Source organism: Stigmatopora argus, chromosome 11 (genome assembly GCF_051989625.1).
Source record: "Stigmatopora argus isolate UIUO_Sarg chromosome 11, RoL_Sarg_1.0, whole genome shotgun sequence".
NCBI lineage: Eukaryota > Metazoa > Chordata > Actinopteri > Syngnathiformes > Syngnathidae > Stigmatopora > Stigmatopora argus.
The window spans coordinates 335,800-618,151 of record NC_135397.1 but is presented as its reverse complement, the minus strand read 5'-3'; the positions used below and the strand labels follow the sequence as shown (position 1 = coordinate 618,151).

The window sequence follows — 282,352 nt, the reverse complement described above, 5'->3', positions numbered from 1 at the left end:
ACTACAGCTACTTACTACTACCACTACTACTACAGCTACTTACTACTACAGCTACTTACTACTACAGCTACTACAGCTACTTACTACTACAGCTACTACTACTACTACTCCAAGAATATTCCTATTCTCGTGGAGAGCAGAATTTTGTGAGCGTCTGCCGTCTCTCCTTTGTGACGGCGGGATTAAAAGGTGATTTGTTTGCGCGGCGAAGGGCTTGGAAATGAGATGCAAATCTGCCTCTCGCCGCCTTTAATACGTTTCCGCCATTTTAACGCCGTCTCGCTCGGCGCGCGTTGCCGTCAAAGTCAGAATGAGTTACAAGTGAATGTAATGGCGGTCATAACGAGGGTCCTCGCGTTATCTCTTCCGTTTCCGGCGGCGCCGAAGCCGGCGGGCGAATGCCGACGAGCGAGGCGCGCCAAGCCAAGCGGCCGGCCGGGCCGCGTAATGGACTTCCCTTTGGTCCCGTGACTTCCTCGCCGGGATTAAAAAGGCAGACGTCGGCCTGGTGCAAAACGAAGACCGTTGGTTGGCCGCCCCGTGTCTCGCAGCTGGACTGGTTGCGTTCATTCCGCCTGGCTTATTAAAAGCCGCAGCAGCTGGCTTGGCGCTTCATTAAGGAGACCTCCGATCGGGGAACATTTGATTGGCGCTAGCATAAAAAAAAATTAAAAATTTAATAACGTACATATTGCCGTCATGGAAGATTGCTTATGAAGTGTCAGACTTTACCGGCTTTTAAAAATATAATTGAATATCACCCGCACAAGAAGCTTGAATTGAGTCTATAAAGGCACAAGTCATCGCACGCTAACTGTGATATTAATCGCCAGGAAAATATGTGGGAGAATATTAGCACGAAGCTAACGTAGCATCATCACAGACCCAAAACCAGCACGAGGCAGCGCTAACTCTCTGATGTCGCGACCCCAATGTTGTTGTTTTCTTTCCGCCGGCGTCTTTTCCGTCTAATTAGGGCGCCCGCCCGCCCGCCCGACGGAGGCCGCCTCCACACGTGATTACTCGCGCATAATGGATGCTACGCTAGGCGCTAAAATGGACGCAGAGACCCCCGCCTGCTCCACTTTGTAAGCGGCCATGCATTATTGAGGGCGAGCGCAAGGACGCCGCCGACTAATCAAGCAGTCTGAAGTCAGCCGTGGCCCATCGCATTTTTCTTATATTACTCCGGCTTCGACCAATAGGGCGCCATTTTGGTCCTCCTGCAGTGAATTTCAATGAGTCTGACGAATGAAAACGAACGGACCGAGAGTCGTTGAAATGGAAAGCGAGCGACCCCAAATGAAGAGAAAATGACCCAAAAGCAACGGAACGTCAGCAAAATCGACAGGAAGTGACATAGAAAGACACCCAAATGCAGCTAGCGACCCATAAAAGGCCCCAAATGAACAGATAGCTTCGCAAAGTCACCTGTGAATACTCCAAAATGAACAGGAAATGACCCAGAAAATCCCTCAAATGAACCCGAAGTGACCCACAAAAAAGAAGGAAAAGTTTACGGAGCAGAATAGCAAGAATCTGGAGGCAATTTCTTCTGAGTGCAAGTTAAAAAAATAAAACAAAACTACTGTTTAACCCTTCATAAGGCGGCCAAAAATAACCCTTTCAATGTCATTGACAGCTATAAACCTCCCATCCAGTTGGACTAGTCTAAGGGTGTCAGACTCGGGTTGGTTCGCGGGCCGCTTTAACGTCAACTTGATTTCACGTGGGCCGGACCATTTTAGATCAAATATTTAGATTTTTTTTATATATAAATGGATTAAAAGAACTGGATTAAAAGCCCTGAATATTCAGTTTTTTAGAACTAAAACAATGTTTAATTTAGCTTTTTTAAATATATTTTTAGATTTTACAAAATGTTTTTTGAACTAAAAACACAGAACAAAATGATAAAAAATGACAATGATTGATTTAAAAGGGGGGAAAAATCAGGAAATGTAATATACATCTATACTCTTCATTTTAATTTGATCCTAAAACTGAAAGTCGGCACTCATCATTGACTTTCCCGGGCCACACAAAATGATGCGGCGGGCCAGATTTGGCCCCCAAGCCGCCACTTTGACACATGTCGAATAGACAGTTGAAGGGTCTCCCAGTCAAACTGGATGGGATGTCTAACCCCGTCAAAGGCAGCCAGCGAGTTCGCAAAACTGAAATAATAGCAATCTAAGTTTTAAAAAAATCAAGCATTCATTCGCCCACCCAAACAAAATCGATTTGACGTGTAGCACAGTAGCCAATGAATTCAGGGATTGCCCTGCAAGGCTTAAAAAACAAACAAACAAAAAAAACCTAATTTGTGCATGAAAGGGTAAATATTGTGCTATTGTGGAATTCCATTTGGTTGGACAATAAAAAACGTTAGCAAAAGGAAGCATTTTTAGCTTGAATTTCTTCCTTTCTTAGATCCAATTGACGTATTGAAACACTCGGTGAAAAGTGAGTGTGCATATTTTTCTGCTGCAGTTGCCTCCCTCGTTCGCTCGCACACACACACATTTATTTTTATACTTTGTAGCGAGAACACAGCACGAGGCAGCGGCCGCTGAAATCCCATATGGCGCCCAAGCAGGTGCTTGGCCAAACACACACTCACTTATTTACACCATCTTTTGTCTTTGCACTCACGGAATAAAAATAGAAATAATCAATAACTAGCAAAACCTGTCTTAAACACCCTTTTTTTCCCCCTACTCCTATTTGGATCTTTCGCCGTCAATGTTATTCATGTTGACTACTTATTCATGACATTTTGGATTATTTATTCATGATTTATTATTATTATCATTATTATTTATTGATGATGTATATGTGCATTTAATCTCATTAAACTTGTATAATGGCAATAAAAGAATTCAACTCAATTCATTGGATTTAAAGTGTGAAAAGAAAAACAAGATTAATTGGAAGTGTTACGACGCACCACATGTGATTCATCATGCGTAATCATTTAAATCACTTGACAGCGATAAAATATAAATGTATTTGCACTAATGAAATAAACTTTCCAGACGGAACAAAGAGAAAAATGTCCCCCGAGCGCTAAAACGTCAAGCTAACCACAATCAAGATAAGCTTTTGTCATATTGTTTACGTAGGAAAAATACACTGATATTCAGGCACGGTTTCATTCCATCAAATAATATTTGGTATTTTGCAGCGGGCCAATGACGAGAAAACGAAGAAGAAGAAGAAGCAGACTACGGAAACGCCATCACGAAGCCGCCGTCGTGTGTGTGAGCGTGTGAATGAGTCGCAGCGCTCTGCTCATCATGGCGGATTACAACACGTGTGCCTGCTTGGGCTTGTTTAATTGCGTCCGGCGGGAACGCCAAGCCGCCAAAAATCGGGGCCCCCACTAGCTCCTCCCAAGCGCCGACCTTCCTTTTCGCAAGCGGCAAAACGACTCACCATCCATCCAATAAAGTCCAATTACAAGGTGCATGTTCGCCCATAAAAATGGATTTGTGTGTCTTTGGTAAGAAAAATGGCAAAGATCTACAAAAAAATGTTGTTCTTTTGTGTGTATGTGAAAAGCCTTGAAAAAAATCGAAAAACAGCACTAACTGGAAATATACCGTCATTTAGTGGAACTTTCGTCAGAAAAAAAATCATTCTACTGTCAAAATACTTTATATTTCAAACAAAGCTATATAAATGGTCATGGATTTTCGGAGGAATCCTCAACAGACCACTCAGGTGAACATCCAGGGTACAGACATTGAAATGGTGGAGAATTTGAAGTAGCTGGGTGTTCACCTCAACAACAAACTAGACTGGTCCACAAACATAGATGCCCTGTATAAAAGGGGCCAGCGCCGCCTCTACCTACTGAGGAGTCTACGGTCCTTTGGAGAGTGCAGGAAACTGCTGAGGACTTTTTACGACACTGTGGTGGCATCTACAGTGTTTTATGCCGCGGTCTGTTGGGGATGCGGGAGCATGGAGAGGGACAGGAACAGACTGAATAAGCTGGTTAGGAGGGCCAGCTCTGTTCTGGGCTGTCCTTTGGACTCTGTGGAGGAAGTGGGACAGCGGAGGATGCTGACCAGGATGATGTCCATCATGGACAGCACCTCCCACCCACTGCATGAGTCTGTGGAGTCCCTCCGAAGCTCTTTCAGCAATAGACTGCGGCACCCTCATTGCAGGAAGGAGCGCTTCCACAGATCCTTCCTCCCATCAGCTGTCAGGCTCATTAACAAAACAAATGGCTGAGTGTTAAGACCTACTGTATGCATGCATGTACATCTGTGTATATATATATATATATATATATATATATATGTATGTACACGTATGTGTATATGTATTTCTCTCTCTTTCTCTATCTGTCTATATTTCAGCAACACGCTTATTTATTTATATATTTATCCATGTATTTATTTATTAACTTACTTATTACCTATCTATTTATGTCTAAAATGTCTTTTTCTGTGTCTGCTAATTTACGATACAGGAACAGGAACACACCCTCTTGCTACTGTGACAACGAAATTTCCCGAATACGGGATGAATAAGGTTATCCAATCCAATTTTTTGCCCAAAAATTCACGGTTGTGAACCAAAAATTTTCCAACATTTGTTCACTTGCTATCAGATTGAAAATCTAGCGGCATCAATGAGTTAAAAAAAAATCTAATAATTTCTTCCTCTGGCCAAGATGTACCTTCCCACCCTTTATCACAAATAGTCGTCCAATCCAATTGAACTGGGACGACTCCCCACTAACTAACCCTCCCACTTTGAGAAGATTGGACGCCTCGTGGCATGAATGGCAAACGATAAGTTAAGCAAGGATGTTTGACCAAGCCATAAATTTAGAGTCCAGCGAGCATGCAAAAAAAAAAACCGATGGCTTCTTTCCCGACCCCTTTCATCACAGAGTGGCTAATTTTGACCAAGGTTGAGCATTTTCCGACCCAGAATGCACTGCGAAGACGCAGCCGGTCAGACCAGACTTCTCCTTTGTACATTCATCCAAGGTGAGGTCTATTCGGCTGAAAAAGAAAAGCAGAAAAGCGCCGAAAATGATTCAGCCAGTCTTCTCGGCCTTCGGCGCTCTCGCCCGTTAACGAAGGCGAAGACGAGGGCGCCTCGCCTGAAAGGAGAGGTCGCGGCGAAGGGAAGCGCTCGTTAGGTGGGTGGCGAGAAGCGCATGCAGAACATTCAAAAAGTAAAAGATATTTACTCAAAGAAAAGAAAAACGCGTGTGATCATCGTTTTGTATCCATTTTTGATGACCAAACAAGTGGAGCTTTTCAATTCTACGTTTTGGCCTTTAGAAAAATAAAATGCCTGACGTCTGCGGAACAGTTAGGGAGATGAAAATAACAAAAAAAAAAAAGAAACCAAACCTTTACAGGCTGCAGAGACTCTCTTTTATGGTCAAACTTTTCATTTTGCCAAATAAAAACGATCGTGTAAAAAAATAATATATATTTTCAGCGACTCTCCGCAGGGTCAGTTTGGATCGTAAAATGCTTCCTTTGCGGAAATGCGGCAAAGCGCTAGGTTGGACCGGCCGGCCGATTTTGACGGCGATACACGTCCCATTTGGAACTGGGAGTGCTGGGAGAGAGGTCCAAGTCCTATCATACATTTTGGACATTCTGGTCTAGAGATCGGAAATGGCGCCCAATCACGACAGAAATGGGGATAAGATGCAAAGAATTGGATTCATTGAAGTGGCCACTCGTAGGCTGCCATGGGTACACGGTCGATTGGTCGCCGGTCTTTTGGTTGCCCGGAAGGTTATTGATAATTACCATTTAAATTGTTGCTCAAATTCCCTAAATACAAACTGCAAATGACTATTTAGTCATACTTAATGCCCTATTAATTATTAGGCTGAAGAAAAGCTCCAAATTTTCCGGACTTTTATTGTTTTTTGTTGGAGAACTTGTTAAGACCCTGACTGAACTGACGTCGCTTCTTAAAGGGACAACGCATGTACATACAAACTCTTCTACACTCACACGTCGGTCGGCTCAGTGAAACTGCTCACGGCCATTGCTGGCTTTTATTCATGCGTAGAACATATTGTTTTACCTTGTTTTGTTGCCGGTCTTTTGGTCGTCGGTCTTTTGGTCGCCCCGACCGCGACAACGGGCGACCAAAAGACCGCGAACAATCGACCGCAGACGGCTGCCATGGACGTCCAATCCAGTTGAACTGGGAAGGCCGCCAGCAATCAGCATCAATTGCTCACAGGCTTTTTGGTATTTGGTTATTTGAACAATAACATTTTTCTCTGGCACATGGAAGACTTCCCACGGAGTAAAATGCATCATTTTCCAATCATTATTAGAACGAGGCTATCATTAACGCAACGGTTGCCACCGTCAGGGTTCGAGATCTCATCGCATCGCTCAATTAACTACAGACGTCCATCGCCGTCATTGGCGCATGTCACAGAGGGGTTATTTTGGGATGGAAATGGATTCCCACTTCTCGCTATGACTTGAAACTTGCTCTGCTTTTGGCTAGCCAAAAAGTCAGTCCGTCCTTCGCCGTGATTGACGTGTGCGATCGGCGACGAGCTAGCGCTTCACGCCACATCATTTGTATTTAATTGCCGCTCATAAAATATGCGTGGGCCATAAAAACCACGAAGCCGAATAGTTTTGGCGGACGTGCGACAGCCGTCAGCTCGCTGGCCTCGATAAGACATTATTAGGACACCGTAGCGGCCGTGCTAGCAGCGAGGCTAAAAATCTGTTTAGATTAGTTACTAATGTTATAATTGCAGCGATGCCGAGCGCCCGAGCGGGACAGCTCCGAGGCGCTAATTGCTAACAGCTAGCGATTCACACAAATATATAGTACTATGAGTTCAAAATGATCCTTCTGATTTTATGACCTTTGATTTTATGACCCTAAATTTAATTCTATCATGTTCCCACTACTGCGATCTTTATCTTCATTAGCTGAAACTTCAATAAATCCAACTGTTTCATATTACAAACATACTGTTGGGGTTATTCTGGATAATATTATAAATGTATGCATTTTAATGACTTTTGTATAAGAGTGTCTTTAATTTGAGACTGGGGCAAATTCGAGACGTAACACCTCACCCTCCAAGGACTGTTTACTGGGAGATACACCTCGATGCAACCCAGACACCCAGATGCAAGTTCGCAATGATGATCTACGAAGGACTCATAAATTGCTTTGACTGGGACGCCGGCAGTTTACCTTATAAAGAAATGATTATGCTTATACTGCAAATTCTTACGCAGGTGTTTTGGTTTCAATCTAATATGAGCAGTTGTTTTTTGACCTTAATGGTGTTATTCGGTTAGCTTATGCAATTGTTTTGAATCCGATTATATTAAATGTTTTCAGTATGTCGCGATTAAATGGAGAGAAGAGTATGCCGCTCTTCAGAATCCTTTTGAACGAAGGCGAGTTATGAGTGATTCTCCTTGCAAGTTCTAACCAGTGTATGTTAAAAGATGTCTTCCATGTTAATTAAATTGTATTAATAATTAATCCATCACATACCCTGATTTTTTTAAAATCATTACCCTAATATTCGTTCTGGAGTCTTGAACAAGCAAAATGGTGTTATAGTTTGTCCTAAAAAAAGGACCAAAAGGAGCGAAACTTTCGGTAAGGTAGCAAAAGATTTTCAGGTCGGGCCATCGGCCGCCATTTTGTGAACGCCTAGCAAAGGTTTCGCGAAGAATCCGCCGATGAAATATGAAAATCCTCCGAGTCCGAAGCGGTAATGAGAAGATGAAATGACGGAAGATGAAAGACAATCCGTCACGCCCAAGCACGTTAAGAGTTTATTTATTTTCGCGGGTGCTGAGCGAGCCAAACGCAGAAGCGCACGCACGCGGCGCTGCGATAGGGCCGCCATTACTCAAGCCAGTCAAGCTCAATCAACGGGCAGCCTCCCCGCCACCGACGGAATATTGTTTGTTCCGCGTCTCCGACGCTAATCGCTGGTGAAATATGACAAAGGCTTCGGCCCAGTCAAAAGCGGGAGAGATGTTTGGGCCACAGAAGCTAATGCTAAGTGACGCCGTTTTTGGTCAACTTCATTTGACAAAGAGTTCCAGGAAGTGTGGGGGGCCGGGACATGGTTTGTCAGGTACCCCCACCACCTCCAAGACCTCCACTCCCCCCTTGATGAATCCGGACCGCGTGATAAAAGCCCCCCGAAGGTTAATCGTCAATCCGTTCTCACCGGCGGCCTCGGCGAGGGTAAATCTGCACTTATCCGTCATCCCGCTCCCCCCCGGAGCCCTCGTTCGGCGTTGACTTTTTTTTTCCGGCGAGAACGGATGTATTTGCGTTCTTCCCCGACCGGAGTGAAATGTCACCCGTCAAAAGCTGCCGTCAGGCTCCTCCGCCGGACAAATTCTGCCAGGGATGTTTGTTCTGCGTGTAGTAGCGCCGGATAAATGAGTGGACGAGAAGACGCCTTGGCGCGGCATTTAGCCATTTGAAAATAAATAAATACATATATTTTACGGCACCCGACTACACTCTGTGGAACACTTGACGGTTGAGGTGTCCCCATGACATATTTTTCCACTCGAGTTGGAGTCCCATTCACCTGACGAAGATTGACCATAATTTAAGAAAGGAGCCACGTAGCAAGTTACATAATATTTTTTGTCCATTCTTTTATCGAATCGGCACCCCAGTAAGATAACTCGCGCACAAGATAGATCGAAACTTTATGATTTTTTGTTCTAAGGTCTATTTTTACGATTTCCTTTCTAGCTGTCAAGTTCTCTCTACTTTCTTCAAATTTTGCTCCAAACTTGAAAAGGGGCCCCGATCTTTTCACAGCAGGAACAATTCTAATCCTTCCAGTTTACAATTGTATTGAAGTTTTCCAGTGAGAGGAAAGAAGTTGTTGAAAGGGTTAGCATTTGCTGCAATGATTAGCTGTTGCTGAAAGGATTAGGTTGAAAACCTTAAAAAAGGGAAAGAAGGAAGCAAGCATGTGACATTTTCCAAATGAAAGGAAGGTACAAAGAATGCAATTTATGGTTGTGAGAAAGCAAGCTAAGCATTAATCAGCTGGCATCTAAGTGCTACTTATATTTGATCCTACCAGTTGTGTGTGATCGGGTCTGAAGGGTTATTTCTTGTTCCTTTTCTGCATGTCTTCTTTCAAGGCTGGACTACAGAATTTATATCCTGGTTCATGACCTCAGGCAGGAAATGAGGTGAGGAGAGTTTGATTGAGTTTTCTTTTCTGCCCCCTGTTGGTCTGGAGGAGGGGCAGACATATCTTCTCCATAGTTGACTTGACACTAGCTTTACTGCTTTTGTATAACCACTATTTTCATGAAGCATTGGATGCATCCCTCCAATAATTTTGGTATATTTGTTATTTAAATGGGTGGTTTATCAGGATATATCTTGGCTGTTTTTTAAAAATCTTTAACAATAGTATCTCAGGTTGGCAATAAGTCGGTATTTGCGATTGGGACAAGCCTACGACGTACGTACGAGTATGTTTTGGCGCCATCGAAGTGACGTTGATATTATCGGATCCATTTGCAAGGAATTAAAAGCGGATCTCTGACTGCAGAGCGAGCGGCGGCCGGCGGCTGGGCGGCGGATAGTCACGGCCCAAAGACTTCCAAAGTAATGGAGTCTGAGCCCAGAAGAGAAGCTGTGCCCCCTGGGCGTCAAACGGCAGAAGGTGGAAGGATGATGAAAGTGTCAAAATGGCCGTGGGGCCCCGGGGGAGCCTTCAAAAAGTGGAAAATGTCCGTCTCTTTACAGAAGGCGCTCTTATTACGCTAGTGCAAACACTTTTCCCTACGCGCTTTTAAGTGTCTAATCCCATTGCTCTGATGTTCGGATTGCTTACAGCCCACCGGGGACGGATTTGCATGCCTCGCCGGCCGCACTTTTTGCTGTCCGGGATTCTACGCCATGCCGCTGTCTCCATTGCAGAGTGTCTTTTTATAGCGTTTGGCTCCGAGTTGCATCGAGGACGACGTCGGACTGCAAAAGTCCCCGAGCCCATCGGAAATAGGAGTCGTTTTTTAAGGGGAATTTGGGCTGTAAAATCTAACTGATGATTTTTAAGTATTAACTCAAGTGATCTATTTTTCCCCTTTAAGGCATTTCCGAGGTATTGGATCGGGACTCGGTATTGGCAGATGCTCGATTACTCGAATGGCATGCCAAAAAAAATGCCATCGGGACATCTCCGCATTGAACTGTTTTTCTCCTGACTTTAAAAAAAACGGTGTCGAGGTTAAAAATATTGAGTGAAAGGCCAAGCTCATCACTGGCAATGTTTGGATTAAGGTTAATATTTGATTTTTAAGACAAGGTTGATTATTTAATGTCCAAATTGGTCAATGCAACATTTGAGCTTCCTAGAGCTATGCTAACTGATACAGCAACAACAAAATAGCGCACTTAGAAATAGCATGCTAGTAGATGGCAACATCTGTTTGCAGATTATTTTTTAGTGGGCGAGGTCAAAGCATCTGATAAAGGGAGAAGTACTAGGATCTAATCTTTTAAGAGTTAACCCTAACTGATCCGCTATCACTTGAAAGTCACTTGCCGTAGTATTTCATAGCTGACGACATTGGGCCATGATGGAAATAATGAAAGTCCCAAGCCAAGGTAGCGCGGCTTCTTTACTCCCACGTGATTGTTTTTGAAAGTCAAGCGTGACAAATGAAGGCGAGCATCCCGCTACGATGACAAATTTCATCTCAAGTGGAGTGCAAGGCGCCCGCGGTGAGCTCCGTCCCTCCCCGGGCCGGCGCGCACCTTCTGCAATGCTGCTTAGCGGCGCCCAAACGCAGCTGCCTCCGACCGCCCGCGGCGACGCCGCTCGTCCGCCGTGGTGGCGCCACCCAATCACGCCCTTCTGCTCGGTTATTTATTCATTCTTTTTTTTTTTTCAATTCCCCCTCTCGATGGGACGACCCGCTCGGCTAGTGCGCCGGCGGGAGCGATGCTCATGTAACATATTCATCAGATGGCTTATGAATTGGGCTGGCAAATGATGTGATATATCCCTCCCTCTACTCTGCATGTCGTTTTAAAAAGGTGCAACTGTTTAAGTTCTTTTCTTCATCCAGTTTTGTGTGCGGTCTTTTGGTCGCCGGACATTTGGTCTTTTGGTCGCCCGGACCCAAACAACGGGCAACCAAAAGACCGGCGACAAATCAAGGTAAAACAACTTGGTCTACGCATGAATAAAAGGCAACAATGGCCATGAGCAGTTTCACTGAGCCCACGTGTGAGTGTTGTTGAGAGTTTGTATGTGCATGCGCTGTCCCTTTAAGAAGCGACGTCCGTCAGGGTCTTAGCAAGTTCTCCAACAAAACACAATAAAAGTACGGGAAATTTTGAGCTTTTCTTTAGCCTAATAATTACTAGGGCATTAAGTATGACTAAATAATAATTCGCAGTTTGTATTTAGGGAATTTGAGCAACAATTTTAAATGGTAATTATCAATAACCTTCCGGCCGACCAATCGACCGAGTACCATCCAGTTTGAAATAGCGTGTTTTTTTTTTTCTCAAAGTCGGTAGGGGTGCCCGACTCCAAGTCAAGAGTGAAAAAAAATATCATTTGTTCTTCCTCCACAGGCATCATCTACGGTACTCAAAAGTGTGAACATTTTTGAGATGCGCAGCATTTTTAAGCCGGCCGCACCTTAAAGGAAGACGCCAGTGACGGCAAGTCATTTAAGGTAAGGCTGCCGCCACGTCGCGCTGCGTCGCGTCGCCTCGCCTCATCTCATCGCGTCCCGTCTCATCGTGTCTCGTCTCACCGCGCGCGAAAACAACTCTCAGCCGCGCAGCTGGGCGTAAAAAAAGCTCGGAGGATAAAGGATTAGCCGCTTAGCCCCGCCACTGGAGGTGCGTGGAAAACGCCTCAGCTGCGTCTGGAAAATTAGGTTGCGACGACTCACGGCCCCCGCGGCCACCTTGGCGCCGCGTCATACCAAAGTCAAATGTCAACCGCTCGGGCTAAAGCTCCTCCCCTCGAGACATCTCGCTGCCGAAACGCGCAGACGACGCCGCCTCCGTTCTCCTTATTGGAATCGTTAGCAATAGCCCAAAACACCCTTTGGAACTTTTCGACAAACCACTTTCGTTTTTGACCAAGTGAAAATATCCCAGCAAATCAAAAACATCTCGCCGAAGTACGTACTGCATTCAAAACAATTGGAAATAGTAATATTTTACAAACCCTATCAGAATAAGGACAAAGTCTGCTTTAAATGCTCAGTTGACAAATCTCACATGGTGATCTGTTGCCATTTTAAAAACCTATTTCGTATTCTTTTAAGTAAAGTAACGTTGTTATCGTCCTAATCAAATGTTGTTACTTTTTCAAGGCACTCGGACGATTCGCCAAAGGACGTTTTGCCGAACGGACAGTTTGCCGAATGGATGTTTCGCCCAAAAAATTAGTGTTTAATTTATTACTTTATTAATCAAATAAAAGTGGAGATGTTTCTCATTGTGTTGTTTTTTGTGCCAAGGTTGAAAAACATACACACACGATCCGGGGAAGGGGCGAGGGCGCGAATCCCGTTTCGGCGAAACGTCCATTCGGCGAAACGTCCATTCGGCGAAACGTCCATTCGGCGAACTGTCCGTCGGCGAAACGTCCGGTCACGCTTTTTAAAGGGAGTAAAAACAACCATACATTTTTCCAAAAGTTGTGCACGGATGACATTCGAGCTCCATTTTTCCCACCATCCCCAAAACATGAATTGAACTCACCTATTGGTCGTCACGTCGTCCCGTCGCAATCCAACGCAGCGCAGAAGAAGCAAAAAGAGAAAACAGAGAGGAAAGGTCAGTCAAACATCTGGAAGCAAACGACTTCCCGTCGGCGCAGCGGGGCGTTAAACGGCATCGTGCAAAGCATTCTGGGAGGGGCGGCGGGCAAATATGGCTTGGCGGGCTGCATGCAAAGTAGCGGCGTGACACGGATCCAATTGAGCGGTCCCGCCTTGATTATGCATGCGGCTCCTCCTGGAGAGCGACTGGCAATCACCTTTACATTCAGCACGCATCTCCCACCGACTCCACACTACATTTGCCCCGCCGACACATCTGACAGCTCGCGCGCTCATTTCCCTAATGCCAACGTTGCATTTATATCATTTTCATTTACCATTTTAAGATGCCACTCCACAAACCGGCAGTCTGGCAAAGCCGGTGGGACGTTTCACGGCGCGCTGTTGAAACGCCCAAACACAAGGTTTGGGGAAAATGGGTCGTCGGCGGAGGCGGCCCACGAGTTCAATGAGTGCACGGTATCGCGTAAAATCCGTCAAAGTTGCTCGGCAATCGGGACAGACTTTTTTGTATCGGTAAATATGGTGAACACAATATAAGGAATCGCCACGAGATCGATGATTTCATGCCATTGCTACCAGTGTCCAAAGGCGCACGAATGACTGACTTGTTTCGGAGGACTTTTTGACATGAGGGTCAGGCATGAAAACCCAAGAAAACACGGAATTTTTATGATTTGGCCGAAAACAAGCATTGAATGTGGCTAGAAGTCAGTCAGTCAGGAGTTTTTGAAAAAACAAACCCGTACATCAACTGAAAACGGAGCTATTGATCAATATTTCAAAATACACACTCCACTCACTCGTCTGTTCCCGGAACAACCCTGACAAAAGACCCCGTTGGCTCCCAGAACACATTGTATCTAAGATGACTACTAAATCACATTGTTAGCTAATACGACTAAAGCTAAATTGCATCAACTCTTTCAGTGCCGGCAGCTGACAAGCTGAGTCGAAGGAAAATGATCCATTTAAAAGAATACTCCAAAGATGACAAGATACGCAAAATGTACAATGACTGTAATCACTGTCTAGGACATTATGACAATTACTTTGGACTCGCGCATAAGTATGCAGTACTAAAAAAAAAGGAATGTTATCGGTAGTGTCCAACAAAAATTGGCATCATTTTTGACAGTAACAGAGTAAATGTCATTTCTTTCCAGTAGTGCTAATAACACCATTCTTTTTTTATCCCCGGCAATTAAATCAGCAGATTTTTGATTAGAGCCCATTATTGGTCCTCCTTTCTCAATTCCGACTCGTATTTCTGTCTGCCTTCGACACTTTGAATTGCGCTAATTGGATTCTCACGGCATGGCGTTACCACGCATACGAATAGAATGTATTCTAACCACGTGAAATCGGCCTTTTTTTTCTCATCGAGTTAGAGGCGGGAGGTGCGGCGACATGTCGGAAATGTATTCCGCGTGTTGGAAAAAAAAAAGGATGGACGGACGTTCCCAATCTTCCCTTAATGGATGGAGAGTGCTGAAAATGAGATGGTTGGCGGTTGGTTGTTTTTCCCCTTTCCTTCTTCCATCTTCTTCTCGCTGCAGTCCGTTTATTAGCGCTGATGGGCCATAAAACTAACTTTTGTCTTTTGCGGCTCTCCGGAGCCAGCTATGTTTTGCACCACTATCAAATCAATCGGATCGGTGACCTCATTTTCGCCGGGTCAAAATAATATTGATCAATGTGTGCCATTTGAAAACTCATACGTGGCTCATTTTTCAAGCATGCAATATTAAATTAAAGCCACTTAAATGGCGTACGTGCTGGATGTATTGTCCGCGGAATAATTGCAACTCTCCGTCAAACTGGATTGGACATTTAACAATACTTAAAAATAAATGAATATAGCGGTAGCTGTACTTAGAAATGCTTCTACATACGAAATTATTCAAGGTACAAAAAGCTTGAAACCGTCTTCTTGTTGGACAAAGGATGCTATTTCAATGTCAAATCTATGCTTCTGCTAAAGACAAAAAACAAGTCAATTCTGGGAATAAATCATTTTGTAAGTAGAGATAGCGATGTCCATTTTAAAGACACAATCTTATTCACCTGATTCCGATTTCCCGTGAATCGCACGGTACACGGTCGATTGGTCGCCGGTCTTTTGGTCGCCCGGAAGGTTATTGATAATTACCATTTAAATGGTTGCTCAAATTCCCTAAATACAAACTGCGAATGACTATTTAGTCATACTTAATGCCCTAGTAATTATTAGGCTAAAGAAAAGCTCCAAATTTCCCGGAATTTTATTGTGTTTTGTTGGAGAACTTGTTAAGACCCTGACTGTCGTAGCTTCTTAAAGGGACAACGCATGTACATACAAACTCTTCTACACTCACACATCGGCTCAGTGAAACTGCTCATGTTGGCTTTTATTGATGTGTAGACCGTGTTGTTTTACCTTGTTTTGTCGCCGGTCTTTTGGTCGTCGGTCTTTTGGTCGCCGGTCTTTTGGTTGTCGGTCTTTTCTCTTTTGGTCGCCCGTTGTCGCGGTCAGGGCGACCAAAAGACCGGCGACCAAAAGACGGCAACCAAAAGACCGGCGACCAAGAGACGGCAACTAAAAGACCGGCGACAAAACAAGGTAAAACAACACGGTCTAAGCATCAATAAAAGCAATCGACCGCAAACGGAATCGCACGATCGGATCTTGGACAATCTCTTATTTAGATCGAACCCGCGGCTCGCTCTTGCTAACCGTTATGCGGTGAGCAAGAGTGAGCCGTGGTGTGGATTCGATTGGTTTAAATCTCAGCTCCTGGCACTGTAGCCGGCGCTCGGCTGCCCGTGGAGTCTAAACGGGCCCAGATAATTAGGCCTTACCTTCCCATACCGACCGACGCCGGCGCAACGGGGGAGCGCCCAAAAATGTTTGCGCTGCAAATCCGCCAGTGTTATTTAAGATTAATGGGAGCGCCGCTCTGCCCAAAACATGACGCCAGTCGGCACATTTCCTCACGTCATTAGGGAAGGCGCAACACGCCCGCCGCGTGAAGAAAAGGGAGATCATTTGATGGACTTTGCCTTTCGTCTTTCGTGTCTGGAGGTGCGATGGGAGTTACTAATCGGGTGCTATTTTCGTTCCGCATGCACGAGGCGTCTCTCTTTTTTTTTTTTTTAGAGCGGAAGGAAATCGGCGGACAAATCGATGAATCTGCATGCAACTGGGGCGCACGTGTGGAGGAAACGGGGAGGACGGGAAGCTCGATATTTCAGACTCCATTTTGGGCGTAGGCGGGCTGACTGGAATTTCAATCTGATTTGAGAGATTTTGGATTCGATTGTGGCGTGCTAGCGCAGATGCCGCGCTCAGATGTTCCCCTCGTTATCGGACTTCTTTCGACGGGACGTGAAATAGAAGTTGTCGCAACTTCAACATTTTGCGGCGTAAACATCTGGCAACGGGCGTCATTACGAGTCGTTCTTTCGAGATCAGCCGCCGCGCTTTGGTCCTCGCTGGTGTGCGATAAAAACAAATTGGAATGCCTAGCGCTAATCTCCCTTCTGCCGGAGCTAACCCCAAAGTTGTCATCCTCTCTGGGCAAAATGAATGCTTCTCAAAAAAGCCGAGTCTCTCCGCAGGCGGTGCAGATTTGCGGGACAGTTGGTGGCATTTCATCCTCCTGCTTAGTGAGTCACATCTAAACAAAACATTCCACCTCGACGGGCACCTAAAAATTCCCAGCACTTCTTAGATCAAAAAATGTCATGCTTCTTTTCGTTGAAATAACAGCAGCGTTCAATCCATTTTGTTTGTTAGCGAATGCTAGCTCAACTGTATCGCTGCTAGCCCTCTCAAATCAATGGGACGCCCATCTTTTTCACTGGCAGTTGCTAGCCAGCACGGTGGACGAGCGGTTAGCAAGCCCACTGGGATCTAGGGTTCAATTTCCGGTGGATTCTGACCTCCCTTCTGTGAAGTTTGCATAATGCCTGCGTAGGTTTTGTCCAGGTAAGATGATGAGCAGAATAATAGATCTAGGTGTCAGTGCTACGATATTTTAGCCACACCCCCTCCAGAGGAGGAGGCGGGGCGTTGTTCTGCAGGTGAAGGGTCGAAGGTCTGATCAGGTGCTAAAGTTCAGTGGGTGGTCAGTGAGAAAAGATGCCTAGCTAGCTGGGTGACAAAGTAGAAATGCAGTCAGCGCACGGCACCATGGGCGAAAGGTTAATTGGGAGCCGAGGGGGCGGTCCCAGATAGTTTCTCCCCAGCGGCCCACGCTCGTCGTCGGTCCACTCGGAGCCCCCCCGCCGAGGGTCTTTACCGCCGTCGACGAGAAAAGTACATTTGAGATGGAGATGAAGAGCTGGAGTCGGGAACGACGGATGGCTCGTTAGGGAGAAAATGTGAAGGGCGGAACCGTTGCGAAGATTGATCCCGGAGCTCCCGTCGTCAATCAGTTAGCCACGTCTTTTCCAGCGCAATCTTTCTCTCGTTTGGCTGATTGTGGAATGGCTCGTCTGTCAAGCGTCTTTCGACCCATCGATCCATTTAATGAGGAGTTTTTTTATGGCCCGATGATTACAAAAGACAAAATAAAATGATTTTTTTTTCAGGAAAATAATTTCAGGGCGGCCCGGCAGTGCGAGTCGGCCTCACAATGGGAGACTTGGGTTCAAATCCACGTCGGTGCACCTGTGTGGAGTTTTCATGTTCTGCCCGGGCCTGTGTGGGTTTTCTTCGGGTACTCCGGTTTCCTCCCACATTCCAAAGACATGCATGCTAGGCTGATTGGACACTCTAAATTGACCTTAGCTACGACTAATTGGTTGTTTGTCGCCCTGTGCTCTGCGATTGGCTGGCTACCAATTCAGGGTGTCCTGAAGTCAGCAGGGATAGGCTCCAGCACCCCCCCTGCGACCCTAGTGAGGATAAAGCGGTTCAGAGAATGAGATGAGAAAATATTCTCCAGGTATATTGCAAAAATAAATGTAAGGTACATTCTATACTATATATATTTACAGTCGTTACATAAACTACAGAACAAAGACATCATAAAAGTCAAGAATTTGGATTGTTTTTTAATATAAATTTGTGAGAATAAAATACTTAACCTCATTTATCCGCAACCTTATTTTGTCTCGCGCAAACGATTTGTAAAAAATATATATATATTTCGGCTAATATCCCTCTTATCTGGATTAAATGTTGAATAGCTTTATTCAAACTGGGGGAAAAAAGTCATTTGAATATTCTATTTTTCCCTCTGATCCATTCCGAGGTATTGAATCGAGTCGGCTCGCCTGCAAAACAATGCAATGGGGACATCTTTACTTTAAAGTACATTTTCTTTTTTTGTAGTATTTAAACGAGTGTCTTATTAAGGGTTCATCACAAAGGGAGACGCTGGCGATGAACTAAAAAAAAAGAAAAAAAACGGGACGCCATTGTCTAGCGAACACAACGGAGCGCTACGTCTTTCTACCTTTTGCTTGGCATTTACAAATCCAAGCAGATGTTTATCGGCGGCTTTGTGAGGGTGTTTTTGGCCTGGGGAGGCAGGGGGGGGCTTACTTGCGAATAATCCCGCAAACAACGAACCAGCGGGAGCTTTTTTCTTTGGCTTTGGATGATTTATTCATTTCAAAAGAGGAAACGGCTAAAAATCTCCAAAGTCAAACTTGTTCTTCATGCTGGATATTCTCAGAGCTCTCGGCGTGGAAAAACCTCACGGCACGCCAGGTCACTGACCCCCCACAGACGCTGACGACGGAGGGAAGAAACAGCGCTAATCGGCCCCTAATTACGAGGGAGGAAGAGGACTCAAGCAGACCGAGTCGCGATGACGGCGACAACACGCTTGAATATTCTGGCATGCAAACACAATCTTATCGAGTGCGACGTTTGCAACGCAACGCTAGCACGCTCCGGTGAGCACGAATGTGGCTCCCGCACAAGCGCAGGGAAGGGGATCAGCATGCGACACGCGTCCCCCGTTAACACGCCCGTGTGTGGTATCAACGCGGCGACGCCGGGGACGGCACTCTCGGTTTTTACGAGTCCAACGCTGCTGCTATTTCAACGAAAAGAAGCAAGTCGGGGCGAGCCACAACCGTTCTCCAGCGCCATCGGTTTACGGATGACTCGCCGGGTGCCATCGACGACGGTAGACGTCAGACCATGTGGATATTGTTTTGCTGCGAATGGACACGAGTGGACGTCCAATCCATTTGAAGCGGGAGGGCCAGTGCGCATTAGCATGCTTAGATATTCATGGCTATTTCCTGGAGTCTATTAGAGGGACATGACTTATTCAGGCGGGCGTTTTGATCCAAGCTCCTTCTGTCTTTCTCTTCCCGCTGCTTTTGCCTCCTCGACCTCGCCGGCTCCTGCCGCTCTCCGATTGGACGTGACGGATTAGATCCAATTCGGCTCGGGCGTTGACGAGACGAAGGTTCCGACGCGGCGTGAACCGTTGATGAGGGTCACGGCTTTCCATCCATTATGGATTGCCAGGAAAGGACGGACGTGGCGCTTTCCTGTTGGGCTTTTTGGGCAATGCGGCGACCACTCGGGGTACGATCTGGACGCAAGCTGCGTTGGTCTAGTTAACGTGGACACAAAGGTGTCCATTCCTTTTAGCTTCCTTCTATCGTCGACCCTAATTCATCTTTTCCTCCACTCTTTTTTGCTCAACCAGCCTTTTCTGATCCGGCAAAATGATAATCTGCGATAAGGCGCAGCTTTGCATAGCGAGCGATTTCTCCCCCCTCACCATTCCACTCACGTCCACGAGGCTGTTTTACGCGTGGATGGAAGCGTTTAGAGCGGCGAAACGAGACGCTTAAAGTGCTATCGTGTCCATGCGGGACTCGCCGTCTGCGGGGATGTTGGGCTTTTGGCGGGTGAATGACGGACGGAGGGCCAAGATAGGCCCAAAAGAATCCACTTAACTCCTCCTCGTCATGACAAGAAATTGCGCCCTCTTGTCTGTAAGCTTCCTAGCAAAAAAAAAAAAGAAGTAAATCCCCTCGACTAATATTTTATGGCGGGGCGGTCGCCTGGCAGCAATTAATCTATCTCATCTTAATCCCGGCGCACTCCACCTGGGAAAGGGATGAGCGAGTGTATCGTTTGAACGGAGTTCTCGTTCAACATGGCGGTCGTGCCCTTAATTTTAAAATAATATCAGACTGTTGGGTTTATTCTGGGATGTTTCTATATGTTTTGTAAGCATTTTTAATAGGTAATAAAGCTATAAATTAATTTAGGCTTTATGTTGGACCAAACAAGAGGACACTTTCCCCCACAGCTGCTTTCGAGGCCAGTGAATTGTTTTCAGGACTATTGACGGCAACAGAACCCCTTGTTCCAGGCCAAGGATGCTGATCTACGAAGGAATCATAAATTGCTTTGACTGGGACGCAGTTTACCTTATAAAGAAATTATTATGCTTATACTGCAAATTCTTACGCAGGTGTTTTGGTTTCGATCTAATATGAGCAGTTGTTTTTTGACCTTAAGGGTGTTATTCGGTTAGCTTGTGCAATTGTTTTGAATCAGATTACATTAAATGTTTTCAGTATGTCGTGACTTAATAGAGAGAAGAGTACCGTATTTTCACGACTATTAGGCGCACTTAAAAGTCTTACATTTTCTCCAAAATAGACAGGGCGCCTTATAATCCAGTGTGCTTTATATATGGAAAAAAAATTAAAATGTGTCATTTGTTGAGGGTGTGCCTTATAATGCAGTGCGCCTTATAGTCGTGAAAATACTGTATGCCGCACGTCAGAAATACTTTAGAACGAAGCCGCGTTATGAGTGATTTCTCCTTGCAAGTTGTAATCAGTGTATGTTAACGATGTCTTCCTGTTTAATTAAAAAATACTAATAATGATTAAATGGTATTAATCATTATTCCATCACAGAGCATCTTTTTGATAAAAATCCAAACTAGATCCAAATGAGTCCCCTCCACTCTCCGCTGCCTTGGCCCCGCCCCAATCCACATTTTCAAAACAGAACATTCAGAATGACTTGCAGATTTTTCAGTCTGCTAGCACGCTATCTTGTTGCCCTGTGACAGTTCAATCACGCTTTGCTAGCTTTGCTGGCGAGACCCGGCGTCTCGGATGGAATGACCAGGAAATGGAACGTGAGACGCATCTGAGTCGAGCCGGCAATTTTGTCTGCCGTCGACTCCCACTCCAAATGGATGGGACCTTGACGTCAAAGGGAAAGAGCCGGGCCTTTTGAAGGGGCTATTCGTCGAGGGGAGGCCGATCCGTACCAAATGGAATTGGCCGTCCGTCGGCGTGACGGCAAAAGTGGAGGGCAGGCGGACAAACGGCGAGTAAAGCGTGGCGCCTGGGCCCAAAATGAATTTGTGCTCGGGAGACGCGTTCCATTGTCGAGGCTTAAGAGAATTCCACAGTCCAGTGCTCGCCGGCTCGCCGTTTGGAATTGGATCATTAGGGGCCGCCGCTTATCTACTAGCCAAAGCTTTAGTTAGCATTAATTCGCCTGGTCTTACGTATGGACTTTTGGGGGATTGACGCAAGTTTAAATACGAGGCGGGCGACGCCGCTCTGCAACTTTAACTACTTTCCTTTTCAGAGCATCAAATGGTATTTTTGGGCGGCATAGACTTTAACAACATTGCGTCGAGTCGCTAGGCCATCAAACAAGTGAGAAAAAGATGTATTTGAATATATTAAGTCTTCGTCTTGTTGCAATTTCCTGCACAACGCCAATGAAGCGTTTTCTGATAAAATGCTTGAATTTCTTGGGGAAAAAACAACAACTAAAATGCCGCAGTGATGAAGCTAAGCGGAGAGATGTCGTACCTTCTTGACGTGCTGGCTAACAGCGAAATGGGATTGAAACTATTGTGCCGTGTAGTCCAAAGAAAATGACTCAGTCAAGTCCATTCTACGGAATTACTCAGCCACACACACACGTTCTAGGACAAGCCTTTAAGTTTTCTTTAAGCTTCTCCAATGGCCGTATAGCATTGGCTTAATGTTTTCGTGCCTTTTGTTGGTGTAAGTTGGCGAGGCGGCCAAGCGCAGGTCTGCTTAGGGCCACAAGAGACAAGCGCGCAGGTTCAGCTAAGGATAAAGTCACCATCTTTCAACATGAATACATTTTTAAGTCGCTTTTTCTGGCGTGTCGGCAAATTTCACTCAGACTACGGCATTTCTTTAGACGGCCAAAAGTGATACTTTTCTCGACACAATGTGTTCTTTCTGTATAGCATCTGCCGGTGAGCTACGTTAGCCTAGCCTCGTCACGTTTAAGTCCCCTGAGGGAAAAGAAATAATGAGGTGACGATGACTGAGGATCAAGTGCTGGGATTTAAAAAAAAAATAATAATATTTTTTATCCCCAAACAAAACTTTTTACTATGTGGCCAGCAGCTTGGCGTTAATTAGATCTTTAGCATCTGCCCGTTAGCGACGTTAGCTTAGCACCCTCACTCTCTTTGTCACACGGCTTTATTATTATTTTAATGAATTGTGTTTTGTTCTAAATGTATTTCAAACAAATCAATCAATAAAGACCTGCCGTCCGCTTCTGTAAACATGACATTTGGGCTCCCATTTTTACCACTCTTGTATAGCAAATGAGAATATTTTAAACTACAAAGGTTGTCTGTCGGGTTTTCGTTTGAATCGATATGACCAAAAATAGGTACTTAAAATAAGAAAGAAAAGCAAAAGCACACATTGACTTTTTTTCGAGAGAAACCTGGACGATTCCCCTCCCATTGACGCTCGATATCATCCTTTGAGATTAAATGACACTGGAGGCTCGACGGCGGCGGCGGCGTGCTATCAGATCCACTTTGGAGTGACTCCTGGCGATGCGACCGTTCCTTAGCCCTCCCCGCCCCTCCCGCCGCAAACTTTCAGTTGGCCAGCAGCACGCTGCGGCGGATTACTTTTCACTGCATCCTGCGCCGGCCGGGTGGTAATAATAGATGAGCGCACTCCCAGGTTTTTGTTTCCTGTGCATTGCCGGAGCCATCCATTATGCAGCGCGCCTTTTAGCGGCGCCGCGTTCTGGCCGCCGAGCCAACACGCCCGGGAATGACGCCCAACTTTGACGGCAGAAATATAAACAAAGAGCGCTAGGCATACAGAAGGCCCATACGTGGGTATTCGTTAGGGGAGTGGATGGCCACAAACTTGGCGATACGATTGGTATCGTGATTAACAGGTGATGGAGGCGAGACCGACTCATCGCCAGCCTACAAAATAGAACGATTAATACAATGTTTGTATTTCGCTTTGGGAAAAAAATGAGATGATTTGGACCATTTTAAAATCAGAAATGTCTCTGCACGATGGATTGACGGTCAATAAATAAATTTATGCTAGTAGCATCCCCGAGGTGGCCAGATTAGGTCCAATTAGGTCCAGATTAGGTGGCCAATGGAGGAGACTAATGTTGTTCACAATTCGTGGCAAATCTCCAAGACAGCCATTTTTGTTTGAAACCAACGTTGTCCAAACATCTGTCGGATGAATGAAACACCTTCACTGACGAACGACATTCCCCTTTGAATGAAACGATTGTCAGTCATCATTTTGGTGGGCGTCGTCATTAAAATGGAAAAGCCAAGTGCATCCAGAGGCTCTAAATTTCTCCTGGCGGAGGGACTACGGCGCCCCAAGAGGCCCAGAGAAGCCCGGGAGCACTCCCGGTGGAGCAAAGACAAAGACGAGTATGTGCTAATGTTCCTCTGGCCACCGGCCGATGCGACACGAATCAATTATAGAAGAAGAAAAAAAAGGGGCGCTGAGGCAGATTGGCGTGTCAGAAGGCAGAAGGACATCGCCACCAGATACAATAAGCTGACACGGATCATGATGACGACAATGACCGTTCTTCGGCTTCACGTCCTTTGGAAAATCAGTTTGTCACATTAGAGGGAAAACGATAAGATCTATTGGCTTAACATTAGCAAGGGCATCTTGAAATTGGATTTTTTCTTATCCTAAAAAAAAATTCAGGCCCTGGAGCCAGTTGGACTAAGCAGCCGGAATTTGGTGGATTCGTGGAACACGGCTAGATGGATTCAAAACCCTGAAGTACACGGAAAGTCTGCTGGCATTTTTATTCAAGATGACTATTTCCACAGGTTCTTACAAAACGAACGTAGTCCACAAAAATGTCCCGAGAAGCCGGGAACAGTAGGTCGGCCATTTTGGTATAAAGTGGAATTTCAGTCATTTTTTGCAATTTTCTGACTTTACAATATTGAGCTACAAAAGCAGTAAGACTATCACAGACAAATGGTCAAAAAGTCTGCCATTTTGGATTGAAGCGGAAATTTACAGGGCTTCTTTCTAATGCTCAAGGTCTTCTTGACAACCCTTGTTTTTTTCCCTAATAGACCAACAAAAAAAACCGTTAACAAATAATACGGGAGAGAAAATCGGAAATTTTGATTTAAATTTGCTGTGCTAATTTTCTATTTTTTTCCTCATCTTACAACGGCTATCAAACTTAATAATGATGAGTTTGCTACTAATATGTTACCACACCAGACCGCCATATTGTGAAGGGCCTTTTTTTGCCTCTGGACTAGCGTGCCGCCTGACCATAAAGTTTAATGAGCTACCATAAAACACAACTAATAACTCACAAATGCTTTATAAATTCATCCCCCAAAGCTAGTTTGACGTAGCAAAATGCCATTTTGGTGCAAGACGCCTATTGTGAGTGGAGCCAAAAAGACAAAGGAACTCTTTTCTCCGTTTTCGGGGCTCCTAAAATAAACTAAACGGAAGTCACGAAAGCCTCACTTTGGTGAGTTTCAGATCGATAGTGTCAAACGTACGACGGCCTGCGAGCCGCTTCCTCTGAAGGTTTCAAACACGAAGCTCTGCCGCAGGCCCGAATTGTCACCTGGCCAAAATAGCGGGCGGGGTGCGGGAAATACTCCTGCAGGATGAATCCTAACCTTTGCCGACGCCGCCACCGCGCTGACATTTTACGGCGGGCGGGATGTGCGCCTCGTTGTTGTTGTTGTTTTTATGCCTCTCTGAGCACGCATGCCTAGTAATTAATTTCCACCGAAGAATATGGAGGCGCCATGCCATGCTTCTCCTGCATCTTCTTTTCCCATCTCTCTCTCCTCCCCCTTCATCCTTCCACCGCGTCAACCTATTTATTGCACAAACGGGCATTAAAAAAACGGGGGAATTTCATGAAATGTACTGTATTTTCACGACTATAAGGCGCACATAAAAGTCTTAAATTTCCTCCAAAATAGAAAGGGCGCCTTATAATCCAGTGCGCTTTATATATGGACCAATACTAAAAAAATTATCACAATAAAATCAAATAAATCACTGGATAGGGTACACCATCCTCTACAGCTCTCACAACTACAGCAAGCAGCCCCGACTCTACTATTTTCCCCGTAGAAAAAGTAGTGCACAGTGACTGCTGGGATATGTAGTTCTTTTGTGAATACACCCAATGGATTGTGGCCTGTATACATCGACATCAACACAGCTTGACGAAGGGTGGCAGGCAGCGCCGGGCTAATTACGCTAGCTACTATTTGCAAATGGATTGTGGCCTGGCGATCAGCATCAACACAGCCTTGCGAAGCATGGAACACAGCCCCGGGCTAGTTACGCTAGCTACCAGCTAGCTACTATTTGCGAATGCATTGTGGCCGCCTGGACGAACGTATAAAACTCAGCATTTCCGATGACTCATTTGGACAATTGTTCAATTCGGACACAGAAAATGAGCAATTTGATGGATTTGTGGGTGATGATGACGTGAATAAGTTGTAAAATGTCTAAATAAAGTACAACCCAACTCAGTCTTGCTTCCGTTGCCTTTTTAAAAAGGTGTTTTTAGCGTGTGGGTGTAGCGTGCAAGAACTATATATCCCAGCAGTCACTGCGCACTGGAAACCGGAAATAGAGTCTGGGGCTGCTTCCGGTAGCCAGCGCTATTGCGGTTCGATATTCATCCATGTAATATATATGCATCTAAAAAAACGGTGCGTCCTTTGTGTGTTTAAAATACAGATATAGCACTCGTTACTGACACTGCGGCTAAGAATACGATGCGCCATATAGTCGTGAAAATACGGTATGTAAAATATAAAGGAAAAAACAAACTGTTCTGCTCAGAGGTGGTCCTAATTTTGCACACACACACACACACACACACACACACACAACTATATATATTATTGATTATTACCAAACAAATATGGGGTTAAATACAAATGTAGGTCTTTCGTCTAGTATTCTGCCCAATAAAAACAAATTCTGACCAAAGAGAAGAATACAAAATGCGCAAACACCACTGTAAATTGCACAAACGTTGAACCACAAGTATAGAATAAAATAAACAAAATACTGAAAATAATGAACAATCCCACATTATGCATAGCAAACAAATTCATGTATTTTTTTAAATGCTATTGTACAATGGAAAACGGCCTTCACTCACTGACAAAAATGAGCATTTTGACTGGGAGGTCGGCCAGCCTCCCACTAAAACTGGATTTGCTTTCTACCAAGGTCCAAGGCAGCGAAAGCCAATCACTCAATGCGGGCCAGCCTTTACGATTATAATGGATTTGGTGTCTAGGACTACGGGAAGGAAAGAGTTCAAGATGGATTCGATGCTCCAGGGTAAGGTGTTCAACATGTCTCGTTTATGTTTTCATGGCAGATTCCACAAGTTGAAAAATAACTATCGAAAAAAATGGCATGTATTGAGTATATATATACACTATATATTGAAGGTATTGGACTTCCGTGGTGGTTAAAGCAACAATGGCCCCTGGCTGGTGGAGACGGAGAAATCAGAGCGACGGCGAACACGCTCGAGTAGCCAAACCAGCCGCGCTGGGTCGTCAACGTTTTCATCACGCCGACTGAACACGCCGCACGCTCACGCTGGAGTGCGCATTAAACGCGCATGTTTGGAATTCATTTTTCCCCCGCTTTTTTGGTACAATATTGAAATTAATGTGTATCTTGGTAACACCATGTATTTGGAGTTAAATTGTCACTTTGCATTAACCCAAATCCCAGGGCTTTGTGGGAAAAAAATGGTCAATGGAGCTATAAATCGAATCTTTTGTTAAGTGAAATATTCCCAGTCTGGCTAGCTAGTAAATGTACCCTCAGATGATAGAATAGCACGCTAGCGGAAATCCGTAGCTCATTCTGGTTGTGACATCATCTCCCTTTTATGAGATTTGTTTGTTTGTGGGCGGGCCAAGGCAGCTGAGAAAAGACGACTAATTCCCAATTAGGCCTTGTTTGGGGCGGGATCCCTTTTTTTATTTTAAAGTCACGTTTCCTTGTATTTGATAGCTAGCTGTATCAAACATTAAAGGAAACATGGAGTGAACTCTGGGTGGCATTTTGTCTTATTGCGCTCTGCATCAAAAATGCCACGTACGTATTGTGCTTTAAGCTCGGGCTTGCGTTGAAACAACTGGGCCTCGACAAACAATACAAAGAGCGCCTTGTCTAATATTCATGGAGCTGAAACGGCTGGGCTCGACTCCATTAAAGCTTTCTCCGGTGACAAGAGTCAATTACTGAAAATTGCATCGCCCAGTGGGTGGCTGGAAAAAAAAAAATAAATTTAAAAAATCCAAGCAACTTTCTTTACATGATCAATAACTCAATAATTTACGCCGTGATTCAGTTTACCCGTAAATTTGCATGTGGCTCCGTCCCTCCTGTTGATGTTAATTATTCACTAGATGGATGTCCAAAATGGATTCCGCATCTATTGCTGTCAAGGGCAGACAATGACTTAATAGTAGATTAGCTATATATCTCATCTCATTTTCTAAACCGCTTTATCCTCATTAAGGTCGCGGGGGGTGCTGGAGCCAATCCAATTAACCGCATTTTCCGGATTATAAAACCCTGCGACTAATACTCCAAATAAATGCGAATTATATTGATTTTTTTCAGTCCCGTACCACCTGCAACCTGTTATGTTGGTTATTTAAGCAATTCATCTATAAAAAAAAACTGTTACACTTTTTAGCCTGTTGTTCTCCATTTTACTATCATTACTTTAACGCAGGGGCAGGGAACCTATGGCTTGGAAGCCACATGCGGCTCTTATGATGGGTGAATATGGCGCTGAGCTAAAATATGGAAACCGGTGGTGAGAGAGCTGAGTCCCGAACGCACCAATCATTAGTCTTCTGCATCCATTCTCTCATTGATACTCATTGAACGCATTGATATTCATTGATTAGCAACAGTGTAACAATGTTGTCCAAGGAATTCTGAGACTTGTTGTACTTTCAAAGTGATAAAATGACAAAAAAAATCATGTATTTTGACTTTTAAATGGTGAGTATGGCTCTCAAGTGACAACATTTGAAAATAGGAATTGTTTATGGCCCGGTCTTTCAAAATGGTTCCCGACCCCTGCTTTAACGTATCCTTGTTTTTGAGAAAATAGTAGTAAACGCCTTCCCAAAAAGGCAACATTTATATTATATCTATTTTTCATCTACATTGTGTATTCTATAACTTATAGTCCGAAAAACACGGCATTTACTCTTGTTGTTTGTATGCTTCTGCACATGTAGATATATTCACAACATCTAGCAATGTCAAATTTAGCGCGCTCAATGTGGATTTAACAAAAGCATGAGCCCGTCAGGTGGATTGACTTTGGCAAAAGACGAAAAACAAAGCGCAATACTCGAGTTCAACCGGCATCTTTTAACGAGCCCAACGCCGCAGAGAATGTTTGGAAAGGAGACAGACGGGGCGAGAAACACCTCGTTATGCGCGCTCAGATATTGTGACAAAAAAAGCCAAGAGAAGAGAAGAGAAGAGAATCAGGCAGCCAGAAACTTTGGAAAGTGCATTTGCATAATCTCTTCCTTTCAAGAGAGCGCCAATAATAAGCCGCGGCGCTATCTGCCGCTAAAGCCTCGCCCGCCTTTGCTAGGCTCAGTGCGGCTAAGTTTCGTGTCCGAGCTGTTTATTTGACCAACAGATGCGGGATAAAAAAATAAATAAAAAATAAAAAAACACAATGCTGTGCTAACCTCCCGTTAGTGCCTGAAAAAAAAAACCACACACATGCATAAGTCTTTTCCTGATGGCTGTAAAAAATGAAAAAGAAAATAAGAGGCCAGCGGTTTTGAGTGAATTGGAGACTAAAAAGCTGCGAATAAAATGATTTCCAAGCTTGTTTAAGTCATTCGTCCCTGAATTTACGTGCAAAAATTCAAAAATATATTAATAATATGTGAAAATAATTCCATCCTGGAGCTAATGATGGTGCAGGAGACTGGTTTATAAGTTAAAACATTTTTTGGAGTACATTAAAAATAAACTGCTTTTCAAAGTGATCCTATCATTTTTTTAAATTCCCTTTCTATTCTTTTTTTTGCAATTTAAAATGGCTGTTCATTCACTATTCACATGAATGGCTCCCCCTCCAGCGCCTCTGGCTTCTCATTATCATCATCTGATTATGTTGGAAATAATCATCAAATGCACAACATTAAATATGAAAGTGATATAAACAGCCAGGTTAGAATTGGCGGACCACTTTCTGACAAAATACAATCCTTGCCATGCGCAGGACGCAGGGAAGGAAATACACAAACCGCTCTTTTGTGCTCTAAAAATACTTGTCCTCGCCGCCTGTGACGTGGATTTTACAAGTGCACCTATTACTCTACTTGGACTGAAAATGGGGGTGACCGTACTTGGTGATTTTTCGATTATACCCGGTCTACATTAACCGCGATATTTGAGGGATAACTGTATACGCGTGGCGAAAACACACACGAGAGCAAAGGTTTCCACTCCAGTGCCTCTGACCGTTGTTTCGCCTTTGGCAATGTGGGCAAACCGCCCAGGGCTCAATCTAATTAGTGGGGGCGCACCAGATTTGAACCCATGCTGTTAATACCAATGGCGACTTGGTGGAAGGGTGGTTAGCATGTCCGCCTCACTGGGTTGTGGGATAAAATAATACTATATGAAAGACCTAAGTGTGTATTTGATAAACATCAATATGAAAAATAATATCATATCTTCTCGTGTTTGTACGTTGGGGGATGGAGTTGTCCGCCCGGGGCGCCAAATGAGCCGGGATGGCCTCGGGCTCGGACGAGACCTGGGTACACCAATGGGAGGCGGGAAGGGGGACGCGGACAATCGGCGGCTCGATTTGGCGCTCCGTCCTGGATGGTGGGAGGAGCTCTTTGATCACACATCAAACGGAGCGACAGATCGACAACGCGGGACTCGGCGTTCCGAGACCATGTGGGAGGACCGAAGACGCCGCGGCAGATGGGACCGGAACATGACGAGTGGCAGGCGCGCAGATTGGCCGCCACGCTCTTCGCTGGCGTTTAACTCGTGTGATCGGAAAAGTCCGAATTTCCCCCGCCACGGAGTGACTTTGAAGGCGTGGTGGCGTGGATATAACACCGCCGCTCCCTTGGCCAAAACCACGTCGGTTCATTTTGCCACACGTTAAGCCCGTGCAAGCGTCAAAGTAAAAAAAAAGCCGTTCCTCGGCATTCCCCGCTCACACAGACGCGAGATTGCCATTCTCCCATTCATGGGGGATTTGCATAATCATCGTATTTTGCCCGGGTGGGAAGGAACCGGCGTCGATTCTCCGGCATCGGCGGCGGGCGGCATAACGTTGGCGCGGAGGCACCGGCGCGCAAACGCTAGCCGACGACGCTCCCCCCCGTCAAAAGCGCCTTTTAATGAGCGGGATAATGTAGGCGGATGCTTTTTTTGAAACTTCATCCCTCTCCTCTCTGCTCTCCCCCTTTCAATCTAAATCCCTTTCTTCTGCCGCCTCTTCCCGCTCCTCTGGCGAGTGGCGGCGATTGGCTTTTTAATTGCTTTCTGAGTCACCTCCCGAGCCGAGCTACGCGGGAAGGCCACTAGGGGGAGGGCTGGAAAAAAAGAGGGGGTGCTACGGCACGCCTTCTCAGGACGGCAAAAGAAAAATGGCCGACGTGGTTGGTCAAAAGGGAGCTTTTGGGGAGAAAGGGATCATCTTATGTGTCGACTCGTTGATTATTATTTCATAAATAGCGCCCAAGATTTGAAAACGGCAATAGATTTGATGAGGCACGCCAGCGTGGATTGAATACCTAACGCCGTCGATGGCGCCCAACGACCTTCGCTGCTATCTGAAACTAATAAAGTAGAAGTAGAATAAAATACAAATATTTCTGTACACAAGTAATACAAGATTATATGTACAGTAATCCCTTAAATATTGCGGTTATATATACCTATATATATGTGTATATAAACATATGTATATACATGTGTGTATATATATATATATATGTGTGTGTGTATGTGTGTGTGTGTGTGTATGTATGTATATATATATATATATATATATATATACACATGTGCCTATATATACACATATACATATACCTACACATACATATAATCATACACCTAAACACCTATACACCTATACCTATACACCTATACACCTATACCTATACCTATACACCTATACCTATATATATAGTCACTTTTGTACTGAGGAATGCATGTTGTTTGCTAAGTAACCTGAAGGTCTTGGCTAGCATTTAGCGATAGCGTCGTGATGCATTAGTACCTTTGGAATAGAAAAGGTTGGAAATAGATTTGAAAACGCGGAGAGCGGCAAAGAAATAAAAGCAGATAAATAGAAGATGTTGACGAAGGCCAGCGGAGCGACCCAAGGGCCGCCCACTCGCTCGCCCCCGTTTCCTGAAAAACCGGCTCGGAGGGCCAGCCTTTGAATACAATGAGACGTGTCTGAAAATATGCCGAAAGCCCGTCAATTCTCGCCGGCGTCCCGCACAAAAGACCCCCGGCTCAACTTGGAGTGCTTAGAAAACATGACAAAGAGACGCGCCGGAATAAAATTAGAAGAGCGAGAGAGAAGGTTCGGGAAACAACTGCAACACAATGCGCCTGCGTCGGCCGCCAGCCAGCTTGCGTTCTGCTCGACAAAAAACGCTCACAAAAAGACACGCACACACATACAACGTGGACTGAATTCCAAAAGAATGTGCAAAGTACACATAAGAAAACTCCAAAGAAGTTCACAGGTGCCAAACGCCACATTTGAATCATCAGATACGATTCCTAATTCCCAAAGGTCGCAGGAAAATGGACTTTGGCCGAACATCCCAAAGGATAAGCTGGCCTTCCTTCCGAATGAGTTGCATTTCGCCGAGAAAAAAAAAAGCCACAAGCGGCTTCCGCAAGGAATGGACTATTTGTTGTGACCATTTTGCCGGCGGCAAATTGCTTGGACCTTATCTCCTCCCCGCCACGGCGTTGGGCCTCCCCGCACCCGCATGCACACACACACAAACAAACGGCGTCCCGTTGAAAGGACACCCATTTCCATGGATCCTCCGCAATTATCGTCTATCAAACTCCGACCCGCGTTTACGGGCGCATTATTCTGCTAAGCCGCGATTTTGTTTCTCGCCTTTACACGTGGGTAATCTGCCGGTGGGCTCCCACCGGCGCCGGGCCGTTACCGCCTCGGGCGCACTTTCTTCTGACGCGCCTCGCTTGTCGACTAGCGGCCAAATGGCGGGAAGAGGAACGGCAGATAAGGCCTTCGCCTCGCCTCGACTCGGGTGCGGAAACGTTAGCCCAAATAGATGAACCATCGTACCGTATTTTTAGGACGATAAGTCGCACCTGAGTCAAGTTGAAAAAGGGGAAAGGAAAAAATATCTATACATACAAAATTGTGCAGTTTGTATGAAATAAAGTGAAATAGAAGTCGCACTCTGGCAATGTTTTTTTAAAAAACTGTCTTATAGTCCGGAAATACTGTCATTCTAATTGAGACGGGGGCAAAAATGGAAACAAAAGTAACCGAACTGTCATAAGATTTTTGTATTTTCTTTGGCAAAGTCCATACTTGGCCGTTTGTGTTCTGCACCAAAATGACATTGGGTAATAAAAGAATTGTAATTCGAGATAAAATTAAAGGATCTAAAATGAAAACAATTCAACTCAATCAAAATAAAGAAAACAATCCAAATAAGTGTGACACACTTGACTTTAAAGTTGTTTAGGGGCCATTCGTTGTCCTCGGAGGATTTGGCCAAAGAGAAATCTAATAACCGCAGAGGCGGAGCTGATTGGGAAATGTTGTTTTTCAAGCAACGACCTTGCGGCGTTGATTAGTTTCCCGCCCAAAGTGACGAGCGCCTTCACCTGACAAAAAATGCCTGCATTAGCGCATTGCACGTTTAGCAAAATATTAATGATTTGACATCATTATATCCGGACGTCTACTAGTGATAAGTGCATTGAAATTCACGGCAAAATCATGAAAAGGTCTTTCTTTGTCCCTACCCAAATGGACTGGGGGCGGCCATGTTGGTAGGGGCAACGATCCCATTAAAGTATAAAATTTGTCCAAGCCATTTTTAAAGATTTTGTCAAAACGAAAGGATTATTTATTTGTACTACCACATACCGACGTAGTTAACGATACTAGGAATTAGTTAAAGACAAATATTGTCACGAGTTTGGTGATTTTAAGCCCAAAATGGAAAATTTCCTGATCTGAATGACAAAGATAAGCGTATCACTTTTTGTCCAAACGACGGCTTTTACAAAGCGCAATCATTCGAATGAACGAACCCGATGCGGACACTCGCGTTAGTCATGTTGACTACAGCGTTAAAAATTGCTGACCGAGAGCTAGCACGACACTACGAGATCAACAAAAAGCGCCTTGACGTCATCTGCCATCCTCACTCTAAACGAACGAAAAGTCTATTTTGGCGGACAAAAAGCGAGTGCTCACAGCACTCCAGCGACAGGGCGAGTGTTCTCGGAAGTCGACTGGCAACCACTAGTCGGGCGGAGAAACCCGACGATGTCATTTTTTATTCTCTGTCCTTGAAAGCAGAGCCAGACCTCCCTGACGCGTTCCTCGTCTCCGCCACGCCACGCCAAGCTCGTAAAGGCAGCCGCCGGCTTCTCCGTTCCGTCACGTACGCCGCGAAGGTTTAGCCGTCGGAACGCCTGATTGAACGTGGCGTTGACGAACCGCCGGAAGCGCTTCAATAAATAAACGGTCTTCTTGAAAAGCCAACACCACACGACCAGATAAAACTGGCGCCATTTAAGCTTGGGATTTTTCAGGCGGCTCGCCAACGTGAATCGATGGCGTGCCGACTCGTCAAAGTCGGCAGCCCGTCAGTCAATTCACCTTGACGAGCTGTCCGACACGGCCGCTGTCCTTTCATATATATTTACTGTCAATACTCATTTATGATTTGGTGGTGTGACGATGATGATAGTGCACAGAGTTGTTTGTTGACTCGCTTGCGGACAGGCAAGGAATTTATTACAGGTAATTGTGCCTCATATTACCGAGTCAAATAGGCTTTTTTTGGTGGACATATTAATTCAATATATATAATTTGCTCTCCCTGGGCCTGCGTGGGTTGTCCCCGGGTTCTCCGGTTTCCTCCCACATTCTAAAGGCATGCATGCTAGCCTGAACGGACACTGGAAATTGCCCCTAGCTACGAGTGTGAACGGGAATGGTTGTTTGTCTCCTTGAGCCCTGCGATTGGCCGGCAACCGATTCAGGCCTCTGGCCCCGAAGTCAGCTGGGATAAGCTCCAGCACCCCCCCCCACCCCACGACCCTAGTGAGGATAAAGCGGTTCAGAAAATGGTCAGCTGTATTTGACTTGAAAAAACTAGGAGTGTAAAAGTATTTGATGACAACCATACTACAGTACCACGTTTTGTAATTAAGCTCTATCAGTTTCTGCGATTTTACGATATGATTTTAAACGATGCAGTCTTTGTATTACACTCACTGACCTTAACAAAAACATCAGATATTTTGGAACAAATAAAAGGAATTTCAATTCAAATCCAATCATGACCTTCATTTTCCCCCCCTGAAAATGAAAGCCTGAATGTCTGTCTACATCACATCCTTAATAGTATATTTTTAGGCGGTTCCGTGCAACCATATGTGCCTCATGCTGTCACCTTGACGCAACCAGGTGGCGTTTAGGCCACAAGACCACATGCATGGGAAATGCGGGGCGGTGTGGGGGTGATCGTGCCCAGGTGCCGGCCGGGTACGTGTGGAAGGAACGCTGTGCCTTTTCCAATTGGTTGTGTGTGTGCTGTCTTTTGGGACCATCCGTCACCACCAATGTGGGGGCGGGGCTTGTAAGTTGGCGGGAGTTGAAGGCTGGTGCTTCTCACCTTGTGCATGCGTGTACTGACTTTCACCCCCACACACATTTACAAACTAGAATCAAATGACTTTCAACACATGCAAACTTATCAGATTTTTGCTGCAAATTTGGCGCTAACCAGCTCGATTTTTGGGGGGGGGAATGTTTAATTTAATTCTTTTTTTTTTGGGCCAAAGTCAATTCAAACTCGCAGTGATTAAGATTTCATGGCCCCGCTTTGATGTTCTTTCTTGTCGGCTTCACTTTTTAATACGAACGACCACTCTCATCATAAATACTTAAAGTCGGCAATTATGGGTTTTATCTGCCGTCGGTACACCATGATGACATCATATGGTTGCTCGTAAAACTCAATATTTGCGAGCCGCGGTTAAAAAAAAAGGAAATATCCGGAAGTAGGCGAACGCGGGTAAAAAAAAAAGGGGTAAAGCAAAGAATGAAGCGACGCTAAGCAGCTTTGAGACAAGATGGGGGAGGGAGGGAGAAGAAAAAGGGGGACTTAACTGGGCCCAAATGGCTGCTAACCCATTTTAGTGGCCCACATAAACACCAGCCGACACAGCAAAAAAGTCAAGAAATGACGCGGGGCGCGGCTAAACGTCGTCACGCTGCTTCATTAGTGTGGCAACATCTGGACACCGCCGTGATGAAGCGGGCGGACACACGTCGTGTGTCGAGTTGGAATGGCGGCAAAAGGGACTTTTGTCGGCCATCGTCTTTTCTCGAAAGTCCTGCATTTACAGAGCGAAAGAAAATGCACCTCCCATGATGCCCTGCACTTTTTGTCACTGGATTTTCCCAGATGAGTATCGAGCGATGAGCGTGGCGGCGTTGAAAAAAATGGGCTTGGCCCAAGACCACTTTGAAATACCGTCAACACGCATCTCGGCTGCGCTGTCACATAATTGGTCGCCGCGCGTATCGTATCCCCGCAGGGGCCGAGCGGGATGTCAGAGCGCGTTTTTTCACCGGTCTCTAATTGATCGGGAACCTAGCCAACGGCCACTAGAGTTCGGGCCGACCGGTCCCGGAGTTCTTGCGTGGGAATCGCGTGCGAATGCAGTGAGATGCTGTCAAACGCTTCAATTTTTGCAAAAGAGAGAAAGTGGAGATAACAGCGTAAAAAAAAAATTTTTGCAGGGGACTCGTCCTGGTTTAGATCATGCGGGAGTCAAGAGTCCGTTACGGCAACCTTGACCGGTCTGACCATGTATAGAAAAAACATCCTAGAGTTTATAAAACCAAAAATACAAATTTCAAAGTTTTTATTCTACCAAGCATAACAATAACTAGAAAATGCGGACTTTGCCGAGCTGGTCGGTACACTTTTAAAATGACTGCCTGCGAATACTCAAGCTCTGGATTGGGCAACGAATACCCTACAACGACTGAGCCACGCCCCTTTTTTGGTACCTCACTAGCGTCTCTTATTATAGCTTCAATGACGACGGCCGCGTACAAAAGCGAGTCTTATTTTCGGTGGAAACGTGCCTTAAAATGGCCGATGACTAACACGCGCCGGCGCAAGCTAACCCGCGGCCACCGTATGCATCGATCCCCGAGTGGCGACGGCGGCGAACGCTTATCTGCCCTGGTCATCGTCTCGCCATCTGTCCAGCGCCAGCGTTATTATCGCGGGAAACTCGGCACTCGGGCCGCGACCGCAGACGGAGCCGCCCGCGTCGCCACCAAAGCAGGAAGTTCGGAATGTGGGGGTGTGAAAAGTACGACCAGCTGCCTACTTTTGATTGGCCCGCAGCAAATATGATTGAACATGGCCAGCACGACAAGTATAAATCCAGCCTACATTCTGTTGCAGTTCTCAGCTTTTCCACAAGATGGAACTAGTCAGTTAAACAGGGCCTCTGCAATCTTTCAAATCAACGTAGAAAACTGTAGACGTTCAGTATTTTGTTCGACATAAATGTATATCAAAAATGCATGAATTGTGCAGCCACATTAAGTCACTCCCTATTTCCCATTTCATTTTTGTTCTTATCTTTTAACTGTCACTTTAACACATGGTTTTATTTGCCCTTTCTTGATTATCATGTCACGTGAAGCGCTACGAATCACCTTTTGTCAAATTGTGCTACAAAATATACAATTTCGCGGTCTCGCAAAGCCTTCTGGGACGCGTCGTCTCACTTTGCCCCCACGCCTCGTTAGATGAGATTTGCTAAAAGGTAGAACAAAGCAACAGTTTAGTGGCCAAGTTTGGCTCCCTTTGACAAAGACGGATCCGCGGCGTTCCGTCACTGCGGCATACGCGGCGAGTCCGGGCGACCCGTCGGCGGCGGGGAGGCGTCGACCGCCCCGGTGATGGATCGGCTCTCGGCGGCGGGTCCGAGACAAGATGGAGTGGCACAATTAAAACGTCTGTTGATAAATGAACTGGCGCTGCGGCAAAGTGCTCACATTTGTAATAAATGCCGGTGATGAATGGTCGCCAAGTAGCATCACAAAAAGACTCCCGAGCGCAAACGGCGACAAGTCGTTTGGACCAAAAGCCCGTGTATCGATCCCGCTCCGATATCTCGCCGGCAGGCTAACGATTAGCATTCACCGTTTGCTAACACTGGTTACAAATGACGATGATTGGCATCCCATCGTCTTCCTGCTGTGAATTTAAAATAAGAACATTAGACGCCCAGTCAGTCCAATCGAATTGGAGGCGGGGTCATTTGCGAGGACTTTGCCCACCAATAGCATGGAAGCTAATGGGTTAGCCACCAAGATAGCTAATTGCAGTTTTACAGTAAACAAGTGACCCGTTAGTAGCCGAAAAGTAGTGAGCCACCAATTTCAAATGACAAATGACGTCTACTAGGGACAAAACTCCTTTAAATTCCCAGCAAAAGGACAAAAAGCGCCACATGATTGGACGTCACAGTGAATGAGATCAAGAAAAAGGAGCCGCAACCTGCACTGGCGTCGTGACCCATTTTTTTCCGTTTGTTTATTGTTTGCGTGTTGCTGTTTCAGCCATTTTGTTTCTCCTTCCTGACGTCAACAACTTCACCCGCTCGAGTCAACATGGCGTTTATCGACGTGCCGCTCGACCACGTGTCCAAATGTATTGGATCACTCAAGACGGTGAACCGTGGTCGTTAGCTGACAAACCTTGCGGTAAAAACCGCGCCACCATCTTGTATTCCCATCTAGCCGCAGGAATATTTCTTATCTCCGACACATTTCTAATTACGAGGCACTTATCGTCGCCCGGTATCTCGTTAGCGCTAATTTGGACATGACGATTTCCTGTTTGTTTTGCAAAATATGTCTCTGTCGTGTAAAAATCATGACTTAATATAGTACAGTACCATTCTTTTGTTGCTTGATAACTCATTCTAGTCCAATGATAGTTACAGACGTGAAATCCGTTTCATTTTACAAAATTGGTATGGAGTCCCAAGGGATTGGACGTCTGTCGGCTTCAAACTACATTCAAAGACTCAATCTTTTTTTCCGCTCTTTTATCCCCTGAAAATGAGCTTATCGGGCGCGATTTCAGATCACGCGACGGGATCCGTGACATCTCGACTGCGATACCGCGACAAGTGCGCCCTCGCTCCCACTTGCCGGGTGTCCCGTTTGGACTTTGGACTCTTGAAGCAGCTGGAGGACACGCGTCGAGAGGCCCGCCAGAGCACATTACACCCTACGCGCCGCGCTACGCTAAGCTCGACGCGAGGAGCGCAAAAAAAACAAGCACTCCAGTGGAGGAGTGCTCGTCGACGATCCCAAAGCGTGGCGCGCCGCGGGACCGGGAACAGATGCCGAGACGCCGGGCGCTCGTTAGTAAATAAAACAGGAACGGGCGCCCCCAGCAAGACAAAAAAAAATCAATGGGATTCTTGATGTTACGCAAAGTTTTGAGAAAAGGCTGGATAAGCAGTAGGAACAAGAGCAAAACTACTACATAGAAATCGATAGGGTCAAGTGTAATTACGGGGTGTTACACCACGTTAGCACAATGCTAACGTGGCGTAACACCCCGTAATTACACTCGACCCCATCGATAGCACAATGCTAACGTGGCGCTAACTTATTGCTGAAGTTAAGCCCGCCAGGCCGAGGCTTAGCATGAAGCTAAGCCACAAGAGGGCTGATTGCTATTAGGAGCGGTCGCGACCTTTGATCCCAGACTGATGTTAAAGATCGCCGCCTGAAAATTAATTTTCTTGGAACTCTTTGGCCATTGTGGACGCTGATGAGCGTCTCGTTCATTTTGGGGAACGATAGTCTTTCACAGTGCCGTGTCAATGATTTTTTAGGGTTCAACATTTTTTCACAAGAATGAATAAAATCCGTCAATGAGTGCACGACGAAGGGTTAAAGAGGGACTTTTGAATGTCTAAACGGGGAAGCGTAGGACGAGCGGCGAGGCTCACGGCGAGGCAGAAGAAGAGGCGGAGGAAAGATGGTGATTGTTAAGTAGGTCATCTTGCCGTCCTTCCCTCTTCCTTTAGCCCGTCCTTCTTCCCCGTCCATCCGTTCGTGCGTACGCCGGGCGACGCTAATGGCCGCCCATAAAACTTTAAAGCGCCTCAATAATGGAGGAACGAGCCCTCGGCGGAAAACAGACCACGTCACCCCTTTCGGATCAGACGTCTATGGCCGTCGAGGGCGGGGCTGCGTTTTCAGTAATTAAGCTAACTCATTGTAATTTATTTGAATGATTCTATTTGTGTCGTTATTCAGCTGCAGGGCGTAGTTATAATTAATTATGATCGTATTTTAGGGTCATGAAGATATAATTATTTTATTAGCAAATACTCAAGATGTACTTGCTATATTTTTGAGGTCATTTAGACTTAATTACCGTAATATCTCAGTCATTTCCATCTGCGCAGCCGTCATTTTGCGTTAATTTCGCTTTAATACGGCTGATCTAGTGTGTTGATGTAACTTTAATTTTATGATCACTATATATTTTGTGTTAATTCAGCGTAAAATTTGCTACAAATTTTTGGAAGGCGAGCCACTTTAACGAGTCGCTGACGTCACGCCACTCCATTACGCAAATAAAAAACAAAGTCGTCAATTCAACGACCTGCCACATTTATTCTCGCTCTTTCGTCGTTTCAATAATTGATGGTCACGGGGGGGTGGGGGGGGGGGGGGGAGGGGGCGTGTCCTAAGCACGTGTAGCGTGGATTTTAAAAAAAGGCAGCTGTTCGCAGCTCATAACTGAATTTTATGTTTCGGATCATTAAGATGGTTTATCGCCAGAGTAAAGTCGGTGGAGGCGGGGCTATGTAAATGAGCTGCACCGTGAGCTCACAAGTTGTCAACTTGAAAATTCTGGCTCAAAACAATTTACGTGTTAAAATGATGTCGCTGGCAACTTTTGGGCATTGGAACCTTTGTCCTCCTATTTATTGCTCATGTTTTCATAACTACAAAAGGTAAACAATAGGGTAGCAATCAACAAAACCAATCCATTTCACAAGTAGTCTAATCTCGTTGCGTGTCATAGACGTCCAAGCCATTAGGTCTGGGAGGACCCATTGCCAAAGATCATCTGACTGGGAGGGGCAAATGTAGACGGATCCGAAAACCACCCAAAATTCGAAACACCTGGTCATTGGACCGACGTGGGGCTTGACACGGGAAATTTGTTGGAAATATCAATTCCAAAAAAATGCCTGAAAAGACAACAGCACGCGTCTGGCATTTGGCTTTGAAAGTGCAAAAGTAGCAGGACTTGCGTCAGCCGGAGCCATCTTGGTTCGCTCTGCGCCTTCATCAATACTTGAGCAGCGGGTCAGCGCCCGGCATCGACCTAGCTCGCCGTTCTAGCACGCGAGGCGAACCCACGCCCGCCGTGCTCACCGACACACGCCGTGTAAACAATTCCTTCTGCTTACACGCCACGCCGAGAGGCAAAACAGAGCTCCATCCCAATATCAGGGGCCAGGCCAGGGTACGACGAGCGGCGGCATGGATTTATCCTAGCCCCTTTCTCTCAGGAATAGAGGATAAAAAGCCCCCACTCGCTTTGATTGGCTGCAACTGAGATGCGACGGTGGGAGCGAAATGGAGTGAATGCCCACGTACGTAACCACAGCAGGGAAAACGCTGTCATTTTTGGACATTTGAGCCCTTAACGCGGCGGGAATTAGGATTGACAAGGTGGCCTATTTAGCCCCAGCAAGGTGAGTGGTCACTCTAGTAGACTGCTATTTTCCAGTACCAATGTAACAAACCACATGCCGTGATACGGCAGTAAATCAAGGCCAAAAGTATTGATCGCAACAACAACAAAACAAAAAAGTGTCCCACGCCAGAACAAGGCCAAAATACTCAAAAGGATTGGAAGAATTGAAAAAAAAAATTGAATGTTGAAAAACGATGACAAAAACAATATTTTTGACCTTGACTTTGCGCCAAATCTTTCATCTGTGATTAATTTTGCTCAGAAAACAATGAAATATTTGCAATATATATAGATACGGAATTATACTCTGGTGACGCACCAAACTAGTTCTCGATGAGTACTACAAGCGCCACATCGGTACTGTATTTTAAGTACTCCACGGTACCGATATCCTACTAGTACGGTAAACTGTACCGACGCCAATAGCGGTTATCCGTGCAGTGCTAAGAAAAAACGTAAAAACATTTGACTCGAACAATCCAGCGATATTTGTACGGCCCAGTCCTGCAGATGTCCACTTGGGGGGCGTCCTCGCCCCCCCCCTCCCGCCTCTCCCGTCATTGGCCGACCACCACGGCGCTCTTGGCGGGAAAAAAAACAATGTTCTAATCGTCCATCTGCTTTAACCGCCGATCATTTGTTTCCATCTGCGCACTTTGAAAAGAAATCAGCGGAGTGGTGTGTCAGTACTTGCACTAAATTCAAACAGCTTGTGTAATAACAACCCGAAATGGCTTGTGCAGTCGATATGTGTCGGCTAAATGGTAAACATGTCAAAGTGACTTTTGGAAATCTCTGCTCCGCTCATTTCTGACCACACACATCAAGTGAAAAATGCCACATTAGCCGGCTGGGTCAGTCTAGGGATGGTGATCACTTTTCGGTCCCCTTGAAAAAAGGGGCCACAAATTGCCTGCTATGCCATTGACTACGAGTGACATCCAATTCAGTGAAAGTAGGCTAGCGACTTCCATTCGTTTGGAGTGGGAGGGGCAAAGTTACATTAACGAACACATTTGTATATTCCTGGCGTGGTAAGTGGCAGACAGTGATCTACGATATATAGTTAATTATTTCATTTTCTTCACCGCTTATCCTCAAAAGGGTACCCAGGGGTGCTGGAGCCCATCCCGGCCAACTACGTCCTGAATCAGTCAGGGCAATGAAAAAATGAGTTCAAATTGAACCACGACCACCCGATTCCGTCTACCGGCTAACTCGCAAACTACAGGCAAGAATGATTCTGTAAGCTAATTCATCAGCCCGAGACAAAAAATAAAATAAAACAACATATCGAATATGTACAGACCATCCGGAAAATACAGCTGGCAAATGTAATTCTGCGCTAATGAGTTAATCAACCACCTACCTTCCCACCTACTTAGCTCAACAACTTCACCCCCACATTATTCAGTGCATTTTACAACCTCTCACCAACGTTAGCGTACCATCTTTTCATGTGACCGCCACAAAAACGTCTGTGCGGAGGAGTCGAGTGCACATGCGTGGGGGGAGGAGGGCAGTGGGAGGGCGGGGGGAGGCTAGAGAGGGAGGGTCGGCAGATGCGCTTCTGGCACGTTGAGCGAGCGGCCGGGGCAAGTGGCCGCGGCGGTTAAGCCTCTTACGCGCTTTTCACATGGACTGCGAGGGCATATCTGCAACGCGACATGCTAAAGGCGCACGCGCAAGGCAGCCTGGGTGTTGGTCGCTAGCCAATGGGAGCGCCACTCAATCACACCCATTACAAAATGAAGTACAGGATACAGGAAGTGTATTGACATTTCCTAGGATGTTTGCTTTTTGGACTTTTTACGTTTCCTAACTTGAATTCGTATCTTGGAACAAAGTGTGTCCCATTTTTGCAACCTGAATATTACATATTTAGTAGTATATCCTCAATATATAGCCTGGAAGGTCTGGCTGAAGTACAAGATACATACATCAATGTGTCACGATAGAGCCAACATCAGTCTAGTCTTTGGTGGTTTGGCCTGGATTTCACATCATGGCAGACAGAGGTGGGCTGGGGCCCTGTTTGGGGGGGGGGCTTCTGAGTTAATGCATCATCCCAGCAAATAGCAAGCGGTTCCTCTTGTCGATAATTGCTCAGAAAACCGAGAACCGTTGTGAGTGCGTCTCTCGCTAGCAGGTAGCCAACTGATGACTATCATTAACCCCGATGGACGGTCCCCTCGACCCTATTTCCCGGATACAAATCCTCTAATCATCCCGGCCCTGACGCACCTGTTGCCGGCAGGCAGACAAAGCCGTCAGGCTAAGACTTAGCATTCACTCCGCCTCCCGGAACGCCAGGCCGGCGAGTGATGGATGGACGAGCGCACGACGGGTAAAGTGACGGATGGATGGACGCCGGAGCTCGGCGCTCTCTCATCTTTCCGCCGGAGCTAATGGCCTGAAACCCGATCTGGCGTCCGCTTTCTGTCGCGTAGGAAGAAGGAAAACTCGATCCTAGCCAGGAGATAGAGAAGACGAGGACGTCCTGTCTTCTTGGTTTTTTTTCTTTTTCTATCAGCGATGTGAGATGTCAGATAGGAAGAAATATATGCTCGTAAAAAAAAGCCAAGCAAATTTCTGGTTAAAAATACTATGGAACTGTCAAATGTCGACTCATCAATGAATCAAAAATTTGGAAAATGTAATTTCTAGCAAAGTGCATGTGGATTTTGACGGACTGAAATCTCATATCTGCGTGTTACTTGATCCTTGCATGCAAATATTCCCGTTTTATCTACCATGCTACCTAATAAAACTGTTGTTTGGACTTTCCCAACACGCCGATGCTAAGAACCACATAATACCTCTCCTGAATGTTGTTTGACCCCAACGGTGGCCTATTCTGGTTTGAATTTGTTTTGCGCTTTCTCTGTCTGGCGTTCTTATTAAAAAAAGGTAACCCAAACATCCCCTAACCGTCCATCGCTCACCGCTGTCTATAAACATATCTGATAGCCCCTAATCCCTGGGCAAACCTAAACCTACCTCTCCCTCACCCCTAAATCCTTGGTGATGTTGGCAGGATAGAAATCTACTCTAATTTAATCTGAGCGAGGATTACAGATGAGCTCTCTGTTGTCATCGCGGCGAGGGCACGGCGCCAGTCCCAGTCATTTCTACGCCGTGTCGTACAAGATGGCCGTCCGTCTCCCCCCCATCGATCATAACACGAAAACAGACCGCGGTCGAGTTGTAGGCATAGGACTTAACGTCGCTCGCGACCTACACCGCGACCTTTACATGTATATGTATTCATTCTTTTGTTCCCTTAAAAAGAGTAAATGATCCATTATTGATTTTAAATGGGTAAATTAGGGATCATCCCATCATCAGTCCAAATTGAATCGCCGTTGATTAAATTGATGTCATGTGAAATAAAAATGAGCTTGAACAGTCATACGGTTGTTGATGTAGGAGTTCATTCATGAATCATTAGAATTTTACTCGCCAAACGACACACGAACACGTTAACAGCTTGTTACGAGCGTGTTACAAGCATGTTGGCCTCGGGTCACGGCTCGACAACCGACCCGTGCCGGGAACACCCCAGGGCCGTTGAACTCGTCCTAGGATGGCCGCCACTCGAGTGGAAAAGCCCTGAAACTTATTTCGCCGCTGGGACAAACGTGTAAGCGTGTGCCCATGAACAATTCAACGCGTGACCTTCAAGCACTATTAAACTGGGCTTTGTATTGTAAAAAAAACACGAAGTTTTTATGGCATTATGGCTCGGATAAACTCATCCTGTCTAAACGTCAAAGTATGGCGTACATGGTGTAATGAGATGTCCACGCCCAAGATATTTACGGCACAATATTTTTGCAAAGGACCCAAAATATTCACTAGTCCTTTAAAATGGATAATATATACTACATATGTTTTCTCCAACATTGTCCTTTGTCCACTAAAAAAAAGTTTCTCAATTCTAAGATGTTTTGATCTGGATCAAAAGCTAAAAAGTTTTGGGCTAGTGTGTGAATCCAAGCCAGCCGGAGACCGAGGCGGTCTCGATTGGCTTTCAAGCGCCCCGTGGATCAGACCAAAGCTGAAATCTTATTTGCATGTAAGAGGCATCTGTAGCCACAGGCATTATGGGAAATGTCATTTGGTTAGCAGTACGTCAGCTAACACGGTTGACGAAGCCCGATGAGGCGACGGAATGCCTTCTAACAAAAGGGATGTGTTACAATGTTACCAGGGGTAACAATGAAAACAGGATGATAATGATTGAACAATGTTTCCACATTTAAAGGATTGTTGTTCAATCCTGGCTGAGTTGAAAAAAAAATGCAATTAGCGCAAGATAATTGCACGAAAAAAAATGTCCAGACCAAATGTAATGTGGTGCGGACCAAAGAAAGCTATCTTTCCCCACCCTTAGCTCCCTTTTGCTAGTGCGCTAGCCGACTCCCTACTGGCTGCTTCTTCTTCTGCGACATCCATCCCCTCAAGTCGGGCAAAGTGTAATGTAAATGTAAATGAAGCGAGTTGGGACCGACGGGGGAGACATGGAAGGCGTGGGGGTTGGTGGGCGGGCTTTGCACAGATGGATGAGAGGCTGCTTTTCCTCCATCTTGCCCGGTGGACAAATTTCCTCATCTGGGCTCCTCAACGTGCTATCACTTGGCGGTGGTAGCCCCTCCTCGCTCCCCCCCGGCCCTCGGGTTCCCCCGCATTGGCCGCAGCCAATCAACGTTCGGCAGATGCCGCCCAGCTTCCCTTTTGGAATGGATTGAACTCATTTCAATTCACACTTGAAGGATGACTCCGTACCACACGATTGGATAAGTTCCTTCCCGCGTGCTCATTTTCTATTCCGGTCAAATGTTTGGCCATCCTTCGACACCCCCCCACCCCAAAAAAGGAAGCTAAAAACAAACAGGCACGTGTTTGACGGTGACTTTTCCCAGATAGAGCGGCAAGCTACAACGCATCTTTGTTGCGGCCTTCTCGCCATGGCCGCCACGGGCCGAGAAAGAAAGCCGCCTCCCACCGAGAAGCTGGCAACCATATTTGAAGCTAAAAATAGCCCACGGAGCAGAGCGAGAGAGCTAGCTGCCGCCATCACACGCCCGACAAAATCGCTCCCGTTGGGATGGGAAGGCGGCGGTGGCGGCACGACGTGAAAGGGGGAGGGGCCGCGGCAAGACAATTCATTAGGTTTCCTCGCCATCAATTCTTCCATTTTTTAATGAGCTGTGAAGACTTTAGCTCACGGCTCACATTTATTTCTCTTTTCAAGTTATCGTTAGCGTTCCTTTCCCGAATCAAATCAAGCTTTTTATACTCCTATAGGATTTTTGATGGGGGGAATCGGTTGGACCAATGGCTTTCGCAGGAGAAATTTAGACTCATTTCTTCTCATTGGGTCGGAAATTTTCAACAGCATAAAAATATATATATATTTAATAAAGGGCAGAACAAAACAGAAAATGTCCAGACATTAAAAAGTCAAGAAAATTGCAATTTAGAGAGCTTATTTCATCACAGGGCATTATTTCTTACACTATTGCAGAGTTATGTCGCAAAAGATACATAAACTACATTTTATATACTCTATATTTACACTAGTGAAACAAACTGCAGAACGATGAGAGCATAAAATTAGAGCTCCATTCTTCCCATTGGACGTTTTTAAGATCAGGTTATTATGAGAAGAAAATCTTTTAAACAGGAAGCCTTATTTTGTGCTGCACAACGGATGTTCAAAAAATATTTTTTTGCTAATAGCCCTCTCATGTGACGTAGATTTGTGATGAAATTCCTGGAAAAAAAATCAAATTCCAAAGGCAACGGTAACAACAAAATCCCAAGTTGTGAGGCTAACCATGTGACAGGAATAAATTGGCATCAGATGGGAATATGGCGGGCTCCTTCTTTCTTTTGAAGCTTGTTTGGAAATAAACGCGGCATCGTCGGCGGCGCGTGGCTCTTCGGGCTAATGACTTTGTTTACCGCGGCTTAACGAGCAGACAGCGAGTCGAATCCTTAACGAAAGCCCCGCCAGCTTTCAGGTGAAAGCGACCTTGTCTCGAGACCCCATCTGTACTCTGACGGCGGCTCGCTCAGGTTAGCTTAGCCTTCTGTTCTGGTCTCGTGTTTGGATTTGACACATTTGTCGCAGTGTAACTACATTCAAAATGAGATCATTAATGGCCGCACATGCCTCTTGGAGTTATCATCTTTAAAAACAAACAACATCAAGCGAGCTCAATGGATCACAATGCACCATTCCTGATATTAATGAGTATAATACAGCAGTATATTGCAAAAAAAATACATATACAGGACAATACTATGTATTTCCATTTACACTAGTAAAGCAGAAGACCTCATTTGTTGGCAACGTCAGCATCACTAATTTGCCCCCCAAAAAATGTGTTTTCAAACAGCACAACGTTAGCATTAGCATTTCCTCAAGTCGATGTCCGAGCAGCGGTCGGTCAAACCATTTGTCAACGATGACGCCAGCTCCTCGCCGCTCTCAAAGCATTCTGGGCCAATTTGTCAGAAGGCCGCGTTGAATAATTCAACTCCTTTGCTGGATATTGACTATGTTTCCTTTTCCTCTCACTTAATATTTCATTTCCCCCCTCCCCAGCGCCCCTTCTGGACGTTTAAGAGCCGTGAATCAAAGTGACAGACGTCATCTCGCCTTTTCCCACGCGTTAGCTTTAGCGTTAGCTCCAAATCACACGAACCCACAATGGAGTCAACGGAGGCTTTCTGCCTTTGACAGCCGGTCGGTCCATTTGAAATGGGAGGGACGGCGCGAATGTGCAAATGGATGGGACGATTCCCGCGTGGAATGCGACAAGCAAATGGCTCAAAAGGGTTTTCTAAAAAGTACATTCTGGTATATACCGCCATACTACCTTGCCCGATTCTCGCATGGATTGGAAACACATTTTTGGGCAGAATTAAACAATAACTGGCTGCGCTTCCTCTAGCGTCCACTAGCAGGTAGCAGTCAGTGGCTGTACAATCGTGTATAATTCTTTTAAATTGTTTTTTTGTTGATTTTACAAATAGAATCCCGCATTTAAGCAAGTTTGCACTAAAGCAGGTCTGCAATAAAAACGGTGAAAATGATACAATGAAAAACATTTTTTGTTAAGTACTACTGAAGTATCGAGATTAATGGGGGGATCCGCCAGATATGAGGTAATCCTTCCCCCCCCCTCAGCACCTCGTCTTTTTCCCTTTTCAGAAATCAAATGGAATGGGTTTTGCCAGCCAGCGCGCACGCTGCGACGCTGCGCCGCCGCTAGCGAAGACGACGTGCAAAGCGAGCGTCCAAACAAAGCCGCTTCCAGCGCGACACGTGCCAAAGCATGTTTTATGGATGAGGCTTCTAAATAAACCAGCGTGACTAAAACACGCGGATATGCACTTAAAACAACAAACACTTATACAATTTGACCCCGAACACGTGTGTCGCCTTTTAAATGGCGAGCGGAGAGTTATTTTCAAAATATTTCTATGCAAAAGGAACGAATAAACATACACTAAAAGTCATCCAAATAAATCCTTGTTATTTTGGGTCATTATAGTTTTAAAAATTAATTTAAAAAAACCTCTACCTCAACAGTCCTATTCAATCGGCTTTTTGACCTTTGACCTCCCGCCACGCACTGATGACTGAGCCCTAAAAGTCTTCCTAGCCATGAAAATTCCCAAACAAAAACGTTGAAATCTCGGCAATAGCAAAGGACGTTTAGCGCGCTACCACAAAGCGCGAAACATTGTCGCCAACAGAGCTGATTACCAACTGGCGTGTCGCTAAAACGCAACCGACGGGCGACCCCCGTTTGCCCGCCGCACTCGTTGGCCGGTGCTCTTAATGAAAAGCGGGCGTCCGAGCCAACGCGGCCGTCGCCAAAGCGCCGCTTACGTGGCTCTTAAATGGGCATTAATGCCACAATGATGTCCTTGGCCAACGGGAGCGGCACGCCATTTTCCGGCGCAAACTAGCGGGCCGGCCGGACGTCCAACTTTTCCGTGGGGGAGTGACATTTTCCCCAAGGATAAATATCAAGCCGCCTTAATGGTTTTCCCACATGCTCACCAGAAAAGGCCCCTTTTTTCCCTCAGTGATTAATTAATAAGTGAAAGGATGTTGATAAATGGCTCCCATTTCTCCTGCCGCTAATAAAAATGATACCATTTGTTCCCGACTTTCTAATTATCAGGCAGCGGGCGGAAAGCTTTGGGCGGCGGAATCTGCAGAATTTTTCATTACCGTAAAGGCAAAGCGTGAACCACCTTGCCGCCGCTTCCCATTTTAAACCACTTTTTCCCCCAATACATTTTGGCCGACAAGCGTTGGCTAATTAACGATTATAAAATATGCTCATAAGACATAAACGGAGGAAGTATACACATTCACAGGCGCAAAATAAGCATCATTTTCATCGGAAAATCATCGGATTACTGCTCATTCAAACTTGACTCGCCGGTGGTGTTTCATTGCAGAATTATCTTGAGATAAGTTTTGGTAGAAATTACTCATCATTCACGCTATCTATTTTTGCACCATTATGAGTAAAAAAAACTGGCAATATGAACACTGTATGGCTTCACTAATGAAGCACTTTGTCTCAAAAGCTAGTTTACAGTATAGTGTGTATTTTTCTAATGCAGAACGGTCCAAACTTTCCCCCCAAAATTTCAACTTGACTTTCATTTGTTACATTAACGATTAAAATGAAGTAAAAACAATCAAATCAGGCTTTAAAAATATTTTTGAAGTACGGACTCATTGGCGACAGAAACTATCCCAGCGGGCTTCAAGCCCGTCCATCGCAAACAAACAGACAACCCTTCGCACTTCCAATCACACCCCCACCGAGTGGGAATCGAACCCACGTGTTTCTGAAGTCCAGAGTGCCAAACGACCCTCGCTCGTGCTTAGCGGCACCAGGCGAGTCCAGACTTAATAATGTCCGCCGGGCGTCCCGTGAGAGAGCGTCATCAAGTTGTAACGGTCCGATAAAGGTCAGCGCGTGTGACCGGGTTATGGATTCCAGTCGCCCCCGGCACCCCCCCCCCCAACGCCAACCGGAGGAAAAGCTGGCCGGCGTTGCCATTCGGAACAGGCGGGAGATATTTATCACGCCGGACGAATTGTTTGTGGCGTCAGCGCATCATCGATCGCTGCAGCAGATCCAATCAATACCCACCGAGTGTACATAACAAGATTTGAGGAGAGCAAGACACAGGAAGAGCTAAAAAAAAAAAATCCACAGTCATTAACCAAAACGTGAGAAGAAACTCTTTGTGTTCACGTTTTAAGCTGACCGTGGTTTATTTATTGGCTGTCAATCCGCTGCGAACGGATTGGACGTCTCGCAGAGTCCTCGGTCGGCAGCGGTAGATAAGCATTTGCGGCCAGTTTTCCGTGTTTGTCTATCGCCACTGGCGGCTAATGACTTCCTTTTGGGCCACGGCTTTGCTCATTTTCAGGAACTTCCTACGTTTGTAGCCGTTTTGTTTTGATTTTAGGGTGTTAATGGGTCAATTGGAGGTGACTTACTGCTGATTACGGGTCACTTACTGATGATTTGGGGCCATTACCGCGACACCTCCTGCAGACTTCCTGTCACTCCGTGTTTATTTTTGGGGTCAAAAATAATGAGCGCCGCAGCTTTGAGTAGAAAAAATAATGGCGGAACAGCCTGCCAGAAAGCAGGTTAGTAACGTTTGTGCACCTTTCAATGTTTTCCTTTGGAAAAAAATTTTTTGCCAAGGGAACAAATCACCCTTTTGCTGAAAAATTGTACGGGAAAAAAAGATGAATTTTCCATAGGGGGAATGTTGCAAAGCATGCGCACAATTTATAATCAAAAAGATATCAATGACTCTCCCCCCCTTTTTTTCCTGTCATGGCGGCTCACTATTTCATCTCCCAAAACGCCATCCTTTAATAATATCAAGGCTAGTATCCGTTTAGCTGACGCGGGCGGGCGAGGGCATCTGTCTGGGCATTTAGAGGACAAAAGGGTAACCCAATCCCTCCCAGTCACTTCCTGTTCCCGTTGTTGCCGAAGCGACAAAGCGACAAAGCCCTGCTCCCTCCCCACCGCCAGCCCGCCCGCCATTCGTCGTGTGCCGGGCGCCCCGTGGAGTTTCCGGCGCTCTCCATCATCGCCGCCCTCCACGCAATTAGCCGATAATGAGCAGAAAAGTTCATTTAGTTAAGAGGCAATCAACAACGCAGCCCAGACGCCGGCACAACCTAATTAATCGTGATAATAAAACCCACAGAAAAGCCGCAAGTGGGTTTTTTTTCAGGCTGGCCGTCCCGCCCAGATCTCGGCACGGGATTTGGCAGACGCTGACGCATGAGAGGCTCAAATGTTGATGGCGTTAGCCAGGGGTGTGCCAACTTTTGCCTCCGTATGCCAAGTTCCAATAATGTCACAGGTCGCGAGGGCCAATTGGACTAGACCAGGGGTGGCCAAGTCCGGTCTTCGAGAGCCCCTATCTGGTCTGTTTTCCATATCTCCCTCCTCTGCCACACCTGAATCAAATGATCAACTCATCAAGCTGTCCAGAAGATTCATACCGATCCCGATTATTTGATTCAGGTGTGTTGGTGGAGGGAGACATGGAAAACAGACTGGCTAGGGGCTCTCGAAGACCGGACTTAACAGCTTGTTAAGTTGTGTTTTGTCGGCGGTCTTTTGGTCGCCGTCCTTTGGTCGCCGGTCTTTTGGTCGCCAGTCTTTTGGTCGCCCGGACCCAAACAATGGGCGACCAAAAGACCGGCGACAAAACAAGGTAAAACAAGACGGTCTACGCATCAATAAAAGCCAACAATGGCCCTGAGCAGTTTCACTGAGCCGACGTCTGAGTGTAGAATGTATGTACATGCGTTGTCCCTTTAAGAAACTACGTCAGTCAGGGTCTTAACAAGTTCTCCAACCAAAAAACAATAAAAGTACGGGAAATTTGGAGCTTTTCTTTAGCCTAATAATTAATAGGGCCTTAAGTATGACTAAATAATAATTCACAGTTTGTATTTAGGAAATTTGAGCAACGATTTAAATGGTAATTATCAATAACCTTCCGGGCAACCAAAATACCGAGTACCAGAAAGATCAGTTTAAAAAATGGATTTCAGGGAGGATTACATTCACTGCTATTGACCATACACATCAAATCCATTTCAACTGGGAAAACTGGGATTGAGCGATCCCGTTTCACCACTACTGACGGCTATCCGCGTTCAATCCGATTTGACTAGGGCTGATCGAAGGAGTGCTCGATTGGATGCCAAATGCCCCCCATGAGATTACGCTAGCCGTGATTGTGCATCTTATCCAGTATCAAGTATCTTTGAGGGTGCTTGCTGTAAAATGTGAGAGAAGCCATTTTTGAAAAAAAAAAAAGGAGTCATGCCATATCGCTTGTCCATCTAAATTCATTCCGGTCCATTATTTTTTGGGATCAGAGCCGTTCAACTCCCACGCACACACACACGCACGCACGCGCTCACGGCGAGTTCCATCCGAGACGACGCGGCTTTAAAGGCACTATCTGGCTCCCGCAAAATTATCGGCGCGATAAACCGCACTCATGTGAAACTTGTTCCACCCTTTGACGGGGAGTTTATGAAGCGTAATCATATGCGCACGCCTCCTTTGAATGTACAAGCGGCGCTTGACTCAAGAGGGGTCGTAACCCAGGTCTTGAAAAGCGTCATTGCCACACTTCAAGTCCATCTTTACTCACTTCTAACACGACTCACGGGGGGAAAAAAGGAGTATTAGAATTATATTTCAAAATCATTTGAATCCCGCTAACGCTCAACGACAGCTCGGCTCGTGGGACTCGAAGAAGGGAAAAGTTGAGCCTCGTCCTGAAAATGCATCTTTTGTAAAAAGCCCACTTGAGCACCTTGTCGTTGGCAGTGAAGGAAGTGAAGACGTGGGCAAAAATCGGCTTAGTTTCCAGAATTTGGAAGCCTCGTTAGCAATCGTGGAATTTGGCTGAGTTGTTAACTCATTCACTCCATTGAATGATCATTTCTGTCAGTACCAATGGCGGCCATATGTAAACACCCACACAGATTTGGGAGCCTTAACATCGGTTCGGGTCTCGCGGTGGCGCCGTCGATGTCATCGATTGGTCGCCGCCTTGGGGAATGTCAGCGGTGGGAAGCGAGGGCGCCGAAAAAGTCTCGGCTCATCATCGGCGAGCGGAACGATCGGAGCGATAGGTTAATCCGCTATGGTCGGAAATGATGGGAGAGAGGAGTAATCCGCTGTCGTTAGAAACGATCGCCTCGACGTGACTCGAGCGGAGGGTGGCGCATTTTGCAATGGAGTCATCACAATTTCTATTGACTTTGGTATTAGGCCACACTTACGGCGTACTGATTGGACTCAATTGGCTGCCATGGCCAGCGCTGGACGTCAAATCCATTTAGGCAAAATGACAATTGACAATTCAATCCATTTGGACCAGGAGCGCCCAATTAACATTTATTTCGTTAAAGAGGCATTTACAGCCGATCCACCCATTTACACCCTATTCCATTTCTGTCAATGGCAAACAAAGAGTTAAATATGATGGGAAAAAACGGCATGTACCGTAAATTGATTGCTATGATTTTACGGATTCATCAGAAAAATAATAGAATATGTACAATAACCATAAATAAATTCCATGTGTGTATGAATGTTTGACCATAGGTTATCAAATTTGGGGGATAGTAAATAATTCATTTAGGAATCATGAGGTCAGAGGTCACAGAGGCGAAAAGAAGAAATTGTACGGAAACTAACGACGGAAGTCAAAGAAAGGGTCAAAGGTCCAAGGTCACAGACGTAAAACTATGGCAACGCTTTGAATTTGGCCGCTTAGGCCTGGGTACACATTAGTTTTGACTGAAACCTGAGCTCAAAGTTTTTACGAGGTCACATTATTGTAAAGTGCCAAAAATGTGTCACTCAACTATTCCACTTCTGTAAGGACCAAATCCGCCCAGTGGGAAGTCTGGCAGACGCCCACTACAAATGGATTGGACTTCTACAGGTGACAACTTCATTGAAAATCACAGCATGAAGATGAATGTCATCGCCAAGCTTCGATAATTACCGACCAATTTGTTTCAAGACACAAACTTGACAATCCCAAAACGGCTCCAAGGAAGGTCAATTCAGAGCATTCCAAAATAAAAGCCAAGACACACTGAGAATAAAAACAAGTCTCAAATCCCTGAATGCCACGCAACATATTCACTCACGCCAGCTCGAATGAATGACATAAAACTGCATATTCATAGAGATTTTTTTTTAAAAAATCCCCACCCCCTCCTCAATTCCACTTCTGCAACAAGCTTGAAAATACCAAGAAAGCAGCGACTGAATTCACGTCTGAGAGGTGCCAGACTTCCCCGGCCGGGAAGGCCCTCGGGCGGTTTTCCTCAATGTCTGTAGTGGTGGCATTTACGAATACGTTCAATATGTAAATATCCGATTCCGAGTAACTGGAAAACAGCAGCGGTGTGGCACTTACTCCGCAAGATACTACTAAGAGCCTTCCGCGTTTCCACGCGCTCGACTCCCGATCGGACGAGGCCAAAGTCCGAATCTGGGCCGAGAGCCAGGACGTACGTTTACAAGATCGGACTCACGTGTTTTGTGTCGTCCGTGCCTGTGCGTGGCGGCGGTATTGGTGGCGGCGGCCCCCGTGGTGGTGCGTTCCGAAGTCCACATCTGCGTGGAGTCATTCAGCACGGTGGGATTAGACGGGGACGGACTGGACGTGGCCTCCCCTTTTCGCCGGGGGGTCCGAGGCGGAGGCGTGTAACCCGCCGGGACCCGTCCGTTCCGATGTCCGTGATTGCGTGGGGTCGCCGGGCCGCCCGAGGCCCCGCCCTCTCCGGGGCTGGGGGCGGTGCCGTCGCCGGATCGAGTCCTACCCCTCCCCACCGTCACGGTCTTGGCCGTGGGTGCGGCGGTGGTGGTCTCGGGCCCTTTGGGGATCCCGCTGGGCTTGGAGAGGAAAATGGGGTCCTGTCCTATCCGGTTGGCGTCCACCAGGTCCGTGGGCACGTAATCCCGCACGGTGCCCACCACGATCCACTTGAGGAGCATCAGACTCAGACCCAGGCCCACGAAGCCGATGAGGAGCGGGACCACGCAGAGCCACGTCTGCTGGCGGGGCCACAGGGACCACCAGGCCGGTCGTCGGGCCGGGCCCTCGCCGCGGACCCCGGAGGCGCCCGGCGGCTCCGGCTCCTCCAAGATCACCGCGCCCGTCCCGGAACCCTCGCTCATCCTTCCCGGCCCTTCTTTACGGCTCATCGGGGGTTAATCCTGCGCTCGGCATGCGTCGCAAACCTTGGGGACCGATCCGCCGATAATCCGTGTGAGGAGAGGGCCGATGGGAGTGGGAAGGGGGGGAACGCGCGCCCGGAGTTGGCGGCGCTGGCTCGGCCTGCCGGCCCACGTTCAACTCCAGAAGAAAGCGCAGACGACCGAAGGAGGCGACACCAGGGGCGGGAAGCTTTTGTATCCGCGCACGGGAGCGTGGCGCTGCAGCAAGGGAACCAAAAAAAAGAATCCAAACCCGATCCCTACTTGGCATGCACGCGTACGCCTCGCCGTGTCCCGCTTGGCGAGTGCGAGAAAATATTCAATCGGCAGAGGAAAGGGACGATCCAGCCGGAGTCTCCTGCCCCGTCGGGGTCCCGGAAATTGGTTTACCCGGGGACGGGGATGGGTCCCGGGATTCTGGCTCCCGCTCCAGTTCTATCTTTTTCCAATTGGTGGCTAGTAGATTCCTCTGCTCCTCTCGATGCAAAAAGCAACAATTCAGAGCAGAGTGAAGAAGCGGCGCTGGCGGGAGAGGAGGAGGAGGAGAAGAAGGGCGATGGGATGTAGGTGGTGCTGGTGGTGGTGGGGAGGGGGGATGTTGTCACGGAGCGCTATCGCAGGGCGGGTTAATCCGCTAAAGCGACGCATGATCTGGCTTCCTTTGCGCAGCCGGCTTTGGATGGCCTTTCCCTCCCGGACGGCCGAGCGTCCGGCGGGAACATGACGGCCAAAAGAAAAGGAGGAAAAATCCAAATTCGGCGAGGCAAGAGAGCCTCCGTTGTTCTTCCGCCGAGCTCCGGCCGGCGTCACCCCGTGAGGGTCGGTGGCGGCATCCCGAGACGGGTTCGCTGGTCGGGATGCTGGCGGGCGGCCGATAAAGCGCGCGCGGCTTTCGCCTGGAGAGGCAGAGGGCGAGTGACGAGGGAGGAAGGGAGGGAGGATTCGGGAGCGCCAAAGAGAGAGACAGAATTAGAGAGAGAGAGAATTAGAGAGAGAGAGAAAAGAGCCAGGGAAGGAGGCTGCACCTGCTTGGAAATGTGCCCGCCTCTCTCAGTCAGCAGGGGAGACCACACAACCAAAAAGCGCTCACCAAAATGCAACGTGGATCCAAATAAGACCAAATGAAGGGTGCCGAGCAAGCCTTGGGAAATTGACAGGGGAGGGAGGGACAGCCGGGGACGACCGTAGACGTCCAACCCAATTGAATCGGGAGTCCCGGCAGCAGAAGTTTATTCGCTGCCACGCTCCCACCACAACGGTTCGACGGATTGAAATATTTTTTTCCATCGCCAAAATGGTTCCAAATGTTCAAATTGCGATGTACTTTGATCACCTGAGATGAAACGGAACGGTTAACAAAATCCGGCGTTAACGCCAATAGCATCCCTGACTCGTGGCAGACTTAAATATGGCCCGATATTGTATCGATATTGAAATTAGCAGCATCGTCACTACGCAAAAAGCCAAAACTCGTATGTGCGGCCTAAAAAAATGGAGTGTCAAGTGCTGAAAAGTTGGAGAATCCTTTCTTTGTGTGATAGATTTGCACAAATACGATGCCCATGTCGGCAGCCGCCAGATAAAAGCGGGTTGTTTGAGCCATCGTAATGCACGCCGCAGGATGACGGACGGAGTGGAGGTGCCGTTTGATGGAGCTTTCCTCGGGGCTGGGGATTATTTCATTTCACCGCCTTTTATCTCCACGTGTCATCTCGGGGTTATTTCACTACGTACGCCGCCTTATCGCTCCCTCTCGTGGAACAGGGTCGGATGGGGTCGGGACGTCCGCCAGACGGCGATCAATCTATTACCGGGTGCTTTTGAACCCAGCTCAACGGTGTGTTACTTTTCGGTAAAATTGTCACCTTGAAGTGCCTCAAAGTTTACAAGGACCCATTTTTGCAGTTGACAAAAGCCACTTGCGGGGAAAAACCATGACGGATAGGTGAAAAGCCCCGCCCCCTTTTTTTCCAGACGCCGCTCGTATTTTCTGCTCCATTGACAACACTTTACATTTATCGGAGCTTTTACATGAAGACGGATGAGGAAAATCTGGGGACGTTTGTCTCTTTTACGGCAAAGCGCCTCGCGTGGAGGCTTCCATTTCCGTCTTTTCCAAAACACTTTGCAGCAAATCATTTCAAGACGCTTTCTAACGAGCGGAGGCTTTTCGCACCACCATCGTTTTTTTTTTAAACATGATCATCAAGAAGATGTAAATACAATAATACTAAAGGACATGCGTTAGTACATGTTTTGAAGAAGCTTTTCATTTCAGCGGACTTAAGAAAATGAAGGTGACACGTGAGACAGTCCATCAAAGTGACTTCTCACTTAGGAATAGTTTGTGGAGATGAGGCGCTTGGAGAAAAGCCCTTTTGTGAGCGCGTCTGTCGACGACTCGCCAGATCCTTGACGGGAAGTCACGGGCGCACGACGGCGCCATTCAGAGAAATTTATGAAGGCTGCAGTGCTGTTTTTCTTTTTTCTTTTTCGACAAGCGCTTATTTAGGGGGGGCGGTTTCCTCGCTGGCTGCAATTGAGTGCAAGGCGGCGATGGAAAAAATGGTGCTGGATGATTAGCAAAGGTGTTTGTGTTGCTCTTTAAAGGGGAATTCATTCGCTGCCATTGAAAATGGGGGGTGGAGAATGGAAATCTACGTTTATTGGCCCCTCCCAGGCAAAATCGGAAGGGTCAACTTGTACGGTTCGCCCTAATTTTAATAATGTAGCCTATTTTCCGGACTTTTTTCAGTTTGGTTGGCCCAGAGACTTCTACGTATTTTAGTTTTTTTCACACTGACCGCTAACAGCCTGTTAAATTGTGTTTTTAAAGCGACTGTCATTCAAAAATATGTTAATATGTTCCATTAACAGGCGCCTATTTGGTCCCTTGTTTCCAATTTGGCGATACTTTAACGTAGATTGTTGGACTTATACTTGAGTACGACTTATGTATTGGTTTTCCCTTTCATTGTGCATTGTTTGGCTAGCGCAACTACTAGAAATGCTTTAGTTGAGAAGAACGGCATGATTGAAAATAGCACGTTTGGGGTGAAAGGCGAAGGCCACCAAAATAGCGGCATTGAACTTTCTTCCCTTTTCTTTCCCACGAGTGACAGTTTGCACCGGCGGCTTACGGAGCGAGTGGGCGAGCGACCCGTATCCGCCAACAGACGCCGACTGTTTGCCGCCTTCATTAGTAAGACGCTGACATCGCCGGTCGCCATGACGACCGGAAAAAAAAAGCCCTCACCGGTGGCGCAAACAAGCCGGCTCCTCGGTCACGTACGTTTAAGCGCGAGTTCGCCGCCACCGTTTCTAGCTCGCTAATTAGTCGTGGCATTCGCGCGGGCCCGTTGATCGTCATCTCCGACGGTCGTTAGCGCCGACTTTTAAAGCGCCGGCGCCGCTCGAGAGGAACGTTCGCTTGCCGATGTGCAAAAAAAAAAAAATTCTTAAACTTAACTTTTCATATATATATACACATATATATATATATATATATACACACATGTATATATATATACATACATATACATATATACACACATACATATGTATGTATATATATACATATGTATATATATATATACATATATATATATATTTTTATATCTATATATATATATATATATATACATACATATATATATAAATATGTATATGTAAATATGTGTATGTGTATGTATATATGTATATATATATATATATATATATATATATATATATATATGTATTTATGTATATGTATATATGTATATGTATATATGTATATGTTAATATGTATATGTGTATATGTATTTATGTATATATGTATATATGTATATGTTAATATGTATATGTGTAAATGTATATGTGTATGTATATGTGTATGTATATATGTATATGTATATATGTATATGTATATATGTATATGTATATATGTATATGTATATATGTATATGTATATATGTATATGTGTATATGTGTATATGTATATGTATATGTATACATATTTACATATATATATGTATATGTGTAGATGTGTATATATATATAAATAGATATAGAATAAATAAGAGGCAGCATTGAATTTGGGCTGTTATTTCATATTGTGCATGTGGATAGATTTATCTGCTTGGAAAGACGACAATTGGAGTGTCCTTAACAAAAGAGCGGCTGTTTTGGAGAGTGAATGCTAATACATGCTATTTGGCGCTAACAAAAGTGATTCCATTCAGCACACAACCCAATATTTTTGATGTTGTAAACACCGCGCAATAATGTTTGAATGTTTAATAAAATGGCAAGAGAGAGTAAAATGGTGCAACCCGTGCAGTGCTTTTATGGTGAGATGGAATATGATTTGATTTCATGAGAAAATGTATACAATTGTTGATTATTCATTGAGAGGCTGCCACCCCATCTAATTGCTGTCATCGTGTTTTCTACAGTGGTTTTGTAATATTTGATTTTGGCTACGCGTTTGCTGCTTTTGACGTCACATCCGGACTGCAAGACTTCCTTAAGAACTAGAATCAAGACACCTCCTCCTCCTCCTCCTCCTCACCCTGAAAGAAGAGACACCTCCGTCCTACACGAACGCCGCCTTCACGCCACGTTTCCGCCGTTCGGGCCATTCGCGGCAATTTTAGCCGCGACACCACCCACGTACGATTGATAAGTGACAATGAAGAATGATTCCACCGAGGAATTCTTTAGCGACGGTGTGAAATGCCTCGCTCGGCCGCCCCTGACGGCGCCACCCTTCCAATCCCTTTCGAGTGGAAGCCAATGAAGCGAAGCAAACTCATTTCAATTTACGGCCAAATAATGCGCCCGATGAGACGTCTTTGTTCAACATTTTGAGATTTGTGGTGGCTCCCTATCTTAAAATGGACTGAGAGATTAGAAAAGCAGACAGTCAGATAGATAGAAAGAAAAATACTGAAATTGGCCGGAGGAATACGGTTCTCCGGGGACTCTGCCGTCGACCTTTGACTCGCGGGTCGACACATCGCCGGGGAAGAGATTGACCCCTGAACGGACATGTCAGAGAGATGATGCTTTCTCGGGGACATTTTGTCACGCCGTCCGTCCGTGAGGGATAAAAACAACGCAATTCAAAGTCCATCTGAGAGAAGATCTGAGAAAAGCTGATTTTTACAAAGCGTCGAGGCGGATGCGACATTTGCATTTTCAAAGAAATAGATTTTTTCCTTTATCAAACCACCATTTAAAAGATTTTTTTCCTCTATTCAGCATAATAACTATTTCATCAGCATCAGCACTATAGAGAAAATGTCTGCAGCCTTTGAAAATATGGCAAGCAGGCGGGCGGGCGGGCGGGCGGGCGGCCAGTCTGCGGGAGTGTCATTCTTTCCCCAAAAGGTCGCCCATGCCGCCTTTCCTAATTTGTTTGCGTCTTCCGGCTGGCCTCGTTTTTTTTTTTAGCCGTGGTGTCAACATGTGGGTGACGATGAGCCGCCCAAGGAAGGCCACGTTGAGACAAACAATTGACTGGTCACCGGTCAAATCTAAAAGTGCGGAAAAGCCCCAGGCGACCGCTGACTGTTTTTGACCGTTTCATAAACAGCATACGTGTTTCATCGACTAATTGCCAAATATTCTTGGGATCGGTTGACACTGGCTTATTTATACACCATGTGAAATGTAGGCAGGACTCTTCTACTATTAAGGAAAAAGAAAAGTAGGAATAGTACAATATGTCACCGTATAATTGGTTATCGATCTCATTTTGATTCCATGCAAAAAGCAGCTGCAGATCATTGGATTTTGATGTTGTTGCTTCAATGGGGGAAACAAAATGTCTAAATATTTCTTGTTTTGCTTTGTATTGGCGCACTACTCCCTCGTTTAGGGCCATTCGCCGGGCACGATCAAGTATTTCTGAACGTGTTGATCTCCACTAGCGTACGCACGTACGCAGCAACGCACACGGATTGCAGTCAGTGGGCGTGAGGAGGCGGTCAAATGGAAAAGACTTCAACGAGTCCCGCTGTTAGTCAGAGGCCTCGGGGTCGCGCCGGCCTGCCCGGCGGCGCCACGATTAATGTCGGCGCACATACGCGCGGACAGAAAGGCGGCCATTGTTCAGCGGGCCGGACAATTCGACTCGGCCGGACGGTGAGAACGAGCCTAGTTTAAGCGCCACTCACCATTAAAGTCACACCAGAGTAAGGCGCAAAATTGGAGCTGCCATTATAAGCCTTTATGAAATAGCCACTCCCCAAAACAAGACTACATCAAGTGATCATTGAGCTAAATAAATATGTCAATATCAATATGTTTCCCCAGATATTTCTTTACCTGTTCCATTTGAAATGACAATGATATCCTCCGAGTTTCATAACAATACCTTTCTTGGTTCTCGACTTATTTCCAACAAAACAAGCTACAGACAAAGCCATGATTTAACCCCGTGACCTCTCCCCTTTAACCCAATGCGTGTGCGGTCGTTTGGTCGCCGGTCTTTTGGTCGCCGGTCTTTTGGTCGCCGTCTTTTGGTCGCCCGGACCCAAACAACGGGCGACCAAAAGACCGGTGACAAAACAGGTAAAACAAGACGGTCTACGCATGAATAAAAGCCAACAATGGCCATGAGCCGTTTCACTGAGCGGACGTGTGAGTGTAGAAGAAGAGTTTGTATGTACACGAGTTGTCCCTTTAAGAAGCGACGTCTGTCAGGGTCTTAGCAAGTTCTCCAACAAAAAACAATAAAAGTCCGGGAAATTTTGACCTTTTCTTTAGCCTAATAATTACTAGGGCATTAAGTATGACTAAATAGTCATTTGCAGTTTGTATTTAGGGAATTTGAGCAACAATTTAAATGGTAATTATCAATAACCTTCCGGGCGACCAAAAGACCGAGTACCAACCCAATGACCCCCCAAGCTAGATCAATACATATCCTGCAACTCCTAATCCTTTTCTCGCACTCCAAGGTAATAGATCGTAAAATACGAAACCATACCATCCGATGTCTTTTATAATTTGGCTACCAATTAAAATGAGTCCGGCAACGGATGAATGTGCAATGAAGAGCAGCGGGAGTTCAATATATGTGAACGGAATGCTATAAATACGGATATAATAACATTCCAACTGCATATGTGGTGAGTTTTTTCCAATTTATTGGTTTCATTTTGGCACTTGCGAGCATGCGATATACCAAGATGAAAACAGGCAGAAAAGCCAAATGGACCATTAGCGCCAGCTCACGTGCACCAACTATTTCCACCAACTCCCCCACGGCGGCCATAAAGTCAACAATCCACCTCCAAACAAACAAGCGGCGTCCATAATTCCTTGACATTTTAGTGGAGATAAGTCAATTGAAGTGGAGCGACACCCAAGCGACTCTGATCAAAAGACGAAGCGTTTGAAAGGATCCCGTCTCCACGACTTCAAAGCGGAGGAGACCTCGTCGCCGTGGCAACACCATATTTACCGCTTCTGCGGACACGTGTGACCTCCGCGGTTCCCGCAAAGGTGAGCTAAGGACGGACGGATGGACGGACGAGCGCTTTCTTTTGATTACCATTAGCGTTTACCACCTCGTCGTTTTTAGTTTTTTTCTCCCTGACATAAACGGCAATAAATGGCCACCTTTTAAGAAAGTTATTATGCGTTTACCCTGAGGCTAATGGGCTAAAAATCACCTGCCGCCCTTTCTGTTTTCATAAAAGTACAAGAATAGTGCGGAAACATTTCACGACTAAAACCGTAAGGGAGCGCCAAAACTGGATTTTCTGCCCGGCGACCCTTGTGAGGATGAGTGCAAGATGAATGAATGATTGTGCCCTAAGCTCACGTCGCTAGAATGCCTTTCTTGGGCAGCATAACAGACTTCATTCACTTCAACATGATGAATTATGAAGGAATCATTTGGTATTAATGAATACTACCATTTTTGAAATGTTAACATAAATGAATAAATTAAATCCATTGTTAATACAAACGAAATGAGCTAACGCACCCGGACTCTGGGGGAATACCTTGATCTGATCAAGGGTCCGTGGGTCACTTTCTTTTCATTTCGGAGCACGTACGGCTCGCTTTAAGTTGATTTGGGGCCGTTGCCGAGTCAAATCCGGTTGATTTTTTTTTAGGTTTGGGGGTCCCTTCTTAGCGGCGAGCCAATGAGGGAAGTCAATGTGATTAAATAGACAATGATGCCACGTCATTTCGTCTCAAGTCAGTTGGACTGGAAGATGAAAGTTGATTAAGTTGGCATGGCAACGGAGCATCTCGAAATGCTGTCATTACAGGCACGCTGACTAATAGGAGAGCCCCATGCGAGCGCAGCGTTTTAGCGTCAACCCAGCAGAAGGGTTGGGGGGTAGCCCCTCTTGATAAGACTGTCGGCGGTTGGCGGATTCCTCGCCGGTGCTCGGTGGGCCGTGAGAAAGGCGACGGCACGGTCGCGTCGCTCCGCAGACAAGGTGGGCGGAACAGTTCAGAAATGGCCGTCATCAAGCGTTGACATTTCAGCGGTATTAAGTTGCGCCGTCTAATTATGTCAAAGTGAATAATAATCATAATGCGTTGTTTCGACGCTTGCACTGTTCAACAAATTGAACATTGGACGACTGTTGTCAAAATGCCAAGTGGTCAGAGACTCCTGCCTTGTGGGGAAAATTACGTTCAGAAAGAGTCAGCTTCCATTAAATCTTCAAATAATTCCACAAATATGACCGCTAAATTGATATAAAAAAGGGTTTGCTCATACAAATACAAAGTGGAGGAGCGGACGGCTGCCCTTGGGCAACCATTGCAAGTTCACCTAGCATGGGATAAGAAAAAAAAGCCTGGGAAAGCGAGCTTGGAAAGCAACACCAGCCCTGCGGAATCTTCCTTTCGCGCTCCCTGAGAAAATGAGATAAATTCGCATTTTTTACAACCGGTGTCTTAGTCGGATAGAAAAAAACAAAAACACAACATCCTTTGAGCGGCGCTGAAAAGAAGCGGCAGGCCACGTGAGAAAAATGTGGAGGATTAGCAGGAAGTTTGTCTTCCCGCGAGGACGTTCACACTTGAAAGCGGCAGGAAACGACGACGGCGATGGAAAAAAGCCTCAAACTCTCCCGACGCTTTTGCAGACAAAGTCTCTCTTAGGCCTTTTCATTCATTCGCTAACAAACGCTTTGGCTTTCTTGTCTTGTTCCTCCTTTCCTAATTTGTCCTCCCGCCGACCTCCCCGTGTCACGACACTCTTGCGGTGAGCGTCTCGCGAGCAGACGTCAATCCGTAATGAACAGTCGCACACCGTCAATGACAATTAATGAGTGGATCTGAATTTCATTGCAGATTGAACTCAGATTAGATGAATATTAATGTTGGATCGGTTGTGCTTCCATTTTGGTTTGAGCGCAGATTATTCTTACAGTGGTCACTGATTAATTAAAATTAAATAGGGGATGGACTAGAGGCCGATCTAAAATCTACTTGGGATTCAAATCAGATCGTCTTTAGATTCATCTCGGGTTGGTTGTAGATCTATTTCGGATGGGTTCAATATTCATCTCAGAGTGGTCGCAGATCAATTTCGAATGGAGTGTAGACCAATCAAAAATATATTTGAGATGCTTAGAAGACTTTTGGTTTGGTTGTGATTCCATCTCAGATTGGTAGTAGATTGTGGGTCAATCTGGTCGGTTGTAAATTAGCCAAGTGAAGACGAGAGACGACAATACAAGTTACCGTAAATGTTTGTTCATTTGCTGCCACCCTCCCAGTTCAGACCGATTAATGTGACAACAGAAATCCTTAAAAAAGCCACATGATTTGTCGATAGCCATGAAAGAGTTAATGCCATAGTAAACAATACACAGAAGAACTGGACAGAGGCTCCAATCCATATGGTTCGCAGCGCAACGACATAGATTCTTCCCCCTTTGCTATTAACTGAGATAAAGCTGTATTGATTTTTGCCACGTATCCCGCCCGCCCGCCCGCCAAACAAAAGGGGTCAAGGGTCAAAATGAGACAGGCGAATTGTCGCGTGAACATTTGGCGCCAATTGGTGGGCTTCTTTTGTTGTCTATATTCTTCTGCTTCTTGCATGGCGGACTGGAGCAAAAGCCATATTGATTTGAGATCAATCATAAGCAAGACCCTGCTGGGGGGAGGGGCCAAGGTCATAGCGAGGCGTAGGAACGGCGCTCTACGCCTGCCTGCGGCGGGCGGGCAAGAGAAAGAGAAACCTTGCACGTTGGAATTTCAAATTCAAAATGCCCAGAAAAGAAATAAACATGCCGACGGACAACCTCGATTGCTTTTCGTCTTCAAGGTCTACATTGGACCAGACGTTAATGGCCGTCAAGCTCTTGCTAGTTCAAAACATACCCCAATATAGACAGGTTACGACTCCCTTCATACATACGTTCTGACTAGCATTCACAACGGATAACTAACTCATAGCATCCTTTTGAGCGACAATAGACGTGAATCCCTGGGCTCTGATTCGTTTTGGTCATGGGGTCAGTTAAAATGGATCCTCGTGGATAGCACTAAAACAAACGCCACCACCTCGTCTGGCCCCGTCGAAAATGGGCCGAGCGGTCACCGTCGCGGATTGTTGCAAATTCCCGCATGCGCGGAGTCCAATCACGGCTCTTATTCGAGCGCCGGTTCGTCAAGGTCAGATGATTCACTTGCGCACGCTGAGGCGTAACCACGGCAACGGCGGATGGTGTTCATAAAGCCGGGCGGCTTTAGAAGTGTGTTCGTTCGGGGTGGAAAGTGCTTTATTTGTGCATTATCCGCCAGCGTGACATTTGCTCCCGTCTCTATTCAAAGCTCAGCGGCCAATGAATTGACGTCTACGCCGTGGCCTCTGCCTTTGAGCAACGTGACTATTTAGCGTCCTTCGCTCGGTTAACCCACCCGCCTCGGGGACGAGGGGGCGTTCACCGAGCGCCCGGAACTGCAACGTTTGCGGTGAAATCCCCGACAGATGGAATCGTTAATTCATTGGCAGAGCGAGAACCTGACACAGCGATAGTACGTACGTGCATCCGTGTGGGATGTTTGTTCCCATTCAGGCGTCGATTCCAGCACATTGTTCCAGCCCCGTGTTATGATTGGACCGTCTGCAACCAATTTGAATTTGCCCTGCATCCTGATTGGTTGAGAACCCTAGCGGACTATTAACTTGTGACAGATCAGTGGTGTTTAAAGTTTTTTCTCTGAGGGCCGCTTTCGGAAAAATCAAAGGTTGAAATCCTTCCACTTTCTTTTGTTAAACAGATCATGAGGTGAAGAAAACATATCAAATGTAAAGTCACAATTCATCGCCATCAGATCATGTTTCACTGCCATTGCCATCTGGGCAGGCTCTTTTAGAAAATAGTAGCTTCCAAGCAAAGTGTATTGTGTCTTATCATATGTTGTTTACAGATTTTTGGGAGTCAAAGCAAGGTGGCTTCTATTTTTTATGTCTTCTTTCTCAAAGATTGCTCACTAGCACATGAATAAAAGAAGAAGAATTGGGGTTTCAAAACAAAAACAATGGCGACATGTGGACGCCCTCGGAGGCGGCCGCCATCCTTCCCGGGTGGCGTCGATCCGCTCGCTCACGTGTGTGTTTGTTGTCAACTTTTCGACACCATAAATAATCTACGGAGCCGTCCTGACTAATTCATGCTCACGTATCGTAACAATAATAAAAAAAAAAACAATTCCAAAAGTCACGCTGAATTGCTTCTCATGCAGATTAGCGTCAAGGTGTGATGGCCCACGTTTGGTTGAAAAAAGGAAAAGGATGATGGAAATACAGCAAAATAGGAATACAAATACAATAATCCTTGATTTTTACAACAATGTGGAAATCCTGCCAAAACAAATGAGTTAAACTTCCGATCCATTTGGACTGCGAGGGACGAATGAAAAGCAATGGACATCTAGCGCTTTCAATAAGGAGTGAACTTGATCGAAGATTTCCTTAAAGGGCCAAGGTTAGCGTACCATGCCCCCCCCGATGGTCGGCGGGCGAATGACTTACTAGCCAAGCCGACGTTCACTGCGTAGCGGCTCATTTTGCCAGCGTGACAATCCCTCGCCCGCAGAACAACAACAACAACGCAGAGGAAGCAGAAACAGCTCAACTCAAACGCCTCGACTGCCGTTTTCTCCCGAGAGCTGGGCTGTCAATCATCTTGTCAGGAGTCGATCACACGGAGCGCACGACAACTCCAACCGGGAGGCGGAAAAACATCGGTGCAAGAATCGCAAACAACGCGACCCGTGCTTGTTGACAGAAAGGCGGCGGCGGGAAGGCCCAGGTGCACGCTGGGTAAACCCCGGTGATCTCGGGCTGGGGGCGAAAAGGGTGCGGGCTGGGAGAAGGAAACCTTCGATGGAAGGTGAAAAGATCAGAGGACCGTGATTGAAATATGGAAATGTTTGGGAAAAACAGTGGGGAAGGGATCGAACCCTCGATCCCAGAACGAAAGGGAGGAGATGTGGTGGCGCCTTTTCCTCCTCCCTCTCCCTCTTGGCTTCCGCCGTGGGACACGACGGGAGGTCCGGCATCCCTCCATGCTGCATTAATAGGAATGACTGAAATCTGGAGATAAACTTTGTACTTGAAAGCAATTGAGGGAGTCTATTGTTCCAAGGGAAAAGCCAATCCTGGACTCACATGACACGCATGCTTTTTGGCAGAGCACATTTAGCCCATTTGACAACAACTATTGCTTTGTATTTGGTGCAATCCCAACTTTTTGGATTCAATCAACTTGATGGTGTACTCAAGGGTTCTATGACAAAAAGTACTGTACTCATGTAATATTATAATACAACCGCTCATATTCACTCTCCTCCCAAGGGGCGCTGGAGCCTATCCCAGAAAACTGTAGGCAGAATGGCTTGCCAGCCAATCGCAGGGCACAGAGAGACAAACAAGCAATTACACCAGCTTACAATTCAGAGCGTCCACTCAGCTTAGCAAGCATGTTTTTGGGATGTGGGTGGAAACCGGAGCACCCGGAAGAAAAACCACGCATGCATGGATGGTCTGAACCCACCTGCCTTAATATTGTAATATTGCAGTATTTGACAGACGCTAGCTTTTTTTCCCAACGCTAGCATCAACGACATTAAGGCTGAGGTGAGTGTTTTAGACAAGGCACTTTTGGTCCTGGCCTGTCGTAACGCGTGGCTCTCGGCGGGGCATTATCACGTGAAAGCACAAACAATACAGCCCAAAGCCTTTTTGTCGTATGGGTAAGATGCGTCGCGGGACAGTTTTGTTAATGGACCGAGCCTCCGTGATCAACAGCGTGCCATAATACTGGATATTCGGCGGCGGCGGCGACCCCCAGCTCGCTAAACAACCCCGACAGCGCTGAGATATGGCCCAGTGACAATAGAGCGCGCCGGACGGCGGATAGGGAGCCATTTTAAACACAACGGCCGAGGCGTAATCTTGTCCGTCACCCTCGGCCGCCCCCGCCCGCCGTTCGCAAAAGAGCCCGTCTCCATCTCGCCACACCTGCTCTCCCTCCCCGATAACGTCGTGCCGGCGCCGAGGAAACATCCGATGATATCTGACCAGAAAAGCGGCGCGTGAAGGAGCAGATAAAAAATAAAAATGTTAAAACAAGCGCGAGCGAGACCCGCGGCGTGCCGCCGAGGCAGATTACGACGGGGGACGGCTAGCTTGAGAGGCTAATGGAGCGGCCCGGGTTTTCGCTGGCGTGTCAAACAGAGCAGATGTTTGTTTCCAATGATTTGGACATAAGTAATGGTACAACCTCCAGAAAAGCAATAAGTGAGTGAAATCCAATCCATTTGAACTGCGAGGGCTAATGTACTTTCCTTCAATTTGCTGCCAGCCCTTGCGGCTAAAAGGGACGGGACGTCCACGGATAACGACGGCCAGTGAGTTCACTCGCTCAGAGACGGACTGCAATTTTCGGAGATGTTAGTTTCGAATCATTTGGACATAAGTCAGGGTAACAATTGGACAAGTGAAGGTCAAGGGGGTGCCTGAGCCTATCCCAGCTAACAATGGGCAGGTTAAGAGTTAGTGTTGGGGTTATTCTGGGATGTTATTATAGGTTCATTAATCATTAATAGGTAATGAAGCTATATTTTAATTTGGGCTATATTTTAAGTTGGGACCGAGCAAGCTCGAGGACACTTCCCCCCACAGCTGTTTTCGAGGCCATTTAATTGTTTTCAGGACTATTGACACCATATTCCAGGCCAAGGATTGTTGATCCGAGTTAAGAATGAAGATCTACAAAGGACTCTTAAATCGCTTTGACTTGGATTCCGGCAGATGGCGATCATCGAATCAACTTCCGAATATACTCGCATTTGTGTCGCTCTGTTTACCTTATATGAAATTGCTTGCTTTATTGTACAAATTCTTACGCAGGTGTTTTTGGTTTCCGACCTGATATGAAATTGTTGTGGCAGTGTTGTTTTTTTCCCTTAATGGTGTTTTTCGGTTAGCTTATGCAATTGTTTGAATCAGATTACCTTAAGTGTTTTGATTATGCGCCGACTAAATTGACAGAGGATGCCGTTTCTTCAGAATCATCCTGGACGAGGACGAGTCAGGGTGGATTCTCCTTGCAAGATTGTAGCTAGAGTTTATCAATGATGTCTCTCTGATTTGATTAAAGTATACCTAATAATAAAGCTATCAGTTAGCAAAAACCTATGTGACCACATGGCGGCCATCTTCGACGAGGACCGGTGGATCTTCAAAATGTCCCCAAAAAATACTAACGCCGCAACAACAAAAACTACTGCATTTTCCCGCGGGCCCCAAAAAAATGTTCATACGCCGGCAGTGAAATGCTGGCGGCCGTCCCTCCCTCGGGTGGTGACAAAAGTCAAAGGAAAATAACAGCGGGCGCAAACATCCCCCCCGCTTGTTTGCTAGTTGGCCAAAAGAAAACATCAATCCATATTTATCTGCACGCAGCCCGAGGAGTCCAAGGTGGAGGCGGAGGTGGCGTTACGTCACCCCGGGAGCCGTGATTCACACGCCGTCCAACTCCTTCCGGGGCCGCCATTATTTATTCCTTTGGCGGATGGTAATCTACACTCCAGCTTTGTTGTTTTCATTGCGCACACGCACACGTATGTGGAAGCCATGATGTATTAGCGTTGCGCTTTTGTATTGCGACTCGAGAGCAACAAAAAACAACCTTGCGTCACGGCGACATGAATGTTTATTTTTCTTGCCAATTCTTTTCACTAATGAAACAATTGCAGTGGGACTCGCTCTCAAAATGAATCTACTTGCCGAATGAATTCCGCTTGTTTAATCGCATTGTAATAACAGTTTTTTTGTCCAACCCAGAATTGAAAAGACCTTAGTGAAGGATGGAAACTGAAAGACACAGATACGAAAATCGGTAACAAATAACAAATGCCTTTGAAAAGATTTATAAATGAAACCAAATAAAGAAGAAAAAATATCCCTTAGCGCACTTGAAATGACAATAACAGAACATAAAATGCCACTCTTGGACTTTTTTTCCACTTGAGAAAAGTATTGCAGGTTAGTTAACCCATTGACAGCCATTGAAAATGAATGAAGAGCTAAAATGTGAATATAGCGCGCTTCATTTCATGCTAGTTGCTAAGGGTGTAGCGGTAGATTGGCCTGACTTGGGTGCAGTGCAGGCGGCGTGGGATCCATTTCCAATCGGTGCCGTGGGGAATGGCGACCGGTTTAGGGTGGCGCTTTTGTCGCATGACATGAATGGAGGGGGCGGCGCAAAGGAGAAGAATTTGGAAGAGTCGCAGCGTTGATGAATCCCGCCGCCGCCGCTGTCGTAACGTGGCCTCTTAAAATGAAAACGGCAAGCGCTGGCGTCCCCCGCAAGACAAAATGTCAACGTTTTACACGCTCGACCACGAGATTTGTTCTTCCCCATAAAGTCCGTTCGCGCCTGGGATGTTTTGATGGGGGGCAAGCGCCCAATGAAGGCGACGACGGAGGGACGGAATGACGCCACGCTTCACCTTGGAGGAAGACGTCGACTCGTAAATCTCGGCTCAACTCGTCTTCGGCGAGGTTGTTTGCCTTGGAGCTACGTAGGAAGAATAGTCTTTCCGTTTTCACGGGATAGTGATAGCTTAGATCATCAAAATTTTCAAGTAAAAAAATGGCGGAATTCGCCTCTGAAACAAAATGGCCGGCGTCTACTTTAGCTTAAGAAACAATCATACTTTTACAAAGTCCGAGGGGTCACTGCCAAACCCTCCCAGTTCTGATGGATTTCATTATCGGACCGCTTTTATTGTGAAAGGCTTGAATTTTCTGTCTGTTTATTCGTTTTGACATTTTTGTGCAGATTTTAAAGTGATGTATTATGATCTTGCCTCGTATTGCGTTATACAAATAATATTGCTTGGCCTTCCTTCCCTAGAGTGTCAACTTGGCTTTCTGAAAAAGTCTTTTTAGATGTCATTTTTATTTCAGCAAACCGGGAATTGCGCTGCTTGTTTTTGAGATTTTGTTTTGAGGACGTTCAATATTAAGAGAAAACGAAAGAAGGAAATAATTTAACACCAGGCACAAATATTTGATGGGGATAAAACCGTTTGCTTCGCAAACAAACTAACAAAAACTAACCTTGAAGGTTCGCCGGCACTGCTAGTCGTGTTGTTTTCTAAGACGACAGCTATAAAAGGTCCTTTTTCAAAATATTTTTATAGGCACGCTCGAGACTCGATTTGCGAGAAGAGCCAAGACGACGAGAGGCGAACTTTAACGAGATAATTTGATCACAGAAACGGAGGAGAAAGTCACTATCTGCCACGACATCCAGATGAGCCCTTTGGCTGGCTGCCTTTTGTTGCTTGGATTTCTGCCGTCACCGTTTGCAAACACGCAAAAAGAAACAACACTTGAACACACACTTGGAGCTCGCCGTGTGCAAAGATAAGAAACCGGGCGGGCGCTCCACAAAAGCCTCCTCTGCTTGGATAAGAACAACGATAACGGTCCAATTGTAGGTCAGGCGCTTAAACGGGAGGGCTCGCCTTTCAGCGCCGGCGACGGGAAAAGATGTCCGACCCGAATCAACCGGGAGGGCTGCAGCGAAAGAACGTTGGATGCGGATATGCCGATTATTATCACAAGTGAGGAGGCAAATTCTTCCAATTTCCGCTATTCTTACTTTTGATTGTCCCGTCAACGGAGACGGCGGTTTTGTTGATTTTTCTTGACAACGGTGATAAAGAAAATAGGCTTTTGTGGTCTATTTTCTTAGGATGCTGACAAAAGGATAACAAGCTAAACACGTAATACGTAACTGAACATTGGCCAGTTTATGTTTGACGAAACAGGAATGCGAACTAGTTGTTCATTTTGGAAATATAGAGGTTACTGTTATTGTTGTGTATAATAGCTACTATAAGTCACGCTGAATCATAAGTCACATTTTTGGGATGGCAAAAAAACCCAAGAACAAACATACATTAAAGCAACTATAGTAAAATGGAGAACCAAGGCATGACATAACAGTTTTAGCTAAGCCAAAGAATGTACAATGAAAGGGAAACAATATAGAAAAGTTGCACTTGGAGTCCAGAAAATATGGTGTAAAGTTTTTAACTCAGGCATTTGAACTGGAAGAGGTAACAGTGGACGAGCGAAGAAACAAATGTTGATCCATTAACAAAGTAAGAATTGCGAGTTTTCGCAGTCAGAATGAACATCTTGAAAACCTCCGTGTCATGAATGATGCGACTGCTATTGTCAAAACGCACTCAAGCGCTTTGACATGATCTCCACGGCCATTGTAAAAGATTGAAGAAGCAAAACGCCATGACACGCCGCTTGCGTGTTCACGCGGGTGCGCCCCATGTCGTACGTTAAGTAGTTGTGCACGCGAAATAAAAGCAGCTGAGCTGCCATCCCAAGCGGCCTCGTTTGGCTAACATTGTTTCTCGTTTTGTTTCTCCATCTCGCGGAACCCGGCCGAGTTGGACCCCCAAATCCCCCCGCCCTTCCACTACTTTCTTGTGTTACCTGGTTACCGACCGGTAAGAAGTACCTCTGTCTACTGCTGCAACATGTTTGCACACGCACACAATGGGAAGACATTTCAAGCATGCGTGGACGCTGGCTGGCGCAACAAAGCCAAAAGATGGATGCGGAGGGAAATTTAGGAGAAGCAAAGCAGATTCAAATTGTGCTTTGAAATATCCGTGGTCCCTCCTACACGTCACGCTTTGCAATATTTTTCTTTGCTTCCGAGTTGGATGACGCGCAGACATTTGCAAATATGGGCAGTACACGGCTACTTCAAGGAGATTTTTTTTCTCTCCAAAAGAGCTCCCAGGTGTTTTAATAATATTTCAGTGGTTTTATTTGGTCCACACACTTCAAGGTTCAACAATGAAAGCGGGTTTTTCATCATCTATTTTGGGCTGCATTTCCAATATAGTTTTCCAAAAACAGAAGCAATGATTGGGGTGAGATGATTAAAGGTCATCTAAATGAATCTGACTAGACTTATTTTTTTGTTCAGATCTAGAAATCTTATCTCCTACAAACGAACGCATGGATTATTTTGTCTTATTTGGACAGAGGCAGCTTGATTGGAGCTCTGTTTTTAGCTGGTAATGTGCAAATTTAGTGATCCCCTTTAGATGGCTATCGTATTTTGGTTCCGAGACGGAAAATTAGACCAAGAACCCATTCCAAATTATCGACCTTCAGATAAAGCTTTATGGTTTGCATCTGACGATGGGGAGGGAGGGGTCATAAATCAAGGGAAATATTTTATTTATTTATTTATTTAAAGGCTTGCATTGAAGCCAGATCTAAGGATTTAAAATGTTATTCAGATTAGTGTTTGGAGCAAATAAAGATTTAGCATTTGAGGTCCGGCTTGAGAGTTCAAAACAAAGGTTGCTCAAGACAAATTTTTTCCTTTGCCATTGATGGCTTGGACTTGCATTGTGCGCGCGGTTATCACATGTTCCACGTTGGGCATTAGCGGAGCTTTGCTTTTTCCACGTTTGCGAGCGTCTGTGGCCCCGCCCACCGCCCAAGAACAAGGTGATTTTCTCTTCATTCAGCACTTTTTCCCCATCCCTCCCCTGCCCTTGCGCACGAGAGAGCTGCTCTATTTTTTGCTCTGCGTGAAGCAGGCATGTTTTTTTCCTTTTTTTCCCGGGATGTCCGCCCCGCTCGGCGTCACCGTTTTGTGTCAGCCAGAAGTCGACGGGAGTGCCACTGAGAGCTCAGAAATACACAAACGAGCTGGATATATTTAGGTACGGGAAAGCGGAGGCGCTATCCTGGCAAGTGGGAATATATAAACCTTTAGTGCACTACCGAGTTTTGCCACAGCACGCCTGGCAGCACTGCGCCCGAGAAGATTCAGGCAAATTTTGAGGCAGGATATCCTGCTTTTAAAATCGCCTTGACTCATTGGCCGCCAGTGACGATGCTAGAGTTCGCAGTCAGAAAAATGGAACAGCTATTGGGGTGATTGGCGCTGTTCGGGAAGGATTCGGGATGCCTTGAATAAAAGCAAACCATTTTGCAAGTGTTGTTTTTGTCCATTTGTTTGCCAATTCTGCTCTTTCCTCAAAGAGTGACGGACTCCAATCTAAAAACACCACATTTTCTGGACTATAAATGACACCTTTTTCATACTTTGGCGGGACCTAGTACTCAATTGCGAGTTTTGTTCTTTCTCTGACCACAGATAAGATTTCTTATTTGACTTCAAATGTCTCCTATTTGTTTTCTTGGTTTCTAAAGAATGAAAAAACTGCCCCCCTAGAAATCCTTGATTATCTGTAAAGTACGGATGACCTTTTGGCCTTCAAGGCTAGCGTAGAAGCACAGGAAACGAGAGCTTACGCTATCGTCCAATAATCCGCCCACACCGTCCGTCGGTGTTAGTTTCTCCTCCTTTGAGAATAATTTAAGACCAGCGGCAGCCACAATTTCCTGCCTGCAGCAGCTTCCCAGCCGACCTCTTTCTTTCTTTCTTCCTTCTCTACTTTCGGTACATTCCCGACACGTGTTATTTCTACCCCGCACACCTGCCAGAGACTCAGCCGTTTGTCTATTGGTATGCAGCACTTGACGCACTCCCTTTTGTTTGCCCTTCATTGCGGCGACAATATTCTCAATGACAAGTGTGAAGCATCCAAAGGCTTGCCAAGCTCAGCCAAAAAAACAAATGAAATTAAACCCCGAACAGTCCTTGCTTGCTTGCGCTGCGCTTTCAAGGCCAATCTGGAAAATAATCTTTGACGCTCTGCTTTTGCCACATTAGATTCACCACTTGGAATCACCTGTCTCGGGTACCGCTCCTGTATTTGGCATATTTGCCCGAGTACAAGTTGACCAGGAATTCACCTAAAAATGGCCGCATGGATGGGTATCATTTCAAAAACTCATTTGACAAATAAACGCACAAAAAGACTGTTGGAGCCGCGCCATTGGACGTCTATCACCGGCAAAGGCGCTTAGAGTTAAATTGGCCGATTGCGATGTCAGCGCAAACCCTCGAATGCGCCAAACGTCGGCGTTGACGTGAATTAGGAAAGCAAACGCATTTTCTCGCCGTGGCGTTGCCATTGTTCACGCCTACTTATGTCACCATGGCAACGGCGCGCAAAGCCGAGTGGAATTTTTCCAGTCGGAGCCTCGCCGCGCTCTCCTAAACGATTAGTCGAGGGCGAAGGACGGCGGCCGACGCGTGTAGGCTGGGGCGCCGTCAAAACCCGGTCCGGGACGCCTGGCCTCAAAATAGTCATTCTTCTGGAGATGGAGTTCGCTCAAAGGGATGGCCTTACTAAATGCTTCCGAAAACGGGGAAGGTTTCCCCCTGGCGGAGGGCCTATCCGTTACAGGGGTCCTTTTGGACTGGAACGCAGCTGGAGAAATGAAAGCATCAGCTAAAACCTGGAAGGCCGCCTGGAACCAGCGGGGGAAGAAAACCACTCGCTGTGAGGGAAATCATAGCGAACATGGCACGAACAACTAAGCGTTACACTTGTCGTCTGTTCTTCAAAATCAAACCGACAATTTTCCACTGAAAAGCCACATTTGATTCGCTTTCTTTAGCTTTGAGTTCTCAGCCAAAATAGGAATTAACAGTGAATTAAATGTCTCCGCTGCAGTGAGGAAAAAAATTAAATAAAAAATGGAGTCATTCAGCAAGTGGAACGTGAGGTGAAAACAGCAAACTTCAAACCATTACGAAACAAAGAACTACGAACACCTGGCTGCCTCCGCTGGCAGAATGAGACCAAACCGAGATCCAGCCAAGACAACGATATCTCTATCTTGGCGTCGTGGCCATCTCGCCGTTCGATAGTACGTGTGAATGCCGGAGTGAAATCGATCATGGTGCCAATAGACGAGGCCTGGTGGCAAATCGTTTCAAATGTTCTTTCCAAGACCGAGACGTGCTTCCCTTTGCAGTTGTTTGCGCTAACCTGGTGACGCACCAGAACCCAGCCAGAGAATAACAATGATTTCAAATAACAAAAAAAAAAACAAACACATTTGGCTTCCAATTTGCACCGCTTCATTTTATGCTAATGGGGCGTCGGGTGTCAAACGCGGCAAGAGTGCGGGTCACATTGGAGCGACCTCGTCGCATTTGCCTGCCTGGGAGCGCATTGTCCTCGGCTGCTTGGGCATTTGACGGCCGAGCGCCGCTGATGATTTGAGAAGAAAAAGCCAGCGCCGACTTCTTTACACTCCATTAGCGCGACCGGGCCAACGTACGCCCGCTATTTGTCTCCAAGTCATTTAAAAAAAAAAAAACAATGGCGCTCGCTAGCCAACGGGATGTAAAAAGACTGATGGACAAATGGAAAAGTGACATGCACACACAAAATGGCCATGAGCCAAAATACAGTTTTTGCCCATGGGTTGTGGAACAAAGCTACTATTTTCTTCACTGTCAACTAACCAAAAACAATCCTATACCTTTCTTTGGGAAGACAAGACGCCACACAATCACTATTTTGGGAAAGGCAACAAAGCAAACCTTTTTTTCCAGCATGCGTATCTGGCCGCCATTTTACGTCAGGTGACCAGCATTTGTAAACTAGCAAACAAAAACATCAAACAGCAACATCTTACGCCAATCCCAGCGCTCCATCATCATTTGCGGAAGAGAACCCACGTAAAACGTCTACCGTTCAAACCAAGTGTGCCTCTAGAGCCCCTCTAAATGAAGTTCTTGCAATTCTTAAGAAGGTGAAAAATGGGCAGCGCTAAACTCTAACGACTCTCTTCTGTCTTTGTACTTTTTGGCTGGATTTTTTTTTAAAAAGGCCTCGGAGGGATCTTTTTTTTTAGTGTCGAACATATGGAGAAGCCATCATTGTGAATGATAATTTAATGATGGGCATCTCCACTGTATGCCGGCTTCCCACCGGTTGCCATTTCGGCTCTCCATTTGATATTGGCCGGCGCGCCGGAACATCCCTTAACGACCGTCCTTCCGTCTTTGCGCGTCTTGGCCATTAGCGGAAAAATCACCGCCGTGTCGTAAAAGCTTCGACAACTTGGTGGAAGACGTTAAGATTGCATCTGCAAAATTGGACAGAGGTTTATTGACTGTCCAAATACAGCGCCATTCGTTGGCCAGCCGCTCGATCAATTACTCACGGCGGCGGCCCTTGTTTACTTGTCTCGCCCGAGATAGCCCACGGCTTTTGTCAATCGGCGGCTTTGTCAGGGGTACGGTCGGGTCGCCGGCTGCCGGGGACGGCGCTCCACGTCCAAAGGAATTGGACACCTAGGTCAAGGCGTGTTCTAACTAGGACCCGCCGCCCAGACTTTGACTTTGCGGAGAACGATGACAAGATGGCTAAATATGGACGGTTTTAGTGTCGGAAAACAAACTCTGGACTTTGCGTGAATCCCTGAAAAAGCATACGTGTTTTTAGTAGGTCGTCAGGTACGCGTGGGGTGTGTCTGGTCTTGGCGGGGAAGGGTAAAGACGAGGAGGCTCGGGAAGTGAGCGATAATGCACTCGCCGCGCGCTGACCTTTGCGCAAGGTAGTCCGTCAGCGGTGGCGTCCATTTGGGTCGGCGGAGACGGCCCAAAAAATTGCCACTCCGACACTTTGCCGCCGTCTTTTTCACGACGTTATCGCCCGCCGGCAGAGCGGGCACGCCTTCCTCCTCGTCTTCCTCCGGCGGGGCGTCGCCATCCGTCACGCAAAGCAGCTGTCTGCCCTTTCGGATGACACCCGCCATCCATCATGTCTTGTATCTGGGACGCGAGAGCGCACGGGAAGTTGATAGTGTCGCAGCGCCAGTGTCGGCAGTTACGGGATAGTTTGGGGCGAGGGAGGACGGGGGGACGGAGCATGCAGTCCTTTTTGCTAGCTTGCTTCTGTCCGTCTGTCGGTCAGACAGACGGACAGTCTGTTTTCTCGCAAGTACCTAAGAAGAAGGAGAAAATGACACTTCTGGAGAAAATGCAAGGGGATGTTTGGGTTTTGGGTCCCTTCCTAAAAAGTTTGGGCCATTTTTGGGGTCACGTCTTAAAACTTTTGGGCCATTTTTCAGTCCCTTCCTAAGACTTTTGGGCCATTTTTGGCTCACTCCCTAGACAAGTTACTGGCAGCCATTGAGGACATCTTCAAGTCTGCTACTCTGAATTGGGAAGCGAACACCGTCAGTGGAAGGCTACGGGTTAAATGAGTTTCCGACACATTGTTTAAATACGATTTCTATTCATTAGTCAAACGGCGGTGAGCAGATAGACACTAACCTGGCAGTGATTGGTTTGAAATCACCTCAAATGAATGAGTTTTCAGTCAACAAAGCACTTCAAAATCATAGGATAAGCACTTTCACTGGACACAAAACTCTCACTGGAAAATTTGCCAACCCCCAAAACGTAACAGGAACTATCTGGTCCAAAATCCAGCCAGTCAAGATTCCCATAAAGTTAGCGGTTGACATTCACGTCAAACACCTGACATGCTTCCGGCCATGTTAGGCGTTAACCTTATAAACCGGGAGTCTCGGTCACGTGACTGGCGCGCGCTCGTCACCGCGGGAAAAGTGATTAATTAAAGCAATTACAGCGATGACGGCTTCAATTAAAGCGCTCGCGAGCGAGCCGATAGGACGCCAGAGAAGTGCCGGGCCAAAGTAATGAAAAGGACGTGCCGGCAACCAGAATTAATTACGCCTGGCTCGGTCCGCGGCCGCGATTGCCATCACGTGAGTGGCCGATGACGGTGTTGCGATACTCGACGAGGCTCTCGAACCTCCGGGAATCGGCCCAATATGGCCAGATTCCCCTTCGATTGGTTTTATGGCTTTTCCTTAACTACCTTGGTCATTTGTCAAGGGCTTATCTTTGGTCCAATTTCCCCAGGAATGATAATCGCGTTTCCGTGTTTCGCTTAATGCTTCCAGTAAATGACAGGGAGGGTTGGCGGGGGGGTGCTATAGGGTGCAGCCATCTGTCGAAGATGCCGCCTTCCCCTCGAGAAACAAGGCCCTGGAATTTGTTGAAACAGGCACCTGACTTTAAGGGGGGAAAATGCCCAAATATTTGGAGTTCAAAACCTAAATAATCCGTAATTATAATAATCATCATTTAGAAGAATTCCAAGGAAACGCTCTGACGCTTTTTGGCGTCAAGTGTCCTTTTTCCATCGACTGGCCAGTGAAAGCTGTTTGTATTGCTTCTCCTTCCTCCTATTTTATTGTTATGGGGGACCGACCGGATCAATAGTGTTTAGGAGCCCATTCAAAGACGTGAATCATGCTAGATGGAAATGTGCAGCTGCAATTATTTATCGTAATGATCACTTCCAAATTCACAAAGGATATCCCAAGATAAGCAGGCGCCTTCTCAAGCCAAACAAAGTTCCTCTCCAAAGTAGGTGAAAGGTTTCACTATATCGTGGGATCTATTCCACATTTTACTGTAATCGTGTTCACATCACCAAAAACTAAAAAATGCAAAATACACTTTTCTGAGACAAAAAAAAACCCTAAACTGCAAGATCGAGAGAAAAATGCAAAAAAAATCGAAAGCCAAGAAATAGAACATTTTCCGTAATGACTTTTAACTTTTGAGTTGTAATTGAAAGGATATCATGTAATTTAACGTGGCTGCCATTGAATGGTCATGTTTCAGTGCCACTGAAAAAGCAGGACCATTTTGCCTGGGAGGGTTGGCAGCGTTCATCCATCGCTGATGAAATATTTTTCCTCACGGTGGTCAACTCACGTACGTAAATTAGTATCACAGTAAAACAGATGAGTGCGTGCAGCTGTTGCATTAATAATAATAATAATAATAATAATAAAAAATCCAGACTAAATATGAACGGCTCCCCTCTGAGGCCTCGTGGACTTTTTAACATTCAACCAATCATATTTCCACCAGCAAATTTATATATGCAATCTGTTGTCGGCCGTCTGAGGTTCCGGTTGGTAAATATTTATAATCAATTGATTAAACGCGGCGCAAATGTTTTCATTTGATTTTTTATGGCGCTTGTCTGGCTGGATGCTCGCGGCTTGTTTTTCCCGGAAAATCAATCACGTGTAAATATGAGTGTCATATTTAAGCCTGCGATGCTTGTAAACACGTCAGGCCGACATCTGCGCGTCTGGCCCTTTAAGAGCGGGCGGTGGGGCGAATGACTCTACCGTAGTCAAGCAAGCCATTGACATGAAAAATTAAAAAATCTACTTTGACTAGACTTGACTCAAAATGATTGATTTTTAGAGAGCGGAAAATGAATAGTAGTTATTATGAGCTGGTGTAGACTCAAGCACCCCCACGTTCAAAACCTTCCCAAATTCAATGGCGTTCCTCGACTGGCAGGGGATCTGCAGGACTCCTCCTCTTTTGGGTAGCATTTTTTTTAGATTTGAAAGTGATATTTTCCTCCCTCCCTTTTTCAAAACAACTAGTTTCCATGGACCACCCACCCACCCGCCTCCTCCTCTCCTGGAGAGTTTACTTCGTAGCAAAGAGTGGAAGCTTAGATGAAAAAAAGGAACTCCCGAAGCGTCCGTCGTTGATCCGTCAAAGTGCCGCGGCGAGCGGCAAAAATACCACGCGGCGCCGGCAGCCTTTTCTTGGGCGCGTGGGGGGATTAAGTTTGTCACCATCAAATAGTTTGGATGCGACTTAAGGCGAGAGCTCACGACGTGCTTGTGTTCCTTCTCTTTTCTTTGCCTTGTCACTTTCCTCTCACCTCGTGGTTACCTTTTGCTTTTCCTCCCTCACTTTCCAGTCTTCCTGTCGTCTCACGGACGGAAATAGCACAAACGTGAGATAAAGTGACACGCATTGAAAGGTAAATGGAATATTTCTTTTTTTCTTAACCTTAAACATTCTTGAATAAGCCCCCATGAAACACAACTCAACCTTTTCCACGGATCACTTCCACCCAAAAACGTCGCTTCGCCGAGGATATTTTGGCATTTTCCTTAAGCGATTGTTGCCATCGATTGACTCTTTAACTCAGGGGTAGGGAACCTTTGGCTCGGGAGCCATATGTGGCTCTTTCCATGGGTGCATATGGCTCTCCACTAATCTGAGGTAAAATAGGTAAATCACTGGTGTGAAAGCGGAGTCCAGAACGCCCTAATAGGAGCGTCACTGTGGGGTTGACACTACCTCTACCACCACTTTAATCATCATTTTGTTTTTTATGACTCTTCTGCATGCATGATATCATTGATACTGACTTATTAGCAGCATAACAATGTTGTCAAAAGAATTTGGAGACTTTTTGTACTTCAAAAGTGGTGAAATGACTAAAAAATAAACCACACATTTTCATGTATTTTTACTTTTCAATTCTGAGAATGGCTCTCAAAAAATAACATTAGAAAATAGGAATTGTTTATGGCTCTCTCTGTCAAAAAGGTTCCCGACCCCTGCTTTAACTCAATGAAACTCACGGCAAAAGAGGATTGGACGACGAAAAACTGGTGGCCAACTCTAACCCAAAAACCAGTGAGTATTAACTCGATATTAAGCTTGAACGACAAGTTTCGAACAGGCTCGTGTGCCCTCGTTATGAACATAAGAGCCACGGAGTAAAGATTCCCATTTGCCAGCTGGTCAACAAGGCCAAATCAAATCAAATCAAATGTAAACACAGACTGCAAAGTGATATCATTTGCAAAAAATACACATACTATATCAAACAAAAGTTATCTTGTGCCCTTTGGAGGGGCGACGACACCCGTGTGTCGTCTCCCTATCGCCCAAAGACAGCCGGTTCCGGCACCCTGCCACCCTGACAAGGATAAGCCGTGTTGAAAATGAAGGAATGCATAAAGAGTACTAATTTAAAAAAAAATTCAGGGTCATGTTTGTGTCTCCGCCAATAGGGACACATTTTTTTGGGGATCAAAGTCAAAAAAATAATAATAATAATAATCAAGAAATGCAAATTCACAATCACGTAAAAATCTGCTGTTCACACACGGTGACCTGACGCAGATACGTGATACTCCATGCAGTCTACATGCGACGTAGTACGTGAGCACTAGTCGGACCGGAGTCAATAAAGCCATCCCGCCTGCGCCCGCAGTTGACGTCTCTACCTCGTCTCCATTTACTGTTGAGAAAGACGGCGCAACCCCCCCGCGGTGCCACGCGCACGCGCGCCGGCGCTCGGTTATCGCATTTGTGCAGAAATGACAGGCGCCCCGTGGCTTCGCTTCTGATTTACGAGATTGACACAAGCGCCGTCTGTGTTCTCCGTCGTCTCGTCGCGCTGCCGACTCTCTGATAGGCGCGCCGTGGCGTGCGTAACCACGCTCGAGAAGAAGCCGCGGCTGTCGGGAGGGAGGCGGGGAGACCGGGAGGGGGGAAAATGAAGTGTCGCGGGGAGAGAAGGAGCTCGCCGGATGAGCTCCGGTAGACAAACAAGCGACAAAAGCAGAAGGCGACGCCGTGGAAAGCAAAAATCAAGCCAGGAAAGCCAGGAAAATCATGCTAATAATACAACTTTGCTAGCGGTTTGATGGGATCATTGCGATGGTGACCTCGAAATGTTCTTTTGTCCCTGCCAGTCAAAATGGAATGGACGTCTAGCATAGTCAATGGCACTGAAACTACTTTGGGGGCATTTGCAGCAATTTATCAGTCACTTCCCGTTCATTTTGGGGCATTCCCGTCTTTGTGGCGTATTCATTTTGAGTCACTCACTTCCTATTGACTTTGGGGCCTTCTGGGTCACTTCCATTGATTGGTCACTTTCTGTTGCGTTTGGGGCATTCATTGCTCAACGTCCCTTTGATTTTTGTGGATAGCTTCCTGTCGGGAAACATGGTAGCCCTAGCCTAGCGTGCGTGGCACCTTTGTGGATTTAAATGCCTTGGGCGGATAGCTTTGCGCGCGTTGCTAAAACTAAAAAATGCACCAAAATGGTGTCCATGCGCGTGTTGTCAGCGTGGGAGTGTCGGAAGGTGCCGCTTCGCCACGACGGGCGGACACGCTGGCGTACGCGGCCACCAAACGAGGGTCATTAACGCGCGGGTTGTCACACAGAGTGATGGATGTTAGCATTAGCGCCTAATCAGCGACGCCCCTTGAAAGCAAAATGGCTGCCGACGGCGTCCGGTGGCGTGTTTGTGTTTGACATTATGCAAACGAGGCGGGCGACACCTCGTTAGCGTTGGCTTTTAACCAGCCGGCGGCTTTGGTCCACCTCGTCGGCGACGCCCACAAAGGCAGACATACTTTGACTTTCCTTCTTGATTGATTGTTCCTATTTCACCTTTTCCTTTCTTGATTGTGTATTATTTTGCCTTTGCACTGTATTTTAATTGGCACTTTTTTTCATTGTTTGACTGGGGCTGCGACATATACCCAAGTGTTTTTTGTTGTGTTTTTAAGCTATGCTTGTCTGAAAAACCTTATTTGAGTTTGATTTATTTAATTTAGAGATGCCGATCCATCCCATTCTTCTCCACTATACTGTTTGTTCTTGGTTTCGAATCGGATAAAAAATGGCCTTCCCAAAAATGTGACATATATTTTTGGGCCCTTTTCATTGGGCATTTTTGGTCAGCGCGACTTATTTTTATGTGCGTAAAATACGTTCATATTTATTTAATATGAGGCTCGGCTCTTGAAGAAAAGAGAAACCACTCGTAGATGTCAACAATTTGACTCATTACACACGCGGCATTTAGATTTTCTCTCTTTATGTTGTCAGGTACTTATCAAGCAAGTATTGTCGTCCATACAGGAATCTCCCGCCGGAATGAATTGTTTTGTCGTGCAGGATTTACACAAACACGAAGCCGACGAGAGAATGTTTCTTGCTAACGAAGCGGCGAAAAACACAAAGGCGCCGAAAGCGTGCACATCTCAGCAGGTCAAAGCTGAATAATTAACGCGCACGCAGCTGGGGAGCTTTTGTGTTGTTGTTTTTTTACCCATTTACATGAAAACAAATCAAGTGCAGGCGCCGGACAAAAAAATGTCACCTTTTCTTTTCATGTTATATTACAAGTTGCGCGTGGGCAAGGCGGACACGCTAATGGAACTAATGGAGCCCAACGCCAAAGTACAATGAATACGGCGGCCCAGCTGCCAATCGGGAGTTTTCACAGCGCAATAAAAGGAGAGTTACGTTGGGATCAAAGTGGCATTTTACTCAGCCACAACAGGAGATTTTCACACAGAGAGCGAAGACGCCGGAGAAATTCAACGCGTGAGCTAAAGTGCCGAAGAATGAAATGGGACGGAAGCGTGTTTAAGGGCCTGAAAAGTTGGGAGTCGGACAAAACTGTTCGGCGCTAGAAAGGAGTACGAACTACATTGGTTATTCTGAACGTGGGGCTATTTCAGGGAAAAAGTTTTGTCTCAAAAAAGGTTGGGTTTATTCTGGGATGTTACTATATGTTCATTAAGCATTTAATAGGTAATGAAGTTATCATTTAATTTGTGCTATACTTTATGTTAGGACCGAGTAAGCTCGAGGACACTTTCCCCCCCACCGCTGCTTTCGAGGCCAGTTAATTGTTTTCAGGAATATTGAGCGAACAGGACACCATGTTACAGGCCGAGACTGTTGATCTGAGTTGGCAATGAAGATCTACGAGGGACTCTTAAATTGCTTTGACTTGGATTCCGGCAGATGGCGATCATCGAATCGACTTCCGAAAATACTCGCATTATTGTTTAAAAATACAGTCGCTGTTTACCTTATAAAGAAATTATTATGCTTATTTGTGCAAATTCTTACGCAGTTGTTTTAGTTCCGGTCTAATATGAGATTGATGTGGCAGTTGTTTTTTGACCTTAATGGTGTTATTCGGTTAGCTTATGCAATTGTTTGAATCAGATGACCTCAAATGTTTTGATTATGCGCCGACTAAATTGACAGAGGAAGATGCCGTTTCTTTAGAATCATCTTGGACGAAGGCGAGTCAGGAGTGATTTTCCTTGTAGCCAGAGTATGTAAATAATTTATCCCTGTTTTGATTAAAGTATACCTAATAATAAACCTATCAGTTAGCAAAAACCTATGTGACCACATGTATTAATAATAAACCTATCAAAATGAAAGAAAAAAACTCATTAGGTCATTTTAAACCTACCAGAATAGACATTAATTTACTCTAAATTCCAAAGCTGATCACCAGTCAAGTCTAGCTTCTATTCTCCGCAATCGGCGATCTCGATGAAATGATCATCCGGCCCTAATATAGTGAGATTTTTAAAAAAACAACAACATGCTTTTACGGCAATGCTAAACAGATCCAAGCCATTTCCATTCACCTCAATTGGAAAAAGACAACTGGTGGTCACAAATCAAGCTCCCTTTTAACAAAAAGTGCATTTCTACATATGCAAAAAAAGAAGAAAGATATTTTCAAGACGACAAGACCACAGGAATGTAGTTGCTAATGACACTTGCGACAATAAGAAGGCTCTATCCTAAGTATCTTGCCGCATGTGTCAGCTTTCTGGTGGCGTGCTTTCATCAGCGCAGCCACACGTGAAGACGCCAATGAATAATGAGATGCTCTCACACGCAATCATGAATATGGAAAGGTGTCACATTTCATCTCGCCGCCGCAGAGCCGCAGAAACGCAAAACCACAATGCGCATCATTTCACGTGATATACAGAAAGAAACACAGCCTGTTTATTTTCCACCAGAGTTTCCCGACAAGACGCCTGACCTTCCGTCACGTGATACAATTTTGTTTTGGCAGGATGGATGGAATGACTTCTCCATTTCATGTTAAGTGAGTAATGCCACGCCAAAGTTCAAGGGCCAAAGGTCAAAGGTCGAAAATTGATGGATTCTGGGACATTTTCCGGGTTGAAAAAAGGGGAAACTTGTTCAGTGTCCAATTTTGTCATAATGCCGTGCAAATATTAACGATGTGAAAAGCCAAACATGAACCTTGTGAAAATATACGGGAGTGTATAAATGTATTATTTTATTGCTAAGTAAGACAAATAAAATAAATCAACACATTTTTGGCAAAAGTGTGAATTTGTGAGTCTTTGAGCCCTCAACGCGGAAACACTGGAAACTGTGTTAACAAGCCAAAGTGCACAAACAAACCAGGAGGAAAAAGGAATATGAATTTGATATTATTTTTGATTACTAATACGAACAATGCAGTCTTGGGGAAAAAAAACTGAAAGAAGGAATGACACTTATCCCATTACTGACTAAAATAGATGTCCAAACCATTTTGACCGTTTTTTCACCCGCCTTCCCTTCCGCCAGAAAGGATCGGACAGCTGACGACTTGACGTCGGGGAATTGACATTCTGGCTCACATTTGGGAGACGGAGGAGAGAGGACGGTCGCTTCGGCGGTCGCTTCGGCGCAGCGCTGCAGATGGCGATCGGCTGACGCCTGACTCGATTGTGCCTCGGCGGTGACGGAGGGGGTTGCCATGGCGACGGCGGACGGAGACCAGCGGGGAGGCGAGCCCGCCTCCCTCCCGACACTCGCCGCAACTCGATAATTGTCACGTTAGCGCCGGCCGCGACTTTCGGGAACAAAGTGGAGATTTAACATGTGGCGTGTTAATCGATAGCGGGATTGGCGACACGTGGGCGCCGCTCGCCATGGCCACAATGGGATCGCCGGCGGGATCTTCCTCGTCTTAAAGCTCGTGAAATGCCAAGGCTGAAGATTTACGTGGGCAGATAAGCCCGGGCGGAGAAGAGGATGCTACCTTTACGTGCCATTGACGGACGCTGATGGATTTCCAATTGTCAATGGAGTCTTTTTCAACCCCGCTCTGCGATTTTACATTTGTTTGCTGCGTCCGATCCATTTGAACCGGAACGCTTCTAATGAATTGGAGCAATAGCGGCGCATATTAATGACATCACGAGAAAGGGCGGGACAACGGAAAGGCACCCATTTCATTGGCTAAGATACTGTGCTCTTACTCTTGGTATTACGGAAAATGACATTTCCCTGTTTGTTCAAATATTTTAAAGAAGATTATTGGTGTACAAACGGTTAGCATGTCCTGCCTCGCAGTTCTAGGATTGAGAGTCAAAGACCGTGAAACAAGAAAGAGGAAGAAGAATGGTGGTACAAAACGTGTTAAACGCCGCCACCCTCGGACGCCAATCAATCCGGAAAAAAGACATTTTTGGGGGGATCGGCTCGCGTTGCAAAGTTCACGCGGCTTCAGAGTTTCAATCGTCAAATGGACAGAAAATGTCAGACTTTTGTGGTTTCTCATGATGGACGAGTCAAGCAAATGTCATGGAGCTAAAAGAAAGTGCTTTCTTTCGGGGACAGAATTTGGAAAACATTAATGAGCTGACTTGATGAGCCTCTTGAGTTTGACTGTTGTTTTTCCAAACGAAATGTCAGTCCAAAGTGAGCCTTATCTCAGGCACGGAGATTTAAAAAAAGAAGCAAGGAGCGAAAATTCCGACATCTTGTCCAATTCCCGGCAGCGGGAGAGCACTTAAGAAGAATACTTTTCCCGTCGCACCTGGCAGCCGCGAGCCTTGGCGACGGACGCTTAATTGCCACGCTTTTGGGAGAGCTCGTTTGGACGCGGACGTCGCCCTTCCGTAAATGTCGGCGCGTCGAGCGGATCGCGGCTAATTAATTAGTCGTGAAAGGCAAACTCATCGGCGCAATTAGCGCGCAATTAATGACGGCGCCAGCGACGAAACTACGCCGCGCGGCTAGTTTGTCAAAAGGCAGGTGTCGGAGAAGGTAAATTCGCTAAACACGGCAAAGTGACATTTGGAAATTTACGACAAATGATGACATGCGCTCGGGTAATCCAACACCCTTTGGGTAATATGTCGTTTATTTATCTCATCGCGTTTCTTATCTCTGAGTCAATTGTTATGGAAGAGCAAAAGTGGCAAAAATGCATGCGCAAGTGAAGAAATAAAACAATAAATAAATCATTTGCCATTGCTATTCTGGCTTTCTGGACAAGTTACAAAAGAGAATTCAATAAGTCAGAAGAAAAGATGCATTCAGTGTCTTTTCCCGTTGGTGGCGCTGCAGAAAAGGCTAATCTAATCAGGACGGAAGAGCGACGGTGGCACGATATGCAAATGAGGCCAAGGCGGGGAAACATCAAAAGCCAAGAGATAGCTGTGGCTCTAGCGAAACTTTCAAAAAAATTGGAATGGATCGATGGGAGATAGGAGTTGTGCCCAGATAACGCCGGCTCCACTAAATCCTTGAAATGAGTTTGGATCTGGGAACTTCCGTTTAGTCTCCGCGTAAAGAAGCCTACGTGCAAATGCTAATCGCTCGTCGTCAAACGCGGGCTTGCAATTTTGCATCACGTCCCGGCTGGCGTAGCTTTACAAGAACGTTGCGATAATACAGCATATTTGTCAGACGTGTTGCACTGAAATATTCTCAGTCTGGACAGAGTATTTGACAGATGGTCTGCAAAGGTGCAAATATTTAAAAAAAATCTATACAGAAACTATTTTAGAAATAGATGTTTTTTTTTATTTCTAATAGTTGTATCTTAGAATACTGTAGCTTGATTTAATGGATCGATAAGTTTGGTTTTACCTTTTCACATTGTGAGCCGTGGATATTGAATCAACAAGCAGAGTAAGAGTTGCCGATCAATTAGCGGCTAAACTGTCAGTTCATTTTGACAAATTCCTTCATTCCCTCCGGTCGTCTTTCGCCCTTTCATTCCTCGGTCGGCGGGCGTCGACAAACCCGGCCGCCGCGGCTTGGCATCCCAGATAGCGAACGGGAAGCCGCCATGGGCTCCTTTTAAAAGCGGCCCCTTGCTGCGCGGTTATCATTAGCGCATTAGCACGAGCGGAAATGTCAGTGTCTCACAAAAGACAGTGTGGGCCGATCGGGCGTCCATTAAAAAGGCAGCCCTGATTATTCGATTTTCTTTTTTTCCTAGCAGCCGCAGCCCTCTTTCCGTGTCGCCGTCAAGCATTTGAGAAGGCAAACCCCCACGGCCAATGAGCTCGACTAAATGAACCATTGATCGGACACAGAGCGCTTCGTAGAGGTGAATACGAATGACGAGGGCCACAATAATGACCGGAATGAGGAGTGGCCAGCTCCGTTTGCTTGGCGCGGCGGCCCCGCCACATTGCCACCAACGAAAAAATCTTCAACTTACTGGCGGAAATTGAGAACCAGCACCTTCACTGGTACTGGAAGATGGGCATCAACGGCCAATTTAGGACAACTATGGTGGTCAAATTCAGGCTATGAGTTGATGCACAGTATTCTGGGATCTAGTTTGTCGTAAAAAGCTGAAATGAGCAGCGACACAGCGAGCATGAAATGACTGCGTGACATTTGTCCAGATGAAATCGATACGGAAGAGCGATACCCGCGTATCCAAAATGCAGCGCATGGCCCCCCCGACTTTTTGTTTTTCCAACAACCGCCGTCTATCGTTCACGCCGGAGAGCTCGGCGCTAAAGCGCTTAGGCGAGCGACGCTATCCATTGCCGTTAGCGCGAGTCATTAATTGATTTGTGTCATTAAGCACAGAGACGAGCGGCGCATTAGCCACGGGGGCGCCAAAATGACAGCCAAACACATTAGAAAAGAATGGCCTAAGCTGTTTTAGCCGAGCCCAGTGCCAACGATAGACAAGGATAGGCATTGGTTTGGCAGGTGGCCACTCTCAACAGAAATCACAGTTATCTAGCTTTTGACTATACAATAAATCCGAGTGTATCACAAAATTAAACGTTCACTCCATTCGAACCAGGAGGGTGGCAGCCGAGCGCCGTTGTTTCATCGGCTACCAAAGCTCCCGTCAAATGGATTGGACGTCTGACGCTTAAGGGCGTGTAGTTGACACCGGGCACACAAAAGCGAGTTGACCTTTTTGACGGCATGGCAGTCCAAGGTTGTCTTTTCACGGCGCCCCATCAATTAGCTCCCCAGGAGCGCCGGCCGACCTCGCCGAGGTCCGGCCATTAGCCGTGGCCCTCGGCGCTCCGATAAAGCCCGCGCGCTACCGGTGTTTATACGTCTGGCTGTGACTGACTGATGGACGGCTGACAAGCACAAGTGCACAAAAATCTATTTACGGTGATCCTCGGTTTACCGATCACGTAGTAACTTTAACTGACGTATTACAACTCACAACACTCATACAAAGAAAACAACTCAAAGAGTAACATTGTACTGTATGATCTCATTGGCTTATTGAAAACAATAAATAACTGTTTCATTTTAAATGCTCTCCCAGTCAAAATATATCAGTGTTTTCAATAAACAGAAGCAAAAAGATTTGTTCACGTAGTTACATGAGCGCAATGAGATAGTGACAACTAAAATGGAGGCAATGACAACCTTTGACAAGCAGCAAAAATGCAACTATGGGTAAAAGCTTTGCTAGCAAAATCTGACAGAACGGCGGCAAAGGCGGCCAATAAATGAATAGTCCAAAATGTTGACAAACATTTGCTTTCACGCATTACGCATTATAGCGTCACAAGCCGAGGTACTTGTACACTAGAAAGTGGCGTGTCGGGAACAAGCTTTTGCTTTGACACGCGCGTACGCACAATTCCTAATTAAAGAGCTCGGGATTACAATAACAAAGCGGTCCAGGGATTAGCCGGCGCGCCTCGTCGCGGGCCCTCCAAATGCGCTTTGTTGTTAGCTTGCTCTTTTAATTCAATTACAAGAGCGGGCTGTCGTCAATTTTTGGGCGGCACTCCTCCTGACCCACGTGCTCCGGCTTTTGATGGCGAGCGACTCTGATCGACGTCGCGTAACCGAGAGAGCCGCGAAAAAACAAAACAAAAACGCGTGCTATTGAAGCGGCACTATCAAACCGGCCTTTTACCGGGGCCTGCCGATCCTCCCACGGAGAGGCTCCGATGACGGGCGGCGGACAAGAAGCGGTACGTTGGCGAGCGCCTCTCTTTTGTCACGTTCGCGCTAGCGTAGCCTGAAGGACAGCCAGCGCGCTCCGTTCTTTTTCTGGACTACCGGGAAGCCGACGTACCGGAGGCATTTTATGCTGCTCTCCTTCAATATGGATTGTGTACACATCCGACTTGTCAACAGTTTTCAACATGCAACATTGTCCAAAGTCATCTTTCTTGCGAGCTACATTGTAGTGGTAGTAGCCGTAGAATAGTTAGGATTACGAACAAACCGTGTTTAACAGTTGTCGTCGATCCTCCTCTTTGCCGATTAACTAAGACTGCGAAAGTTAGCTAACGTATACCGAGTATAAATTGCAACCTCAAGCGAGGCCGTTCCATTTGGCTAATGGCGCCCGAGAAAAACGGGCCGTCAACTCTGCCTTTTTTGTCCGTTTTTCCAAAGACAGCAAAATCCATTTAGGGCGACCGCGGGGAACACTCTCGCAGGTTGGCGTCCCAAAAGAGTTTTTGGCGCCGGCAGAAACGTTGGTAACATGGTCGCTTGTATTTTGGAGTTGTTTTAAGCTGCGGTCGGTCGCGCCACCGCTAATAAAGTGCGCAGCCCGGCCGGCTCCACCGCAGCAGTTAGAAGAATGGAAGCTCATTAATTATTGACGTCCTCTGCATTAAGAGGCCACCAGGAGCAACGGGGCCGCGCAATTGGACAAAATAAAGCTTTTTCCCGTTTGATACGACAGCTACAGAAAAAACCTGGAAAACACTTATTGAGCGCGGCTTGCGTCGTGGGAGAAAAAGAAAAAAAAACACTTCCAACTCGGTTAGGTAAATATTGGATGGGACGTCTATTGCCTTCAACGGCAGCCGACGATTTCAATGAATGTCAGAGAAACATTTTTGTGCTCTCGCTATGGGGAAAAAAGGCGGAAATCTGAAGACAGCCCTGAAAATGCATGTTGTAAATAGCATTTTTTTAACTGGCTCAATCCCAAATGCCAAGAAATCACATGACAACATTGTTCTTCCTCTGTGGCCTCCGTTTGCATTCCTGATGATGACACAATTGTGCCTCCTCCCGATGAAATGAATATATACGCTTGCGTCATCTTTTCTTCCTCTTCTTCGTAAACACAAAAGAGGCTTCTTTAATCCTGGGTTTATAAAAGTTCACTCCTTAGCATTCATGAGCAACGCAAGTTGCTTTGCTAGGAGTTAGCTAAATGCTATTTTGTGTTCGCATCGACCTCAAGGTGGCCAAAAGTTGAACTCTGTCCCCACGATGACTCCTTATTTTACACAACAGAACCGAACGCGGCATGATACGAAATTCTAGCGTTGTCAAAGGCAGCCAATGAGTGACTCAAAGCATTAAGGACACAATTTGTGCGACCGAGCCAGCGGTCTGGCCTGTAATCGGACGCAAAATCATTTGTAATTGCTTTAAGAGTGGCGAGCACTCTCTTACGCCCGCAAATGGACGCAAACGCAGCTGAGGGACGCTGGCCATTGTGTCCTGATTGCAGAAAGAAAGACTCCCTGTAAGCATTAACACGGACGGGAACTGATTTGAATGTAAATTGGGAATCATTTGAAGGCAGTTTGAGGCCCAAAGTGATCCATTATGTGGCTGATTGATCGAGTCGGAGAGAAGCCCGTCAAGGAGTTTTTTTGTTCCGGGACCGCTAATGATGTTGTCTTCGAACTCGCCGTGTCTATTTATGTGCATTTTGCGCAGCATGGAGAGGGTGGGGGGTATTGCTTGTTTCTAGCCATTTACCTGCCACGCTAGATGGTCGGAGCTAGCCGAGCGAGTGACGCCGTTTCCTGGCGGGGATCGATAGCTGCGTGGCTAAATTTCGATTCCGCGCGAGTCCTGGAAAAAAACATTTGGCTCTTCGAGATGACTGATGTCCAAATTTGTCGTCGCTTTGATTTTTACGCTCATATTGCCGACACAACACAACTCGGGAAGTCAATTTAGCCACGTGGAAAGAACACGCAAACGCCATCAACCCACAGAGGATTGGACCCTCGATCTCAGAACCGCGAGGCACATCTGTGCCATCCACAGTTTCCCAGCGGGCCAAGAAGCACACTTTGAGAAGCACTACTGAAAGGATGCTCAACAATCATCTCGACTATGATCGAATGCAAATGGCTGAAGACAGAAATGAGCACGCCGTGTGTCCCTGTCGCAGCTTGCCTTGATTCAAGTGTCTGGGGAAAGGCGCAAAAAGGCAACGGCCAACACAAATCACTTGGTAGCGGATGTAAAGAGGGGGATTATGGGATGCGGACGCTGCCGGGCAACACTTGAAATGATCCAGACCTTTGAGAGGGAACGTGGTGGGAGCGAGCGGGTGTCAGGGGGAACTCGGGGGGATTCCATCCGTCTCAATCGACTTCTGACGGACCGCCGTTGGAGGCGCCAAGCCAAGACAGCAAAGACGATTTCCGCGACGCTCCGAGGCGGTCGGGGGCCTTCCGTTCCATCAGAAATAAAAGATAAATATCACAACGCCGGCGCGGGATGCGACACGCCAACGTGAATGTCACGGCTCTCCCACCGTCCGGGGGAAAATAAACAACCGAGGCGGGGGGCCCGGCGATCGATGGTTGCCACGGCGACGCCGCTACAGCACCGGGGCGCCGACACACGCTGTCCGACGGGAGTCGAAATCAATACCAATGGTGCGCGGGGAAAACACGCGCAGGTTTGCGGATGGGCCGCCGATGCTCACCTTTCAGCGGCGTGGACGGCGCTACATGTCTAATCCGCTCGGACTAGAATTTGGCAAGGTTATTAATGCGCTCTTATGACAACAGGCGTTAAATCAGAACATTTTTTAGTTCTTTCAGTCTCAGTTCTGTTTTTAAATGTTGCTACATTGATGTGTAGTATGAATGATTTTTTTTTTAAATCAACTTTAGACCTTTAATATAACTGTGGGTTCACGGGGAGCTGCATTACTTAGTTGATATTGTATTAATGTATAAATCCCTTTGGGATGGGTCTTGATAATAAATATATATATTACTCAAAGTGTTTGAATGTTCCTTATTTTTCCATTTTTTAGACTAAATGGAAGGCAATGAGTTGTTTGATAAGATAACATTACAAAATGGTCTCACCGTTTGTGTGCTTCGAGTGGATTTTACAACGCGGTCATTTCCAAAAACGGTTTATTTTGAGAGCTTATCGGCAGCCGAGGAATTGAATTCCCCCAAACTTCCCTCTCGCTCCCATTTTTCCTTCAAACCTGGACAAGCGGCAGAGGAAGGCGCGTACGCACCGAGCGGCCGATAATCCCGTTAGCCCGCTAATCGGCGTCGAAGCGCGGTCGGGACGGGCGACGCGCGGCCGACGGCGTTGGCCCGCCGGGGAGGGGTCCGCGGATCCATTACCCATTATCATCTCGGGGCTCTCCGGGATTAGCGCGGCTCAAGCGAGGGAGCGGTGCGGAAAGGGAAAAGAATAACGACTTAGCCTCATATCCCGTTGGCTTTGCGCCAGACCGTCCCGCTCGCCGTGCGGTTATTAGCCCCGCGGAAAAGCCGTCCTCCCCGCGCTCTCCTCCGTGACGGTAATTGAAAAGCAGATGAAGTCGCTTAATGCATTTGCTGTCGGGGAAAAAGACTTTGCCGGCGTGCTACGTCTCTCCCAGATCTTTGGAGCGTGAACGGGATTTCCCAGAAGAAGGCGCGGACGACGCGCGGTCGGAAGTAGCGATCGATCGGCCGATGGATCAATTAGAGCTCCTGCCATTAGTCCATTCCCAGGCCTGATGACGGGCTGTACCAAAGGCTGATGGAGCTCGCACCGAAACAAGCCAGAACGCGATCACTACGGTGGTCAAGAAGTATCCAAAGCGTAGTCCCAACGTTTTGCAAAAACAAAAAGGCATGAATGCAAATTGGCCACAACTCGGATACAAAAAGACCAGTCGAAAGGAGACTAAACATCCCGATCTGTTGCCACCTGACGACGCAATACAGTATACCATAGTGTCAATTTGCGAGCAAATGTCTGTAATTAATTAATGTTTCTACGTATGTCGTTGTTAACTTGCATACTAAATTGGATGGAAATGCGCCGTTTAAAATGGGCGGCAAGATTTGTATCAATATTCATTATTGTGGAGTATAACACAAATTGAAAAAAATGACGTTTAAACCCTGAGTAAATTCACTATGTTGTCCGATAATTTTGTGTATGGTTTAACAAGAGCGCTCTGCTATGCTAGACTAATGCGTATTGATACATTCTAAAAGGATCAAATACCAATTATTTTGCCGCAGACTGAGAGAAAAAAACGACATTGATCTGACGACGTCTCCTTCAGAAATGTATAATACGGAAATGTATTCCTGCTCAAACGTGCACAGTTATGAGACGGGCTAATTAAATTAGCATCCACACTAGCATGACTGACAGTCGGCACGGACCGCCTTCACGGTCGAAGCGCTAACAGTCCAAGCTACAAAATGTTTTAATTCCTGCAAATTTGGCAGCAGTGTTAACAACGGTCTTTACTTTGGCCCAAACGGACAATTTAGCCATTTTTGGGCATTTGGCAAAAGGGCGCACGAGAACAGACACCTTGGCGACAGATTCCCGCAAAGAATTTCCACAAAGACGGCGGGCGTGCAGCGTGCCTTCACGGGGAAGCGGACGGTTCTGTGCTCGGCGTGCTAATGTAGCCGCGCGCCAGAAAATGGCGAGGGCGGTGAAGTAGGAAGAGGGAGTTGAAGGCGCGCCGTGTCACTTATTAAAGATGATTATGTTACATGTGACGCAGTCTCAGATTTATCATTTGGATGTTGCTCTGTGTTTCTTGGACGTGCTCCTTTTCCACAAGCCCCTCATCATTCTCAAAGCCGGGTGACGCAACAGTGCCATCTACGGGGGAACTTTGAAGCCGGCAGGCAGCGGCTATTGCTTCGAGCGCTTCCATTTTACGACTGGAATTAAACAGGCACGTCTCCCAAAAGAATATTTTGCCTCCATAAGGAAGGGAACGGCCCATTGAGCCACAAAGATGGAAACAATTTCTTGTTTGTTGGTTTGAGCGATAACATTTGCTCCCAAAAATGTCCCACTGGGTGTGGACATGTGCCATTTCAGCATCCTAATAGGCTACTGCAGGAAATGTAACTTGTAGCTATTACGTTTTTACGACAAAAAAACAGGATTGGTTGACTTTAGACCCTCCATTTTGCTATTAAAATGAGACAATTACCCCTAAAAGGAAGAGTAGCAATGCAGGTGTAATATTTGACGGATAAAAATGTGTGTAAAAATGCTTGATTGGAACGTGAATGCTTGATATTTTGCTGTTGAAAAAGCACTTAAAGGCAGAAGCCACCAGCATTTTTCCCCTGAGAGCAATTGGCCACGCTCGGAGAAAATACTTTCGCACAATAGCGCAACAATTTGTCCGGGCAAAATCATCAGGTTGCCAGGAAACTTTTACCTTTCTGGCAAAAATACAAAATGGTGCTAAAGGGTGTCATTAACTCTGTAAAATGTTATGTTTGCCCACAAATAGGTTTGTCTGCAGACAGAGCTCTCGCAGTTACCGTCGAAGGCTAAGGCGGCGCCGCCACCGTATTTACCCGACGGCAATTGGGTGACGCCCCTCCGTTTCAGTTCGCACCCGCTCGATGTGGCTTAATGGACGGCGTCTTTATGAAGGCGTGGGTTGCTTTTGCTCGGCCAAGCGCTCTAATTGCAAGTGAAGCTTATTGGTCACGCCGCTGATTTATCGAGCCGCAGATGACTGCTGTGTATCGGCAGACGCGGGAGAGGAAACGGGGCTTGGGGTTTTGGGGTGGGGAGAGGTTCACAGCATGTGGGCGTCAGAACAAAATGGCGGAAGGCGGGCGTGCAGGTGTGCTTCAAGTGGGAGGAAAAAGTGCGAGATCTGGACCGCCCGCGGGCTTTCGCCTTTGAGTTTTTTTTTCCTTTGCTTGCAACGTGACAAACAAACAACGCGGATTCGCCGGCCCGAAGAAGCCGTTTGGCAATAAGTGCTTCAGGGTATTTGAAGGCTTGCAAAGTACGATACAGAATGAGGGGATGTAGTCTTCCTGGTGCCATTTGTATTGATTAAAAACGTCAGAGAAATAAAAAAATAATAAAGCCTTGAAAGTAGTACTCTGTCACGCATTTGTTGTCTTTTGTGCAGGATGACTAATATGAGTGCTGAGAACGGGGTTGTTGCAGTATGTCATATTTCGACAGAGCAGGTTTTTAGCTGGCGCTTTTCATATGAAAGCACAGAAAATGTTACAAAATGTAGACAAAGTGACCCAAGATCAACAGAAAGCGAAAGCCTTAGTACCCTAAATTAACCACAAAGTCCCCCAAAAGCAACAATGGTGGCGCCGTTGTGAGTCAGTGGAACAACAACATGGACAACGCTAGAAAATCCAACTGGTTTCATTTGTCTTTGAACGCGCTTTTATCAGGGATGTAATGATCGACACCTCCTCTTCCCCGTTCAAACGGATCGGACATCTATCGTGGACCTGGATTCTATCATTTCGGCGAACACCCCCTGGTCTATTTAGCGTGAAAATGGCATTAATATTCATCCAAGTGGCTGCTTTTACCCCCGCGCCGAGCCCATTTGGAATTTTATTCCACACGCGGCTGCTGCCAAGTCACGTTGTCGGAACGACATAAAAATGAAAGGCTAGAGGGCGGCGTCGGTAATTGTGTTGATCAGCGGGAAAGTGTCGCACATGGCGGTTGTTAGTCGGGGACGGACAGACAGACCAGCAGATGGCCAAACAAACATTGGGCGGCCGCGGGGCCCGTTCACACCGAGCTGACGACAACTGGAGCGTTTCCACGCGGATAAATAAACGGCGTGTGCTCCTGAAACACACACAAATGCGGACACGCATCAAAAAAAATGCGAGACAAACAAAACAAACTGTCGCTACTTCATGGACAGACTGTCATATCTACTTTGGAATTACATGGATTGCTTGTGACACTGTTCATCGATAACAATTTGCCAAAAGTTGCCGTCCACTTTGTTCCTCATAGTTTTGACCCTCCCAAGAACTGAAATAGAAAATGGCGTGTATACTTTTATCCTCAAAAGTAGAAGAAAAACGCAGTGTCATTCGAATGCCAGTTGATTCTTTTTTTGGGATCTAGTTTGTGATTTGTTTACAATATTTTGACCATTCTGGGTTATACAAGGGCTCCAAATATTTTTAAAGTATCAGCTCCTTTCGAAATATTTTCTGAAACCTAAATATAAGCGGCTCAACTTCAAATAAATGTCCTTTAAAGAAACTGTTTTTACAAGCTTGTTTTAGACCAAGAGGAGCAAAGGAACAAATGTTCGTCATCATTCGATGGCTTCCAGTCCCTCTAAATTCCAATAGATTGGACGTCTAGTGGCGCCAATTGCAGGCAAAGAGTGCAGAGTGACCCTTAAATTATGGTCTGACAGAACGACAAAGGGAACAATTACGCTATTCCTTTCATTTGGTCCAAGAGGTACATATCTGAAAAAGTGTTCATAAATAAAATTTATGGTTGCTGAAAAATGACCGCCAAGGTGAAATCAGCTGCCCCAAGTCGCCATTTTGTGGTGCGTATAACACGTGTTCTTTATAGCTCTCTATAATAATAGTTACCTTTACAAGCTTATCGTAAGCAGCGCGCTTCTTTCATCATAAACAATAAATTCAGGCAGTTATTTTCAAGTAAACGTCTTGATTCGATTGGCAGAGCGGACGCAAGTGCGTAGTAGCCGGAGGCTGTGCTCGTGCGCGCGTTGGCAAGCTACAAACAATATTTATTAATTGCCTCGTCAAGCGCCAGCCGTCCAGAACGCGATGGCTTATCGCAAAATAAGTCACAAACGGACGACTTTGAAAGCAAGCCTTTGAAATGTGATATGCTGATATAACGCCGTACAACAATTTGAGAAAAAAAAGGCTGAGCTCCGTTTTTATGCCGATTACATCTTCAAGTTTTTCTTTTTTCTCCCCAAAAAAATCGGGATCGCTAGTGAAAAATGATCTGTTTTGAATTTGACACCAAAAAGTTGTTACGATCACGTCATGAGCTACGACTATAAATTAGTATAAATCCTTACATTGATTATAATTTAATGTAGATGTCTTTGTGTGGCCCAAATCATCCTTTTTATGATTGCCATTCAGTGATGCTGAATATTTTTGCAGTGCCAATTTAAAACAATGCCCTATTTTAGAATAAATAGATTGATCAGAAAAAAATAACATTAACCAGTTATCCAAAATAATCACAACAACCACTAAGTATTAATAATAATAATCGGACATAGGCCGTCGTCATCATCAACAACAAAAAGCCTACTTGACATCACACCCAGAAACTGTGTATGACGAAAATGGTGAAATTAACATTTTGCTGTTGGATTTGGGACATTTGGGGTCACTTTGTGCACACTTTGGCCATTTTAGTACACTTTCTGCCCAAGGAATGTTTCGCTCCTCCTGGTCAAACTGCATTGGACGCCCATTGCCGCCAGTGAGAGCTTTTATTCCTATCGGGCACAAGTAGGCTCAATAGCGCCGTGGTCCGTTTCCACACGGCGGGCAATCCATCAGCCACGTTTGCGCGCACGATCCATAATGACGTCAAGTCGAGATGCCCGGGGAGATCCGCCGGGGCGAGACGGAGGCAATGCGGCTTTTGCTTCAAATTGTCCGGCGATAAAGCGGGTGATTTTTCTTCCATTTGCGAAAGGAATAGCTACAAAAAAAAGCATTTTGCATGGCGGGGGCGTGAATGAATTGAAAAAAAAGAAAGCAGGAAAAAGACAAGTGGCGACCCGTTGTCTGTTGCGGAGCAGATTGATGCGGCTAATGCGCGCTAAAAGCTTTCCGCGGCACTTCTCTCCGTGAAACATTTGCCCGGCTCCCGTCTAAATGATGCCGCCTGTGCGCCCGCATACAAAGAAAGCGCCCTAATACCTCTGGCGCTTCTCCTTCTTCCGCCTCATTTCCATAGCGGAGAACACCCCAAGTGAAATACGGCTTTAATTTGCTCCTTTTATTCCGGCCTAAATGAATGCGACTTGAAGAAAGCCATCTTGGCTCGTAAACTTGACAAAGTAGCTTGGCTTTGCAGCCCAAATCATCTGCTTGTTTTTTTTTCTTCTTTGGTTTGTTTTGCTCAACCTTTGAGCAATTATTTCTACATATTTTATGTTCGATTTGTCTAATTACAAACATAGGGGGAAGAAGGGGTAAATATTTGAAATAATTGGGAATTGCATTTTGGCAAAAAACAAATGTCGGATTTTATTTATAGGCTACACTGCCCACTGAAAGTTTCCAGTGAGACCAATCATGTTGGAATATGTAACATTAAATATGAAATATCATCAAACCTGCGCCATTTATGCTGAGAAATTACTGACTTTAAGTGAATCATGACAGAAAATGTTAAAATGTCAAAGGCATACCGTTCAAAACGCGAGTATCTCACCCCTTAATGACAAATTTATCACAATAAAATGTCAAATTCATTCCGGTAAAAATGGGACATTCCTTACAGAATTTTTCAGTCCTTTTCAAATTCGTTCATTTTCCGTACTGCTTAACCTCACCAGAGGCACCGGGGTGCTGGAGCTTATCCCGACAAGACGTTATGCTGCTAACCGGCTTGCGCATTTGACACCGAGAGAACAAAGGGGACACTTTGATTCCTCTGTCAATCCCGAAACTGCCAGGTTTTAAAAATGATTGAGCGCTGCAGCGGCTCGATGTAAAGAAGTCAATTTACAGTCCGATCTCCTTCAGCTCGGAAGGAAAAAATAAAGAGTTGAGTACTTGGGAGGATAGGTGGTAAACAAAGACCAGAAAAAGCTATTTGCATCTTGTAAATATTTGATCCATTAATAGCTTGCGCCATCTGCTGCAAACTCGGAGTGCCGCTGCGCGAGCTAGTAATTCGCCGCAGGCTCGTCTGGATTATCTACTCACACCCATTAACCACTTAATCACGCCGCTCACGTTCTATGCGATGATGAATGAAAGAAAGAACGGAAATAATGAACGTGAGCGTTCACAGACAGTCTTCCCAGTCTAAATGGATTGGACTTCTCGGTCGATGAATTAATACGGTCTGATGTTTGCCCCAAATCCAAGCACGGGCTTTATATTGAAACTGCAAATTATCTCATTTTATATCATCTTTAGCGACTCTGAGATATGTACAAGAAGTGACCCAGAAATTCCAAAAGTGATCTGAAATCAACCAGGTGACCCAGAATTGCCGGGAGATTATTCGCCTGGTCACTCCACCAGTGAACATCCTCGTCAACATCAACGCATTAAAAGTGCGTAAAAACCTAGTCCCCTATTCTGCCCGACTGCATTTTCACAAGATTCCCACGAAAGCTCTCTCACGAGGCTGTAAAATGCGTTTACAACACCGACAAAGCGCAGAAGTCATTTAAAACAACTCACGAATGATATTAGAAATGAAAGCATGTATTTCCTAAAAAATAAATAACATATGACTTTCTAATGTAGGGCTGGCAAATGAGCCAAGACTGCACTATGGCGGCACTACAAGAAAAGCGCGCTGAGGCCATCTGTCACGTCGCTTTGCTCTGACTTGACGGGATAAAAGTTGCAGGGAAACAAACACGGCGGCACAAAAGCAAAAGGGAAAAAGGTCAACGGGGGCGCTGGGAAAACCACGACGAGTCTCCGGGGCGGCCGGAATCAAAGCCAAAGAGACAATCGCGAGCGTTAACGAGCATAACGCTTTCTGTTGAAAGGCTCAATTATTGATGCAGTCGCTGATTGTCACACATCCATAATGGATGGCATCGCCTTCTATAATTCAGACGCCGCGAGGGAGCCACGTTGGCTTTCACGCCGACTGACGTTTGGCCGGCTTGAGCTTATAGTGCGGGTCGACAGCACCACCATCAGGACGCCTTATTCGCCATCGTTCAATGGCATCCAAAGAGCGTCAAGGTCCTGATTTTAATTGACTTGTACTGAATAAAATTTTTGATGATCATTCAGAATCAAGTCAATCAAATGGGTGGATTTACCAGATGTTACAAAATATCTATGCCTGTCCTAACACATAGGTTCTGTCACCTTCTATTTTTCAGTGATAAAACTTGGTTGTTGACTAAATAAAGATTTTAGAATATAGTAGGCGTGGTGAAATCGCGGCTCTTCGCTTCTTATCATATTTTGTATATTCCATGGCTCTTTGCCTCGTGATTGATGTGTTAATTCTGGCTAAATTGCAATTGATGTGTCTATTGAGGCTGAACACTTCTTGAAATTAACACGTTGTTTTGTGAGGGGAACAGTGTTGTGGTGAATAATATGGTTTTAATTGGGGGGGTTTAGTGTATGTTAAGGGTGAGCACTTACCTTGAAATGAACACATTATTGTTTGTGAGGGGAAGAAAGTTTAATAGTGACTAAAATTGTTTTAATTGTGGGGGTTTGTGTCTGTTCAGGGTGAAGACTTACCTTGAATTTAACACTTGTTTTGTGAGGGGAACAGTGTTGTGGTGAATAATATGGTTTTGATTGTGGGGTTTTGTGGGTCTGTTGCGGGTGAACACTTACCTTGAAATGAACACATTATTGTTTTGTGAGGGGGAGAAACTGTGATAGTGACTAAAATGGTTTTAATTGTGGGGGTTTGTGTATCTGTTTAGGGTGAACATTTACCTTGAATTTAACACATTGTTGTTTTGTGAGGGGAACAGTGTTGTGGTGAATAATATGGTTTTAATTTGGGGCTTTTGTGTGTCTATTAAGGGTGAACACTTACTTTGAAATGAACACATTATTGTTTTGTGAGGGGAAGAAAGTGTTGTGGTGAATAAGATGGTTTTAATTGTGGGGATTTGTGTGTCTGTTTTGGCAGGGCACCCTAATTTCCTGTATTTTAAGAATCATTTTAGGTTTTAGGGGACTAAATGCTGTGACGTCTGTGTATTGGCCAATCCGGCAAACTTTGCTCCCAAAGCTTTAGTCAATAAATCCCCTGTCAGTGTTTGGTTGTGTTGGACACACTACAAAAACGCAAGATGGCACCTAAAAGACCAGTGGATTGGCTGTGCTTACTGGCAGGTCATTTTCACACAGGGTGTATGTTGTTTGGACATTTATCACAATACCCATGTTGACAATCATTTTGTTTTTATCCGGACAGTGTTGGCTCACTCCTACCGAGATGTTCAAACAAAAAACTGTAGCGCGCAATTGGTGGATGACCTGGTGGCGGATATAAAGGTAGGGAAGACCGCAACATTTTGCATTTGTAAATATACCCCATGTTTCCGCTAATGCATCCTAGCAAATCTTAGAATCGTAGAAGATTAGACTTACCCATATTTCTGTCCTCTGTAAGTGTTCCCGAAGAAGTCTTTCCTTATTTGCACCTCCATGATAAATGTTTGGCAACAAGATGTCTTCCTGGTGCATTGGTATGGCATTATAGCCTTTTATCATGATTAGGAACCCCTGTAATATTACATTAAAACAGTTAGAAATTGAATTGAATTGAATTGAATTAAATAATGATAATAATAATAATAATCAGACATAGGCTTTGTCATCATCATTGACTCGTCAAAAGCCTAATTGTCATCATACCCAGCTGCGTACGACAAAATTGTCATGTAAATCAACATATATAAGTAAATTTGTAAGATTGATAAGATACATATTCATTGTACATTGTACTTTGTACAATGGGATGCATTCCAGGTACAGCCTGTGCGGGCAATTATGACCTACATTTACAAAACAGACAGGCTACCTTTCAATTCGCCACTGACGGCGCTCCGGAATCAGTGTTTAAGTAAAACAATAGGTTAGGAAGAGTGGAGAAAAAAAAAAAAATGAATGCAATATTGTAGTAGAATTTGTTTGAGAAAATATAACTCATACATCTCACTTTACCTTGATGGATGTTGTCTTGCTGGTGTATTGGCATGGCATTGTATCTTTTTACAATGTTGAAGAACACCTGTAAAACTACTACATCAAAACATGGTTAGAAATACATCAAAGTAATAAATACAATACTCTAGTAGAATTTGTTTAGCATCCTTTTAGATCTCACTTTACCCCGTTTTCTACAATGTTGTAAACAATAAACGAACCGTTTAATAGCAACACAAGCTAATCTTCAACTAGCTTCATCACATGCTTTTAAATGTTGAGTGGTCAACATCATTTGTTCAAGGATTTTCTAGCTATCTAGCAACAGAAATCTCTCGAATTTCGCAGATAATGTAGACCAGACGTGGCCACGATAATCGAAAAAATGCAAAGTAGGATCACCCTAATTATTACTAGCATACTAAAATACTACTTATAAGCGCGAAAAGACTGTAATAATGTATTAACATCCAAATATAATCTCTATTAAAAAAATGTAAATACTGTACTCACAGGGAAAATAGTTCCTCCACTTGATATGAAGCCAAAACCAGTTGAAAGGGAGTTTCAGTCCAAGCCCTTTTGCACGGTCCAGACCTTGAAGGGCAGCCCTCATTGACAGCGAGATACAGCTTCAGATTTGGGATGAAACGGTTTGAGAACCAGTCTTTTGTGAGGGCTTTCATGATCCAGGATTTTCTGTTGCTCATCCAGTAGTCAGGCAGCAAGGCTTTGTTCTTGTTTTTCCAATTCATGAGGAAGGTCCAACTTCTAAATCAAGGCTGGCTTTACCATCAAGCCAGCCAGCGGAATTCCCACACATGATGATGCTGATCGGGCACGTTCAGTTCATCTTTGGATAAGAATGTCCATGAAGGCATCTTCCAAATAAGTCCAGTCCATGTTGAAAGCCTGATCTAACCATTCTCTTCAAATATGTGAGGGTATTGTGGCGCCCGTTAGTCTAGATAACATCTATTGTGGAATTAGCAGGTGGCGTGAGTCGCAGATAGCATCATGTGCCTATAAGCCAGGGTCGGGCTGACCTTCCAAGAAAGATATCCGACATTGCCAAAACGATGACAAAGGAGGGCAGAAGTCTGTACGGTGGTCCGTCTATAAAAGACACGGAGTTGTCTAATAAAGTAGGTCTTGCCTCCTGTCTGGAACCGAAGCTTATTGTGCGTTTTGTTCAAACTCCAATAAGAGAACTCTTTTTCGCCGTAGCATTTCGCTGTCGATGCGAAATGTATTCCAAAGAGAAAGGCAAGATGATGTCCTTCTCGGCTGTTTGTATTATTTGGCGCGTCAATCTTCTTCGGTGAAATATGGCTTCTTCTGCGCTGAGTTCCACCCATTTAGGTGCTGAAGAAGCGGTGACCTGACTTCCGCCATTTTTCAATCTCCTGTCTTCCGCTTGCGAGTTTCAGCATGAATTTTGACATTATCAACTTTTTGTGTGTTGTGGTGAATAATATGGTTTTAATTGTGGGGTTTTGTGTCTGTTGAGGGTGAACACTTACCTTGAAATGAACACATTGTTGATTTGTGAGGGGAAGAAAGTGTGATAGTGACTAAAATGGTTTTAATTGTGGGGGTTTGTGTGTCTGTTTAGGGTGAGCACTTACCTTGAAATGAACACATTATTGTTTTGTGAGGGGGAGAAAATGTGTTAGTGACTAAAATGGTTTTAATTGTTGGGGTTTGTGTATCTGTTTAGGGTGAACATTTACCTTGAATTTAACACATTGTTGTTTTGTGAGGGGAACAGTGTTGTGGTGAATAATATGGTTTTAATTGTGGGGTTTTGTGTGTCTGTTGAGGGTGAACACTTACCTTGAAATGAACACATTATTGTTTTGTGAGGGGGAGAAAATGTGTTAGTGACTAAAATGGTTTTAATTGTGGGGGTTTGTGTATCTGTTTAGGGCGAACATTTACCTTGAATTTAACACATTGTTTTGTGAGGGGAACAGTGTTGTGGTGAATAATATGGTTTTAATTGTGGGGTTTTGTGTGTCTGTTGAGGGTGAACATTTACCTTGAAATGAACACATTATTGTTTTGTGAGGGGGAGAAAATGTGTTAGTGACTAAAATGGTTTTAATTGTGGGGGTTTGTGAATCTGTTTAGGGTGAACATTTACCTTGAATTTAACACATTGTTTTTTTGTGAGGGGAACGTGTTGTGGTGAATAAGATGGTTTTAATTGTGGGATTTTTTATGTCTGTTGAGGGTGGACACTTACCTTGAATTTAACACATTATTGTTTTGTGAGGGGAACAACGTGTTGTGGTGAATAATATGGTTTTAATTGTGGGGTTTTGTGTGTCTGTTGAGGGTGGACACTTACCTTGAAATGAACACTTTGTTGTTTTGTAAGGGGAACAAAGTGTTGTGGTGAATAATATGGTTCCAATGGTGGGGTCACTGCACGGTGGGGCTCTTTGACTCTCACAGTTTGATTTTTTTTTTTGCTCCTTGTGACTAACTTCTCACCACTTCTGGTCTAAAGCAAGTTTCTGGATGTGTTCCGGATATGAAACAGCAGGTGGCGGTGGAGTGCAGCATAAACCCTGAGCAGAAGGCCGGTTTGCTATTCCACATGAGGAATCTGACCCAAATGTTGCACATGAGCCAACTGCAAGGTCAGAACTACTGTTGGATAAGAAAACTTCTCATCAGAACATTTTGGACATTCCCCGATGTTTTCGCTGGGGTCAATGACGGTTGACTGTCGTTTCCATTCAGAGTGCAAAGGAGCCGAGCCTGGGAAATGCTCTCAACCTGAGGTTCCCCAGAACGGAGGTCTGGCGTGTGCCACGGTGGGCCAAAGGCGCTTCTGCAAACCACTATGCAACCATGTAAGTGCCACAGGTGAGAAGAAATAAAAGAAAGTTGGAGCAATATTTCTGGCCTCCCCAAGGGTTACGACTTTGCCTTCATAAGAAGAAGCAGAGTGTTTGAAGAGTGCAGTCCGGCGACGGGATTCAGGTGGCGCACGCAGTACGTCGGTGGAAACAAACTGGCCGTTTGCTCCGGTAAGTCCGATCCAGGAATTCTGTGACTCCACTTCAGTATGTCAGTGTCGATCGGAGCTTCTGAACTTTGTGGCGCAGAGTCCAACGTACAAGTAGCCGGCGCCAAAACGGCGTACTTTGACCGAGATGCTGACTGTTTGATCACCAAGTGGGAAGAACATAGAAAGAACCAGGTCCTCCAAGTCTTTGTAGAGGAGCTCATGAATGGCGGTGGCGCAGATGGAGAAGTCCAGTCGTTGTGTCTGCTTTGTGGTTGAGCGTTCAAATAGAGCTACCAAATCACTATGTGATGACAAAACATGAATAAATGCATGTTTTTTCTCTCCAGAAACTTGTGAAAATTCTTAAGACCGACAAGTCTTCAACATGTCAAAGTCAAACAGCGTTTTACTCAGCATCCTGTTCTGGTGACGGGCTTTGACATTGATTTGTGGTTTTAATTGGCATCACATGACTTCAGTGATCTGACTGCTGACTTGAAATGGTAGACTGCACACTAGAGGACAGCAGGGGACCACACACACAGCTGACTTGGTTCACGCTGGAGAACGTTGAGACTGACAATGCTGTCTTTCTAGCAACCTCCAAATTTGGAGGTCTATCGATGATTTAATATTAGCAGACGACCTGAGCTTCTTTACATTCATATTAAGCTTTTCTTTGAATTTTCTCCCACGGAGACAGTGATATGGACTTTGTTAGCGATGTTTCTAAAGGTGGATTTAAAGACTATGCGTAATTTTGTGTGCAAAAATCAAACTAAGCCCATCATTTTGGATGATCTGTAAAGGATATCAGGCTTTTCTTGACTTTACTCAAAAATGGTGGAATGTGGCTCCAAAATTGTGACCATTCTCTTGCCTTTAACAAGGGCCACCATTAACAGTTTAAGTAAACTAGTTTGTCCATTTATGAAGAGTAATACAATTTAGTTCATCCCACCCATAAATGTAGGATTAAACTGATCCAGGGTTGGAGTTTGGAATTGTGTATTCCCGCATGAGTATGTCACTTGCCTCTTAATCCTCAGAAACAAGGCGCCAATGCTTCTAATGCTGCTCTCCACCCTCGCGGCCGTCTATCTTCTTATGGCAAACACATGCAAAGGAGAACGTGACTACTTAGTCTAAAAATAAGCACGAATGTGATTTGCGGTAGCCGGATCCCGGCTAATATAACAGAGATGACGAGACGGACTTCTTACATCTTGGAGGTGTTGTACTTCCATCTTGAGGGTCTCCAACAGAAGCTCCATGTCTCCTTCTTCGTGCTTCTCCAGCTCCTTCTTAAGCCTGGATGAACATAAAGGGCAGTTTAGCTCTTTGCCGCTGCTGTCGTGGACGAGCAATAGACGTAAATATTTGCTTTTGGTAAATCACTGTATAACAATATAATTTCTATAAATTTGAGGACCACAATTTTTCCTAATGAATAACTAAATGGCTGCCATTGATGTACAATCCGAGTCCAATGAACTATGTTAATTCGCTGCCAACCCTGCCTTTTCCATTCACGGCAGAAGTACGGAAAGAGGACGTCTATCACCGTCAAAGGCACTGGAAGAGTGTAAAAGGTAAACAATTCTCAAAACGACGTACAATTGTGTTCTATTTGGCCGACGTAATTTCGCGCTCCAGCAAATGTTGGAAGGTTATATGGCACATTACACACCTCCATCTCTTCGATTGAAAAGACACAAAACACTTGGAGAAAGGGAGACACAATGGCATTTTTGCAAAGGGCAGCCCTCGCGTTTGTTTTCCGGGGCCATAAAATTACAGGGTTGTGGTCGGCGGAATAAGAATGATATGCTCCAGATTGCCATTTGCCATTGGTTATCTAACATTGGTGTACATTAGTCTCGTCCGGCGTAGTACCTTAAATCCCCCGTATGCCTTTGTGAGGGGAAAACAAAGTGCGGGCTGAACACATTTTTTCAAATGACTCCTGCACTCATTCATATTGACACACATTCAATTTCCACCAGTCGATACGCGGGGGGTAAAATACGGCTCTTAAAGAGACGCCCCGGTCGGGATTGATGGCTGGTGATCATAAGAATGAGCCCGGGCACATCCTCAGTACTTCCTGGGGGCCGATAAGGCCGGGGTGGGGGGCAATGAAGCGGCCGTATTTAATGAGGCTGATGGATGAACGGGCCACGCTAAGCGCATGCGGGTGATTTAGGTTCAGCTCGGGGGCGGCCGGCTCGACAAAAAGCCGACGCCCCGACAAAGACACGATTGGTCTTTGGCTCGGCGTCCGGCGAGGACACTTTGATGGGATTATCGACAAAAGAGCATTTCTTTAGATTACAGATACAGTAGATTTGCGAGCAGAACAGGATACAATAAACTTGATAATTAGACGATACGGTTGGGGAAGATTGGTTACAATGTGAAATTTATGATAGATAAATGAAGGTAGATGCAAGAAATGCACTGCTAGACACTAGGTCTAATAGAGAAAAGATGAAAGATACAAGAGAGTTGTGGTAAAAATGATCCATTTGAGATGACACAAACTTACATAGTACAAATGATACTTCAGTACAATAGATACGTTATATTTAGTGCAATAATTAGTAGTGGTCGATGTTGTCTTAGCTAACCTTGTAGGTACAATAGATATGTTACTTTACGTGCAATATACATTAAATATGATACCCAAAGTATGCAGATATGATACAGTAATTGCACTCCTGCAAGGATCGGCTTTAGCAATATTAGCGAGGCTTCCTTTGTTCCCAGAAGTTTATTGATTTTCTGTCCTTATTGGAAAAAAGGCGCATGAAGGCAACGATGCAATGTATTTGTTCATATATTAACATTATTGTTTAACTTTTATTGTTTGTTAACCTTGAAAATAAATAACGGATGCGGAGGGGACTTTTTCACCGGCAGAGGACAGTGTTTCACCGGGATTCGTGTATAACCTTGCTTCAGTTTTTTGGTACAAAATTTAGCGCGTTATACTCGAATACGGTAGTTGAAACTGAACTGCTAATTACAACTGTCCTCTCTCTGCTACCTAAAAAAAAATCATTCTAAAGATGTGAAATAAACTTGAAAGTCGAGGCAACGAATCCATGTTGGAAAGACAAACCCAGGTAAGCTGGGCCACCGCCGGCGTCCCGCTGGCCCCATTTCCTTCGGAGCTGTGTTTAAAAGCCCATTTGCCGTAATTAACTTGTCGGAACACCGAGGCTCGCCGTTGAGGTTGTTGGCTTTTTGACAACTGAATAAGGAGGCGTTCAGACTGAAGCTTTTAACGAGAATGCCACACAATGTGAGAGCTTTTCAAATCTAACCGTTAGCAGAACCTTAACCCCATTTGGCACGGTTATTTTTTTAACCCTTTTGGGCCAAACTCACGTGATCACGGCGGCGTCGGTGAAAGGCTTCTGATGGGCTGCGTGGCTTTCGGCCTGCAACGCCGCGGTTGTTTCCTTGGCTTTGTTCAGCTGCAGCAGAACATCTAAATAAAACAACGGTTTGGAATTGCACGTTTTGGCTTACGCGCGAGTCGTGTGGGTATCGGTAGCTCACCTGCGTGGATGCTTTTGAGGGCCTCCAATTCAAGATGGAGACTCCTCTTCTGTGTCAGCAAATCACTCATGTACCGGTTGCTTTGGATCATTTCCTCCATTTCTGAGTTTAAAAGGGAGAGGGTCACGGAACGCCCGGAACCCACGGGGACATTGGACACGTTAAAGAGCTGACCTTTGCGCAGTGAGTCCACCACCGCGCTCAAGTTGAGGACCTCCGTGTTGGTTTGACCGTCCGTCCCGGTGCAGAGACTGAATTCGGCGTTGAAGCTGGAGATCTCCCGCAGGAACTCTCGTTCCTCATATTTCAATGCGCTTTTCATCTCGGCCTGTCGTGCGAGGTCAGCCCACGATGAACTACCGACGTTTCGAACCTATCGGGCGGTAAGAACTTACCAGCTGTCGTTGAAGGTCCGACTTATCGGAGAGGAGCTTTTGGGTTCTCTCTGATATCTGCTCGGCACATTTTTTCATCAAGTTCAGCTGAAGTTTTACCAGGGACAATCGCTGGTCCTTGAAGGCCACGTGTGAAGGTAGGAATAGAAACACAAAATGCAAGACATTTTTTCAAAATTTCATGGAAACTGGGAGGACTGGCTGTGAACGTTCAAGTTTTAGAGCCAGTGGGTTAAAAGTGCAGCAATTACCCGTCAACAACATGATGATGGATTAATAGTTGCAGCTTTACTTTCCAGAGGAACTTAATTAAACTTATCTTCTCTGAACTTTGGCATTTCTATTACTATTAGTATGAAATAAAAAAATTAATCCATTTTGAATCTTGCCGTTTGTCATCTTTCATGAAGCAAACGCTGCCAGACCATGTACACATTTCATTATTGACCTGCGGCATCTTGTTCGATTCAAAAATCAATAAAGCTCTCTACTTGATGAAATCATCTGTGAAAACGCGTCGAGTAGCGGAGAAGCGGATGACCGTTAACTTTAGCGCACGGAAAGGGGCGACCGAGTGCCGGTGTCTGGTCGTAACTCAAGGCCGGGGTGTTTATTCTCTCGCGTGCTGTGATTACACTGCCCGCCACAGAAGCAATTGAAAAGAACAAGTGTTGTTTTCTTTAAGGGGCTCTTCGAAGTTTTCTCAGGTCAACTTTCCTCCATCATCACAGACGAAAGATAGTTTAGCTGCTTATATGGTCAGGTGGGCAACAAATACCTTTTCCCACTGTGATTGGAAGACGTCTAGGGGGTCCGAAAATGAGCAAGCATGAGTAGAGAACTACAATCCCTAATTTGATGTGATGAGATGTCTTATTCTTATTGCACAACAGAACAACAAAACTACTTTTTAAAATCATATTTTATATTTTCTTTTCTTATCAAGTAAGGGTTTGTGTGTCATTGTTTACCTTCAACCTGCACATGCGACTAAAGATAGAATTTAGCCCTCGGCTACAATGTTACATATGTTCATTAACATGAATATGAATATCTTCATTAATATGCGCTCTCCCTTATTAAATAAATCTAACTGAAACTTTCCTAATTGAATAAAGAGGAAAGTCATTTATTTGTTGACAGAAGTTTGAAGTTTTGAATTTTAAGGAAAAAAGATATAATTATCAATAGACTGATATTTTATTATTGTGATAACAATTTTTGTCATGTCGCACAGCTCTATCAGTGAACATTGGAGTTATGTATTTTTAAACATTTATTTGGAATTTACATTTAACTCATTGACGACCATTCAAAGTTATTCCTCTTAAATTGATGAATTGTTACTTTGTCGTTTTATTCCCTATTTATTTAAAGCCACGTCAATATTGTTGGACAGACGCGGCATCTTGCGCGCACGTAGGGTCGTCGGCTAAAGTTATCCGGTGGAAATTAGCCATTGATCGGACGGCGCCGCTCGCCATCGATCCCCCGCCGCCCTTATCTAAAGAACCAGAGATTAAACGTTTTGGATCATAAAAGGGATCAGATTGTCAATATGCCATTGCGCTCGACTTCTGCAGATGCGTCACTCGACAGTCACACTTGATGACTCTTCATTGAGTAATACATGAGTGACGTCCATTAGCACGTTTCGTTGATCCCATTTGGGAACGAATAAAGTGGAAAGCAGCAGGACAATGGAGGATGAATCATTCCAAAATTGTTTGATAAATATCCGTTTACCTTCAATTCAAGTTCTTCCGTGGTCTTCTGGTAGTTTTCCTTTGCAATGTTCAACTGTGATTCACATGCGGTTATGGCTATACACATGAAAAAATGTCATGGTAAATATGGTAGAAGACTAAATATGTCCTATAACTAGAACCACAAAGAGCAAAAAATATGACTCACCATCTTTTAAGTTTTGATCCTGCTCATTCAAATGTTGTTCTTCTGCAAGGAGGTTTTGGTGAAAAACTTTGTCCAAGCTCATGGTGGATGTGAGGAGTACTAAAGAATTTAAAAATATTAATAAAAGTTATACTCAAGGTGACAGGTTAACTGTAGGGCACAGAGTGAAATGTACACTTTACAGTGAACACAATTTGGACATTTAAGCCACACCAAGAAAACAAAAAAAATCACTGCGGAATAAAAACAAAACAAAAAAACACCATGACGACCTGCAGCAAATAACAATAAAAATCACCTCCAGCAATACAATTTGCTTCTCTTGAAAAGTCTGTCCCGAAAATATAATTGACAGTAAATCTGCAACTAAATCAATTAATTAATAAATACATTTCTTCTCCTTCAGCAACTGTGGGTTGACAACAAAACATTATATTTGCTTGTGTGGTTGACTACAGATGCAAATCGCTAGCTCTGGCTTTTACTATCTCACTATACAATCACAGGGTAGTTGTTGAGGTTTCCATACGCCCGCTGTAAGGCCTTGGCGTACTCGAACTCTGATTGGTTACAGCAACAGTTTGAACGAACGTATTATATGGTCCGGGGCCCCCCGGGCAGATTTCTAACCCTGGCAACAATAAGGTGATTGGTCAAATGCTTAAACCCGAAGCAATGAAAGGTATATCACAGATAATTCCGAACTATTTAATAAGTATTCATGAACATAATATCATTAACACGAGTCTATGATTCAGATATTGTTTCGGGCTCAAAATAGAGGCCCCGTAATCTTGCTATTTGAATAAGTGTATAGCGAGTGAATAACTAGCTGATAGTCAATACACACATTGTAGCTAGTAGGCCACAACTAATGTTAATAAGCCAAAAAGTGAGCAGTCTCGCACCAGTTTGCCAATATAGCTTAAATATGACTTTAATGTTCTATATATGAAAAACAATTCCTTTGTGTCCATTTTTTTGGACAAACCGAAGCCCCGCCCAACCACGTTTTTACATGCTAGCTTAACGAAGCCCCAGGAAGAAAAAAAAACGCATTGAAAAGAACTAAACAAAAAAACAACCTTGACTAAAACTTGGACTATTTTAGCCGATAAAGTCGTAACAAATGAAAGTAATTTCGTAAAGTTGCAACGCAGCGTCAGCCGAATGCTAAAAACAACAATACTAACATGTTAGCAATAACAGTCCTTCGATTGTTGAACCTGCTAGCACGTAAAATACGTAATTTATTGAAACATTTTGAAACAGCAACGACCTTCAAAGTAACACAATCCTCCCTAAAACGCGAAGTATGTTGTTTTTCTGCCTCATTTTAAGTGTTAAGTGCAGACTTGGTAATAGACGCAACTCACCACCGCCAGGTCGAACTTGCCAATTAGTGCCCGAGACACACAATGTCGGCACAGCTTTGCTAGGCCCACACGTCGTAATAAAAGTCATGTTGATATTATCGTTTGAATGTAAGATTCGCAGACCAATTGGATTGGTCGTCTGTTGTCGTCAAGGGCAATGAAACTTGATCACCCAAAGCCAGCCAACCCCTTCCAAGTGGATTTGATGACTCGTTGTGATTGGCACAGAAATTTGAATTTGTTGTTGCTGTTGTTGCTTCCGTTAACCCCTTGATGCCTACATTTACATCTACACAATACGTACACGTAAGGCACTTAAGGAATATGTAAGTATACATAAAAAATGCTACATATCAAAATTCTATTCAACATATATAGATGAAAATGGGGGAATTCAAAATAGTAAATAAATAATATAACCCTTAATGAGAATAACGTAATCAGCACAGTATTAGGGCGGCTTAAAATATCAAATTGAATAACTAGGACAAAACTAACTTAAAAATGCTTTTTTCAGTGTAAAATACATGAAAACTAACACACTTAAAGCACCAACAGGTGGCGCCAGCGTCCTCTACGTTTCACATTGTTTTGGTCGCGTGTAATTTGCACTCTTTATGCTCTCTCTATATACATATTGACCTGGTTATGATTACTGCACGCGATATATATCAGGTGAACCACATGACAGACATTTTAATGATTTATAATCCGATTGCAAGCAGTTTAAAGCTGTCCACTTACAGGCCAAAATAACAACCCAACATCAAAACCTTGTTATAAAAACAACTCTTCTGTGTGTTTAGTTTTAATAGGTTTGTAAATGAGGTCGATGCTTGCGAGGGAACTTAATGAAACACTTCATAAATGCTGCAAATGATGCTTTCGAGAGCATAGCAGAAAAAGAAAAGGGCAGGAAAAAAACAAAAACAAAAAAAAACCTTCACCGTCAGGTTATTTCCATTACGCGTACTTTGGGACCACGCCGCTCATTAAAGATAAATATGTATTTGCGCTCGTTATTCGGCCACTGCGTCCGAGCTGTTTGTTGATCTCATTTAGCGTCTTCTTCTTCCTCTTCTTCGTTGTCTTTTTTGTGTGTGTGTGTGCAAGCAAGCATTGGCGGTGGCGCACTTGAGAGGCGCGCGCTCGCTGTTCAATGCGCCACTTGGTCAGACGCGAGCATCCCGTCGGACGAGCACCAGCCAGCTTCTCCATCCAGCTTCTCCAGCCAGCTTCTCCAGTGGTATTCGCTGACAACAAGTCCACCACAGGATTTCTATTCTTCTCTTTTTTTTTGAATGCGCCGCAATGGAATTCCTTCCCGTGGATTTAAAGTGAAGGCAACTTTGCGCATTTCCTTCCAACGAAGCTTGTGTGCTTGGTGCGTGAGGAGAGAATGATGCTCGCTGGACTCTGGCTTCTTCTGCCGCTTTTAGGTACCGGTACATCTTCAGCTTTTTTGGAGTGGGGGGGATTTTCCTCGTTTCAGGGCCTCGAGCAGAAAGTGCGACAAGAGCTGTAGATAATCAACTTTTTGCCGTACAAGTTTGAATGCGCGAGTGGGGGAGAAATTCACGTCGTGAGAGTAAATGAAGCATATTGCTAGACAACCAGGTTTCCTTCCAATCGCAGTATTATGGAAGTGTTTCTAATGTTTTGACCGTTTGACGCAGCGACACAAGCTCTCCAAAGTGGCAAATCAAACACCATCAAAATTGTGGATTGGAGAAACATACCTGTCAACCTCTGCCAATAACTGCCCTTTTAAATGATTATGATTCCCCTTACAAACCCCCCAAAAACCCTTACAAACACGGTGTTTGTAAGGTTTTTGGGGGGTTTGTAAGGGGAATCATAATCATTTATAAGGGCAGTTATCGGCAGAGGTTGACAGGTATGAAAGCAAAACATAAAGATACGGATAATAATGAGCTAAGCATTTCTAATATAGTGAGCCTTTTAGTGAAGATAACCAAAATAGCTAAATCAGGACAAATGTGCTTGGTATGATCCAACTATAGGCAAAACATCGGAACTCTTTTCTGGAAAAATGTATAACAAACAGTAGAAAAATGTTTAGATTGCATAGGGAAGTGTACTAATATGTTGAGAAATTCATCCAAATATAAATATAACCAACACAAACTACGAGTTTAAGTAAAAAATCTATCATCCAAGATCACAAGAATTAAATGAAAATATATTTTACGATGAGTTAGCTTCCATAACTAAGAGATTTTACCCCAAAATTGACCTATAAATGACGCTGACTATTTTTTCCCGGACAAAATATTGACGCAGGGCTGCCTCGTAGCCATCACACTGACAAATGGTTTTAATTAGAATTTTCTTTTTGTATCAATAGAGTATAATAACAGTGCCGGTTTGATATTTTTTAGAGCAAAAAAAAAAGTCTATCAAATTTGTGATACACAGAGTAAAATTGGTTTCATATGTCGAATGTAATGAGCTTTCTAAAAACCTTATCAAGGTAGTCCAAATACCCGGAAAGTTAATTAAATCATGTATCGGAATTGTGATAACATAAAACAATAAATCGTGATATTGAACGATATAGGCAATTTGGTACTAATTCAAAATGCTTTACATCACAGCAATAGTAGGATATTAAGCACGGGTTACTACAACGAGAAAATGATTTAATTTGTTTTGATGAAAGAAAAAACAACAAAGCTAATTTTTGCTAGGACAAAAACGATGGAAGCTATTTGCAGAGTTTCTAATATTTCAAACTCCTACTGACGCTAAATAAAAGAACCAAAATATTTACGAATACACGTCCAGGGAGCTCATTTGCGAATAGACCATTTTGTTTAGGGCACCATCTTGTGGCCACCTTTAGGCCATTCCGAAACTTCGCAATAACTCGAAATTTCGAAACGTTGTCGGCGACGCCAACTTTGCCGTAACTTTGTGAGAGGCCCGTAAAAATAAGCCGCCCCTTGACCTTTCCAGATGCGCTGCACGGGGCCGAAGAGGGCGGGCGGGCGTCGCGCGTGGACTGCGTGCGGGCCAGCGAGCAGTGCCTGAAGGAGACGGCCTGCAGCAGCAAGTACCGTACCTCGCGGCAGTGCGGCGCCGGCAAGGAGGGCAACTTCAGCGCCGTGGCGCGCCACCAGGCGCAGAGGGAGTGCCGCGGGGCCGTGGAGGCGCTCAAGCAGAGCCCGCTCTACAACTGCCGTTGCAAGAGGGGCATGAAGAAGGAGAAGAACTGCCTGCGCATCTACTGGGGCATCTACCAGACCTTACAAGGTAATCGCCGTATATCCCGCACCCGTCGGGGCGCCGCAATATCGGGAGCGAGGCCGCGCTTAACGGAAACAAGGAGACTCACCCGATGCCGAACGTCGTCGGCCGTTCCGTCAACCTGCGGTGCATTCGTCTATGGAGAAACAAAAACAAATCAGTAATACAGTGGTACCTCGACATACGATCATATGAAATATATCATATTAAATGAATTCTACGTTGGCATTTCCATAATGTACCCGGTGGGAAAATGTCGGGGGCTTGCGTGTCCTTAAGATTGGCGTGTGACTTGCGGTCTACGATAGCCGAACAACGTGACACATTGTTAGCCACTCGAGTCTTCCGACCGTGTCAATATGACACAAGTTACTCATCCGGCTGACTCACGGCAGCTTTTTAGACCGCAAACGTCACCCCTGTTTTCCTTTAGGGACCACCGTAGCCTCTCTTCTCGCGGGCTAGATGAGACAAAATGTCAGCCAACGATGTGTCATCATTGGAGACACATCATTGGACTGACTGGGGTGAGATGTACAAGTTGAAATTTATTTGGCTATCCGCTTCATTTCTCCTCAAGGCAAACATGCTTTCAAACATGTATTTTCTGTCGTTTCACTGCCACTTCTCCCAGTCAAACATCAATTGGACTTTCACTCAGTGTTATTTAAGACCAGTATTTGAATTATTTAGGAAAAGTGTCATGCTGAATACCACACTGGCAGTCAACACAAAGTTTTTCATCCACTCCCGTGGAAATCGTAGGAATAAATTGTCCTTGCCAAAAGAAAGCTAGATTTTAATGGGATGGACTATACGTAGACTAAAGAAGAACTGGACGGCGTTTGTTTTCACTGGGCCTGCAACGAAAGCCACTCCGATACGACGGACGACAGTGTCGCTCGCGTTAGCGGACTAAAAAATGAGCTTAAAATGTTTGTTTGAGTTTTTCTCTAAACACAGCGTTTGGCTGTTAAAAGAGCCTCCAGAAAATCCATTTCACATTTTTGCTGGCAATGTTCTTTGGGGTTTTCATGATGGGAAAAGTTGTCCCTCGTGTTCAAAAATGTTGAAAAGCACCGGGCCGGTCTGATGAAACCAGGGAGGGGGCAGGGCGCCGCAGGGGGTCCGGGGGGGGGGGGGGGGGGGGGGGGTGTCATTGTGGCCAGCGAGGCCGCATCCACTCGCTGACCAAGCTGCCTAATCAAGCGCGAGGCCGCGGGGCAGCGGGGCTATCGACCGACCCAAATAGCCGCGTCGCTAGCCTACAAACGAAAAAAAAAACAAGGGAACGACATGGCAATACGCGAACAAGACACGTTTACGACCGCCGCAAATCACGCTTTTTTCGTTGCCAACATACGGTACGAGTGCCGTTTGGTGGCGAGCGAGCAAAGGCGCGCGGTTACGCGAATGTTCAACGTGACGCACGGGAGCTTCGGGTTTGATTCTCTGCCAAACCCGGCTGAGAACTGGCACCAATAGCTGACTTTTTTTTCAACGGCGTCAGCGCCTCAGCTTAGGTTCAAAGCTAGGTTATTACTATATAGCTCACTAGAAGATGCACAAATAGTCAAGGGGTGCTTTACTCTCTCCCTGGAGATTTTCAGGCACTTCCTATTTTTCTATGGGGTATCTTCTGGTTGGTCTCTTCCCTGTTAATTCATTGGCTGCCATTGACAATCTTGGCCAAACCAAGAACAATTTATTTTTGAGTTCATAGGCAGCTATTGATGGTGAAATGTTCATCTCCTGCCAACCTCCCACTTTGAAGAAATGGGTCGTCTATTAGCGATAAACCCATTGATGGGAGGATGCATTACGGTCATAGATACATTGTCGATTGGTCGCCGGTCTTTTGGTCGCCAACTTTTGGTCGCCGATCTTTTGGTCGCCCGGAAGGTTATTGATAATGACCATTGAAATGGTTGCTCAAATTCCCTAAATACAAATTGCGAATGACTATTTAGTCATACTTAATGCCCTAGTAATTATTAGACTAAAGAAAAGCTCCAAATTTCCTGGACTTTTATTGTTTTTTGTTGGAGAACTTGCTAAGACCCTGACTGAACTGACGTCGCTTCTTAAAGGGACAACGCATGTACATACAAACTCTTCTTCTACACTCACGCTCAGTGAAACTACTCATGGCCATTGTCGGCTTTTATTCATGTGTAGACCGTCTTGTTTTACCTTGTTTTGTCGCCGCTCTTTTGGTCTCCGGTCTTTTGGTCGCCCGTTGTCGCGGTCCGGGCGACCAAAAGACTGGCGACCAAAAGACCGGCGACCAATCGACCCCACACGACGGTCATAGGAAGAACAAATGAGATTTGTCCGTTCATTAGCTGCCAATGCTAACACTAGAAAGATGAGCCTCAACCCATTGGTGGTGGTGGAGTTGATTAGGATCATTTACTTTGGCCCTCCCAGTCCAAAGAGATTAGACCTCTATACGATCCGCATTTAATGCATTTAAATGTCAATAAAAATGGACAATGTCAGAATGTTTTCCCGTCTCCACTTTGCTCTCCGTCTCATTCGATGTTATCTCGTCAGGTAACGACTTTTTGGAGGATTCCCCCTACGAGCCGGTCAACAGCCGCTTGTCGGACATTTTCCGCCTGGCCCCCATCATCGGTGAGTCGCTTTTGTTTATCCGTTCATGTCGGTCGGTCTGGGAGCCTCCTGTAGTTTTCTCCAGCCTTTTCCGAATATTCCTTGCCCCTCCCCTGTTTGTTCTTCCTACTTTTTTTCACCGCTTTCCCAAAGCTGAGCCCGCACGGTGGCGATTGAGCAGCCAAGAAAGATAGCAGCGTGGGTTTGCTTGTCGACAGAGTACAAAGTTTGCACGTCATCGCAAACAGCCGGATGATGTAAAGTGCTAGTCGTAATTAGCTTGGCACCATTTGGAGCGGCGACATTCATTTTAGTTGTCCTTGCGAGTATACATATCCCCCTGAGAACCAGGAAAATTCATTTGACATACTCTACCGCGTATCAAAGATGAAAAAAACAAATATTACCTGCGTGGTGTAACGGTGCACTGATCTCAATGGGGTTCGGGTTAGTTAAGGGTTGGTTAAGTAACAATCTGATCCAATGGAAACTCAAAATATTGATCAACGTGGTAGTCTTTAAATCTGTTGTTTTATTCAAAAGTGTCTGAAATGTGTCATTGTTGAGATGACAGATATCGCAATATTTACTGTCCTTTTTTCCTTCAAAAATAAATGTAGATGACGCAAATCCTCAATGAGTAAATAGCAAATGCTTACAATTAAGAGAGACTGAAAAAACAAGAATTTGCGCACGGTTGACCTCGGCGCAGTTGATCAAACAATCGACGATTTGTCGATTCTACCCATTTAGCCGTGGGATGTAGCCTGGCAACCCCCAGAGAGTGATCTTCTGACATCCTTCCCTGGCTTTGCGGCATCTTCTCGCCAAGGCGGTTTCGCCGCGGGCCGAGATCGACATACTCTCAAAGAGTGGCGCGCTAAGCCTCCTCGCCGTCGCCCTCGCCCTCCAAGACTTCCTCTTCGCCTCGCTGGCCTAAAAACAACAACAATGCTTCTCCTCCTCGCTGCGGTGACATCATTTCGTGGGTGGCGAGAAAGAGGATCAAAAAACGCGTCGAGAAGACACGAATGGGAACCGTCATCGGACGGCTCGACTTAAAGTGAGCGGATTTTAAACCATCTTTTTAAGGCAAAACCTCCGTCGATGAGAGAAAGGGTGAAAAAGTGACATCATGGAAGATCTGGGCCGCCGCCGGACGGCGGGAAACAGATGACGTTTGCATTAGGGGTTCCGCAAAGTGCCACTTAGGAAACCTTCTCGCCGTTTTTTCCCAGGCCGCCAGGCATATGGAGCCTCTGGGAACCCGCTCGCAAACATTGGCGAAAGATGTCCAATTCGTTTCAAGTGGGAGGGTGGCAGGATCGGATGCCCGCCGTTAAAATTCACAGCAGGCAGATGAGCGGGCGCCACACCGTTGAATGTCTCCCATCGCTAATGGCATCAAAAGAGTTCATTAAAAGTGGTTCCGATATCCGCCCACCCGGCCGTCCGTACACTTTCAATGCTGCTTACCGTTGTCAGGTGTGCGGGGTGCTGGAGCCTAGTAGTTCAAATGTGCTGGCAAAAAGCGTTGACTCCAAAAAGTCATCTGAAAATAGTGTGGGGCAAATGACATAATTTTTTAATCAATATAAAAAAAGGCAAATTCATAAGCGCATTTGTAGCCAATCAAAATAGCATTTTACAATGTTTTATTTTTTAATGAGTTAACTATGAATGAAAAAATAAAAAGATAAGAAGGGATAAGAAACATTTTTGCCATGGTTGGTATATTATTTTACTGAAAATTAAAATGAAATGACTTTGGGGTTGTTGCATTTTTTTTTTCTTCTTAAAAACAAATCACTTTTTTTGAAGAGGAAATCAACCAAATCTAAAATTTGAGACAAAATGACACATGACAATGTATTTGTCGTAACACAATGGAATGTCTTGGCCTAAAAAGTGTATTTCTCCATTTTAAGGGCTCGCTCGCCGTTTTATGAAATGAATCAAAGTCCAACTCGGTCAAAGGAAGCATTTAGAAAAGGGCCGCAATTGGGAAAGTTTGTCCATTTGCGAGACGCGTACACCCTCCGGACGGATGATCCAATAAATCCAGCCTAATCAGCCAATCAGTTTAAAGAAGGCGCGTAGCCCCCGCGGCCCCGCCGGCGTCGTCGGGATTAGCTCCATCGCCGCCCGTGCCGGGGAGCAATTTGTTTTTGGAGCCGCTTGTTTGACAAGCATCGCCGCAGTAATTACAAAGCCTGGCCCTCCCCGGCTTGTTAGCGAAGCGCGTGGAGCCCCTCCTCCCTCCCTGGCGTCGGTCTCGCCCCCTCGCTCGCACTTGAAACGCTCGCCGTCTTCGCGGAAACATCTGCCACCGCCGCCGCCGGCGAAGAAAGCGCCGCTCCAAAAGCGGAAAATACGATCGGCAGAGTCGTAGACGGCGCGCTGGCGTGCGAATTCGCGGCGGAACCCTCTAACGTCAACTCTTCCCAATCGGGTCGAACTCAACGCTGTAAATTGAAATGATCGATCGTCTGGTCCGTTTCCAGCGCCGCCCTCCCACGGCGAATGTAGCGGACGTCTATCGATGGTGGACATTGCCTCCATTAAACTCCGTTTGCTCGCCTTTCGACAATCGAAAGACTGAAATGTAATGCGATGGCCTCGGAACGGATGGCGCGAAAACCGTTCCCACCGGGCGATTCGAGCTCAGACTATTGGCGGTGAGCAGGACAGGCAAGGGTACGACAGGACGGATTCAGTGCGACAATGTCACATACTCCCATTGATAGAAATGCCCCGAAATTCGTCGGAAAAATAGAAACTCTGATAACGCGATTGACTCACTGCGTAGACGTCCAATCGTGAGTTTGTCACGAGTAGATGTCCACTCTATTTAAACTGGGAACAAACGTGACCGATGAGTGGACGAGAAAATATTCAAGTGTCCTTCCTTCCTCCGTTACCATCAAGAGTCGTGCAAAATGAATTCACCCCTCGACCACAACGACGGTAGCGCGAAACCGAATAAGTACTAACAGAGAACATATACTCCGTACTTTATCCTAGTGGCCCATTTCGCTGGCTAGCCACGATACGTGCCTGCCGTCATCTGACGACAAGCGCGTGTAATACTATTTGAAAGGTTAATAACCAAATGAGTCAAGTAGACGGCGTTTCTGCGCTCGGTGGGCTGCGTGTAATGTTGGGGTGTTTGGGTGTCGGGGGGGTGGGGAGGATGTGTCTGCCCTCCAGGTCTTTGACGTTTGCGTATTATGGCCTGCCAACGTGTGGAGATAAGAGCGCGCGTGTGTGCCCTCGTGGCAGATAAAGTCAAGAAGGGAATGCGGAGGAGGCCTTCCAGAGCTACAAACAGGATTTATGTTGCCGTGAAGAACCATCTCGGCGGCTCATCTCATATGTTTTTTTACCTTTTTTTTTTCCTTCCCAAAATCGCACTTGGCTGACAACACGGCCAGCCCCCGATACTCTCCTCGCCAACTTTCTCCTACTGAAGTTGAGCCTGTGACTGTTTCTGTTCAACTCCATGTCTCTGGATCCGTCCGATGAATTCGGAGTTATCAAAGTGTGGCACCAGCACCACCAAAAGACAAATGGACTTCCATACGGTGTCCTCCAAACCAACGAACAACGTTCCGTCTCCGTGTGGTTTTTTTGCGTTATTCGCGGCAATGTGACGTAAATATGTCAAGCCGGTGTCGCCGGCGCGCAAAGCGATTTCTTTCATTCCCTCGGCGTCCCGATCGATAGCGCGCCGTGTTATATTGGAAACTGGAGGAGGCGTCTACACGAATCTATTGATTTCTCGCTCTTTTTCTTCCTTTCGCCGCGCTGACGGGAGCTTCTAAAGCGCTAACGTTGGGCCGCGGCCCGTCGCGAACGTCTTCCTCGCCGACCTCGCCGTCTCGTACTTTTTTCTCTCTTTCTGGAGGATTTCATTCGCGCTTGTGAACCGGCGGGGTTTTTGGTATCGCTAAATGTTTTTGGGCGGATGTTTGGCGGCACCAGACGGGTCGCCGGTCCGTGTCGGTGTCCGTGAGCGAGTGTAACGCTAATGAAAGCAGGAAATTAGCCAGGTTAGCCGACGGTTCTCACCGGGCCAAAAGGGCGTCTCGGTCCCGACCCGACCTCTGACCTCCGGCCTCCGCGCCACGCTCGCCGGTCCTCCCGCAAAGTCTTCCGTCATCGATCGGTGGGGCTCAGTTTCCATGGAGATGTTGACCGCCGCAGTCTGGAAAGGGAAGCAATGCGCCATGTCGGTGGCAAATTATTAGCAGCAGGTATTAAAAGCGTTATTATCCACTTGAAATGCTTTAGCCCATCAGGCTCTAATTTAAGGAAAAGCTCGTGAAAATGTCCACGGATGGAATTACTTTGGAAATGACTTCTTTTACTCTTAGCAAGTTAGCTCTTATTCCATCTGGGGAGATTTACAGTGCTCCCGAAATTGCTTTGTTTCTTTGTGGTTATGACTCCCTGGCCAAATCAATCTCTCCCATAAGCAAAGAAAAAAACGCCGCATCTTCCGGCGTCAATGGAATGCTGATGGTTTGATCCTTCCGGGCCTTTTTGACCAAATCATTTGCTAAGATTGGCTAAATCTTTCGCCGCCGGCCCTCCGATTCGAGGTGGAACGCCCCCTAACCCCCTTTCAATCGAGCGGCATTAGTGCTCAATTGGCTTTTTAATTCCTCATCAAGGTCAAACCCGTCGCTGTTTTTTTGTTTTTTGTTAACCTCCCGGCGGCACCACCTGTCAGCCGGCCCCGTAATTCATCACTTTTCCGCGTGACGGGGGCGACGCCCAGCTGCGCGGCCGGGTCGCCCGTCGGACCGCCGGCCAAGAAAATCATTTAGCCCCTCCGAGAGACCTTTGATTGGGCGCCGGGCGCCGGGGCCATTTGTCATCATTAATAACCGCCGCTGACAGCTCCGATCGGCGGGAGGTGGCGGTGGCCCGCCGCCAGCGTCGACGGGTCGGCCGCCGTGCCTTTGCCGCCGTGGCTTTGCCGCGCATGCAAATAACTTTCTCGGCGGCGTGCTGGTAATTCCGCTGGCGCTAACGTTTATGCGCAGCATTTGTGGACAAACTCAATTGTTGGGGGAAAAAAGAAACGGTTGCTTCTGAAACTGGGGAAAGGAAATAGGTACAAATGGGGAGTTGGAGGGTTTTTGTGAAAACACAGAGACCCCCCCCAAAAAAGAGGAAGTGGAGCACCCAATGGTTTCCAAGGACTTACAATTGATTTCGTTACATCCCGATGAAATCCAATGCCGAAAAGGTATGCAAAACATTGCAGCGGTCTATCCTCACTATCACGGTTTTGTCATTTGGGCGACTACTGGTGGTGATAGAATCTTCCTCAACAGTTAGCCAATTTTTAGTAAGAAAGCAATGCCTGCAAAACAATTGAAAATAGCAACGTCTCTCATCCACTCGCAACAAAGACAGCGCAACCCGTTCCGTTATCAACATTGATTCTTCCGGGGCTTCTGAAGATCGCCATCCTTCAGGTGTGAGTTGAATTGAGTCGGGTAGGAGAAACCGCTGGACCGTATTTGTATAGTCCACTCGTAATAATTGCGCCTGTCGGGCGACGACCGTCAGCGGCGAGTCCAGGCGCTTTCCGAGCTTTCGTCCGGCGGGATTAAAGCGGAAGCTTTGCTCTAAATGGAATTTCTTTTGGAGTGGACGACGGCGCGTGGTGGCTGTACTTTGATTAAACGCGTTTGTCACTTTAAAACAACAAACAAGGTGGCAGTCTTTCTTTCTTATTGATTTATGTTACTCTCACTCGTTTTTTATTGAAACAAATATAAAAGAAAACCTGTCAAATATAAATACAAATAATAACCCAATGGTTTGGATGGCTATCGCCGTCAATGGTGCCAAAACACGGGGCGCTAATTAGTTTCTTTCATGAAAAAAAAAAAACTTGCTAAAGACCTGGTTTTGATGGTTGCAAGCTGGCTCAGCTGCAATTTTGCTAGCTGGCCCGCCAAATGAGGCCATTGATACTCACATTTGCATTTGTTTGATCTTAACTCAAAAATCCATAGCCCCCAATTTGGGGAAGCTTCTATTCCGAGCCGACGCTTTGGTCCGAGCGCCCCATCGATCGGCAACAATTGTGGTCTTTTCAAGCGGTAATGGAGGAAAAGCGGCCTCCCGCCTCCCGCTCCAGACGCCCTTTGTGCTCCCATTTTGGCGGAAAATGTACCCCCCCCCCTCTCCGCGGCGCCGGTAACAACGGATCCTTTGGATTGCTTGCCAAGATCAAAGAGAAGTATACAAAGATGCTGTTTGGGGGCTCCCAAAAGTCAACCTGCTCCAAACCGCTACTCTTTTTCATCTTTATTAATGTTAATGATTCCTAGCAAATACGCTTGGTAAAAATAAGCCCCGTACATTCCATTTTGTCTTCCTACATTCCACCTTCTTTGTTTCTCAGCCACGTTTGAAATCAACGGCATTTTCTAAAAGAACGGAGTGATAGCGTTGTTTTTTTCCATGGTGGCCATCTTGGTAAAGGCTACCGGTGCTTGGAAGCTAAGGGCGGAATCAGGAAAGACCGTCATTTGCTTTCTTTGGTCCTCAGCAAAATGCATTTGAGTCCAATTTTTTTTAGCTTTGGTCCAGACCAAACAAATGAGGCAGGTGTTGCTGAAACCGGGGGATTCGTAGACATCATAGCCAGTTTTAGACTTCCTGTTCAGCATGAGTCCTTTTTGACTGACTCTGTGTAGATTTTGGGTCAGGAAGGCGAAAGGCTAACGAAAGGCAAATCAACAAGCGCTAAACCTGTCAGATGGCTTCCCGGTTGTTGCTCGACCCCACGAACCTCCGCCCCCTGCCCCGCCCACCTTTCCCGAACCTCCTCGGCCTCCCCTCGACCCCGGACTTCTTAGCTCAGGCGTCCTGAACCGAGCGCCGCATTTCTTGCAGAGGGGGCCCGACCGCGGAGCAGCTCAACCACGTTGTCGCCGACGAGGGGGGGCGCCCCGGCCAGAGGGCCCGAACTGGGCCGTGGGGGGGCCTTCTCCAAAGACCTGCGGGACCCCGCTAGAAACAGGAGGGGCCACCCCAACTGGGCCATATTGGGTAACTGTGTGTGTGTGTGTGTGTGCATGCATGTCTGTGCAACTAAAGTGAAGTCAAATGAATTGTTTGTCCCTACGTGGAGTTCGTCAAGGGCGAGTTGCGTCTTCTGTAGCTCCTTGTATTTCTTGGGATGCAAAATAATTGGTCTTCCGCTCTTGAACGGTGCCAGCAGTGGGTATCTAGCCACCCTTTTTGGGAGTCCAATGGATTTGACGTCTACAAAACTTGTCAGGGCGACACGGTGGTCGAGGGGTTAGCATTGCTTTCTGACAGTTCCGAGATGGAGGGCTCAATCCCGTTTTGCGTGTTCTCCCAACTCTGGTTTCCTTCCACATCCCCCAAGATGCAATTTAGTACGCTAAACTGTTTTCAGTCCCGTCAGGGTTAGGGTTCACCTAAGCCGTTAACTCACGATGGATAAGCAAGAGGAAATGAAGGAGATTTTAAATTTTTCATTTTTTTTTTCCAGAGAAGGAAGGAAAAAGGAGAATTTGAATGCCAGGCATCTCTGCACTCCAACTTTTAATCACTTTTACTGTACGGAGCGTGATTGACGCGATAAGTGCCTCTCGCCGGCCGCCTCTTGGCAGCGCCGGCGTCCCCTCCAGGACGCCGCGCCGCCATCCAGATTAATTAAAAAGGGATCCCCGTGTTCTCCGACAGGAATCGGGAAGCGACCCGCGGCTTAGCGCTAAACGCCACCTCTCCCCCAAAATCGTCAGGAAAAAGCCATCCCGGCAGTCGTCGAGCGTTCCGGCGTGCCCCGAGGAGGATTTGCATGAAATGAAATGGATTGGAAGCTTTTGCTTTCCGCGCCGTGCGCCGTGATTGTGGCTTTTCGCTGGATTTGCGCCCTCCCGAAGCGTCCAATGTTTAATATCGTACATTTATTGGGATTTGATGGCCTTTTGTGTGCCAGCGGAAACAGGTTAGCGTGCAGGAAGCAAAAAAAATGGATTTACGGAGGTAGACGTTGTCATTTGATGCTTCTTGACTTCATAATGCAAGAGTTCTTTCACCAAGATGGATTCTGGAAGTCACTTTTCAATGAGTTGGGTGAAAAAACTCTTGTTTTGTTGTTGTTGTTCTTAGACGTTATCATGCTAGCGGCTATTTCATTCGTCCCCGTTGACACTTGTAGCCGAATGGGAGTGGCTTTAACCTCCTATGACCTGCCGTCACATTTTTGGTTGTCAAAGACTACAATGTTAAATGTTGTCCTGGCGTGCACTTTTATCATTTTTCTCAGAAACGACATCATGTAAAAAGATCATTCTTTCTTTTTACACTCATCAGGTCCCAATTAGCCTAAATATCAAAGAGAAAATAAGAGTTTGGGTCTTAGGAGGTTGAAGCTCAACTGTTTTTACAAACAAACCAAACGACGCAACTCCAAATCTGCCGTCCAATTTATTGCACGCTGCCACTTTGGAGTTATTCTGGTTATTGTTGTCGAGTTGACTTCAGGCTAATTGTATGTGTATTGAGCGTTCAGTCTGACATTGAAAAGTACACATTGGGGTCAACAGGCGCAAAGAATGAATGTCCCCGCCCCCGCCCGTTCCATTTGGTCAATAACCGTTCCAGCCGTGTACTTTTCATCCAAACTCTTTATCTTTTGGGTTTCCGACGCCAATCTTCTCATATTCGGTTTTCGGTCCTTGCCATTTTTTTTTCTCTTATGAATGACAGTTTTGGAGCGCAGCATCTTTCAATTAATTCCATGTTAATTGGCCGTGGGTTGGGGACGTTTGCGCAATGGATTTACTGTGTGAAACCCAAAAAAATAGGCCGAGAATTGAGCCAGGGACTTTTCGCCGGGATACGTGGGACATGGTGAGCATCAAATTAGCTCGGGAGGCTGAAAATTGAAGGCCGTCCTCCAACGATAACGACCCTCCCGAGACGAGCGCGATGGTTTCCGATCCGAGCCTTAAGCGGCGAAGGGCCGGCGTTCCTCGCCGCGCTCCGCCGCTCGTCTGGACGGCGTCCAGACGTGTCAGCGTTTATCAAAGGCGGAGGTAGACGGAGCGTGGCGCGCTCTTGACAAATTTCCAGAAAGATGTCGGGCAGATGGCGAAGATGTCCCTGGAAAGCCGGCCCGGCAAATCTTTGACACCCGCCCGACCCACGTGTGATTTACGCTTTGCTCTTTTCTCCTGCCTTTGTTTTTTTTAAAGGAGGCTTTCCAAATACGCTTCCTTTAAGCCTCGGGGTCCGATTCATTTTGACTTGAGGCCGCAGGGGTCACGTGGGTCACCCTCGAATCAACGGCTCGCTCCATTTCCCGCCTGCTTGTTTTATTTTTAGCCTTCCTCTTTGTATTCATGAGTTTCCCAAATGCATTGCCAACATAATGCTAACAACGCAGGCCAACAGGTGCGGATTCTCATTAGTGCTGGAGATGCCGGAGTGTCAAAGGGAAACCTTTGGCTAACCCGTCGCCCGCTAAACTAGGCCTGCCGCCGTCGACTAATGGATCGCCAAATAAATCGGCATCTTTTTTTCCCAAAGTCAATCAACTGTAACGTAAACTTGATCTACAGAACGTTCTTCTGATTTTCGTCAGCGGCGACCGCTCGATCCTCCGACCGAACGGTCTCCGTCATCTCGGCCACCTGCCGCCGTTTCCGGTGGACGTCTGCCAAAAACGCCGCTCCGCTGCTTGAGTGCAATTAGTCGCCTTTTCATTACATCGAAGTGGCTCGTTTAGCCCAAGAAAGAAAAAAAAAAACACTCACGGGATGATCAAGTGTTTTCTTGTAAAAAGTCGGGATGGTGGCATTCGTTCGTCACCGTCTTCCTTTTAAACGCTCACCTTTTCCCGTGTAAACCAGGGAAAAGTGCATCCGTACTTTCTCCCCAAAACGGTTATTCGCCGTTGTTTTTGTAAAGAAATAAGCACCGTGAAAGGGCGAAGCTAGAAAAAGCTGTTAATAAACGTATCCGGGTTTTCACCAATTTGGTTATGATGACAATAGGCTTTTTGATTTGATTTGATTTATCCTTGTTAACAAAATAAATCAAGTGGAAGTCCTGAATATTCAGTTTTTTTATAGATCTAAAACAATGCTTATTTTAGCTTTTTTTATATATATTTTTAGATTTTACAAAATGATTTTTGAACTAAAAACAGAAAAAATGGATTAAAAAATGACAATGATTGATTTAAAAGGGGGAAAATCAGGAAATTTAATATACATCTATACTCTACATTTGAATTTGATCCTAAAAAAGGAAGTCGGCACTCATCATTGACTTTCCCGGGCCACACAAAATGATGCGGCGGGACAGATTTGGCCCCCGGGCCACCACTTTGACACGTGATTTAGAGCATCAAAATGGCAAATAATACCCCTCCATTCCTGAATCATTTACAGTAGATGATTTCTTCGGCAGGCAAAAAGAACTTTTCACGTTCCATTTTCCCCACAAGGCGGGATTGAAAAACAAATCCAAGCGAACCCGCACATTTCCTTATCTGCATGTTCTCCAACGCCGGACGGCGGCGCACGTCTTAGTCAAAGGGTGGCAGAATCACGGCCCGACGCTAATCCCGAATAAAACGCGGAGGAGGCGGGAAAGAGAGGCGCTCGGCGAGCATACGGAATTTGTCCGCAAAGCGAAAAGTGACACCCGACCGGAGCGGAGGTCGCGTGGCATTTGCATGAAGCCGGCTCAAAAGCCAGCAGCGGCTTTAACATGGTCGTACGGCTGGAGCCTACCACGCTACTTGAAAACAACAACCAGGTCCACCTTCTATCGTCATGACTTCCCTCTAACGTCATGACGGTAGCATATTTCGACTCAATTATCCTTACTTGCACTCCAAGTATACGTGGCTTTACGACGTGTACTTGTTGTCGAGTATTACAAGTGTACACCGTGTTCACTTGAGTGTATTCGTGCAACAGGTTCATCCACTACGGGTACTTGCATTCCAACTACGTGTGCTTGTACTACATTTATAATTATTACATGTTGATAGATCTGAAAAACAACTTGAGGAGCAGGTTAAGAAAGAGTGAGACCAATTTAAAGGAAATAAGTTTATTACCAGACTGCAGAAATGGGGAGAGCTCAAACAGCGTGATCGCTCACAGTCTGTTGTCCTTGCAACTCTCACTGAATGACCAGTGAGTGAGTCTTATATACAGGCCAAACGGACAGTTGTCAGCAGGACTTTGAACAGATACGTTTCAATCATTTGCAGGGCAAAAAGTCATTGATCAGTGTCGGACAGTTGAGCGTTTGTGCTGACATGTCGACCCAATTACAAGACTAAGATTGATTATTCAGTCAGACCGTTGAGTGTTTATGCTGACATGTCAGCCATTCACCATTTGTATGAGAACGATGCTTTTATACTCACAAAAACTGATATCATCTTACACATGTGCGATTCATTTCTATTCAGTGGCATACCAAGTTGTAGTCTATCCAGATGAGGGGTGGCCAAATCCGGTCCTGGAGAGCCCCAAACCGGTCTCTGGTCTGTTTTCCATATCTCCCTCCACCGACACACCTGAATCAAATCGTGGGGATCGTTATCAAGCTTGTGGAGCGGTTGCTGATTGATCATTTGATTCAGGTGTGCTAGAGGAGGGAGGGAGATATGGAAAACTGACTGGATGACAGGGAGGGGATCTCCAGGACCGGACTTGGCCATTAATTGTTATTCCATTTTTCTTTGCGGCTCCCGATTTGCGGATTTTCACGAACGGACAATGTTTGGTCACGACTCCTTTGACTTTGCGCTGCGAAAGAAAATGACTTTTTTCTTCCTCCTCCTCTTCCTCCCTTTCTTCGCTCACTCTTTAAAGCCGCGAGTACATTTCAACCTTCACTTACTTCCTCCCCGAGTGAAGACGCCTTGCATGCAAATCTCCCCGGCGGCGGAAGCAGCGGCGGGCGACCCCCTCGCTCGCCGTCGACCTTTCCCCTTCCGGCCGACTGTCGGACAACCGCCGAGGGCTTCGGGCCTCACCTCCGTTACGTTTGTTTAACGAGGTGCCGTGAAAGACGAATCTAGATCATCACCGGGACTTGGGGTCAAGAAGAAAACAGAAAGACACGAAAGATTTTGGGCCACGAGAATGGCGCTCCGGCGAGACATCTGGACCGCGTCTGGAGGACAGAAGCGGCGTGGGCCCGCGGGATTCGCCCGCCTTCTAATGGGCCCGCCCCAGTAGTGAAATGGGGCAATTAGATTAGGACGCGCATCTGTCGTGGCTCCAGAAGAAAGGGGGGCGTGGCCACGGGGATTTGCGGACGAAGGCTAGCCCTGGGGTCCCGCCTGTTTACACCACCGGCTCTTTGTTTAAGTCGTTGTCGACACCCGCGTGCTTGACCAAATCCAGACCCGTCTTTGACGCTACCAAGAGACAAATGTTTACGTTGCTTTACGCAAAATGTGGCGGTTGGCACGTCCACCAAAGAAGGAGGGTTCAATCCCCAGTGGGTTCACACCTCCCTGTCGTTCCTATACGGCACATGTGTCAAAGTGGCGGCCCGGGGGCCAAATCTGGCCCGCCGCATCATTTTGTGTGGCCCGGGAAAGTCAATGATGAGTGCCGACTTTCTGTTTTAGGATCAAATTCAAAGGAAGAGTATAGATGTATATTAAATTTCCTGATTTTCCCCCTTTTAAATCAATAATTGTCATTTTTTAATCCATTTTTTTCTGTGTTTTTAGTTCAAAAATAATTTTGTAAAATCTAAAAATATATTTTAAAAAAGCTAAAATAAACATTGTTTTAGATCTATAAAAAATGGAATATTCAGGGATTTTAATCCAGTTCTTTTAATCCATTTATTTATTTTAAAAAAATCTTAATATTATATCTAAAATGGTCCGGCCCACTTGAAATCAAGTGACTGGCGACTCGAGACTTGTGACTCAACTTGTAACCAATGGTGATCTTAAGAACATAGATTTAGCAGCAAATAGAAGCGCCTTGAATTTGGAACCCGATGCGCAATTACAAATACCCCAACGTTCGGAATTCGAATTCCGGGCTCTTTTCTTTCTTCTCCGGAGTCAAGTGAAACGGACATTTTGCACATTCGTTAAGCAAACATCCCCGGCGTCCCGCGTATCGTCGGCTGAAACGCTTTTGTAATGAATATGCAGAAAGCGCCAGCGAGTAGGCACCTGGACCATGCGCACACGCGCAATTACTCACTAAACACGCGCACAAATCTGTCCACGTCAGGCACGCACAACACGCACGCACGCATATTAACGGCAGGCTCGTTGAAAGCAATCAAGGCGGCCTCGCGCGCAACCCATCGAGCGGGTCGAGTGGTGGTTAGGGGTTGCTATGGCAACCGGGGGAAGAAAGCCTCTTTGCGCGTGACTCGGCGAGGTTAGCGCTTTAGCTTAGCGTTCTAAAATCGACGCCGACTCAAACGCTGGCTCGCCACTTCAAATGGATTGCCAGGCGGCGAGTTAAAAGAAATAATACCAATAACTGGGAAAGGAATATTAGAAAGTACACCCTTATTTTGTCGGATTTGAAAACGTAGGAAATTTGTTTTGCCAGTATATTGTATTTTAGTTGACGTACAATGGAGTTGAATGGAATGCCTATGTTGTCAGCAGACAAGGAAAATGATATTTCAAGATTCACCGTAAAGCGCACGCACAAATATTGTACTTTTAACATTCACTCATTCATCTCCCATTCCGCTTGTCCTCAAAAAGATTTAAAAAGCAATTCGCTAAAAGGTTTGCCGTAGCATTTGGCGGCGTAGCTTAGCGATAAAACGTGGTCCCAGCCGGCAATTAGCGGTCAAGATGGCGTGAATGAAGACAAAGTGCCGCCGGCGGTGGACGAATCGCGGCAACTTCGTTAAGCGCCGTTTGCGTTTGCGGCCGCAAAGTAAAAGCCCGCCAGCGCTCATCGAGCGCTTCGCCTCGCGGGCGGACGGACGGACGGAAGGAGGCCGCCGCCGTTTGCTTGAGTGCTTTCTATTTGGCTTTGATGGACGGGCAAGGTCGGAGGCGCCGTCGGAAGCGCCGTCGGAGGAGACCTCGCAAAAACTGACCAGAGAACATCGGCGGGGGCGCTGCCGCCGCCGGAGGAGACCTCACCGGACCAATGTCGGCCTGCCCGTTTTAGTAGACCAACCACAAAAGTACAACTCCACTCCACTTGGATTTTGTAAGACGAGCTTCCCAAATTCGATTCATCGTTTGCACTTGATGGGCACATTGGCGTCATATTCTGATGCCGTCTTCTTGTCCAACCCTCCGCTAATTGGAAGGCGGTGCTCCGCCGCTAGCGATTCTGATCCGACGCTCGATCGGACCAACCGGCAGACGGGCAGGATTGGAAAAGTCTAGCTCGTTAAAGACGCCTCGTTTGGATCGCGTTTTCGTCGATCAAATTGATTGGGAGAAGTCGCCATCGGTCCCATTTTCCAGTTTGAACTTTAAATGTGTCTTTTTTGGGGGGGTGTTTGTAAGGTCAGATAGTCCAGCACAAAAATAATAATAATTGTGCTCCGTGTGATTTTGTCTTTTATTGCGGCGAGGCAGCAAACTCAATAAAGTGCGATGAGGAGAAAAGGTTGCGGCCCGTGAACACTGCAGGGATCAATTAGCGCAAATGGGACTCGTGCTCTTCGTGGCAAAGTTGCGCTGGGACGCTCCTGATGGACTACGCGCAAAGCCTGTCTTTTTGCTGTGGGGGAGGGGCGGGGGTCCGTCGCAGATGAGCAGACGTTGGATCGTTGGCTTCCAATGGATGCTGATAAACTAGCCGTGGCGCTTTGACACCAGTAGACGTTGGCGCTGGAAACAAGAGACGCGCTAATCAATTTGCGTCTGCACGGGAAACGTGAGCTGCCGGGGGGGTGCCGGCTCCCCCGACCAGGCGTCCAGATGACGCCACCCCCCTTCACCATCTGCCCGCGGTCCTTCGTAGGATTAGACGGTCGCAGGGGGCGCTGTCGACGCCCGGGTTAAGAAATGAACAGTTATTCGTCGGTTTAGAGGAGTCAGTGCCTGGCCGTGATTGGCTGTCCTTTGTCTTCTGGCGCCCTGCAATTGTCTGGCCACCCATTGTGAGCCTTGTGAGGATAAGCGCTTCAGAAAAAAAGGCCAGGCCAGTTAACTCCCATATTAACACTGTTGATTATTTTGCTCCTCGTTAACTTTCTGTCTCTTCGTGGGAGTTGGATTAATATTTTAGTATATATTTATATGAATATGTCATATTTCAAAAGTGCACTGAATACTGCATTGGAATTTTTACACGGGATGTAACAGTATACCGGTGAATAGCAGCCATCGTTAAGATAAGTGTGTGACTTTTCAACTGATGATCTACTTACGTAGTTGTAGCAAGTATCCCCAGCGATCGATGGTCAAGTCTTGACCGATGATTTATTATATTCCGTCCGTTCACCCCAAAAAAACGTGAGAAATGAGCCGCAGCTGCTTCTTCCATCTGCCGACCTTCGGGTGGAAAAAGAAACGGCAGTGAGTTGCGAGCAATTGCGGAGGTCGACAAAGACAGTGACATTAAAGACAACTACTTGCTAATAAAATGGATGACATTAAAGGACTGATAAATACAAGATGACAGACAGGTTGTTAAATGAAGAATGTGAAACTGTATCCAGACAAAAATTAAAGGAAACTAGATGAAAACCATCAGTCAAGACTTGATCGTCTTTCGGTGGGGATGCTACGATACTAAATACCATATTTCGTGATTAAAAATAGAAACTTTTGCCCAGTCCTCATTTGTTTTTTTTAGCTTAGCACATCTGCTATGGGATCTCGTGATTCCAACCCGAATTTTGTCCCATTTTGTCACTAGCCCAGAGCGGCGTATCAACTTTGTTTGCGGAGAAGCATCAGACAAAGTCTTTGTTTGACACTTTGCCTCCACGGGGGGGCCCCTTCCCACGCCGTCCCACGCCGTCCCGTCCCGCTTCGGCGCAGATTGACTATCGATCGTTTCTCGCCGAGCCGTCCACGCTTTCCTCCTCGCCGCTCGGAAAGAGCCAGCTCTCTACCGGGAGCCGCCGCGGGACCAATCGATGCCGAATGGCGGCTCGTCACGTCCCGGGCGGCCGGCGAGATGACGGGGAGTCGGCGGGGGGCCGGCGAGGAGCCAGCGAGGAGCCAGCAGGCCTTCTTCTCCCTCCGTACCTCGTTAAATTTGGGGGCACTTGGACGTGAAGAGCTCCTCGGGAAAGTTTTTTTTCCGCTAACTAAAGCCGTGGCGTTTGTGGTTAAGAAAGAAAAACATCATGCTCTGGGGCGTCAATGAGAAATGCGGGGAATTGTCGTCACGGCTGGGAGACTGGAGATTTAGTTTTGAGGGCCACGCAAATGCCGGCTGGCCTCCAGCCTGCCTGCCTGCCTGCCTGCCGTGTGATGGGACAAACATTTGAATCCAGTCTAATTGCACTTGACTTCAACCATTCATCAAGTAAATTGGAGGTCTTTGGTCGTCAATGGCCGTGAAATATTCAACAAAGCGGCCCAAAAGAAAAGGTCAGAGGTGAAACTACGGGATTTTTGTTTTCATTCAAATTGGGGCCCGCCCGGGTAACCCACGGCTAGCACGCGGCGGTGAAGCTCAATCCCTTCCCCCTCGCAGTTGGACTGCTTCGGAGCTCCGTACCCTCCATACCGCCTCCCCTCCCCTCCCTTCCCTTCCCCTCCCTTCCCTTCCCCCGCCTGGACCCCTTTCAAGCGCGGCGTCTCATTAGCACACTTTTGAATCGAGTTCACGGCCCGCCTAGCTCCCAGATGTCGGTCACGCCGGCCCCCCCTGCCCGATTACAGCGAAAAGACTCCCTTCGCCGCCATTGTGAAAAAGGGAAACGGAGCGGGGGCGGTTGCTCGCTCGGTCAGGTCCAACGCCGGCGTTGACGGCCGCTTTGCGCAGGCGAGCCGGCGGTGGCCCGGGAGAACAACTGCCTGAACGCGGCCAAGGCCTGCAACTTGAACGACACCTGCAAGAAGTACCGCTCGGCCTACATCAGCCCGTGCACCAGCCGCGTCTCCACCAACGAAGTCTGCAACAAGAGGAAGTGCCACAAGGCCCTGCGCCAGTTCTTCGACAAGGTAACCAAGTCCACCGGTACTCGGCCGGGTTCATTAGCATCCGGTCCCGGCTCGTGACGGCGGCTCCTCCTTCTCAAACGACTCATTGTTGGCGTCAGGTTCCTCCAAAGCACAGCTACGGAATGCTGTTCTGCTCGTGCCCGCCCAGCGACCAGACGGCGTGCTCGGAACGCCGGCGGCAGACCATCGTGCCCGTCTGCTCCTACGAGGAGAAACAAAAGCCCAATTGTCTGGAGCTGCAGGCCTCCTGCAAGACCAACTACATCTGCAGGTCAGTCCGGACAACGGGACAACTCAAAAAAAACATGGCAGTCATACTCCCAACGTGAAATCTTTTGTTTCAGGTCACGCCTGGCCGACTTTTTCGCCAACTGCCAATCGGAAGCGCGCTCGCCGTCGGGCTGCCTGAAGGAAAACTACGCCGACTGCCTGCTGGCCTACTCGGGCCTCATCGGTAAGCTAAACATTGTCCGTCCGAGTGCGAATTATATTAAAATCATAATGAAAATGTTTCATCCCGTAGGGCACATGTGTCAAAGTGGCGGCCCGGGTGCCAAATCTGGCCCGCCGCATCATTTTGTGTGGCCCGGGAAAGTCAATCATGAGTGGTGACTTTCTGTTTTAGGATCAAATTCAAATGAAGAGTATAGATGTATATTAAATTTCCTGATTTTCCCCCTTTTAAATCAATCATTGTCATTTTTTAATCATTTTTTCTGTGTTTTTAGTTCAAAAATCATTTTGTAAAATCTAAAAATATATTTAAAAAAAGCTCAAATAAACATTGTTTTAGATCTATAAAAAACAGAATATTCAGGGCTTTTAATCCAGTTCTTTTAATGCATTTATATTAAAAAAATCTCAATATGTTATCTAAAATGGCCCGGCCCACGTGAAATTGAGTTGACGTTAAAGTGGCCCGCGAACCAACCCGAGTCTGACACCCTTGCCGTAGTGCAACAAGTGATACCGTTTTTGCATTTGAGAAAAGATGGTCACTTTTTGCTTCAACTTAAGGAAGATTGTCCTGCTCCTCGTGCCGTACGCATTCGAGCCCGGCGGGGGCAGTATCGAGACTTTCCGATAAAAACCCGCATTTAAACATGGGCCGACTTTGCGTGAATAGCATCGTTTCCCATTTCCGCCTCACGGGCAAAGAAAATGACTAGCACGTGAAGAAAAGGACTCCCCAAATGTCCCACTTGGGCTTCCAGTTTTTCTCTCAAGTCTGTTTTGCTGAGTCGGGGAAATCCCGACCGATTGTGAAGCCAGATTTTGTCCTCACGGCGACCTTTGACTCGCCCCTCTTTTGCTAAACAAGTGCGCACTCTCTCATTGTGCCCCCCAACGCCCCCCTCCACACACACACACACACACACTTTCCAAAACAAAAAGCTATAGGTTGCTGGAGCTAGGCCAGGCCAGAAGCCTGGTGGGGGAGAGAATAATGACTGAATGAAGCAATTTACTTGCCGAGGCTTCTTAACCCCCCCGACACGCCACTTCCTGCATGCTGACAATATCAATGTTCTAACACTGCTGTTATTCATCACCAAAAGAGCAGAATTGTCTGGACAGAGAGAGCGAAAGAGAGAGAGAGAGAGAGAGAGAGAGAGAGAGAGAGAGAGAGAGAGAGAGAGAGAGAAAGCAAGAATGATAGAGACGTTGCGTTGCGTTCAGGCACCGCAAAAAGTCTTCAATCTCAAGTTTGAAAAGAGTTTCTTATCATCCTTGGCATTCCACGTTGCTCTTCTCCAGACACGTTGGGTAATTTTCTGCTATTTCTTTCTTTTCTCTTTCACAAAAAGATGTCCTTATGGCTTTAAATCCTTCATATTGTTACAACAAGGACCAAGAAAATGGTCGCTTTGCCAAGAAAACACAATTTTCTCACAAAAAAAGCCACCGTGTCCAAAATGAATCAAAGTTCCTGAGAAAAAAAGGCTAGACTAGAATCTTAAAACGCTATATTTGCCTGCAAAACAAAAAAATGCTACATGGAGCTCTTGAAAAGTTTTGTTTTTGTTCCCAAAAGAATTGGTAAATGGCGCACGAGTCAATTTAACAATGACATTTGCTGACAAAATGGCTTCATTACGTCTCTTAAACGGAAGATTTTCTCACAAAGCGGCTCCCGCTTCTCTATTAAAATCCCATCTCGCTGGGAAAAAAAAGCGAGAGTATTTGCTCACAAATAACAAGATGGAGCCATGAAACAACTCCAGTTGCGTCCAAAAAGGTCACATGGCGCCACCAAAACGTTACGTGGGCACACAAAGAAAAAGCCAAGTTCAGCTGTGCAAAGGTTTTGCTTTTCTTTCCACAGATTCCCTTTTGACACCAACACTCCTTTTCTGTGAAGAATTCGTATGAGCCTAGCCAAATATTCAATCAAATATTCCTCACAAAACTCGGCCGTTCTTTGTGAATACTCACATTTCACTGCCATTTTTCATGACCTAACATAGCGATTTTGTAGTCAATTATACATCGCTTTTTGGGGGGGCAAGAAAAGGGTGCTTTAATCTTCGTATGTAGCCTTTTTGTAAACAAATACTGTTTTCATTGGGAGTGTTTTGAGGAAAACACTTGTACAATTGTATTAGCTTAGCCAAATATTCACATTTTCCTCACAAAAAAGGCCATTCTTTATGAATACTCACATTTCAGTGCCATTTATGCGTTGAAACTTAGTTTTCATAGCCTTACATAGCCATTTTGTAGGAACATATAGTGTTTTGACGGCATAGGGTTAGGGGTAACTTTTTTGTTGGGGCAAGAAAATGGTGTTTTAATACAGCGAGTGTCTCATACACGATACAGAAAAATCAGGTGATTTTTTTTCTTCTTCTGATGGGCAGGCACGGTGATGACCCCCAACTACCTTCGCTCGCCCAAGATCAGCGTGTCTCCGTACTGCGACTGCGGCAACAGCGGCAACGACAAAGACCAGTGCGAAAAGCTGCTGGCCTTCTTCACCGAAAACACCTGCCTGCGTGAGTTCCCCTCTGCCCAACTTTCATTATTATTATTATAAGACCATTATTTCAACGGAACACCAAGATCGAGAAACGAACCGGCTGAGCCAGAACACCCCTTTTTGTCCGTTTATCGGGACAGGCCACGCCGTGCAGGCCTTCGGGAACGGCACGGACATGGACGTGGCCCCCCGGCGACCCCCGTCTCCCGGCCAGACCTCCACCGCCGTCACGCCGCCGCGGCAACGGCACCCCGACGACAACCGCGTGGACAACCACGTCGAGCCAGGGATTTACCACTTTTGCGCGAATCTGCAGGTTAGTCCAGAGCAGGGGTCGGGAACCTTTTTGACGAAGAGAGCCATAAACATTTCCTTGAGAACCACACTCAAAATTTAAAAGTAAAAATACATGAAAATGTGTGCTTTTATGAATCATTTCACCACTTTGAAAGTTAAAAAAAAAGTCTCTGAATTATTTTGAGAACATTTTTTCACTGTTGCTAATCAGAGTATCAATGAGAGAAGAAAAATTATGATTAAAAAGACGATAGAGATAGTATCGGCGCCACAGTGCCGGTGTGACGCTCCCATTGGTGCGTTCGGGACTTGGGTTGCTCACCAGCGGTTCCCATATTTTACCAAAGGTTAGCGGAGGGCCATATACTCCCATCAAAAGAGCCAAATATGGCTCCCGAGCCGTAGGTTCTCTACCCCTGGTCCAGAGGATTGTTTACTCGCCGAAAGGACATATTTAGTCAAAGAAAACCCGCAGTAAAATTGAACCCCGCCACAAAAGTGGGCAGAGAGTCCAAATGAAGCCCCTCGCAGGAATTGAGCTGGCTGGCGCGGCTGACGAAACGGAGTCGCGGTCGGCGGCAATCGTGCCTCCGGGCGCAAAGTCCGTCGGCCTGCTGCCACCAAACAAAAAAAACTAAAAAAAACATTCAATCTTAACTCTTGTTGTCAATGGGTCTGAAGAATGGAATGAGCGAGCGCCCAACTCATTCCACTCTTCAGACCCATTGACGACGCTTGCCGTCCAATCCCTACAGACAGTCCGAATGAATTGGACGTCTGGCGCCCTCAATGGCAGCCATTCAGTCCCACACCGAGCACAATCGTCTTTGTACTATATTCTACCACCAGTTTGTGAAGCTAATACATTTGAATGGCCTGATGTGGCTTACTTTTGGTGAGCAAATACTTTGTTGGGGCATATGGAGCGTTTTTGCGAGAAAATAATTTCTTCCCTCCACCAAATCTAGCCTTTTTGTGAGCAAACATTGAGTTTTATGGGCACCGTGTCACCTTTTGTAAGCAAATGTGGTCTTTTCACGGCTTAAAAGTAGAGTTTTTGTGAGGAAACAGTCTTTTGATGACAGAATATTGCAAAGAAAGGAATACTTTAAAGGGGCAGTGATAACCGTGACCGGACGTTTGGTCGCCGGCGACAAAACAAGGTAAAACAACACGGTCTACGCATGAATAAAAGGCAACAATGGCCATGAGCACTTTCACTGAGCGGACGTGTGAGTGTAGTATAAGAGTTTGTATGTACATGCGTTGTCCCTTTAAGAAACTACGTCCGTCAGGGTCTTAGCAAGTTCTCCAACAAAAAACAATAAAAGTCTGGGGAATGTGGAGCTTTTCTTTAGCCTAATAATTAATAGGGCATTAAGTAGGACTAAATAATAATTCACAGTTTGTATTTAGGGAATTTGAGAAAACATTTGAATGGTAATTATCAGTAACCTTCTGGGCGACCAAAAGTCCGGCGACCAAACGGCCGAGTACCGTGATAACAAATGCATTTTTAATGCCTTTTGGTGAGCACAACGTCTTTTTAAAACTACATTCATTTCACAAGCGACCCTTGAGGGCAAAAGCGGCACCAAAGGTCATCGACTGGATCATGTTTGAACGGCAACGTAGACTTTGGTGTTCATTTTGCACGAGTCGTTACGCTTCCCGTTTGTCTGGAGCCTTTTTCATTGCCTTCCCGTTTGTCATAGTTTACGTGCTAAAGCGTTCTTTTATTTTCATCTTGTGGAGTGAAGTTGCAAACTGATTACAGTAGTTTGCAAAGAAACATTCCCAGGGACCTTTATTGGCAAATGCGATTGATTGCAAACTTGTTTTTTCCCCAGTAATCAACGTCGCTTGTTTTTTATTTGCTGGCACCGCAGGCCGCTCTTATTATGACACCATTTTCATAACGAGACCAAATGACTCGTGAGCCTTCCGACGCATTGCTTTCGCAACTGGGCTTTCGGGTAAAAACCATTGCGCGTGCTTCGCGTGCCACGCGTGACCCTTTGCGTCGAATAGAAAGTTGAAATGATGAAAATGGAAATCATGAAGGAAAAAAAATACATTTCGTGCGGCTTATTTGCAATTCAAAGAGGCGTAAACAAGAGCAAGAGCGGGAAAGGTCTTTGCCCGGCTCCGTCTAATACCTGGATGCAGACAAAAGTCACATTAGCATGAGTCGCATTTCCATTTGCCCGAATAAAAACGCCCCGAGCTACGGGCGCTTGTTTTCAGTTGACTAAAAATGCTCATGAAAGAAGACAGAAAATGCAAACGGAAGGGAGATTTCAAAACTTTTTGCTTACCGTGACCTGATGTACGGAGAAGAAGAAAAAAATCCTCAAAATCCAGGTTGCCTATTATACATGGCTAATCGTATTTTTCAAACGGAAAAAGGATGTTAGTAACCCACTACGGGGTGTTTTATAAGCCTGGTGGGCAGCTATGCTTTTCACAATAGGCTTAGCGCAATGGGCAAAGATATGACAGAAGGATCAAATGAATACATTTTTTAAAGAGCATTGTTTGAAAGCGCAACGGACAACGTCTTATGGTCGCTGCTATGTGACCAAACACTATTTCCTCACAAAAACCTCATGCCACATGTGCAATATAAACTCTATAGTTGCTCAAAAAACAGCTACCTTAGGCCACATGTTCTGATTTGAGGAAAAAAAAGTGGCTTTAGTCTGGTACTCGGACGTTTGGTCGCCGGACGTTCGGTCGCCGGACGTTCGGTCGCCGGACGTTCGGTCGCCGGACGTTTGGTCACCGGACGTTTGACAACATGACAGAGAGTTCACTGTTGAAACCAGCTCTCAAAATTATATTCACCCGGGCGACCAAACATCCGGGCGACCAAACGTCCGGCGACCAAACGTCCGGCGACCAAACGTCCGGTCACGCTTTAGATACCAGCCGTGGGCAATGAATTCCACGAAGGGCTGCGATGGGCGCAGGTTTTCGTTCCAAGCCATAAGAGGGAACCTTTCCAACAATCTGCTATCTTAGAAGTGCAATCATTGGATTGCAGTCAGGTGCTTCTTGTTTCAGCAGAAATCTCATTGGTTAAAGTGTCTGTGTTGGATCGCCTGGAGCAAAAACCTGCACCCACGGCGAACCCTCGGGGACTGGATTGCCCGGAAAAACTCGCTATAAATGCTCACCAAAAAAACTAACGTGAAAATGTCCATGGTTTAACAATGCGCCTGTTTTTTCGCCAGGCTCAGAAGTTGAAGTCCAACTCCAGCGTTGACAGCATCTTCTGCGTGGTGAGTGCAGTGCTTGGCCGCCGTCGGCCGCCGTCGGCCGCCCCCGTTTCCGTGGCCACGTGCCAGGTGGCCGGCCGGCCGGGCGGGTCAAAGTCACGCCATCCGGTCCACGCGCAAAGTTCAGGGCAAATGTCAGGTGGTACGATGGGTGACATTTCCAGCCGCCCGTAAGCTGGCGGCTTCATTAGCTCACGCTAACGCGCTGGCATTTGACGCAAATAAAAACAACCTTTGGGCGCGCCGCCGTGGCGCTCCGATCGCGGCCAATTTCGCACGGGAGTCGTTTTGTCAACACGGCAAATAGTTGACAAAAGCACAGCAAATACCGTTAACGATGATGCACGTCCAATCGAATGGCGTCCAATCATGCAAATTGAAATGAGTTCATGTTCATTTGCCGCTAACCCTCCCACTTCCGACGGCTTGGACGTCGAGTGCCGCAGCTGAGTAAATAATGCATGCTTTGACATTGATCGAGTAATCTTTAAAAAAAAAACTTGGATGAGAAATAAGCTAGCTGATACATTTCATGCTGAAAAATTGACGACGGCGTTTTCCCTCAGGACCCGCAAATGGACGGTCCGAGCACATCCAACGCCATCGTGAGGAACTCCTCTGCCGGGCGGCGACCCCCCAGCCCCGCCTCTCTGCTGCCCCCGCTGCTGTTTTTGTGGTACTGCGGCCGCAGTTTGGCGTCCACGCCGGTGGGTGTCTTGTGAAAATGGCAGACTGACAAAACTTTCTAAAAAATATATATATACATGGAAAAAAAAAACGAAATAATGTGAACTTGTTTCCTTCCTTCTCGGTATTTCCTCACTGTAAGATTTTTCTCCGGATCGCTGGTAATTCTTTACTTTTTTTTGTTTTTTCAACTTTTTGATGTACTTTGCGTTCTGCGCGTTGACGAAGAAAATATTCCGATTAGCGTCTCCCGATATGAGAGAAATATCGTACCGACACTGGCTGCGCTTTTTCCACATCTAGTTTCCATCCACCGGTCGCCCTACCCAAGATGGCTGCCAGCTACACACGCCGCTATATTACAAAAAAGTGACTTCATCACTCGTAGACGTTAAGCAAAGTCGAAACAATCGTAGCAACGGCTTAACATTCAAAGATGCACTTATTTAGTCTTAAAAGGAACGTCGCAGAAAGCACACGATTCATTGGTCCGTTATCGGTCGGGCTTCATCCGACGAGGGGTGCCGGATCGGAGTTATTTCCCACCACGATATAAACCTGAATGTTTTTGCTCATTTAGCCAATCCGCTCTCGCATTTCCCGCTAAAATAAGCTAAGTCGTGCCGATAGCAGGTGTCGCTAACCTCGCCGTTATCGTAACGCATGTTGGCGGAATCGGGAAAAATGGTTAACCATGCTATCGTTAGCCCCTCGCCGTCATCTAATTATGACTTTGTACTCACAATTTACTGGGAAATCCAAAGTGTTTGACTCCGATGGACAAGGAAGGCCACAAGTTGGCTAATGCTAATGCACATACTTCTTGAGTTGTGTTTTTCAAACTGATATTTTTCCTCAATTGTTTTGACTTTCTCGTTTTTGGACGTCTACGTCATGGATATTTGTTCTCTGTACCTGATATAAACAATATAATATTTGCATATGTTAACAAAATGACAAACGAGAGGACATCCACGTGTTGTGCGTCAATACGTATACGCCAATTTGTTTACAACGTTGCCTGTAGCTCGTATGTTATGTTTTGTTTCGTTTTTTGGGAGACAAAAAAATGGGACTTATTTTTCTACATTTTCTTCATTTTTCTCTTTTTGTTGATGCGCTGACATGAATGAAGATGCTTGTTTTGAAGAAAAAGTCATGTTATTATGTATAACATGGATCTAAAGAAAAAGAGGTACTTTTGGATTTCAAGATGGCGTCAAGGTGTTTTTGACGGACAAGCGCTTGTTGTTGTTTCTGGGCTCGATTCCCGCCATCGTCTTGGCTCGTGAAAAATGTCAAATCTGTTGTACAAACCAATCAAATGCAAATAAACACTCCAAATGGTCAAACTGACTTATGTACGTTTTTGACAAGAAAATAGACGCCATCGCTTGACAGGCTGCTCTGCATTTAGCATTAGCCACCTAGCTACTGTACTGTATTTTAAATGAAAAATAAATAAAGCTTTCATTTTCTATGAAGAGAATATTAACTCATTCCGCGCCAACTGCGACGAGACCATCCGCCATCTTTTCCAGCTTGTTAGCGGCGCGTGCTGAGAAAATGCCGTAAAAATCCACCGTAAAGTCGACGACGGCGGCGTCGGAGTTTCCCCCGCGTGCGCTCAAGCGCCCCTCCGGACTTATCGGCGTCCGGGTGACGAATGGATGCCGAATACCGAGACGATGTTATCGGGACGAGACGGCGTGGCGCTGAGCCGTTGGGAACCATTTTACGGCCGTAAAAGGAAATATGCAATGAGTCAAAATCTGTGCGCTGATTCTGCAAAGACGGCAACTTTTCAACCACAATGCAACAGGACGGGAGGAGAAAGTAAGCAAAATTCAACAGGAAGCGCCCTCAAATTTATCAGGAAGTGACCCCAAATTAGCTCATCGCATGCCATTGACAACCTATGAATATTAACAGATTGACGTCTGTTAGCGTCAATGGGACACGAGGAATTTACAGTAAGTGGAAGGAAAACGCTTACTGGGAGTGTCCAATGAACAGGAAGTGACCTCAAATTGAATTTGATTGAAATATATAGAAAGTGAGCCGAGTCCAGGAAGTCAACAAGAAGCCTTCATCAAGGAATGAAACCATTGACAAAATCGATTTTTATCTCCGAAAAAAGGTCCGTTTTTTTGGTCAGGTAAATTTGTATTGACTCCACATTAAAGGCAGCATTAAGGCGTGCTCGGGGGAGGCGGGAGTTGGACGCGGTTGTTTTTCTTGCTGACGCCGCGTGGCTGCCAGGCGTCCACTTAGGGCTAAAAACGCTGCTCTTTCACGGACACAAAAGAAGCACTCGCTGACTAATGGCCGCCTTTTAAAACATCTTCAAAAAAAAGGCCCATCAACTTTGTCAGCCCTTTTCTTAGCCATAAAATCCGGCTCCGTCAACACCGAGGCCCCCCCGCGACTCCACGCTTTATTCTTTCCGGCCCCAATTAAAATTTCATTTCAAGGCTAAGAGATCAAAATTGGTTCGACCGTCAAATAGCGGCCAGTTTGCGCTTGGCCGCCATTGACGGCGCTCGTTCCTACGCTCCTCCCAGTCTCGACGGATTGGACGTCTAGCGGGGCCAACGGCACTGAAATATGAGCCGGTGGCGGTGTCCATCATCAATGTTTACGTTAAGTTGTAAGATCACGAACCGGCCGTACATTTTGTAGCACATAAAATCAGGCAATTTCACAATCGTCACATTATGAGCACTATCACAGGCCATTTTTTATAGTGTAGCATGAATACTTGATGTACTGTATGTATACACATCCCAAGTATGCCTTAGCTCAACAGCTAGCTTCTCCAAAGCTAACGATCTTACAGATTGGTAAGTCAGTGACATAGCAAACCTTTGTCAAAATGTTGTCATCGCTGGTAAAACCGTGCTAATGGAGCCCTCGATAATTTGTCAACGGCGTATTATGAATACGGCGCAGAAAATAGACATTTTTCCAAGAATTTTCCAGTCCCGATGTGGTCCAAATGTACATTTTGGAAGGGGCTTGAGAACTAAAGCGTCCGTTTTCATTTTCCATAGCGTTTTTCTTGCCGTTTTCCTGGAGGGAGGCCGGCACGCAAACAAAAAGCATCTAAAAGTGGAACGTCCTGGTGGAGTATTCCTCTCCAAGCCCACATCAATGGAGGACGGCGGCGGCCTGACCCTCCTCTGAGAGTCTCCCCGGGGGAGGTAACGGGGGGGTAGAACGGGTGGGAGCCTCCTCTTTTATCTCTACTTTCCCCGGTGTCTTCACACCGTTTTTTGGTCTCAAAGCGGGAGGGCCAGTCTTCCTCGCCGTCTGCCGCATCGCTAACGAGAGACAATGGGCTCGGAAGGCGCCGGGATTTATCGGAGCTGACGATGCGGAACCGTGACAAGATTCCACCCGGGCTCAGGTGGGTGAGCTCCAAGGCAAAAGTAATGTCGGGAAGGTCTCTTCCAGTCTTACCTGACCTCTCCGTGTCAGGGTTTGTCTTGGGAAAACTGCGGGTCTCCCAGATAAGGCCTTGTCGATTTGGCCTTTCCGGAGAAATCTCACAAAGTTTGTCCAAAAACGAGCTCCGGCCTTGATTTTTCCAGGTCAAAGGGGCTTGAGGTCCACAATTTTCCTAAGCCAAAGACTTGAGCAGAACAATAGCGCTGTTAAACTTTCCTCATCTGAATGCTATTAAAAAAACAGGATGTAAACAAAGCTCTGCTCATTCCATCTATATTTGACAGTGAAATTGAACCTGCATACCAAATTGTCCCAGCTCAAGGGCCATGGCCTTAGGCACCGCCTACAAATGCACGCAGACGCAGGAGAATATTAACCACAGACATTAATAAGCCACTATATATGAGGTTCTGACAGGCTGGCTCGACCGCACGTATCGAGTTACGTCAGCTTTTGTTTCCCGGCCATCGATCGCGTCGGACATTGGCGTTCAGCTTCGCCGCAAAGGTCGTACACCCAGATACCACTGATAATTAACCACACAAACATCCCACAAACGGAGACGACATATCGTACGTGCAAGAATAAAGAAGCGTGACATGCCTCTTTATACTTTTTGGTTAGTTGAATTCCTCCTTTTATAGGATGATTTTTTTCGGATGCTGATTTTTTGGGTCTACACGTACTAGGAAAATCAAAACGCTCTGGCTATTTACATTTTGCTTCTCCTAACGCAGAGGTATCAAGGTTGCCTAGCGGATGCGGTTTTGGTGAGGGACCTGGAAAAATCGTTGCCTGCGGGGGTCCTTTATTAATAAAGGATGTTGTTTTTTCTCTGCGCGTGCTTTTGGGAAAGACTTCATCCTTGACAATTGCAAAAACAGACCCAGTCGGCGACTTGCGGTCGGAAGCGCGAGTCCAAGGCTGACTTTGGCTTTGGTCAACTCTGGATGTCGTCATCGGCGAGCGCCGCTGCCCGGCCCCCGGCGAGCAAAACTTCCCATAATGTCAAAAAGGTCTGTTCAAGGAGGCCAGACGCTCGCCGACGGCTGCTACTTGGCGCTCTCGCGGCGTGGTGCGGTGCTAACAGATTTTTTCATTCCCAAAGTCAAATTTTGTTTTATGATGAGCTTCTTTGCCCCCCCCCCCCATCAGTCCTCCGACCCTCCCAAAGTCTGACATCCGGCATGGAGTGGCTCCCCCCTCCACCGTCACCCCCTTCTTCACCTCATCAGGGCTTCCATCCACGTCGACCCCCGCCGAGCACAAAATGGTTGTGTCCAATCTTCTCAACATGCTCCAAAATGGGACGGAATTGTGGAGCTCCTCCACGGGGAGTCGCCAGGGTTTGTGTGTCACTCCGGCGACAGAACGTGGAGACGGAAAAGCCATTTGTGCGAGGTTAGCGCTCAAGCTGCCATTTCCAGAGCTTACTATCAAAACGAATGATAGGAAAGCACTTGACAAAGAGCCCGTGTCACTTAACCACTTGAATCTGTACTACTCCCAAAAAAGTCTCGAAAAGCAAAGAAACCAAAGTCTAACGGTTTTGCGTTTTCGGGCTTTTGTACCCCAACTGAAAGGATCCTAGGAAATTTTCGAAAAATTCAAACCCTGAAGCCAGTTGAAGTGAGCAACGTGAAGCCTGGCCGGCTTGTCAATCATGAGCAGACCCCCCCAAAAAAAGTCTGGAGAAGCTATGCCTCAAAAGACAGCCGAGTCTGACAGTTTGCTGTTTTTGGCCCATTGTACCCAAACTGAAAGAATCCCAGGACATTTTTGACAATTTCTGAAGCCAGTTGAACTTGGCCACTCGAAGCCTGGCCGCCAAAAGTCTGCCATTTTGGGTCAAAGTGGCCATTTCCTTGACATGGCAGTCATTTTCTAGCCTTCATTACACCCGTGTGTGGCAATTCGGCTTGCGTGAAGCTTCAAGACAAATATTTGCGCCCACATTTGACTGGACGTCTGGACTTAGTTTATTGTCCGCCACCGACGATCAACGACGCCGCGTCCTTTTTTTCTCGGTCTTTTCCGTCATCGAGCGAGACGGATGTGTTTACCTGCCGGCGTAAACACACTGGCGTATCGCCATGGCGACGGCGGCGGAAAAGACATTTTTTCCCGGCCCGTATTCAATATTGACGGATGAGGACGAGGACGATTTTTATCGATCCGCTCGCAAGCAGCCGGGAAAAAGTCGAGCCCATCCTCTAATGAGCACAAAATGGCGCCCTCAAAACAAAAAACACGGGACGCACTGGAACGCCTCCGACTCGGTGACGAATTGTCATCGTCAATCTTGAGAATGTCAGCGGCGCAAACATTGAGCGACTTCCTCTTTTGAGTCAACCGCGCCCAGGGTGGAAATGTAAAAAGGTCTTTGGAAAACAAACGACTTTTATTGTTAGCGGACAAAACGGAGAGACGGAGAGACGCGGGCCAGAGTTTGCACAGCTGAGAATAGAAAGTGAGCTTAACGGAATGTGGTTTTAGCAACAAAAGAAACAAAACAAAAAACCAGGAAATTAAAAAAACATGAACTCTTCATAACCTCAAGTTTAAAAGAAAATGTACAGCAATCCCTCGATTATCGAGTCTTCACATATCGCGAATTCACTACTTTGCAATCTTTTTCCGCTATCAATTATTTTTTTTAAATGTAATTTTTTTAAAGTCCATAAAAATGTGAAAATCCACGCTGAAACTCGTCAGTGGAAGCCACTCTTGCTACTATGACTCAGCAAAAAGATAGTTATAATAGGGGTGACTCTACTTTTTCGATTTTTCGACTATCGCGGCCATGTCCGGTCTACTTTAACCTCGATATTTGAGGTATTACGGTAATACCCAATTGTTAATCATTTCCAAGCCATAGATAGACCCATCTTAAAAATACACAAAAGGACGAACATTCATCCATTCATTTTCCGGGGGTGCTGAAGCCTATCCCAGCTAACAATAGGATGTAGGCAGGGATCGAACCTTAGAAATCTCAGAACTGCGAGGCAGACGTGCCAACCACTAAACACTGTGCTGCCCTTTTTTTCTTCCCGGTGACATTTAAAAAAAATAAAATCCAATTAATGGAATCATTTCTACGATGAAAAAAAAGCTAGAGTCATTATTATAAAGTACTGTGAAGAGCAACACGGAGGTGTTTTTCTGCTTTTTTACGGCACAAGTGATTCAGGGCTCACTTGCCACATGGCGTTGTGTAGCTCGCGGCCGATCCCCCCCCCCACACGTCGTAAACATTCTTAATCGCCGTCTCCCCAAACCCCCCCCAGCTCATCTACATTAAACCCCCGCATCGGCAGTGTAAATACGCCACATTAAAAGCGGCAAAGTGGCATTATGAAAACGGCGGCGCGCCGTTCATCGGCGGCAAAGCTACGAACGGCGGCCCGGTGGACGTCCGGGGCTCGGCGCCGATCACGACACGACATCCACACGGCGAGGAGGTGTGGTTTTATGGCGCCCTCCTTTAACATCTCATTCGGACCGAGAGCATCGTACAACAATCATACGTAAAATTAAAGACGTCGTACAAGAATGATAAACCGGGCCAAACAGAAGTGAAGATCAAGATGAATGAGATGGTGCAAGAAGATCTGTTTTGAGTCTGGATTTGAAAAGTGGGGAAGAAGTCATATGGCAAAGGTCAGGGAACGTTCCCCAGACGGCACAGAGACAAACAAAAAAGCTTTGGAAGCCATCTTGGTGAGGCACGTTTACAGTTCATACATGAGTCAAAGTGACTTCCAGGCTGGAGCTTTCGTACGCTTTTTGGAAAACTATTTGAGATCCCCCAAATGACACCAAATGGGAGGACTCTGGACCACCACAACAGATTTTCTGGGTCTCTTCAGGAATGGATTCTTAACAAGATTTTGAGGCTCTACATCAGTGGTCTCAAAGCGGTCCTCAAAGGGCCGCTGCAGTGGGTGCAGGTTTTCATTCCAACTCAACAAGAAGATACCTTTTGCAAGTGTAATCAGTTCATCAGTTGATTGCAGCCAGGCGCTACTTATTTTAGAAGACACCTGATTGGTTAAACTGTCGGCACTGGATGGGTTGGAACAAAAACCAGGACCCACTGCGGCCCTCGGTATGTAGTCTACATACATACGCTTGGCATTTTGACCAAATATCTCGATCGTACACCAAACTGGCTTCCAACGTGGATTTTTTCAAAGGTTACAAGCCGTAAATCTGGTCAAAATCTTTTAAAAAGAAATGAATAAAAAATGGACTCATCATTTTTCCCATAGAACAGAAAAACTGGAGCAATTGAAAAACATCTACAAACAACTCAACTCAATTAAACTCTTCGAATGTATGTTCAAATTGCCAAATGTATTTTTCGTCCTTTTGAATGGACGTTGATCCGCAGTCGCCGTCGAGTCCGCGACCGATCGCCTTCGGGCCGCAGATGGGAATTCTAACTAATGCCTGGCACTTTCAGCAGCCGACATAAAAACGACGATATCGTTTGCGCAAACGGGCCGTTAACGCGACAACAGGTGTCGCCTTCGCCCACGCGCCATGACGAGCGCCGCCAAATAAAAAAGAGGGAGCGGCGCGCAAATGCGCTCAATGGCGTGATGACGGCGCCCCGGCGGAGCAGATGTTGCGTCGTTAAGCATCCCGGCAAGATGGACGCTTACCTTCAAAAGTCAAACTCCCAAGTAAACACTGCCTGGCTCAGTCGCCGCCACGGACGACGGCGGACGTCCGATCCGACCTGCCATCGTCGCCGTGTCCGTATGTGGCCAAAATTAAAAGCCCGCGGCGGCAACACTGTCATTGTACGCCTCCAACAACGCGGCGTTAGCAGTTTAACGTGTGATTTACGGCGCACCGTCGTCCCCGCCGCCTCATCAAGGACGCAAACATCTGCACGGAAGGACATCCGAAAGCGCTGATCCGCCAATACGGACGCCGCCGACATCTCGGTTTTCCTCCCGGATCCCGACAAAACATGCATGCTAGGCTAACTCTAAATTGGCTAATCCTAGCTGATAGGTTTATTATCAATACACTTTGATCAAAACAGGGAGACATCATTAACACACTCTGGCTACAGCTTGCAAGGGAAATCACTCCCGACTCGTCCTCGTCCAGGATGATTCTAAAGAAACGGCATCTTCCTCTGTCCATTTAGTCGGCGCATAATCAAAACATTTGAGGTCATCTGATTCAAACAATTGCATAAGCTAACCGAATAACACCATTAAGTTAAAAAAACAACTGCCACATCAATCTCATATTAGATCCGAACCAAAAACACCTGCGTAAGAATTTGCACAAGCATACAAAGTGACCCGAGACGATCGGAAACCAAAACAACTGCGTAAGAATTTGCACAAATAAGCTCAATAATTTCTTTCGAAGGTAAACAGAGCGACCGTATTTTTAAACAATGATGCGAGTATTTTCGGAAGTTGATTCGATTAGCGCTATCTGCCGGAATCCAAGTCAAAGCAATTTAAGAGTCCTTCGTAGATCTTCATTGCCAACTCAGATCAACAGTCTCGGCCTGGAACATGGTGTCCTGTTCGGTCAATAGTCCTGAAAATAATTAACTGGCTACGCGACCCTCGTGAGGATTAGCGGTTCGGAAAATGAAGGAACCAATGTATTCACGCAACTTTTGTGTACGTGGCTATTTGTGTAAATTCGGGCAAAAATGGAGCGTTTTTGTACCCTCCCCATTTTTGGAACCTTGTCCTTGTTTCACCCTCAAGCAAAGTCGCCCATCCCGCCGCCACTTGAGGGCCATCTAAAGAGCGCCGTCCCCTTATCGTCTGAAGAAATCTTTTTTCCGTGTTTACGCCGACAAACGGGCGCTCGCGCTGCGGGCCGACAAACATGGCGGAAATGAGATTTGTTATCGCCGCGTCGGTCCACAGACGGTAATTGCGTGCGATGTTCCTGCCGCTTTTGTCATGTAAATGCGAAGGGCGCGTGCTGAATGGCGTCCTTTTGTGGACCGCTCGCTTTCAAGCTCATCATGGAAGAGAGCGAGAATAAAGAGAGAGAGAGAGAGAGACGCCATGATTATTCATGCCGATGTGCTTCAAAAGTCACCAAATGGGCAGAGAATTGATATTTTGATTACCCGCTCGTTTGTTTTCATGGATTTACCACTGGATATTTGCTAACGCCGGTGTCTTTCTTTCTCGGTCCGTCATCCACACTTTTGGCTCCAACTTCTTCCGCGATATCATCAACTAGAAGAATAGGACCAGACCGAACTCCCATGTGGCACATTCAAATCTTTCATCTTCTGAAAACGCTTGCATTTGCCGTTCTTTGCCAATTGGCAGTTGACCGAAAGAGTTGTAAGCCCCCACCCCTAAAAAAAATGACTGCCATTCTTCATTCATTTTCAACACCGGGGTGCTAGAGCCTATGCCAGACATGGGCAAACTACGGCCCGCGGGCCATATACAGCCCGTTAGGCCTTTTCAAACCCCTTACAAACCCCCCAAAAAACCCTTACAAACACCGTACGACTCGTACGGTGTTTGTAAGGGTTTTGGGGGGTTTGTAAGGGATTGAATCATAATCATTTATAAGGGCAGTTATCGGCAGAGGTTGACAGGTATGCTTTAGTCTGATGAAAACCAAGAAAGCACCGCATAAATCCCAGCTGAGTGAGGAGTATGTTCATACTTTACTCCTTTTTTTTCTGTTTAGGTTTCATATGTACTGTTAACGGATGCAGTTTTTTATATGTGTCGTATCTTGTGCTCACCGGGCCCGCCTGTCAAATTTTTAAAGTCAATGTGGCCCCCGGGCCGAAAAATTTGCCCAACCCTGGCCTATGCCCTCGACTGGTCGCCAGGCAGCAGTTGGCAAGACCCATGCCTGTCGCAGCAAAGTAGTTCCATAAAAACAGACAGCGGATCCAGAACTAATAAACATTTGCCACGTGACTTGCATCTGGGTTGGATTTCCACCTTTGCATCATCGAGGCTTTAAAACGGTTCCCTCGGCGTTGCTCGGCTCGTCACGGGAGCGAACCCCCTCCGCCGCCGATTGGCGTGGAGGAGGACTAATTAGGCCGAGCTGCCGGGCAAAAAGAGACGGAATTTGTTGGACTGGACACGCTGGCCGTTGTGTTGAGAGCTCTCCACCAAGCGGACGGCAATTACTGTGACTGCAAAACTTCTGACAGGACGAACAAGCAAGGCGCCGTACTTCCACTTTGACAGCAAAAAAAAAAACACTCAACGCCGCATTTTGCTCCCACTTACTATGGCAAAAAAAAGAAATGGGCTCGCTTACACGTTGGACCGCACGTTCGCTTTTGGACATTTTCGGGGGTTCTTCGGATGTTTTGAGCATTCGGGCTGTCACCAGTCGTGTGCGGTCGATTGGTCGCCGGTCTTTTGGTCGCCCTGACCGCGACAACAGGCGACCAAAAGACTGGCAACCAAAAGAAAGGCGACAAAACAAGGTAAAACAACACGGTCTACGCATGAATAAAAGCCAACAATGGCCGTGAGCCGTTTCACTGAGCCGACCGACGTGTGAGTGTAGAAGAGTTTGTATGTACATGCGTTGTCCCTTTAAGAAGCGACGTCAGTTCAGTCAGGGTCTTAACAAGTTCTCCAACAAAAAACAATGAAAGTCCGGGAAATTTGGAGCTTTTCTTTAGCCTAATAATTACTGGGGCATTAAGTATGACTAAATAGTCATTTGCAGTTTGTATTTAGGGAATTTGAGCAACAATTTAAACGATTTACCTTCTGGGCGACCAAAAGACCGGTGACCAAAAGACTGGCGACCAATCGACCGTGTACCGTCACCAGTAGCGATATCCCAAACAGAGAGGCAAATGAAAAGACGACGGACGAACAAAACATGGATTGCGTGGACAGACGGGGCTAACGAGACGACGAGGATCGGCCCGGGTGCGTCGCAACGGGTGAAATCGATCGCAAGGACCAGACGCCATGGAGACGGCAAGAAACGAAGCAAACCCTAATAAAGTGCGAGTATCGTCCCCATGTAAATGTTTTGACGCAAGTTGCGTATTGGTGATTAAGCGGAGCTGCGCCTGGATTTGAAAGTGACTTGATCTTTGATGCGCCCTCTTTGAATGTATGCAAAAGAGCCTATTAATATTCCATGAAAGCCTTTCGACATCATTTAGCAGAGCCCGCTCTCACGGCAAAAGAGAAAAAAACTTGGAGAATTCGCCCGAGCGTTAAATCGGCCGCCTTTCAAGTGTGACGAGGCGTCTCTGGTGGGGTCCACCCACCCACACTTAGGAGCGGTGGCGGCGGTGGCGGCGGCGGGGTCGTCCGTCGGAAGCCGTTACGTCAGCTCTCGTCACCCAGATCACGAGGCGGCGTGTCGGCCAAATCTTACGCTTGCTTTCTTCGACCAAAACAATCGACATCTGGAGTTCACCTGCCGTTCTTCAAGTGGGAAGATGGCAAAGAATCAAAACACCCGTTCATCCTTGGAAAACTATCTCCATCAATCCTGGCGTCAGGGTCGGGGTCGGGGGGTGCCGCAGCCCATTCCAGCCGACTTGGAGCAAACGGCAGAATGCGCAAAGCGGAATGACGATGAAACGGAAACATTTTCCGTTTCATCTCCTATTTGTTTTAGAAGAGAACATTGGCTATCAACGCACGGCACGGTCCGCCATGGACGTCCAAATCCCTTTGAAGTGGGAGGCTTCGCCGCCGATCGGAGGTGGGCCGCCGATAAAGCCGGAAAACAAGCGTGACGTCGTGTCCAAACGCTGGAAAAAGTTTGATGGAGTGCGTTTCTTACTTTTGCCCGAGATGATATCAGCGCACATCTGGCGTCCCGCTTTAATCTCTTAATGGTCAAAGTGGGAGTGAAGCGGCTTATTGTTATCGGAGCCCATCTCCATCTCGTGTCCCCGGGGTCCGTTCCCATCTCGCCGTCATCCGTTGGCCGTGGAAATCAACGCCCGCCGCCGCCGTGAAACGCCAGAGCGTGAAGAGCGTTTTTCTCTTTAAATGGAACGACGACGTGACGAAAAGGGGGAGGGAGGATGGTGAAGCCTGTTTTAAAAAATGGAGTGCAAGTCGCATTTTTGGGAGGGCCAATTTCTCAGATACCAAGAGAAAAATAGTATGAATACGTAGTAAAATAGCAGGCTAAAGAGGCGTCACAGGCTGTACACTTTGGTAACTGGCTCGAGAAAAAGTCCAGAAAATACGATTATGATTCAGCCCAGTTGCCAAAAACAAATTTGGGCTTTAAAGACCAATGGAAAATGGCCGCATAGCCAAGTTTCAAGAAGATCAGTTCGCAAATGACAGAGGGTTAGGACTTTGTGACCCGCACGAAAATGACAACAACAACAAAAACAAAAAAAACGTGGGAGGCGGCTTGATGCTCAAACAAAAGGAATACGCCTGGAAACAAAAATGGATCCTGAACACAAAAGCCAAACCCAATAGAAAGTGTGGGGCGGGGGGGGGGGATTCAAATGCACCGCGTTGCGGACAGAACGGATAAAAAGCTCACCGGCAAAATGCAAGTGCCTTCTTGTGATATCAAAAGTAAGTCGAGGACGGGAAAAACAAGCGTGACCGGTCCTCTGGTCGTTAAGGAGCTTTTGTCCTTGCGCGCGACTGGACGCGATTGGCGGAGAGTCGCTTTGGGGACGGCGGAGAGCGCAATCACCTTCAATTGCACACTTCAAGTCACGCGACCTCAGCCACGCGCTAAAGTGACTTACAGCATGGCTACCATGTGAGCCCAGGAGATAAGCGCCATTGAGCCTCGCCGATCCCTTTGCTTAGCCCCGCCCTCCACGTCCCGAGGGGGCGGGACAAAGCGCATCTCACATTGAAAAAACGTCAACATCCACTCTTTCCTCGAACGATTCCTCTTACGTTCTGTGCGTCGGGTAATCACAGGCGTTCCGAAGGGGAGGACGGGAAAGACCGGGATATGACGGGGCAGGGTTGAAGCGCCAATGCAAACCGTTGTAGGTCAGGGTCGTCATCCCGGGCCCTCTATGTGGTTTTTTGGGGGGAAATAAAAGGCTTTTTGAAAGGTAGAAATGCGTGTTTTCGGACAAGAGTCACCAACTTATTGGGGGCCATTCGCCATGACAGACATCCCAAAAAATGTGCTTTGCAAAGAGGATGGAAGCCCGGTGTTGAGGAGGAAGGAGAAGGAGAAGGAGAAGAAGAAGAAGAAGAAGCAAAGCCTCTTAGAGGAGCCAGGATTAGCGTGATCATTGTCCACCAGCTTACAGCAGGACGAGCGTTTGTTTGCCGCAGTGATATGTTTAGCAGGAAATTTCCCACAATTCCCCTGCCCACAATGGGCCGGCAGGAGATGAAGCTTAAGGAGAATTTTGGACCGGCGTTTGGATCTCGGGGATCTTGTAACCCAAATACGCCTTTTGTGCTCATCGACGGGAGAGTTTAAACACAAATGGGACTTTATCGTGTGACGCTGCAGATCCAAACTTTTAGTGCATTCTCTTGACTCCGATACCTAGACGTCCAATTCATTTCAACTGGGAAGACTGGCCGTGGATGCTCATATTTCGGCGCTAGAAATCGACTAATCCAATTTTACAGGGAGAGACCAATGAATTATACGAAAATGCATTTCAGCCGATGAGTCAATGACAAAAACAAAAGGCCCCACAATAAGATATGAAATCATTTCAGAAGGTTACGTTGTTAAAAATCTTAATTCAATAGATTGAAATAAAATGTCAGTTTTCAGAACTGGCCGACGTCGGACTCGTCGTTGTTTTCCGTCACCGGAGCGAGTCGGTTGGACGGTGGGCTCGTCACCCATTCCGACCGGCTCCGTCGTTTCGTTTGCTCAACTCGCTTAGTTGCTAATTAGAATTTCGGCGAGGCCGTGATTAGCCCCGGCAAAACAAAGCGGCGGGGCCCCCGCGGCTAGCCGCTCTAGCGTGACGGGCCAAAACACTTCTGCGCCTTTATTAGCTGCCTCATTAGCATGGCGCGCTCGCACAATGAAGAAATTTAATATCCAAAAGATGAGTGGAAATAACTCGGACGTGCTTCTTATTGACAAAAGGACACATCCGTCTTTCAAAAGTTTGACGCCGGCCAAAGTGCTTCCCTCCCTCCCTCCGGGCTCGCCGATATTGCGCCATATTACCGTTGATTTATTGACACCGAACTTGTTTTGGCACAATCTTTTTAAAAAGTTAAGACCTACTGTATGCGTGCATGTACATCTATATGTATGTATATATATATGTATGTATATACATGTATGTATATATATGTATATAGATGTATGTATGTATGTATATATATGTATGTATGTATATATATGTATGTATATATATGTATGTATATATGTATGTATATATATGTATGTATATATATGTATGTATATATATGTATGTATATATGTATGTATATATATATGTATATAGATGTATGTATATATGTATGTATATATATATATATGTATGTATATATATATATGTATGTATATATGTATAGAGATATGTATAGAGATATGTATAGATATATGTATAGTATATGTATAGATATGTGTATATATATATATATATATATATATATATATATATATATATATCAGCAACACACTTATTTATTTATATATTTATTCATGTATTTATTTATTAACCCACTTATTACCTATCTATTTATGTCTAAAATGTATTTTTCTGTGTCTGTATTCTCACCCCCTTGCTACTGTGACAACGCAATTTCCCGAAAACGGGATGAATAAAGTTATCCAATCCAATCCAATCCAATCCAAATCAGCTTTTCTTTAATGTGTAAAAAGGGAACATTTCCTGTTTTTGTTTTTGATTGAAAAAAAGCTATGTTCGTTCGGGGAAGAACCCCACCCACCCCCACTAAAAATGGCTCATTTAGGGTCCGACTTTTGAATCCAGTTGCGTCTCGTCAATGGCGGCGAAAGAGTTAATAAAGCAAAGCCTTTCAGATGGAGATATTAACATCCTGGCAAAAAACAAGACTCCCAATGAAAAATGATATTCATCCAGAAGACAACAACAGTCCTGGCGGGTGATGAATGGCTACATTTAATTGGGGTGAGGTATTATTAAAGGCGGGTCGTACGCGGGTGCGCATTCGCCGGCTTTTGTCGCCGATGATGGATGACGTGATTGTGTTTCGGCAAAAACAAACATGGCCTCCGGAGGAGTTTTTTCATACTAATATTAAAAGTCACATGGCCGCGCGGCAGCCCGTGTCGGGGGTCGTGTTTAGAAACCGGGTCTTTTGGGGGTGGCCACGGAAGGATGGGAAATTTGGGAAAAGCGCCACGCCCAACTCGTCGCCTCGGATGGTTGCCAAAACCAAGCCACGGGAAAAGAAAAGCGGGTAAAAGGATCACGCCGAGTCGGCGGGAGGTCGGAAAGTCGCCCTAATCAAGCAAAGCGGAAGCCACGTTAACCCCCCGCCGCGTTGATGGAGTCGTCTTGGCGCCGCGGCTAGTCGCGGGTAATCAAAGATTCTTCGTAATTACGTGCAACTTAACGACGCCGAATGAAGTCGGCGGATTGAAAACTGGTAGTGCCGCTTTAATAAAGATCAACATCGCCATGATACACTCGGGAAGCTTTCTGGTTTTCAAGCGTGTTTTAGCGTGTCCAACGTGGGTGGACCCAGGAAGTCCAACCTTTTCTTTCCAAACGCCTAAGTTTAGCCTCAATTGGTGTAGAACAGGGGTCGGGAACCTCTGGCTCGGGAGCCATATGTGGCTCTTTCCATGGGTACATATGGCTCTCCACTAACCTGTGAGGTCAAATATGGAAATCATTGGTGAGAGAGCTGAGTCCCGAACATACTAATAGGAGCATCATTGTGGCGTTGACACTACCTGTACCCCTATTTTAATCATAATTTGGCTTTTTATGACTCTTCTGCATGCATGATATCATTGATACTGATTTTGTAAGCCACCATGTAAAAATGTCAAAAGAAAGAGACTTTTTGTACATTAAAAGTGATGAAATGACAAAAAAAATAAAAATTACACTTTCATATATTTTTACTTTTCAATTCCGAGAATGTCTCTCAAGAAATAACATTAGAAAATATGAATTGTTTATGGCTCTCTCTGTCAAAAAGGTTCCCGACCCTTGGTGTAGAACATTTGCTATTATCTGGTGGCAAAAGTTCGGAAAATCAAGACCGTTAACATGCGCCAAAAGGTACGGTTGTCGCCGAAAAGAGCTAACTGATTTATGAGGTCACATTTGGTGCACAAAGTTACTTTCTGGAGTTTTGGGCCCCCATTTTATCACATGCATTGCACCTCCCGGCCACCTGGGGGCGATACAAAGGCCCGGTCAGCATTTTTTTTCCGTCCCCCCCGCAGGCTATAAAGTTTTTACACGGAACGCCGTCTTCCATCAATAAAGCTGCGATCCCAGGCGACGTTGACCCGCTCCGACTTGGCTAGTTTGGCTACGTCGGCGCCCCGACCGCCGTGTTGTTGCCGCTGTGTGTACTTAAGGCTGGCGCGCGCCGCGCTCCATTATTGATGAGCAGCATATCACAGCGGCATGCAGCATTAATGCGCCCTTTATGGGGCCGTGTTTCTTTGCCTTTTCCTCGCTAGGGGGTGTTTTCGGCTTTTCTTGTTTTTATTTCCAGGCGCCAAATGATGGACGTTCCATAAATTTCGCCCGGCTCCGTAGGAACGGCGCGCCCAAGGGTGAGTCCGGGAGACGCTAGCGTGGCGAGCCATCGGGACGTTCTTTGTCGGATTTTAAGCGCGGCGATCAATTTGCCATGAAAAAGTCAGAGGAACGAACGCAAGGTCTGTCAAAGCGAGACGCCTTCCATTTTTTTAGCGTGGATGGCATTAAAAGTTAACGTGGTTAGCGGCCTTGTCAGGCGACACGCGCGTAAATATGGCTGTAAAGGGACCGCCGCCGCCGTAGTAGTAGAAGATGACTTGGCAGATATGCCGCAATGCCATTTCTGGGATGCCGTCTCTCTCGTAGGTTACTTCCTTTTTAACTCGTTGGCGGGGTTAGACGACCAATCCGTTTGGCTCATTCGGGAAGGCCGGATGAACGAATGTCCCAATTTCTCCAAAATAGCATCTTTGGGTTTTTACTTTTTGAATTGGATTGGATAACTATATTCATCCCGTATTCGGGAAATTTGGTTGTCACAGTAGCAAGGGGGTGAGGATGCAGAAATAGGAAAGGCATTTTAGACATAAATAGGTAATAAACACAGACACAGACACAGAGAGCTGTAAACAATTCTATTTTCATATTGTCTTCCTTGAGAGCCATACTCAGAATTTAAGAGTAAAAATGAGAAGGATTTTTTTTTTGCGGGGGTCATTGACCACTTTTAAAGTACTAAATGAATTCTTTTGACAACACTGACGCAGTTGCTAATCAATGAAAATATGTCTGATGGAAAAAAGATGATTGAAGTTAGAGGTAGTGTCAGCACCATAGTGCCGACATGACGCTCCTATTGGTGCATTCGGGACTCGGCTGTGTCACCAGCGGTTAAAATACATATTTTACCTCACAGGTTAGCGATGAGCCACATGACCCATCGGAAGAGCCACATATGGCTCCCGAGCCATAGGTTCCATACCCCTGCATTAAAAGGGTCTAGTGGTCAAATTGTTCCATGACACGGACGGAGCGAGTGTGGAGAGCTGGTCTTTCTGCGGGGCGGCTTTGCAAAGGTGCCGACACGCTAAGGTTAATTCCGCTGGGCCGGCAGGTGAGCGCCGTCGCGGCGCGAGCCTCGCATTAGCTTGACGCGGCCCGGCGCCACCGGCCGACTTTAAACAAGGCGGGCAGGAGGCGGCAAAGTAATAGGCAAGGACATCTCCCCGGAGACACCCGCCGCCGCCGCCGCCGCCACGACCCTCCGCCCCCTGGAACGGGTGGCCTCGGGCGCCCCCGTCTGCGCTAATATATCTGCCGCTTCCTCATCTTCCTCTTCCTCCCCTCGCTCTGCGCCGCCGCCGTCCTCCGTTCAAGGTTGTCAATTTGACAGACGGGGCGAGCGTATTACTTGATTAATCCGCGAACACGACGGGAACTTCACTGAGTCAAAGTGAAGTAAATGGAAGACTGGGAGGGGCATATTTGGGCCGGCCAACCATTGGAAAGCTGTCCTTCTTGCAATCAACCGTATGGGCACAAAATGATAACAAATTCAAAAGTGCTACTGTAGACCATAGACTAGCATACCTGTCAACCTCTGTCGATAACTGCCCTTATAAATGATTATGATTCCCCTTACAAACCCCCCAAAAACCTTCCAAACACCGTACGAGTCGTACGGTGTTTGGAAGGTTTTTGGGGGGTTTGTAAGGGCAATCATAATCATTTATAAGGGCAGTTATCGGCAGAGGTTGACAGGTATGTAGTATCTACATGTATCACATACTGGGAACTATTAAAAAAACTTTTTTGTGGGAGTTCTGACATTTCTCCATGCATCCATTACTGCTTATCCTCACAAGGGTGGTGTTAGAGCCTAGCTCAATTAAAATAATGAAGCGTGTTCATTCATTTGTAAGCTATCTAGTTCACTTGCGCAGTCTTAAAAGATATACGAATAAACGGCGGCAAAACGCAGGCTGGCGTTAAAAATCAGTCAATTCTAAGTCATCCTTCAAAAGAAAATATCACCGACAAAATTCACGGGCGAACAAATGATTCCTGAAGGAGCCACGATAAAGCTAAGCGTCCTCGTAGGTAACGTCGGTAAATATATACGTAGTAAATGTCCACTCGCTATTTGGCTTGCGGCGCTCCAATTAGGAGGATTTGTTGACTTTGCCACTTGCTTTCTTCTTTTGTTTTTCTTTTTATGAGCCACGAGACGCGCCAACGGTTAGCAAAGGGTGACGGAAAAAAGCCAGGCTAATGACGTTCCTTCGTTGGCCTGCTCTCGCTCGTTTGATTTTCGCTGGCAACTGCCCGATTTTTTTAGCCTTTCAAGTCCGAGCGTGCACGAAAACGCCCGCCGTCGGATCTCGCCATTATCGGAAGCTACGCCGGCCGGCGATTCGTTTCAAATGGATGGGACATCTACATACGAGCGACAAGCTCATTTCCATTCGCCAGCGAACGCATCTTTGGGCCGACCTGGACTAACCGAGATGGAAATTGTCCAATCAAGTGACTGTGCATGCTGGCGTGTGCGTGGGAGTCACTCCATTCCACTCCATTTAGCATCACTTGATGGACCTTAATTGGTTCATGAGGAGCGCTAATTAAGGGGAACGGCCTTGTTTACCGTCTCGGTGACGCTCGTTAATTTTTTTCTTCTTTTCCTGGAGGAGGAGGAGTGGACACCAACCTTCAAGCGTTCTCCTTAAAAGGACCACATTAGCAGCCATGGCGCCTTTTTTTCCATGCTTGAATCCGCCAGAAGAATTTGCTCACGTATGCGGCGCTTTCTCTAAAGCGCTTACTTACTCTCATCGCAATTTTACCTCACTTCATTTTGATGGTGTATAAACCTTTTTAGGACTACTTATTGATGTGCGCACTTTATGGGGAAGCGCAGTGTCTCACTGTACTCGTATAATGACAATAAAAGCATTCCATTTCATTCGGAGCCAATTTGGCACCATTTTAATTGGAGCCTAAAATTAGCCTTGCAAACGGAAATAAGACGATCTTCAAATGAATAAAATTCTAAATGGTGTGTACTTTTGTCAATTGAATTAAAAAAAAAAAATCTGTTATTCTCTTGTGACCTCACGTGACCTGTAACCCCTCCCACTTGAAACATTTCTGCGTTTCCTTCTTTTGGCTAATGAGCCCGACGCCCATTTTGTGAGCCGGGCCGCCGACGGCGACTTTTGACGAGGGGTCCCCGTCTCCCGCGAAAGTTCAACGTGCGGCCGACGTCTTTGCGGGGAAGCGGCGAGTCGAGTGAGGAAGTGGCGGCTTCCGACGGAGGAGAAAATCATCCCATATTGGTCTTTAATGAAACGGCGCGCGTTTCCTTTTTTTCTTCCCCGACCGACGCGGCCGGCAAATGTCACGCTCATTACGCCACTTGTGGAGCTTCTCAAGTGGCGCGTACGCAGGGACGAAGAGGCGTATTGTGGCGGTGGCGGCGGCGACTCTTTCTCACCCGCTTCCTGTCGCTGAACTCAGAACTTCCATTTGAGAGGCCGCCTTTGTTTGCCTTCGCAATAGGGCTGTTATTATTAAACTCCCTCATTGTCCTTTCCTGCCTTCCCCGAGACAACCACCACACTACTACTACTAGCACAACTACTACTACTACTACTACTACTAATACAAGCACGACTACTAATACTAGCACTAATACTAGCACTACTACTACTAATACTAGCACTACTACTACTACTACTAATACTAGCACTAATACTAGCACTACTACTACTACTACTACTAATACTAGCACTACTACTACTACTAATACTAGCACTACTAATACTAGCACTACTAGCACTACTAATACTAGCACTACTAGCACTACTAATACTAGCACTACTAGCACTACTAATACTAGCACTACTAGCACTACTAATACTAGCACTACTAGCACTACTAATACTAGCACTACTACTAATACTAGCACTACTACTACTAATACTAGCACTACTACTACTAATACTAGCACTACTACTACTAATACTAGCACTACTACTACTAATACTAGCACTACTACTACTAATACTAGCACTACTACTACTAATACTAGCACTACTACTACTAATACTAGCACTACTACTACTAATACTAGCACTACTACTACTAATACTAGCACTACTACTACTAATACTAGCACTACTACTAATACTAGCACTACTACTACTACTAGCACTACTACTACTACTAATACTAGCACTACTACTACTACTAATACTAGCACTACTACTACTAATACTAGCACTACTACTAATACTACTACCACTACTAATACTACTACCACTACTACCACTACTACTACCACTACTACTAATACTACTACCACTACTACTAATACTACTACCACTACTACTAATACTACTACCACTACTACTAATACTAATACTACCACTACTACTAATACTACTACCACTACTACTAATACTAATACTACCACTACTACTAATACTACTACTACTAGCACTACTACTAATACTACCACTCTACTACTAGCACTACTAATATTACTAATACTACTACTAACACTAGCACTACCACCACTACCATTACTCCCATTACTACCTATACTGCTAACACGACTACTACCACTACTACTACTAGCAATACTACTACTACCACCACTACCATTACACCCATTACTACCTATACTGCTAACACGACTACTACCACTACTACTACTACTAGCAATACTACTACTACCACCACTACCACCATTACAGCTACTACTACTACTACCACTACTTCCATCACCATTACTACCACTACCACTACGTACTACTGCCCCCACTACCACCACCACCACCACCACTACAACTACTACTACAACAGGTATTAGGCTTGTCAAAAGTATCAAGCCTGAAATGTTGCATTGGATTGCTAAAGTATCCCGACTCAGTAGGTCACCAGAAATGTTGTTTCATTGGCTGCCGCCTACGGCACCGGGCAGCCAATCCCGTTAAAATCGCCATATCTGACGGCCAATAAACAAAGGTTCATTTGCTGCCGTCCTACTCCTTCAAACGGATTGGGCATCGCCTAGTGATGTGCTCAAGGGAGAACAGGGATGGATTAAAAGCTGGGCTTTCTGCAAGCCATATCCAGTACAAAACGGGCAGAATGCATTTGCCAGAGAGACGCTAAATTGCCCTAATAGCTGCAGAACCAGCGTTTCGTCTCTGGCCCTTCTTAGGCGCCGGGGGGGAATCAACTCAAAGCAGGTAAAAACGTACTGACAGAGAGAGGAAGAAAAAATAATAATAAGACAGCTTTTGGCTCCGCCGGGACGCCGCAACGCGGATACCGAGCATCGGAAAGAAGAGCCAACAATTGACGTCATCACCTTGACCATCGGGACAATTATCGGCAAAAGCCCAAACACGTCGCACTTTTTGCCAGGGACAGACTTTTAAAGCTAGGGTGCGCGCCACAGTGTCTGCTAGCACCGCAGCAAATGAACGATTATTCATTGGCCATTTGTCTTCCTCTATTTGTGTTTGCGCGGCGGCGGCGCCGGCGGCGGCCTGATTAAAAGTCATCTCCGACCGGCCCCTGATTGAAGACTTGATTTGCCGCCCGCCTACTCGCTCATTTATCCTCTCCGTCCTTTGATGGCGAGCCTGGGCTAATCAGATATGGCGCCTTTTAGGTGACGGAGTGTCCTTGATTGGATTAAGAGAGGTTAGGGTCCATCACCCTCGATGGCGCCGACAACTCGCTGAAACGTTACCGGCTAAACGGGGTGTTAGCGGCCCGGCGACGGCGCCCGCCGCCGCCTCGCTAGCATCGAGCGAGCGTAAAAGAAATCGGGGTCGGCGCCCTAACGTTCCCCGACACGACACCGGCGGCGAATTCCGGTCGCGTCACGCCGCGGTGAAGTCGTGCGAGCGCCAAAGACGCCGGGAGGAAGCGGCGGCGACCACGGCGCTCGTCAGCAGATCCCTTGGGGCCCGGCGAACGTCGACACCTAGCGGGAACCCCGGGCGGGCCGCCATGACATCACGGGGCCGGCGGGGAAAACACTGGCGGGTCGTGTTAGCGCCAGTGCTCCTTTACACCTCAGCAACTTTGAAAAGTTAGGCAAACGTGCAAATGAGCAACACATCCTCGTGGCGTTTTGGAGCCAAAATAGCTCAAAAGATTTCAACGAACGCCATCAAAATGGACGGTAAACGTGGGAATGTTTTCCCAAAAAGTCCACCGTCACTTAGGTGCGGTCTATTAGCTAGCACAAAGTCATTTTATCACGTGAAAATTAAAAGGCATGTAAAATGGAGAACACTATGAGGAGCTTAACCTTCACTGTTTTCCAAACAACAACAAGACAAATTTGTCAAAACGGAACGTAGGCCAAAGATCATCATCATCAGCCTCCTCCTCATCATCATCATCATCACGTCTAGACCAATTCCACAGCCAATTTCTCATCGTCCAAAGGTCAGCACACCCGAGCCACATTTCCACTGCTTCTCGTGTTTCCCCAGATCGTCCGATGACGCCAATTTGCCGCTCGTCTCCATTGCGGCCACGCCGCGCTCCATTAACGGGAAAGGCGTAAAATGAGCCCTAACGAGGTTCTCGGAATCTCCGGAGGCCGGCGAGACCAGTCCTGGACAGACGGCATTTCCTTCACCGTCCCAAAACTTTTGTCCGGACTGTTTGCGTTCGCCGCTTCCCACGGCGGTCTTAAAATAAAGCCGGCGCCGCCGCAATGTTGCCGTTGCAGACGGGGGCGGCAGACGGTCGCACGTCTCCAAAGCCGTCGAGACACGTAATTAACGAGGTTGCACTTCTTGATGAATGTCTCGCTGCCGCTGAAAGCCAGGGACGTGGAAAACTGCAACCAATGAGGACGAGGGCGGATGAACAACAACACAACTTCAACTTGTCCAAGCCGTCATCCACGCCCCGCCTCCCCCAAACAAACACGCTAGGCTTAGTGTCTTTTTTTCCGTTCTAATTTACCACGGCGAATGTTTCGATGCCAAGTGTCAAGTACAGCGCCACATTTCAAACACAAAGATCAAGAAAAATCCAAAAGAAACAAACTGGACATTGAAGAAAGAACGCAAGAAGACTAACTAAGCCTTGTTTACTTTTTCATCAATTCATTGAGATCACCACTACAACTCCGCCCCAAAGAATGGCCGCCAGCGACGGCGACGGCGACGGAGGCGGAGGTCGGATCCGCGCTGAGCCGGCCTATCTTTTTCTCCATCTTTCCGCAAACACGGCCATTTCCACAGAAGGCGTACGCATTTTGTCTCTTCTCCTCGTCAAACGAGATAATGTGTCATTAATGGAGACGAGGCGCGAGTGGCCGGTGTTGGCGTTGCCGGGCAAAGGTGGCCATCTGTCTGTCCTCTTTGTTTGCCCCGGCAACGCCCCGCGCCGAAAGCCTTCGTTAAAACAAAAGGGGGAGGAGTCGGCGGGTGGCGCAGCGGGAAGGCATTTCGCTTTTCTGCATATGACTCTGGATTAGGAAATATTATATGGAATAATAGTCCGGTAACCATGTTTTGTTTCGTTTCTTAGTCAAATGAAAATAGTGAGTATTTGGAATTATTGTGACGTACAATACAAGGCAGTCATAGTCAGCAATAGGTACCGTTTTACATTCATTTTTTTTCTCACTACTTGATTTTTAGTCCCAAAAACCCAAATGACATTGCAAATATTGCATCAACCCCGGACAATAAAATAAAAAAGGGCATTATGTATTTGAAATAACACAACTCACCTGCCTATATATATTTTTTATCCGCTGCCAAGAACAATTAATAAGAGCTGTTCATGTTTATCGTCTATTTTAGTCATAAGAGCTCCATTCCTAACGAGAGCATGATTTAATTATTTTTTTCAATAACATTGGGCTGCAAGAACTTGAAATAAAATCTTCCTTTTCTCCTGCTGCTTTGATTTGACAACTTCAAGTATCATATGACATTCAACCTGGAAAGCATTGGAGGTGGGCGGAGCCAAAGATTTGAACGCATGCCTTACTTCCACGTGTTGGGCTGGCGGGTTCCCCGGAGAAGGGTTTCCAAGGTAACGCCTGGCAGAGTCAAATCTGGAATGACACGGCAGAGCAAAAGTTGATTAGCATTCCACTTATGCCAAGATGGCCTCAGGTACCACATTTCCTCGCCGCTAAAAATGACAAGCACGAAAACAACGTCAATCTATTTTTTGGGGGGAGGATTAAAAATAGTGCAAAAATGGGCAAGCTCATGAAATATAGTTAAACTTAAACTGAACATTCTATGTCTTACATGTCCCCTTCCAAAACTTTTTGGGGAAAAAAACTGGAATACCAGACGCCATCTTGCATCTACGCGTTCGGAATGAAAGACGGCGGACAAAAACACGGGTGTTGAAAACCAAAACTTGGAAATGAGAATGAAGCGGTGATGTTTTCCCCTCTGAGGAATGACCTGCCCTTGAGCAGAACATTTTCCACAGTCCTGTTTTGACTTCTTCTTCGGTGGCACAACGCTTGGGAAAAAAAATAATACGAACTTAATGAAAAGAAGAGGACGCAGAGGACGTTCGCTCGGAGGACGGCGTTACTCTCCAGATGAACAAATATATAAAATAAAGACGTTAGCAATCACAGCTCGCCCAATTTGTCCCGGCGACTGATTGTGATGAACGAGCCTCCGCCTCCTTCATTTGACTCCCAGCGCATGTTATCATGGGAAGAAAAAAAATGACTTCCACTTCAAGCCTGGAGGAGATCTCAAGCACCTTGACTCCCTCCAACGTGACCATCTGGAAAACATTCCCAGCGCTCCATTTTCCCCAGGCAGGCCCACCGTCGAGAGTTAGACATTCTTTATCCTCTGCCAAAACCCTGGCCTCCGTGTGAGTATTATAGTGCCCCCGGGTGGCCAAGGCGCAAACACCACACCAAAGCTTTAAAGCTTTTCAAAGCATGTGGGGGCCAGGGGTTCAATTCCAGGTCGATCCTCGACTTTGGATATTCTACCTGGGCTTGCGTGGGGTTTGTCCAGGTACTCCGCTTTCCCCTGACATCCCAAAAACATGCTAGCTTAGCCAGTTGACCACTCTAAATTGGCTAACCCTAGCTATGCCAGGTTGTCCTTTGTATTGAGAGGCAGAAAGCTAGATTAGAGGGGGGGGGCGCAAACGGCGCTCCCTCTCCGGAGGGACGCTCGCCGGCTCGGGCGGGGGCGACGATGGTAAGCGGCTTACGCCGCCCTAACGCGGGGAAGATAATGGCCGTCGGGGACGAGGCGGCGGGGTCAGGGTTCGCCTGTGCCGGGAGTCCTGCTACCGGAGATAATCGGCCCTCGGGAAACGCCACCGGGGAGGAGAAAGAAGCACCTTGGAAAAGTGGCGGCTTTTACTCGGGAATCCGACTTTGGAAACACGCACCTGCGCTCGCCCGGAGACATCAATAACGTCATCTTGACCCAATGAATGGTGGAGATAAACAAAGGAGGCAAAGCGCCAGAATGCGGCAGGCGCGGGAATGAAAAACGCCAACCGTCAACAAAACAAAACAAAAGCATTTGAATTCAATTTCTCCTATTTTGGATCCCTGGTTTATGCACCATCCACTCAAGTTTAACCCTTCGCGGCGCAGCCCATGTCGATTCGATTTCATGAATGATATTAAAAGGGGGTGAGCGTTGCTCGGTACGCCGGCAAAGTGGATCCGACGTTCAGCGCCGTCAACGGCGGTGAGATGTCTGATGATGTCAAGACAGCAACGCGCCTCGTGCTGCGTCATGACATTTTGATGTTCTATCGGCTCAACACGCGCACGCACACACTCTGGTGAACTGTTGGCCTCAGCCGTTGAATTTATAGATGCAGCAGTTTGGCGTGCTCACACACACACACACGTACACACACACACACACATCACACATCGCACAGGCCTGCCAAGCCAAGCCATTTAGAATATTATAGCGCTGCGGCGGCGCTCCAAAGTGGCCCAGTCAGGAAAAAGGCTGGCACTCTATGACAGAACAGCCTCGCTGAGCCTAACGCCGCACTTTCTCCAAATGTTGACTTTGGACGGCTGGCAGCGGCCGCATCCGCTGCTAAGACCACCTCAAGCGGGACCCTCGGACTGACCTTTCCTTGGCGCACCCACGCAAATATATTCAACTCACTCCACCGTGCTAGACCTCCGATCCAAGGTGGACCAGACTGGGAATTTAAGACGAGTCCATCAGTGTCGGACGCCCAATCCGTTCCAAGCGGGAGGATGGTAGCAAATGAATGAAGTGCACCCTAGACTGGTCGCCAGTCCACCATAGGCAAGAAAGGACTTCCCATGCATCCGCTTTGTTGTGGACAAAACCCAGAAAAGAACATCTTGTCCTGGAACGCGTGGGCTTTTGTTTGGAGCGCGGATCTGTGTCCAATTGGCGTAATCGTCGCCCGGCTCCAAAGCAGCGCGGCGGGAAGCCGGGGGATGATTTCCACCCTCTTGTTGAGACACATAATCGATCGCGGTCGAGCGCCCGCTCCGCTTTCAAAGACCGGAACGCGCCGCGCCTCCTTCCGTTTCGTGTCAAACGACGGAAATAATACGAGACTGATCTGTGAAAACGCAATCCCGACAATTCCTCTCCTGGACCGCCGGCGTCCAAATCGGTTTGCGTTCCGCCACAATCTGCCATCTTCATCTTAAATCTCCGTCCCTGCAAAGATTGCGCGCCAATGCGTCGAAGCAGCCAAGGCATCCAATGACCTCCATTGGATGTCCAACCCTCCCACGTCAAGCGGATTGGACATCTGGTCGTGCCGTCCGCTCGTCCAAATAGGGTTGTCGATATACTATTATATATATTTCCCAATAGGTTATCCGGATCATTTTGTCCACATTGTGACATTGTGGTTATCGCCCGTTTCATTCTTTACAAATGTTTTATTGTCATAGAGCCCATTGGGACTTTTCGTGCGAGCTTTGAAGACATTTTGGAAGGATGTGAATGGCTCCAGAAAGGTCGCAACGCTTTGATTTCCATCAAAGGATTGGCACAACTAAACTCTGTCTCGAGAACTTGACGGAGCCGAATAGATCCGGGAAGAAGATAAACGCTACCACATAGCCCAACATGGCAACCCCGCCCGCCCCCAATGTCAGAACTCCGCCAAAAGGTTCTCCCCGACCGAATAGTTTGTATTCTCTTGGCGTCCGGCTCGTTATTTGGCGCTTCTGCTTCCGAGGCGGAAGCTAATAAAAGTCGACCCAACTGGGGTCAAGGCCAAGCAGGAAATGAGAAACAAACAAGAAAAGAAAAGGAATTTCTCTCTCTTCTTCTGCCCGGGAGGTCCCGATTAAAAAGATTTGGGTTCTGCCAGCCCAGCGTGATGCACGGCGGGTGGGCGGACCGCTTTCAAATGTCGAGAGCGCGACCCTTGGCGGAAAAGGTGAACGGGGAAATGCCGGGATTTGGTTTCCTGGTTGAAACGGATCGGTCGTCAACGGCAACCGACAAGTCGGACGAGCAGTGAACCGAAAAAATCTAAAGGAAGTGACCCATGGGAGAGTGACCCAAGCATTTTTTTTTAAACTTTTAATCCGCATGAGGATCATCAGGAGCTTTTTGGGGGAACAAATGGAACGAGGCCCACACAAGGAGCTTGAGTTCAACCTACATTATGTCGCACTTTTGAGAGAAAAGTCTTACAAAGTTATGTAAAGGAAGTTTGTGGCATAAAAGAGGCAAAATAAGACCAATTTTACTGGGCATTCTAATTTTAGTATCGTGTATGTCAATGTATATAATGTGTGTATACGTCTATATTTCTAATTTTTTTGTGTGTGTGTCCTCGGCAGAAGGTTGAATTGGGTGGAAGCAAAGTTCCAAAGAAGCGATGTGATAGGCAGGCCCAGCTGTCCCTTTAATGATGCCAATAAAGGCCCAACGAGCGCTCTTCATCACGGCCCTAAACGAGATCGTAAACTTTTAATGTCCCAAACAACAGCCATTATTTTCCAGACGCATTAGACAAACACTCCGTCAATCAAATTGAGCGGGCGTCGTCAATCGCGAGGAACCACGCGAAGGCCGGAACGCCGTACACGACATACGAGACGCCGTTTAGCGTTGGGCTCCGTTGGAAACAAAAGCCAGACCCAAAAAATGGGACCTATTCACCTTTGGAATTCCCAGCAGCATTTAGACTTTCAAAATAAAAGCGACAGCCCATTCCAAATGGATTATTGGTCAATAGCAACTTGTGGCTGAATCAACATTTTCAAAATGGTCTTCCTCGGACATGCTCAAATCTCCTTTTTGATACACTACAGCAAGGGTAGGAAACCTATGGCTCGGGAGCCACATGTGGCTCTTTTGATGGGTGCATCTGGCTCTTTGCTAACCTGTGAGCTAAAATATGGAAATTGCTGGTGACAGAACTGAGATATTACATCTAGAACTGCTTTAATAGTTATTTTTTTGCAGTAGACTCTTCTGGAATGCATCCTCTCATTGATTAGCAACAGCATAAGAATCTTTTAAAAAGTATTCAGTTTTTTCCACTTTAATAGTGGTGAAATTAAAAAAAAAAATGAAAAGGCACTCGTTTACATGCATGTATTTTGACTTTTCAATTGGTAGTATGGCTCACAAGGAATAACATTGGAAAATATCAATTGTTTGTGGCTCTCTTTGTCAAAAAGGTTCCTGATCCCTGCACTACATGTTACGAACACAAAACAGTAAGCGTTCTTTGCATCAAATCATTTCTATTTGGGACGGATGGCGGTCGGCAAGTGTCCGAAGAAGGAAAGATTAACCGTCAACAAACGGGGAGAAACGTCCAAATGGGAGGAAGATGAGGAGAAACAAGAGGGAAAAATAAATCAGGGAAGGAAGAAAGGAGGCGGGGTCGGGAAGGAGGGAAAAGTGGAAAGGAGGCGACCATTCGCTGACATCCATCAAGGCCGGCACGGGGAAATAACAAGAGGAGGAAGAGTGATGTCACGTCGGCGCTCATTTGTCAGCCCTTCGAAAAGAGCCAATCCCAATCCCAATCTGATTTATGATTCACGTCGCCGAAAAATGAGCCACACCGCAAATTTAAACTTCTAAAATCACCTCAATTTAATAATAATAATCTTACATAGGCTTTGTCATCATTATTGACTCGACAAAAGCCTAATTGTCATCATACCCAGAAACTGCGTATGACGAAATTGGAAAATATTAGTAAATAGTAACATTTGACAAACCCTATCAGAATAAGGACAAAGTCTGGTTAAAATGCTCTGTTGACAAATCTCACATGGTGATCTTTTGCCATTTTAAAATCGTATTTCGTATTCCTTTAAGTAAAGTAACGTTGTTATCGTCCTAATCGAATGTTGTTACTTTTTCAAGGTACTTGGACCATTCGCCGAAGGACGTTTTGCCGAGGGACGTTTCGCCGACGGACAGTTGGCCGAATGGACGTTCCGCCGAACGGACAATTTCAATAACATTAGGCCTTTTCAAACCTCTAATATTCTTCCATTCCTTTTCCCTAGCACTCGGGGTCGCTGCCCGGGTGCCGGATCCTAAACAAACGGTACATTTTGTCGGCATTCAAATAATACTTGTTTGAGTCCAGCGAGTCCAAAGCCGCCATTTTCTTGCTCGGCTCAGGGGGAAAAGTGTCACTTTTAATTGAAGGGGATTTGGATTTTGGATGTTGCCGGCCCCCCTGGCTTTCTTAATGCCACCTCCCGTTTGTGAATATCAATGCGTCTGTCTGCACGGGAAGGAAAAGTCCAATAGTTTGTAAACGTCGAGGGTCGTCAAAAGCCCCAAGGTGAGAACACGGGAGTGCAAGTATATTAGCGCCGCTAAATGACATCTCCCGAGGCTCTGATTGTGTTTGCGCGCCGCCGCCGCCTTTTAGATTGAATTTGATGGACACCACGCGCTGGCTTTAATGCGTCTGGGAGCCTTTTAACGCCAGAGCCGCCATCCGCCATCCGCCGCCCACCGCCCGCCGCCGCACAAATGCAACTTTTGAGCAAACGTTTCAGCGAGGCCGTCTTAATTAACCGACCATCGATCGCGGGAACGTCCGGATGCGCCCGACTCGGGGGAACCGGCGGGTCCTTCTCGCAACGTCGCCTTTACGGCCTCGTTACGATCGGCAGGAAGCGGAAAGCTTGGCCGGTCGACAAATTGGCCCGATCGTAGAGCAAATGGGTCATTGTTCGGAGAGGAAAAAAAAAATGGGCTCGGATGGGAACCGCCGAACTGAGGTCAGTGTGGCGCCCATATTAGTATCGGGGCCCAGGCGCCACTGTGTGTGCGGTCGATTGGTCCCCGGTCTTTTGGTCGCCCCGACCGCGACAACGGGCGACCAAAAGACCGACGACTAAAAGACCGGCGACAAAACAAGTTAAAACAACACGGTCTACGCATGAATAAAAGCCAACAAAAAACAATACAATTATGGGAAATTTGGAGCTTTTCTTTAGCATAATAATTACTAGGGCATCAAGTATGACTAAATAGTAATTTGCAGTTTGTATTTAGGGAATTTGAGCAACCATTTAAATGGTCATTATCAATAACCTTCCGGGCGACCAAAAGACCGGCGACCAATCGACCGTGTACCCGCCACTGAAATCGAGCATTGAGAAATAACCTTCGGATCCTGCCAAGCCTAGTTTTCAAGATGGCCGCCGCCGTGAAACAAGGACCGAGAAATACATTTGAAAAAAAGAAATGACGTGTGCGCCCCCAAATAAATTGCGCGCACCCTCCCCGATGGCTTTGGCTTCATCTTTCGACGTCGTCAAAATCTTGCATCCGCCCGTCGTCCAAAATTCAAACCGTTTCCGCCCCTCGCCAAATTCCCAATTCTACCCTGGCAAATTTAAACGTTGCCGTCGGCCGCGTTCAAAGCCACGTTTGCTCGCTTGATGTTCGGAGGGAAGACGGGCGATCACAAGACGCCCGTCTCGCGGGAGGTCCAACCGGGCCGCTCATTTAGGATGCCAGTCGTAAATAGGCGCTCAAAGACGGCGGGTGGGCGAGTCGCCGGGGATTTCCAAAAAAAGAGAGAAAAACAGTAAACAAACACGCTTTTGGTGATGCTGATGATTGCGGGAGCGCTAACGACGCTGACTAAATGCAAAAATGGCATCCAAATACGTCGGCAAAGACATTGGACTAAAGTGCGTCCCGAGGGTTCAAATGAGCCGATTTGGAAGAAAAAACAAATGACAAACAACGTTTACTTGTGAAAGTCAGAAATTCTATTTCATTTCTATATTTTGGGGGGGATATTTCAAGATAACAAAGCGGGAATAAAATTTTGTTGTAAAGGAATTACAGACTTACGAACGAGTTAGGTTCCGAGCGATTGTTCATAGGTTGAATTTGTTCGTAAGTTGCTGTGCTATATTTTGTATTATAATTTATGTTTAAGGCCTATATAAGTATATTGAAGGTTTATATACGTGCATTTGTATTTTTAAGGCTTGTATAAGTAACACACAGGTTTGTACTGAAAAAAACATTTAATAAAATGGAGAGAATATGTACATACTGTATATATTCATTGATGTTCTAATTTATATGGATTTTTTTTATTCAAAAGGGGGGACTCGTGGAGCAACGACCTTTTTTCGATGGAATTTAAAAAAAAACGTTTTTTTTTGTTTAAACTTAATTTTGGGTCAAAAATTGGGGAATTTTGACATCCATTTTATGGTTGGCCAAAAGGAGGCATCAGTCCTTCCGTCTGTCTTTCTCTACCGCTTGGTTTTATCTTTTGACGCCATCTCTTCTCAGCTATTTTTTGCCGACGCTTCAGTTATCGGAGGCCATCTCTGGCGCGCTTAAGACGAGGGGGAGATGGAGGCGCCAGATTACGGAAAGTACTCCGCCCGCGGCCTTTGTAAAATGCGTTAAAGAAAGCGGCGCCGTCACCAGACGATTTCAACGCCGGATTACCGGTACGGCGCAAACGCTACATTTTTTTTCTTTCTGAATTGTGCATTTCTGGTAGCTTTTTGGTCCTTTGCTCTTCTTTTTTAGGGGGACAAACGTGTGCACGTTGTGTTGATTAGATTTAGTTTTTTGCTTCTCAGAGTTTTTTGTTTTGGTCATAGATATATATTTTGTCTGAAAAAAATGCAACAAGTACAAATACATCAAATGAGCTGACAGCACGCTCACTTTTTTTTCCTTTTGTTTTGTTCCAAAGCCGCCGGTCTGCAACGCCAACATTATTCCGATAGGTGCGCGGCACACAATGCGCCGTATTGTGGCGCATATTTTTGCATGGAAAAGCGGCGAGGCCAGGAAAAGGACAAACGCCTCCCACGTAGCGTCTGTCCACCGCTTTTTCGAACATTTGCAAAGGTGACAAGGCAAGTCGACTTTTTCCGCATCGGCCGCCGTTTTCCCGCTTGACACGGATGTCACGTCGACTCCATTGGACATCCGTCAGCCTCCCCCCCCCCAAAAATCTTTTTGGATCAGAGGTCAATCGAGGGTAGCATGCCGGGTTGTTAGCGTATTAGCTATTTGCTTTCCAAACCATGAAAAATGAGATCTGGATTCAACCAAGTCCTCTTTGGAAAGAGTTTTCCAGAAGCCGCAGCCCAGCCGAGTCGTCTTTTGGGGCAAAAATGAAGGAAGCCTGCCGCTGTCTCGTCAGTCATCCTGTCAACATGGCTGTCACTCAAGCAACGGGACACGCGGACGCCACCGAAAGACAACGCCGTTGCCAATAAAATGGCCAGATTTTCGTGTGTTTTGAACGCCCTATTGTCATCGACCCATGAAGGATCTGGCTTTGGCCAGGCGGCAGTCCAGTGAAAACGCCGTCAAAGAATTTGACAGGCGCAGCGTGAAAGGAAACTCTTAAGCCCGCCTTCCTTTCTTTCTATTTAGCATCCGGACTTGAGCCACTTGGACGGAAGGCTTTTGGCTCTTTCTAATTTGTCGACAGCGGCCGCATCACCTTCTACTTACAAAAGCCGCTGACGAAGACGAGACGTGGCGGGAACGGAAACAAAGATGGCGCCGTCGGGAACAAAAAAAACGCAGGTCTTCTTCCTCGCCAAATGGAAAGCGACACTTTCCACGCACGGGCAACAAACGAGGTCTGAATGCAGATTGAAGACAAATCATTCAATCCACTAAACTCAAGTGTTGCCATTCTAAACGAGCGCCGACTTTAAACGCAGGCGTAGCGCCACTCGCAGGCCGACCGAGGCAGCTTTTCCCGCCTCATCTGAAAAAGGATGGGCTCCTTCCCGCATGCCAGCGACCACAGATTTTAATTTCCTCCCGGGATACGAGCCGCGTCTTAATAATTCATGCTGGGACGCCGGGTCCGGATAGAGGCCGATTGCCACTTGGATCCGATCCGCGCTAATGGAGGCCTTGACGGCGGGGGCGGGGCTTGCCGGGGGTGGCCCTTTTAATCAGACCGCCGTCTCATCGGAACAGGTGGGCGTGTCCGGCAAAGTCGGGAGGCGGGAATTGCGTTGAAAAAAAATGGTCGTCGTCAGTGTTTGCGGTTCTAACCGCAAACCGTAAACCTGGCCCCCCTTTTGGGTACAGAAGCAGGCAGGTAAAGACTGCAGAGGGTGATGGAGGCAGCTCAAAAGCTCACCAATATATACGTATACTCCTCACCAATGTTCCCTCTAAGCTGCGTGCGTGCGCAATTGCGCACTACTCTTGTCTTCTTTGCGCACAGCAAATCATATGGAGCGCACAAAATAAAATTGCTCACACCGGTACTCAGTGTGCTCAGGGAGGTTGTCTTTCTGCCCAGACAAACAAAAAAATAGAGGGAACATTGCTCCTCACTATATTAAATCAGTAAGTAGTGAAATGTCCTCACTTCCAATGGACGCCATGTCTACGGTCGTCAAAGATAGCTAACAAGCGGGAGGTCGCTAAAAGGAGGGGAAAACTGGTAACAGAATTGAGGAAAAAAAAGATTGCTTGCTCCTGTACGCCCCCAAACGAATGGCACCCCGGGCAGTCGCCCACGTTGCCCGTGGATAAAAACGGCCCCGAGTGCTATCAAGCTACACTTGAGGGAAAGAGAGACCAAATGAAAAGTACGACCGGTGCGCGCGTGTCGGCGGTGCAGTGTTACTAATGGCGCCTGTCTGGGTGCATTTCCTTTCGTGGTGGCGGCGGCGGCGGCGGTGGTGGTGGTGGTGGTGGTTCACAACCCCTTGGAGATCACTCCCCCCCGGGCCAACCGCGCTTCGCCGCAAACCCGCTCGCTCCGCTCGTGTCGGCCGCTAGCCGCACGGCGGTCCACTCCGGCGCCCCCCGGTCAGCTGCGTCCGCTTCATTAACGGAGACAAATGAGAGCTAGGGCCAGATCTGAGCACTCTGCAAAAAAAGGCAAATGAAGTACCGGTTTTGTCGTCATTATTAGGATCCTTTTACGGAGAGCGCGGCCCCCCCCCAAAAAATTGCAGAATGCCACCAGACGTGGAGAGTTTGGTTTTTCGCAGCCGAAAAATGATCCAAATCCCTCTTTTTGAGCCTCCTGTAGTCAATCATTTCTATTTATTTGCACATTTAATGAGGAAAAGTGGGGAAAACTATTTTTTAAATATTTTTAACATATAAAAAAGCCCCAAAAATGGATGCTAGGGTCCCACAAAAACTTCTGGTGGGCCGAATGCAGCCCCCGAGCCTGGAGTTGGACACCTGATTGAAACGGCAGAGCATCCACTTTAAAAGGCCAAAATGAAAAGAAGCGCAAAGTGAAGACTCAGCGAAGATACGACGGAGACCAAAAAAAAAAAAGGTCAACGCCACCGAACTCACTCCGGTGACTAATTGACGCAGCCTGGAGGATGAAGAGAGAGGATGACAGGAGGGGGAGGTGGGGAAGTAGAGTGGGGGGGTCACAAGCAATTGGTGGGGTGGGGAGAAGCCAGATGAGAAGATAAAAAAAGATGACGACGAGGAGGAGGAGGAGGAGGAGGACTCATTCATCTTTGTCACGGAGCAGAAAGCGCCACTGCTGCTGCCTAATGACCAATTGGTGCACTTGTGTTTGCATGACGCTGCCCTCTAGCGGCCACAAAGTACCCTCACAGTCAAGATGTCGGCGTCGAACTTGACAACGTCCAAGTATACTAGTATTGTCAATGAGTATAGTACAAGTATAGCACGTAGTATGTATACGTGATTGAAGAGTTGGCCTTTGGTGTCCCAAGGGCACGCCCACTTTTTAGCGTTGACTTTTCGCCATCATTTCAAAAAGAACATATCGCTGCTTCGCCGCGATCTACTAATCGCTGTCAAATAAAAACGGGCAGAAAAATTGACGTCCAAACTGACCAGTGACGACTATGTAAATAAGACGCTAGTGTAAGATACGGCCAGTTTAAACGGAGGACTCACAGAAGTTAAGCAGCTAGCTCGGTTAGCACAACAACGTCAATACCAGTCGAAAACAATGCACTTAAACTTACTTACCCGCGATCTCTCCCTCCATTTTAATCATTTTCTTTTCCGCTCCAGAGAAATAAATCCATTTCTTTTTAGGGGGGCTTTCACAGTCTACAACCGGTGGAAGTGAGGCTTTTCCGAAGTGGGAATAGATATACTATGTAGGATATTATGAACAAGGCTATTGTATTTATTATTATCACTTGTACAAGGAGCAACTATGCCAGGGGTGGCCAAACTATTCCATAAAAAAGGGCTGCAGATTTTTGTTCCGACAGACACTAGTTTAACCGATGAGGTTTCTTCTCCAAGCAGCAGCAGCATCTGATGTCAATCAACTAATTAGTAAAAAGGCTGTTGCCAAATAAGACCTCAAACAAGTTGATTGAAAGGAGAAAGAGAAAAAAATCCCTTTCAGAAATGACGTTTGAAACAGTAATGAGAGACAATTTGACTTTATCTTGCTGAGATTTATTTACAAGTTCAACTGGCGACTGTTTATGAAAAGTTGACTTATTTTTATAACGCTTTATTTACAGCGCTTGTAAGGCGTTAGGAAAGTAAAATTCAGCCATAAAACCAAAACATCTGGGCAATGTAAGAAAAAAGCGACTTTAACTTTTTCCATGCCATTTACGATGATAGACATCCAATCATCTATTAGTTGAATTGAAATGATTTTATCACTTGACGGAAGGCCTTCCACTTGAAATGGATTGGACGTCTGGAGGCGTCAGTGGCAGCCGCTGACTTACTAAATTAAAATTGGGGCCAAGATCTCCCCTTCCACCAATAACTTAGATCACGAGTAGACGTCCAATTCAAGTGCAGCGGGAGGGCGGCAGTGAAGGAAGAAGTTCATTCAGCGCCACCTTCGCTTCACATGGATTGGACGCCTAGCGCTGTCAATGGCAGAGAACGAGTTCGATAAAATTCACATTTGTAACATGACTCCATCTCGGTTCATTTCAAAACATTTCAATTCATTCAAAACGTCCATTGAAATGAGAGACAATTTTCAAGTCTTCTAGCAGGAATGCTTCCCCCTGCTGGGCGGGAGTGTAACAACAACAACAACGACATCAACATCGCGTGGAGGTTTTGCTTGTTTGCCAGGGAGCGTCTTCGCGGACACCGAGTGCTTGCTTGTCATTAGTGTTGCACCGATACCGATATACTCGTACCGCCAGGAACTACAAAACGGCATTAAAACGTGGCCGGGGAGGCGTCGGCTAGTACCGAGAAGTAGCGTGCCCATGCCGCGTAACGTGTACTGTTGTATTTATATATTTCGCCTTTTCCAAGATGGCCACCGATGATGCAGAAGAAGAGGAAAAACACAAAAAAGTGTTTTTCTTTTGGTTTTGGAGCCCCAAAGAATTATGGTGGCGCTCGTTTGGCAATGGTCATTTCAATGCTTGGGCCTCTACTTGACCAGCTGGATCAATGTACAAGTTTGGATGATAATAGCAGCCAAGAATTTCAAGTTTCATGAACATCTATAAAGATATTAGCTTTGTTAGGAGGAGGACAAACCCGGAAAAGATAGCGTACTCTTCCTATGCTAGCATGTAACGAGCGCATGAGCTAAGCTAATGGAGAAGGATGGCATTCTTGCGAGTATAAAACATTTTGGACTTTGCAAGCATTTGAAGTTTTAGGAAGGTGCATTCTTTTTTTTTGTCTCCCAGAGCTGGTAAGCACAAAGCGGCTTGCTAAGCAGCATCTGACCAAGCCATGATCGCACTATTTTACATTCGAGGGAGTACGTGGAAGCTTAGTAAAAAAAGGAATTAAAATGAAGTCGACAGTACGCGACAGGCTAATGGAATGTGTGTGGGTGTGTATGGGGGGGAAATGATGGTTTCGGTGCAACACTACTTGAAGGAGGAGGATGAGCGCAATTCGGAGAAAGGAGAAGAAACATGAAGGAAGCGGAAGAAGCGTAGAAAGAGGAAGGAGAAGGTCCGCTTGCTCAACAAGTCTCAAACCAGCGACAAAATGCTAATTGCGGTCTCCAGACGTCAAACGCGCGTTTGCCGTTAACGCTCATCTTTCAGCAAACAGAGGTCAAAACGGCTTGGACTTCTAGCGTCGTCAACGACTTGTTTGGCGCTACGGCCTTCGGAAAAAGCAGGGGCGGGGAACACAAAAAAAAACAGACACGGCGGAAATAATCTTAACGGGAAATGTCATTTGGAGGCTGAGGTCGGAACGTACGTCTGGAGTCGTGCGGGACACAAAGAAGGGGAGGGATAAAAACCTGCAGGGATTCGGGATCGAGTTTGGCGTCGCTGCCTTCGACACGCAAAAAAAAAGGGACTTTGGCTTCCTCGGAGACGCAAAGCCACAAAGTGCTGACGTTAACTGGAGAGGGCGGGGCTTCCGCTCTTTTCCGCCGCCTCTTTGTTTTGGTCCTTCGACAGCGACAAAAACACCTGAAAGGAAAGCGCCGTTCATTTTTGCGGCCCAACTTTAGCCCCCGATTTTGGTGCTACAAAGCGAGCGCCCATCACGAGCTGACCTGAGCCCAGCGCCGGTTCCTGCTGATCATGTGCGTGGCGGCCATGGCGGCGAAGAGCGCGTGCGCCGGCAGGTCTTCGGGCAGCCGGCTGAGGAACTGCGCCATGTGGATGAAGTCCATCTGCAGCAGCACGTCCTGGAAGAGTCGCAGGATGCCCAGGCCCGTCCGGAAGAGGCCCTCCTCGCCGTCGCGGCAGAACACGTCCCACACGCGGCACGCCACGTCCAGCGGCAGCGACTTGCTGTACAGCGTGAAGATCCTGCCCGGACGGAAGGGGCTCGTCCGACGCCGTTTGATAGCGAGGAGGGTCGGCGGCGGCGGCGGCGGCGGGCGCCTTTTGGCCCACCCACTCACCAGTCGATCAAGTAGAGGTCGGGCGTGAGCTTGTTGATGATGAAGTGGTGGAAGAGGCGAGGCAGGTTCTCCTGGAAGAAGACCTCGAAGACGGCAAAATACTTGAGCATCTGATGGAGGGAGGGGAGGAAGGACGGTTAACCAGATGGCGACACCAACCGCGGCGGCGCCGGCGGTTAACCAGACGACTACGCCAACCGCGGCGGCGGTTAACCAGACGCCGACTCGCCGCCTCACGTACCAGGTGGTGGTCCACGCGGAAGAAGGCCATCTGGCAGGGCTTGTTGAGCAGGTTGGCGAAGGTGACGAAGGCCTCGGCTTCCTCCATGTTGAGGATGAGGACGGCGGCGATGAAGGACATTCCCTGAACCTGCGCACAAAGCGCTTGCTTTCTCTCTGCTGCGTTCCATTTTTCCCGCGGCCACGCCCATTTGTTTACATCCCTTCTTTATTGGCCATTTTGGCGTATTTTTGACCCACATTGCTTTGTGGAAATGTGTTTTTTAACAGCAATCTATCTTCAACTTTTGCACCCATTTTGCTTTTCAATAATCTTCTTTTTCCTTTTCCTTTGTATTTTTTTTCATGACTCCCAACCTTTTTTTTTTTTTAAGTATTTCGATGGACGGGCGTAACTCACGTATCCGATGTCAGGTCGGTAGCAGGTGTACGCTCCCAGCACGCTGTGGAGGACGTCGTGGTAAGGACCGCCCTGCATACGGAACCGGCACGTCTTGAAACGGGCCGAGCGCCGCGAGCGACCGAGCGACCGACAGAGCGACGGACGCCCACCTTCTGGAAGATGAAGAGCGAGGGGAAGGTCCTGGAGATGTCCAGCTTGATCAGGTCCAGACTGGACTCCCTGTCGGCCAGCGAGGCTCCGCCTTCTGTTGGCGCCGGGATCAGGGCGGGGTGGAGGTCGCTTGTGGGCGGGGCTTAAACTCACCGTTTTCGCTGTCGTTGTTGACCGAGCTGGTCTCGCTGTAGCTCCTCCATTTCTCCTTGGCGCGGCACAGGAAGATGTCATAGAGTTCTGCGGGGAGGCCGGAAATGGCTCAGCGCCGCGGTTTGGGGGCGGCTGGAAAGGGCGCGGGCGTACCCGCCGTGATGTTGAGCTCGTTTCCAATGGCCAGGCTCCACACGCGTCCTCTCACGCTGGGGGGCACGCCTTGCCACCACAGGTCCCTCACGCGACGCGTGCCCTTCCTGCACACAAAAGAACGACTCTTAAAATCACCTTGCTGGCCAATCCATGCGTTACAATGACCATAAAGAGACATTTTGATATGACTCTTTTTTATATACAAGGGCGACTACTGTATGTACTGTATTTTTTTAATAAATGAAATATATATATATACACACATGTATACACATATATACATATATATACACATGTATATATACATACATATATACGTATATATATATATATATATATATATATATATATATATATACACACACATATATATATATATACATATATATATATACACATATATATATATACATATATACATATATATACACATACATATATACACACACATATATACACATATATACACATATATATACATATATACATACATATATACATACATATATACATACATATATACATACTTATATATATACTTATATATATACTTATATATATACTTATATATATACTTATACATATATACACTTATATATAGGTATGTATATATATAAGTATAGGTGTATATATATACTCTTATATATATATAAGAGTATATATATGTATATATATATAAGTATATATAGGTATGTATATATATATATAGGTATGTATGTATATATATATATATATGTGTGTGTGTATATATGTGTGTGTGTATGTGTGTATATATATATATATATATATATATATATATATATTTTTTTTTAAGGATTAAAAACCCACATGGTGTCCCAGTGCGGCAGGATGTGCGTGTTCCACACCACCATGGCGTGCGAGATGTTGTCCTCGTGTCGATGGCGTTCCTTCATCTGACGCTTCTTCTTTTGTGCGTCCTTCAACTCTGACCCCAAAAAAAGATGAAAATATTCAAAACAAGATCCACTTTTTAAGCTGGCGAAAAGGACTTTTTTTTTTTTTACCTCTCCTCTTGGCACCGGCCACCATTTCCTCGTACTCTAGTTTGTGTCGTTGCGTCTCCTCCTCGGATTTGGCCGGAAGGTTCCTGTGGAGCCAATCGGAAGGCGGCGCACACACGTCAGCTAACAGAGACGACTATTCCGGGTACGGCTACTTGCGCTAGCGGTACTGACGAGGGGCGGTCCTCCAGGATCAGCGCGGTGGTGGAAAGAGGCTCGAACTCCAGGTTCTTTCTCCTGCTGGCCGCCGGGGGGCGCTGAGGAGAAACCTGCCCCCCCAAAAAAACACAAGGGCACAAGAGTTTTAGCCGTTATGTCATTCCAGGCTTGGTCTCGGTCAAACCAACCTGTTCTGCAGAAGGGGAGGCGGCTTCGTCTTCGTCTTTGGCGGCGTCATCGTTGTCCGCTGTGGGCTTGCCAAACAGTCCCCATCCCGGTGCGTCGTGGGACTGCGGCGTGGACTCTTTGGATCTCCTAGGAAACAGGCTCCTGCACGATACAGAGGGGTCGTCACAAAAGGGCAAAATTCGGATGTGATCTGAAACGAGGCGTCGCCATTTGACTCATTTGACAGCTGTGAACCACCAATGAGTACAAACAAAAAAAAGCTTTCCACCATTTGTTTACAAAGGCAGCCAATGAGTGAATTAGGTGAGAAATGGCAACAAGTAGTGGTTTCCCCGCCCGCTAAAAATAAAAATCCTGGGAAATCTACGCAGGGATGTCCCGCACTGTCTTCGTTGTCGTCAGTGTTGCAGCTACCTGGTGAAGAAGTGAACTATTCCGAACCTCTTGGAGACGAGAGCCGTCTCGTCGCAGTTCGGCTGCGCTCGGAGGTCCTGTTCGGGTGCGCTCTGACGGCGGCCCGCTTCGAAAAGGCGACGCGGCGAGTCGCCCTGCTCGGCGGGAGTGGCGTCGCAGCTCAGCGACACGTCGCGGTTCGCTTCCGTGCTCAGAGTGTTGGGCCTGGCGAGCCCAGCCGGCGGCCCGGCGCCGTCCTCGTCGGAAGGCGACACGTCCTCGCTCAGTTCGGAGGAAGAGGAGGCCCCGGCGCTCGAGGCGGCTCGGCCAGCCGAACCGCCGCCGTCTCCGCTTTCATCCGGCGGGACCTCGGGGGCGGCGCGGCAGCCTCCGTTGACGGCCTTCGGCGGCTGCGGCGGCGTCGTCGTCGCCGTCTTCACCGTCTCCTCCTCGGCGCGACCGTTGGCCACTGGCGCCGCCCGCGGTTCCGAGCACCTACACGTCTCCGGGCAAGTCACTCGAGCTCCGCACGGTCCCGGACAGGAAGCAGGGAGAGGGGTTCTTCCTTCCTCCAACTCGGAGCTCCCGTTCAGGCCGCGAAGGCACCGCTGCGCCAGTTCCAACATCCCACCAGCGCCACCGCCGCCGTCGTCGTCGTCCGCTTCTTTCAGCGTCACGGGACATTTGAGAGGCCCCGCCGCAGCCAACGCCGCTTCGGCACCGCGGCGTTCCTCGTTCTCGTTGACGTCGACGAGCAAGCAGCCCGCCGCCACCGCCGCCGCTCGCTCCCTCGTCACCGCCATGAGCCTCGCTCAGGTCCGCCGGCCGGCTCCGACCTCGACGCGCCCGCTCCGTCCCGTCAGCCCACGAGCGCAGCGGGGGGACGTTAGCATCTTAGCCGCACCTACCCGGGAGGTCGCTGGGCAGAGGCTAGCTGACTGCTGACCGCGCGCTCATTTGTGGCAACGCCACATTGCTCCGGCTAGGCCGAGTCGGCCAGCTGAAAGCCCCACAACCCCGAACGTCGTCTATTGTCGTCCTGCTTTTCTTTTTTTTCCTCTCGCTCTCTCATCTGGCAGCTGCAGCATTACAGCTACAGTCCGGCGCCATTTTGAAAATATCTTAACAATGACGTCATGGGCTGCCCGCTGACCTGACTGTTGTCGTCCGCGATGGGATCCGAATAGTGACATGCTGTGGCCGTCATTGCAACTACACCGTTCTCAAAATAGCAGACTCGTTTAAAACAATAAAATATAAATAAGTCTCATAGAAATATTTGCCCGCCCACACACACTTATTTAATTCGAATACATTCTAGTCTGGAATTCATTAATTTTTGCCATCTGTAGACATTTAAAATGGTTTAAAAAAATACCCAGAGAGTGCATAAAGTGTATTTTCCCATCTCTAAATACTAAAATCCTTCGCGAAAAGCCTTAGTTTTTTTTCCTCCCAAATATAGACTGAATGAATGATCCTTTGCTGCCCTCCCACCCACTTCAAAAGGATTGGACTGGCTGTCATTTAAAAGACACACTTGACTTTAACAGTTTTGAATATTATTTTAGTAGGCGAGATGCTGGTTCAATTCCTTTTTTTTTATTATAAGACAAAACTCCATGAAAAAATAGAGAAATCTACACATGATTATTATAGAAAAAGGTTTCATCATGAAACAAGCTGAGGCAGCATTGCAAAAAAAAGAGATCTTTTGCAATTTTTGTTCAAAGTTCCTGTTTGTCTTGGCTCACTTTGAGCAAAGAGCAGCTGGCAGAAGCGTGACGGGGTCCGCCTCCGAGTCCGTCCCCTTCCTCACTGCTCGTCCTCATAGAGGAGAGGCTGCAAAAGCGTCAGATGAGAAGATAAAATGACAATCGGCGCTGCTTTGTGGTGAAGCCTCACCCGGTTCTCCAAGAGGAGCTCTTCCGACGGCGCGCCCAGCGTCTCGGGCAGCAGGAGCACCAAGGCCCCGGCGGAGAGGCCGCTCAAGCAGAAGACGGCAAACGGCAGCGCGTTGGACAGCCGACGCTGAAAACGCAAGCAAACGCACCACAGCTTGCTTCACGTGGAATTGAAAGGAGTAGGGAGGGGGGCGATCCTTCAAATTGCCGCCCAATGAATAAAAAAACAACAAATTTCTCCTTCCTCAGGCCCAGCGGCATCACTAGAAGGCGTCCGACGCGTTTGAAGAAAGAGAGCGAATGTGCCGGAATACGGAGAAGGCCGAGAATGTTTTTTCTCACCATGTTAGGAACAAAGGGAGCGAGAATCCCCCCGATTCGGCAGGACGTGGCGCAAACCCCCAGACCGGCGTTCCTGAAAGCGGCGAAACAATAGCGGCGCGCGTCTTTATTTTACAAGCCGGACGCGGCTCACCTGACCGCCGTGGGGTACAGCTCCGACGTGTACACGTAGAGGATGTTGAACGCCGCGCTCACCGTCAGTTTTCCCAACAGCGCCGAGGCCGCCGCCGCCGACACTGCGCGGAAAAGACGTGGCGGTCGGTCGCTGACGCTTTCTTCGCGGCGGGGATGGCGTCTCACCGGCGTCCTCCGGGATGAAGATGGTACACAGGCAGGATAGAGCCGCCAAGCACAGGAAAGTGGATAAACTCTTCCGTCGGCCGGCCCTGGAAAGCCAACGGGTGGCCATTAGACGGGGGGGGGGGGGCTTTCAAACTTGTCGCCCGGCGGCCGTGGGCAATAAAAACATAATCATTAAAAAATCCGCTCATTAAAATACAGAGTAAAGCCCTTGCTTTGAGTTCTATTTTTTGATCAGGCAAAATGGTGCAATGTAAATGTCCAGGAGAAACTTGACAGGCCATTGGTGGCATCTCACCAGGGTTTGTTCATGAAGTAGACGCAGAGCGGATAGGCGGGCAGCTCCACCAGGCCGGACATGGCCACGTTCAGGTAGCGGTTTCCCGACATGTCGCCGGCGCCCAGTGTCAGCCCATAGTACACCAGGCTGCACACGTACCTGGACGGCGGCAAAATAAGAAAACAAAAACAAGTTTGCTTTTCTTTCCAGCCGCTTCCCTCGCCGTCCTCACCAAATGTACGTGAGCACGAGCGTTCTGAAGCGGAGGACAGGGTGGGTCGCCAGCTGGAGGACGCCCGACCCGCCGCCGACGCCGCCGACTTGGCCGCTCTTTCCGCCCGCCCGCCGCAACGTCAGCTCGCTAGCGGGACGTCCGTTGGCCAGCGCCATGTCGCGCATCACCTGCGCACGCGGAGAAATGAAGGCAGGGAGATTAGAAGGTCCCATCCCCAGACCGGACCCCACCGGACCCACCTCCTCCGCCTGTCGGATGCGGTCACGACAGTAGAGCCAGCGTGGCGACTCCGGGAGCGTTCTGGGAAGAGCGGAGAAGACGACGGTAGCGAGCGGCGGTGGTGGTGGTTTGCCGGCCGCGGGGCGCTTACAAGGACAGCAGGAAGCACAGGACCCCCCAAGTGTTGGCCGCCGCCGCCAGGGTCCTCCACGGCCGAATGGCGAAACCCAGGGCGGCGAAGAGGGCGATGCCCACCGCAAAGGTCACGCTGGTCACCGTGCCTGCCGCACATGCGCATTTTTTCTTTTATTTTAACATATTGGGATGTCGAAATGTCTATGTATTCACGTGCTATATTTACCATATTTACTATCATAATACAAATTTCAATTGGTTTGCTGTTTGATTTCATCGACACATCAAATACAGTGGTACCTCGTCATACGACCGCTCGTCATACAAAATTCTCGTCTTACGGCGGAAATTTCGATCGAATAATTCGCCCGTCATGCGATCAAAATTTTGTGATGCGACCAAGCCAGGTCTTTTTTGCATATCTTTCATGTATAACAATATCTACGAGCACGGGCCGATTAATTCAGACGAGTTTCTCCTAAGAGCAGGAAACGCACAACGCGCGGGCAAAAAGAGGGCTTTCTGGGTAATGAAGTATACTTGTGCACACAACACCGACCGATAGGCAATGGCAACCTTTCTCAGAATAAAACTTCATTACCCACAATCAATGGCTCAACTATTGTATTTCCTGTTATTCTTTCTAAGGAAAGAAGCTCCCGCGATCGTTCTTTAAAGACTATTTCTCGTTGGCAAGTGGTCGTGCGTTATCCTATTGTGAGGAGGACATTTGTATGCGACATTATCGAAATATTTTGAAGGGTTGACAAAAACAAACAACTCTTGATGCGTTCGTTTTGAAGACTTGGGCGGAGCGGCCAGGTGGTGTCAACCCGTACAACTACGTAAGGTAAAAAAAAGATGACAACAAATTTAGAATTTAGTTTTGTTTGAAGTTACATTAAACATTGAGTGTCTGTATATAGTTATCCAAGTTAATTTAAATTTGTTTGTTCGTTTACGAGTGCATTGTTGCCGTGGATAAAGCCCCCCAGACGAGCTCAGTCCCGGAACAGATTAAGCTCGTATCTCGAGGTACCACTGTACTGATTTCAATTGGTTTGCTGTTTGGTTTTATCGACACATCAAATAGGTCAAATTTCTCGTTGCTTAAAAAAAACAAAAATACCTGCGGAGGCCCAGTAGGACTTGCCCACGTACTCTTGGGTCAGGATGAAGCAGACCAGGCCGATGGCGCCGTTCATCACGCCCGCCAGCAGGCGCGAGGCGGCGAACAGCTCGAAGGTCGGAGACGCCGCCGTGGCGTAGCCCAGCAGCACCTCGCAAAACAGAGCTGCGCCACGTGGCGCCGTGTCACGTCCGTGTCCTAGCTCAGCGCGGGTGTGGCGGCGCCACGCGGCCCTCACCCGACAAGTAAACCGGTCTCCTGCCGACGGTGTCGGAGAGCGGTCCGAATACGAAGCTCCCCAGCAGGAGGCCGGCGAAGAAGAGTGATCCAGCTAAGCTGACCTTGTAGGCCTGCTGCTTGACCAGGAGCCACTGAGGAGAACAATTGGAGGAACATTCGTGGCAAAGTCGTGATAATATACGGTGACATACGGCCCTCTTTTTCAATATGCTTCCGCCTAGAATGGATAGTTCTTTTCAAAAATAGGTTGCTATTTCATAAAGCGAACCTAGCGCACACGGTCGGTCGGTCGGTCCCGCACCTCGGTGACAATGGAGTCCACGTCACCGAAAAATGTGACAGAGGACTGGCCGTCGTCGTGCTTCTCCACGTGGAAGTCAGGAGTGGCTCCCACCAGTACCACCAGCATGGACTGACACGCCATGTACACCTGAAACAGGTGAAAAAGATGCTTGAAACTAGGACAAGCTACGTTAACACGGATGAGTTGAGATAAAAGTGATAAGAATCCTTATTGTTTCTAAACAAGGTAAGTAACGAGTGGAACCAGTTTTGAATATAAAAAACAGCTCTGAATCTTTGTTATCATCTTGACGTTAAAAAGGCACCACGTGTGTAAAAAAAACAAGTTTATAGATGAACATGACAACATTTTAACGCCCTGGAAAAAAGAATTGGAGACAAAAAAAAGATTGTAGGCAAAAATCGAACGAAGCATTTTATCGCGCTGCACGTCATCCAGCTGCGATCTAGCCCGCCCAAAAATATACGTCATCATTCAGCGCAGAATTAGCTAAATCAACAAACCGTCGACCGTAGTTTGTTCATAAATCTAATCTAATAAGTTAACGACCAAAAATGACCAGTATTAAAAATCAAGTCGAAATTCCATAAAGTACAGAAATAATGGCAATTGTCAATTTCCTTCTATCGCTGAGTTTGACGCTATATGAACTCGCGAAAACAATTAGCAACTCTACCGAGACAGTCCAATAATCATACATACGTAGTAAATGCATCGCCCATCATGTCGTGTTTAAAGAGGCGAAAACGTGCGCCACGTCACTACTCGAACGCGTTTGGGGATCTGTTTCCTATCGGGTGAAGTCATTTAAGCCTCGAACTTGCTCACGACTGACCTGCGTCAGAGCCAAAATGGCAACGGCTCGCTTCTGGTAGGCGCCAAACTCTCCGACAATCTGAAAAGCTTCTTCCACATCCATTCCAGGCTGCAATTTGCTGACACCGCCGTGTACGCTCGAGTCGGCAGCAGCCAAGATGAAAAGACGAGGTAAACACCGCCCATCACTTCCGGCTCCGTGCCAGTGGAAAAGGCACCCGTTTTGTTTCAGCGTGATGAACAAATGCAAATGGGAATTTTCAATTTATGCTAAGTAGTTCGGCATGCACTTATTATTAAATACATTAGAAAAGTCCCAAGTGGGAAAAAAATCTGGGAAAATAACTACAAATTTAAAAAAATTATAACAAACTCCTTTATTACATTTAACCATTTCCTTTTTTTTTTCTAAATGAAATTGATTTTCTGTATCGACTTTGTGTTGCATGGATGTCACGTTAGTGCTGATGCCAATACTGTACCAAACTTTTTTCTCTTTTCATACTAAATAAGTACATTTACTCATTGGCTGCCAATGATGGTGCCAATGTCCAATCCATTTTGATGATTGGATCTCTACTAGTGAGAAATTTGAAGGCCAACTGACGTCTATCGACCATCTCGGGCAGGGTGGCAAGCACTTGGAAAGCAGGAATTGTGGATTACATTGAGTAATGTTGCAGCGAGCATAGCTCTAAATTTTAGAGCTATGCTCGCTGCAACATTACTCAACGCTTTACGTGAGGCTTTTTCCAAGGCGAGTATGCAGAGAGCTTCAACAAAACATACTTATCATCTGGCAAATTTATTCTCAGGCACAAAAAATAAACAGCAACAACTTGTATAACAATAACTCTGACAAACTCCTTCATCTGGTACATTTGCATCATCATCTGTTCAGCCATTTTGTACGATATAAGGGACAAGCAATTTTAACTATTTCATTAATAATGATGTCCAAGTAGAGGCCGGCAACCTGAGGCTCCCGAGCCGGACCTGGCTCGTTTCATCCATCTACCCTCGTTTGAAAAATGCGGGACATCCGGCACCTTCAATAAGTTCGGCAGGGTTAAACAAAGGGAAAAGTGCTTTGCTAGCATTTTGCGGCATCTCGGAGCAATGGCAGCGTACGTAAACAAGTGCGCAAGTTGATAGATAAAAATAAAATAAAAAGAGTACAAGAAAAGCATGTTCACATTCATGTTGAATATTCTAAGTGCGGGGGGGGGGGCTTAAATGACCTACGTTTTTTATTGGGGAAACACTTTCTGGAGTAGCACAACTCATTTCGTTATACGCAGTTGTTGTATAATGCCAACAAAGGCTTTTGACTTTGACTTGACTTTTTGGTTTTTTCCCCCTTGTTTATTTTTATGCAAAAGCTAACGTGTCAAGCATCCGGAGGCGGCGTTTACGTCACCGCGTGGTGCCCGGAGCGTTCCGGCGGACTGTTCATCATTTCGCCTTCCGCCTCCGATTTGTCTACCGAGCCGCAAAAGAGCCGCTGGAAAAATTGGCGCACAGCCTCGAAGTAGCGCCAAAGCAGCACCAAAAGGACCACCAGGACCAGCAGTCCCACCACCAGGGCCGCGATGGCGCCCCCGCTCCAGCTGTTGTCCCCATAGAAGGGGTTGACGAAGGGCTCGCTCTCGACCGAGCCCAACGGGTTCTTGGCTACGCACACGAAGCTGCCCACCCGATTGTTCTCCCGGCTGATGTCGAGGTGATTTTTCCCCCCGCGAGTTTCCTTTACGGGCTCGGCTCTCCAAAAGAATTGGACGGGTTCCGCGTCGGTGAGGTTGACCGAGCAGTGCAACGTGCAGGTCTCGGAAAGGGACGAGCACTTGGTCGGGCTCAGATGCACTTTGGGCGTCTTCAGACGGCGGACGAAGATGGCGACCAACGCTTCCTTCAGCTCCACGTTGTTGAGGGTCAGCTTGTAGGTGCCCGCGTCGGTGGGGACCGCGTCCTTGATATGCAGCACGCCGGTTTCCGGCTCCAGGCGGCTACGACTTTTCACGTTTTCGGCGCCGTAATACTTGTGGTCACTAGCGTGCCACTCGGCAAAAAGGTCGTCGTTGCGCGACCACTCCAGGATCTTGATGTCGGCGGTTGAAATGTTGGGATCAAGTTTCAAGACCTCCCCCGGGGCGAAGTGGACGTCTTTCCCGACGGCGGCGCGCACGAGCAACAAAATCAAGGTGAAAAACACCTCTGGCGTCATCCTCGCTCGCTCACGGATCACTTGGATTCCAAGATAAAAGTCTCAAGCAAGGTTCACCTACTTGAATTCGAACCACCGTCAAAACAAGTATCTAACGCAACAACAAAATTGACGCCGTTTCCGTCGGTGAGGACTACGCCCTTAGATGCGTTTCTGCGTCCATGCCTGACAAGATGATCCCAGTGTCGTGTCCAATCAGACTGTTGGTCGTCTCCGTAAATGTTAACCAACGAGCACAAGAGAGACTTCGTACGACTGTGCTCCTTCACCCTCCGTCACTGAGCTCTGCTTCAGCTTGTAACTTTTGTAAAGCCAATTTTAATCAGGCGAACAGAGGGACAGCATTTTTTAATACCGGAACCAACTCGACGCCGGATATTTAGGCATCAATAGCAAGTTGCAGTTAACAAGTTATACACTTCATAAAAGATATATCAATGGAGTTCAAATGAATTCAGACAGAAACACTCAAGTTGTTTTTTAATAGTATTTAACTCATTCACACAATGAAGAGTTAAAGCACAAAAAGCAGCGAGTCGATGGCACATTTGTGGTTTTTGTTTTCCACTTGCGTGTGACGTCCATGTTTTAAACTTGTCAACGTGCCAGATTTCATAATATTTTAGACATCCCATCCGCTTCAACTAACGTTCGCTGCCGCCGTCCCATTTCAAATGGATGGGACGTCAATAATGGCAAACCTATTGAAATGAGTTGGATATAGTATACTTATTGACAATGTTATTTCTGAGTACTCCCCAAGTTCTTCATTTGAATGTGCTATCGGTGCAATACGGATGCGAACGTTACCCCTCTGTGGTACAATGGCAACAAACATCACTGCGGCTTTTGCTATTTACATACCAGCGCACAAACTCAAATCTCGATAGGGTTTGTTTCCACTAAGAAGATCCTCGGCACTTTTGACAACCTTTGACGTGACGTGCCACAACATTTGAAGGAGTTTGTACAAAACGCACGAACGCACGGTACTCTGAAATCACGCCACTTTTCTACAACATTTGTATGAAGTGTAGAATACACTATCGCCCAGAAAGATGCCATATCAAACGGAGGGGTGTCGCTCACGTGACGTATATCAACATGAATGTAATATTTTTATACTATCTACAGTCAATACGTCACGGAACACGAATGGATTCAATGCAGCTAATTTAGCTGCAAGGTACTTCTTTATACTTTCATGCCACCATATTGACATTCCAATTCAGTCCTTACGAGCTGACACGCCGCCTTCGAAAGCGACTGACGAGCGAGCGAAAAGTCCCGAGTTAGGCCCGGTAGCCAGTCCACGGCTGGTTCCAGATGTCGTCCCGGTGTTCGGGTCGACAGAAGAGACGCGACGAGCGTGCCAGACGCTCGCGCAGGTCGCGCCGGTCCCCCGGCGGGGTATGGGGCCCAGCCGCCGCGTTGCCGTGGAGACCGGGCGACAGCTGACATCCCGCCGACCTGGAGAAACAGTTCAAAAATTCCTTTTGGTCAACACAAGATGGTGCCTTATCAAGTACAGTGATACCTCGTGATACAACATGCTCGTGGTACGACGAACATTTAGATCGAATAATTCGCTCGCGATACGATTAAAATTTCGAGATGCGACCAAGCCAGGTGGCCATGACATGAGAGGCTGTTTATCATTGTAGCGCACTGTCTTTTTTGCCGCATCTCTTTCGTGTATAACTACAATATCTACGAGGACCGAACGATTTATTCAGACGAGTTTCGACCAGGAAACGCACAACGCGCATGAAGAGGGCTTTCTGGGTAATGATCATTTATAAGGGCAGTTATCGGCAGAGGTTGACAGGTATGCACTGTAGATGCGATTTTGAGAAGAAAAAAAGTTATTGGTTAAAGACGTTTGCATGAAAATGGTTGAGTGACACATCTTGAGGGGCGGAAAATCGGCGAGCGTGCGGCCCACCTGCTCTTGGTGACGCTCCGGGGTTCGTCGCTCGGCGTCCGCCGCTGCTGAAGAGAGAAGACGACGCGGGTGAGAGCGGACGGCGGGGTCGATGCGGCGGCGCGGCGACGGCTCGCCGGCGTCTCCGCGCTCGATGGGGCCACCTGGTAGTCCTCCAGGAGCATCTCGGCCAGCGCGATGCGTCTCAGCAGGTTCTCGATGAAGCGCTGGATCCGGACCTTGCCGCTGGTCTCTTGGCGCGCCGCCGCGTCCAGAAACTTTTGGATGCTCAGAACCTGCCTGCGAGCACAAGCGCCACAATCATTCCACTTTGGGTGGCAAACCGTCCCACTTGAAAGACATCGGACGTCTATCCGCCGAGTTAAACTGGCTAGGGAACGTCAGCGTGAGTATTTTCCCATGAAAAACATCTGCCAAACTTTCAAGGATGAAAAAAAAAAACGGACCTTTCTCGCCACTCCAGCTCGCTTTCCGAGGCGTTGATCTGCTCCTTGAGGGCGGCGATGACGGTGACGGCCACGTCCACCTGCCGGCTCAGCGAGCGCTCCTTCTCCGCCACTTCCTGCCGCTCCCGCGACAAATGGCGCGAGTGGGCGCGCTCGCAGAGCAGCCGCGTGTCGGCCCGCGCCAGCTCCGTCCTCACCCGCGCCAGACGCCGCTGCAGGACCTCGGCCGCGCCGCGGGCGGGCGACGCCCGGTCGCGAGAAAGATCGCCACCTGGCGGGAAAAGGACGGACGTGGGAACGGCGTCTTCGAGGATCTCGTGACGTCAAAAAGTGGGCGGAAGGACTCCGATATTTGCCCGCCATCAAATGTGCTTTGTGCTCATACGTTAAAAAAAATGCATTAAACATGGCTGTGTTAATGCTGGTGTGACATGCTAGAGCACCTGTGTCAAAGTGGCGGCCCGGGGGCCAAATCTGGCCCGCCGCATCATTTTGTGTGGCCCGGGAAAGTAAATCATCAAATTAAAATGAAGAGTATAGATGTATATTAAATTTCCCAATTTTCCCCATTTTAAAGCAATAATTTTAATTTTTTAATCCATTTTTTAGTTCAAAAATCATTTTGTAAAATCTAAAAATATATTAAAAAAGCTAAAATAAACATTGTTTTAGATCTATAAAAAACTGAATATTGAGGGCTTTTAATCTAGTTCTTTTAATCCATTTATATAAAAAAAATCTAAATATTATATCTAAAACATCTTTGATGATGCCGCCCCGTCAAAAAGTGGGGAGAAGGAAATTATCGGGGAGATCATCGCCTTTCGACGCAATGGACTTTAGACGTGTCTTTGATGATGAGATAGGCTCACCCGATAGGTCCGTGTTCCACTCCGGGTCCTCGTCCAAATCCGAGTCGGGACGGAAACCTCCCCTGTGATCCGGCGTCTCGTCCGAGGCGGCGTCCTCGCTGTCCTCGGCCGGTGCCGCCACGCCCACGCTCTGGGTCCGCCTCCTGGAGACCAGGAAACGGCCGGCCTCCCTGCCGTCGCTCAGCGAGCGCGCGTGCGGCCCGCGGCGCCCCCCACGGGCCGGGAGGCTGGCGTCGCGCCCCGGCGGGAGCTTGCCGGTGATGCTGAAGCCGTCGTACTCCGCCGGGTAGCCGGCCTCCGCCGCGTCGGGGTCGCCGAAACGGGCCCGGAAAGGACCGGAACAAAACTGCTGCTGCATGACTGCTGGATGATTGACAGACAAGACGGACGCCTACTTTAGGACACTGTGCGATATGTCCATATGTTAGTTAGCGTTGTATGCTGTCAGGTTCTTGATATAGAATGGATATATTTGAAAAAATCACCGTTTAATACTAGCAACATTTTCCACTAGGCCAGGGGTTCGAGTGGAGAGGTACAATTTCATCTGTAAAATGTTCCACCCATTTAAAAATACCTAATTTCGGCAATTTTTCACTTCAATGGCTCCATTATTAAGATTATAATTTACCTAGCACCTGACGGGTCTACGTGTGACGTCACTTCACCCAGTGTCTCACGTTGAATGACGTCAGGAAGACGCACGCGCGTAACAGGTCACGCTCAACCAGACGGAAGCTAACGCTAGCCGGCAAGCCAGCGAAGCTAGCTGGTGCCGATCAATCAATCGATGGATGGATGGATCGATCGATCGATTGAGTGAAAGGGAAAGGAGAAGAAAAGACGTACCCACGCTTACCCAGCAGGCGCGCGCACCTTCGACAGAGGCAGGGGGCGCGCGCGCGCGTGTGAAGACGACCAGACGTGCACGCGCCAGATGCCCGCGTGACGTCACTGGTTGAAACGGTTAAGCCGTCAAGTTAGCGGACGGAATATAGCCTCGTGCTTCCGCTTCCAAAGTAAAGCACTTCCGGAACGGACCAGAATCGGTACAAAAAAGGAAGGAATACATTCAATTATTAAAAAAAAAAAAAGAAAAAAATAATAATAAAGAAAATACAATAAAGCCAGTTTGGGGAAAAAAATAAAGCAATTTAAAAAAATGACATTTTTGGTTCCTTCTCTTGAGACAACCAGTATATTTTTTCCTAACTAAATGTACCAGAATAATGCAAATATTTTGCCATATTCTGTCATTATTCTGGGCTAGCCTAATCTAACTCCTTTCTCCACACTTTGCACCCTGTGCACACACAACACACACGCACACACACACACAAACACAAACACACACACACACGTTTATTATCAGGACAGTGGAGGTGAAGGGTACAGCGGACTTGGAGCAGGCACCCATATTTCATGTGAGTGTGGCCTTCACAGTGCTTTGCACGTCCGCCTCGCAGGTCTGAAATCGAAGCTTCAGTAAGTAAGTTGCACGCTGTACCTTCTGAACTCTTTAATCCGTTACATCTTTTAAACTTTAAACCAGAAAGAGGAGGGAAAAAAACATGACAAGTACTTAGTGTGACTCCAGCAGTGACCATGGCGTGTTCCCGCCGCCTTCGGAGGCTCCGCCGCACGCTGGCCTTGCTGGCGGCCTTGACCGTGGCGGCGACCTTTGCCCTCCGCGGCGCCCTCTTGGCCACGCCCCCGCCGGCGGCCGGTTGCCACGCGGCGTCCCCGCTGCTGGGTGAGGAAGCGGACGAGTCCTTCTCCTCCAGACGTTCGGAAAGTTTCGGGGGGGACGTCCCGGTCTGAACCTCGCCGCGTCTTGCAGCGGGACCCCGCCGTGCGCGGCCTCCCCCGTCCCCCCCGACCCTGGCCGAGATCGAAATGAGGAACGGGGCGCTGTGGAGGGGCGGATTTTACAGCCCGCCGGGTTGCCAAGCTCGCCACCGCACGGCTATCGTGATACCGTACCGGGCCCGGTTGGCGCACCTGCGCTACCTGCTGGACCACCTTCACCCTTTCCTGCAGAGGCAGCGGATCCACTACGGGATCTACGTGGTGGAGCAGGTGAGGCTCGGTCAGGCTTGGTCCCGGGACGCTCCGTCCAATCGTTTCCAGACATTTAATGATCGTTTTTTAGCCTTTTCCACGATTAACGGACTCGGACATTTTGGCCTTTCCCCCTTCAAGCTTCCACATTTATGGTTGGTCATCACTTCCTGTGGGTTTTGGATCAGTTCCTGTTGATTTAAAGGGCTTTGTGGAGGGGTTTTGATTGGTGTAATAGGAACAAGATTATCGATATGGTGTAGAAAATTGGAGTTTGGCAAAAACGTCTCGGTTGACGTGGGGCGAACGCCAGCGCTTTGGCTTGAGATGTGCTTGACTGTGTTTTGGGGGGGCGTCTTCCAGTGGGGGCAGGGCACTTTCAACAAAGGCATCCTGCTGAACGCCGGCATCTTGGAGGTTCTCCGAGACGGAGAATGGAGCTGCGTCATCCTCCACGACGTGGACCTGCTGGCCGAGGACGACCGCAACACCTACACCTGCGACAATTACAACCCCACGCACCTGGCGGTGGCCATTGACAAGTTTGATTACAGGTTGTTTCACTCATTTTTCAAAATGGAAATGACTAAAAGGCATTTTTCCTTCGTTAATTTTCTGCTAGCAAAAAAAAAACCATCAGCTAGGTTTAAAAGTCAGGAATGGATTAAATGCAGAGCCCCTCTAGTTATAATGTCCTAAACTGGGGGTGCTGGTTGAAGACCCCAAGATGTTATCCCATACCTGTCAACCTCTGCCGATAACTGCCCTTATAAATGATTATGATTCCCCTTACAAACCCCCCCAAAACCTTACAAACACCGTACGACTCGTACGGTGTTTGTAAGGTTTTTGGGGGGTTTGTAAGGGGAATCATAATCATTTATAAGGGCAGCTATCGGCAGAGGTTGACAGGTATGCCTTTTAAAAAAAACAACCTTTGAGTACATTTCAGAAAACAAAGAGTAAACTGGTTTCAATTCACTTATCTGTTCGTATAGTTTAGCAATCTCTGAGTAAACATTCACCCCTCCCTTTGCTGCCTTTGTTCCAATGGATTTGAGAGATAGCTTTGCATATTTTGGACAGCCTTAACTCTAATGGAAAAAATGTCTTTCTGAATTTCACGTGGCTCGGCAGGCTCCTGTATCGCGAATATTTCGGCGGGGTTGTGGCCGTGACGCCCGAGCAGCTCAGGAAGATGAACGGTTTCTCCAACCAGTATTGGGGCTGGGGGAGAGAGGACGACGATTTGTGGAAAAGGTCAAAAGAAAAGGAAAAAAAGCAGTCGCCTCGTCGGCATCTTTTATGAAGCTGTGCCGTTTTGTTTCCCCTCCAGAGTGGGTCTGTCGGGCATGAAGGTGGTGCGTCCCTCCGTGAAAGTCGCTCGTTACAAAATGATCAAGCACGAACGAGACCCCGGAAACGAGGAAAACCCTCACAAGTGAGTACGTTTTGCCTCGCCGACCCGTGGCGGCACCTTTGACCCCTTTTGACCCCACTAGCTTCGACATCCTGAAACGGACCGAACTGGACTGGCGCTCGGACGGCCTCAACTCCGTGTCTTACAAATTCCTCTCCAAAGAACGGAAAGCTCTTTTCACTCACATCACCATCGACGTGGGAGAAAAGCCAACGTGACCTGACCCGACGACCTTTTCTACTTTACGTGTACACCTTTCAAGACATGAATAAAAATGGAAAAATGTTCCGTTGTTTCGCATACTATTTTGTTTCCAACCACTGGTCGACCTACCCAAGATGGCCACCGGCTATGCACACCACTGTTAAAAAAGAGAGCACTTGTCACCCCTCCCAAGATGATGTTGAGGTCCGAATCTTTTAAAAATCGGTGGAGAAATAAGCTATTTGTGACTTCATTTTCATCTCAATGCGTCAGTTTTGAAGGGAATGTCGCCTTTACCAATATGGCTGCCCCATTTTTCCCATTTTGGGCTTATGCCGAAATGAGTTTATCACGGTTTAGACGTCCAATTGGGGTAGTATTTAGTCGAGTAAACAAACAAAGGGTGTTCTTTTAAAGGTATTTTCATCTCATGACCAGCAGGTGGCAGCACAAGAAGGTGGTGCTCGACGAAGAAGGCGAAGAGGCGGAAGTGATGGCTTCAATGGAGCCGATGTTAATGTCCACGTCGGCGGCTCTCTCCTACCACAATGCCGGCGACTTTTACCCTCGAAAGTTGGGGCCCAAGCCCGACGTGGTTCCCTCCGGGGTCACCGAGCGGAAGGTCGGTCCGCCCGACAAACCGGACATGGTGGCCGTGGACGTCATCAACGTCAGCGAACACGGTTTGTTATGCTAGCAGAGGCTAATGGAAAATGTGCTACTCCTAGTTTCCATTTACACTTCGGAATGTCATTTTGCACCCCTTAATAATATGTTCACTGGCGATTTACGGTCACTAAAGCAAACGAGCAGTCACCTTTATTCGTCTTCTCAAACGAGAAATTCTTGTTTCACTGACATTGACAGCTGTAGACGTTCCGTAAATGGAACCACGTTGTCTTTGGTGAAGACGATGCTCAAAGTCACTTTAGCGCCTAATTTGGACTTTTCGACATTTTTATATGCAGTCCAAACTCAAAAGAAGCGAAGGATATCAGCAACTTGGGGAAAAATAGATGAAAAGTAAGATTTCTGGTGATGTTGACGTTGTGAATGTGTTTGGTTTCAGACATGTTGCCGTTGCACAAGAAGAAGCACGACACATACGTCCTGGTGAGTGTGCTATTTATTCATTTGTTATTTTTTATGACTGAGTCAAAACCCAACAACTTCAAATTTTACATCGATGTTTGGATACCTTTTCTACCCCAGATGCACTACAACATTTAAAGAACACAAGGAAATAATTCTCATGGTCATTTAATGCAAAGTTGGATAAATAACCAGCAAATTGACAATCATAAACGAAAACATACTTTGGATGCCGCACTTTCCTGATCCGCCACCAGGTGGCAATGCAGCACACGTTTTTTACACTGAGAACCAAATCAATGATATATCATGAATATTATATTTTAATTATTATTTCGCGACTAACAATGTAAACAAAAAAGTATAATACAAAAAAATCAATTCTTAAAACAGCCTAATACTGAAATATTTGGAATAAACGTGAGTATTTAGCGTTCCTAAAAATGTTTCAAAATGAAAATTAAATAAGCAAATAATTAATATTTTTCCCTGATTGAAAAAACGGTTTTAATTTGAAATAAAAACGAATTTAAAAAAGTGTATACGTACAATTGATAGGCTACAAAAGTAGGATTTTTCAGGTCAACAATGTCTCAAAAGAATTCACCGACTTTCAAAATAATGGTTGTTTTATTGGGCATTTTATGAATAAATAATAACTGCCTGGGTTGACTCTTGCAGGGCACCATCCATCCCTTCAGGAAGACGCACAGGTCGTTTCCTGGGAAACTCCTGCAAGAATTCCGATTGGTCACCTCCGACAGACGGGTAAGTAATTGCGAGTTTGTGTGTCTTTTGGGTGTAGTCAACGTGAGCTTAATGAACAGTGATTTGCGTCTTCTTGGTCGAATGCGCTCAAACCCGTCGAGTCGCCGCTAATCGTGATTGACAGCCGTGTCATGTCGATCACGATTAGCGGCGACTCCACGCGTTTGAGCGATCGATCCGTTTTCGACCGAAAGGGCTCGCTCTTAACGTTGGTTTAGCGCCATTGACGACGTTGGAAAAAGGTTCCAAAAATCAACTAAAATAAAAAAAAAATACCGTGAAACAATTCAAAATATCAATTAATAGAATAAAATGTCAAAATCAAATGTTCATAGAAAATAACGAATCACATCCCAATATAGAAATGAATGAAAACATATAACAATGTGAAAAAATTCTAATCGGTGGAATCTTTCTCACACGATGGCAACATTTTTCTAGGCTAAAACATTTCCTGTCAGCTTAATAAAAACCCTTTTATTCGTCCTTGAGTCATCTCCAACGCACCGACGGAAGTGAACACGTGCCTGCTCACTGCCGGTGCTAAAACAAATGAACAAAGCACAAAAATACCCAGAACGTAACGTAAGTTGACGCGCCCCCAAAAAACGGTGATTTAAAAAAAAAAAGAAAGAAAGACTTGAAATAATGCCGCTGGCTCTTGCCGGAAAAAAAAAATCAAGGAAAATGGGACGACCCGATAAAAATGAGTGCAGTACGCGGCCCGACCTGAGGGCGGCAGCACGTGGCCGCGGCAAGGAAGCGGGGGAGGGGGCGGCGGCGGCTCGGAGACGGCCACCGTGTTTGCCCACAAACACGCGCACTCCAACGTACGCACGTCCGGCTAGTGCTGTCGGCGCTGTCATAACACGGCGCGCGGCGTAATTGTGGATTTCGCAGCACAACAAGCCACGGAGCACGGCGCCTTTGACAGCCGCTCGCTCCGGCACCCCCCCACGCTTCTTGTCCGGGCTTCCCGCGACACGGGAAAGCACTCAAGTGCTTTTGCCGCCGCTCGTGTCTTTGGCACTTGCGTCTGGTCTTCGCCGTATCTCCGTAGAAAAATAGCCCGGCCGACGCCAATTTTTAGAGTACTGTTTGGCTCTCCTGACGTGGGAAAAAAACTGCCCCTTTTTTGATACTACATGAATAACAGATCCTAAATGAAATGGTGTTTTCAATTATTTCAGTGTTTCTCCATTATTTTTGACTCAATGCTCGTGGTTATGTGCCATTGTTGATTGGCCCCGCCTGTCAAAATGAATTGGACGTCTGGCACCGTCTTTTGTCGGTTAGGAATTTGCCAGTGGAGGGCGCAGCTCGCTGACTTCTTGGTGCCCGTGTTGCCTATAGTTTACAAGTCTTCAGGCTGTATTACAGGCGTCGGGGACCTTTTTGAAAGAGAGAGCCAAAAACAATTCCTATTTTCAAATATTATTCCTTGAGAGCCATACTCACAATTTAAAAGTCAAAATACATGAAAATGCGATTTTTTTTAGTCATTTTACTCCTTTTAAAGTACATAAAGTCTCTGAATTCTTTTGACAACATTGTTACGCTGTTGCTAATCAATGAATATCGATGAGTATCAATGAGAGAATGGATGCCGAAGACCCTAATGAAAAAAAATCAATGCCGCAGTACCGCCGTGACGTTCCTATTGGTGCGTTCGGGACTCGGCGCTCTCACCACCGGTTTCCATATTTTAGCTCAGAGCCATATGCACCCATCAAAAGAGCCACATGTGGCTCCCGAGCCATATGTTCCCTACCCTGCTGTACAGAACAATAGAACAATAAGTGCTTGCTTCAATGAAAAAAAATATAAACAAGTTGTCGTCTGCCGTGAATCTCCCGTGGCGCTAACGCCCGCCTTTTATGCTTTGTTGCAGTCGTGGAGGATCGTTTTGTTCGGATTGCTCAACCTGATGTGCACCGCTTGTCTGCTGGTGTGGTGCAGCTCCACCAACAGTATGGGTCAGTACACGCAAACACACACGGACACGCGACAAAAAACAACGTGGTTTTGCCTCGTTTTGGGCGGCGATTTGACTTTTGAAACGGGATGCTGAAAACGTGGCTGCGGGCCACTTCAAACATTTTGAAGAGAAAGCAAGCCGGCGCCGTTGACTGCGCTAGACGTCCCATTTAAATTGGCCCGTTACGGTGGGCCGCTCGACACCAGTGGCCGGGCCACCCTTGGCGTGTACCTTCTCAAGTGTGTATGTATTGCTAACGTTTGTGCGTGTGTCAAAGTGCCGTTGAAGCAGTAGCGCTTGCTGAAACGCTAGCCGCTGATGAGCCCACAAAATTCTCCCCGCGTTCCTGTATCAAATTGTGCACTCACCGACAAGATCATCTTTCAGTCTTTTCCAAGACAGCAGCTTTTTGTCTGCAGATACGCACGCGCGGGGCAAACGCACACACGCACGCACACACGCACGCACATCCCGTAAGCATTTTAGGCACCTTTGCGTGCGTTTCGGATCGAGCGTCCGTCTTGTCCGCGCTGACAAACGGCGACCGTCGCCCCGTTGTGTCACTTACGCCTTCCTCGTGGGTGCGCGCGTTTCTGTTTTGGTGACACGCACGCCGCCACGCCGCCACGCATAGTTGTTTTTGTGGCGTCTGTCACCTCTGCCCGTCCTCCAAACGTTCCCCTGCGCCGACATCCATCCATCTCACTCAACGCCGTCAATCCTCCAAGCGCCGCTACGCTAACAGAAAAGACATTTTCCCCTCCTCTTTTTTTGGAGGGGGGGGGGCTCAAGCCGATTCACCGATGTTTAAATAAAAAATCAAAAGCCTTTATTGTCATCATACACAGCTGCGTATAACGAAATTTTTGGGATTTAGAATCAATAAGCGAGTGAGGAAAAGCTCCACAAGTTTACACCATTATAAAGTACTAGCGTTGAAACCTCTTTGGATTGTTTACCTGATTGGCATCTTACTTTAACAGAGGTCTGTTTAGGCCAGGGGTCGGGAACCTTTTTGACGGAAAGAGCCATAAACAATTCATATTTTCAAATGTTATTCCTTGAGAGCCATACTCGGAATTGAAAAGTAAAATGACATGAAAATGTGTGATCTTTTTGTCCTTTCACCACTTTTAAGTAGTCTCCAAATTCGTTTGACAACATTTTTATGACGTAGCTAATAAATCAGTATCAATGATATCATGCATGCAGAAGTGTAATAAAAAACAAAATTATGATTAAAGTGGTGGTAGAGGTAGTGTCAACGCCACAGTGATGCTCCTATTAGTATGTTCGGGACTCAGCTCTCTCACCATTGATTTTCATATTTTACCTGAGAGCCATATGCACCCATGTAAAGAGCCACATATGGCTCCCGAGCCATAGGTTCCCTACCCCTGGTTTAGACCCTTGTCCTCCATTTTATTCAAGAAAATCACCACCGAGATTGCTCAATTTATCACATTTTTATGTATACATTTCTAGATTCATAACAAAATATGTCAAAGTTCCTTACTTTAATTTCCACAATTTCTCCCATCTTGACCCTTAAGTTAAAGGAAAGGCACTGTTTAAAAGACTCACCCACCTAGTGGTCGAAATGAAAAGTACAACAATTTAGGCTGAACGCAAGCTTCTTTTGCAAATCGTCTTTAGAATTCTATGCAAAAAAAGAAAAGAAATTGAATTGAATGCTTTCATTGTCATTCTACCCGCGCAAAAAAACTCTGGACTGTTACTCGGGCCCGTAACCGCTGCGCATTTCTGTTTTTATCCCATTTAATCGACCGAATTTAGCGTCTATTAAGATTGTACGTACTCCAGAAAGATGTTTTTTTTTTGCGGGAGGCTCCGATGACCGTCCGGCGGGACGACAAAGAATCCGCAGCCGCCCCGTCGATACGGACGCGGCCATTTAGCGTCTCGGATCTCCGCGCTGGGATTTGAGCGGCAGCCGGTGGAGACATGTTAAACCCGCGCCCGTATCCGATCGATGAAACATGAGCGCGTCGTGGACAAAAGGGGCGCGCCATCGTTTGGCGGGGGGGTGCAGCTTGTTTAGCTCCCGACAAACCACTTCATTCAAAAAAACAAGTTCATTCAATACATCAAAACATCTCCATGATGAATAATCATATCACAAATAGGACTTAAATCCTATTATCATTTAATAAAGAAATGAAATTGATTTTTTTAAACACTTTTTCAGACGAAAGGAAAAATTATTGGCTTAAAGACATTTTTTAAGAATTTTTTGGGGGGAATTGGTCTGTTTTATTAACCGTATTATTTTAACATCCTTTAAGGAAGCAGATGACCTTTCAATCGAAATGAAAATGGATACAAAGACTCCACATTTAACACCCCAGCTAATATACAAAAATACTACATTTCACATCTATTTATTTCATCGCATTCGTTCGCAATGTTAGACGTCCGATTCCTCCGCGCCGGCCATCGCCAACGCTAGACATCCGGTCCATTTGGACCGAACAAACGTTGTAAGCTAAGCTAAGATACGCTAATGACTAAATCGGCATGTTTGTGGGGCTTTTGGGGATATAAGCCAAAAAGTTTGTCGCGCGGGAACGCCGGCTCGTGCGCACCACTCATGAAATATTCATCCCGCTGCTCAAATTTCTCTTCATCAGTCCTTCTTCTTTTCTTCCCGACGGTTTTCCCTCCAGGAGCGCTCCCCCCTTTTATTTTTCTTTCCCGTCCTCCCGCTTTTTATGTCTGTCCTCACGTCGCGTGCACGCACTGTCCTCTTGGTGTCACTGCCGGTCTGCCCCGCCGTCGATCTCGGCGTCCGTCAAACGAACGCCCGCCCATGCGCTCGTCCCGTCTGTCGGCCCGCTAAGCTCGCGTCTGGGCGCGACCCGTCTGTCCGTTCGCGAGCGGCTCGACGGTTCCGGCTCTGTCGGGATTACGCGGCGTCAGGTTGGCCAACACGGACGGCGGCGCTGGGGAAACAAAATGTTCCTCTCGGCTCAAAGCCGCTTTAATCTGCCCCCCCCCTCCCGACTCTTCCGCCGATTACTGCAAGCTGCCCGTTCGCTCGTAAAGATAGATCGACAGGCGGGCGGGCAGACAGGTGATTGTGGCCCGCCCAATGATGAGACAGATGTCAAGTTGCCAACCGTCGGATACAAAACTATCTCCATTAGAGATGCGGAGAAAATTTGCTGGCCCAAACGCGTCTAAAAATACGGTTTCCGTTTCCGTCCCGAGCGCTTTTGTTGCAGAAAGTATAGCAGACAAATTGAAAATGTTTTTTTAGTGTTTGCTGTGCTGAGATCTGTCCTTTTCACCCTGTGGTCGCCTGACCCAACATGGCCGCCGGCTCCATTTGTCCGCTCCCCTCGCTTAAAATGGACTGGACCAGCGGCCGCCAAGGTCAAAAAATGAGACGGATGTCAAGTTGCCAGCCGTCTGATACAAAACTATCTCCATTAGAGATGCGGAGAAAATTTGCTGGCCCAAACGTGTCTAAAAATACGGTTTCTGTTTCCGTCCCGAGCGCTTTTGTCGCAGAAAGTATAGTAGACAAATTGAAAATGTCTTTTTGTTATTGCACAATGTGTACTGTCCTGAGATCTGTACTTTTCAACCTCTGGCGGCCTGACCCAACATGGCCGCCGTCTCCATTCGTCCACTCCCCTCTCGCTTAAAATGGACTGGACCGGCGGCCGCCGAGGTCAAAAATGAAAGCTGGGCTTCCTCTGGCCAGAGTGCACCCTCCCATCAACATTTTTGATGACTATTAGACAATTAATCCATTTGATGCTGTCAGATATTACTGGTTCTAATCACGTCAAATTTGGAATTATATGGATTGAAGGTGTAACCCACCGTATGTATGCAGGCATTTGGAAGCTAACCAAGCGGCGCATTTTGTGTTGCAGCACTGACGGCATACACCTACCTCACCATCTTTGACCTCTTCAGGTAAGCCCCACCCCCACCTTCATCATCCGATAAGCTCGCTAGACTCATGAAAAATGAAATTGGGGATGAATTAAAGAACGTCGTAAAGAGAAGTGAACTTTACCTGACCTTCGCCATCCAAACGTCTTTTCGCTTTAGCTTCAATCTTCGATTGCTTTTTTATGATTCATCTTCTAACCTCTTTGATTCTCTCGGCGGTGTAGCTTGATCACGTGTCTCATCAGCTCCTGGGTGAACATGAAGAGGCCCAGCCAAGTCTACTCCTTCGGGTGAGTCCGCAAAGGCGCCGCACCATTCGCAATGACCAGATTTTGGGGGGGGGAACGGGATTGTCACCAACCGCACTTCACTTTCATTTGCTCTTTATCTTTTAACTTTTATTGTCGCCCAATTTTACCAACCGCATTTCACTTTCATTTGCTCTTTATCTTTTAACTTTTATTGTCGCCCATTATTTTTATCGTAAAAATTCATTTTCAGCACCTATATTTTAATCCCAGCCAAAATAACTCAATCAGTTAAACTGATAGGATTAAAAAAACGCTCGACAAATCACCATGCTATCTTTAGACGTACGCACGTCCATGGCGTATTTTCGTGCGAGTGTGTGTGTGTGTGTGTGTGTGTGTGTGTCTGGAGCTCACAGGTGAACTCTGAACCGCAGGCGTGTGTGGACCGGTAGCGATCAAATGGAAATCTGCCGCTGAGCTCGCCCTGGCTAATACTTACGCCCGACACTCGTATAGAAAACGTACACGGCCGACCGACTTAAGCTCCCACGCTCGTCCATATTTCGTATCGCAGCGGCTGGAAAAATGTTGCTTTCCCAACACGGATTAGCGAAGCCGCAACACGCGGGTGATCGGGCCAAGCGCCGGTCAACTACGTGTGCGACACAATCATCGCGGACAACCTATTAACCTGCAAGTGTGGCCTAATCGCCTCATTGTTTAGCTAAAAAGCTTTTGATGACTATGTGCGCGCGCACACACACATGCGGTGGAGAATGTCCATCCGGTCCCAAGATTACAAAGTATCAAGTTTAAATCGGGGAATCTTGTCAACAAACGCTGTTTTCTACGCGTCTGACTATATTTTCTGTCTATTCATTTCACGTGTGGCGCTTTTGCTTAGGCTTTGTATGCCTCCCGTTTTCACGGGTGGCTCCGTTTGGCTTCTTTTCATCGCTTCTTTGTGTTTTTGCGCGGGTGTTTGTTGTCTGTGATTTTTGGGCGGGACTCGTTGTTCTTGAACATGTGACCCGCTTGTGTTCAGGTTTGACCGTCTGGAGGTTTTGGCCGTTTTTGCCTCCACTGTGCTGGTCCAGCTGGGAGCCTTGTTCATCCTCAAGGAGAGGTGTGTACGTGCACGCACATACACACACACGTGTGCACACACACATGTGCGCGCACACACACACACACTGGTGGACGCGCACGGCGTGGAAGAATCCCGAGGTGTTTGTGATGATTTGAAGTCGCTGAAACGTCTTTGTTCATCTCTCCGTCACTCTGTCTTCCTTCATTAAAATTTCCATTATTTTTTATTTCCACAACAACACTAAACATTTCTCCAACTGTCCGCTTCCATTATGGCCCTCACGCGGGGGGGGGGGGGGGGGGGGGGTGCTCGACTCCTCCCCCCCATCCACGGCCGGCCGGATAGAACAATTGGAGCCCGTCCTCGCTAGCTTTTCCCCCCCATGGCCGCTGTTTACCGCGACTCAAGCGTGGCGTGGCGCAAATCAAGTTCAAGATGATTTCGGGCGACGTTGGTCTCGATTCCTCGGTGCCGTTCCCCGATCCGTTTGCGCCGAGGGGTGGTCGGCAGCGAGAGAAACGATTTAGGGGTTCGTTAGCCCTTCAATACAAGTACAAAAAAATGAATGGAGAAACACAAGACCGACCGACGCGGCTGCTTTGTTTTCCCCTCAAGCGTCCGCCCAATGGCACGCTGCCCCCTGCTGGTGCGGAGTCTGGAAGACAAGGAGATGTCACCGATTTTTAGGAATAGGCGACGGGTTAGCTATTGCGAGTGGGGATCTTCCGGCGTCACCTTGTTCTCCAAACCTCGACAGCGCACGGGATGTCGATGCGCATTTGCGTAAATGGGCTTCCTCGTTGTTCTCACCTGGTCTTCTCCTATTCCCGTCACACGTCTCAATCACTCCACTCGGTCTCGTGCGCACACGCTCAAGTTGGTCTTGATTTGTCAAACCCTTGACCGTGATAGATGTCCAATCTTTGTGGCCCTCTGCTGTCAATTGAAAGGAGTTCATCGCCAAGTAAACGTCCAAATTTAGCAGAACTGGGAGGCCACCATCCTATTTTCCAGTTCTTTCGAGGATCTTAGCTCCATCGTCGTTATTTTCTGTATCATCGGCGGGCGAAGAAAATTGCCACGAACTCATGGGCTGCCGTTGCCAGACGTCCAATCCGTTTAAAGTGGGAGGGTTGGTGGCGAACTAATGGATTCCTTTCAATTGATGGACATGACCCGGCCGTCGCCATCAATGGCACCGCAACGTGACTTGCTCTCGGGTGACGCTACTTTGTCTTTTGTTTTGGCAGCGTGGAGCGTTTCGTGGAGCAACCCGAGGTCCACACGTGAGTATTTATTCATTTTTTAAATTCCTTTTAGAGTGCTGCCAAGTATGGAAGACAACAATAATACTCATTGAGTTGACATTGGCCTCCAAACAATTCAGTAGCAGCGACGTAGCATTGATATTTTGCCTTGGATATATTTACTGACACTTTACTTTTAAGAATGCTGAATTTGAAGTTAGCACAAAGAGCTCGTCCATATCGCTATTGGAACGAATGGTGCGGCCCATGTTACTATTTTCCATTGCATCGCAGGGATACTCACGTACGGGTCGATTAGCCATTTTGAGTGCAAAATATGCAATGCGGGAACGGCGGATGCCCGCCGACGTGTAAAATGTCGGTGGAAAGTAGCGCCCGACCCACCTCACGGCGGGCGGCAGACCGCCCACTCGGGGACGCCACCGATCGGGCCCCCACGTCAATGAGCCGATCCTGGCTCGGTGCACGCGTTGGCTTAAAAGCGAGTCCCAATGTTATTTTAAGGGATTAGCCTAGTGTCCCGACAGCGGTGTCCGGCCGGCGTGTGCACGGGCGCACGGGCGGGCAGGCGGGCTTGCTGATAAAAGTGCCCCCACTAATCGCAGGGGGAAATCCAGTTAGGAGCCTAAAACTTCAGCTCTGGCCCAATCGCAAGAGATTAGAGGGCAGCGTCCGGTCCAGTGAGGTGCTTTGCGCCCGCTCTCCGACACCTGCCCATCTCCGCCCTGGACCAATGGGCTCTCCGGCGGGCTCTCCGGCGGGCGCTTCGGGGCTCTAATCTGGTCATCGGAGACGGCTTTAAAGGCTCCGGCCTTGCCTCGCCCCGTGGTGGCGTCTCGCAGCTGTCGCTAGTTTTTTCCCCAGAAAACAACAAAGTTGGGAGATGAATGCCAGCGACGCTTTGGAAGCGGCGCGTGCCGCCCAGACAAAATTCATGTCTCCGACGGGGTTTGCGGTGAAATGGGCAGAAGAAGAAAAATCGGCTGTTAAAAACTGGCCGTCTTTTTGACTCGGCTGCCCGCCAAAATGCAGCAAAAAAAATGCTCACATTCGTTTCTTGAAATAGGTTTTAGGAAAACATCTTTGATATTGTTCCATTTGCATCTAGGCTTTTTTTTACAGTAATGCCTCGAATATCGCGGTTCATGTAGACTGGACATGGCGGAAAATCGAAAAATCGCAAAGTAGGGTCACCGCTATTTAAACATTTTTATTTTTTTACTTCAGTGCTGAGTCCTAGTAGCTAGAGTGGCTTCCGCTTATGAGTTTCAGCATGAAAGCCACTCTTGCTACAGCACTGAAGTAAAAAAAAATAAAAATAATTAATAGCAGAAAAAAAATCACAAAGTAGTAAATTCACGATAAGTGAAGTCGCAATAATTGACTGATTACTGTATATGTTTTTACAATTTGATGTATTTGTATCGCTACCTCAAATAGTTGTATGCAGCCACCATTTTTTTCCCCCTCATGTTTTTTTTAAAATTGAAAATAATAAAAGGACGTGTGTGTGTGTGTGTGTGTGTGTTGTAGCGGTCGCCTGCTGGTGGGAACGATGGTGGCCCTCTTCTTCAACTTGCTGACGCTGCTGTCCGTACGCAACAAACCCTTTGCGTGCGTGTCGCAAGGTACGTTTAACGCTCATTCCAACAATCATCATCATATCTTTTATTCTGGTGCTGGATCGGGGCAAAGTCCGACAACCCACGTTTAGTGGCGTGTTCATGCCAATCTTTTTAGCTTGAAATGCTGCTAAAATATAAGAAGTCAAGTTATAATGGAGAGCTCCAAATCATTTGAAGGGAGAGCTTGCTGTTGTTTGGATTCTTGTTTTAATCAAATAAAATGATGAAAATAATATTCACAACAATGATGGAAAAAAAAAAAAAAAAAAGAAACATTTGGAGATGTCATGAATTAGTCAATGTAGCTTATGGCGACCGATCCGTTGAGTTGAAATGAGGCTGAATTGGCCCCGGCCGCCTCATTGAAAAGGACGGACGGGAAGGACGGCCCACTCCTTTCTTTCCATATCCCAGTCGGTCAAATTGGGCGTCAAGGTCGACTCTTACGTCGTCGTCTGAAATTTTTTAGCAACTTGAAGACTTTTTCTGGACTAGCCTCTGTCCGTCCGTCCGTCTGTGTGTGTTTTTCAATTTTTCTACTGTGACATTGTGAGCAGTCTCAACATCGCTTAACATCTGACATTTTGGAACGGGAGGGGGATCATCCTCTCGCTGTCTCTCAGATGGAGCGAGACTAAAAGTGGGTTATGCAACCATGTTCCAGACAGTGGTGATGTTTTGCGCCGAGGGAGGGGTAGGGGGGGGGGGGGGGGGGGGGTAATAGTAGATGAAGTGGCGTCCCAACACACACACACACACTCACTGGGTCAACGCTCTCTTCCTTCACGTGCTTCATGAATAAGTCACTCCATTCAAATGTTTATTCCGTTTTCCTCGGCCAGGCAAAACAAACACAAGCTTCTAAAAAATACAAATAAATAAAAATTCAACCTTTTATTTCTTTTTCTTTTCCAGTCACAAAAGTTAAATTTGGCATACAATTGGGCATCTTTTCATTCGGGATTATCTTTGGCCCACCAAAAGCCCAAATTTCTATATTTCAACAGAAACAACTGGATAGTTTTAGTTTTGATTTTTTTTCTTTTTTGTTGTATTTATTGATTTTGCATTATGAAAAGCAATCGATACGTTAGGTGCTCGTTTAGGGTCGCCATCTTTTGTGATATTTGGACCAACCTGTTTTTCATCAATATTATGACTACTGCAGTTTAACCTATGAAATCAATATTTTCCACAATTGTTCAGGCCTTTTCATTTAATATTTTCCAATATTTATGAACTCTGAACCGCAGGCGTGTGTGGACCGGTGGCGATCAAATAGAAATCTGCCAAAAATATATACCGTATTTTCACGACTATAAGGCGCACTTAAAATTCTTAAATTTTCTCCAAAATAGACAAGGCGCCTTATAATCCAGTGTGCTTTATATATGGGAAAAAAATTAAAATGTGTCATTCATTGAGGGTGCGCCTTTTAATGCGGTGCGCCTTATAGTCGTGAAAATACGGTATATATGTTTTTTTCTTTTTTTAAATCAAATAAATGCAGGTTTCTCCACTAATGCTTAATAAGCCAGGGATGCTAGGCTATGGCGTGTTTTCTTGTTGGCGCTTAGAGGCTTTTGTATTTTGATGGCTGGATGTGGACGTGTGGCCCTACAAAATGTCAAATCCTAATCGTGTTGTTACCCGCCTGACCAAAAGCTTTTTTTTTGTGTGTTTTTTGCAGCGGCCAGCAGCAGTTGGCTTCAGGAACACGTGGCGGACCTCAGCAGAAGGTGACGTCATCTCCATTTCTTTGTGTGCAAACGCTAGCTCAAAATTCATTCCTATGGAGCCAAATACAAGATTATGTGGTGGAAATTGACTGCTTTGAAAAAACGATCTCATAGTAGCCATATACAAAGTTTAGTGGGAGGACATTACCGGTGTCGTGTCCAATCCTACTTTTGCGGTGAATTCAAATGAGGCGGGGCAGCGTCTGTTGATTGTTAGCAATGAAGAAATCAACAAAAAGGCCTCCGACTCCATGGTTTTATGACCGTCTCTCTTTTAGCCGATTGGTCCAATCCGTTGGGCTGCCGACCCTCCCGCTTCGCACGGATCGGATCGTCCCAATTAGAATGTAGTTGATGTCATTGGGAGTGAACGAGTTAACCCTTGCCCGGCCTCTCCCGCGGCGAGGCGACCGCTGGGACGCGCAAACGGCGGGCGGAGGGGTCGGCGCGGGTGAGCCGCGATTGGGCGAGCCGAGCGGGCTCGGGGCGGGTCACGCCGCGGGGATCTCCCGGGCCCGGCGCGACGCTGACGCGGGGTGAAGGTCACGGCGGTGGCGACGGCAATTTGGAGGCACGCCGTCCGCCCCCCCCCCCCCCCGCGTTACATAAAGCGCGCGTTTGTGTTGCATTACTGCCGCTTGCGCGTACCTTTTGTTGGAATAGACAGCGGGACGACTGAAGAACAATGGCCTTGAAAAATCAGATGACGACCAAAGTACACACAAGAAATTACAGTGGCGTATTTTCGGGGGGCGGGGGGCGGGGCTAACTAACGAATCCTACGTGTTTTTGAATGAGCAAAAAGAGTCACTTGCTCAAATTTAATGTAATGTAATGCCATGCACCGCCTCTATGGCTCCCCCTATTTGTGCTGTGAGCCCCCAAATGCAAAAAATCTGTCATGGAATCATCTAGATGTCCTTTTTTGACAGCAAGAAAAAAGAAAAACAATTGAATAAATGGTCTAACGTACGTCCCAAAATGTTGTGTGTCACTCCCAGTTTGTGCGGCGCGATTCCGGGTCTGAGCAGCGTTTTGTTGCCTCGCATGAACCCTTTCGTCCTGATCAACCTGGCGGGGGCGCTGTGCCTCTGCGTCACCTACCTGCTCATCGAGATCAAGTAAGATGGCCGCTACGGCTGTGAGTTTTTTGTTGTTGTTGTTGTTGTTTTTTGACCTGACCTTGACCCCGCAGCGTCTACAACGGCGCGGACACGGCCTCGGCGGTGGCCATCGCCCTCATGACCTTTGGCACCATGTATCCCATGAGCGTGTACAGCGGGAAAGTGCTTCTGCAGGTAAACCTACTCCGCCCTTCTGCTTGCACCTTTTTTTTTTCAAGAGCCCTATGTTTATTTTCCCTTAAAAAAATAAGTATTTGCACATTTTCTCGGGGATAAATGTGATGGACTTTCAGGGCCGTAGAAAATGATGCTGCCATTTTGACTCCCTTTTTTTGTGTCGGACCAATTTTCTCATTTAATTTTTTTGTATTCTTTTCCTGCCCAATGGAAAACTCTTGGTACGCCATCACGTGACTTCCTCCCGGCAGACCACGCCCTCTCACGTCATCGGTCAGCTGGACAAGCTGCTACGAGAGGTCGGTCGGTCGGTTGCGCCCAAACGAACGAACGAACGAACGAACGATAGAGTCGAGCGATGGCATTGGCTGACGATTGTCCCGACCTTCCCATCAGGTGTCGACGCTGGACGGCGTGCTGGAAGTTCGCAACGAACATTTCTGGACGCTCGGCTTCGGATCTCTGGTAAGTTCTCTCATTTTGTCCATTCGTCTCGTAGTCAGGCTTTCCTTCCCGTGGCCAAATAGAATGTCAATATACTACCACAAGTGCCCGTAGCTAGCAAGGATAGGCTCTAGCACCCCCACCCCCCCCTGAATGAAAGATGATGGAATGAATGTATGATTTTTTTTTCAAAAGGGCAAACATTCTCCGTTAATGTATTTATTTACCATTTAATCAACAACAAAGGGGGGAAAATTGTAAATATTGTTTAAGGAACACACAGTAAATGACATCATTCATTTTTATTGCCTTCCAAACTAAAACGACATTTGTATTTGCGCTTAAAACGATGCAGGCCGTCGAAAGAAAAAATGCTCCTAATCTTCCTTTTTAAGAGACATTTTAAGAATTATATTTTTAATACTGCTTTGTTGTGCTCACTTCCTCAAAAACATACGCTATCGGTTTTCTTGTTGCCCGGAAGCGACAAGACGGGAGATTCGAAAGGACAAAAAAAACTAAAATACCACATCGGCATCCCTAATATTTCTCGGCGAGCGTCCGTAGGTGGCGCCGGTCCCGTCGCGTTTACAAAAGCTCGCTTGTTGGCCCACCGCTAACAGGGCGTCTGTCCAAACCCGTTTGACCCCCGACCGCTCGGCCCCCGGCCACGCCGGCGTCAGTGCCAGCGCCGGATGCTTTAAAAAACAAAACATTGGCGCTTTTCTTCTGGAAAGGAAAAGGTGCCGTTGAAAAGGACTCAAAGATAACATGTCAGGGCCACAGAGTGCTCGCAAATGACTTCATGTTAAGAAAGAAGGTCCCGAATGATGCTGTGTGCAACATGTACTTTTGCCCTACCCAAGATGGCCGCCATTTACGCACACCACCTGGAGGGAAGGAAGGGAGCCGCATGTGCCCTTCCCAACATGTCCAAAATACCAAAATCCATCTTGTGAATACTTTGTATCGGGCAATCCCATGACAGCGTTGACTCATTTTCGTGGCGTTGATTCAACGTGGCCTTAAAGGGGACGGCCTTAAATCTTTTGCCAACTAGCAGCACCACCAACCACACGCTGCATCCGTCTGCCCCGCAAAAAAGTTGAATCTGTTAACCCACGCCTCAAACAAGAGGTTTTGGTCAGTGTCCCCCATCCAAATTGGATTGGATCGCCACCCGCCCATCGGGGAGGCCGATTTGGCGAAGTTGACTTTGCCCTCGGGTTGTGTTGCAACTCCGTATATGTCCCCATTCCCGCCCCATTCCTAACCAACCTACCTACCTAACTAACCACCCACTGACCCACCCACCTGATGACCTTTGGCCCTCCCTCCCATTCCCCAGGCCGGTTCGGCCCACGTGCGCATCCGCCGGGACGCCAACGAGCAACTGGTCCTGGCCCACGTGACCAATCGTCTGCTGCCGCTGGTGTCCACGCTGAGCGTGCAGATCTTCAAAGACGACTGGACGCGGCCCCTCCTGGCGGGGGGAAGCGCTCCGCCGCCACCGGCGTCGTCGTCGCCGGCGCCCGATGCCGATCGGCGGACGTCCACGCCCTCCAAACATAGCGGCCCGCCACCCGAGTTCTCCTTCGACACGCCGGGCAGGAACGCGGCGCCCGTGTTTCTCCCGACGGGGAGCGCTCAGCGGCCCCCGCGCCCCGTCGGGCCCTACGCCGCCATCCCGGGCCTCGGCTCCTCTCACCGCTACGGCACCTTGGGAAGCTCCGCCCATCGCCACGTGCATTACGCGGCCAAGTGAAGGACGGCTGGGAACTGTTGAGGTTTTTAAAAAAAAAAGGGGTTCTTTCTTTGCTTTGCATCGGCAAGCTTTGCCATAAACGCCGTCGAAGGCGTTTCCTGAGAAAGCGCTCTCTCGCTCTCTCTCTCTTTTTTTTTTCTCACTTGGCGCTCGCTCCACGTCCAAATTGTTTGACTGTCACATTCCTGTGGATTTGACCATCAGTTTAAAATGTACAAGTTGCCATTTTTTTTTACGTTCTAATGATTAACGGAATCATTTTCTGCCATTCCTTCCTTCCAGTTCCAATGATTTCTTTTCCTTTGAATTTTTGCAAATATATATTTATACATTTTGTAATTTAAAAAAAAGGTTTATTTTTCTGTCAATGGAACGTGTTCGTGTAAAAATAGGATGTTTTTACATGATAATGATCACATTTGCGCAAGACACCCTAACAAACAAAACGACAAAGCCTAAAAATCATCATGTAAAAACGTGATGAATATCATTGAAAAAGGGGAGAACTGGCGTTGATCCAATTGGCTTTCCGTGCGAAATCGATATTATTAGTCCATCGTGTAAAAATGTGTGTACATTCAAATGAGAAAATGTGTAAATAGCCAACGTTATTCCGAGTAAAAGTGGAAATTGGACTTTTTTGTGCGTCTTTATTTGATCCTTTTTATGTTTGAACTGAAAATCTCTGCATCATCGCTACAAATACCGAGTGAAAGACCCTCTCGCATTTACGGTTAAGTCTGTGTGTGCTTGTGCGTGTCTGTGTGTGTGTGTGTGTGTGTGTGTGTGTGTGTTTGGGTATTTTGTTTGGAAAAGAGCCGGCGCAGTACACGCGCCGCCACAGCAGGGCGGCGCCATTGCGCCGAAGTCAAAGTTGTCCCACTTTGACGTTGAGCTTGTTTGACGGCTCCACGCCTCTTCGCTTAGCGGCCAGCACAACACGGCCTCGTGTGTGCGTGCGTGCGTGCGCGCGCACGACGCCGCGGGTCACGTCCACGAAACGCAAACACGCGTGTTGACGGTTGAGCCGTCACGCTATTAGCATATGCTAACGCCAGCCCATTTTTAGCATGGCGCGCGCACGCGCAGACGGGTTCGGCCCTTAGTCTGGAACGCCGCGAGGTCGTCTGAGGTGACCTGAGTATGTGTGTGCGCGAGGGCGCGCGCGGGAACAGCCCGCGGGGCGCCGGGCGTCACGCGTGTCGGCCAACCCCCTCCACGGGGGTGGGGGGGGTGTTGCGTCACGTGACGGGAAAATTGTGGCCGCCTCAGAGGAGAAACATTTTCTTGTCGTTTGGCGAATTCGACGCAACTTTTCAGCCGGTGTCAGTAGGCGGGCGGGCAGGCCGGGAAAACATGGCCACGGCAAAATCGCTCCGTGCCGCCCTCGTTAGCCGCAAAAGAATTTCGCTTCCGGAAGAAAGAGAGAGAAAAAAAAGTTGCTGTTGTTTTTTTTTTAAATTCCGATTATTTATTTTATTTTGTTGGCATGGTCTCGCACTCGACCAATGGCGAAGCGACAAATCCCGGCTTCTTTCGGGAAGGCGGGGCCGCACAAGGCGTCACGTGGCGTGGCACGGCGCGGCACGGCACGGCACGGCACGGCGCCCCACTTAGCTTTTCAACACTGGCTTTTATTAAACGCCAATATGATGCCATTCGGAAACGCAAATTTATTTGTTGCCATCGACTTTATTCCGACGGGATGACAAACATTCCTCCCGGTCGAAATGGATAGGACGTCTATCGCCATCGATGGCACTGCAACATTTTCCTGTAATTTCGTTTTTTTTCGCTTACGAGTCTTTTGCGCCACGTAGCCCACGCTCGTGACCTTTTGACCTCCCTTGCTCTCAGAAATACCGACGTTATATGACAACGCCATGCTTTCTTTTTCATAGCTAACATTTTCTTGCATGCAATTGTTATTTTTTTTTCCATATTTCACATGAGATGACATTTTGACCTGATTGGACATTGATCTTATAGAGAGGGACAAAAATTGAATGTAACATGGAAGCAAATGAATTGCAATATGAAATGCGTGTGTGTGTATGTAATATTGACGTCGCTTTTTATACACACACACACACGGCAATTATCGTTAACAAACACCGAAATTTTGTCAGTGCACCAATTTCCAGACGGACTCTTGATGAATGTTACAGAATTCGAGAAATCGGGCTAAATGAGCACATAACTATAAAAAATAATTAAAAAAAGATATAGCTTACGTACTGGTTGGAATTGCTTTTAATGATGTAGTACAGCAGCGGTCAAAAGTTTTTGACATCTTACATAACGGTCAAGTGTCCCCAACACTTTTAATCGCATACTAAAATCCTTTCAAAATAAAATGTCAATTGTGGGGCAAATATTGCCGTGTGATTAGAATGAGATTAATCAAGATTAAACCATGACAAAGCTTCCAATTAATTAGATCAAAATATTCAATCATCTCCTTCCCATAACACACACACACACACACACAGATATTAATAAGTGTGTATACATTTGTGTGTTGGTGGGGGGGGGTGATCATTTTTTGTTGTGTGTACGTGTTGTATTTGTTGTGTGACGAGTGTGTGTGTGTGTTTGTATCAAACGTGTGAGCTGATCCACGTCCGCCAACCTCATTAAACATGTTTACACAACATTAGACCTAGCAGCTAAAGTGCTAACACACACACACACAAACATACACACACATCATAAACAGCCTGGAGACCATCAATAATAATTCTAATCATATTTGCGTCATTCCTATGGAGTCCATTGGATGACACTTTTCGGTGGGAATAAAATGTCAAGCTACATTTTCTTGACGGCAACAAACGGTCGACAACAAAAAGTCTACACGGAGAAATACGTTTAAGAATAAAGCATAGATTCAACACATATTATTAAATAGTGTTGGTAAATATACGGTGGTGCTATTTCGTTTGAATCGCTGTCACATGAAAGAAAATGTTTTTGTTTTTTTGGGGTGTTGCAAATATTACAAAATGGTTGTTAGCGTCGTCGTCGTCGTCTAATCCACCCGTTTAAAGTCAAAATCTCCCCATGTCGTATTTTTTGGGAGTCGTCGGATTTTGAGGATTGGGTCCTCTTTTTGTCTTTTTTTTTTCTCCTCAATTTAAAGTGAGAAAAGCCAACATGATGGCCGTGTTTAAGCCTAACGAATGAATGAATACGGCAGCGCTTTCAACAAAGTCCCAAAATAAAATAAATCACAGATCCCTTTTCTTGCAATACAATTCAGCCAAATGACGCTCAAACATTTTGATTTAGAAAAATACAAGTGAAGTTGGTCAGGGAAATCCAGCTTTTTGTTTCACTGGTGTCCATTTCTAGTATAGATTTGTATTTATTTGTCCATCTCCTTTATTTCTGTTAACAATGCAAAATCATTTGATGTAGGAAGTGAGCTTAATGTTTAGAAAAAGAAACCGTCCCGAACAATCCTATGAAAATTACACTTTCTGAAAATATTGCCCTCTCAAAATGGCCACTTATTTTTTTTCCATTGCTGACATCCCTCATTGAAACAAATAATAATAATCCCATACATTTGTACATCCTTTTTTTCCTCTGTATATAAATAGCATCCCACCTATCATTAGTTTTGATTGACATGTATGCTATTTTGACCCAAAGGGCATTTTTTGTTTTGGGTTTACTGCGCATTAAAATTGTCCTGAAAATATCTCTTTGTATTTCCAAATCTGGAATTTTACATTGACCTCATGAAATGTTTTGACTCTAGCTGACACACACAAACACACACACACACACACACACACACACACACACACAAAGATTACGGTAATATTCCTACATTTTATAGTTTGTAAGGAGCACAACAAAATTGCAAAAGATGACGTACATTAAAAATAGCTTTTTTTATTCTTGTGTGGGAAAATTCTCTTTTTAGTTACAAACTGGCTAAATACAAAAATAAAATAAAAACGTCCCATATTTAAGACCATCAAAGCAATAATCTAAATGATATTGAAATATTGGATTTGGAGCAAATCGTCCGATGCCCCAAAAATAAATGTCATTTTAGCATGACTTGCGCCGTTTATCGAATCTAAAAAAGCACAGCCAATTTAATTTCCTTTTTATTTTTATTTTGTCCAAATGAACCGTCGTGTCATTTATTTAAAAATATAAAATTTGAGGACATTCTTCATCATCATCATCATCTCTCCCCACTTGCCCTAATCTCATGAAATAGAATCAAAAAGACGACCGTGTTCAATTTAAAACTCACTTGATATAGTTGTTCAAACATTATTATTAGGACACCATTTAGAGCAAATCCTATATACTCCATGTAATGTTTTTTTTTTATTTTTTTATAATTTAGTGAAACGTACTGAATGTTATCCTTGGCCTGTACATGTTGAAAATATGTGACAAGTGGCTAGACATGGAAAGCAAAATCAACATTTACTTCATCTTCCTTTATTATTATTATTGTTGTCGTCCATTGTGTCAAATTTGAAGAAACAGACAATGACATGGTGACATAAATGATGATAAAATGCCATCCATTTGATTCCCAAGCTTAACCGTGTATACATCTACAACAGCATTTACATTTTTCCGTCTTATTTATGTATTTATTTTTTAAACTCTGCTCATTTTTCCAAGTGCATCAAATAGAAAAGCGACAAAGGACAAATTTGATAGTTGAGCGTGCTAAATAAAGCCACTTGCCTCGAAACGGGAAGCCGGAACCGGCGAAGGTCGGAGGCGGAGTCACGGCCGGCCGCCATTTTACGGGCCCAAAGGACTTTGGTCTCTCCGATCGGTCTCCGATCGGTCTCGGGTCCGGCTGCCGGTCCGACTGGCTTTGTCCTCCGTCGTCCCCTCAAGTGTGTGCTGCCCATTTTCTCCTTTTCCTTCCTTTTCTTCTTTTTTTTTCTCTTTTTTTCTTCTTCTTCTACCAGCTTCCTGGCGTCAACATGGCCCCCCTCCCTCACCCCCAGCCCCCCCCCCCCACACCCATGTGCACGCGCGCACACACCCGCTGACCTCGCCATCTCCGCTCCAGCGGCCGCCGCCGTCGCCATCTTCTTTCATGAAGGCGCCCGCTATTGTGCGGGCCCGTCGGGGGCCATTAGCGCCCCAACGACGCCTTCTACTTAGGTCAGTCGCAAAAAAAACAACTTGAACTCGTTGGCCGTCGCCGCCGTGAAAAATAATGAACGTGGAAATGAAATGTTCTTGTGACCAATCCCGATCCCTTTTAGGGTTCAACGCCAACCGTTTTGACGTGTTCCCAACCTTTCACATTTGCCCAAATTTGACGGAGTCGTACGATTGGAAGGTCGGCGTCAAAACGACGTAGCCGAAAGATAAGCCGGTCGGGTAGGTGAAGAAAGACTAAGTTGACTGGCAAATAAGCTCCTTAACGTCAAAGAAAAGGTTTGCGCGTCGGACGGGCCGCTATATATATATATATATATATATATATATATATATATATATATATATATATATATATATATATATATATATATATATATATATATATATATATATATATATATATATATACTCCAATCAAGTAGCTGGTTTAGCCAGGGGACGTGTCCTCCAAGATGGGACAGATTGGAGTCCAACGACACTACCGTTTGTCCTATATTTTTTTGGGGGGGGGTCATTGACGTGTGTAAATCCATGCAATGACTGTCAATTTGGAAACCAAAAGGTAGTCACCCCAGCCAAAGAATACGCTATGAAGAGAGAGAGATGTCGCCATTTTGAAACGTCGATAGTCTCAGAAAACCAACAAGAAATCTAGAGTAACATTAGTCAAATGGAAGCAATCGCATAAGTCTATCTATCATAATAGCCTCCTCGTCAGTGGTCGGTGAGGGAAAAAAAATAGGGCTGAAAGTGGCACTTACTTAATTGCAGTTCAACACAAGAATGGCACGGCCATTATTCCTATTTGTCGTTATTGGCCAGCCGGCCCTACTAGCAAAAAAAAGGGTCTTTTCGCGCCTGAATAGTTTTCCGTCTTTTTGTCCACCACATGGAAGTTGGCTCCCCAAAATACGTGCGAAGAGCCCATCTCTTCCCCCACGCTGATTGTCATGCTTTCCAGATGTCCTTTGTCAGAAGGCTCCCGTTCGTCCGGCGGCTACAAAATTCGACCTCCGTCGCCGTCCATCGGTGGCGGTCGCTCGAACGTCTCGGGCCGCCGAAGGCTTGTCACGGTGGGACGTCTTTGGCCGGGCGTCCCCACACCGGAGCCGGGGCTCCCGCCACCCCGCGCTTCCCAACGATTGGCGACCGGAAACCTCGGGCTCGACGGCCTTTTGGGTCAAAAGAGGAGCCGCCGAGTCCTTCAAATTTCCAAACGGACCATCAAGGACGCATCTGGAGCCACATGTGTTTGTCATCCACATGCAAATGGCGGCCCCGTCCCGCGCTTTGACGGTTCCCCCGTTAAAGGCCGGACGGAAGGTCCGCCAAACTTTATGTGGGACGTTTTTGTTCAAACTTTGCGCCTCGACTTGGGACGGACGGACGGACGGACGGACGCAAAGCTCCAATGGGACGACCGCCAGAGATGTCAATTTCCCGCCGCGGGGACGTCCGTCAACACCGTCAAGGCCCGATGATCCAATTAATTGCCAAAGTGGTGTTCTGGATGACGTAAACCCCCCCGTCTGTACCCCCCATTAGCATTCAAGTTGAAGGCAAGGCCACTGATTGGCTGCCCGTCCGCAGCCCCCAGTTGTACTTTTGAAAGAAGATGAAACGGCGCAATCATTTCAAGGATCCTTTCATCAATGACCTGAATAATGAAGAATGAAAATGGCACAATTGCAACTGGCGGAGACGGCGGCCATTTTGCCCAGGGGAATTCTCTCCACCTATCGTTTGGTAATTATCGTCTTTTACACGTCGCCGCCCCTTCCGTTCCAAATGTTTCGATGGCGCAAACTTTAAGATGGCGTAGCCTTGTCCCCGAGAGTATTGGTTTGGTCCCGGGGACGCGGCCCGCCAAAGTGTGCGCCATCCCGCTTTTTACGCCGGATCCGTGGCGCTTGTTATTCTGCCGTTCCAAGGCAAACTTGCCTTTTGAAAAAGTTTGTGCGCCGGCGTGGGGGCCCCGCCCCCTCATTATCTCGCTCGTGAGTCTCGCTTAACTTTTGGGAGGTGGGCGGGTGTACATCTGGCGCGGGAGGCGCGCTCCGGCCCAGATAAATCCCCGCCCGGCGTGCTTGATGACGTGTGATGTAATCGCGGTAACGACGCGGCGTGGGAAGCCGGGCGACCGGACCGGGAAGTGGGGGGGGGGGACGGGCCACGGGGGCCCGGGGAGGGGGGCGGACGCTCCTCGGGGATGGGTGACGGGGTTAAGCAAACAGGTCGCGCCCAACGCAAACCTTTGACAATAATCCCGCGCGCCGGCCCACACCCGCCACTGTTGTTTTTAGGAAGCTGGGAGCTCCGCCCCCCGGCGACGGCCCCTCGCGTTTTGACCTTCTCACCCTAACCCGGCCGGCGGCCTCCCCTGAGAAGGCCTGGCCCGGCCACCGCCACTCCAAAATGATCCAATGGGCTCCCTCAAAACCCAAATCCAGTCCAATCTTCTCGTTATTTTTTCATCCTTATTGATGCAAGATAGCATCTGTTTTCAATCGGGGGGGGGGGGGGGGGGGGGGGGGAATATTAGCTTTGGCAAGTGGATCGGTGTCAGCGGCTTGCCTCCAGACCTCCCAACTCCAAGGACGGTCCTGAAGAACCCCCGTCCGTCATCCACTCTCTTTTCCACGTCTCCTTCCACCAACACACCTGACTCCATCAAATCATGGAGATCGTTAGCAAGATTGTGGACAGCTTGCTGATGACTGGATCATTTCATTCAGGTGTGCGAGAGGAGGGAGGAAGGAAGGAAGGAAGGAAGGAAAGGAGATATGGAAAACACACAGGATGACAGGGGCTCTCCAGGACCGGACTTGGTGTAGCGCTTCACTCGCCTCGCTTGACTTGGGCCCGATTGTCGGCGCGGCAAAAATCCTTACGCTAATGGCGAGTTTCTTCCGCTCGGCCGGATTGTTTTTCTCCAACGGCGACGATGAGATTTCGCAGGCCGTCCGTACCTCCAACGACCAGGAGTCCCGAAAAGGCGTCGTCGTCCCGCCGGCGTTTTTTTCCCCCCGGGCACCGCGACCTTTGACCCCGCCGAGCCCCCCCCCCGACGCTCCCGTCGAGGGTGGGGCCGAGAGACTGGACCGTCGCACCTCAAGTACGTCCCGCCGGCCGAGGCGAAAACGGGGCGAGTTCCCCCAGGGGGCGGAGTCGGCGAAGAGAGGAGAGCTTTCCGTCCCAGCCAAAATGGCGGCGCTCGGCGTAATTGGAGCGGACGCGGCGAGCCGCGCCGGACTATTAGCGTTGTCACGGAAGGCCGGACGGACGGGCCGCGGGATCGACGCGAGCGTGCGCCGACCGGCCGGCTCCGCCCCGCCGGGTGGCGTCGGCGAGCTCCGCCCACCCGGGTCACGCCGCTCCCCGCGCGGTCCTTCCACGTTGCCGCCGGTTCGCACGCGATCTTCGGCGGCGGGCGGGGCGAGCGGCGTGACGGCGAGCGCTCCGTCCGTCCGCCAAAGGATAGACTCCACTTCTTTTTTTTTTTTTGACTTCCCTCTCGCCGCCGCCGCCGCCGCCTTGTTTGTTTGAAAATAGGCGAGCGGCGATTAGCGCCGCCTGAAAACAAACCCAGGCGTAAAGGCCACAAAATGGCGGCGCGCCACCTTGTTTTTTTTTATCTCTTTTCCCATCGGAGGCGCCAATACGTGAATACGCTCGCAGAAATTCCATTTCTATCAAATCAATCTGCTTTTTGGGGTGTGATGAGCACTTTTTATTTATTTTTTTGCTCTTTCTTGAATCCAAAACAGTTGCTTCGCAAATCATTTCACTTGAATTTCAGCATTTTCATCTCGGACTTGTTTTCAATAGCTCCAATATACATAATATAAACTATATCCATATTTACATGGACTACATTCCAACTTTTTTTCTTCCATTTGGAATGCCGACAAGTGAATTTGTGACATTTATGGCGTATGTTCTGTGTCAGTCCTATCAATGTATGCATTTCATTATTTGCTTTAATTATTGTCATGTTTTAGAAATAAGGTGTAGTGTCTTGTAATATGAAAATCTATTTTATACAAATGACATTCACAGCATTTGAAAATGCAAAATTGCCAGTTACATTTTTCATTCAAAGTTAAAACTGGATTCTTTAGTTTTATGTTGCGTTCTCTTTTTTTTTTTTTTTATGTAAATGTTTAAGGTCGTTATGTGGAAAAAGGCTAAACATTTTTCCCCCTTCCGTGGTCAAAATCCAAAAGGATTAGTGCCACTTTGGGAGGTCCGCTATTTTGCAAAACCTTTGATCTTAGCCATCATGAACTAACTCATTGCAATCCATTCGTAGCGGGAGGGTCGGCAGCGAATGTACTCGGACATTTTTGTTTTTTAAAAAGGATCATTTTTAGAAAGCCACATCAAATTCTTTTTTTTTTAAATCACGTTCTGCAAAGCAAGAAAATATTGCCAAAAGAAAGAATCATGTAAAAAAACAATGGGTGGCAATTTTGGAGGCGCTCAATCCAAATCTGAGCAGAATTTTTGCTTATGTAATGTCTATTTTGCAAATCAAGTTGTCGGGACGCCGCTGGTGTGCAAAATGGTGGCCAAGCTCGATTTTCAATGACAGCCGCACACACACACACACACACACACACACACACACACACACACACACACACACACACACACACACACACACACCGTCGTCCCAAAATAATGTCCCATTTTAGACGGGACAGCGGCAAAATAACACGGCTTACAAAATTGGACTGAAAATAAATGATAGAAGGATCAAATCCCCCCCCCCCCAATCCAAACATCCGAACATCCAAAACAATTGAAAACGAAAGCAAACAAGAAGGAAAAAATGGACATCAGCACTCATAACTACACAAAACGAGTACGGAAAATAAAATTGCTATCCTACACTATTTTTGATGGTATAAAAAAAACAATTTACACTCACATTCACCATTTTTCCCCACCTGATATTGACACACAAATAGATACATAATGCCGTTATCGACGATACCACATCAATAAAAAACAAACTGGAATATTTTGTATTTACAAACTCCTTCAGTCAGCCATCGACAACGATGGATGTCCAAATGTGTGGCTATTTTTTTAAAAACTCAAACCACCACGTTTGCTCCAAGTGTCCAGCGTTCCTTCCTTCCCGACCCTCCCGCTTCTGACCCATTGGACCTTTATCACTTTGTACGGTAGCCCGTCAATGAATGAATGAATTGGCAGAGAGTGAAGAAGGAAAATGTGAACTATTACCCTCCGTTACCATGGAGAATAGCGCCGCTTTTCATCAAAATAGATCAAATGATATCAAATCGTAGCCACGTATTTTAGTCGGCTTGATTTAGCGTCGGCGCAAAAGTCAAATGGGAAATGTAGCTTGTCTATTATTTGATGACGTGCACTGCTCATCAATCACATTTAAATTGTTGGATTGTTACATTTTTTCAAATGTATTTTGGCTTCATTGCGGCACACTTTTGTTCCCGCGGGAGGACGGGAAGAGTTCGTAGCGAGTCCCCCCCGCACGCACGCATGCCGCCGGGGTGGGAGCACGTCTTCTCGGAGACGGGGAACGCTCTCCGAGCCGACGACGTTTTGCGACTGGCGCTGGCTCTTCCATTTTGGGACCACGACGCGCGGCGGCCTTTGATTTGAGCACGTCGTTTTGGCGGGGCAGGCGGTGGCCCCCGCCGAGCGGGAAGATTCTTCAGGGGCTTAAAAGCGGAGCCGGGAACCCCTTGGAGTGCTCCTCCACCCACCTTCTACTTCCTGCTCAATTTGTAATGAGGTCAGAGGGCGGCCCAACTTTGACCTTTCACCTCTCCCCCCACACACGGCCCCGCCTCTCCCCAAAAGGAAATCCGAGCGGAGCGGCGGCCCAAAAGGAAACTGCCGCCAGACCTTCTGTCTGTCCTTTACCCGTTGGGGTCTTCAAGTTGTCATGTTGTCATTTCATGGACATTAGGAGGAAAACATGTCCCTGTACATCCAAATGAGGAACTAAGAAAGAAAAGAAAGAAAGACGTCCCGCTGCCAGGCCAGCAGGGCGGCGCCACCCTCGAAACAGAAGTCTGGCCATTTTTCACCTTTGGTGCTAAGCTAGGCTAGGCTAGGTGGACTTACTCCAGATTGACTTCCCCATCGAAAATACATATGGAAGCGCAGGCGGCCATGGACCAAGCCAGGCGTCCAATCCGTTGGGACGGGGAGGAGTCAAACCCAATGGCGTTTCATTTCGGCACTTTTTCAACAGAACTTTTCAAATAGGGGATTTTTGCGGAATCTCACAAAACACCTGAAGGAACATAAATGCGTTTCCGGACGGACCACCTCGACCTCAATGGATTCCGAGAGGAAGGGTCCGATCCGAGGCCCGGGAAAACATTGGCGCCCATCGTTCAACGTTGTTCCCTTTTTCAAGCGCAAGCTAGCATTCTTAAGCTAGCCTCGGGGCGTTAGCTGGCCAACCACACTCGAGTCCAGTCCTTTTTTGACAAACAAATGTACCTTTTTGCTTCTACAAAAAGGCATGAAGGGGAGAAAAAAACGTTTTTTTCACGGTTTAGACCAGGGCTGGCAAAAAGAATACTACTCAAGCGATCATGTCAAGTCATTGTAAACGTGCTGCTTAAATTCATCAGTTCTTTTTAAATTTAATTGAAGTAAACGTTCATTTTTTTTGTCTGGGACAGTGACAAACAAAAGAAAAGGCGTCTTAGTAGCAACTATTTGGAATAGCACCGCAAGGGTTTTGACTTTGTTGAACACACAAATGTGCCGCTTTCAATATGAGCTAGTTTGTTGTTAGCCATGCTAATTAGCAACCTTAGCAGGCTTATTTGAAGACAGCGTTATGTTAATTCGTCTTGTAACGTGCCTCCACTTTACCGTGTCTTTTTATTTTTGTCATTTCCCGCCAATGAGATGGACGTTAAATCGATTTGACAACTGTTTTGATCATATATATTTTTTGGGGGGCATACTTTTATGGGACGATGCAATAGGACCAAATTCACCCATTATTAATTTTAGCAAAAGTAAAGATAATCACGTGAATTTTTCTCGCTTTTAATTTGTAATGATTTTTCAGGACTAAACACACTCATTTTTTAATACCAATATATATATATATATATATATATATATATATATATATATATATATATATATATATATATATATATATATATATTGGTATTGAAAAATTATATATATATATATATATAATATGTACAGATGCATTAGTTTATAGCAGAAAACTATGAAAGCACACATTCAACTGCACATATATTCAATGTATTATTTAAAATTGTTTGCATATAGCAACAAAATGTTTTCCAGCATATATTATCCATATATTATTTCTTATTGTAATCACTTATCCATATTTTTGGTATTTGACATGCAATGTATAAAAATGAATTTGTTGTTGTAGAAGCTAATTCTTCGTCATTTGCTTTTAACATAGTATGATTTCTTTGATGACTTCTGATGTCCTCATTTAAAAAGCAGCAGGTTTAAAATCATGATTATTTCATTTGACAATGTGACGTCCAATTAGACAAAAGTTGATTATGTGTAGATGAAAACAATCATTCTAAAAAAAAAAGTGGCCGTTCACAGCATTTGGAATACTCGTTGAGTTATCATCATTTATGTTTGTCTGATCAGAAATTTGATCATTCAAAAAATAAATTTTAATTTTAATTTAATAAAATGTTATTTTATTTTTTTAAATTTCAGTGTTAAGAGAGCTGGAATTGTGTTAACACAATCAAATACTACTTTGCTTGAGGCGTTAAATTAAGGCAAACATTTAATTGAGACGTTGTAAGATAGAAAAATAAATAAAAGGAAATAAATTCAAAACGAAATTATATATTTGCAACCGCCCAGAAATTATATATTTAAAGAGAATGTTTGACGTTCAAAATGATTTTTGTTTGTTTTTAATGTTGCCTAAATATTGTCGAATGATTTGATTTGATCTGTACTGTACACACACACTCTCACACACACACACACACACACACACACACACACTCACACACTCACACACACTCACACACACTCACACACACACACACTTTAATCCCAAACAGTTGAACTGTCAAATGTCGTTCGAGTTGACTGAGCTCAAGATTCATACTACTTTTATTGCAAAAAAAGCTTTAATCTAATCGAGCTAAATTGTGTTTTAGGCTTAAAAAATGCTAAATAATTCTTGTGTAAATATCTACATCTTAAACTTTATGTTTACAGTGTGTAAAAGAAATGTTATTCTACACTTGTGACCCACGCGAGGCCTTGCAAATACATTTCCTAAATCACGTTTCAGCTTCTAAAATAATCATTAATAGTAAAAAATAGAGGAAATCCAAATGAATCACACATGAAATTGATTATTTTATTCTCCTTTTTAATCAAGTTGCGTTTGTCCGGAGCAGGAAAAACAAACAAAGAAACAAACGAGACGTCACATACAGAGTCAACTAACCACAAAAAAAGAAAGTGGCAAGAAAATAACAGTGATAAAAAAAAAACTAAATCAGAAAGCTGTGACCAAGTTGTGTTCGCTTTTAATCGATCAAACATTTTCTCTCTTGATATCTGACGTCAAACGTTCGTCAACACACAATTCCGTTTTTATTTTCCCAAGTAAATTGTGATAAAATCGTAAAATTCGAGTGAAATATTTGCAAACCAAAATCCCGAATCTTTATTTTTGTCAAATAACCTCTAATATCGCCATCTTTCTGGTGTTATTTTTCGTGAAAAACAAAGAAATCAAATCTACTTGAACAGCAGTTCCAGTGGGAGAAGAAAAAAAAATAAAGACATTTGTCGTCAATGCACATTTTGGAACACAAACAACAACAAACTGAACACAATGCAACCAAAATCGCCAACAAAACACCAACAAAAAAATCCTTTAAAGTAGCACAAGTCGTGCCAGCGATGTGACGTTTCCGTGGCAACGCGGCCATCTTGGGTCAGAGGAGGTCCTTTTGTGTGTGTGTTTGTGTGTGTGTAAGTGTGTGTGTAAGTGTGTGGGTGTATATGTGTGTGTTTGTGTGATTCCCAGTTAGAAAAGAAAAAGTGATCAAGTCTTTCAGTGCCATTGACAATGAAATCGGTCCTATCAACAATTCTCGACCATAAATCGACAATGAAAAAACGCATCCGTGAATTTGTCACTCTAGTAGCGGATTTGTTCATTGGCTGCCACCCTCCCAGTGCAAATAGATTGGACGTCTATCACCACCAATGGCGTTAATAGTCCATAATAATTTATCTATCTATATCTATCTATATATCTGTATATATATTTATATTTTTTTTATATTTGTATTTGTACAGCTGCCCTCGATGAACACGCTCACACACACACACACACACACTCACACACTCACACGGGCATAAAACAACGCGTTTTATGCGCTTATTTTACACACATACACACACACACACTCACATACACACGTGATGAGTTTTGAAGTTCTTTTGAATTCCGTGAAAAAAATGATTGTAGGCGTGACGACCTGAGCATTAAAATAAGGTCAAGATTGTTTTGCATCCTTAATTTGTCTTCGCACATTGAATTAAATGAATTAAGGCTTGTTTACGAGTCGTCGGGCGTATGGGTTCGTCCAAATATCGTCGTGGCTCATTCCTGCCGAAAAGTCGATTGTCTGCCGCTGCTCCTGACATGACATGACATGACAACATGAATAAATAAGTTTGTTCGCTCGGAGGCCGCGTCGTCGTCCTCGACTTTTTTAAATACAATAAATACAAAAAGAGCGTCTCATAAATAACAAGCAAGTGGATATAAATATACTTTTCGATCGCCTTGGGCGACGCGATTTTGTCCCTTTTTAGCTCAGCAAAAGAAATCGGCGAGCGACTTCCGCGCTTTTAAATAGAGATTTATAGAATTTCTTTTCCGTGGGTGACGGGGGCAACGACAAAAAAAAAAAAAAAAAAAAAAAAGATCGATAGATAAAGAGAGAGAGATAGAGATCAGAAAAGGAAAAGATGATTTTCTGGTTCAGTTCAGGAAGGCGCTGGGGGCGACCCTCTTGTGGTGGCCCAGTACGCCAGGGAAGGCCGCCGCCGCCGCCGCCGCTGCCGCAGCCGCGGCCGCCGACTGCGAGAAGGCCGCCACCGAGCCACTCCTCAGCGAGTCCGAGAGCAGCGAGTGCGGGAGCGGGTGCGAGTGCAAATGCGAGTGCGAGTGCGAGTGCGAATGTGGGGGGCTGCCGCCGCCACCGCCGCCGTTGCCGGGACTCGAGAGCCCCCCGTAGCCGCCGGTGGCCTGCTGCAAGTGTGAGGCCGTCGGCGGTGGACCTCCAGCGGGGCCCGGCGGCGGCGGCACCGGCGGGGGAGGCGGCTGGCTTCCCGAGACAAAGTAACTCGGCGCCGCCGACAACAGAGACGCGCCGACGCCGTACGAGTTCGAGAGTCCGAGCGCGCTTCCGCTTCCGCTTCCGGCTCCTCCTCCGTTGCGGCATAGGTCTCCGTTGGCGAGCTGCTCCACGCCGGGCAGCAGCGAACCGTAGCCGGCCGCCGCCTGGTTGAGGAAGGCCGGCGAGGAGCCGTTGTAGTGCGGGTGAGCGTGGGCGTGCGCGTGAGCGTGGGCGTGCGCGTGGTGGTGGTGGTGGTGCAGGGAGAGAAAGGGCGAGATCTGCCAATAGAGCGGGTTCCCCGGGTTGCGCTCGTTGACGGCCAGGCCGCCGAGCGGAGCGAAGCGCAGGCCCCGCTTGACGGCCAGCTTCCCCCGCGAGGTGGCCGAGCGTCGGCGCAGTTTGCCCGTGGTGCCGCCGATGAAGACGTCGTCGCTGCTGGGGTCCAGCATCCAGTAGTTTCCCTTGCCCGGGTCGTCGTAGTGTCGCGGCACCTTGACGAAGCACTTGTTGAGGCTCAGATTGTGACGGATGGAGTTCTGCCAGCCCTGCTTGTGCTCGCGGTAGAACGGGAAGTTTTTCATGATGAACTCGTAGATGCCGTTCAGCGTCAGACGTTTCTCGGGGCTTTGTCGGATGGCCATCATGATCAGGGCGTTGTACGAGAAGGGGGGCTTATCGTATTTGCCACTTTTGCCAGAGCCGGAGACGGCCGCGGGGCCGGGACCGGGACCGGGGCCGGGGCCGGCGTCTTCTGCCACTGCCGCCGCTGCCGATCCCTCCTCTTCCGCCTTAACGCCCTCCTCCCTCCGCGGCGCCCTGTCCGGCTCCCCGACCGCCGCCGCCGCCGGCGATCTCTCGGTGTCCGAGCCCGGGGAAAGAGGTTCGAGCACTGGCGTCCCGGCGGCGAACGGCTCGGCTCGAGTCTCGCACTTGGACGGCAGCAGTAGGCTTTTGATGCTGAACGACGACGAACATCTCACCGGCTCCTTGGCGTCCTCCATTGCCGGCAACCCCCCACCCCCAGACGGAAGGTAGAGGAGGAGGAGAGGGGAGGAACAAAAAAAAAAAAAAAAAAAAAGAAAAAGTTCGGAGCGAGCCCACTTTTACGGAGAAACCGTAACCACAGGAAGAAAAGTCCCCTCCTGTTCGCCTCTGCCGTCCCGTCCTGTCCCGTCCTGTCCCGTCCCGTCCTGTCTGGTCCTGGCGGGAAACTACTGAGTGACAGCGAGAGAGGATGGGAGAGAAGGGGTGAGGGGGAGAGAAAGAGAGCGAGAGAGAGAGAGAGAAAGAGCGAGGGGGAGAGAGAAAGAGAGAGGGCTCGCGCGCGCTCGCTCGCTCGCGCACGGGAGAAATTAGTAATTAAGGAGGAGCCCGGACAACAACAACAACAACAACTTCTATTTTTTTTGTAGGTCTTCTTCTTCTTCTCGTCTTTCCCCAAAAAGTCCGACACGCGTGACGACCTCCAGGGGCGGCTCGTCCGCGCGTATTCAGCGCTCGTGCGTGAGGTAAGGCGCGTTCTCGTCCGATGGCTTTGTTTTCTCAAGCGCAATCATCATGTGGGCAAACACTGCGCGTGCGTGCGCGCCTACGTGCACGTAGCCTGTGCGTTCATGCGTGTGTTTGGGTGGATGGGTGGATGGGTGAGTGCTTGAGGTAGGGATGGAGTCTCTCTCTCTCTCTCTCTCTCGCTCACACACAGCCTCACACACTCTTACGTACAAACGCGCACCCCTCCCTCGTTGACGCTGGCAAGTTGTCGCCCCCTGTTGGCCGAGCCTGTTACAGCACTCCCATTTTGAACTCCGGTTTAAAAATAGACCAAAATATGAAGTCAATGGCTGCCACTGATCGCCAAAGACCTTCGGTACAATTCATCATCTCACCGTGGCAGGGACGGCGATGGACGTCCAATCGTCCCATTTGACGTTAATGGCTGCCAGTCAGCGAAAACTGCCGTTAAACTTTATTTGTTGCCAGCTCTTAACAAATAATACAGTACAAGATGGAAAGATGACAAGGTTTTTTTGCAGAAAATCTGAACCAGTTCAATACATCTATACCTACAATTTCAAATGTATCACTTTTAAAAAGAAGTTTATTTCAATGCACCTTTGTGAGCTATATAAAAATGATATAGTATGCAAGATAATCCAGCCCGGACGATATCAATAGCACTTTGACATGGTTTAATATGACACGGTGCCTCAGAGGTAAGAAGGTGGCCATATTCTAAATATTCCTATGAGATAATATTCTTCTGAGTAAGAATTGCGTCACGTCCGACCAATGGTGCTCCCGTTTTAGCAATTTGCGCACGTTTGTCGGTGAGTCCTGTTTGTTTGCACTGGATTCTCATTGTGTATGACAACAGTGTTCAAATCCAGATTACGCACACACACACACACACACACACACACACACACACACACACACACAGACGCACGCGTACAGGTTAGTATATTAAATCTGTGTGGGTGTGTGACAGATGGTGTTTCTCTCTAAGTGGATGCGAGCCGCCAATACAGCTTTGTTGTTCACAATTATGAACAAATGAATAGGTACCTTTTGCCAACTTTCTTAGATGCGACACCATTGGAGTTGGGCCAGAAATATCCCAGCTTCAAGCGCTTGGTCACCATTGTTTATTGGAGACTTGGCAGTTGGGCAAAAACAAAACAAAACACCCCCGGTTTAGCGGGACATCTATTCAAAAGTTATCATGAGTCATGAGGTGAGCTCAATTCATAGATTGTGCGTTGTGGTGGTGTTTAGTGGTGCTTTAATGACTTTTTTCAATTTATTGTCTGCCAACAGATTTCCTAAGAGGAGGCCAACGAAGAAATGCTACGACGGGCTAGCAATTAACACAAGCGTCTTGGTTTCTTGAAAGGAGAAGAAGAAGAAAAAGAGGAGCTCTCGGTCAGTGCCGTTGCCCGGTGACTTTTTTCCACCAGCTGCTGTTTCCAAAACACGACAGTCGCGCCCCGTCGTCAAACGGGGGCGCTTCGCTCCTTTGGCGCGGAACCCACAAGCAGCAAAGTCCAAATGAAATGACGTGGCTTGAACTCAAAAGTGTGGCGGCATTCCGCCGCGTCTGAGCTCCACAAAAAGTAGGCTACCACGTACGCCTCGACCGTGGGTTCAAACCCCGGCTCATTCTGCCTTTTCCCCGTGCTCGTGTGGATTTTCTCCAGGTACGCCCGTTTCCTCCCACGTCCCTTAAACAGGATGGAATGCTCCACGGTCAGGACTTTGGAGGTTTTGACCGGGCCAAGCCTTTCCCTCACGACGCTGATCGGAAGCGGCAGGCGGAGGTCGCGGAGGTCGCGCCTTCTCGGTCAAGCGCCTTCCCAAATTCGTAGAAAGCGCGGCGCGAGGAGACGCCGGCCGTCTCCGCTTCCCCGACGACCTCATTGGTCTGGGCTTTCCGGGTCAGGCTCCGAAGAAGCGGTGCTCGTCGTGGCCCGCCGCCTCGAGACCGGCGACTCGCTGTCAAAGGATTCACCGGCGCGAGAAAATCCATATTTCCAGGGACTTCCTTGACTGGAAACATTTTTCCGCTATGTTCATCCGGAGATGGTTGACGTTTTGGAGACACGCACAAATGGACTCGGGACTGTCAGCCCGCCCGTGAAGCCAAATATGCCAGTTTTATCACAAAAAAACTCTCTTGAAGCTCTAATCCAATGGCGAGTCTACCATTTTGGTTTCAAGAAACCCAAAGACTACAAACGACTACAAGAGGTTTTTATTTGTATTTTTAATCAGCCCCAAAAGCCAGTTTCTTCTAGCCATGTGCATTTTGGTGAGGGGACCCAGCAAAAAGTCTCTTGAAGCTAAACCCAAAAGACATACGTGGCTTTCAAGACACCATCTTTGTGAAAAGACTTATAGAAACCAAAGGAATGTTTTGGAAATTCATCCCCCAAAGCTATTTTCTTTATTTATATAGCCACATGACATTTGGTAGGCATGTCTATCACGAGGAGACCCACCCAAAAGTCTCTTGAAGCTAGTTTACGCTAAAAGACATGGAAGGGCTCCCATTTTGGTCTGAACAAGTCCAAAGACTGGTTGTAACTACTGGAGACTTTTGTTCAAAAATGCAAAATCAGCCCCCCAAAGTCAGTTTTTCCTTCTGGCTACGTGCAATTTGCTAGGCGTGTCTTTTACGAGGAGACCCACCAAAAAGTCTCCCTATCTCTTGGCCTATTTCCCAGGATTCTCAAAGACAAAGTTGGCAAAAATGTCACCCGATGGCTCCCAAAATGGAAGCGTGACCCCGAGACGGCCCCGAGACGGCCCAACGGCGAACAACCCATTTTTTCCCCCTGTTTGTGTGGTGGTCGCAAAGCGGAACACCCATGAAATGTTTACGGCGGGACTCCCTTCCCTTCCCAACGTGTCCGCTCGCATCACCGTCTCGGGGCCCGTCGGCGCTTTTCCAAGCGTGACGACGTTATTTCGGCGCCGAAAAAAAAGGTCAAAGTGACTCGTCGCCCGCTCGGGGGTCACCTAGAGTTTAGCGCTAATAATAGAACGGGGCGCCAAAACCCCCCGTGCCGGTCCGGGCTCCGCCCCGACCCCGCCCACGACGTACGACCCCCACGCCGGGCGAGGCTCCGCCCCGACTACGCGCGCGCGCGACGTACGACCCCCCCATCGGGCGTCACGGGCACGATGCGCACCGGGGGGCTACGTCAGGTTGCGTGGCCGCGGGGGCACAAGCGTCCGTTACAAATCAAAACATTGGCTCGATTCATTCGGGGATGTTTAGCCGACGCCCATTCAACCCCCCCCCAGAGTCCCCCGGCAACCCCCCCGCCCCCTTGTGCACACAGGCTGGGGGGGGGGGGGTGCTCACACACTGACCTACATTGATGGAAGTGTGCTTTGACGGCTTATGAATGACTGGCTCTTATTGTGAAAGGAGGAGGAAGTACTTAAGTCAGCTGAGTAGTAATACGTTAGTGACCAGCTCATCTAAAAAAAACAACAACCCCCCCCCCCCCCCCCCCTTCCCCTTCAAGAAAAGGAAAGATTATGGCACAAAAAGAGCATGGCTCAAGGTTATGCTAGCCGCTAGCTTGGAAGAAGTACTGGATCAATAAATAATTGCAAGTTGAATGTCAACTCTTGCGCTTTCTCCATCGGCGACCATCATTGACGAGCAAGTGGAGGTCCTCCAAGTGAGCCACAATGAAGAGGAAGTCACCCCAAGTCAAAAGCTGACTCGAGGAAAGGCCCTAAAATCAAAAGCAAAATAGTCGCACGCCCAAAAGTCCTAAAATCATCAAGAAGCGAAATGGCTTCAAAACAACGGCAAATAAAGCTACAGGTAAATGAGCATATATTAAAAGAAAAAAATACGTACATTTGACAAACTCGTGGTAACGACTTTTTTTCACATTGTGGCGTGCAGCGGGAAGAAGGACGGCAGGACGGCGGAACGGCGGGACGGCGGGACGGGAGCCCCTTTCTGCAAGCGTGACACCACGGCAACGCCCGCCTTCCTCGCAGCCCACCGTCCACTTTTAATCCAAAGTAGATTAATGGGTCCCTTTGGTCAAGTTCACGCAAGGTTCAAGTGACGGTTCACGCAGAGTTCAGCGAAGGCCGAGCCCACGACCTCCACGCCCGACAGCCGCCGCCGTGGCGCTAACGAGGAAAGGCGGACGGGCGCCATGGCGGCCCCCAAAAGCAGGCGAGAAGCCAACCTGGAGAAGCAAACAGAGGTGGCGCTCACGAATCAGCGTCATTTCCTGCCTCGATGAGAGAACAAGGTGAGCCACTTGCAATTTGCTGCCCCCAATATTCAAATGCATACCTGTCAACCTCTGCCGATAACTGCCCTTATAAATGATTCCCCTTACAAACCCCAAAAAAACCTTACAAACACCATACGAGTCGTACTAGGGATCCACTCGTTTGAGCCTAGTCCAATCAGGACATCGTCAGTGAGACCAAAAGAGTTGATGACAATTCAATTGAATTGAAGTCAATTGAATCCAATTGAAGTGACGTGAATTGAATTGAATTGCAGTAAATTGAAGTGAATTGATTGACAACAAGTGAAGTGAGCGTGGTGACTATTCATTCATTCATTCATTTATTTATCTTCCACACCGCCCATCCTCGAAAGGGTTGCGGGGGTTGTCGGAGCCTAACCCAGCTGTCTTTGGGGAAAAAAAGGCCGACGACACCCTAGACTGGTCGCCGGTCAGCCGTAGGGCACACAGACAGACAACTGACCATACGCACCCCCAGTCATGCTGCTACCAGGGGGAATTGAGCCCGCACATACCCGCACCCAAGTCAGGCGAGTGAACCTCTACACCACGAGACGCAAATGGAAAGGCGTCTGTGTGTGGCCTTTGAGGAACGGGGGAGGGGCTTCTTATTCTCCATCTGCTTCCTGCTTTCGACCCATGGCGGCCCGGGGGCCCGCAAAACTTTATCAAGTTTCTTGGCCAAATTGACATTTTCTCCACCATTCATTCCCCCCAAGAGTCGTTGGTCTAAAGGCCCCATTCTCGTGTCCCGGAAACATTTGGATTTTACAGCAACATCCTCTATAATTGAGAGAGTCGGCGAGCGAGTGTGAACGCCTACACATGTGCTTGACGTGTTTACGTGTGTGTGTGTGTGTGTGTGTGTGTGTGCTCAGCTGTGTGTGTGTGTGTGTGTGTGCATTTACACTTGGTTGAGCCTTCTGTTCAGCGTGCAGTCGCTCTCAGTGAGCTGAGTTTTTAGGTCGCAGTGTTCTTTCTGCTGCACACACACCCACGCTGACGCACACACACACACGGTTACGCAGCAACGTCAAGGGAAGATACAGTTTGGCTGGATGGGGGTTGCTGCATCTGTGTGTGAGTGTGTGTGTGTGTGTGTGTGTGTGTTTAAGTAGTCCCAGAGGTCTCGTCATGCTTGTGGATGCAAAGCAAAGTGGAGGGGCAGTGTGTGTACGTGTGTGTGTGTGGTGTGTGTGTGTGTACGCGGGAGGAAGGGAGGAAGAGCTGGGGGTGCGTGCATGTGCGCGTGCACGTGGATGTGTGTTGCCGGAGGGCGCAAAGCTTCCACTGCTGTGTAACATGTCAAGTCCTTTTAGTAATGTCACCCCACACAAACACACACATACACACACACACACACGTACTATGTTGACCTGCGCGTGGTTTGTTTATTTATTGTCTGAAAACGTTCAATCCAGCCACTATTCACTGCCACTCCTTCTCGCTTCAAATGGATCGGACGGCGGCTATTTGTTTCCATGCATGTCAATGTGCTCATAGCGCCTTCGCTTTGGGCTTTTGCTGTTTATTTACAATAGAAAAAAAGGCTTTTTCCTCACCAGATAAATCAAACCAAAACATTTCATTTTAAAAATAATTCGTTTTTTATTTCCCTTTTTAAAATTATTTAGTCTATATATTTGTTTATCCACATTTTCATGAGCTCATCAGGTGCCACTGACGGTGATAGACGTCCAACCCATTTGAGGTTCGTTCATTGGCTGACACTATTACTCACACACACACACGTTAAAAGGAGAAATCAACAACATGATTGGACGTCTATCCCTGTCATCACATGATGATGGTGATGATGTTAACGATGATGCTGATACTGATGCTGATGACGACGACGACGATGATGATGATGATGCTGATACTGATGCTGATGACGACGACGACGATGATGATGATGATGATGATGATGATGATGATGATGATGATGATGGTGGTGGTAATGGTGCGTTACCGTGACGACCCCTTTTGATTGGCAGGCAAGGCAGTCGGCTTCAGTGAGGACGTGCTGCCGTCTAGCGGCAAAATAAGTAACTACACAAAGGGCATCCCTTGACTGCATCATTTCTCGCCCCATCGCGTCAAAGTTGAAGTCTACGTGACGATTTCTGAGTGAGCTCGAACTTTGACGTCACCGCCAAGTCTGGTGTAGTTTCAAGAGACAACCAAGATCACCAGCGCTAGAGGGCGCTGTCGCGTCACACACAGGAGTGCGAGCAAAGGCTTCAGACGACTTCTTGACTTCCTGTCCGTACCGGTCGAGTCGGCTCATTTTGGAGGATTCCATTTCCTGTGGAAATGTCAACCGATCGTCAACTGCTGGCCGTCGACTTCGAGGTCTTTGGACATGTTCAAGGTTGGGAAACAAAATGCAATTGCAAGCACTACTTCGTCTGGCTGTATTCATGAAGTGTGTGTGTCAGTCTTTCTATTTTTGGAAGCGCGGTCTTTCTGTTGGTGTCCTTTTTGGTCCTGATCGTGTTTCAGCGACATGGACTTTCAGGCATTGAAACGTGTTCATGCGATGAAAGTGTATTCGTGTTCATGTCGTTCTTCGGTTGTGCCGTGCAGTATAGCGACTCAGGCCGTTCTTAATTTAGTTCTAGTCGTTGTTGTTGCCGACATTTCCCATCAGCCCCTGCCCTTGTTTCAGGTGTCTGCTTCCGGATGGTGAGTTGACGTCATCGGCCCAGCGCCCAGCCAAATCGTTGACTTTTTCCCAGCCAAGTATCAAGCGTCGCCCATCGCTCGCTTGCTCCGCAGTTCACGGAGAAGGAGGCTGCGCGCCTGGGGCTGGTCGGCTGGGTCAAGAACACCCGCGGCGGGACGGTGCTGGGACAGATGCAGGGACCGCCCGACGCCGTCGAGCGCATGTGAGTAGTAGTGCGAACCGCATCGGCCAGCCGCGATTGTGCCTCGCCGCCGCCAGAGGGCGCCATTAACCAGTACGCATCCCCTCGCTCTGGCTCGTCTACGTCACTCTCGCTCCGCATCATGCGAGACAACCGATGCACAATTTCCACAAACCGTTTGGGGAAATTGTGCATCGGTTCTCTCGTTTGGAACGATTATTCTGATCATTGACCACTAAATCTGTTGAGAACCAGTTAATGCGCTGTTAAAATCATTTTCAAGTTAACACGCTAAAAGTGGACCTAACGTTACCCGTTTTTTCCCGTCACATGACGTAAAGTGTCCTAGGAATAGACTTTATTCCGGCAATTCTGCTTTTTGTGTGGCCTACTGTTTCGTTGTAGTTTCCACCTTTGTCAAGATTTCAATAAGTCCATTGTAATACCTCACAAACACAGACACGGTTAGTACGAACGCGTACTTGTAACGCACGCAACTTCTCTTTCGATTCGTTTGAGTGTTGTAGATGTCATTGGTTGGTAAACGGCATAAGATAAAAAGGCCCGAAGCTAGCACGCGTTTATCGCCAGCTGTCGGCGAAGCCGACCCGTGGCAGCACGTGCGCCAACGGCAAGAGAAAGTAGGCCAGCGGCTAGCGCTAGCTAACGGCCCCCGAGCGCCGCCGTTATTCCGACGTGACCCCGATCCCGACAAATCTCCCATAATCTGCGTGCGCGCGTCTCCACATGTGGCTAGCGCCACGGATGTATGAGGATTTTGCCTCACTTCCTGTAAACTGGAGCCATCCCGGTCGGTTCCCTGTATTTACGCGTTATGTTGCTTGTGTGTATTGTATGTGGCATTCTGGGGTTTTTGTTTTGTTCTTATCTGCTGTGTGTATGTGTTTAGGAAGGCGTGGCTTAGCAAGGTGGGCAGCCCGGGCAGTCGCATCACCAAGACCTCGTTTAGTAACGAGCGGACCCTGGCGGCCTTGGAGTTGAGCGGTTTCCAGACGCGCTACTGATGTCGGGCCACCTGATTGATGGCTGTTTTTTTTGATCACCTGACTTCCTGTTTGGCTAAGTGCTCATTGCGCATGAGGCGACTCAATGCTGCCTACATGTTGTTGCTGCACCTTGTGTGTTCAGGCTGTCATTTTAATGGTGAAAGCACAGCAAGCTAAGTGTTAGCGTTATCCCTATCCCTAAAAGGCCAAGCTCCGTTTGTGTTATTCGTGTCGAGGTGGTAAATAAAGTTCAGGGAGTGATAATCATCAGCTCCAAGCCTCTTTTTTCCCCACACAATAGCTCCATGGGTGGTGGGCTCATGTTTGAAATAGTCCTTGTATCTCCAGTCTGGCCTGATGTTAACAAAAACAAGTGAGCGCTCTGGTACGAATGTTGGATCTCGGCGCATTGGATCATTTCCTTTCTATGATCATCCGCCGGCCTTGGATGACTTCCTTTTGGATGCAACTTTGGTCCAGCTTGATTTCTTGTGAAAAATGGAGGGCAGAGTCGATTTTGAAATGTTTTGCCGTTGGAAACGAGTGTGCCTTTTTTTAAATTGTCCAAAGCCCGGGGAAACAGCAAATGTTGGCGACCGAATGGAAAGAATCCAAAATGTGCAACCCCGACCTCTCCTGCTTCTCCTCGCTCCTCGCCGTCTTGGGTTTTGGCATCCCGGAGATGTCGCCATGGAAACCAACACTGAGAAACTCTTCGGCTGCTTTGCCGCACGGCTGCCCGTACCTGAGCGAGCGTGGGGGGGGTCGGCGTTGGTTGCCCGGTAACATTCTGGCCAAAAAGTTGCAACGCTAAACTGAAATAAGTCCAATCCATTTGCACTGCTGGTGGGGAATAATGGAATGTTCCTTTAAAAACGCCACAAAACCAATCGGAAGTGAGCATAGCATTAGCATCCCTAGGCAATTTCTTCACAATGGCAATTTTTTAGCCTTGCGTGATTATTTGGTCATACTGTCTGGTTTGAGCCACATTGTGTTACAGTGTGTGTGTGTGTGATTATAAAGCGTGTCCTCTCTGGCCGTCCTCTCTTGTGCATTTGCCAAATTGACAGCGACCTTTCAACTCGGAGACAAGAGTTGAGAGTTTGCGGCAGCATAACCCGTTTCCAGGGCAACCACGCGCACGTACGTACGCACGCACGCGCGTCCACATTTCTGCTTTCCACCATCAGGCTCTGGCTCTACACGCAATCTCTGCAGCCCCCCTTTTTTCACCCCTCCCTCTGCTGCCTCTCACTGATTTAAAGTGTGGAAGCGCTTGTTTTACTGTTACTCACTGCCCATGCGGGCGGAGACAACCAAGTTGTCCGTAGTTTCCGTCCCTTTCGAAGATGATTCGTCGGTTCAGATGAGCAAAATATTCTTTTAAGGCAGGGTTATTAACTCGGGTCCTCGAAGGCCTCTATTCCAGTCTGTTTTCCGTCTCCCACACCTGAATGAATTCGTCAGGCATCTCTCCAGAAGCCTGATCACCACCCTGATGATTAGATTCAGGTGTGTTGGAGCAGGCAGAGGCGGAAAACAAACTGAATGACAGATCGGGGTCCTTTGAGAGAGAAAGAAAAACGATAACGAGTGGCTTTCAGGATAATAGTTTCGATGGAAACCTCTGAAATGTGGTCTTATTAACCTCATTGTCTATCGTGGGCTGTCTCGGTAGCCCTCGGAGTGACGTCATTTTTGGGAGACTCGCGTGGCCGTTTTTTTTCGTGGTTTTGATGTCAAATTGGACTGTTTAGCGCCTGGGTGCCGCCCGTCGGTGCCGTCCGGCGTAGAAAGCGAACGCTCTCCACTCTGCAGTCTGGTCCTCCGCGCTGAGGAAGAGGAGGAGGAGGAGGAGGAGGAAGCTCGGAGCTTCTGCATTGTTTTCGGCAGCACAGGCAAGGCACGCCACGGCAAGGCAAGGCAGAGCACCACTGGCCCGGCCGTCCTTCGACAACTAAGCCAGCACAGCCGCCAGCGGTTCGAGGTGAGTTCCGAAGCCGAGCCAAATGTTTGTTCTACCCTTCGCGCTCTTTCTCCTCTTTTCACGCGCTTCTAGTCGTAAAACAGCGACGTCGTCGTCGTTCCGTCCGCATAAGCTAACGCCGCCGAGCGAGGCCCAAAAGGGACCAGCTTTGCCCGCACCAGTGTCCGAAAGGGAGGCCCCACCCTCCGTGGTCTACTTCAACTTCAGTGCGTGTGTGTGTGCGTGTGGGTGTCCGCGCCTTTCAGCTTTAGTGCGCCACAGCATCTTTTTACCGCCCTCCATCAAGTGGAGGATGTTGTTGTTTTTAACTGCCGTGATGTGGAGGAGGAGGAGGAGGGGGAGGTGGTGAGGATGAAGATGGTGGTGCAGGCGTGGTCCTGCGTGTATGTGTGTGTGTGTGAACGTGTAGGAGCCTGATGTGTGTGACCTTGCGTTGGCATGAAGGTGTTTGTGGTCAGCAAGAGTGGCCTTTTCTCCTCGTTCTCGCCATCCACGGTCGAAGCTAGTTCACCCCCCCCCCCCCCCCACCGAGCCCCCCTCCTTGTTTGGTGCAGCTCCCCAGTCCAGAGGCGCTGCCGTTATGTAATGGGATCCGAACGGAGCCGCCGCCGCTGCGGTCTGTCGCTGGTTCGCTCGATGGGTCGCTGCCTCCTCCGCCCTTGCCCTTGCTTTTCTTTCCAAAGCGGCCACCGCTCAAAAGGCTAACTTTTCAACTCTGCCATTTTGCTCCTTCTTCCGCATTCTCCGCTTATCTTCTCTCCCCCGATCCGGGACCCCCCCCATCCCCCATCCCCCACCGGCAACTGGCAAACATTTGGCGACTTGTTGGACATCCGGAGCGAGGTGAGGCCAAGGCGTCGCCATGTTGCGCCACCGGCGATGGGGAGAGCGGGAGTGGTCGTTCACTCGTGGTGGGACAATCTGTACCCATCTTTTGCATCCCTGCTGGATATGGCTACCCGTTAGAATCCTGATATGGCTTTAAAAAGACTCTGTTGCATTGTAACGGTGATCATTTACAGACATGAAATGAATGCAGAAAACAAATTTGGCTGTCTACACCGTTTAGTCGTTCCTCCGCCCCAAATCAAGCGTCAGGGAGCGCCCGCATTTTCCCATCAATTCTGGTTGTGATGTCACAAGTTTGCCTCGCTTTGTAGTGTGGCGCTAGCTCGTTAACACACGTGGATTAAACGCTCAGACGGCAACCAGAGAAGAGAGCGCCTAGCAGAAATCCGCATCTCATTGCGGATGTGAAAAATAGAACTGGGGAAAAAAAGCTTTTATTTCAGGTTGCATTGGAGTAGCTGACGTGAACCGAGCGCCGTGGGTGGGCGGGCGGGTGGGCGTTGGATGCGTGGGTGGGTGACAGAGTGGTGAGCGGCCAGGACGGGGGGTCGGAATGCACGTGGGAGGAAAGACAGCTCCCGCCGTACTTTCCACATCATTATGGAAGCACGTTTCCCAGCATGTCAGGCAGGAAGTCGGCCATTAGAGGCCGGTGGACCCCCGCCTCCTCCTGCCCCGCCCCACGACCGTTCCATCCAAATGTCGCCGAAAAACCACGCACGTAGTCTTTTGAATTGGCCTGGTCGATCTAGGTGCTTGTCAGCCATTTTGTCAGCCATTTCCGATCCATGTTTGTATGAATAGTTGTGGTTTAGCTTTGGACTCTTGACATTCTATATCCGTCAAATGGTGGCCAAAGTCGAAATCTTAAAAAGCACAAGACTCATTTTGTCTGTCGCCGTTTTGACTCGCTTCAAATCCGGCCTTCCCACTTTGCGCTAACTTTAGGACGGTGCTAAGCTAGCGTGTTTCTCGGAAGGAGAGGCCGAGCTGAAATAAGATGGGATCGCTTTGTGGGGGGTGGGGGGTGTTAAGCCCCGCCTCCCGATGCTCCAACTCACGCTAGCGCCGTGCTAACACCGGCAAAAGACCGGATGTGGAAGAGGTTAGAAACAACGACACTGGCCCTTAGATTGTCTCTCCGCGGCTTCGTTTGCTGACATCCGACGCCGCGGTGGCCTTTAGGAGCTTTTCGCCAGCGCCGATGACACTTGGGAAATAGAACGACGACGCCAGGGGAAGGGAATGCGCGTCCTTGAACGCTTGCCGACGGCGCTCCGCGTCCGATTGGGTTTTCACGGACGGACAGCTGCCTGCAAAAAGGACTGCGCGTCCTTCCTTTTTCTTTTTGGGAATCTACTTTTGATCATTGCAAAGTACGGAAGAAATCTGAATATGTACTCTTAATCGGGCAAGGGTAGACGTCCTGTAACGTGGCGTCCAATCGTCGGGATGTCCAATCGATGGCGAGATACGGTTCGGATTTGCATCTCCGAATAAGCTGGCGTGTTATTTTTCAGCGCGCAGCGATACTCGACAATTGGTTGATTTTGGGACAACTGGCCTTCCCGTTTTTTCGGTACGTTTTAAAAATGTTTGTCGTCTGCGTGAAATTGAGCGCACGCCAGAGACCGGCAGGTGCTTCATCGCCGCTGGTGCACCTGCACCGTTAAGGAATGCGTTTGATCCCCGCGCCAGTTCTTTTTTTTTTCTTTCTTCTCCTTCCCCCCGAGGCGGATCGGCGGGAAAGAGACGACGATTAGACGTGACGCAGCGCAACGCGAAACCACCGAAAGAAGTCGTCGGCGTTCCCATCTGGACGGCCGTCGAGGTGTATTTTGAGACCGAAAGCCGCCGCCTCCGGCTCTTGTGGGAGGATTGGGTTTGTCGTTCAATCCGGAAAATGTCCGACTGACGTCAGCCACGATATTGCGCAAAAAAAGGAGAGGCTGGAAGGAAGTCTTTTTGCTTTTCACTTTCTCTTCTCCTCCCACCGCTCACTCGCTCGCTCGACCGCCCGCCCGCCCCGCTCGCCATATTCCACGCTGGCCGGCCTCCCCCCTCCCTGGCGCCGTCCCAGAAGCCTCCTCCCATTTCCGCCGGAGTTTGGGAACCACGTTTGAGAGAAAACGAGAGAGCGAGAGAGAGAGAGAGAGACAGCGAAGCTTCCCGAAAGGGCCAGCTTGACTCGAGGCCTTTTGGGGCAGGGGGGGATTTCTTAATATCCTGCCAAATGATCTTTTTCCATTGCAAATAACGGCAATGTCAAATAGATTGACCCAAAAAAAAAGAATCTGTCAAAAGATCCTCCCACTTTCAAGCCAATTGAACGTCTACCGGTGATCAACTCGTCGGGACGGTGCGTTTTGGCCAGAGGAAGAACACTTTCTCACCTCACAAATTCACCAATGCATACCTGTCAACCTCTCCCGATAACTGCCCTTATAAATGATTATGATTCAATCCCTTACAAACCCCCCAAAAACCTTACAAACACCGTACGAGTCGTACGGTGTTTGTAAGGTTTTTGGGGGGTTTGTAAGGGGAATCATAATCATTTATAAGGGCAGTTATCGGCAGAGGTTGACAGGTATGCCAATTTGGTGGAATATTGGACGGCCAACGAGCGCCCTTATCCCTTTCCGCCATTGTTTGGCGAGAATTTGCCGGCGCGTGAATAACGCTGTCGCCAGACGAGCTTTTAATGGAAGCCCTCTGAAAAATAGATGAGCGAGCGGCAGCGCCACGTTACCCCGTCGCTCCTTCTGTCCATTTTGTTCGAACGGATCGGTCGAGTCGGCCGTTAAAAGTCCATCGGCCGAGCCGTAACGCCGTCCGTGTGTTTTCCCGTCGGGCTTAAGGCCTCTCGCCACGGCACTTTTAGCCTGCGTCGATACATCGATCGACGTCACCGTAGCGACGGCTAACTGCATTAGCGCTCCGCTTTCTGCCCTAAACGGATGGCGGGCGGGCGGGCGGGGTGGGTGCCGCGCTTTTAGCGAGGAAGGGGCTCCCACGCACGGTGCCGCGGCGGGAAAGATGAGCCAGATTGGATGGGACGCCTCGCTAGCGAGCGGAGAAGACGCGCGCGCCATTAGCCGATTAGCCGCTAGCCCTCCTTAATAATACATTAGCGTCTGCTGAAAACGATTCCTGGCTCTCTCCGCACTCAACCCATTTGACTGAAGCATTTTTTTTTTAAACGTTCTAATATTTTGCCTACTCATTGCTACGCTCCGTCTCTTGGCCCGACGCCAACTCGCTCATTTCCCGTCATTAACGATCCATTTTTTTTTGGAGGGATGACCGGCGGCCAACGAACGTTGTACGTAACCAACGTATGTTACACTCTAATGTATTTCTGGTTGAAAGGTTTCTAATCCAAGGATTTGAAATTGGATGACCCAACAATGCAGGGGTGGGGAACCTTTTTGACGAAGAGAGCCATAAACACTTGATATTTTCAAACATTATTCCTTGAGAGCCATACTCAGAATTTAAAAGTCAAAATACATGAAAATGTGTGCATTTATGAATCATTTCACCATTTGGAAAGTAAAAAAAAGTCTGAATTATTTTAAGAATATTTTTTCACTGTTGCTAATCAATGAGTATGAATTAGAGTATGCATGCAGAAGAGTATAATGAAGAAAAATTATGATTCAAAAGCCTCAAGAAATAGTGTCGGCGCCACAGTGTGACACTCCCCCATTGGTGCGTTCGGGACTTAGGTGGTCTCTCACCAGCGGTTCCCATATTTGACCTCACAGGTTAGCAGAGAGCCATATACACCCATCAAAAGAGCCACGTATGGCTCCCGAGCCATAGGTTCCCTACCCCTGCAATAATGGATGATGAATCCATCCACCATTTTTCAGCTAGTGGGCCACGCCCCCTTAAAGGCAGCTTTAAAAGAAGCGAGCACAGTCATGAAAAGGCCTTCTTCATATTTCTGCTTTCCTTTCTTATTTTAGCCGCCGATAGTGAGAATTGTTCGCAGCCGTCAGCTCGGCGTGTCGCTATCTGGCGGAGAGGCGTGGGCGCCTCGACGGTGTCGATCGCCATGGCGACCGCGTGACGCCGGACCCCATCGCGTGGGAGAGGAAATCTTTTGGTTTCACGGATGATCCGCTTCGGAGGGAAAATCTGCCGCATTCGTCGACGTTACCCGCCATTCGTTACCCGGGTAACGTCGACCAATGTGGCAGACAAAGGACGACCGTTCACGCTCGATAGAAATATCATTTTTGGTTGGAGCTCGACAACGGTAACGTTGCATAAAATAAGCAAACGTTTGTTTTAATGCTCCGATATTCCTTGAACATGGAGAGGAGCAGGCCTCGGCCAAACGGGGGCGCTCTCGTCTCACTTGTCCCAGTAGGCCGCGGCAGCCCGCTACGCTAACCCGTTTATTATTGTTGTTAATATGAAATAAAGTGGACAAAGATTTGTCACATATTTGGTGTTTCTCAAAGAATGCCTATGTTCGGACAATTGACGCATTTATCAACTATGAAAATAGTGGTTGGTTTGTTGTTTGTCGATGAACTAGTTCTCCACCTTATGTGCCATCGATGACGGTAGATGTCCAATGGTCCTTTTGTGAAGAAATCGGCCGATCGGGCTCGTCGTTGACGGCTTGCTGCTTTCTTTTGCAGCGTCCGCTAAGAAAAGGGACTCGGCCAGGCGGGCAGCCGGCCAGTTGGCCATCCGGCGGCGACCATGACGTCGGTAGCGGGCGAGTTGGAGCACATGGAGATCCAGCAGCAGTACAACAACGAGGGCGTCAACAACCGCTGGGACGCCGACGACTGGGACAACGAGAACAGCTCGGCCAGGCTCTTCGAGCGTTCGCGCATCAAAGCGCTAGCCGGTAAGCCCTTTGAAGACCTTCTTAGCTCGCCCCTTAGCATAGCCTAGCCTTAGCCTAGCACATGTCTCTGCATATATTCAATGAAACATTTGGGAACGTGCTCAAATCCACATCTTTTTCACTCCCCTCACTACAACAATGATTTTATTTCATTTAAAAAAAAAATGATGAGTAAATATTCTTTTATTTTTGATATGCAAACAAAATGGCAAGAAAAAAAATCTGTTTCTTTAGGAAGGCTAAAAAATATTTAACTGAAATAAGTAAAGAATAATAGTAAATATATAGAAAAATAAATACAAAAGCATCATCAATTTTTTTTTTAATTCGAGCTGTTGAATTATGTGCTGGATTGCAGTTAAGAGTTAGCCAGTAGAGGGCAGCCTTCAGCCTGAATCATTAAAAAAAAGACCTGGAATTTTCTGTGATCTTTGTAGTGCTTGATAGCAGATTTTTGTATCATCCGTCAATGCGTGACGAGGACATCTCCCCTTTTCACATCTTCCCCTATTCAAACTATCAATCTCAATGAAATATGACCATGCAAGTATTTGTTGGACCGCCATGTACTTTGACCCGCTTCTCTGCTTCGTGATAATCAACCCAAGATTAACCGAAGTCATTTTTATTGGCCAGCCGTTGACCGCGCCAGAAGGCCGATCCGTCCAAACTTGATTTTTTTTTTAACCTCAACGGCACGTCAACGTGAGCCCTTAAAGTCCACTGGTGTCGACAGGAAGTTGTCACGCCAGCTTGACCAAAAGTGTTTGCCGAGAGGAACTTGCGTCGTTCGCGTGGAATGTCTTTGTGTGCGTTTGGAGCGGGGGGAGGCCCTCGAGGAAGTCGGGGTGTTGGGCGGGGTCTTGACACCTAGGTGGAACATTTGAACCACGTCTACCCGTGATAAATTCGGCTCAATTCACAGCGAGATTGGACGCCCATCGCCGTCAATGGGACGGAAAGCGTTGCAAAACTCAACCGTTTTAGCCATTTTAAAATATAGATCTTTTTTTAAATGGAGTTGAAATGAATAGTGGCAACCCTTTGGATCGGACTTTGCTCCGTGAGCTTGGCCGTTCAACATTCTTCTAAAGAAAGTTGAAAGTTCAGTCGGTGCGTCTGTCAATCATCTACCGGTCGCCCCGTGCTTTGGCCTAGATGTTGATTGATTGATTTTTTGGCATTAAAATGCAAAAAACATTTCTAGCATTCAAATGAGTCCTGGCGGTAGGAAATTGCGCCCTTTTTTAAAATTTGACTGTCCGATACTCGGCGACACGACGAGCGCTAGTTTGGGGAAAAAAAGACACGAGCTAATCTTAGCATGGGGATGTTTGGACTGGTGAGGAAAAGGTGGCTTTCCGCTGCTTTTTCCCGCCCATTGTTGTCCTCGCCCTGGACCGTCCTGTCTCCTTATCGCGCTTGCGCTCCTTGGCCTGATTTGGCGCATCCCACGCAGCTCGCGTTCCGCGTTCCGCCAAACTGCTAGCTAGCGAGCTAAACAAAATGGCAGCGCTTTCAAGAAAGACCTCAAACATTTTTTTTCAAACATTCAAAGTAAACAGTAAGTAAGAGTAGCGTTTTATCATGAAGATTAAACCGAGTATAAACATTCATCATTTATACATATGGAGTGTTTTACAAAATAACATTATTTTAAAGCATGATCTTGAGTGAAAAAGTGAATTTTAATTGCTATAAGCAGTCGTAGTATTCATAAAATGGACACAATAATCTAATTATATATAGGTATCCTATGTATCATCAACAACAACAAAAACCATCTTATTCTGTATTTATGATCAAATGGACCATGACATCATTTTGAAACCTAAGCAAGAATGTCAAGTTCTAAAAAATTAAACCTCATTCAAATCCGTTTATTAAAAAAGAAAAAAAATGTATTTGAACAGTTAACACGTAATATTTACCTATTAAAATGAGAGCAGATGATCAAAAAAAGTGGGAGTGAAAAGTCATTTGGTGGAATTTGCATGGGACGGGAGCTTTTCTTTGTTTGTGTGTTTGCCTGGGTCGGGAGACCCCGCCTCTTAGGCGCGCCGCCATTGGCCCAGGGCTTTTAGCGGCCTCTCCTCCCCTCCCTCCTTCCTCTGGCCCCGCCCCGCCCCGCTGTGCCCCGCGGGAGCTTTTCAGCGCACGTCTGGCCGGAGGACAAACGCCATCCTTCCTTCTTTCCTTCCTTCCGTCTTTTCTCTCTCTCTTTCTCTCTCCTGCCGACCCTCCGTCTTTTGACCCGCCCACCTCCCGCCGTCCCTCCGTTGCCTTTGGGCCGAGGTGTCGCAACTCTTTGCTGGTCCGGCGCGGCGCACACGCGGATGGCGGCCGCCCCTGCAAGCCGCGGGTCGACGGCCCAGGCCGTTTGAGCGCATTTTGGAACGCTTTAGCTAGCTGACGATGGAGCTCCAGAGCGCCTTTTCCCCCACGCTGGACTACGCCGGCCCGCTCCCCTCACCCTCGCCTCCGAGGGTCCCCAGCCCGGGGCCCGGCGGGGGCGGCGGCGGCGGTGGAGGCGGAGGCGGCGGAGGCTTCTCGGCCCAGGCGGCCTTCAACTACAACCAGCTGGAGGGCCGCTTCAAACAGCTGCAAGGTACGCACGCAGATGTCTTTGCTTTTCTTTGCCAAAAGAGGGAAAACAACAACGCAAGATCACTTTTTCCTCCTTCTCCAAAGTTCTTGGGGCTTCTTTTTTTCGTGGAAAGTATCCCAACTCGAGTACTCGCTGTGGTCGTCGGTGGGTAAAAGAAGAAAATGTGGCTCTTCTCCATTCAAGCACGAGTTAGACGGACGGCGTGACATTTTTTTTTAGCTGGGGGGGAAGAAGACAAAAACATCTGATATCCAAAGAATGAGTGAGCAATGGATGGAGTCTCCACCCTAGTGCTTTGGGAATGGGAAGGAAGACCTCCTCGTTGGGACTCTGGCCTCTTTCCGTCTTCACGCGAGTACTGTTGGCTCGCCCTCCTCATCTTCCTCATCCGTCTTTCCCCCGCGCCCTCGCTCGGCCTTTTTGGCCCTGGTCGGAGCGAGCGCCGCCCTCCTTGTCATGGTCCTCCCGGTCCGGAGAGACGTGGGATAACCTGGGGGATGTTTCTGGCGGCGCCTCCCGTCTCTTAGTCAGCCACCCTCTCGTACCTTGGCGCTCTCCAAAGTACGGCGAGTACTCAAATGTTATATCCCAGCGTCTACTCCGTTTTTCATGGCGTCCTTTGGACCATTCTTTTTTAGGGTCTTTTTTTTCTCCTTGTTTACTCATTGTTTGGGGTCTGGGCATCCTCTGAGCCATGACTTCATTCCCGTTCATTTTCGGGCCACTTCCTGTTGATTTTGGGCCATTGACAGACACTTCCTGTTGATTTCACCTTTCTTCCTCTGTGTTTCACATCACTTTCTGTGGCTTTTCGCAAACTTTCTGACGAATGGGGGCGTATCCGGGTCATTTCCTGTACATTTTGCATCACTTCCTGTATTGGAGGGCTACAAAAACAATGACTACCCATCGAAAAATGCTAAGAGTTTGGTTCAAAAACCTAATATTATTTTTTGTAGTATCGACAAGTGAAAATATAGATTGTAAGAAAGAAAATCTTTGCCATTTTTCTGCATTACGAACATCGAGGTTTATTTTGCGTTCAGCGGGTGCGCTTGAAAATGTTTGCGACCAGACGGGAACCAGTTTGTCCCTCCAGGACTCGACTTGAACTTTTGCGTTTATCAATGGCCACATTGAGTCGGGGCTCACGAGTTCCCGTCGAAGGGGGCTGGGAAAGAAAAAAAAAAAACGAAAAACATTAAGGACACGTCAGGAATGCCGCCAAGTTGCGCAAAAGTCGCCGGTTCGCGCGTGATCACCATCGCCATTTCTCAATACTTTAGTTTTTTGTTTTGTATTTTGCGGTGTCAACATGGTGTCGCGCCGCTCCACTCCGAAGAGAAGGCCGCCATTGTCGGCGGGCCGAGGTGACACCGGGAGGAAACGACGGCGGCGTGCGGACGCCGGCGCCCTACCGTCAAAGGGCTCTTTGATGGATGTCTGCCAGTAAATGGGGGAGGGGCCCAAAGTCGAGGTTCTGGCCCGGGTCGCTATCTGCGCTCCAGATGTTTGCGCTAGCGCTTGCAGAGTGACAAACAATGCAAAAGAGCCACTTGGAACGAACCGGTCCTTCTGTCTCGTTGACCAATCACATTTGTTCTTCCTCTGGCCAAGATGCGCCATCCCTCCCATCGATGAGTTCATCGCGAGTAGAGGAATGGCGGCAAATCAACGAGTGTTCGTAATAACTGGTTTCCATTCCTGGGATCGGACGCTCCGCTAGCGATGACATCATTTCAAAGTATGATCGGTCGATCATCGATGGCACACGAAAGGCCCTTTTCATCATTTTTGCACGCGAGTGGCGTCCCGCAAGTGTCCATGTCGGGTCCCCAGATTTTTGAGGGACGAGCCACTCCTAATGAAGCTTCCAAATGGCTTTTTGCCAAAGAAGCTTTCTGTAGCTCCTGCCTGCTAAATAATGAAAAGCCCCGTCAGGTGATCCAAAAGTAATTGGCCACCGCTCGCTCTCTGCATGTCACGGCGCTCGAGTGACACGGCGACCGAGGCAAGGTCGCCGTGGCGACGGCGAGCGACAACAACACTTGTGTGGCAACGACGTCCGTCCTCCCGATGAGCGGGTGACGAATGAACGCACGTCCGTACGAAGACGACCTCGTTGACGAGCACGCGCTGCTTCGTTAGCACCGCCGCGCCATTCTGAAAAGACGCTTTGTCCGCGTTACCCCGCGGAATGTCTCACGCGCGCGATAACGCCGCGTCGAGTCATCCGCCAAAAACGCCGGGCGGCGCCCGGGGCGGTCGCACGTGACTCCATCCCGTTGCTAGCGTCCGTTCCGCGCCGCCGTTTACGATCGTTCGCCGGGGTGACGGCACGCCGTCGACGGGGAGGGGGGGGCGCGGATCGGCGGGCGGGCGGGCTTCTCGTGGGACCTTGAGGAATGTCGGAATGCTGCGAGTCCAATTGTGTGTTTTGCCGAGAGCGTGTGTGTGTGCTTGGCGCCCATTGGCTCGGCGTCATGCGATCCGCCGCCGCCGCCGCCGGGTGGGAAACATACAACAGACATGGGAGCGAGTGAGCGAGTCTTAGTGGATCCAGATGTGGATGTGGATGTGGATGGGGGAGTGGCCCTGCCCACCCGGGCTTCACCGGCGTGACCCACTTTCCAATCCGGGAAGTTTCATGACGCACCGTCGTTATGGCGATCAAATGATCGACATGAGCGCTCGCTGCCGGTCCTTCCGGGTTGAATATGTGTGACAGCTGTGGTCTTCAATGACAAGACACAAAAACAATGTGGATACCTGACGATTTATTTTGAAAGGATTCTATTGCTTCTCGGGTGCACGAACATCCGTGAACGCGGGCCCGTCTCGCCATTTGCGCCGCCGAGGAACGTCCCGTGATGAGCGACAATTGTTCTTTTTCTCTTTGGGAGCGGCGAGCCCGAAGGCGCATGGCCTCGTGACCCCTCTCGCTCCACGCGCCGTCAGGATTTTGCGCCACTCGCCATCGGAACGAGAGCACGTTTCTGCCGGTGATCCGCCACGGGCGCCTCATCCATTTGGCGTAGGTGGGAGGACTGGCAGCAAATGTTCCCTCGCATGGTCTTAAGCCAAGATGGCGTGGGTGAAAAAGGCCCATTGATTTTGTTGTATATTTTGCGTCTCCATGGCGACGAGCATCTGCTTTTGGGTTAAGGTCACGTCCCCATTCAATCAATACAGCACTGTCTCCACTTACTGCGTGCACACACACACACACAAAGACACACACACACACACACACACACACACACGCACACTAGCGCTTCCTGTGCGTTCAGCAGGAAAAGGAATCCAAGACTTTGAGTGCCCCCACGGGTCACACGATCCGTATCGGGGAGGGAGGGGAGGGGAGGGGAGGGGCGGCGCGATGGCCTCACCGTCAGGGTTTTTTTTTTCGTCTTGTCTCCTCACTTTGTTTCGATTTCCCCACTCGCTGGCTCCCCTTCCGTTCTTTGTCTCGCATCCCGTGGTCTTTTTTTTTTCCTTCATTTTGGCTTGCCTACTTTCTCCTTTTTTATTTTGGAGACTGTCTCAAGACACGTTCTCCTTCCTTCCGCCAGCGTTTTTTCACCGCCCGCACTTTGGTTTTGCGCTACCGCAGGTCATTGGGAATTTGTCGTCGAGTGAATTCTAAGTTTGACCTTGTTTAGTATAAACAAAAATTTAAAAAATGTTATGTGGTGACGGGGAATCAATTAGAGGAAGAAGCTGAAAAATAAAAATAAACACTTGAATAGAAACAACATTTTTTGTTCTAATAAAGAGAAAATCCTTCAGGATGACCCGATGAATAATGAAATCAAGCGGATTAAAAACGAAATGTGTGTTTTGTAGACGAGCGCGAGGCCGTCCAGAAGAAGACTTTCACCAAATGGGTCAACTCGCACCTGTCGCGCGTTTCCTGCCGCATCACCGACCTCTACGTGGACCTGCGGGACGGACGCATGCTCATCAAGCTGCTGGAGGTCCTCAGCGGAGAGCGGCTGGTGAGCGCCGAGGCCTTCCCGGTCTTTTCGTGGGTCGCCGCGGGCGGGTCGCCGCTTTACGTTTTTTGACGCTCTTTTTAGCCCAAGCCCACCAAAGGCCGCATGAGGATCCACTGCCTGGAGAACGTGGACAAGGCCCTTCAGTTCCTCAAAGAGCAACGCGTCCACCTGGAGAACATGGGCTCGCATGACATCGTCGACGGCAACCACCGCCTGACGTTGGGTCTCATCTGGACCATCATCCTTCGCTTCCAGGTAGCGCCCCTAGCAATCCAAAGTTTCAAATCAAACAAAATACAGTAATCAAGCGTTTTTTTTTCCCTCTTCTGTTTGTTGAATGATCATCCGAATTACCCAAAAATAATATTGACTTTTCATCTCAAAGTGGGAGCGACAGAAATCAAATATTTGTGTGGATTGGACGTTTGTGATGAGAAGCTCAAAAAGGAATGGGAGCCAAAATGGGTTTTTTAATTGGCGGGCTCATTTTATCTTTTTTCCATTTGATTTTTGGCCGTCTGTCGCTGTCACCTTCTCCCAATGAAATTTGCATCCGTGTTGTCACGTGGCGCCGGCGCCGGCGGCCACGTCGGTAGCACGAACGAGGGTAGAAAAAAAAGGATTTACACTTCATTAATCTGACGGGATTAAAAGCAACTCTTGAGGGTTTTAAATCCCGGAGTGACGGCCCAAAATTTGGCGTTGCATTTTCCTCGCGTCCGTCTCATTTTGCCTCCCGCGCCGCGCCATGTTCGCCGTTGACGCGCCTCCCCGTTTTGGTCAGATCCAAGACATCAGCGTGGAGACGGAGGACAACAAGGAGAAGAAATCGGCCAAAGACGCGCTGCTGCTGTGGTGTCAGATGAAGACGGCCGGGTGAGTGGGCGTGCTTTGCCATCGTGCCATCATACCATCATGCTATCATGGCATGAAGATAGAAAAATGTCTGGTTTTTTTTGTTCCCGCGCAGCTATCCAAACGTCAACATCCACAACTTCTCCACGAGCTGGCGGGACGGGATGGCCTTCAACGCCATCATCCACAAACACAGGTGAGCGCCGTGCTCCGCCCACCTCGGCTGTGCTCCGCCCACCCCGGCCGTGCTCCGCCCACCCCGCCTTTTGGCAACACGCGGTCATCGGGCGCCTTTTTTTTTGCCTCCGCCAGGCCCGACCTGATCGACTTTGACAAGCTGAAGAAGTCCAACGCCCACTACAACCTTCAGAACGCCTTCAACCTGGCCGAGAATCACCTGGGCCTCACCAAGCTGCTCGACGCCGAAGGTCAGCCAGCCGGCGGGTCCAATTTGCCGCCGCCCCATCCCCCCGCGCCCTCCGCTTTGTCCGAGGTTCCAAAGCGTTCCTCTCGCCGCCAGACATCAGCGTGGACCACCCCGACGAGAAGTCCATCATCACCTACGTGGTCACCTACTACCACTACTTCTCCAAGATGAAGGCGCTCAAGGTGGAAGGCAAGCGCATCGGCAAGGTGAGCGAAGGTCCTCCGGCGAGCCGATCCGCCGGCGTCCGAGTCGGCCCGCTGACGGCGACGTCCGCCCCGCCGCAGGTCCTGGACAACGCCATCGAGACGGAGAAGATGGTGGACAAGTACGAGTCGCTGGCCTCTGAGCTGCTGGAGTGGATCGAGCAGACCATCATCATCCTGAACAACCGGAAGTTCGCCAACTCGCTGGTGGGCGTCCAGCAGCAGCTGCAGGCCTTCAACACCTACAGGACGGTGGAGAAGCCGCCCAAGTGCGTACGGGGGTGCCGGCCGTCCTCGCGGCGTCTGCCTTCGCCCTCTCACGGCGGCCCGTCCCCAATTTGCCGCAGGTTCACGGAGAAGGGCAACCTGGAGGTTCTCCTTTTCACCATCCAGAGCAAAATGAGGGCCAACAACCAGAAGGTGTACATGCCCCGCGAGGGCAAACTCATCTCTGACATCAACAAGGTATGCTACGCTAGTGCGGGAACGTAGGAACGACCCTCAGAAACCCCCCCAAAAAGAAGAAAATATATACTGTATTTTCATGACTATTCGGCGCATCGTATTTTTAGCCGCAGTGTCAGTAACGAGTGCTATTTCTTTATTTTAAACACACAAAGCACGTACCGTTTTTTAGACGCATACATATTCTATATGGATGAACATCGAAACGCAATAGCGCTGGCTACCGGAAGCAGCCTATTTCCGGGTTCCGGTGCGCAGTGACTGCTGGGATATATAGTTCTTGCACGCTACACCCACACGCTAAAAACACGTTTTTAAAAAGGCAACAGAAGCAAAACTGAGTTGGGTTGTACTTTATTTAGACATTTTACAACTTACTCAAGTCATCATCACCCACAAATCCATCAAAGTCCTCATTTTCTGTGTCCGAATTAAACAATTGCCCAAATGAGTCTTCCAAAACGCCGGGTCCCGCGGTTGTAGTTCTTAAGCCTCCGGGAATGACGGCAAGCTCCGAGTTATTATATATAATATATATATATATATATAATAACTCGGAGCTTGCCGTCATTCCCAGAGGCACCAAATTAGTGTGCTTGCCGTCATACTAAGTGTATTGAAGAACTGGGTGTATTAAGAACTCAATATCCCAGCAGTCACTGCGCAGTACTTTATCTACGGGAAATAGTAGAGTCGGGGGCTGCTTGGCGTAGTTGTCCTATCGACTGATTTATTGTATTTTATCGTGATAACAATTTTAGTATTGGTCCATATATAAAGCGCACTGGATTATACGGCGCCCTGTCTATTTTGGAGAAAATTTTAGACTTTTATGTGTGCCTTATAGTCGTGAAAATACGGTGTATATTTTTTTATGGTTTAATGTCTTTTTTTAAAATGTATATTTCTGAAGCTAATATTGAGCAGCTATCCATAACGATGGTTAGGACTGATTAAAATAGTAGAAAATGGGACGTTAAGATGATTTGCGGAAGGTGAAGTGACGCTGTTGCCGTGCGTGTGCTTGAAGGCGTGGGAGCGCCTGGAGAAGGCGGAGCACGAGCGCGAGTTGGCCTTGCGGACGGAGCTCATCCGTCAGGAGAAGCTGGAGCAGCTGGCCCGACGTTTTGACCGAAAGGCCGCCATGAGGGAGACCTGGCTCAGCGAGAACCAGCGCCTGGTCTCGCAGGTGAGCGAGTCCAAGTCGCCCTTTTGCTAGCCAGCCGCCATTTTGCTAACCGCCACGGGCCAGCTGCCGTTTTACTAACCATACGCTCCCGCAGGACAACTTTGGCTTCGACCTGCAGGCGGTGGAGGCGGCCACCAAGAAGCACGAGGCCATCGAGACCGACATCGCCGCCTACGAGGAGCGCGTTCAGGTGGTTGATTTGTTCCTACTTTTGCAAAATTCTCCAACGTGTTCCGTCAGCCGTCCTCCTAACCGCCGTCCAATCCCGCGGCGGCGCAGGCGGTGGTGTCGGTGGCCAAAGAGCTGGAGGCGGAGAGCTACCACGACATCAAACGCATCACGGCCCGAAAGGACAACGTCATCCGCCTGTGGGAGTACCTGCTGGAGCTGCTCAAGGCGCGACGGCTGCGCTTGGAGCAGACGCTGGGCATGCAGAGGGTCTTCCAGGAGATGCTCTACATCATGGACTGGATGGACGAGATGAAGGTCGGCTCGTCGTCTCGGAGCGGCCGTCCAGTCGCAGGCCGGCGCCATCCTCTCGCCCTTCTCCGATGGCGCCGCCTCCTCTTCTTTGCGCCCCCAGATGCTGCTGCTGTCTCAGGATTACGGTAAACACCTCCTGGGCGTGGAGGACCTGCTGCAGAAGCACGCCCTGGTGGAGGCCGACATCGGCATCCAGGCCGACCGCGTCCGCGCCGTCAACGCCAACGCGCAGAAGTTTGCCGCCAGCGAATCGGAAGGTGGGAGGCGCCCCGTTTTGGCCGGCGGAATCCCGTTGACGCTCCTTCGTTCTGCCGCTGCAGGGTACAAGCCCTGCGACCCTCAGATCATCAAAGAGCGGGTGGCCCACATGGAATTCTGCTACCAGGAGCTCAGCCAGCTGGCCGCCGAGCGCCGGGCTCGCCTGGAGGAGTCGCGCCGCCTCTGGAAGTTCTTCTGGGAAATGGCCGAAGAGGTGGGTGGTGGTGGTGGTGGTGGTGGTGTCTCGTCGTCTCGGCCGGCCGGCTCACCTGCGCCGCCTCGTGTGTCTGTAGGAGGGCTGGATCCGCGAGAAGGAGCAGATCCTGTCGTCCGAGGACTGCGGCAAAGACCTGACGGGCGCCGTGCGCCTGCTCAGCCAGCACAAGGCCCTGGAGGATGAAACCACCGGGCGGGCCGCCCACTTGCAGCAGACCATCAAGCAGGGCGAGCAGCTGGTGGCCGACGACCACTTTGGGGCCGACAAGATACGAGAACGCATCCGTGACATTCGGGTGCGTCCCTGGCCAAAACCTTTCTTTGCCAAAAGTCAATAGGACGCCCGCCTTTTGGCTTCATGGACTTTTTTTTTGTGGTGGTTTCAGGATCAATGGGCAGCGCTTGAGCAACTCTCTGCCGTGCGCAAGTCTCGCCTGCAGGAGGCGTGCAACCTGCACCAGTTCCAGGTGAGACGGACCGCCTTCTTCTTAGCGCTGGCCGGGGCCGCTTTGTTCCGAAATAATAATGATAAGAGCTGACACTGACTTGGCGCATCTGCGACGCAGGCGGACGCCGACGACATGGACACGTGGATGCTGGACGCACTGCGCATCGTGTCCAGCGTGGACGTGGGCCACGACGAGTTCTCCACGCAAGCGCTGGTCAAGAAGCACAAGGACGTGGCGGAGGAGATCGCCAGCTACCGGCCCGTCATCGACGCCCTGCGCGAGCAGGCGCGCACGCTACCGCCCGAGAAGGCCGAGTCGCCGGAGGTGGGGCCGTCGTGCCGGGGCCGTCCCTCGGGATTGGATGCCCCGCCTCCTTCCCCCCGACGCTCACGCCACGCCCCTCCCCTCCAACCGAATAGGTGCAGACTCGCCTGGCCGGCGTGGAGGAGCGCTACAAGGAGGTGGTGGAACTGGCCCGCCTGCGCAAGCAAGCGCTCCAAGACGCGCTGGCCCTCTACAAGATGCTGAGCGAGGCCTGCGCCTGCCAGCTGTGGATCGACGAGAAGGAGCAGTGGCTCAACGGCACCGACATCCCCGAGAAGCTGGAGGACCTGGAGGTGGTCCAGCATCGGTGAGGAAGGGGGTGGGTGGATGCCACACGAAAGGTGGGCAGGCCGTGAACATGCTCATCGTTGCTCATCGATCGCCCTCAGCTTCGAGAGCCTGGAGCCCGAGATGAACAATCAGGCCTCGCGGGTGGCCGTGGTCAACCAGGTGGCCAGGCAGCTGGTCCACAGCGGCCATCCCGGCGAGAAGGAGATCAAGGGCCAGCAGGACCGACTCAACACCAGGTCCCCTTCAAAGCCGGCGGGCGAATACGCGGACGGACCCCTGGAAAGACCCCAACGAGCGGGTGCTTCTTCCTCAGGTGGAGTCAGTTCCGAGATTTGGTGGACCAGAAAAAGGAGAGCCTGAGCTCGGCCTTGGGAGTGCAGAACTACCACCTGGATTGCAACGAGACCAAGTCCTGGATCAAGGAGAAGACCAAGGTAGCGCCGGTTCTCAGCAAGAGGGCCGGGAAGAAAAAAATATCCCCAAAAACCACGTGACCCCGCCCCCAAGGTGATCGAGTCCACCCAGGAGCTGGGCAACGACCTGGCGGGCGTGATGGCGCTGCAGAGGAAGCTGACGGGCATGGAGCGAGACCTGGCCGCCATCGAGGATAAGCTGGGCGACCTGGGCAAGGAGGCCGAGCGCCTCTCCTCCGAACACCCCGAACAATCCCAGGCCATCACGGGACGCCTGGGCGAGATCACCGGCGTGTGGGAAGAGATGAAGGTGAGTGGGGCGCCACTGGAAATGGATCCGACGTCCGGCCCGGTGGATGACGGGCCACGTCGTTTGCTGTCGGCGGCAGGGAACCATGAAGAACCGCGAGGAGTCGCTGGGCGAGGCCAGCAAGCTGCAGCAGTTCTTACGCGAGCTGGACGACTTCCAGTCGTGGCTGTCGCGCACGCAGACGGCCATCGCCTCGGAGGACGTGGCCAACACGCTGGCCGAGGCCGAGAAGCTGCTGGGCCAGCACGAGGGCTTGAAGAAGGAGATCCGCAACTACGAGGAGGACTATCAGAAGATGCGCGACATGGGCGAGACGGTGACCCGAGGCCAGACGGACGCGCAGTACATGTTCCTGCGCCAGCGCCTGCAGGCCCTGGACACGGGCTGGAACGAGCTGCACAAGATGTGGGAGAACCGCCAGAACCTCCTGTCCCAGTCGCACTCCTACCAGCTCTTCCTGCGGGACACCAAGCAGGCCGAGGCCTTCCTCAACAACCAGGTGGGTCTTTGGTCCAAGGGAGGAGGCAGGTCAGCTGACTGACCAAACGTCCCGTCCTTCTACCCGAGCAGGAGTACGTGCTGGCCCACACGGAGATGCCCACTACCCTGGAGGGGGCCGAGGCGGCCATCAAAAAGCAGGAAGACTTCATGACCACCATGGACGCCAACGAGGAGAAGATCGGCGGCGTGGTGGACACCGGCCGGCGCCTGGTGGCGGACGGCAACATTAACGCCGAACGCATCCAGGACAAGGTGGACTCCATACACCAGAGGTAAAAAGTCGCCGCCGCCGCCTCCGAGGTCACCGAGGCTAAAACCCGGCCGGCCGGACCTGCTCTCCAGACACACGAAGAACCGAGCGGCCGCCAGCGATCTCCTGGCCAGGCTGAAGGACAACCGAGATCTGCAGAAGTTCCTGCAGGACTGCCAGGAGGTGAGCCATTGGCCGCAAACCACCGTTCGCCGGTTTGCCGGTCTTCCGTTGGGCTGACGACGGCGCACGTCTTTGCCCGCCCGCAGCTGACCTTGTGGATCAACGAGAAGATGCTGACCGCTCAGGACATGACCTACGACGAGGCGCGCAACCTCCACAGCAAGTGGCTCAAGCACCAGGCCTTCATGGCCGAGCTACAGTCCAACAAGGAATGGCTGGACAAGATCCAGAAGGTCGGTGGCTCAAAATGGCGTGTTATGGGGCTCCCGCCCTTCGCGCTTCGGCCCGTTAGAATGCCCGTAAAAATGTCAAGAGCGCTTCTGAAGCTTTTTTTGGGGGGGGCGTAGGATGGCACGGCGCTGATGGCCGAGAAGCCCGAGACGGAGGCCATGGTGCGCGAGAAGCTGGCGGCGCTGAAGAGCATGTGGGCGGAGCTGGAGTCCAGCACGCAGACCAAAGCCAATTGCCTGTTTGACGCCAACAAGGCGGAGCTCTTCACCCAGAGCTGCGCCGACTTGGACAAGTGGCTGGCCGGCCTGGACGGCCAGCTGCAGTCGGACGATTACGGCAAGGACCTGACGTCCGTCAACATCCTGCTCAAGAAGCAGCAGGTGGGTGGGCGGGACGAGGCGGGGTTGCTCCCGATGCTTGCTTGCTCCTGACATTCCCACCTCTGGCTAGATGCTGGAGAGCCAGGTGGAAGTGCGGCAGAAGGAAGTGGACGAGCTGCAGAGCCAGTCGCTGGCGCTGAGTCGGGAGGGCAAAGGCTCGGAGGAGGTGGACGGCCAGCGCAAGGGCGTGGAGAGCAAGTTTGGCTCTCTGCGGGCGCCGCTCAAGAGCCGCCGGGACAACCTCATGGCCTCCAGGGAGATCCACCAGTTCAACCGCGACGTGGAGGACGAGATTGTACGTCGAGCTTTCTTCGCTCCGCCCCGGTCTTCATCTCATCTTTTTATCCTTCTCCCGCCGCCGCCACCGCCATCGCTTCTCCGCAGCTGTGGGTGGAGGAGCGGATGCCCTCGGCCGCGTCCACCGACCACGGGCACAACCTGCAGACGGTGCAGCTCCTGATTAAGAAGAACCAGGTGGGAGGGCGCCGGCATCCCGGCCTTCTCCTCTCGCTCCGCCTCCGACGGCGCTCACGCCCTAAATCCCTCCCTCCCTCCTCCCTGGACACCCGCAGAGCCTGCAGAAGGAGATCCGGGGCCACCGGCCTCGCTACGACGACATCTTCGAGCGCAGCCGCCACGTCCTTTGCGAGGACCGTCCGGCGGCCGAGCCCATCCGCCGGCGTCTGGACGAGCTGCGCGCCCTGTGGGAGCGCGTGGGCGAGGAGACGGACAAGCGCCACGCCCGGCTGGGCGAGGCGCACCGGGCGCAGCAGTACTACTTTGACGCGGCCGAGGCCGAGGCCTGGATGAGCGAGCAGGAGCTCTACATGATGTCGGAGGAGAAGGCCAAGGTGGGTGGCGGGCGGCGTCGCGGCGCCCGCCCGACGCCGCCACCGTCGTCTCTCCGGCTCACTTCCCGCCTTTGGCCTCCCAGGACGAGCAGAGTTCCGTGGCCATGTTGAAGAAGCATCAGATCCTGGAACAGGCGGTGGAGGACTACGCCGACACCGTGCACCAGCTGTCCGCCACCAGCCGGGGTCTGGTGGCCGCCGAGCACCCCGACAGGTAGGGTGGGCGGGCGCTCGGGACGCGGGAATGCCAGAGGGAGGTTCCACGTGCCCGCTGACGGCCGGCCGGGCGTTGGTTTTGCCGCAGCGAGCGCGTGGGCATGCGCCAGTCGCAGGTGGACAAGCTGTACGCCGGCCTGAAGGACCTGTCGGAGGAGCGGCGGGGGAAGCTGGACGAGCGCTTCCGCCTCTTCCAGCTCAACCGCGAAGTGGACGACTTGGAGCAGTGGATCGCCGAGAGGGAGGTGGTGGCCGGCTCGCACGAGCTGGGTCAGGACTACGAGCACGTGACGGTGAGCCACGGATGGACGGACGGGGATATGCCAGTCTGGGGAGGAGAAAAAAATATTTAAAAATCAATCAATCTGGATATTTCCACCACGCTCGCTCTTTGCCTGGCAGATGCTGCAGGAGCGCTTCCGCGAGTTCGCCCGCGACACGGGCAACATCGGGCAGGAGCGGGTGGACGGCGTCAACCGTCTGGCGGACGAGCTGATCAACGCCGGGCACGGCGACGCGGCCACGGTGGCCGAGTGGAAGGACGGCCTGAACGAGGCCTGGGCCGACCTGCTGGAGCTGATCGACACGCGCACGCAGATCCTGGCCGCCTCCTTCGAGCTGCACAAGTTCTACCACGACGCCAAGGAGATCCTGGCGCGGGTCCTGGACAAGCACAAGAAGCTGCCCGAGGAGCTGGGCCGCGATCAGAACACGGTGGAGACGCTGCAGAGGATGCATACCGCCTTTGAGCACGACATCCAAGCGCTCGGCACGCAGGTAAGAAAAGGAAAAAAGGCGTGGAGGTAAAAGTGGATGTCGTGTTATAAAAACAAAAAAAAACATTTTTTTTTTAGGTGCGTCAACTTCAAGAAGACGCCGTCCGTCTGCAGTCGGCGTACGCCGGCGACAAAGCCGACGACATCCAGAAGCGGGAAGGAGAGGTTAGCCGAAGCGTCCGCCATTTTTTTTTGCCGTTGGTTTTCCACAAGGTCAGTCCGTTGGCGGAAAATCCGGCTAGCACTATGTCAATAGCTTTTATTCCGCCAGCGTTCATTCCTTTAGCAAGTATTTCCAAAAACAGGGGGGAGAGGGAAAGACAAAAGTTTGCCCTTGATTTTTATACGGGAGGCGGGGTCAAAGGCTAGGAAGTGACGATGGTGATGATGATGAGGGTGTGTTATGATGGTGGGCTGTATTCCATTTGTTTGCATTCAGAAGCGAAAGGGCCAGGTGAGACTTGTTGCGTTGCGTTGCGTTGGTGGCTGCCAAAAGCGAGCGCTGCTTTCATCCTTTGACTAAAATGAAACACAAACATTTTAGCTTCCGCTTAGTGGGCTTCTATTGTCTTTTTCCCTCCCTCAAGCAGAGGCGCTTTTGTATTATGTGCAAATGTAGTACCTAAGAGTATCGAGTCGGTCCCCTTTTCTTTCTTTGAAGCTAAGCATGGATCCGCTTTGACTTTTGAGTTTGAGCAGCGCCGCCGACGCTCCCGTTTCCATCAGTCAACATCATTGATTTGCTATCAAAATTCAAATTGAAGTCCAGCAAAAAATAACATCTGTGAATTGGGATCGCCCAGCGTCTTCTTTCTATCCCATTCGGATGGATTCTCTCCCGGTAGCCCAGGCCATGACGTACCCTTGAAAAGCTCCTCGACGGCACGCTGGGACGACGGCGACGGCGCTTCTGAGCCCACACCTTTTCTGCCCCGCAGGTTTTGGAGGCCTGGAAGAACCTGCTGGAGGCGGCGGAGGGCCGACGAGGCAAGCTGGTGGACACGGGCGACAAGTTCCGCTTCTTCAACCTGGTGCGCGACCTCATGCTGTGGATGGACGACGTCATCCGGCTGATCGAGGCGCAGGAGAAGCCGCGGTAGGGACGCCGTGTCGCGCCGGCCCGGTCCGACTCCCCGGCCTCGGGAGAAGCGGCCGCCAACGTCCGCTCGGCCTTTCCGTAGCGACGTGTCGTCGGTGGAGTTGCTGATGAACAACCACCAGGGCATCAAGGCCGAGATCGACGCCCGGAACGACAGCTTCACCGCCTGCATCGAACTGGGAAAGGCCCTCCTGGCCAGGAAGCACTACGCCTCTGACGAGGTGAGCCGACGGACGGACGTACCTTTTGGACAGAGTAGGATTTAGTTTTGTTTTGGTTTGTTTCCAGATCAAGGAAAAGTTGCTGCAGTTGACAGACAAGCGGAAAGAGATGATTGACAAGTGGGAGGACCGCTGGGAGTGGCTCCGACTGGGTGAGAACGCGAGACGGAAGGCGGCGCCACCCGACCGACACCGCCACCGTGACGTGACGCGACGGCGTGTCGATCGCAGTGCTGGAGGTGCACCAGTTTTCTCGCGACGCGGGCGTGGCCGAGGCCTGGCTGCTGGGCCAGGAGTCGTACCTGTCCAGCCGCGAGATGGGCCAGTGCGTGGACGACGTGGAGAAGCTCATCAAGAGGCACGAGGCCTTCGAGAAGTCGGCCGCCACCTGGGAGGAGCGCTTTGCCGCCCTCGAGAGGTTGACCACGGTCAGTCAAGTCTTTTGCCTTTTACAAATCCATTCCAAATCACCATTCCATGCTGCAAAATGCATGTTGTAAACATTTAAATTCTCAGATGGAATTACTGGAAGTGAGAAGAAAGCAAGAGGAAGAAGAGAAGAAGAATCAGCCGTCCGCCGCGCAACAAAGGCGAGTACACTTATTCGCGTGCTCGTTTGACCACCGAATGGATCGTTGACTGGTGTCTTTTTTTTTTTTTAATTTAGGGAGGGCGAGGCGCCGAATCAAAACGGGCTGAGCGAGGAGCTGGACGCGGCCAGGGTTAGTTACCGCTCCCTTGCCTACCAGCATTACTCCAACACCCGAAAACTGCAGATGCGGCGCGGCGCACCCTAACACGCACACACACACACACACACTCACACACACGTCTGATTGGCCCATTTTTGTCTCCTCTTTGCAAGACACTCCGAATGAAAGTGCTCTCAATTGGCAGCCAAGTTTCATTCAGGAAAAAGACAACAAACGCCGTTTTGCACCCATCTCAATACTAGTTTTTTTTTGTTTTTTTATATTTTCCTTTTTACTCAATGACATCGCTAGACATCCAATCCATTTAAAGTAGAAGGGCTGCCGGCGTGAAATGAATTGGATATCTGCTCGTAATAAACTCACGGCAGAAAGGCGAAAAAGAGCTGTGGTGGGTCCAGGGTGGAGGCCATCTTGGCTTTCATCCAAATTGGAAGGAGCCCATTTAGTTTTTGCCATTTTTTTCACAGCGCTAGGTTTTATCGAGTAGGGCGCCGCCACTAGTCTTGGTACGGGTGCAACATTAGCTTTCTCCGAAGCGCCGATTGTCGAGTCTGGCCACTTTTTAGCAGCCCGCGCCATTTAGAATGCCGCGAGTATTTTCCCCAAAATGCCTTGACTCATTCTTCCTCTGTGTCGGTGGAGAGGAGAGGAGAGGAGAGGATGGCACGTGATGCCAAATGATGAATGCCGGACGGAGTAGGATTGGAATTTGGAGGTCCGGGCATTCATTCATTTCCTCCCCGCTCTGTCTTTTCCCTCTTTTTTTCCTTTCCTGTCCTTTTGTTTTGTCTTCTTTGTTTGTTGTCTGGCGTCCGTTCGTCCGTCCAGTCGACGCTTCTGTCGGCTCGCCTCTTAATGTGTCTTTTCCTCTACGTGGTCCTCTACAAACTCATTAGCGCGTGAGCTAACGTCCATAGCCTGGCGCCCTCCCTCCCTCCCTCCATGTCCCGTTGCAGATCGATAGCCGTCGAGCCTCGAAAAGACGCAACGTCATCATTTTCCCTCCATTTGTGGGTTTTTTGTTTTTGTTTGTTTGCTGACCTTCCCGCTCGTCTTTGTTGTCATTCTCCACATTTTTTTGGTTTCTTTTTTTTTCCCCTGTCGCATGTTGACGTGTCATCTCCACTAACAATAAAATTTGTCACCATAGAAACGGCACCCTCTACTTCATCTGTCTGTCACGTGTGTGTGTGTGTTTGTGTTTGTTTGTTTGTTTGTTTGTTTGTTTACATCACCATCATTGCCAGCCAAGTTGTTTTGCTCCTGAAATATTTGGTTTTTGCAATAGCAATTTGGGAGCGGAGGATATTTTGGCATTTTTTCTCGTGAACGCGTCGGCCGCCACCGACGCCACCCGACGTCCAATATATCCCGTCAGAATCCCGGTTGAAACGGGCCGCACGTCCGGCGCCGTCAATGGCGGCCGGCTCGTTCTGCGATTTCATCATGGACGTTTTCGAGGCGCTTAGTTAAAGGCGCGGCCGCCCGAGAGACTGCGGCTCGGATTGGTCGCCGGTCGATCGTGGGGCACGCGTAGAGCGGGCGACCGATCAGGGCGAGGCGAGGCGGACGGCGAGAGTCGGCGCCCGTCAACGGTTTGCCGTCTCGACGCATAGAAGCGATCTTCCTGGAGAGCGGCCCGACCACGGTAACCGTCCCGTGAGCGTTGGCTTGGTGTGGGCGTGGCCTGCTGTGATTTCCAAGCAATTGGCGGGGATTTTCATTGTTTGAGATGGTTGCGGTGCTGCCGCCGGGTTTGCATGACCTTCTCCGCATGGGTGCACTTTTTCTTCTTCTTCTTCTTCTACAACAAATGCAACCAAGTTCTCTCTTTCCTCACTTGCCAGTTTGCTACTAAATCAGCACCATGTCAGTCAGTGGAGACCAAAGCTAGCTAGCCAGCTAGCCGTGTGCGCCCCACCTGAACACGGCTGCCTCGGGAGGGCTTCAACGCAAGCGCCACTAACCTTAAAGCAAAACTCCTTTGAGCTCGACCCCAACCAAATTCCCATTGGACAACGATTGCATGTCAAAATGAATTGAATTGGACCACTCAAGTCCTTCCATTCAAACCCCATGTCCATCATCTACAATACTTGAACTGAATTGAGCAGAAGTAGGCGGGAGCAGGAGAGTTCCACCTGGAATCCTACGCCATGAGTCCTGGAGAAAGGGCAGAACTACAGTCATCCAGTAAAAAAAAAATGGACAAATGCGGCAGAAGACCTTCTTTAGCTGCCACTGGACGATAAATCTTGATTAAAAACTAATCAATCTAAAGCAGCCAAATGGCCCCGTGACCTTTGAAACCTTCCACCTTAGAAGAAAGTCCGCTGGAAACCCGGCGGCAGAAGACGGAAAGCTTCGGCTTTGGCTTTCTTTGCCCGGAAGCTCACCGGCGCACTTTAGCGTCGCTCGCTGCGCCTGCCGTCTTGCCCTCGTGCCGCGCATGCCGGCTCCGGCTTCTCGGGGGGCCACGGCCGCCGCTGACCACGACCCGGCTGACTTTGCCCTTTTTCCTCCACGGCAGGACGACGTCGGCGGAGGCGGCCAGGCGCCGAACGGCGTGGCGGCCGACGAGGAGGAGGAGGAGGACGGCAGCCCCGCCGGCTCGCCCCGCGAAGCCAAAACGGGGGGCCAGGCGGCCACGCTGCCCGTCAAGGGGCGGCAGGAGGCGACCAACTCGCAGATGGACGGCTTCCTGCACCGCAAGCACGAGTGGGAAGGACACAACAAGAAGGCCTCCAGCAGGTGCGTACGTGGCCAACCGTCAAAGGGAGGGAAATGTTCGCCAGAAATGCTAGCGTTTCACTATTTAGTTCGACACGTGACCGGACGATTCGCCGAAAGACGTTTCGCCGACCGACAGTTCGCCGAAAGACGTTTCGCCGACCGACAGTTCGCCGAAACGGGATTCGCGCGCTCGCCCCGCCCCCGGATTGTGTGTACATGTTTTTCAACCTTGGCCCGCGGGCCATCTACGGCCCGTTACAGATAACATTCATTTAGGAATAACAAGCTCCCCGCTGGACATATTTGTAAATACAAGTACGTACTACAATGTGCTGCCAATTTTTGATATTTTTTATTTAAACCTTGCGTTTAAAGTAGTAGCCATTTGGACACGAAATGTCATTTATCAAAGCTGGGGATTGATTTCTGACACTGTACCAAGTCCAAGTACCAGTTCGACATGGTCATGTTCATATATACACCAAAAGCCTTATCATTTCTGTATTTTAAAATGTTCTTTTCTAATTCCACTTTTATTTTGAAAATCATTTGGGACAAATGTCGTCCGTAACTTGATTTTCTTATTTGTGGCGGCGGCAGGTCGTGGCACCACGTCTTTTGCGTGCTGAACCGCCAGGAGCTGGGCTTCTACAAGGACGCCAAGAGCGCGGCGCAGGGGGCGCCGTACCACGGCGAGATCCCCGTCGGCCTGCGCGACGCCGACTGTCAGGTGGCGCTCGGCTACAAGAAGAAGAAGCACGTCTTCAAGCTCAAGTGGGTGGCCGTCACCGCCGTGGGACCGGGCGCCGGCGAGCACTGCGGGCGGCTAACGCTTTTTGCTCCCCGCAGGGTCACCGACGGCAACGAGTATCTCTTCCAAGCCAAAGACGACGTAAGCGCTCGCTCTCGCTCTCGTCTTCCTCCTAAATTCCATGCAAACGCTTTAAGAAATGAACCTCCAATGGGTATCCCCTAGTTTCTCACTTTGAACTCATTGGAACCAAAGGAAAGCTTGCCGGCCCGCCAGGTTTCTAAAAAAGAAGCCCTTGGCGACCTCCCCAAAAAAGCGCACCAACTGTGTTTTTTTGTCCTCCTTTTTTCTGTCCGCGCAGGACGAGATGAACTCGTGGATCTCGGTCATCTCGGCGGCCATCTCGGGCGAGAAGGGCGACGTGACGCCGAGCGGGCACAGCACCCCGGCGCCCACGGCCGCCGCCACTCGCGCGCACACCATGCCGCCGTCGGCCTCGTCCGAAGCCACGGCGGCCGAGTCCAGCCCGGGCAAACGCGACAAAGACAAAGAAAAACGCTTCAGTCTCTTCAGCAAGAAGAAGTAAAATTCCCGCCCGCCCGCCCGTCTGTCCGTCCGTCCGCCCGCCCGCCGAGCGAGCGAGCGAGCGAACAAGCCAACTCGTCTTTTCCTTCCCCCCTTTTTCCGCGTCCCTTCGCGTCACGTGGCGTCGCGTGGCGTCGCCGCCGCCCTCGCCCTCTTCCGCTCTTCGACTCCGGAGAGGAAACGCCGACTTTAGTCTGGCGAAACTTTTGCCCTTCCCTTCTCGGAGCCTACGGCGTCCGCCCTGTGCCTAACGATCGTCCGCTCGGGCTCGGCCATTTCCTTTGTCCGTTTGCTTTAGAGCCACTTTGCTGTCGTGTGTGTGTGTGTGTGTGTGTATGCGCGCGTTTAGTCACGCTTTAACCGACTTTCCAGTCAACTCGTTCAAGCCATCCCATTTGAACGGAGAGCCTCCCCATCCGGATAAATTGGATTTTTTTTTGTCAATACGAGAGTACGTTCAAAATAGCGTGGGTTAGAAATGAAGACTGAAATGTAAAAAGTCAAAACACCACCCGTAGGAAATGTTACGCTAGCCGTCACGGGGATTTAACGTTAAGAGACGCACTTTTTGGGCTCCCCATCCCGGTCAAACGCTTCTTTACTCGTTTTCTGCCACCACGGCGACCGTCGTTTCATTTGGAGGGCCGAAACTATCCGAGTGGAATTCTCCGTGAACGGCACCGCAAAACACACGGAGACCAAAAGTTTGTTTGGCTCGCACAATTTTACTCTTTGCATGGACAATTATTTAATCCAGGTTGGGTCCAAATGAAATCCAGGCTCAATCCCGGTCCGGCTGATCCATTGGTGGTTCGTTGGCTCTCGCTCAGGCGGCTGTACAACTTGTGTATAAGAACAAAATAGCCCTCGGAAATATGTATTCTCAATGCTACTAATCTGCGCGCTGGGCTGGGTTGGGTCCAATCCCTGTTTTAGTCCAAATAGCATCCGGGGTTTGAACTCGCTTTAGTCCAGATGTAATCATTATTTAGCCCGGGTTCGACGTGAATTCCTGAATGTGTACAAGTTGTGTATAAGACAAACTAACGTGGCGTCTCGTCGCTTCTACTAATCCGCTCGCTGGACTGAAACTTTTGTCAACGGAGGCCGAAGGAAGGAACGCAAAGGGCGAAAGGGCGCGCCGCCGCCGCCGCCGCCGCCGCCGGCCTTCCCAAACTAAAACTCCTGGTCCTCGTCGCCTTGGAAACACTCGAGTCGCTCGCTTGGCGCTTTTTCATGGTGGCTTGCTTTTTCTTTGCCTCCTTCTTTCTTTCTTTCTTTCTTTCTTTCCATTTCAATACTCTGCCTGGAAACTCCAGCAACCGCCGGCTTTGGGCGGGGGCTGCGCTTCTCTCCCTCCCGCATCTCACTCTATTTTTTGTCTTTTTTTTACGGAGAGGGGCTTCTTTTCTGCGCATCTGCGCGTCGCGGTCACCGTCCGTCACTGTAGTAATCGACGCCCTTAGTTCGTCCCACTCCATGGATGACGCCGCCGCGTCTTTGGGGTGAGGGGGTCACTGCTAGTTGGAAGTGCACCTGTAGACTTGCCCCTCGCCCTCTCTTTTCTCTTACATAAATGCAAAAAGCCATTAAAATGCTTTTAAAATGTAGCTCAATTCCTGTGTGTTTCTTGCGACTCAAGACGCGAGAGAAGCGTCAATATTAATATTACAATACATGACGTAGCCCAATTGTTTATTCTAAATAGATCTTTGTGCGATTAGTTCTTGGCTCCTAATTGGTCTTGAATTGACAGCCCAATTATAAAGCGCTTGTGGTTTTCGAGCTTCCTCTAGTGGTAGTAATCGGAATCGAGGGTCACTTCTGTTTTGAAAATCTTTTTGCTCTGAAACTTTGTATGTCAATGCTTGTACCAAAGCAAATTATAATTGCCAGTTATTTAATGAGATGCTAGACGACCCCCCCAAAAAAATCTACGGCTTGAAATGAATCAAATACAATTTGCATGAATCCGTTTTCATAACAAACTGCCGAAGTAATGCACGATCATGACAGGAATCTTTTATTGGATGGTGGCACTAGCTAAATGGTTCGCTAACCCCAGGTGATGTAGTCCATGGGCGGGCTACGGCGAGACTACATATCCCACAATGCACCGAGTGTAAACAAACGCACCAGTTTGGCTGTCGTTAATTGTGTTTATTTCTATCACGTGATTATCAAAGCGACGTGAGACGCGCAGCGTTCCGTTGCTCTTTTCCACTTATTTTCACAAACTTTGCTGGTTGCCGAACGAAAGACCGGAAACCAAGACGAAGACAAGAGAGCGGACTGATATCCAACTCTTCCCATTAGGGCAACCGCGGTGGAATATCCGACGTTGACGCCGGCGCCACGTGCACGTAAGTACTGAGCGTTGTTTATTTGGCTCTATGGCTCATAGTCGCTGAGCATGACTTTTCGTTTGGATTAGATGTTCGTCGAAGGTGTTTGGCTTCTTTTGTAGCGCGAGGTGCCGCCTGTCGACCATAAACGATCTCGGGCGTCGGCTCAATAGTCAGTTAGCTGGCTAGTCAGCTCGTCAGTCCGCTCGCTCGCTAGCCAGCCTGCTAGCTTGCCAGCTAGCTAGCTCGATAGCCATCGGCGCGCTTGCTATGAAAACTCTGGAAAGTCCGGACATGAACTCGCTGGTGCAGAGGATCGCCCGGCAGGCGCTCGTCACCTTCCGCCGTCCGACGCCTTGCTCGTTCGCCGACCATCACGAGCAGTTGCTGGGCCTGATGAGACAGGTACGGGGCGCCGACCTGAAGGTGATTCCGCCCGCCTCGCCCCCTCCCTACGGCGCCCCTCCGGTCACCTACATGCACATCTGCGAGACGGAGCACTTTAGCATGGGCGTGTTCCTGCTCAAGAGCGGCGCCCGCATCCCCCTGCACGACCACCCGGGCATGCACGGCGTGCTCAAGGTGCTCTACGGGAAGGTACGGGTCAGCTGCTTCGACCGACCGGACGCGGGCGAGGAGAGGCCACGGTTGGGCGCCCTGCGCCGCTCGGTGCTGCGCTCCAGCGCCGAGGTCACGGACGCCAGCGAGCCTTGCGTGCTGACGCCCGAGCGGGACAACCTGCACCAGATCGACGCCGTGGACGGGCCCGCCGCCTTCCTCGACGTCCTGGCGCCGCCCTACGACCCCGAGGACGGGCGCGACTGCCACTACTTCCGAGTGCTGCAGGGGGCCGAGGTGCGAGAGCCCAACCGTGAGGTCTTGCTCATGGAGATCGCGCAGCCCGTGTCCTTCTGGTGCGGGACCGAACCCTACCCGGGTCCCGGGGTGCGCCTCTGACGCTGGTGCCAGTGGCTAGAATCCCTTATGTCGCTGGAGTTGACCGACTGGGCTGGGAAGTTTTCGCTGGCCGTCACCACAAACATTTCACTGTCGGAAAAGACATTGCGTTGAAAGACATCCATGTGATTCCTAATAAACTTGATACGTGCTCTCATTGCCTGTCCATTGACTTCTTTTTTTTTTTTCTCCCCCTTATTTTGGCCCTTCACTAAGTCGCCCTTTTCGGCTTAAATGTTTTTGTTTCTCCATAAACCAGAACCTTTTTTTGTGGGAAAAAAACATTTATTTTCAAATGGGTCCACTAGTTGGGAGGAGCCTCCCCGGCGTCAAAGGCGAGCCAACGGCGCGATCGGAGCCCCAGGCGTGGCGTCAGGGGCCGTGACCCCCGGCCTCTTTGGCCGCCCTGAGGTGAATCTTGAGGTGTCGGCGGCGCTCGTCGCTGCGCGCGAAGCTCCTGCCGCAGGTGTCGCAGGAGAAGGGCTTCTCGCCGGTGTGCGTGCGCACGTGCGTGGCCAGGTGGTCGCTGCGGCCAAAGGCCCGCGCGCAGATGCGGCACTGGAAGGGCTTGTGGCCCGTGTGGATGCGCAGGTGGCGGCTCAGCTCGTCCGAGCGCGAGAAGCGCCGCTCGCAGCTCTGGGCCGGGCAGGCGTACGGACGCTGGTGCACCGGCGTCTTGCTGGGCCGGCACGGGTACTTGCGCGGACGCAGGATGGGCCTGACCAGAAAATGGAAAAAAAAAAAAGCGGATTCAATGAGACATATTGCACCATCTCTTGAGGCAGGACCCCCGAAACACAAATGCAGTGTGATTTAAAAAGACCTGAACACAACAGAACAAATATAAACAAAACATCTATTCAAATGCATTTTTAATACATCTTTATAGTGGCAAAGAGACTTTATAGACACCTTGGATCAGGGGTAGGGAACCTATGGCTCGGGAGCCATATGTGGCTCTTCTGATGGGTGCATGTGGCTCTTCGCTAACCTGTGAGCTAAAATATGTTCTTTAAACCGCTGGTGACAGAGCCGCGTCCCCAATGCACCAATAGGAGCGTCACGTCGGCACTATGGCACTGACAGTATACCTCTAACTTTAATCATCTTTTTTTTTAAATTATATTTTTATTAGACTTTTCTGCATGCAAATTTTCATTGGTTAGCAACTGCGCAACAGTGCTGTCAAAATAATTCATTTAGTACTTTAAAAGTGGTAAAATGACCCTAAAAAAGTAACCTCTCATTTTCACATTTTTACACTAAAATTCTGAGTATGGCTCTCAAAGAAATAAAATTTGAAAATAGGAATTGTTTATGGCTCTCTGTGTCAAAAAGGTTCCCGACCCCTGCCTTAGATGTAAGGCACCATCTTTGTGAGGGCAAAAGCTACGCAGTGACATAAATACGAGAAGGGAAGGCCCATTTGATGACTCAAATCAGGGGTCTCCAAACTGGCGCTACCGCCGTCCGACTGGCTAGACACCGGATTGGATGGGGACCCCCGGACCAAGCGTGCGTCCGTGTTCCGTAGATTTGTTTTGTTTTGTCCAATTTGTGGCTAACCGTAACTGTTGATGGTGTTGTGTTGTCAACGCGATGTCAATGTGACTTTCTTTTGCCAGACTATTTCCGAGTGAAGCGGAGACGTCCTTGACTCGCCGTACCTTAGCGGGAGGTCCTGCTGTCCCGGGAAGGCGGCCACCAGCGGTCCGTCGGAGGGAGGAGGCGGTGGCGGAGGAGGAGGAGGAGGAGCGGCCAAGGTAAAATTCCGGATGGTATCGAGCGGGGTTAGCGGCGGCGCCCCGCGCAGCGAGTCCAAGGCATACGCCGCCACCGACTTGCGGTCCGCGAAGGCCACCTGGGGCGCGTAGGCCCCGTAGTCCAGCGCCGTCGGTGCTTTGGGCGCGCCGTTGTACGGGGGGGCCGCGTGAGCGTGATAGGGCGCGGCCAGGTACGTGCCGGCGCCGGCCTCCTGGTACACGTCGTACGGGGCCGGGTGGAGGTGCGCGTAGGGAGGAGCCGCCGCGTACATGTGGCCGGCGTCGGGCTGACCGTGCGCCATGCGCGGGGAGTCGCCGCTTGGCGTCCGTCGGTCGGAGCGGGGCTCACCTGCGCGGGGCGGGGCCAGTCGACGCTTTGATGGAGGTGCGGCAGACTTAGACTGGATGATGGGTGCCCCCTTCCCTCCGTCCGTCTTGGGCTGCTTTGGAAACAGAGACATACCTTGACATGCCAATCAACCTCTTTGCGTCGGAGGAGCACCATGAATGTTCCTATTCCGCCACAGCCGCGTTTCCCATCACTATTTTTTTAATCTAAAAGCATTTTCCCCATGTCCTTTTTGGTCTAGCGCCGGGCTCGGGAACCTTTTTGATGGAAAGAGCCATACACAATTCATATTTTTTCAATGTTAATCCTTGAGAGCCATGCTCCGAATTTAAAAGTCAACATACATGAAAATGTGTGCCTTTTTGAGTCATTTCACCACTTTTAAAGTACAAAAAGTCTCTGAATTCTTTTGACAACATTTTTACGTCGTTGCTTATCAATGAGTATCAATGAGAAAATCCATGCAAAAGAGTGTAATGAAAAAAAAATGATTATAAGGCGCTGGGATAGTGTCAATGACATAATACCAACGTAATGCTCCTATTCCTGCGCTTTCTCACCAGCAGTTTCCATAGTTTACCTCACAGGTTAGTGGAGAGCCATAGGCACCCATCCAAAGAGCCATATGTGGCTCCCGAGCCATAGGTTCCCTACCCCTGGTCTCGCGCCTGTTTTGGGAAGGACCCATCGGGCCGCTCTTTGGAACGCCCACGCCTCCAAAAATGCGGCCGTCCGGCAGGCCGCATTGTGGCCGCCGCCCACCCCCGTCCAGATGGGGGCCGGGCCCCGGCCCGGGCATTTATTTTTTCCCCCCCCGGCTCAAAGCCTCCCACGCGCCCACGCTCGCACGCGAGTAGTGTTTCCCCCGGGGCCGACGCCCCCCGCTCGCACCCTTCGCCCACGCTCCCGGGCCGGGGCGAGGGGGTTGGGTTTTGTCTCCCTCGGCCGGGGGTCCGGCCGCTCGGTCCGCCGCGCCGCGCCGATTAATCATCTGTCAGCGCCGCCTTTGGGAAATACGCAGCTTTGTCCGTCCGTCCGTCGAGGGCGAAAGACAGTCGAACCGGCGACCGTTCTCGGCTTCCACTATTTCCTTACACCATGATATCGATAGTTTTCCAATTGGATTTTGTCACTGACGTGATTGGACGCCACCGCTCCCACTGGATCGGGCGTCGATGAGTACCACGAATGGCGGGCGCTCGATAAATAGCCGTGGCCGCCGCGACTGGTATAAAAGAATGATTTCAACGTCGGCTCGGGGCCGATTTGAATTTCGGAGGGGTCGCCCCCACCCATATGGCCGCCGTGACACCACTCTTTTTTTCATGCTTGATTTAATCATGCCGGCCGCATCTAAAAATGTGTGTTTGTCTTTACTGCCAGGCCTCCCGCTTCCAATGGATGGGACGTCAGTCCGTGGAGTTGGCGAGAAATGTTCCTTTTTGTTACCATTGAGATTAGCGCAAAATCCAACAAGAAATTTCTGGTGTCTGGCGGAAGCAAATCAGCCAGTTGATATATTTTGGACATTTTTCAAAATGGCATTTACCGAGCCAACGTCCATTTGCCGCCATTGTCCCGCTTCAAACACGTCTAATAGCCGCCAAGCCATGGGTTGGCAGAGGGAAGACCAAATAAGATTTGAAAACATTTCTTACATTTATTATTTTGGACTCATTGGCTGCCATTGTCGCCACTCGACGTCCAATCCGTTCGACATGGCTTCATTCCATCCCAGTTTAAAGTCGGGAAAACATAAAACATAAAAATGCGATCGACTTTTATTTGGCCATGAAAAAAAAACAGGACGGAGTGTAAACTGTTGTCACGGTGAAAAGATTTGTCAAGTCCAAAGTAGTTTGAAATCCCAGTCAAGAATGAGTTTTTATCCACCAAATTGAAACCATTTGACTTTCCGACAAATGTTTGAAATGATTTG

The 282,352-nt window shown here is 47.7% G+C and overlaps 15 protein-coding genes and 1 long non-coding RNA gene across 45 annotated transcripts in view; 8 read left to right on the top strand and 8 right to left on the bottom strand.

Moving 5' to 3' along the window:
* Window positions 1–56,527, bottom strand: part of nrg3a (neuregulin 3a) — a 116,408-nt gene extending 59,881 nt beyond the window's left edge. For all 4 annotated transcript variants that reach the window (XR_013303782.1, XR_013303781.1, XR_013303783.1 and 1 more), the window contains exon 1: window positions 54,912–56,527. Coding sequence is in view for 1 of the 4 variants with exons in the window: in XM_077612698.1 (XP_077468824.1) it covers window positions 54,912–55,584 (673 nt within the window). In the remaining 3 variants the exon portion in view is untranslated. The remainder of the gene's footprint in view (window positions 1–54,911) is intronic.
* Window positions 56,528–81,607: 25,080 nt separating this feature from the next.
* Window positions 81,608–86,996, top strand: LOC144085158 (uncharacterized). The gene is made up of 3 exons (XR_013304035.1): window positions 81,608–81,736; window positions 81,838–81,900; window positions 82,476–86,996. It is a non-coding gene; the product is annotated as an uncharacterized LOC144085158 (long non-coding RNA).
* Window positions 86,997–103,966: 16,970 nt separating this feature from the next.
* On the top strand, window positions 103,967–108,245 carry LOC144084369 (uncharacterized). 2 transcript variants are annotated; one of them, XM_077612728.1, is made up of 6 exons: window positions 103,967–104,057; window positions 104,140–104,219; window positions 107,425–107,521; window positions 107,625–107,737; window positions 107,800–107,914; window positions 107,993–108,245. In XM_077612728.1, exons 1-6 carry the CDS (start codon window positions 104,015–104,017, stop codon window positions 108,169–108,171), a joined length of 627 nt encoding a protein of 208 aa, XP_077468854.1. In that variant the 5' UTR covers window positions 103,967–104,014; the 3' UTR covers window positions 108,172–108,245. The 2 variants fall into 2 exon arrangements, with proteins under 2 accessions (XP_077468854.1, XP_077468852.1); XM_077612726.1 differs by having other exon boundaries at window positions 107,422–107,521.
* Window positions 108,246–108,485: 240 nt separating this feature from the next.
* LOC144084367 (coiled-coil domain-containing protein 172-like) lies at window positions 108,486–182,316 on the bottom strand. Of its 6 annotated transcripts, XM_077612720.1 has the most exons (14): window positions 182,031–182,316; window positions 170,578–170,644; window positions 136,451–136,574; window positions 125,105–125,240; window positions 122,510–122,585; window positions 118,506–118,553; window positions 113,772–113,870; window positions 113,604–113,680; window positions 111,858–111,974; window positions 111,637–111,790; window positions 111,463–111,564; window positions 111,289–111,391; window positions 109,119–109,206; window positions 108,486–108,999 (listed from the first exon to the last, which is right to left on the bottom strand). In XM_077612720.1, exons 7-14 carry the CDS (start codon window positions 113,851–113,853, stop codon window positions 108,964–108,966), a joined length of 759 nt encoding a protein of 252 aa, XP_077468846.1. In that variant the 5' UTR covers window positions 113,854–113,870; window positions 118,506–118,553; window positions 122,510–122,585; window positions 125,105–125,240; window positions 136,451–136,574; window positions 170,578–170,644; window positions 182,031–182,316; the 3' UTR covers window positions 108,486–108,963. The 6 variants fall into 6 exon arrangements, with proteins under 6 accessions (XP_077468846.1, XP_077468847.1, XP_077468848.1 ...); XM_077612721.1 differs by lacking the exons at window positions 170,578–170,644; window positions 182,031–182,316 and having other exon boundaries at window positions 136,451–136,693; XM_077612722.1 differs by lacking the exons at window positions 136,451–136,574; window positions 170,578–170,644; window positions 182,031–182,316 and adding an exon at window positions 132,536–132,600.
* LOC144084360 (GDNF family receptor alpha-1-like) lies at window positions 115,876–146,797 on the top strand. Of its 2 annotated transcripts, XM_077612701.1 has the most exons (11): window positions 115,876–116,586; window positions 118,127–118,423; window positions 120,974–121,054; window positions 127,955–128,110; window positions 138,022–138,200; window positions 138,299–138,471; window positions 138,545–138,654; window positions 141,062–141,196; window positions 141,321–141,496; window positions 144,714–144,761; window positions 145,325–146,797. In XM_077612701.1, exons 1-11 carry the CDS (start codon window positions 116,547–116,549, stop codon window positions 145,478–145,480), a joined length of 1,551 nt encoding a protein of 516 aa, XP_077468827.1. In that variant the 5' UTR covers window positions 115,876–116,546; the 3' UTR covers window positions 145,481–146,797. The 2 variants fall into 2 exon arrangements, with proteins under 2 accessions (XP_077468827.1, XP_077468828.1); XM_077612702.1 differs by lacking the exon at window positions 127,955–128,110 and having other exon boundaries at window positions 115,880–116,586.
* A 136-nt stretch (window positions 182,317–182,452) lies between the features above and the next one.
* Window positions 182,453–188,885, bottom strand: LOC144084459 (TBC1 domain family member 12-like). 3 transcript variants are annotated; one of them, XM_077612908.1, is made up of 13 exons: window positions 187,768–188,885; window positions 187,354–187,494; window positions 187,180–187,284; window positions 187,009–187,091; window positions 186,812–186,929; window positions 185,981–186,087; window positions 185,828–185,914; window positions 185,674–185,768; window positions 185,522–185,593; window positions 185,123–185,251; window positions 184,882–184,991; window positions 184,528–184,786; window positions 182,453–184,441 (listed from the first exon to the last, which is right to left on the bottom strand). In XM_077612908.1, exons 1-13 carry the CDS (start codon window positions 188,547–188,549, stop codon window positions 184,367–184,369), a joined length of 2,163 nt encoding a protein of 720 aa, XP_077469034.1. In that variant the 5' UTR covers window positions 188,550–188,885; the 3' UTR covers window positions 182,453–184,366. The 3 variants fall into 3 exon arrangements, with proteins under 3 accessions (XP_077469034.1, XP_077469036.1, XP_077469035.1); XM_077612910.1 differs by having other exon boundaries at window positions 187,795–188,882; XM_077612909.1 differs by having other exon boundaries at window positions 187,180–187,274; window positions 187,353–187,494; window positions 187,768–188,880.
* A 441-nt stretch (window positions 188,886–189,326) lies between these two features.
* slc22a15 (solute carrier family 22 member 15) lies at window positions 189,327–193,872 on the bottom strand. 5 transcript variants are annotated; one of them, XM_077612913.1, is made up of 13 exons: window positions 193,670–193,870; window positions 192,832–192,960; window positions 192,529–192,661; window positions 192,291–192,455; window positions 191,178–191,307; window positions 191,047–191,107; window positions 190,805–190,974; window positions 190,591–190,731; window positions 190,293–190,378; window positions 190,126–190,228; window positions 189,993–190,065; window positions 189,652–189,777; window positions 189,327–189,588 (listed from the first exon to the last, which is right to left on the bottom strand). In XM_077612913.1, exons 1-13 carry the CDS (start codon window positions 193,751–193,753, stop codon window positions 189,562–189,564), a joined length of 1,428 nt encoding a protein of 475 aa, XP_077469039.1. In that variant the 5' UTR covers window positions 193,754–193,870; the 3' UTR covers window positions 189,327–189,561. The 5 variants fall into 5 exon arrangements, 2 of the variants coding, with proteins under 2 accessions (XP_077469039.1, XP_077469038.1); XR_013303820.1 differs by having other exon boundaries at window positions 189,566–189,588; window positions 190,188–190,228; window positions 193,670–193,868; XR_013303818.1 differs by having other exon boundaries at window positions 189,652–190,065; window positions 193,670–193,872.
* Window positions 193,873–194,439: 567 nt separating this feature from the next.
* Window positions 194,440–196,169, bottom strand: LOC144084640 (uncharacterized). The gene has a single exon (XM_077613256.1). The coding sequence runs from the start codon at window positions 195,872–195,874 to the stop codon at window positions 195,062–195,064; it is 813 nt and encodes a 270-aa protein (XP_077469382.1). The 5' UTR covers window positions 195,875–196,169; the 3' UTR covers window positions 194,440–195,061.
* A 168-nt stretch (window positions 196,170–196,337) lies between these two features.
* On the bottom strand, window positions 196,338–200,115 carry znf365 (zinc finger protein 365). 8 transcript variants are annotated; one of them, XM_077613245.1, is made up of 7 exons: window positions 199,769–199,959; window positions 199,623–199,684; window positions 199,138–199,500; window positions 198,463–198,536; window positions 198,266–198,381; window positions 197,820–198,098; window positions 196,338–197,344 (listed from the first exon to the last, which is right to left on the bottom strand). In XM_077613245.1, the coding sequence occupies exons 2-7, from the start codon at window positions 199,639–199,641 to the stop codon at window positions 197,167–197,169; spliced, it is 1,029 nt and encodes a 342-aa protein (XP_077469371.1). In that variant the 5' UTR covers window positions 199,642–199,684; window positions 199,769–199,959; the 3' UTR covers window positions 196,338–197,166. The 8 variants fall into 8 exon arrangements, with proteins under 8 accessions (XP_077469371.1, XP_077469372.1, XP_077469375.1 ...); XM_077613246.1 differs by having other exon boundaries at window positions 197,820–197,866; window positions 197,963–198,098; window positions 198,266–198,536; window positions 199,769–199,958; XM_077613249.1 differs by having other exon boundaries at window positions 197,820–197,863; window positions 197,963–198,098; window positions 198,266–198,536; window positions 199,769–199,958.
* A 314-nt stretch (window positions 200,116–200,429) lies between these two features.
* Window positions 200,430–202,906, top strand: LOC144084639 (beta-1,4-galactosyltransferase 3-like). 6 transcript variants are annotated; one of them, XM_077613252.1, is made up of 7 exons: window positions 200,430–200,561; window positions 200,690–200,890; window positions 200,978–201,216; window positions 201,562–201,752; window positions 202,336–202,458; window positions 202,535–202,639; window positions 202,701–202,906. In XM_077613252.1, the coding sequence occupies exons 2-7, from the start codon at window positions 200,743–200,745 to the stop codon at window positions 202,834–202,836; spliced, it is 942 nt and encodes a 313-aa protein (XP_077469378.1). In that variant the 5' UTR covers window positions 200,430–200,561; window positions 200,690–200,742; the 3' UTR covers window positions 202,837–202,906. The 6 variants fall into 6 exon arrangements, with proteins under 6 accessions (XP_077469378.1, XP_077469380.1, XP_077469376.1 ...); XM_077613254.1 differs by having other exon boundaries at window positions 200,514–200,626; window positions 200,724–200,890; XM_077613250.1 differs by having other exon boundaries at window positions 200,533–200,603.
* A 359-nt stretch (window positions 202,907–203,265) lies between these two features.
* Window positions 203,266–220,705, top strand: slc30a6 (solute carrier family 30 member 6). Its single transcript, XM_077613545.1, has 15 exons — window positions 203,266–203,505; window positions 203,892–203,935; window positions 204,596–204,682; window positions 206,574–206,658; window positions 210,566–210,608; window positions 210,812–210,877; window positions 211,884–211,964; window positions 213,179–213,214; window positions 214,730–214,824; window positions 216,512–216,560; window positions 217,562–217,681; window positions 217,756–217,858; window positions 218,113–218,160; window positions 218,258–218,326; window positions 219,654–220,705. The coding sequence occupies exons 1-15, from the start codon at window positions 203,316–203,318 to the stop codon at window positions 220,068–220,070; spliced, it is 1,533 nt and encodes a 510-aa protein (XP_077469671.1). The 5' UTR covers window positions 203,266–203,315; the 3' UTR covers window positions 220,071–220,705.
* A 12,923-nt stretch (window positions 220,706–233,628) lies between these two features.
* LOC144084690 (uncharacterized) lies at window positions 233,629–237,253 on the bottom strand. The gene has a single exon (XM_077613337.1). The coding sequence runs from the start codon at window positions 236,638–236,640 to the stop codon at window positions 235,282–235,284; it is 1,359 nt and encodes a 452-aa protein (XP_077469463.1). The 5' UTR covers window positions 236,641–237,253; the 3' UTR covers window positions 233,629–235,281.
* acyp2 (acylphosphatase 2, muscle type) lies at window positions 235,525–245,572 on the top strand. The gene is made up of 10 exons (XM_077613338.1): window positions 235,525–235,842; window positions 237,052–237,147; window positions 238,224–238,373; window positions 238,457–238,752; window positions 238,837–240,980; window positions 241,065–241,425; window positions 243,429–243,805; window positions 244,103–244,119; window positions 244,213–244,322; window positions 245,212–245,572. The coding sequence occupies exons 7-10, from the start codon at window positions 243,748–243,750 to the stop codon at window positions 245,324–245,326; spliced, it is 300 nt and encodes a 99-aa protein (XP_077469464.1). The 5' UTR covers window positions 235,525–235,842; window positions 237,052–237,147; window positions 238,224–238,373; window positions 238,457–238,752; window positions 238,837–240,980; window positions 241,065–241,425; window positions 243,429–243,747; the 3' UTR covers window positions 245,327–245,572.
* A 1,560-nt stretch (window positions 245,573–247,132) lies between these two features.
* sptbn1 (spectrin, beta, non-erythrocytic 1) lies at window positions 247,133–276,609 on the top strand. Of its 2 annotated transcripts, XM_077613778.1 has the most exons (44): window positions 247,133–247,298; window positions 252,806–253,020; window positions 259,475–259,626; window positions 259,708–259,881; window positions 260,411–260,502; window positions 260,597–260,677; window positions 260,794–260,909; window positions 261,002–261,114; window positions 261,193–261,380; window positions 261,459–261,576; window positions 262,607–262,765; window positions 262,860–262,955; window positions 263,045–263,251; window positions 263,349–263,505; window positions 263,569–263,720; window positions 263,800–264,018; window positions 264,109–264,189; window positions 264,289–264,495; window positions 264,591–264,802; window positions 264,885–265,022; window positions 265,100–265,220; window positions 265,294–265,509; window positions 265,589–266,008; window positions 266,080–266,282; window positions 266,353–266,443; window positions 266,530–266,676; window positions 266,791–267,054; window positions 267,125–267,349; window positions 267,439–267,528; window positions 267,627–267,905; window positions 267,989–268,119; window positions 268,210–268,414; window positions 268,524–268,898; window positions 268,976–269,062; window positions 269,836–269,993; window positions 270,079–270,217; window positions 270,285–270,369; window positions 270,449–270,645; window positions 270,734–270,807; window positions 270,885–270,939; window positions 273,461–273,681; window positions 274,264–274,437; window positions 274,513–274,555; window positions 274,776–276,609. In XM_077613778.1, the coding sequence occupies exons 2-44, from the start codon at window positions 252,870–252,872 to the stop codon at window positions 274,998–275,000; spliced, it is 7,038 nt and encodes a 2,345-aa protein (XP_077469904.1). In that variant the 5' UTR covers window positions 247,133–247,298; window positions 252,806–252,869; the 3' UTR covers window positions 275,001–276,609. The 2 variants fall into 2 exon arrangements, with proteins under 2 accessions (XP_077469904.1, XP_077469903.1); XM_077613777.1 differs by lacking the exons at window positions 247,133–247,298; window positions 252,806–253,020 and adding an exon at window positions 255,194–255,628.
* A 140-nt stretch (window positions 276,610–276,749) lies between these two features.
* Window positions 276,750–278,458, top strand: LOC144084963 (2-aminoethanethiol dioxygenase-like). The gene is made up of 2 exons (XM_077613857.1): window positions 276,750–277,362; window positions 277,434–278,458. The coding sequence occupies exon 2, from the start codon at window positions 277,615–277,617 to the stop codon at window positions 278,299–278,301; it is 687 nt and encodes a 228-aa protein (XP_077469983.1). The 5' UTR covers window positions 276,750–277,362; window positions 277,434–277,614; the 3' UTR covers window positions 278,302–278,458.
* Window positions 278,459–278,673: 215 nt separating this feature from the next.
* Window positions 278,674–280,525, bottom strand: LOC144084801 (early growth response protein 2b-like). Its single transcript, XM_077613566.1, has 2 exons — window positions 279,969–280,525; window positions 278,674–279,019 (listed from the first exon to the last, which is right to left on the bottom strand). The coding sequence occupies exons 1-2, from the start codon at window positions 280,523–280,525 to the stop codon at window positions 278,674–278,676; spliced, it is 903 nt and encodes a 300-aa protein (XP_077469692.1).
* Between the last annotated feature and the right edge of the window lie 1,827 nt (window positions 280,526–282,352).

Excerpts from the sequence above, each read along its gene's own strand:
- LOC144084963 (XM_077613857.1), top strand. The coding sequence starts at position 277,615 with ATGAAAACTCTGGAAAGTCCGGACATGAACTCGCTGGTGCAGAGGATC.
- LOC144084690 (XM_077613337.1), bottom strand. The coding sequence starts at position 236,640 with ATGGAGGACGCCAAGGAGCCGGTGAGATGTTCGTCGTCGTTCAGCATC.
- slc30a6 (XM_077613545.1), top strand. The coding sequence starts at position 203,316 with ATGGCTTCAATGGAGCCGATGTTAATGTCCACGTCGGCGGCTCTCTCC. Across the intron at positions 203,936-204,595 it reads AGCACGACACATACGTCCTG|GGCACCATCCATCCCTTCAG; the intron begins GTGAGTGTGCTA and ends TGACTCTTGCAG. Across the intron at positions 218,327-219,653 it reads CGCTCGGCTTCGGATCTCTG|GCCGGTTCGGCCCACGTGCG; the intron begins GTAAGTTCTCTC and ends CCCATTCCCCAG.
- LOC144084459 (XM_077612908.1), bottom strand. The coding sequence starts at position 188,549 with ATGGCGGTGACGAGGGAGCGAGCGGCGGCGGTGGCGGCGGGCTGCTTG. Across the intron at positions 187,092-187,179 it reads ATCCTGGAGGACCGCCCCTC|GAACCTTCCGGCCAAATCCG; the intron begins GTCAGTACCGCT and ends TTGGCTCCACAG. Across the intron at positions 185,769-185,827 it reads CAACAACGACAGCGAAAACG|AAGGCGGAGCCTCGCTGGCC; the intron begins GTGAGTTTAAGC and ends CGGCGCCAACAG.
- znf365 (XM_077613240.1), bottom strand. Across the intron at positions 198,537-199,137 it reads GTGGAACACGGACCTATCGG|GTGGCGATCTTTCTCGCGAC; the intron begins GTGAGCCTATCT and ends TTTTCCCGCCAG. Across the intron at positions 198,099-198,265 it reads GAGCTGGAGTGGCGAGAAAG|GCAGGTTCTGAGCATCCAAA; the intron begins GTCCGTTTTTTT and ends TTGTGCTCGCAG.
- LOC144084367 (XM_077612718.1), bottom strand. The coding sequence starts at position 115,235 with ATGACTTTTATTACGACGTGTGGGCCTAGCAAAGCTGTGCCGACATTG. Across the intron at positions 113,681-113,771 it reads GGATCAAAACTTAAAAGATG|CCATAACCGCATGTGAATCA; the intron begins GTGAGTCATATT and ends TCATGTGTATAG. Across the intron at positions 111,791-111,857 it reads CGGACCTTCAACGACAGCTG|GCCGAGATGAAAAGCGCATT; the intron begins GTAAGTTCTTAC and ends CTCGCACGACAG.
- LOC144084640 (XM_077613256.1), bottom strand. The coding sequence starts at position 195,874 with ATGACGCCAGAGGTGTTTTTCACCTTGATTTTGTTGCTCGTGCGCGCC.
- LOC144084369 (XM_077612726.1), top strand. The coding sequence starts at position 104,015 with ATGGCACCTAAAAGACCAGTGGATTGGCTGTGCTTACTGGCAG. Across the intron at positions 107,522-107,624 it reads GCACATGAGCCAACTGCAAG|AGTGCAAAGGAGCCGAGCCT; the intron begins GTCAGAACTACT and ends GTTTCCATTCAG. Across the intron at positions 107,915-107,992 it reads CAAACTGGCCGTTTGCTCCG|AGTCCAACGTACAAGTAGCC; the intron begins GTAAGTCCGATC and ends TTTGTGGCGCAG.
- acyp2 (XM_077613338.1), top strand. The coding sequence starts at position 243,748 with ATGTCAACCGATCGTCAACTGCTGGCCGTCGACTTCGAGGTCTTTGGA. Across the intron at positions 244,323-245,211 it reads CCCGACGCCGTCGAGCGCAT|GAAGGCGTGGCTTAGCAAGG; the intron begins GTGAGTAGTAGT and ends GTATGTGTTTAG.
- LOC144084360 (XM_077612701.1), top strand. The coding sequence starts at position 116,547 with ATGATGCTCGCTGGACTCTGGCTTCTTCTGCCGCTTTTAG. Across the intron at positions 138,201-138,298 it reads TGCGCCAGTTCTTCGACAAG|GTTCCTCCAAAGCACAGCTA; the intron begins GTAACCAAGTCC and ends TGTTGGCGTCAG. Across the intron at positions 144,762-145,324 it reads TTGACAGCATCTTCTGCGTG|GACCCGCAAATGGACGGTCC; the intron begins GTGAGTGCAGTG and ends GTTTTCCCTCAG.
- LOC144084639 (XM_077613252.1), top strand. The coding sequence starts at position 200,743 with ATGGCGTGTTCCCGCCGCCTTCGGAGGCTCCGCCGCACGCTGGCCTTG. Across the intron at positions 200,891-200,977 it reads CGCGGCGTCCCCGCTGCTGG|CGGGACCCCGCCGTGCGCGG; the intron begins GTGAGGAAGCGG and ends CGCGTCTTGCAG. Across the intron at positions 201,217-201,561 it reads GGATCTACGTGGTGGAGCAG|TGGGGGCAGGGCACTTTCAA; the intron begins GTGAGGCTCGGT and ends GGCGTCTTCCAG.
- LOC144084801 (XM_077613566.1), bottom strand. The coding sequence starts at position 280,525 with ATGTCTCTGTTTCCAAAGCAGCCCAAGACGGACGGAGGGAAGGGGGCA. Across the intron at positions 279,020-279,968 it reads CAGCAGGACCTCCCGCTAAG|GCCCATCCTGCGTCCGCGCA; the intron begins GTACGGCGAGTC and ends TTTTCTGGTCAG.
- sptbn1 (XM_077613777.1), top strand. The coding sequence starts at position 255,436 with ATGGAGCTCCAGAGCGCCTTTTCCCCCACGCTGGACTACGCCGGCCCG. Across the intron at positions 264,190-264,288 it reads GCAACCTGCACCAGTTCCAG|GCGGACGCCGACGACATGGA; the intron begins GTGAGACGGACC and ends TCTGCGACGCAG. Across the intron at positions 270,646-270,733 it reads CCCTCGAGAGGTTGACCACG|ATGGAATTACTGGAAGTGAG; the intron begins GTCAGTCAAGTC and ends TTAAATTCTCAG.
- slc22a15 (XM_077612912.1), bottom strand. The coding sequence starts at position 193,753 with ATGGATGTGGAAGAAGCTTTTCAGATTGTCGGAGAGTTTGGCGCCTAC. Across the intron at positions 192,662-192,831 it reads TGGACTCCATTGTCACCGAG|TGGCTCCTGGTCAAGCAGCA; the intron begins GTGCGGGACCGA and ends TGTTCTCCTCAG. Across the intron at positions 190,732-190,804 it reads CTCGTGCTCACGTACATTTG|GTACGTGTGCAGCCTGGTGT; the intron begins GTGAGGACGGCG and ends GCCGCCGTCCAG.